Raw genomic sequence first — 237,371 nt, 5'->3', positions numbered from 1 at the left:
AGCTATCAGTTCTGTTTCAAGCTAAAGAATCTGTTTGCTAAAGTTAGAATTCCAGTGACTTCCCTCGTCAGACTGTCCCACACGCTCTCTCTACAGCTATGTGAGAACCATAAATAGCCATCTCCAAACTGCCAAAGCACTCCGTCCCTTCAGCTTCCACTAAGTTTTCAACTAAGAATAAATAAAAAGGAAATTACAGCAAAATAATGCAAATAGTAAAATAAACACGAATATATAAATATACTCATGCTCACCTATCAAATCAACCAAGTTTTTTTATAAACAATATCTAATGCTAATGAGGGCAAGTGTAGTAGGTTCTGTAATATACTATCAGTAAAGTGTAAAATTAGAATAGCCTTTTCAGAAAACAATTCTGCAATATGTATTAATGGCCTTAAAAATGTTCATCCCCTTTGATTCAATAATTTCACTCACAGGAATTCCACTTATAGGGTCATCAAGGAAAAAAATCATAACATGGACAATAATTAATGTACAAATTTATACACAAGTAAATTTATCAGAGCAGTGTTTATTATAGTAGAATTTAAACTAACAACCAAAAATGTTCAGCAACAGCAGAATGACTGATTCATGAATTCTTTTTGAACGCCTGCCATATGTCAGATATCTTCAAAGCAATGGGGATCAGTGGTAAACAAAACCAATAAGGTTTCTGTTCTCATGGTGCTTAAATTCAAGGAGTAGGAGATAGATGGTAAACAAGTAAACAAATGAGTGAGATAAATTCAGGTTGTGGTGAGGGCTATGAGGAAAATAAATAGGATGTGACAGAATACCTGCAGGTGGCTGTATTGAGCCCTGATTTAAATTGGGCAGTCAAGGAAAACAGCTCAGAGAAGGAGAGACTTGAGCTGAAACATGGAAACCAAGAAGGAGCCAATCTGGAGCGAAGTGCTTGCAGCAAGGGGAACTCAAAAGACAATGGCCCTAAAGAGACAACGGGAAGAGGCTGTGGGAACAAACTCGGATGGTGACCTGGGAGCAGACTGGAGAGGAACTGGTTTCCGGCAGGGTGGTGGGCAGAGATGCACATTTAGGAATCATCAGCTTATAGATGGTATTGAGAACCATGGCACTGAAGCCAAGGTGAAAAGCCTACATCCTGTAGGATTCCAATGATGTGACATTCTGGAAAAAGGCAAAACTATTGAGATGGTAAAAAAGATCAGTGGTTGGCAGGGGTATGGGGCAGGAAAGGATGAATACGTGGGACACAGAGGATTTTTAGGGCAGTGAAACTTCTCTGTATGATACTATGAAGGTGGATACATGTCATTATACATTTGTCCAAACTCACAGAATGCACAAAACCAAGAGTGAACCCTAATGTCAACCAGAGGCTTTGGAAGATAATGACGTGTCAGTGTGGATTTATCTGTTTTAATAAGTGCACCACTCTCGTGGAGGATGTTGATAGTGGGAGAGGCTGTGCATTTGTAGGGACAAGAGGTGTGTGAGAACTCTGTACTTTCCGTTAATTTTGCTGTGAACCTAAAATTTCTTTAGAAAAAATAAAGTCTGTTATTTTTTAAAAATGACATTAGATAAGATAACTCAGGGAGAGTATAGATTAAAAAAAGAGAAGTGCCTGCTCAGAACCCCAAGGCCCTCACCACTTCACACTAGCCCAACTTCCTGCACCTCTGCCTAAGGGCTCTGCCCAAGTTCAAGGCAGGCCAGAAGTGCCAGGGAATTAACATCTCCCTCTGCCCTCCTCCCCCAGCAACCTTCAGTCAGTAGGCCAACAGGAGCAGGTGTATAAACACCCCCCTCACTCATGGCTCAGGTTACTGTAAGGTTAGTGTTTGTATCGTCTCCCGAATTTCCTTAGCAGGACTGTGCCCCAGTAGCCCACACTAGGAATATATTGGATGATATGCCTTTCACTGGCTTCACTCTCCTCCCTCTCTCACTCCCCCACCTCCCAAATAAACTATTTGTTAGGGTGGAAAGCTTAGTAGGTGCTCATGGCAAGGGTGGAGAAAGATTTCTCATGCAGAAATTAAGATATTAAAGTAAAAAAGTTTATTTAATCCTTTCAGAAGGATAGAGAGAATGAGACAGTGAAAGAGAAAGAGAGGGGAAGAGAGCTGGGAGATGCCAGCAGTTAGGCCAAATGGCTTGCTGCTTTTATGGGGACAAGAGAAAACAGTAATTGCTGTGAATTGTCCTATCTGCTCCTTCTCTTTTTCTTAACTGCAAGCAGATAATGGAATCTGCTGTGTGAAACTGCCGCATCCAGTCCCTTTGCTTCAGGGATAAAGTGACCTAGCCCTCAAGATAGGATTTTGGGCTGGGTTAGATGTCTGGAGATTGTCGCCCAAGCTGTCATCCAGGAACTTCTCGGGAACTACTACAGGCTATAGAAACAGTGGCTAAAAGGCAGTTTTAGTCAATAGGTCTAACAATAGTAAAAAAAAAAATTGCATTTCCTTTTTGCCTGCTGGGCTACTTTGAGATGTTGTAAAGACAAAGCTCCCTAGGGCACCTGTTGGTGAGGTGGAGAGGAAGGGAGCAGAGAGAGAGCAGAGAGCAGATTTATTTCACTATTGACATTCAAATTATTGTTTTAGGGTTTGGTCCCAGGGCCAAACTAAGAAAACAGAATAGTCCTACAGTGAGACAGCCTGGGGTGGCCCAGGCGTGTGATCCTAGCTACTGGGAGGCTTAGACGGGAGGATCACTTGAGACTAGTGAGACCCTGTCTCATTTAAAAAAAAAAAAAATAGAAAATATTCATATGATGATGTGAAACCATTATATCAATTATGTACAAGAATGCATGAAACTTGGCCGGATGTGGTGGCTCACGCCTGTAATCCTAGCACTCTGGGAGGCCAAGGCAGGAGGATCGCTCAAGGTCAGGAGTTCAAGACCAGCCTGAGCAAGAGCGAGACCCCGTCTCTACTAAAAATAGAAATTATCTGGACAACTAAAAATATATATAGAAAAAAATTAGCCAGGCATGGTGGCACATGCCTATTGTCCCAGCTACCTGGGAGGCTGAGACAGAAGGATTACTTGAGCCCAGGAGCTTGAAGTTGCTGTGAGCTAGGCTGACGCCATGGCACTCAAGCCCGGGCAACAAAGCAAGACTCTGTCTCAAAAAAAAAAAAAAAGAATGCATGAAACTAAGACGTGATTGTATCTGTATTGTGGGATTATAGGTGATTAAAAAATCAAAGCAGACCTTTTTTTCAATTTTCCAAATTTCTAAAATGATTTTATGAAAAAATTAAAGCTTTATTTATTTATTGTTAGAGACATGGACGGGCTAGAATGCAGTGGCACAACCATCGCTCACGGCAACCTTGAACTCCTGGGCTCAAATGATCCTTCTGCCTCAGCCTCCTGAGCAGCTGGGACTACAGGCACAGGTCACCATGCCAAGCTAATTTTTCTTATTTTTTTGTAGAGACAGAGTCTCACTATGTTGCCCAGGCAGTAAAGCTTCATTTTAAAAACATAAGCAATTTTGGTATTTCAGAAATCTATCTTCAAAAACCAAAAGTTATTACTAAATAAAACTATCACTGGCCAAGCTGTGTGGCTCACACCAGGTAATCCTAACACTCTGAGAGGTCAAGGTGGGAAGTTCCCTTGAAGCCAGGAGTTCTTGACCAGCCTGAGCAAGAGCAGTAGCTGTGATGACACCACTGCACTCTAGCCTGGGTGACAAAGCAAGATTCTGTCTCCAAAAAATGCAATAAATAAATAAATAAAACCATCACTGATGTTAGTCTTCTGAGCAACACACAGCAAATGAATGTGAACTAAGATAAAATCTTAAGGCTCCCCACCCACCGGCAGACTGAATGAACCTCCTCTTAGCCAAGGGGATATCCTAAAACTGAGCTGCTGGCCATGAGAAGAGAGGTCAGACATGTCTTATCACGCCTGACTCCCTTCTTATAGATATCCTTTGTAAGTCATTCGCAGTCCTGAGACTGTGCAAGACAAACCTGCAGGTCCTCAATTTACACAACAAATCACTGGAGTATCTGGTGGCTTGTCTCTGATTAACAGACTTCCTTATCTTAACTTCCATGGCTTAGACAAACCTTCATGTCTTTGACCAATTCCAAATCAAAGAGTCTTTAAACCCACCTATAACCTGTAAGCACCCCCCTTTGAGATGTCCCACATTTTCCCCGCCAAACCAATGTATGCCTTCCATGTATTGATTTATGACTTTACCTGTCTCCCTGAAATGTATAAAATCAAACTGTAACCCAACCACAGCGAGTCAAGCCTTCTTGGGTGTGGCCCAGGCCTTGGTCCTCAAATTTGGCTCAGAATAAACCTATTTAAGTTATTTTACAGAGTTTGGCTTCTTTTCCATTGACATGAAGTACCAATATTTACATGAAAAACATACCAAAAAATCCAGCTTTCCAAGGAATTAGAATCAATATAGAATAATGCTTCAGACCAAATGTTATATCATATAAGACAATGATTAGGCAATACATGATTTTTTTAACTCCATAACAGTAGCTACTTTGCGCTGAATGGGAAGCTGTACTTTTTTACCATCTACTAAATCCTCAGAATACTATCATAAGGTATGTATTATTCATTATAGATGATAAAATTTAGAGAAAGGTGAACTAAATTCTCCAAAATGGAAAACAACAAGGTTTGCCAAAGCCCAGGAACGTTGTGCCGCTTTGGCTGCCTCTCTCTCCATTTGCAGATACCATGTGAGAGTCACCAATAGAAGGTCAAGGAATACAGTCACTGAGTCAACATTTTCCGATATGCTTGATGTAATCTAGCACCACAAGGTTGGACATGCATGAAGCCAGACTGCAGGAGCAAACGGATGCCTCCCAGCAAGTTGAAATGGGGTCACCAGAGCCCTGGTAGGTGGAATGACTGGCAGGAATGCTGTGGCCCTTCAAAACCTACTGTGAACTAAAATAAAATCTTAAGGCTCCCGCCACTGGCTGACTAAGTGGGCCCCCTCCTGGCCCACTTAGAGGATACCCTAAAGCCCAGCTACTGACCAAGAGAGGGAGGCCAGACATGCCTCATCATGTCCTCCTCCATTCTTGTAGATGTCCTTTGTAACTCATTCACAGGCCTAAGGCTAAGCAAGACAAACTTGCTAGTCCTCAATTTCCACAACAAATGCATGTCCAGTGACTTGTCTCTGATTAACTGACTTCCTCATCTTATCTTAAAACATTCCAAGCCTTTAGACAAAGCTTCATTTCTTTAACTAATTACAAGTCAAAGAGTCTTCCCCCCATCATCTCCATAGAATTTATATTATAACTGGGGAGACAAACACTAAAGGCAATAAGTAAACCGAGTTGTACATTAGAAGACAGTATGGGTTAAGGGGGTGAATTTAGCAGGGAGGGAGGATGAGAATGGCAAGAGACAGTTTTAAACTGGTGCTCCATCAGCTTAAACCCTCCTATAACCTGTAACCCTCTGCTTTGAGACGTCCCACCTTTCAGGCCAAACCAATGTATGCCTTCCATGTATTGATTTTTTTTTATTTTTTTATTTCAGCATATTACCAGGGTACAAATGTTTAGGTTATGTATATTGCCTTTGCCCCACCCGAGTCAGAGCCATGTATTGATTTGTTACTTACGTATAATCCCTGTCTCCCTGAAATGCATAAAACCAAACTGTAACCCAACCACAGTGAGTCCATTTGCTCAAGGCTTCTTGAGGGCCACGGTCCTCAAGTTTGGCTTAGAATAACCGTCTTTAAATTATTTTACAGAATTTGGCTTCTTTTCCATTGACGCTACCATATAGACATCACAATCAGAACGGCACAAAAATCAACTCATCTTGCAGACAGGGACATCCATTTTTAAAAACTGCCCAGTCTATGAGAAGCACAATTTTAAAGTATATTTGACCTTAAAGGACTAAAAATGGCACAGGTTACATATATGCTGTCAACAGGAAAGAAAAGCCAAACTCTGTAAAATAATTTTAAAGAGATTTACTCTGAGCCAAATTTGAGGACCATGACCCGGAGCCATGCCCAAGAAGCCTTGAGCAAGTGGACTCGGTGTGGCTGGGTTACAGTTCGGTTTTATACATTTCAGGGAGACAGGAGTTGCAGGTAAAGTCATAAATCAATACGTGGGAGGCATACATCGCTTTGTCCCGAAAAGGTGGGCCATCTTGGGGGGGGGGCCCTTACAGGTTATAGGTTAGTTTAAAAATTCTTTGACTTGTAAGTGGCTAAAGACATGAAGCTTTGTCTAGAGGCTTCTTGGAATGTTTTAAGATAACAAGCTCTTAATCAGAGATAAGCCACCCGGACAAATATTTGTTGTGTAAATTGAGGACCTGCAGGTTTGTGTTGAATACTCTTAGGCCTGTTAATGGGTTACAAAGGATGTCCCCAAGAAGGGAGAGGGGAATGATGAGGCAAGTCTGACCTCCCTCCTGTAAGGCTGGTGGCGGGCACCCCTCCCTTCTCTAATGAAAAAAAAGAAGAAGCCCAAGAGACCTGCCGAAAACAATGCCTGCGGGGGCCCAGCTAAGTTAAAGAATAGCCACACCTGGATGGTTACCCTGATAAGGGTCTCGGTTCCTGGAATCCATACATACCATCAGCCCCTCCTAGTTCTCAATACCCACCCTAAGACCATAAGGGAACCCCAAAACCCCCATCCCCCAGCTCTAAAACATATATATGCCCACACAAAACTTCTGGGCAGCGCGATTTCTCAGGCCCCTCTCTCAGGACTGTGAACCTCGCCCAGGCCCCTCTCTTGGGACCCTTTACCCTCGCCTAGGAGCGCTCAAATAAAGCCTCGTTGCTTACCCCTTTCTACTCTGCTCATCTTTCTTTCTCTGGCGCCAACCATCCAAAAACCTTACACCTCCTATTGGCAGGCAATTTAGTTTTAGGATATTTCTTTGGCCACGAGGGGGTCCATTCAGTCAGCCAGTGTGGGATGAGCCTTAAGATTTTATTTTAGTTCACAATGCCTATGGTAGAAAAATAGTATGGTAGAAAAATTTTGAACAGAATTAGATTCTTCAGTCACACTTTACATGAGAACAACAACTCTTATTTACCTCTCCATCTGCAGTATTTGCTGAATGTACACAGGATGCCTTCACACACAACTCTATTTGCATATAAAATGTAAAATAAAGGGCCAGCCGGTGGCTCATCCCTGTAATCCTAGCACTCTGGGAGGCCCAGGTGGGAAGATCGCTTGAGCTCAGGAGTTTGAGACCAGCCTGAGCAAGAGTGAGACCTTGTCTCTAAAAAAATAAAAAATAGAAAAAATGTAAGCTAATCTTCAGGAGATAAGGGAAAAAGAATCTTGCTCCTGTTAGTTCAATTCACTGTCTTTAAAAAAAAAAAAAGAGCTGGGCTTGGTGGCTCACGCCAGTAATCCCAACACTGTGGGAGGCTGAGGCAGGAGGATCACTTGAGGTTAGGAATCAGAGACCAGCCTGAGCAAGAGCGAGACCCTGTCTCTACAAAAAATAAAAATAAATTAGATAAGCAACTAAAAATAGAAAAAAAATTATCCGGGTGTGGTGGCACATGCCTGTAGTTCCAGCTACTTGGGAGGCTAGGACAGGAGCATTGCTTAAGCCCAGGAGTTTGATGTTGCTGTGAACTAGGCTGACGCCACTGCACTCTAGCCCGGGCAACAGAGCAAGACTCTGCCTCAAAAAAAAAAAAAAAAACCACTAATAAATGAATATCAGCACAAGAAGGAAATAAATAACTTCATATTTTTCCCCATATATGAAACCCTTCTGAATATATATCTCAAGACTGATTTGAAGAAAGTAAATGCGAAAGTGTTATTTCTGGAATGAATACACAAAATGTGGCATATACGATACCGTAGGGGCAAAGAGAAAGCTTCCCGTTCACCCTCAGAAGGTTTGATGAAAAACCAATTCACAAAAGGCAGATTAATTGCAGAAAAGTCATACAAATTTATTTGATTATAGTCTGATGGTTTGATGTGACATGGTGGCCTTCGGAATGAAGACCCAAACTTCCAGTGGGGTGCAGAAGTTTATCTATCATCTTGAGGTCACAGAAAGACTGGGAACTTGAATCCTAGAAAACAGGCTACGGGAGAGGGGAGAAGAGGAATTCTGTTGAGACGCAATGAATGATTACCAGGGAGAATTCAATGGACTTGAAGAACATATGGTCTGGGACAAAGGTCGTTTGGCCCGCAGAACAGAGGATGGTTTGTGACGAAAGCAGTCCGGGTTTGTTGACAGACTTTAGTCTTTCTTTCTGCGACATGTGTTCAGTGAATAAAAACTCACGGAAGAGACCAGAGGTAATTATTATCTTTTTTGGTAGGACCGGACTTTAGTCAGATGAGGGAACTTCAGACAGCAACTTCATCCTATACTTTGTAAGAGACGGGGTGGGGAGGGGGTGTCAGAGAGACCTCGAGCCTTCTTTTTCAGTTCAGCATGTACAAAGCACTATATTTTGTGGAATTGGTTTCTGAGCCTCAACAATAAAATGGAATATATTCAGCCATAAAAAGAAAAGAAATTCTAATACGTGCTACAGCATGGGTGAACCTTGAGGACATCACGCTAAGTGAAATAAGTCAGTTGCAAAAGGACAAATACTGCATGATTCCACTTCTGTGAGGTACCTGGAGGAGACATAGAGACAGAAAGTGGAGTGGTGGTGGCCAGTGGCTGGGGCTAGGGCAATGAGGGGGGAGTTGTTTAATGGGTTCAGAGCTTCGGTTTGAGAAGATGAGAAAGTTCTGCAGTGATGGTGATGGTAGCATAACAATGTGAATGTACTTAATGCCACCGAACTATCCGCCTAAAACCTGTTAAAATGATAAATTTAATACTATGTGTATTTTACCACAATTTTTTTAAAGTGTTATTTCTGAAAGCAAGAATAAAAAGGAAGGTCTCAGGTGCTCTCGGTGTGTCATAGTTAATGGCACAGTGGGGTGTAACGTGCCCCACTCAGTTCCAGGGGGCTCAGAGGGTACAGGTCCAAGCTCTGCCCTGCCTGGGCCCCTCCTTTCGTGGATCAGGGATCCTCCAGGAAAGCCTGTGTGTGCGGCCTCTAGGAGGAGGGGCCATTCCTGAGCAGCCCTCCCTGCTGGCCTGGGTGGGCCCAGCAGTTCTTGGGCTGCCGAGGGGAAGCTGGTGGTGAGCCTAGCTAAAAAATGAAATATTCTAGAGATTTCAGCTCTAGGAAGCCAGTGCCACAGAGTAGCCTAACACAGACTGTGCCCTGAGAAAGATGGAGGGGGCCGAATCCTTTGCTTTCTCAGCTCTGGGACAGGATGGAGCCATTTTACAGAGTTGGGAGGAAGGCTTTCTCCAAGTCAAGCTGGCCTCACCCAAATAGGCCTGGATGCACAGCACAGAGCACAGGCCACAGGCATCCGCTGTTCTACCTCACGACCCAATCACTTTCCACAACACTGGCCAGCCTCGGAAGGGCTGCGTCTGGAACGTTCTGGAGTCTGTTGCATCTCAGGCCAGACACCCCTCCCCTCCTTCCTCCACAGCAGAGACTTGAAACCACTCAAAAGAGCAAAAGTCTAGTTAAACTTTACTCCCTGAAACATGAGTCTAGTCATCCTTAGTCATCCTACGTAACAACTTTTGTGGTTTTATATAATTAAGAGACACCAGACTCTTCACTGAACAATGGTGGTAATTCCAAGGTAAATTCAGAAACATGCTACAGAAGAATGTTTTGGTCAGTGACGTTTCTCATACATGACAATTGTACCATAAGATTATAATACCTGTAGTGACCAATTACTTAAAAAAAGGATTATAATACTGTATTTTTCTCTGTACCTTTTCTATGTTTATATATGTTTAGATATACAAATACTTACCATTGTGTTACAATTGTTTCCTATATTCCAAACAGTAACATACTGTACAGATTTGTAGACTATACTATGCCACCTAAGTGTGTAGTAGGCTAGACCATCTAAGTTTGTGTAAGTACACTCTATGACATTGGCACAAGGTCAAAATCACCTAACGATGCATTATCTCTTGTTATGTCCCCTTAATTCTTAATCTTGCCTTCTGTGTTTCTCAATAAACTTTCCCATAAATTTGTCTTTTATTTTTAATCATGTCTATTTTATCTTTATTTTCAACTTTGTATGTCCAATTTCAATTTCCTGGATTCTCCTTTTAGTTTTAATTCCTTCTTTCTACTTTTTTTAGGGTTCAGTTTGTTTCTTTTCCAACTACTGAGATGAATGTTTAAGTCATTAGTTTCCAGCTTTTCTTCTTTTCATTCCTTATTTATTTATTTATAGAGAGAGGATCTGTCTCACTGTGAGGCCCAAGCGGGAGTGTAGTAGTAGGATCATAGCTCACTGCAACCTGGAACACCTGGGCTCAAGCCATCTTCCTTCCTCAGCCTCCTGAGTAGCTGGGACTACAGGTGCGTACCACCATGCCTGATTAGTTTTTTAATTTTTTGTAGAGATGGGGTCTTGCTATGTTGCCCAGGCTGGTCTCAAACTCCTGCTCAAGTGATCCTCCCACCTTGGCCTCCCAAAGTGCTGGGATTACAGGTAGGCCACCTCACCCAGCCCTATTTCCACATTTAAATATTATATTTATATATTTTCCAAGGAGTACATTTTATCTGTATCCTGCAAGATTTTATATGTAATATTTTCATTCTCATTCAGATCTAAACATTTTTAATTTCTATCATAGAGCTCTTCTTTGATCCATGAATAATTTACAAGTCTACGTTGAGTTTAAATCTCCTAATATGGAAGGTTGGTTTAGTCAATTTTGTTAATGGTTTTCATCATTAACATCATTTATATCAGAGAGTATGGTTTGTGTTTTACTAATTTTTTGGTGTTTGTTGAGACTTCCTATGCAGCCGAACACATGGTCAATTTTTACAATGTTTATGTGTACTTTATTTTTTTTTTTTTTTTTTTGAGACAGAGTCTCACTCTGTTGCCCAGGCTAGAGTGAGTGCCGTGGCGTCAGCCTAGCTCACAGCAACCTCAAACTCCTGAGCTCAAGGGATCCTCCTGCCTCAGCCTCCCAAGTAGCTGGGACTACAGGCATGCACCACCATGCCCGGCTAATTTTTTCTATATATATTTTTAGCTGTCCATATAATTTCTTTCTATTTTTAGTAGAGATGAGGTCTCGCTCTTGCTCAGGCTGGTCTCGAACTCCTGAGCTCAAACGATCCGCCCACCTCGGCCTCCCAGAGTGCTAGGATTACAGGCGTGAGCCACCGAGCCCGGCCGTTTATGTGTACTTTAAAAGAACATGTTATCCCTAGTTTTTAGACATAAAGTTCTGTCAGTTAGGGAAAGTTTATGATGGTGTTCTTTCAACATTCTATATCCTTCCTCATTATGATTTGCTTAACTTACCAAGCAGCTCTGGCCCCTGAGAGGGGTGTGTTATAATCTCCCACGAGACTATGGATTTCTGGCTTTTTTCCCTGTAATTCTACAACTTTTGTTCTACATGTGTGAGGGTATGTTGTTAGCTAATACAAGTATAGATTTATTATATTTTCTTTTTTTTTTTTTTTTTTTTTGAGACAGAGTCTCACTCTGTTGCCCTGGCTAGAGTGCCATGGTGTCAGCCTAGCTCATAGGAACCTCAAGCAATCCTCCTGCCTCAGCCTCCCAAGTAGCTCGGACTACAGGCACTTGCCACCATGCCCAGCTAATTTTCTCTTTTTAGTAGAGACAGGGTCTCACTTTTGCTCGGGCTGGTCTCGAACTCCTGAACTCAAGTGATCCTCCCACCTCGGCCTCCCAGACTGCTAGGATTATAGGTGTGAGCCATAGCGCCTGGCCCAGATTTATCATATTTTCCTTCAGAATTGAATGTTTTGTCACGATGTGCTACCTCCTTTTCATAATAATATTTGGGGAAAAAATATATTTTGTAAAGATGACTATGGCTACTGCTTTCTTTTAGCTGCTATTACTAGTCCTCCTCCCCCCACCTTCCCCAGCCCGCTTTCCATGGAAAATTATCTTCCATGAAACTGGTCCCTGGTGCCAAAAAGGCTGGGGACCGGTGGTTTATATGTGTCTCTTGTAAACAGTATAGGTCTAGGCTTTTGTTTGTCAACCAATAGGACAATTTCTGTTTCTTTTTTGGTAAGGTTAGTCATTTTTAACTTATGATAATTGATATATTTGGACTTATTTCAACTCTCTTATGCTATCCTTTTTGTTTATCCTGACTGTGCCATGCCATTTAAGAGGAAAAAGGAACCAAATTAACATACAATAAAAATATATATTTTCTTCACTTCCATGTAAAAATAAACAATATTGTGGAAAAGAAATCAGAAGGAAATATATCCAAGTATTAACAATGTAATGGTTTTCCTTCAAGAGGCAGAATTATGGTGATTTCTTCTTTCTACTTTTTTTTTTTCTTTGAGACAGGGTCTTGCCCTATTCCCAGGCTAGAGAGCAGTGTGGCGATCATAGCTAACTGCAGCCTCAAACTCCTGGGCTCAAGTGATTCTCCTGCCTCAGCCTCCTTGTTAGCTGGGACTACAGGTGTGTGTCATGACACCTGGCTAATTTTTCTGTTTTTTGTAGAGACTGGGTCTTGCTCTTGCTCAGGCTACTCTGGAACTCCTGGCCTCAAGCAATCCTCCCACCTTGGCGTCCGAAAGTGCTAGGATTACAGGCGTGAGCCACAGGGCCCGGCCTATATTTTCTCAATTTTTCATGATGAGTAGATATTTTTAGAAGAAACAAATAAACAAACAACAAAAGAAAAACATTGCCCAGCAAATGAAGATAAATCTTATTTAAGTAATAGAACTGATGATGATGATGAAGATGACGATGACCCAACATCTTTCTACTGTCTAGTCTTCCTCTCATACTGTCCAAGGTGCACTTGAGACTTCTTAGGGGGCGGGGAGGGGTGCCTGCTCACCAAGCCCCAGGTTGAGCTTTCCTTTCATGTCCAGCAAACGTCAATGTCCTCACCTGGCCCTGGTTCAGGGCATGGGAGGAAAGGGGTGGGCTGGGGCCTGGTGGTGGCAGGACCTGAACACTCAGGGGCTTATCCTGCCATTGAACCTCCCCAGGATATCAGCCGGATGCGGCCCGAAGGTCCTTCCTCCCCTGGTTTCCACAAACAGAAAATGCCGTCCTTTGTCTAGACAGTACTTTGATGGATTGTGGATATGACCATTTTAAAACTTTATCTAAACTAGATGAAAATGTCCTGCAGCCACTTTAGATTTAATTTGTGGAGGTAATGTTTGTTCACTCTTGGTTCCCAGCCTAGAAGCAATTTGGCCTGCAATACTTTCTGAAGCGCTTAGCCTGGATTTAATTTTGTAGCACCCTTTATTTTTTGCAAATTCTTGGCACCATTTGTAATGCTTTCCAATGTTGGTCTGTATCTTTGGTTAGCCGGAGTTTTGTCTTTTTATAATATATAGTACAACACTTCCTTAACTTTTAGAATCTAGGCAACCTTGTAAGAAACACAAAAATCTCACACACTTTTCAAATGAATTAAACACGGGACCTGAAAACACGGCTTTGTGTTGCAAAGCAAAGCAACAGAACTTTGCTGTTTTAGAATGATACACCCACAACTGTTTTAAAATCTTTGTAAGGTCTGCACAGGACCAGCTATGTAATTTGTAGGGTCCAGTGCAAAAAGAAAATGTGGGGATCATTATTGAAAGATTATTTAAAAAATAAAATAAATAAAATAAAAAATAAAAATAAAAATAAAAAAAAGAAAGAAAGAAAGATTATTAAGACTTCCAAGATGGCAACAGCATTAAACCAGTCTCAGGGCCCTTTTAAACATGACGCCCGGTGCTAAATGCACACGTCATTGGCCTACAAAGCCTTCCTGCCTCTCGACACTCCACATTATATAACATGTCCAAATGCATTTATATCTTAATAAAATACATTTTTTACTGGAGCCGCTTTTTTTTTTTTTAAAGTCATCATTTTTGGCTGGGCGCGGTGGCTCACGCCTGTAATCCTAGCACTCTGGGAGGCCGAGGTGGGCGGATCGTTTGAGCTCAGGAGTTCGAGACCAGCCTGAGCAAGAGCGAGACTCCATCTCTACTAAGAATAGAAAGAAATTATATGGACAGCTAAAAATATATATAGAAAAAATTAGCCGGGCATGGTGGTGCATGCCTGTAGTCCCAGCTACTCGGGAGGCTGAGACAGGAGGATTCCTGGAGCTCAGGAGTTTGAGGTTGCTGTGAGCTAGGCTGACGCCACGGCACTCACTCTAGCCTGGGCAACAGAGTGAGACTCTGTCTCAAAAAAAAAAAAAAATAAAAAAAAATAAAGTCATCATTTTTATTTTTTATTTTATTTAATTTTTTTTTTTTTTTTTTTTGAGACAGAGTCTCACTCTGTTGCCCAGGCTAGAGTGAGTGCCGTGGCGTCAGCCTAGCTCACAGCAACCTCAAACTCCTGAGCTCCAGGAATCCTCCTGTCTCAGCCTCCCGAGTAGCTGGGACTACAGGCATGCACCACCATGCCCGGCTAATTTTTTCTATATATATTTTTAGCTGTCCATATAATTTCTTTCTATTCTTAGTAGAGATGGAGTCTCGCTCTTGCTCAGGCTGGTCTCGAACTCCTGAGCTCAAACGATCCGCCCACCTCGGCCTCCCAGAGTGCTAGGATTACAGGCGTGAGCCACCGCGCCTGGCCTGGAGCCACTTTTGAAAGGATTTTGCTTTTGAAATTATGTGGCTACGAGTAATTTATTTATTTTACGATTGGCTCTGCTAGCTCTACAAATAGTGTATATGTTTGGGAATTCTTCTACACAGAGAAAATCAGACCTTTCAAATCACTTAAGGTACCACAACTTTTATGAATACTAAAATTGGCAATGAATGAAATTATCATTGGTTAGGTTGCATGAATATTTAAACAATTATAAATCAATATGGTAGTTTTCTTTTGATATTTTGAAGCTGATAATTATTTTTTAGACCCAAATATTTGTATAGGTCCTTGAAATTCTCATAGGCTCCATGTGCTATGATTATAGCACTTACTTGGGAAAAACCTTGGCTAAGCCCAGGCTCCGATTCTGATGTGTCCTCTCACAAGAGCAGGCCAGCCTTCCCCCATACATCCCCCACCCACACACACAGTCAGGGTCATTGGTAAAACTGCAAAGCTCTGTTTGGTACAGGGTGGATTTGGGGCTTTGTTCCTTTTGTTTCATTTACTTAAAGGTAGAACTGAGCGTCTTGGTGTCTAGGAAGGGCTCTGAGCGAAGAAAATTTTGCTTTCATTTTGTGATAGAAAGTTATGAAGAACTCAAATCTTTTTACCATCTAACAAGTTAAATGAGATGTGATAAAGCACATGTGGACGGCCCACCTGTGCTCAAGTGGAAGTCTGCTTCTCTTCTCCGCTAATCCTATGAGAATCTCAGCTGGAGCTGGTTTTGGGAATACGGACTTGTCCTTATCGACACCTTCCCTCCTCTGGCTTCTTTTTTTTTTTTTTCTCCTTTTTATTTTGAACCATTAAAAGGCTTACCTCCTCTGGCTTCTAAACAGATACAGGCAGCAGAGATGGAAACAATATGGTAGAATAGGAAAAGTAGGGCCTTGGAGCCACGGGATATGTTTTTAAATTTGGTCACTTTATTTGGTATCCATGATCAAGTCCCTCTTTTGGAGAGTGTTTCCTTACCTATGAAATGAGGATATTAATATGCACCTCACAAGACTGATAGGATTAAAAATTATAGGCCGGGTGCGGTGGCTCACGCCTGTAATCCTAGCACTCTGGGAGGCCGAGGCGGGTGGATCGCTCGAGGTCAGGAGTTCGAGACCAGCCTGAGCAAGAGCGAGACCCCGTCTCTACTAAAAATAGAAAGAAATTATATGGACAACTAAAAATATATATATACAAAAAATTAGCCAGGCATGGTGGTGCATGCCTGTAGTCCCAGCTACTCGGGAGGCTGAGGCAGTAGGATCGCTTAAGCCCAGGAGTTTGAGGTTGCTGTGAGCTAGACTGACGCCACGGCACTCACTCTAGCCTGGGCAACAGAGCGAGACTCTGTCTCAAAAAAAAAAAAAAAAATTATGTATACACACATAAGTAGATATATACATATACAGACATGTGTGTGTATATATACATGCACACACACATAAAGTTTAGCCTGTGGGCACTAAATAAATGTCAGTTTCTCCTATCATTGTTTTTTTTTTTTTTTTTTTTTTTTTTTTTTGTTGAGACAGAGTCTCACTTTGCTGCCCGGGCTAGAGTGAGTGCCGTGGCGTCAGCTTAGCTCACAGCAACCTCAAACTCCTGGGCTCAAGCGATCCTACTGCCTCAGCCTCCCGAGTAGCTGGGACTACAGGCATGCGCCACTATGCCCGGCTAATTTTTTTTTTCTATATAGATTTTTAGGTGTCCATATAATGTCTTTCTATTATTAGTAGAGACGGGGTCTCGCTCAGGCTGGTCTCGAACTCCTGACCTTGAGCAATCCACCCGCCTCGGCCTCCCAGAGTGCTAGGATTACAGGCGTGAGCCACCGCGCCCGGCCTTATCATTGTTTTTAATTATTATTATTAGCCATATGGAGCATGCATTTATGGCAACTTCCCTTAGAAAGAAAAAAAGGCTTTGCAGAGAGTTTTAAAATGATTTATATTATCCACACACATATTTTTTATTTTTTTTTTTATAGACAGGGTCTCACTCTGTAGCTCATTGCACTCTGGAGTGTAGTAGCGCAAGCACAGCTTACTGCAAACTTGAACTCCTGGGCTCAAGTGATCCTCCTGCTTCAGCCTCCTGAGTAGCTGGGACTACAGGTGCACATCACCATGCCTGGCTAATATTTTAAATTTTTTAGAGATGGGGTCTCACTATGTTGCCCAGGCTCATAGTGAGTTGCCCAACTCTCAAACTCCTGGCCTCAAGCAATCCTCTCACTTTGGCCTCTCAAAGTGCTGGGATACAGGCATGAGCCAACATGACTGGCTTTTTTTTTAAGAAACGAGGTCTTGCTGTATCAACCGGGCTGCAGTGCAGTGGTGTGATCATAGCTCACTGCAGCCTCGAACTCCTGGCCTCAAGCAATCCTCCAGCCTCAGCCTCCTGAGTAGCTGATGTTATGAGGGTAAGCCACCATACCCAGCATGATTATTAATTTGTTAGTACAATCCAAACTAAGTCAAGGGTCAATCAATTTTTCTTGTCTATATTAAGCAGTTATTGTGCATCCCTGCTGTTATAGGTCAAAGGAGCTATGGACCTTCCCTTAAAGAGCTGAACATGTGAAAAGCAATTAGAGAAAAACATGACCCAATGCATAACCAAATGCTAGGAGGAATGGTGCAGGCACTATGTACTACTGGGTTTTAATAAAGGAAAGAGTGAATTTCAGGGACTCAGATGCTCAAAGAAGACTTCATAAAAAATGTGTGCACATACCACTCTTAAAGGGAGAAGTTTACTTTGTATTAAAACAAAATTTTGTGTGATTTTAGCAAATTATTTAACCCATCTCAGTGACAGTTTTCTATCTGCAAATTGGAGACGTTGAGTTCTTTTGTATTAGACTAATGCTCTTGGCTACAAATTACTCTAACTCAATTAATTGACTTAAAGTGGAATATATTATTTCCAGAGGCACAATTATTACAAGGATAATTCAATAAGATCTTTGGGAACCCAAGTCCTTTCTTCTTTTCTTCTCTGTTATCCTTGGAATTCAGTTACATTGCCTCTTGCTCTTAAGACAGCTGCAAATCTCCAAGCACCACATCCACACACACCAATATACAGAGATGGAAAGAAAAGGAAAGGGAAAGGAAGGGAAGGGAAGGGAATGAAAAAAAGGAAGCACTACCTCTGACTTGTGTCTCTTTTTAAGAACCAAAAAAAAGAAACCCCATTTCTCAGAAGTGTTCCCTGTAACAGACTTGTTCTCATATTTCATTGGTTAAAATTAGATCACTTGTCCTTTTCTAAGCCAATCACTGGCAAGGGAATAGAATTCCTGAAAGACCTGGATTCATCTCTTGAGGTACCTAGAGCCACCACCTCTGAACCACAGGACTGCATGGGCTATCGACACCAAAACAAAATGGGGCTGGGCCAACAGCGAAGAATGGTAACACCAGCGCTGTCTTCTCACCTACCTTATAGAGTTGCTGTGAAAATGACATCAGACTATTTATGAAAAGCATTAAGCATATAACAATGGATACCTTTAAAATCCTTAACAAAGGAACCCCTTTAAGAAAAAGGAAGCCTGTTCTCCCCCAACACCCAGAATTGTCCTTCTGTCATATCCCAGCTTGAATTTCCTATAGTGAACATCAGAATAACCACACTGTCCTCATCTCTGTGGTAGGCAGCCCTTACACACGGCCCTCAGTGGTCCTCCCCCTGTGTAATTAATCCCCTTGCCTTGAGTGTGGGGTGGAACTAGTGACTTCAACAATTGGAACAGGCAAAAGTGATGGGATGCCACTTCTGTGATTAGGTTACAGAAAGTGTGACTTCTGTCTTGCTGGATTGTTTTATTGTCTTCTAGCTTAGTACACTTTGATGAAGTAAGTCACAATGTTGGAGAGGCCCATGTGGCAAAGAACTGAGAGTGATCTCCAGCCAGCAGCATGTGAGAAACTGAATCCTTCCGTCAACCACATGAGCAAGGTTGGAAGCATATCCTTCCCGGTTGAGCTTTGAGATGAGACCACAGCTTCAGCTGACACTTTGATTGCAGCCTGTAAGAGACCCTGAAACATAAAACCCAGTTAACCAATAACTGGATGCCTGACCCATGAAAACTATGAGATAACAAATGTTGTTTCAAGCCACTGTGTTTTGGGGTAATTTGTTTTGGTGATTAATCTTGTATGTCAACTTCACTAGGCTAAAGGATGCCCAGATAGCTGGTAAAATATTATATCTGGATGTGTCCGTCCAAAAAGATTAGCATTTGAATCAGTAGATGAGTAAAGATCTGCCCTTACCAATGTGGGTGGGCATCATCCAATCCATGGAGGGCCCAAATAGAACAGTAAGGTGGAGGAAGGGCAAATGCACTCTCTCTGTTTGAGCTGGAACATTCATCTCCTGCCCACAGACTTTGGCACTCCTGATTCTTAAGGCCTTTGAACTTGGACTAGGACTTTCTTCTATTAGAGGTGAGAGGCAAAGCCAGATTGCCACCTGTGAAAAGACCATGCAGAACGTCGATGAACAAGTGGAGAACTTGGCTTCAGTGAAGCTATTCTGCAGATTCATTGTCTAGGAACTCCTCAGTGTGAGCTTTAACATTTTCACTTGGATAGCACAAAGCTGAACTCGGAACTTTCCATTCTGTTTTCGTGAGAGTTTTGATTTAAATCCTGCAAAGACAGGAGTAGCCTCGTGCCCTTAGCAAAACAACTCCTCCTTCCTGCTCTGTAACTTCTCTCTCCCTTGCAAGGAGGGGAAGTTCCATACTGAAAAAGAAAGTTCCACAGTGGCCAAAGACAAGCTTCTCCCATTGCAAAATAAAGCCAAATTCCCATTATTATTTTGACCCACTCAGCAAAGATGTGGTTGACTGTCCTAACACAGGTGTTATTTGAACATCTCAGGGTATGATGAATCTGTGTACTCCTTGGTGTCTAGATACTTTAGAACATGTAATAGTATAGGCAGACTGAAGATAATGTTGCAGTAATAGCAGAACAGGATAGAGGTCTCCACTGACCAATGGCACTTATCCACAAGGACTATGGCCTACAGTCTTGATTTGGTGTGCTCAGGTGATCTTGATTGAAATTCATAAGAGTAGGCAGCAACTACTACACCCATGAAGAAATATGCATGTGAAATGATTACATGGACATTTAGAAGGCTGAAGAGCATCTGAAAGTCCTCAGGTACCTGGAGATTATTATGGGATGGACTCTGGTTAAAGGGCAAAGATACCTGCATATGCTGCAGGGGCCACAGGTATGGGTCTGCCCAACCCGCTTCCAGCTCTTTCCTGGATCATGTTCCTATGCCTGCTGCAGGGACATAGAATTTTCCATTGAGGGAACTCGCAGTTAGAGCTGAAGTCTCCTAAATCCATCATCTTTTCCTATCTTGGCCTGATTCCACGATAAAGCAGTCTGTCTCCTTGCTGTCTCAGTTCTACTTCTGCTTCGGAGGAACCACATAGAAAAACATAGTTCCTAAAACTACAGAAGTCACAAGCCCACTCCTTGAATAAACTGTTTAGAGTTGCTGTCAGGCATGGACACCTGGCAAAGATTCTTCATGCTCTCATTCTTCATGTAACTCATTTAGAAGCCTCAACCAAAAAAAGAATCATATAATAACATTGGGATATTAAAGTCAGGTAAACCCTATAAAGAGCACACACTGAGTTCCCCAGCACAGCTATAAATTTGTTGTCTTTGCCAAAGAGCTGAAAGAAAAGTTTGGAGCCCCTCCTCTAATCCTCAATGTCATTTCCTATCTTATTCTATCAGAGCCTGAGGCCTTCAGCTTTTGTTCTCTTCTCTTTTCTTCTTTTTTTCTTTTTTCTTTTCTTTCTTTTCTTGGGGGCCTATATAGCCCCCAAGCACTGTGAATTTGCTCCCTGCCTTATATGTCTATTACTGATGAATGATGACTTAAAATTCCCCCTCCTGTGGGTTGATTCAGATCCAATTAATGTTTACTGAATTCATAGAATTCAAGGATATTGCTTGGTTTTATTACGTGTAATATTTCAGTTAATCCCCCAAATAATCTTGTGCGGTGGGAGATACCTGAATTTACAGAAAAAGAATCTGAGGCTCAGAGAAGTTCCCTGATTTGCTGAGGCCACACATCTTGTCAGCGACGGTGACAGAGCTGGCCATATGCCCACATCCTTTGATTCAAAGCCAGTCGTCTGGGGTTTTCACCACCTGACAGCCTCTTCCCTGTCCAAATGTGACTGTATTACCTTGACGAGGGTGACTTTCATATGAGACCAAGTTAACATTAACATCAGAGGGCAAGTTGATTGAGGATCTTTGTCAGCTAAATCCCAACAAGATGCGGAGGAAATGGGGTCACAGGTAAGAGGAGGGCAGGATACCCTTGGGCTCCTAGGGCAGGGAGAGTTGGCAGGGGTAGGATTGGAAATGAAGAAAGAAACAAATCTCCCCTGGCCATCATTATGCTTCTTTGAGTCTGCCAGAATGTTGCCCATTGCTTACAAATGATTTGTACCTTCCTTCCACCCAACAGGGTGTCCTGTGATGCTTAACATCTGATGGCCTGGGTCTAACACATATAAGCCCATCTCTCCCAGTTCACCTGTGTTGATCTGCCCTTGCCTTCCAGATACCGAACTCCAATTTGAAGACGAATACTCTGTGCCCTGTAACCAAGATTATCTAGATTCATGTCTTCTATCTTTTACAGCTCTTCTAAGTCCAGCTGAATCGCCCTGGGAAATTTACTGAAATTCGCTGAACTCAGTGTCTCACTTGTAGAATGAGTATAAAAAGTAGTACCTACTTCAAAGGGTTATCATGTGACAGTATTTTTTACAGTTCCTGGCATATAGAAGGTGTTCAATGAGTAGAAGCTATTATGGCAAGATAATTTAACAGAATATTAAATTGGATTGTCCTTGTATCTTTCCTCCACCTCTTCCCCAACCCCAAATATAGGACATAGATAGCTGAATTGCAATTTCTTGACTTGGGAATTTTGTTACCAAGAAGAAGGAGGAAGAGGTTTGTGGGAACCAGAACATACCTCAACTCCCACACCACAGTCCAAACTTCTAGAGCATGGTTCCCAAAGTGGGAGATTCCCTCACGCAACCCCACCCCAGGGACACTTGGCAATTCTTGGCAGCATTTTTGGTTGTCACTACTGTAGGGAGGGTGCTGCTGGTCTCTAGTGGATACAGGCCAGGGAGGCTGCCAAATATCCAATAATGCACAAGACAGCCCTCTAAATAGCAGAAGCACTCATACTTTTTTGTACAATATTAAAGAGAATGGACTTCTAGGCCAGGCGTGGTGGCTCACGCCTATAATCCTAGCACTCTGGGAGGCCAAGGAGGGTGGATCGCTTGAGATCAGGAGTTCGAGACCAGCCTGAGCAAGAGTGAGACCCCATCTCTACTAAAAAAAAATAGAAAGAAATTAGCTGGACAACTAAAAATACATAGAGAAAATTAGCCAGGCATGGTGGCACATGCCTGTAGTCCCAGCTGCTCAGGAGGCTGAGGCAGGAGGATTGCTTGAGCCCAGGAGTTTGAGGTTGCTGTGAGCTAGGCTGATGCCACAGCACTCTAGCTCAGGGAACAGAGTGAGACTCTGTCTCAAAAAAAAAATGCTGATTCTGATTCAGTTAACCTGGGGGTGGGGCCTGGGAATCTGCATTTCTTTTTATTATTTAGAGAATACTTTATTAGTTTTTGTAATCAACCCCATGTAGGTAAGAACTTATGTATTTAATACAGTGTGTTACTCCTGTACAAATGGGAAAAAATTAAACTTAATGTTTCTAGACCAATATGACTGTTAATTTCTGTACAATGCCAACTTCACATGGTAAGCTGGGATACTTTTTCCAAAGCTGACAGCACAGCTAAAGTTTCCAAAAATTCAAATTATATATGTATATAAAGACCAATAATAGCAGTATTTTATGCATAAATAGCAGCATCAGCTTTTCCAGGTTCTGCAGTCATCTGAGCAAAATTATAGAGACGTCAGCACAGTCCATTGAGAAAAAAGGGGGGCAAAAAAACAAAAACTCAGAAAACAGCATAGTTCGGTTACTGTCATGGATGATATCTGGCACCAAGAATCAGCATTTCTTACGCTCTCCTGGATGCTGTTGGTCCAGAGACCAAACGGGGTATAGAGCATTTTATCTACTTTTAATCATTACTTCAATTGAATTTTTGTAAATTCTTTAAAAATTAAAATAGTGTCTATTAATGTTGTCCTCTTATGACTAGGATGTCTTATTTTTTTTTTTTACAATATATTAAATATTTTGTCTCTGTGTGGTTATCAGTCTTCTCATCTAGATTAATAGTCTTTACTAGCACAGGAATCTGGGGACTTCATCTGATAAAGAGAACCTTTGTTTACTTGATCTCCAAAAACAAGGCCAAGGGCCAGCATCTCTAAAGCTGATCTAGGTCTCCATGGCAATGCCGTAACTTTGCACTGTCGCTGCCAGGTAGGCTGGGAGGACTCCAGAATAAACACTTACCAGGCAACTTCTGGTTTTGGTCAGGTCCGCCGCTCCCAGCCTGGCAGGACACGACAGCGGATGTCCCTGTTGTGCTTTCACACTTGCACAGTGCTGGGTGAGCACTGAAGACCTTGGTGGGCTAACTCCTGTTTGGCAGCCTCTTAACTGCTCCTATTATGTGTGTGTGGTTACATCAGAGGAGTACTTTTCCCCTTCATCGGTTTCTGATGAGATCTTCGGTCTCCTTGAACAGCACCTGAAGTTCTTAGGCCTGTCGTCTGATCCCAGGTGACACAGGTGCATCTCCTTGTGAGGCATGTTGTCTTCTAGGGCCACAATGGAATGCCCTGGTGTCGGAATGTAATAGCATGGTGTCATTTTTGCATCCCTGTAATTCCTTTGTTCCCATGTTGCCCTTCCTCCTTTACCACTTGGCATGGGAAACATAGGAGGCCACACAAAATGCCAACAAAAATGAAAGAATGGAATTCCTGGTTTTCAGTTTGAAGGGCAGGGCTGCTGGCATAAACCGTGGCATTTGCAAGAATGCCCAGCCAACCAAGTTTCCTTCCACAGAAGAGAAGCTTAAAACCTTCCCAAACTGGAAGCCACCAAAGGTTGGGGAAATAAAGGCAGAGATGTTAGATGCAGTTGGGATCCCCATCACCTAAATTGTCACCACCCCCAAACCTGCCAGCTAAGAGCAAGGCGGGGAGGATACGACAGAACCCTCTTCAAGTATGGCTTTTGTCTCACCTCCTGACCAAAGGCAGGTGGGTTGGCAGCTTTGTAGAGAAGCTTCCCACGCAGAATAGAAAAGACCTAGGCTGGGCACAGTGGCTCACACCTGTAATCCTAGCACTATGGAAGGCCAAGGCAGGGGGATTGCTTGAGGTCAGGAGTTCGAGATCAGCCTGAGCAAGTGAGACCCCATCTCTACTGAAAATAGAAAAAATTAGCCAGGCTTGCTGGCATGTGCCTGTAGTCCCAGCCACTCAGGAGGCTGAGGCAGGAGGATCTCTTGAGCCCAGGAGTTTGAGGTTGCTGTGAGCTAGGCTTACACTATGACACTCTACCCTGGGCAACAGAGTGAGAGTCTGTCAAAAAAAAAAAAAAAAAGCCCTGATTTCCCACTTGGGATCTGGAAAATTCAGAGACAAGGAGGTAGAAGGGTTGTAGAGATCTCTGAGCAGGGATGATAGGATGCCATAGAAGAAGATGTAGCATGTACTGTCTAGCTGGGGGTTGGATGAGGACCCAGTTACATCCTTCCTTTAAAATTTCATAGCAGAGTTGATTTTAAAAACAAAACAAATCAAAAAAACACCTGCCTGGGAAAGCTGAAACAAGCTTTTGCTAAAGTTTAAAAGACAACAATAGGAAGAGAGCTCTTCTTAAATCTAGATAATCTGATTTGTAATCAGACCAGATTTATAAGCAGTATTCTTCAGCCCGTGGCCCACTGCAGCATGGAGACGCTGTTATGATGCAGGTTGATGATGGGGGTTGAATCTTAGTCCATCACCAGAGCCCAGACCTGGGTATCTATGCATTTTGATGTCTATTCTCTCTCCAATTTAGATATTAGCCAATCCTCTTCCTCATATGAAGAGCAGCATGGATGAACTCTCATTTCAGGAGAAACAGCAAGCCCTTACCAAAAGGGAATTACTCTATGGGGTTCCAAAAGAAATCCGTTATGTCAGTACATTTCTCATATGGGACTTACAGGCACAAATGGAAGAAATAGATCTCCTCTATCCATCAGGATTGTCTGCAGGGGTAACAAAAGATACAGTGGCTGGCCGGGCGCGGTGGCTCACGCCTGTAATCCTAGCACTCTGGGAGGCCGAGGTGGGTGGATTGCTCAAGGTCAGGAGTTCGAGACCAGCCTGAGCGAGACCCCGTCTCTACTAAAAATAGAAAGACATTATATGGACAACTAAAAATCTATATAGAAAAAATTAGCCGGGCATAGTGGCGCATGCCTGTAGTCCCAGCTACTCGGGAGGCTGAGGCAGTAGGATCGCTTAAGCCAAGGAGTCTGAGGTTGCTGTGAGCTAAGCTGACGCCACGGCACTCACTCTAGCCTGGGCAACAAAGTGAGACTCTGTCTCAACAAAAAAAAAAAAAAAAAAAAAAAAAAAAGATACAGTGGCTAAAAGTAAGGTAGTCCCTTTAACACCCTAGTGGGCTGTCCTGTGATTGAATAGGAAAGAAATCAAACTCCCTTTTGCACAATAATGTGGTGTGAAACCTCCTAGAGACTCAGGTAAGGAAGAAGCGCTGAGCTAGTCAAGGATATTGTAACTGCCCTCCCTTGACCAAATTTCAGTGATCTCTGTATAATCCTCTGCCTTAACTAACCACTTTACTTTTTGAGTTGTTTCCCAAAAATGGTGGATTTTCTACAAGACAAAGGAGCTGAGATTCTGAAGGCCCCTAGGCAGACTTCCTGACAAGATTCACCATCCCCCACAACCTGCCCCCAAGGCATGCAGCCCCTCGCCAGTTACACCGAGACCTGCCCCAAGGCACATGGCCCTGCCTTTAAAAGCGCTGAGATCTCCATTGATCCAGAGAGAGACAGAAAGAGAGACAGACACACTGATTTGAGGCAGCTTCTGCCATTCTCCTGACAAGACCTCTGTTGTATGTCTGTGGTATTATATTAAACGTTCCTTTCTTCTTAGCAATTCTCATCATCTCAATAATTAAGTCTTTGTGCAAGGAACTGTTAGGTAGATAGTGAGGGATTCCGGGTCTCCTAGGGACGAAAGTGGGTGCTGTTGCCCCCATCTTGGTCCTGCCCAATCCTGGTTCTCCATACCCGGGGGAGAAGGGAATAGCCTATGAATCTGCCAATCAGAACTTGGTGTGCCAGCTGCAAAGGAATGCAGAGACCCTCCAGCCCATGGGCCAAGCCGCATGGGTACCATAAAGTCCGCAAAGTGACCTAGAGCCCACTTGCGTAGTTAAGGCTCAGGTCATGTGACTCCCAACTGTGTAATCAAAGTGGTTCCATGGTGACCTCTAAACCACAAGGGAGGTCCCTATCTAGGTACTATAAAATAAGACGCAGACTATAGCCAAGCTCTCTCTCTTTGCCCTTCCTTTTGCCTGCCCTACTGCAACAATAGGTCCAGTCGTCATCTGTGGCATGTGTACCATGCTCTATAAACCTATATCTTGCTCTTGCCCTATACTCCTGTCTTTCTGTCCTCAATAAATTTCATTTTTGTGCTTGCCTAAATTTGACATGTCTATTCATTCTTTGACCATAAGCACGCCAAGAACCAACAGTTTCAGACTAAAACCTAATAGAACAACTGAACCTAGACTGAAACCTCCTGTGGCTTTGACAACATTATTTCTAAAATATGGGTATAGTCTGCATTGTTCCTCTGAAAAATGATGTCTACCCTTGAGAACTGTGTCTCACCTATTAAGAGAAGCCGGGTGAGTTTTGCAGACTGATTTCTTGTATCGAGTCAAAGACTTAAAGAGTCAGTCATTCGTGAACTGCTCAGAGGTAAAATTCTTGAAGGAAACTCATCATCCTGGAGACCTGTACTCACACTAGACCGAGGAGCTGATAGCACCAGAGCATTTTGTATTTCAGATCGCCCTGTGCCCTGGGCCCCGAGGAACACCCACCACCTTAGATTGCATGGCTGACGGGGAAGGAGATCCATTCCTGCGATGAGACCCTTGCTGGGAAGGCGCCTTCCTAGGAGGAGGGTTTTCCCAGGGACGTGGGTAGAGATGCTTACGAAGAGCTGGAGGAGAGCCTGCAGTGAGAAAATGAGGGCAAAGGGAGTGACGCTGGGACCAGGGAGTTCCCATGAAGGCACCATTTTTGGAAAGGCCCAACTCTACATGATTTCCCTTTTAGAATTTGGGAAAAGACAAGTTGTCAAAAACTTTAGCCACCCCCTCCTGCACTGCCCTTTTGAATTTATCCCAACTCTTTTTTTTGGGGGGGGGGGGTCACCAATCAGCAAGGGGCAGGGATGGGCTGTGGCTCCACTCCTGCCTGACCACCCACTCCCAATCTCATCTCTTGAGTTAACTAAATTAGAATATCCCTGCCTGTCCCCAGTTTGCTGTTGCAATTTTAGGGAAGCTGATAGGACAGGATGATGAATGGGAAGGAGGGACAGCCTCCTCCCCCACATCACCGACTCACTGGCCTTGTAGGAAAACAGCAGCACCCTTTCAAGTGGACTATGACTCAGAAACTTGGGTCTTGACCAACAGTCAGTCCTGGGAGGGGTGACAGAGGCAGGAGATGGAGGGAAAATTCCACACCCTATTGAGGAGCTCTCCGTAGAGCACAACCCAAGGACCGCAGCAAGAATCAATTGTCTATCACTGCATAGCAATCCACCCTAAGACATGACTTGGTGGCTTAAAACAATCATTTATTTATTACTATTGTGATGGTTGATTAGATAGTTCTGCTACGGCCTCATTTGGATTCACTCACACAGCAGCAGAAAGCTGGTGGCTCGGCTGGGGCTGGGTGTCCAGGATGGTCTCACTGATGTGTTTGCACTTCAGGTAGGATGGCTGGAAGGGCGGAGCTGGCCAACCCTCTCTCTCCACCTGGCCTTCCATCTCAGGCTACTTCGCAGCAGGGCAGGCAAGGAAGGCTTCTCTGAAGGAAGGACCTTCTAACCCTGAAGGGTTAGAAGGCAGAAGTAAGTCATGGCTCATTTCCTTTTGTCGGACAAAAAAAAAAAAAAGGCAGAAGCAAGTAGGCAGAACGGGAGAGGCCGGTAAGAACAAGGGAAATGACACAAGAGGGAACAACATGTGAGTGAGGTGGGAAGAAGAATGATGGTTTCTAGGAAAAAAAAGAAAAGACATAAAGTCAGTTTGGCTAATGCATGCAAAGAAAGAGGGAGCAGGGGGGCCAGACCATGCATGTTCAAGGAGCTTTGGGTTTTTTTTTATCTTCATACTAACAATGGGAGACCATTGCAAAGTTGTAAGTGTAGGAAAGTTCAAAGTTTCCCTCTAAAGGTTCCAACAAACTGACAATAGGCAGATCAACAGGAGAAAAGGCATACAAATTTATTAATGCCTGCATGGACACAGGAGCCCTGCAAATAGATTTCGAACAAGGCCAGATGGTTGAGGCTTAAATAGCCCCCTTTTCGTAAGGAGAGGGAGATGGGGAATATGGGCGTTGGCAGGAGTAGTCAGTGATTTTCAGAAGAAATGGATGAGCCCAGAGAATAGACAATGGCCTGGGACAAAGTTTGAGCTCTGCTGGAGGCCATGGCAGGTGAAGGGTGGAACCTCACCGTAAACAAAGGTTGTCTCGTGTAGATAAAGTCTCCCAGGTAATCCTACGGAGCAGCCTCCTACAGAATAGATGAAAATTTGTCTGGCATGACTTTTAGTCCTTTCCCTTCTCATGTTACCAAAAATTCGGTACTTGTCCCTGAGGCTGAATGACAAACAAGGACAAGTAGTTTGAGGAAAAGAAAAGAGAAGTTTATTAATTTGTCAACAAATGAGGAAGATGGCAGATTCTCATATTAAAATAAAAATCATCTTCCTATCTATAAGCAGAAACATAGAGCTTTTAAAATGAGTTTTCAGCTTGGGACTATTGCTCTTTAACTATAGTTGATGGTCCTGATGAACCTCTTGCCCAGACAATTCTGTTGCATCATCTCCTGCTGTACAAAGAACAAAGGACACTCCCCTGCCCCCCTGATTACTGGCTCTGGGCAGTGATGCAGGTTTTAATACCCAAAAGAGTGTGGGCAGGTATTAAAGAGACAATTCATAGAACGTGTTATCCTTTTCAGGCTATTCCCACTGTTACATTTGGGTGGTTAATCTTTCCAGTCTATCTGATGCGATTCCAGGGAGAAGGTCTTAAGGTAATTGCATTTCCTTTGGAAGAACCTTTCCTCAGGCAGATAAATAACTTCCAGGTGCCCCTCCCTGCACTTGGCCAGGGAGAAACAGGAGAAGGTTGGAAAGTCTTTGGCTCTGAGGCAGCTTCTAAGGCTTTCCAGTTTGGGGCATTGTTCTCTGCATCCCAACCTGAGCAGTAGTGTGACTGATCTGATTTGCTCTTTTTTTTTTTGAGACAGAGTCTCACTCTGTTGCCCAGGCTAGAGTGAGTGCCGTGGCATCAGCCTAGCTCACAGCAACCTCAAACTCCTGAGCTCAAGGGATCCTCCTGTCTCAGCCTCCCGAGTAGCTGGGACTACAGGCATGCACCACCATGCCCGGCTAATTTTTTCTATATATATTTTTAGCTGTCCATATAATTTCTTTCTATTTTTAGTAGAGATGGGGTCTCGCTCTTGCTCAGGCTAGTCTCGAACTCCTGAGCTCAAACGATCCACCCACCTCGGCCTCCCAAAGTGCTAGGATTACAGGCGTGAGCCACTGCGCCCGGCCCTGATTTGCTCTTGTGAACTAAAATAAAATCTTAGGCCAGCGCGGTGGCTCACGCCTGTAATCCTAACACTCTGGGAGGCCGAGGCAGGAGGATCGCTCAAGGTCAGGAGGTCGAGACCAGCCTGAGCGAGAGCAAGATCCTGTCTCTACTAAAGAAACAGAAAAAAACTATCTGGACAACCAAAAATATATAGAAAAAATTAGCTTGACATGGTGGCGCATGCCTGTAGTCCCAGATACTTGGGAGGCTGAGGCAGAAGGATTGCTTAAGCCCAGGAGTTTGAGGTTGCTGTGAGCTAGGCTGACGCCAAGGCACTCTAGCCTGGGGAACAGAGTGAGACTCTGTCTCAAAAAAAAAAAAAAAAAATCTTAAGCCCCCCAGCCAACTGAATGGACCCCCTCTTGGCCAACGGGACCCCAGAAATGCCCTAAAGCTGAGTTACTGGTCCTGAGAAGGGAGGTCAGATATGTCTTGTCATGACCCCTCCCTTCTTGGAGAAGTCCTTTGTAACTCATTAGCAGGCCTAAGGTCATGCAAGATAAAGCTTACACAACACCTGCAGGTCCTCAATTTACCCAACAGACCTCCTGAGTCTGTCCAGTGACTTGTCTCTGATTATCAGACTTCCTTATTTTAACTTAAAACATTCCAAGCCTTTAGACAAAGCTTCATTTCTTTAACAAATTACAAATTGAAGAATCTTTAAACCCTCTTAGAACCTGTGATCCCCCTCTTCTAGATGTCCCGCCTTTTCAAAGCAAACCAATGAACACCTTCCGTGTATTGATTTATGACTTTACGTGTAATTCTTTTCTCCCTGAAATGTATAAAACCAAACTCTAGGCCAGGCGCTGTGGCTCACACCTATAATCCTAGCACTCTGGGAGGCCAAGGCAGGAGGATCGCTTGAGGTCAGGAGTTTGAGACCAGCCTGAGCAAGAGTGACACCCTGTCTCTACTAAAAATAGAAAGAAATTAGCTGGACAACTAAAAATATATAGAAAAAAATTAGCCAGGCGTGGTGGCACATGCCTGTGGTCCCAGCTACTCAGGAGGCTGAGGCAGGAGGATTGCTTGAGCCCGGGAGTTTGAGGTTTCTGTGAGCTAGGCTGATGCCACAGTACTCTAGCCTGGGCAACAGAGCAAGACTCTGTCTCAAAAAAAAAAAAAAAAAATAATGATAAACCAAACCAAACTGTAAGCCAACCACAGTGTGACCACTTGCTCAAGGCTTCTTGGGTGTGGCTTCAGGCCGTGGTCATTCATACTTGGCTCTGAATAAACCTCTTTAAATTATTTTAGAGAGTTTGGGTTTTTTTCCATTGACACTCGTTAAAGAAAGATCATAAGGCATATGTATGTAAATGAGTCATTGAGGGGAAGTAGAAGCAGGGTTTCTCAAACTCAGCGCTACTGACATTTTGGGTCAGATAAAGCAGATGGGATTTGAGAGACCAGGAAACATAGACATCTGGGTGGACCGAGCCGACACAATGATCCGGTTCTCAACTCTCCTCTCTGCTTCCCTCCTTCAACATTCCACCTGCTTTAACAAAAGAATTTGACCAGTGTGGAGCATGCCTGTAGTCCCAGCTATGCAGGAGGATTGCTTGAGGCCAAGAGTTCAAGTCCCACCTGGGTAACATAGCAAGACCCTGTCTCTACAAAAAATTAAAAAATTAGGCCGGGCGAGATGGCTCACACCTGTAATCCTAGCACTCTGGGAGGCCGGGGCGGGTGGATCATTTGAGCTCAGGAGTTCAAGACCAGCCTGAGCAAGGGCGAGACCCTGTCTCTACTGAAAAAATAGAAAGCAATTATATGGACAACTAAAATTAGATATAGAAAAAATTAGCCGGGCATGGTAGCACATGCCTGTAGTCCCAGCTACTCGGGAGGCTGAGGCAGAAGGATTGCTTGAGGCCAGGAGTTTGAGGTTGCTGTGAGCTATGCTGACGCCACGGCACTTGCCCAGGCAACAGAGTGAGACTGTGTCTCAAAAAAAAATAAATAAATAAAAAAGTTAGCTGGGCATGGTGGCACCCACCTATAGTTCCAGCTATTTGGGAGGCTGAGGCAGGAGGATAGTTGAGCCCAGGATTTTGAGGCTACAGGGAGCTATGATTGCACCACCCAACTCCGGCCTTGGTGACAAAGTCACTGTCCCTAAAAAAAAAAAAAATAAAAAAAAAGTAAAAACAAATAAAATGAAATTAATTAAATGAATTTTTTAAAAAAGAGTACATTTCCACACTTCTATAGTTGTTGATGTAACTAACATTCATGGAGGGTCAAAATCTGACTAAGAGATTATCAGCCAGGCAGAGTGTTCCCAGGCTTATTTTTGAACAAGGGAAACGTAGATTTGGATAGCAAATTCTGAGAAGTGATGCAGGAGAAAGAAAGCTCTGGAATGAAGTTATATAAGTCATTGCTGGCCAGGCACGGAGGCTCATGGCTGTAGTCCCAGTACTTTGGAAGGCCCAAGTGGGAGGATCACTTTGGGCCAGGAGTTCAAGTCCAGCATGGATAACATAGCAAGACCCTTATCTCTACAAAAAATACAAAAGTTAGCCGGGTATGGTAGCAGAAGCTGAGGTAGGAGGAAAAGCTTCAGCCCAGGAGTTTGAGGTTGCAGCGACTAACGATTGTACCACTGCACTCCAGCCTGGGCAACAGATGGAGACTCGGTATCAAAAAAAGAAAAAAAAGTCACTGCCGACAAGCCTACACCAGGGAGGGCTGCACTTGTCCACTGTCCTCGCCCTCAGCCCGCCTGTCTGTAGAGGCTCCTTCTCTTTCATTTTACTACTGCCCCTTCCTTGATTTTTACACAAAGAATAACAATTCTTTATCCCTTGCCTGCCAATAAGAAAGCATTGTGAGGAGCGGTGAGTTCCTAACCCTAAACCACTGAGAATTTATCCAATAAAAGATCCTGCCTTTCTCTCTGTAGCTATAGAGTGCAGTTCTCTGTAAGAAAGGAAAGGTTGGGTTTTCCGCTCCTATGAAGGAAAAACAGAAACCATAGCCCCTTTCAGATCAAAGTTTTGTTCTTGAGTCAAAGGCACCTGAGTCTCCTGCCAAGTCCAGTGAAAAGGCTTTTTTGATTATCTATCTAAAGCTATCAGAGTTCAGAAAGGTCACCGTTTTATTCACACTGAGATAGAGGACAGTGCTCTTTCTCTGATTCCGACCTGCAGCTGGAACTGAACGCCAAGTTTGCATTTCATTTCTACAGGCCCCTTCTCTTTTTTTTTCTGACTTAATGAATATAGTCACCGAGAAGGTAGTGGTCATGTTATGATCTATCTTAAATAAAAGTGTCATTAAGTTCATAATAATGTAAACACCTCAATACCAAAAATTGAAAGTCAATTCTTTTCTTCAGGGTCAGAAAGCTGCTACATCTCCACGGGCCTCCTGATTCCTCCCCTGGACAGAGGTGCCCGTAAATCGATCGTCCTTGCAAAACGACCCAGCAAACAGCCGGAACACAGTCGTACACATTCTCACTGCATAGTGAGCAGAAGACTCTTATTTTTTTTTTAACAGTAAATTCCAATTAATAAATGTAGAAGGGATGACAGAAATTGAAAAACCACCTTGTGGCAAACATCACAGTAACAATAGTTGCAGGTTGAATTTAATTATGTGAAAACATTAGATAAGCCCAAAAAGTTCCTAATGACCTTTGCTAAAAGAAAAACTTCAGACACATTAAATTTAACAGAGTTTAATCAATATGATTCAAGAATCTGGGAGCTCCCTGAACCAGAATAGGCCTGTGGCTGTTGTAAGGTTTTAAGACCGGAGTCCAGGGGAGGGGCGGCACAGCTGAAAGTCAAAGCACCCTCCCAGGTCTCGGCACCAAATGTAAGGTTTCTTTGAAGTAGCCGGAGCCAGAGAAAGAAAGACGAGCAGAGTTGAAAGGGATAAGTAAAGAGGCATTATTGGGGCGCTCCCGGGTGGGGGTAACGAGTCCCCGAGAGAGGGACCCGGGCGAGCCTCACAGTCCCACGAGTGGAACTCAAGAAGCCACGCAGCCCAGAAGTCTGAGTGGGTTTACATGGGTTCTTAGGGCTGGGGGATGGGAGCTTCTTCGGCCAGGAGATGTCGGCGCGAGGAGTGAGGAATTTCTTTGTTTCAGTTTGGGGGCGGGTATGGAGGAGTAGGAGGGGCCTCTTCTTTTTTTCATTAGGGAAGACAGGGCTACCTGCCACCAGCCTTACAGCTGTCACATGGTTGGACAATATTTATGGATAGAAAAAGGAAAGTGATGTTCAGAAAACGGAAGTGAGACACAGAAACAGCTGGATCCGTTACAGCTCGGCAGGATCTTGTGTTGGATGAATTCCAAATATCATTTGAACATGGTTTAAATAGCCGCCAGTCATTGGCCGAAACCGTGTGATTGGAACAAGAGTAGGCTACAGCCTGTGTATACATCCAGTTAAGTTACAGTTCACTATGCAGGGAGAAAACTTTAAGTTAAATTCGAAATATATAAGGAGGCAGCTTTAGACTAAACTTAATTTGACACCTTCATGTTGCCAAATTCAATAGTCATTCTTCAATCTGCGAACATTACGTAATATTGTTTTTTTTTTTTTTTTTTTTTTTTAGACAGAGTCTCACTCTGTTGCCCTGGCTAGAGTGCTGTGGCGTCAGCCTAGCTCACAGCAACCTCAAACTCCTGGGCTTAAGCGATCCTCCTGCCTCAGCCTCCCGAGTAGCTGGGACTACAGGCATGCGCCACCATGCCCGGCTAATTTTTTCTATATATATTTTAGTTTGCCAGATAATTTCTTTCTATTTTTAGTAGAGACGAGGTCTCACTCTTGCTCAGGCTGGTCTCGAACTCCTGACCTCGAGCTATCCACCCGCCTCGGCCTCCCAGAGTGCTAGGATTACAGGCGTGAGCCACTGCGCCCGGCCCATTACCTAATATTGTTAAGCTTTTTTTTTTTTTTGAGACAGGGTCTCTTTCTGTGGCCCAGGCTGAAGTAGTGGCATGATCATAGCTCCCCTTTACCTCAAATTCCTGGGCTCAAGAAATCCTCCTGCCTCAGCCTCCTGAGTAGCTGGAACTATAGACATGCACCACAATGCCTGCCTAATTTTTCTTTCTTTGTTTTTTTTTTTTTTGTTGTTGTTTGTTTGTTTTTTTAGAGACAGGCTGTATATTGCCCAAGCTGTCTTGAACTCCTGGCCTCAAGTGATCTTCCCGCCTTGGTCTCCCACAGTGCTGGAATGACGGGCATGAGCCTCCACACTGGCCTCTGTTGAGCAGCCATTCTGAAATGACTTTCTTCTTTTTTACTCTAGGGCATAACTGTCTTTTGGTTCACCTCCTACCTTACAGGATGTTTCTTCTCAGTCTGCTCTTCTGGTATCTTTATTTTCTTAATTTCTTTATTTTCTTTTTTAAATTGAGACGGGTCTCTCTATGTTGCCCAGGCTGGTTTGGAACTCCTGGGCTCAAGTGATCCTCCCGCCTCAGCCTCCCGAGTAGCTGGGATTACAGGCGTGCACTACCACAGCTGGCAACTCTTCTGACTTCTTTCCATATTCCTGACCATGGAACTTTTCTTTTCATCATCTGTACTGACCCCCAACGTGATTTTATCCACTCCCCAAGGATTTGTGGCTGCAGGAATGCCAACAATTACATTCTCCTTCCAATCAGTAGGAATTGGGGAGGACAAGCCCCACCCCCACCCGCCATCTCATATACTCTTTTTTTTTTTTTTTTTTTTTTGAGACAGAGTCTCACTCTGTTGCCCAGGCTAGAGTGAGTGCCGTGGCGTCAGCCTAGCTCACAGCAACCTCAAACTCCTGAGCTCAAGCGATCCTCCTGTCTCAGCCTCCCGAGTAGCTGGGACTACAGGCATGCACCACCATGCCCGGCTAATTTTTTCTATATATATTTTTTAGCTGTCCATATAATTTCTTTCTATTTTTAGTAGAGATGGGGTCTCGCTCTTGCTCAGGCTGGTCTCGAACTCCTGAGCTCAAACGATCCGCCCACCTCGGCCTCCCAGAGTGCTAGGATTACAGGCGTGAGCCACCGCGCCCGGCCCTCATATACTCTTAAATGTAAACACAACTCTTTTGCTTATATATTTCATTAGCCAGAATGGAGTCACATGGCCACTCTTAGCTGTACGTGAGGGTAGCCAGGTGCCGAATTGCAAACAAAGACTCTAGTAGTATAGCATAAGGGAAGAACAGACATTGGGAAATAATAATAGACTCTTCTACAAGTGGTCATTCTTATTACACCCTCAGGGTAGTCAGTGGAGAAGTCAGATGGATCTAGAATAAAAATAGTGGATTATTGTAAGCTTAATCAGATGGTAACTCTAATTACAGCCACTGTTCTAGATATAATTCATCACTAGAGAAAACCAGCACAGCCCCAGACACCTGATACGTAGCTACTGAACTGGCAACATCTTTCCTCTAACCCAATAAACAGAGAACATAAAAGGTAGTTGGCTCTGTTCGGACAAGGACATAACCTCTCTTCATAATCTTGATCCAGGATGACAAATTTTCTGGCACTGTGCTACAGTTTAGTTTGCAGAGATCTTTATCATCTCATTATGACACGAGGCGTTGGTCTTGTCCAATACATGGATAACATTATGCTGATAGGACCTATAGAGCATGAAGAAACAGGCTTTTGCAGAATGCTTATAGTAAGGAGAAGTGAATCCCTTTGGTATTTTTTTTTTCTTGAGACAGAGTCTCACTCTGTTGCCCTGGCTAGAGTGCTGTGGCATCAGCCTAGCTCACAGCAACCTCAAACTCCTGGGCTCAAGCAATTCTCCTGCCTCAGCCTCCCAAGTAGCTGGATTACAGGTGCACCCACCACACCCAGCTACTTTTTCTATTTTTAGTAGAGATTGGGTCTTGCTCTTGCTCAGGCTGATTTCGAACTCCTGAGCTCAAGCCATCCTCCTGCCTTGGGCCTCCCAGAGTGGTAGGATTACAGGCATGAGCCACTGCGCCTGGCCTGCCTCTTCTTATATTTCAGGTTCCTGTGGCACCTTTGGCTCTAGGTGCTACTGCTGACATCCAGTCCTGTCTACCCGGAGCTCAGCCCAGGACCCTACCTGGAACAAGTGTCCCAACTTTTCTTTACTGATCAGATCATTTAGACATTTTTTTTTTTTTTTTAGAGTATCACAAGAAAGCTTGGAGCCAGTTTCTGCTGTTATGTATTCCATATTGACAGTTAGCATACTATGACACACTTATTACTTTGCATTTCAAATGGAATTGAAAAAAGCAAGAGGCCCTGACTTTAAACTGTAGGCCTCAAAAGCATGCTGAGGAGGGGCCCAGGCTGAAAGTCTGCAGGTCTCTCATCTGGGCCAAGCCCTCGCTGCCTGAACTACAAGACTCTAGGTCTTGCTTGTCCTGGAGATCACCCCAATTGGAATTTGGAACCAAATAGAGTCAGAGATTCCAGGGGAAAAAAGCCTACTCCAGCGAAATAGATTTTGTTTTTCCCTTTGAAAATACAAAGGTAAGGATGACTTAGCAAACACACTTTTGTGAAACATTTTAATAACAATGATTGGGATTTATTGATTTATGTTGTACATTTACAGATTTAAATCAGTGTCCTCTACAAAGGATCAGCCAAAACCCAACACCATTCACAGAAGTCAATTACAAATATGTAGAGGGGGCCTGATTTCAAAAATTTAGATGGCAATATAAGGTAGAAAGAACATTGTGAACATGTAGGCAAAACTATCTTGAAGCTTCCATGAACTGTGAATTCTTCAAAACCTGAAATAACGGTTGGGTGGACCCGTGTTTCTGAAAGGGCCAAGCAGAGGTCTTCAAGGCTGAGTTAACCTTGGGCTGAGGACTAAGGAAACCCTCACAAGGGCCACGGAGAAAAATCTGATTCCTCCTGTTGTTTGGAAAGCAGGATCCTCCCATATGGAGTTCAAAGACCTGCCCTCCCAGGCTTCTTTGCCTTTCTGCCTCCCCTCCCCGTTTTTGTCCTGGTAAAACCAAGGACAACCCCAGAAGTGCTGGGGACCTGACCCACATTTTGTCCAGGCAATTGTGGAGGGCATTATGGAATTATTGGTTTGTAAATAAGGGCCCCGGAGAAAGTGACCAGACTGGGTCTCACTTGAGAACGTCCAGGTGGTGGCTGCAGGGTTATTAGGGCTCAGAACACATCGCCCCAAAACATTCCTCTTTGGCATATTGATTATTATCTTGTTCTGTTTTGAAGCTGCAGGCCAACTAGTAGCTCTGAAAAGCTGCCCTTTTGTTTATTTATTTATTTATTTTTAGACAGTGATCAATGACTTAGAAGCTGCCCTTTTGTGGAGGAAATTTATTTTCTACAAAGGAAATTTTCATTAGTAAAGGCACCTCTCCTAGGAAGAAAGCTATTTCCTGGTGACTTTTATCACCTGAAAGACTCTCATCTGCCTAATAAAGCAAGCTTTATTCACCTTACATTTCCTCCCCTCACTCTCCCATAATTTGTCTCCAACAGCACCCGCCTGCCCAGAAGCCCCAAGACACTATTCCTCTTCGCAGTTCAGGACGTTCTATAAGCTTCAACCATCTGGCCCTTCTTTTAGACTCATATTTTTGTGAGACTCCCGAGTGTGTGCACGTTATTAAACTGGTTTTTCTCCTATTAATCTACTGCACATATATTTTTCTGTTTTTTATTTTTTTCCTTTTTTGAGACAGGATCTCACTCTGTTGCCCAGGCTAGAGTGCAGTGGCGACTGCAGCCTTGAACTCCTGGGCTTAAGAGATCCTCCTGCCTCAGCCTCCTGAGCGGCTAGGACTATAGTCATGAACCACTGCATTCAGTTAAATAGGATCTCGCTATGTTGTCTAGGATTGTCTTGAACTCCTGGCCTCATGTGATCCTCCTGCCTTGGCCTCCCAAAGTGCTGGGATTATAGGTATGAGCCACTGTGCCTGACCTATTTTTCTGGTATTTATGTTATTGCTATTCTTCCAAGTGGGAAGGTAAATCTAGTACCTGTTATTCCATCTTGACTGGAAGCAGAAATCTGTCAAAGTTATATTTTTGAAAATTAAACTTCATTCAAAGGCAATAATAGGCAAAAATTCAATACGTTTTCTCCAGAACACTTTTGGAAAAGCGAATCATCAAACTCCAATATATCTTTTTTCAAAACTCTGAATTTTAAAATGTATGACATATTTAAAGCAGGGTAATAACCTAATATGTGAAATAGTAAAGATTTCTCAGAGCTGAGCATGGTGGTGTGTGCCTATAGTCCCAGCTACTTGAGAGGCTGAGGCAGGAGGATCCCTTAAGTCCAGGAGTTTGAGACTAGCCTGGGCAATACAGCAAGACCCATCACTAAAAACATTTTTTGAAATTGTTTTAAAAAGGATTGCTCAAAATCTGAATTAATGACAGGGTGGACAGGCCAGACTAAATTGCATTGAACTTTCCAAGCCAATTTTTTACTAAAAAATTTTTTTGATAGCCTAATATGTGCCATGCATTTATATATGTTACCTCAGTTCATCTTCATAATGCTACTGCAAGATATATTATATTTTTTCTCCATTTTAGAGAGGAAGAAACAAAGACACAGAGAGTTTAAGACACTTGTCCAAAGTGACACAATTGCTAGAAACAGAGCCAGGATTCAAACCCAGGTTGAAATAACTCCCAAGCCCATGCTTTCTCCTGCACTGTATCACCTTCACATTCAAGCACCACCCTCAACCTAAAGGCTACTGACATTTTAGAGTTTAACAAGTGAAAGGGATATTAGAATTGCTGGGTGAGAAAGTTGAGGATAAGGAACTTGCCCACAAACTACTGTGTGCGCAGAGAAAGACAAGAAAATGAGAAGTGACTCTCTGGTTCCGAGATGCTCCGGTTGGGAGCACAGGAGGTTTGGAGTCAAGGAACCTGCACTGTTTGCTGCAGCTTTTTGAGCCAACCAGCTTGACCTGGGACAGGTCACTAGAGCTTTCTGGTTTTATCACAACCAAATCTCCTCAGTTGTCTTGCTTTGAGAATAAAATCTGCTAGTGCTTGAACTTTAAAATCTGTATTCTTCCAAATAACTAAATCATTACTCTGTACTGTTTAATTGACACTAATGCCATAGGCCTCACCTCAAAGGTTAATATTTAACATTTTTTATTGCTCCTGCCATTTGTAGCAGTTAAGTCATGGAAATTGGCTCTGTATTGGCTGAGCAAATAGAAGCTGAGCACATTTAGGAAGGACTAATTGTGCCATATTAGTTGGAAACTGAGTAGATGTAAACAACAGATAAGAATTGAGACTTTTCTTTCCCAAACAAACAAAAAACCCTGACTACTTTGACTTTAATAATCCATTTTAGACTTGCTCTCTGCTAGTCATTTACTACTTTGTGAGTTCTGTTACTCAATTTGTTTGAAAGCTATCATTTTAGTCCCCTGAGATCAAAGAGATGACTAACTGGGCCAATGAATTCACCTCTTCATCATCCCCTCTGGCATCATTGTCCTTTGAGATCACAGGCCTGGGGAGGGAAATTATTCATGGCTCTTGTCTTCAGAGCTTGAAATCCATTGGGATGACAGTAGAAGTACCAAGGAAGATAAATAAACGTATATCCAGTACAAAAAGCTGGCAGAGACAGAAAAAGCAGGAGTAGCTTGCATGAAGGAGCCATCTGCATGGCCTCCACTTTAGCAGACAGATCATTTAAGGCTGCAGTGTGATCTGCTCCATCAAGTCGAAGTACAAATACAGTCACACCACTTGCATTTTTCCAGCAAAACACTTGAGTACTCACACACACTCCACGAACCAGAAGTCCAGTGCTCTCCTCTTCTTGGAGCATCTTCACATACACGCTCCCACCTCCTGCTGTAGTGCAAAGAATGATGAATCCTGTTTGCAAAGCTAAGTAGGAAGAACTGAATCTGATCAGACCACAGCTACCAATACTGTCCCTCCTAGGTGGTGTCACCACGGGACCCTTGGAAGGAGGACTGGTAGAACTCCTCCTCTGTGGTCTGGAGGCCCTTGCTCCTGCAGGCCTCTGCCCAGCCTCCATAGTTAGCACTAAAGCTATATCCATCCATGCTCTGGTACTGTTCCCCAAAGCACATTTTGTACCAGAATGGCTGGTGAAGAGGGACGTGACATACCCAAAATCTTTTCTATTTTTAGTAGAGATGGGGTCTCGCTCTTGCTCAAGCTGGTCTCGAATTCCTGAGCTCAAACAGTCCACCCGCCTCGGCCTCCCAGAGTGCTAGGATTACAGGCGTGAGCCACCATGCCCGGCCACATTGCATGTTTTCTCTACACAAAATGAATGGGAATATGCCCTGAATTGCCTTGCACACTAGAAATTGGTACTCAACCTCATAGCTGCCATTTTATAATCTTCCTTTTACCACTGAGGCTGAAAGTCTGCAAACTACATTTCCCAGACGCACTTGACAGTTGAATTCTGATCATGTTCAGCCAATGGGAGACGTACATCAGGATCAGAAGGTGGGAGAAAGGTTAAGCTATTCTGCTTTTGGCAGAGGTATGGGCAGGAGCTCTAGGTCCCAGGCAGCTGTTGGATGTGCACAGGCTGCAGTTCCAGTGTCAACAGTAGTGTAGGCTCCAGGGCTCCTGCTCCATAAAGAGCAGCACTGGCCTGGCTGTGGCCTTGGGGACTCCAGATAACACCACTCTTCCCCTTGGCTCTTCCAGCCCAGGAGCAATAGCAACAACAACCGTCACCCAAGCTGGAGTGCCATGGCATTATCATAGCTCACTGCAACCTCCAATTCCCAGGCTCAAGCAATCCTCTTAGTTCAGCCTCCCGGTAGCTGGGACTACAGGCATATGCCACAATGCCTGGCTAATTTTTAAATTTTTTGTAGAGATGGGGTCTCATTATGTTGCTCAGGCTGGTCTGGAACTTCTGGCCTCAGGCGATCCTCCTGCCTCAGCCTCCCTAAGTGCTAGGATTACAAAGTAAAAAAAAGACCATGCAAGGACACAGGGAGAAGCAGCTGTTTTCAAGCCAGGAAGCAATGTCTCACCAGAAACGGATCATGCTGGCACCCTGATCTCAAACATCCAGCCGCCAAAATTGTGAGAAAATAAAATTTCTTTTTTTTTTTTTCTTTTAAGACTAGTCAAGTGCAGTAGTGAGGAGGGGGAAAAGTAGTAGAACAAGGAGTTCAATCAGTAACTGACTGTGAACAACCAAGTGAGATAACTCACTACATTAGGACCAGCCGAAAATAAAATTTCTGTTGAAAGTCTACATGATTATATCAATGGATTATAAAATCATTTGATAACATTCAACACCAATCTACAATCAAGTCTTTCCATCCACCCAAAAATGTAAACTGTGGTTAGAAAAGAAAATCTTAACCTATTAAAGGGAACTTATAAGAAATCTATATGAAACATCATCTTTAGTGATTAGAAATGAGAAAATGTCTCTTCAAAATCAGGAACTAGAGAAGGATGGCCATTATCAACACTCTATTGAATATCTCTATTTTCTTTCTGAATAGCACATGGCTATAAATCTTTAATTCAGAGAAGGCTTACCCAATCTCTCAATATACATACAAATATACTTTGCCAAGAAAAAAACATCTGAAATCCAGATTCAAAAAAAAAAGATCCAAAAAGAAAAAGTAGAATCAAAAAAGCAACAATAATCCATAAAATTGTTCATTCCAACATAAAGGAGCAAGCTAAAATATTAAGAGAGAGAGAAAGAAGAAAGCGTTCAACATTTTAGAAATGTGGGTAGGAACACGATCACGTTGTAATTTTAAAGCTTAGGGAATTTATTTCATTTATTTTCTATTCAACAAATATTTGTTCATATCCTAGTATGGGAAATATCTCTTTGTATTATGGAAATTTTCAAACATAACTAGAAGAAAAGAGAATAGTACAATGAATTTCCATGGTATAAGCTTCAACATTTATTAACATTCTGTCCATCTTGTTTTATTAAACACTTCACATTTATATTTAGCACAAATCCCAGATACATATAATTTCACCCTTAGATACTTTGGTGTGCGTTTCTAAAAAATGAAACTTAAAAAAAAAACTACAGTACCATAACCACATCTAATAATCACGATAACATTATCTAATACCCAGTTATCCTGGAGCTAACATGGGCAGAGGCAAATACTGCATATATAGATATTCACAAACACAATCATATATGTATATGTATGCTTATATATGTGCAATACTATATTCTCAAGAATATCTTGAGAAACTTTTGTTAGATGCCTGCTAAAATCTTATTGCAAGATCTCACTGTGGTTTTCTTCTAATCCATCAGCTTTTTAAGCAAATGCATTTAATGTGCCATTACATTAATTTATTTATTTATGGAACCCAAGAGATTGTCCCAATGACTTCCTTTTCTAAATCTTCAAAAGCCATCAGTTTAATAATACACTTTGGAATTTTACATGATGAGAGTTTCTGGAAAGATTCTTTTCTTCTCTTTTAAACATTGGAAAAATACCTTCAGTCTTATCTTGATACCACTCCTTTTCTTTCCTCATTGTTAAGCAGTTGCTTAATCAGATAGCTTTCCTCCCAGCATCTGAAATCAAACCAGTAAAACTAATTTCCAAGGGCATGCTGGAGTGGTAGAAGGAATGGCTACCAAAGGCAGCATGTCACAATTTTGGGGGGCATGGTTCTGGGGAAAATGTTTGATGTTTGTCTTTGGGGCACATGCCCTGCCCCAATTTAAAAGCATAGAGAAGTAACACATCAGTACCTCTGACCTTGATCTCATTTTTATTCTCTCCCTCCCTTCACTTGCTCTGATGGGTAACGCTGCTAAATATCAAGGAATATACTTTTTTTTCCTGCTAGGGAATCAAGGAATGTAGTTTTAAACCACATATACGTTTGCTTTAGAACAATTTGGACTCTGAGATAGAACTCTGGGGAAGACCTGAATGCAGCTGAGGGCAAGCCCAAGGTCAGAACCCCAGGGCAGATGGGCACAGCAGGGGTAAGAGGATGGCAGATGGAGGGCCGGAGAGACCTGCTGGGAGGCCCGGAAACTCATTCATACCCTTTTCAGCATCTTCTTTGTCTCAGGCATACGCCCACTCACACAGCAGGGGCTGGTTATGCAGGTACAGCGAGCTTCCTCTCAGTTTCCTGCTGACTCTCCAGGCAAGGTGGCGAGGAATTCGCATAATCTTTGTAGGAAAAGGGTGGCCATAAACATGTGTATAGGGCTGTGTTCCCCAAAGTTAGGCATAGCCCTCGGTGAGGTCCGTAGGGAGAGTTTCTTTTCTCCATTCCAGGTATGGGAGGCATTTTGCTGCACCTACCAGAAATGTCTTTGAAGGTTCCCTTCCAACCCTTAGGTCAAGTTCTTCTAGCAGGGGTGGGGAACCTGCGGCATTCTGATTTCAAGATTGTTCTTTGTTAAGCACCAAAGGAGGTGAGAAAAGATTCATCTTTCTCTGCTGCACCGCTCTTACTTTTTTTTTAATTTTTATTTTTGAGACAGAGTTTTGCTCTGTCGCCCTGGCTAGAGTGCAGTAGCATCATCGAAGCTCACTGAAACCTCGAACTCCTGGGCTCAAGCGATCCTCCTGCCTCAGCGTCCCTAGTAGCTGGGGCTACAGGCGCGTACCACCATGACCTGGCTAATTTCTTCTGTTTTTAGTAGAGACGGGATCTCACTCTTGCTCAGGCTGGTGTTGAACTCCTGAGCTCAAGCAATCCTTCTGCCTCAGCCTCTCAGAATGCTAGGATTACAGGCGTGAGCCACACACCTGGCCTGTTTGTCAACAGACAGTTGAGTTGCTTCCACCTCTTGGCTATTGTGAATAATATTGCAATGAACATGGGTGTTTGAATATCTCTTCGAAATCCTGTTCTCAATTCTTTTTGCTAGCTATCCAGAAGTGGGATTGCTGGATCATACAGTAGTTCTATGTTTAATTTTTTGAGGAAACTCCATACTGTTTCCATAGTGGCTGCACCCTTTTGCATTCCCACCAACAGCGGGCAAGAGCTCTAATTTCCCCACATCCTTGTCAACATTGTTGTTTCCTATACTTTTGAAAAGGGCCATCCGAATGGATGTGAGACCATGTATTGCTGTGGCTTTGATTTGCATTTCCCTGATGATTAGTGATGTTGAGCGTCTTTTCCTATGCTTGTTTGGCCATTTGTCTATCATCCACAGATTTTTATATTACTCCTCCTCACTTTTTCTTAGCTTTTCCCTTTTTCCTCACTTTCAATACATCCATGCTAACAACAGATGAATCTGTTAATGAAAAAAACGTATTTGTTATTATCAAGGGGGGTGAGCAAGAGAACGGAACATAAGAAGGTATATTTGAGAGAGGAGCTAGAAAAAGAAGGCAGGTCAAAAAGGTTGGGAAGTGCAGAGTGCAGCAGCAGAAATGGAGGGAGCAGCAAAGCAGAATGGGAGGTGACAGACAGGGACACTGGCCACCAGGTCCCCAAGAAAATTCTGAAGCTGAAGTCTTTATCATCACCTGCCTTAGCTCCAAGCAGCGTGAAGAGCAGAATCCGCACCTGCTGCTGCCATCACCACTCTAGAAAAGTCTTTTGAACAACTGGGCTAGAAATGTCAGGACTCATGTCCTGGGGTCACTCAAGTCATGCAGGTGTCATCCCCAAACTGCCCAGTACATCCTGTGATGTGGTCCACTTCCCATCCTGATCACTCCCAAACCCAGCCACCGAGTTCCTGGAATGCCCGCTCTTTGTCCAGGGTATTCACGTATATACGTATACACGCCCACCTTTTCTCCTGCAGAACCCCCTCCCCACCCCCTTTCCAGAACAAGTGCCTTCCCCATAGCCGCTCAAAAGATTCTCTTTATTGTCACACACACCATTCATCTCAGGTCCCAAGGTGGGCTCAGTACCCTTCTTTTCTGCCTTCCAGACCTTTCTACCTTTCCTTCTTGTAAAATGCTCCCAGCTCCCCGATGCTCAGACCATCAGACCACACCGTCTCTCCCCTTCTGCCTTCTGTATCAAGCAACTTCTAGTCACTGACCTGCAGTCACTGAAAAGTAGGCTCCTGACTCAGTTTCTCCACCCCGATTGCTGTTACCTTTTTTGTGCTGGCCTCTCCTATTTCTACCCCTCTCACCTACAGCAACCTTCTCCTCTGCCCCCTCCATGTCAGCCACCCAATACCACAGCCAGACCCCGCATCTTGTCATCTCCAGAAAGTGTGACCCCTTCCTCTCCAATCCCATCTCCTGTCTTTTGGCTAATTTGCTCTCAGATGCCCCCGGGGACAGCTGTCCGGCCTCACTGAGCCTCCTACCCAAGGATCCCATCCTCTCATTCTCCAGTGTCCCCAAGGATTCCACAGCCCAGGGTTATAACCACTGCCCTGCAAACATTCTCAGCTTCCTCTTTCCCTCTAGAGGAAACCTGATCCTAGATAACAGCAACCCCACCGGGTCCCCACCTGCAGCTGAGCATCACTGGAGAATTCACCCGCCTGGGCAGACTGATCTTACTCAGAGACGTGATCGCAAACTTTACATGGACTATAAGAAGCCAGAGATTGTACTGTGTTTCACTAGTGAGTTCCCTCTCCTGCTCCCTAAAATAACTCTCTCAGGCCTTCTCTTCTCCTCTCAGGCCTTCACACACACCTCCACCCACCCTCCAACACTCCATTATCACAAGGTCTGCAATTCATGTTGTAAAACTGCCATATTATTGTTGCAATCTTGTGCATATGCCTGTAGCTTAAGCTTCATTCTAAGTGTGGTTAGTAACATGCCACCTTGCGTGGTCAGGGGGTTCAGCCCTTGGCATGGTGAGCACAAGGCGCCCTGTGGGAGGTCCAGTGGAGAGAGGGACAAGTGCAGGCACCAAGATACACACTGTGTGGTCCAGAAGCTGACATAGCTGCTAGAGCTCTCACCACACCTCTGTGTTCCCATTCAAATGGATCCATCCGTCACCTGGGGCATTTTTAATCTTGCACCTTCCCATCCTCTCTCTCTCTCTGTCTCTCTCCTTCTCTCTCTCCATGTGTTGCTCTGTGTGGCTTTTATACTGATCAAAAGGTTTTGGCAAACCATGGAGGGCAGAGACCCACATCTCTGCAGACCAGTGAAGGTTGTCCTCTTTTCCTGTGGCGGCCGTAACAAAGTACCAGAAATTTAGATGGCTTAAAACAGCAGAGAGTTGTCTCACGGTTTTATCTGGTGGCTACAAGTCTGAAATCGAGGTGTCAGCGGGGTCATGCTCCCCCTGAAGCCTCTAGAGGACCATCCTTGCCTCTTCCAGTTCCTGGAAGCCCTGTGTGCTCCTCGGTGTGTGGCTGCATGGCTCCAGTCTCTGCCTTCACCTTCCCATGGTCATATTCTTCCTGTGTGTCTTTGCATCCCCTTCCTTTATGCCTGTATGTGTCCAGATTTCCCTCCTCTTCTACGGACACCGGTCATATTGGATTGGGGACCCCCCTACTCCAATATAAACAACCTCATCTCACCTGATTACACCTGCAATGACCCTATTTCCAAATAAGGTCACATTTGAAGTTCTGGGGGCCAGGACATCAATGTGCCTTTTTGGAGGACACAATCCCACCCATTACAAAGGCGAACACACTATTGAAGTGCATTTGCTTATTCAGCTAAAGCCATGGAAGGTCATGAGAACCACCAACTTATCATTATTCCTGAACTGGGTGGAGCTCGGCATGAATCAAAAGAGCAGGATTTGGAAAAAATCTGCAGTCCATAAATATCTAGAAAGCCTAATACTCTCTGGCGATTCATCTGATATTTACCCTTGGGCTCAAAGGTTCCAGCACGGTTATTGAAGTGAAACCCAGGCAGAGTTTATAGACCCATTGAATGTCTGTATAAAGTGGGTAGCAGTGTTAAGTAACAATTAGGCTCCGTATCTTCTAGCCATTACTTGAAGAAGTACCATAATATAATTTACAGATGACATCCCCTTGGAGTGTTATTAAATGTTATCACAGAGCTCCGGAAAGTGGGATGAATATGAGCTTCTCCTTTATGAATGATGCCAGGCAAGTCTGTGTGGAAAATGGCAAGACAGTCCCGTGAGTTATGCGGGGGGAGCAGGGCCCACGGTGGCTCTGACTCCTCTGGGATGGCACCTAAACGGCCCCACATGAAGACTAGAGTCCAGCCCGGCCCTCACAGAGGCATCGGTCCAGCTCCTGGAGGATGCTGAAGCCTCAAACTAATGGAGATGTTCTCTTTTCAGGATGTAGTCATTTTTTAATGTCAACTCATTAGATAGTTTTATTATGTCTTTTTTTTTTTCTTTTCTTTCTTTCTTTTTTTTTTTTTGAGACAAAGTCTCAGTCTGTTGGCAGGGCTAGAGTGCCCTGGTGTCAACCTAGCTCACAGCAACCTCAAACTCCTGGGCTTAAGCAATCCTCCTGCCTCAGCCTCCCGGGTAGCTGGGACTACAGGCATGCGCCACCATGTCCGGCTAATTTTTTTCTATATATATTTTAGTTGGCCAGATAATTTCTTTCTATTTTTAGTAGAGACAGGGTCTCGCTCTTGCTCAGGCTTGTCTTGAACTCCTGACCTTGAGCGATCCACCCGCCTCGGCCTCCCAGAGTGCTAGGATTACAGGCGTGAGCCACCGCGCCCGGCCTCCACTTGCTCCTTCTACTTCAATTTTTAGGGAAAAGACTCCCTCCTAGTTTTCTCTTACTGCTCTGGTCACTCTCTTCAGAATCCCTGATGTCTTTTCTGCGCTCTGGACACTTATATCCAACTGATCATTTGACATGTCCCCTTGGATGTGGTGCAGGCATTTCAAAGTGTCCTCAAAACAACCCAAGTGCCCATCAATACATGAGTGGATTAATCAAATGTGGTATATGTATACCATGGAGTACTACTCAGCTATAAGAAATAATGGGGATATAGAATCTCTTATGTTCTCCTGGATAGAGCTGGAACCCATTCTACTAAATGAAGTATCCCAAGAATGGAAAAATAAGCACCACATGTACTCACCAGCAGATTGGTTTCACTGATCATCACCTAAGAGCATATTTAGGAATAACATCAATCGGGTGTTGGGCAGATGTGGGGGGGAGGGGATGGGTGTGTACCTACATAATGAGCACAATGCGCACCTTCTAGGGGATGGACACGCTTGAAGCTCTGATTTGGGGGGGAGGGTGGCAAGGGCAATATACATAACCTAAACTTTTGTACCCCCATAATATGCTGAAATAAAAAAAAAAAGTGTCCTCAGATGCAAATTTGAGTCCTTGGCCTCCTCCCGGACCTTGTTCACCGCCTGGTTCCTCCTATGAGCACTGCCAGGCACCTGAACGTGCATTCCACACACGCAGGCTTTGCAGGAGCTTCATCAGCTAACAAGCCGCTGAGCAGCAGATGTCCTGTGCCCTTCTGCTTGGGGGACGGGGAGATGGGGGAGTGTGGATTATTTCAGGGGTGGTAAATGATTTTTAGGGGAATTCAGTGGGCTTGAAGAACATACAATGGCCTGGGATAAAAATCTGTTGAGACCGCAGAGCAGACAATGATGTGTGACAAAAGTCTGTCTAGCTGTGTTGACAGGCTTCAGAAGTCTTTCTTCTTGTGATGAGTTCAGTTAATGAAAACTCAGGGAAGAGACCAGAGGTAATTTGTTTTATTTTGTTTTTGGCAGGTCCTGACATTAGGCAGATAAGGAAAATTCAGAGAAAAACTTCATCCTGTGCTTTGGGAGAGACAAAAGAGTGAGAGGCAGGAGGTGGAGGAAGGTTAGAAAGAACTTGAGGCTTCTTCAGCATGTCAAAGCGCCGTGTTTTGGAGTACTGATTTCTGAACCCTAGAATCCCTCCTTCTTCAAAGTAAAAAAATCATTAGACTGATGACCAGTCATACAATCATGCCAAATTGGGCAATTGCCCTCAAGCAACTCTCTAGTCTCTTTAATAAAAAATTAATCTGATGTTGCTTACAGGAGGAGAGCAAAAACCCAGTCTTCAGCAATTGTGGGCTGTTCCTGGTGGATTAGTACCTTAGCCTGGCAATGCTTTATCAAGCAATGTTGCTGACCATGGAAGTTGAGGGAGAGTGTGTGCAAGAGAGCAAAGCAGAGAACAGGGGGTACGTTTCAGGGGCTTCGTGAACCAGCTATGGATAAATTAGTTCAATGGATTGGATGAGTTTTCATTTCCCCTTCCTACAAAATGAGAAGTATTAGAAATAACAAAGCCAACGGACCCTCTGCGTATGCAAAGTCTCATTGTCTTTCCCCCCCAACAAATACATTCTTGAATTGCTCCCATGTTCTAGGCCCCCAAGTGAGTACTGTGTGCTAAGTATATGTGGAGTGCTGTGCTTGGTGCTCAGAAGCGTAATTCCATTTATTTCCCACCAAATGACCTCCCCCAAGCCAGGTCCTCTGACTTTCTCAATAAGAGAGTGAAAACTACAGTGCCCAAGGCCATGGGGCTGGGAGGTGGGCTCGCTGGGATTGGGAAGGAAGCTATTGGATCCCAAAGTCAGTATTCTTAACCCCATTCTACACTCCTTCCACGTTCTTAGCCTTCCTTCACGCCCTCTGCTTCATCATCCTGTTCATTTCCCTTCTCAGGGTCCCCACCCCTCCCTCTGACCTTTCTGGGGCAGACCCTGCAGAGCAGCCTGACACCCCACAACCCTCACATCTTACTGGTGCACGGACGCCACCTCGTGGCAAACTCTGGCAACTGTCGGAGTCGACGTGACATCTATTCGGAGCGCATCAGTGCTTTATTTTGGGTGACAACAGAGTTCTCCAGCATATTTTTTTCTTTCTTTCTTTAACCAGGACAACATTAATTCACATCTGCTCAAAATGACTCAGGTTTCTGTTATAGCTAACTCGTCTGGCTGGAACAAGAAGTGCACATGCCAAAAGAAATGGAAAGATGGACGATTGCAGGAACAAGGATGGGTTCCCAGGGTGTTTTATCACTAATGCAGTACTGATGCCTCTTCCTCAGCGCTCTAAACACACAGCAGAACAATCGTGCACGAATTATTGTGATACTAGCACTTCTCAGAAATATGTAGCATTGTGAAAATGGAGCCAAATATATACTCTCCATTTCAATAAATGTAAATGCAAGACGGTGACGTCCAAATCCAGTTACATATTTGCTGGCCCTAACGTGTACATCTGATATGATTCCTTTGCGGAAGTTACAGCTGACTTCCCCACCTGGGACGATTTCAGGACAGTATTAAGGTGCTTTGTTTCCTCCTTAAGTAAGCAAGTCATGAAATATACTTGAAACTAGTAGAAGATGTTCAATATAGTTAATAAGTAAATTGGTGATCTGTAAGACATGATGTTAAGATAAATAGAATAAATGTAATATATAATGGGACGATCAAAATATAGGAAGATGAAAAGACCAAGTCACCACGCTCCCTCTAAGCTGTCATTTCTGTCACGTCATGCCTAAGTCAGCTTTATGTCGATGACACCCAGTGTGGTCCCATTCTGGCCCCAAATGCAACCTGTCCAAGAAAAGAACAGCTAACCAGCCAGCTCCAGCTGTGGGCAGGTGTTCATGCCCCGTGTCTTCTGATGGAGCAGGTGGTGTGTTGGCTCCAGGTGCCTGCATCTCTTGGCACCCTCCCCCACCCCCCGCCCCACTCAAAGTTCAACACTTGTCCTTGGATCCACCCTGCCGTGGCAAGGCTGATGCAGCAGAGACCACCCAGTCCCTCTGACTTTCTCAATAAGGAAGTGAGAGAGTGGGACCCAGATTTGGGCAGTCTGCTCCCGCTAGCCCACTTGCACCCTGTCCTAAGCCCGCTAATCTTTAGGACTGTGAATCTTTCTGTTCCATGACCCAGGAATGGCTCATCTCGGCGGTGCTCTTGGAGCTACCACTATATCTAGGTAGTTTCCTAGATGAGGAAATTACCTCCTCACTACAATAAGAACAGGCAAGTGTTAAGCTGTTGGAGCACCAGAATTTCTATGCAGGAGGGGCTTAGGGACAATAATCCATTTGGAGAAACAGGCTGGGGAACTATCATGAAGCTGCATTTGCTTAGTGTATCAGTCAGCCCAAGCTGCCCTCACGAAAGGCCACCAAAAGCCACAGACTGGGAAGCTTAAACAAAAGGAATTTATTTTCTCACAGTTCTGGGGCCTGGAAGTCCAAGATCAAGATGCCAGCAGGGTTGATGTCTGGTGAAGAGTCACTCCTAGGGCTGCAGACAGCTGCGTTCGTACTGTGTCCTCCCATGGCCTTCCCTGGGTGTGTGTGTAGAGAGAGGAAGAGGAGGCAAGCTCTTTGGTGTCTCTCCCTATCAGGGCACTAATCCCCTCCTGAGGGCTCCACTCTCATGACCTTATTGACACTTAATCACCTCCCAAAGGCTGCACCTCCAAACACCGTCACATTGGGGGTTAGGGCTTCTACATATGACTTTCAGGGGGACACAATTCAGACCACAGCACTTAGCAAACACACTTTTTATTAAGATTTTATTTATTTATTTATTTTTTTTATTTTATTTTATTTTTTTGAGACAGAGTCTCACTTTGTTGCCCGGGCTAGAGTGAGTGCCGTGGTGTCAGCCTAGCTGACAGCAACCTCAAACTCCTGGGCTTAAACGATCCTACTGCCTCAGCCTCCCGAGTAGCTGGGACTACAGGCATGCGCCACTATGCCCGGCTAATTTTTTGTATATATATACTTTAGTTGTCCATATAATTTCTTTCTATTTTTAGTAGAGACGGGGTCTCGCTCTTGCTCAAGCTGGTCTCGAACTCCTGACCTCGAGCAATCCACCTGCCTTGGCCTCCCAGAGTGCTAGGATTACAGGCGTGAACCACCGCGCCCGGCCTTTTTATTAAGATTGATGGAGGTAGGAGAGGGCAGCTCTAAACCATCCTCCGCTGAGCTTAAACACACTTACCCCTGGGAGGCCCAGGACATGGACTTGAATCCACACTGACCTACACGTGACGGCAGATCCTCTCCCAGCAGCAGCTTGGCTTGGAGCAAGGACAGAAGGCAGTGTGTGTGTGGGGGGGGGGGGGGGGGGAGTGGTGATGCTGATGATGAGGGAGCCATTGCAGCGGAAAGCAAAGGGTAAGGAAAACAGGGCCAGGGTTAGGTCGGGAACCGGGGCAAAGACACACTCAGGGTCTAAATCACAACCTTGACTCATGTGGTCCTGCTAAGCATCTGGACAATTTTATAAAAGAAAAATGTCCTGGGCCTCCCAGGTGACAGTTTAAAAATCTACATTTTCTCCAAGGCTAGTAAAAAATGTGTTTCTCATCCCAAAGAGTCATGGACATCTCTTCTGGCATTTTGACTACATATCACCTTCCCCACATCGATTAGAGGGTGTGTACAAAACACTCGCCCTGGACTCCGAGACTTGCCAGGGGCAGCGCGTGCTCCATCTGCAGAGGTTAAGCAGATTTTCCTGCAAATTCAAGTTGATCCACACGGGTTATAAATCTAGTCCTCCTCAGCTCAGCAGTCATCCAGGAGGAGTCCAGAACACCAGAAAGCTGTTCTCAAAGGGAGCAGCACGGAACCCCTGCTGAGCCATGGGAAAAGTGCATGCACAGACCAGAGCATGCAGGTGGTGGCTGGTAGGTGACTGGGATGTTTGTCACAGAAGAGGCTGATTGCTCTGTGCTCAGTGGTTTCCAGGTGGCATCTCTGAGCTACCAGCCAGATAGGGCCCAGTATGAAGGTAGAGATGGGCCATTTATATGGATACCACTGAGGGTGGGTTGGGGAGTGAGGAGAGCAGGAACGGGCAATGACTGGGCATCAAGACGTGCCAAGCACCAGGCTTGCTTTTCACATATTCATTGAACTCCGTGAGGGAGAGACGTTGTCTGTCTTGTTCATAGTGCTCTATGCAAAGAATGTGCTCATTAAATATCTGCTCAATGAATAAATGAATCATCTAAATATCTAAGGTTTGTATTTTCATTCCTATTTTGAAGAGTTTATATAGTTTTCATAACAAAACTAATCTGTGTTGTTAACAGTCAGAATTTTTGTAATTCATGGTGTAGGGAAGACACCTTAAGAGTATGGGGGCATGTATATGGGGTGCTGGTCGTGTTCTGGTTACACGGGTGTGCTCAGTTTGTGAAAACTCAACAAACAGCACACTGATATCCATTTCCTAATGGTATATTATACTTTAAAGAATGCTCAAAAAATTAAACACGGAACTACCATATGATCCGGCAATTCCACTTCCGGGTATACACCCAAAGAATCAAAAGCAGAAACTCAGACAGTTCGTACACCCATGTTCATAGCAGCATTGCTCACAGTAGCCAAGAGGCGGAAGCAACACAGTGTCCTTCAGTGATTGAATGAATAAACCAAATGTGGCACATAGGTACCTGCATACACGGAAATATTATTCAGCCTTAAAAAGAAAGGAAATTCTGGCCTTAGTTACATCATGGATGAACCTTGAGGATGGTGCACTAAGTGAAATAAGCCAGTCACAGAAGGACAACATTGTGTGATTCTGCTTAGATGAGGTGCCTAGAGGAGTCAAATTCACAGAGACGGAAAGTAGAGTGGTGGGTGCCAGGGCTGGGGGAGCGGAATGGGGAGTCAGTGTTTAATGGACACAGAGTTTCAGTTTGGGAAGATGAAAAAGTTCTAGAGATGGATGATGGTGATGTTCGTACAGACGTGAATGTACTTAATGCCACAGAATGCTGCACTTAAAAATGGTTAAAATGATACCTTTTATATTACATATACTTTACAATTTTTTTTTTTTTTTTTTTTTTTAGTTGCTCTGTGGCCTGGGGTAGAGTGCAGTGGTGTCATCATAGCTTACAGCAACCTCAAACTCCCGGGCTCAAGTGATCCTCTTGCTGTAGCCTCCCAAGTAGCTGGGACTACAGGTACGCACCACCACACCCAGCTAATTTTTCTATTTTTAGTAGAGATAGGTCTTGCTCTTGCTGAGGCTGGTCTTGAATTCCTGACCTCAAGTGATCCTCCTGCCTCGGCCTCCCAGAGTGCTAGGATTATAGGCGTGAGCCATCACGCCTGGCCCACAATTTTTTTTTAGCACTAAAAATAAGTAAACTTGCCTTAAATCACACCTGCTGGAAAGTTCCTGGCCAATACAGCCTTGCCTGGCTCCAAAGCCCCTACCTGCTCCTTGTCACCACAATATCCTTTCTTTAGAGGCAATGCCTGTCTTAGGCCTCGCTGACAGAGCAGAGGGCTGACGGGGCTGGATCTGTCATTTCCTTCTCTTTGCCCGAGAGTCCCCAACCTCTTGCTCCTAGTCCCTTGCTGGATGTGGTTTGACAACGGGACCAGCCTCAAAATGGCAACTTGACTCTATATGAAATATACTTATGTTTTTAAATTTCAGGTTAAGCTTTGAATCATTGCAAAATAATCAAGAAAAGGCATTTGTAGCACAAAATGATGACATAGTTATAAAATTATCATTTAAAATCCTGTGTAGAATTTATTGAAGTCCACATTAATTCTGAAAAATGCGGAAAGAGGATGAGATTTCGACAAGCAATCTGGAGATGAGGAATCATTTTGGAAGGAGCTGTCGAGAGGTACAAAATATTGCACTAGCATAAACATTCGCTTCAGATGATGTTTACTCTTCCTAAAGAAGCCAGAAAGTTTCTCAAGAGAAGTTAGGCAGGTTTTCTGTGGGCTAGCAAGCCGACACCAATACGTGCCATCATTCACATTGTCTGTACCTCTGTGGAAGCCGGGTGTAGACGCCACATACAGCTCTAGAGTGACCTTTATTTTATTTTATTTTATTTTATTTATTTTTTTTGAGACAGTCTCACTCTGTCACCCAGACTAAAGTGCCTTGGTATCAGCCTAGCTCACAGCAACCTCAAACTCCTGGGCTTAAGTGATCCTTGTGCCTCAGCCTCCCAAGTAGTTGGGACTACAGGCACATACCACTAAGCCTGGATAATTTTTTCTATTCTTAGTAGAGATGGGGTCTCGCTCTTGCTTGGGCTGGTCTCGAAGTCCTAAGCTGAAGCAATCCTCCCATCTCGGCCTTCCAGAGTGCTAGGATTACAGGCATGAGCCACCATGCCCAGCCTGATCTTTATAGGTTTTGAGCCTATTGGTGTGAGTCGGGGAGTCAGCCTGAAGTAAGATTCAATGATGTGTCAACCAGTGACAATAAAAGATTCTGGGAATAAGTCTGGAGTGTGTTAAAAAAAAAAAAAGAAAAGAAAAAAGTGAAGCCTAGACCCATACAGAGAATCAAGAAGACAGATACCTGGGTCAGATAACTAATGTTCATGAAGAACAATCTGGAGGTGATGGCTAACGGGTACCGAGTTTCAGTTATGCAAGATAAATAAGTTCTGGAGATCGACTGTACACATAGTGCCTATAGCTAACAATACTGTATTGTACACTTAAAATTGGCTAAGAGCGTAGATCTTATGTTAAGTGTTCTTACCACACATACATGGATATTAATAATAATATCGAGGCCGAGGCAGGAGGATCACTGGAGGCCAGGAGTTCAAGACCAGCCTGGGCAACATAGTGAGACAGAGCAAGAGCCTATCTCTACAAAAAAATTTAAAAATTAGCCAGGCATGGTGGTGCACACCTGTAGGCCTAGCTATGGGAGGCTAAGGCAGAAGGATCATTTGAGCCCAAAACTTCAAGGTTACAGTGAGCTCATTGTACCACTGCACTCCAGCCTAGGTAACGAGGGAGAACTTGTCTCCAAAATAATAATAATAATAATAATAACAGTAATACTAGGGGCGGAAGGGAACTTTGGGAGATGAGGGATACGTGTATAGCCTTGATGGTGGTGACGGTTTTACCAGTGTATGCTTATTCCCAAACGTGTCAAGTTGTACACATTAAATATGTGCCATTTTCTACATGTCAGTCATACCTCAATAAAGTGGTTTAAATTTTTTTAAAAAAGAACAATTTAGAAATAGACATGAAATTTGAAAACAAATGCATAAATACAAACGGACAAAGTAGCTCTGTGAGAGGGAGCAGCTGGGATTCTCCCGGTAAGCAAGCTGTCCACTCACCCACTCACAATCGTGTGTACATTATGTTTCGGTTACTCTCCTCTGTGTGTGTTACATTTCACAGTAAAGAGAAGGAAAGGTGCATTGTCTGAGCACAAGGACTAGGGTTGGGAGTGTGTTTATTAATAATTGTTTTATGTAGTCGTCCCTGCTGTGTTTGATCTTCACCATGTTGCAGTTCAATTAGGAGCTGAAGATGAAGGCTGGTTGCTGTTTTCTGTTTTTGTTTTTTTACAAGACACTATTGAAGAGATCTGACAGTTGCTGTTTTAGTGTTCTGCCTTCTCTGAAGTTGCAGGGTGGTTATGGTAATGCTGTGGTTTGGAGATGGAAGCCTGAAATGTCAGCAAAGCTCCTGGCTCCCGCCCACCCTCCTGGGGATGCGGAGAAACATACCAAAAGGGCCTGCTTCCCGTGCATTCCCGGGCAGATCTGGGCAACGCCAAACGTCAAGAGAACCAGTGGGGCTCACACTTGTCTGAACCTAATGAAAGCTCTTGCCTGAATTTATGGCAAACAAGAATGCTTAAAACAACTGCTGCTAATTTTGTTTGTTTATTTATAAGTAGAGAGGCATGAGTCTTTCCCTCCTGGGTAAAAGCCAAATCCAGCAATTTGGTTAACTACTCCTGGTGCCAACCGACCAACTTGAAAGCAGCAAGTAAGAACTGGGGGAAAGGCAATGGCTTTCTGCAAAACTCAGTTCAAATCTATACATCTGAACCTTCTGGATCTTCCCATGTGCCTAGTACCATGTAACGGGTTATTTGTTGAATACAGTGATGAATAATTTAGCAGCACTTTTTTTTACCACCACACTCGTGCATTGGGTTGCTTTGTTCATTTAATCCGGCACCAGTTGCTAGCAGATCTCCATTCAATTTACCGCCTTTAATGAGTCCATTATATTTGCTTTGAAAGCTACCTTAAATGAGTGTGCCAAAGTGAAAACACATTTGGCAAGGCAATGCATTTTATAATTTCCTGCAGCAAAACTATAATCATGACTTGTGATTACATTAGTGTAATCTCAGAGAAATGGATTTGGGACAGCAATACCTCCTGATGTTATCACCTTTCAGTGGCGCTGAGCAAGAAATACAGTTCCTGTTAACTACGAGTCTCTCTAAGGGAGGTGTGGAGACCGAATGCTGCTTTCCCTCTGCTTCTCTGCCCACTGTCAGCAAGCTCAGGTTTCCCAGTCGGACTTCTTTATTCAAGAATATCTGACAGCTGAAATATTTTGAGCACAGGCTTAAGAGATTTTTTTTTTTTTTTTTTTAACCTAAAACCAAGCACAATCAAGAGAATAGGGCCGGGGCAGTGGCTCATGCCTGTAATCCTGGCACTCTGGGAGGCCAAGGCGGGAGGATCGCTGGAGGTCAGGAGTTCAAGACCAGCTTAAGCAAGAGCGTAAACCCCATCTCTACTAAAAATAGAAAGAAATTAGTTGTATAACTAAAAATATATAGAAAAAATTAGCCGGGCATGGTGGCACATGCCTGTAGTCCCAGCTACTTGGGAGGCTGAGGCAGGAGGATCACTTGAGCCCAGGAGTTTGAGGTTGCCGTGAGCTAGGCTGATGCCATGGCACTCTAGCCAGGGCAACAGAGTGAGACTCTGTCTCAAAAAAAAAAAAAAAATAGAAGAGAATAACTTTTTTTCCAGGTAATTCAAGAACTAAAAATGAAAACATACGTCTAGAAATTTACTTTCTTTCCATTTGCGTGGTCCTTTTCTTTATCTTATGGATGCCCCAAAATGCTAAAATTTTATTGTGTGTGTTAGAACATTATTTGGAAGTGAAAGCCCAAGGAGAATGTCTTACATCTTGAAATAAGAGGCAGGTATTGGAGTGTATGAGCCAAAGATTCTGGGAGGCAGATAGATTGGTAAAGGCAGTGCAGTCAGGGAAGAGCTTGGTGCTAGGATTTTGCATTGACTTGATGAAGCAGCATAGGGAAGTCTACAGGCCTTTAAGCCAACCAGTGCAAGGACCCTTTACAGAAAGTTACCCTTCCTAGCTTTTCTCAGCTTCATGGCGGAATCTGATCACATCAGCATAGCCAAGTTGTCAAGTTGCCACCTACACTGGGGCCAAAATGGTACATACATCTCTCCTCTGTATCCACTTCGCCTGATAGCAAATGACAAATTTCCTGTAGTCTCTCTCGAGCAGAAGCAAGTGCCTACATATAACTTTCAGGGCATCTAAACACTTTCTCTGGAGTGCCTGAACCCCTCAAAGCCTGGCCCAAACTAAACACCACCTCTGAGAAACTTTCACTCCGTTTAAAAGTTCTGAGCATCCAACTATATAATTTGAAAAGCAAACTATGTAAATAAACATTCGTTCATTTTAATATTAAACATAAATAAAAGTTTACCACAAAATTAATCTCCTACATACTTAGTAAATGTTGAAATTCAGTTCGATAGTGAAAAATTCACATAGGTGTAATTGTAATGTTCATAGTCATACTACACATTTTGGAGGTCCGCTAGAAATAAGGGAAGGAAGAATTGAGCAGGAAAAGAAGCTACTTTAACTTTGCTCTGAAAACCCAAGATCTGCAACCCAAAGAGAACCAGGGGGCTTCCAGGTTTCTCCATGTTTAAGACAGAAGGTGCCTGCACAGCTCATGTGGCTCAAAGTGGCAGGAATGTTAATTGTCCCCAGTCAAGTTGTTCCAAAATTTTTTTTTTTTTTTTTTCTTTTTTTTTTTTTTGTTGAGACAGAGTCTCACTTTGTTGCCCAGGCTAGAGTGAGTGCCGTGGCGTCAGCTTAGCTCACAGCAACCTCAAACTCCTGGGCTTAAGCAATCCTCCTGTCTCAGCCTCCCGAGTAGCTGGGACTACAGGCATGCGCCACTATGCCCGGCTAATTTTTTCTATATAGATTTTTAGGTGTCCATATAATGTCTTTCTATTTTTAGTAGAGACGGGGTCTCGCTCAGGCTGGTCTCGAACTCCTGACCTTGAGCAATCCACCCGCCTCGGCCTCCCAGAGTGCTAGGATTACAGGCGTGAGCCACCGCGCCCGGCCTCAAAATTTTTTTAACAAATATAAGTTTCCCAGCTTAATTTGTGAAGCTCATGCAGTCTTGATTCCAGACCACATAAACAAAATATGGGAAAAGAAAAACTATGGCTCCATCTCTCTTATATATGTGGATATAAAAATATTAAATAGGCTGGGCTTGGTGGCTCAGGCCTGTAATCCCAGCCCTTTGGGAGGCCGAGGCAGGAGGATCACTCGAGGCCAGGAGTTTGAAATCAGCCTGGGCAACATAGTGAAACACTATCTGTCTCTCTAAACAAACAAAAAAAAGCCTATTTAGACACAATTCTCAATATGCATTAATATTTCTATGATTTTCTATTTTACTCCAACACTTTCTTTTCAAAATTTCCAAACCAGAGAAGTTGAAAGTCTACTGTAAAGAACACCCGGACACCTTTATCCAGGTTCATCAATTATCAACAACACCTTGTCACCTTTTCTGTATATATACTTGTTCTTCTGAACCGTTTCAAAGTAAGTTGAAAATGTACTTTACACCTAAATACTTCAGAATTAATCACCTGAGAGCAAGGACATTTTTCTACATCACCAAAATAGCATTATCACACCCAAGGACTTTGACACTGCTATACTAATGTTATCTGTACAGCCAATATTTAGATTTCCCCAATGTCCTAATAGTGTCATATATAGCATTTTTTTAAAAAAATCAATCTCATTCAAGATCTAATCAAGAATTAGATATTGCATTTAGTTTTTATGTCTTTAATTTCCTTTTTTCTTTTCTTTTCTTTTTTTTTTTTTTTTTTTTTTTTTGTTGAGACAGAGTCTCACTTTGTTGCCCAGGCTAGAGTGAGTGCCGTGGCGTCAGCTTAGCTCACAGCAGCCTCAGACTCCTCGGCTTAAGCGATCCTCCTGCCTCAGCCTCCCGAGTAGCTGGGACTACAGGCATGCGCCACTATGCCCGGCTAATTTTTTCTATATAGATTTTTAGTTGTCCATATAATTTCTTTCTATTTTTAGTAGAGACGGGGGTCTCGCTCTTGCTCAGGCTGGTCTCGAACTCCTGAGCTCAAGCGATCCACCCGCCTTGGCCTCCCAGAGAGCTAGGATTACAGGCGTGAGCCACCGCGCCCGGCCTTTAATTTCCTTTTGTTTAGAGCAGTACCTCTGCCTGTGCCTGGCAGAAATGTGCATGATATTTGATCTGCTATAAAACAATTTTATGTCTTCAGAAATGGAAGAAAAATTGATATGTTCTACCTGAAGATTGAAAATATGAAGGTTTTAGCATGTGTAGCTTGTGTTAAAGACTTTTAAGAATATGCAATTTATCACCCTATATGCTCCAGAATGCTTTGTTGAAGGTAAATTTTGAAAAGAAACCTATTTTTAATTTTCCTTCTGGAAAGGATGATGATCTCTGGCCTTAATGACATTTGCATCCAAAAGCATCTTTGCCTTTTAAAAACAAGTCCTTTAAAAATCATATGTGTGTGTATGTGCACATATATATATGTATAAAGTCTTCTGATAAAACTAACAATAAAAATTATTTACTAGAAACAAAAGATCAGGCCAGGAGCGGCACAATGGGCCCATGGAACAGAATAGAGAGACAGGCTCATGCATATATATGAGAACTTAATATCGGGTGAAAGTCGCAGTGAATCAATGAGAGAAGGAAGCATTGTTTAATAGGTTCTATGGAGAAAACTGGATCGTTATGTGGGGACAAATGAATCCCTACGATCCCCGAATGGGTCAAAGACCTCAGTATTTTTGTAGTAAAGGAAGTAAAGACCAAAACAGATTCAGCCTAGTTCCAGTTGAATTTTGCCACCGAATCGGTTTCGAGGGCTGTGCCGGGTATCCTTGCTTTTTCCAATCGAGGCCCACTTTGTCCCCTCCCCACCTTGCTCTCTGCCTGGAAGGTCCAGTCTCTCGGACCTCACCCACAGCCTCCCTTGCCCTGCAGTGGAAGGTCAGGGGAGGGAACAGAGTGGCTCCTCCCAGCAGGGTTTTCCAGGACGACTCTGACCCTCCACTGAGGACCCAGCTCTTGCGAGGCAGCCTTTTCCACAAAACCTCTGTGTCGCCTGTTTCCAGGAGCCATTCCCTCCCCTCGTCCCTGCCAATCTTGGGGTAATGACCTGCAGGCTGGTACTAGCTCAAGGCACTGCGCTATCTCACCTGGGCTCACTACACCAGGGGTTCTTAACTGGGAGTGATTTGGCAATATCTGGAGACACCTGTGGTTGTCATGGCTGTGGGGGTGAAAGGGTGCTGCTGGTATCTGCAGACGCAGATCAGGGATGCCGATAAACATGCTCCGGTACACAGGACAGCTCCTCACCATACAGAACTATCTGGCTCCAAATGTCAATAGTGCCAAGGTTGAGAAACCCTGCTCTGCACCCTTAATAAAGTCTCTTTATTAAAATCTTTTCAATATACCTAATTCAAGTGTACCATCTGTTTCCAGCTGACTGATACGGTGCCAGTTTTACGAAAGTTTAGATTCCTGGATTTCAGAATTGTGAACAAGGGATTGTGGACAGTGAGAGAAAATATAAGAGACTATCTTGATGTTCTAGGGCAGGGAAGGATTTTTTTTTTTTTTTTTTTTAGACAAGAGTTTTGCTCTGTTGCCCAGGCTATAGTGCTGTGGCATCAGCCTAGCTCACAGCAACCTCAAACTCCTGGATTCAAGTGATCCTCCTGCCTCAGACTCCCAAGTAGCTGGGACTACAGGCATGCGCCACCATGCCTGGCTAATTTTTTCTATTTTTATTAGAGACGAGGGTTCTCGCTCTTGCTTAGGTTGGTCTCAAACTCCTGAGCTCAAACAATCCTCCCGCCTCAACCTCCCAGAGTGCTAGGATTACAGGCATGAGCCATTGTCCCCAGCCAGGGAAGGATTTGTTTCTTTTTTTTTTCCCTTAAAACTTTTTATTGGTATACAAGGATATCAATAATCCTTTTTTTAATTTTTATTTCAGGATATTATGACGGTACAAACATTTTGGTTACATTTTATGTCTTTGTCTCACCCAAGTGAGGATTAGAGGCTTGCCCTTCCCCTCTACAATGCTCACTACATCCATTGGTTGTCAGTTTACTCCCCCCAAACCCCTAATCCCTGGAGAATATTACTACCATGTGAGCACCATTGGCAGTTAGTGCCAATTTGATGGCAAGTACACGTGGAGGCTATTCTTCTGATCTTGTGATACCTCACTGAGGATAATGGACTCCAGCTCAATCCAGGAAAATATAAGAGGTGCTGGATCACTGTCGTTTCTTATAATTGAATAACATTCCATTGTATACATATACCAAATTTTAATAATCCACTCCTGAATTGACAGGCACTTGGGTTGTTTCCACATCCTTGCAATAGTGAATTGTGCTGCCATGAACATTCGGGTGCAGATGTCTTTATTATAGAATGTCTTTTGCTCTTTTGGGTACATGCCTAATAGTGCTACTGCTGAATCGAATGCTATTTTTATTTTTAGCTCTTTGAAGTATCTCCAAATTCTTTTCCACAGAGGTTGCACTAATTTGCAGTCCCACCAGCAGTGTAAGAGTGTTCCCGTCTCTCCATATCCTCGCCAGCATTTGTTGTTTTGAGATTTTTTGATAGAGGCCATTCTCACTGGGGTTAGGTGATATCTCATTGTGGTTTTGATTTGCATTTCCCTAATGATTAGAGATTCTGAGCATTTTTTCATATGTTTGCTGGCCATTATTCTGTCTTCTTTTGAAAAATTTCTGTTCATTTCCTTTGCCCATTTATTGATGAGGTTGTTTGATTTTTTCTTGTTGATTTTTTTAAGTTCTAGATAGATTCTTGTTATCAGCCCTTTATCAGATGTATAGAGAGGAAATATTTTCTTCCATTCTGTAGGCTGTCCATTCGCTCTAATGATAGTTTCCTTGGCTGTGCAAAAGCTTTTTAATTTGATCAGATCCCATTTATTTATTTTTGTTACTGCTGTGATTGCTTTGGGGGTCTTCTTCAAAAATTCTTTGCCTAGGCCGATGTCCTCAGCAATTGCACCAATTGACACCCCCCATCAGGAGCTGCTTCGCAAGAGTGGCAAAAGAGCCCTGAATAACGTATTAGCAGCTGTCCCCTAGCTGCAGATCAAGCAACCTCTGAAGTATACACTCTTAGGCTCACCAATACCTGTTGCTCTTCTCACCCCACCTAAAGTAGTAACATGGCTCAAGTAACCCCTGGGAGTGGCATGACATTGCCCAAAGACTGAGGCACCTGTATATCCCCTTTGGGGGTTTAGAGCTCAATACAAAGGTACTGGAATACCTTGATAACCGACTCCTCCATGCAAACTACAAGTAACAAAAGACAGAGTAATCCCATAGCCCAACACGGTGTCTTCCTCCTGAAACTAGTGGTCCTCAGTGGAGTCACACACACAAAAGTGATCCAACTCCTGGGAAGGATTTCTTAAGCAGACCTTGAAAAGCACAGAACTTTGAGGAATTTGATTATATCGGAATTAAATATCTCTGTTTCACAAAGGACACCACAGACAAATTAACAGATACCAGGTTGAGAGAGGATATTCAAAATGTCTAAAACTGACAAGGGACTAATATCTAGAATGTATAAAGAATACCTACAAATCAAAAAGGAATGCTAATTAAAAAATGGGCAAATTCTGCCCGGGCGAGGTGGCTCACGCCTGTAATCCTAGCACTCTGGGAGGCCGAGGTGGACGGATCGTTTGAGTTCAGTAGTTCGAGACCAGCCTGAGCAAGAGTGAGACCCTGTCTCTACTAAAAATAGAAAGAAATTAGCCAAACAACTAAAGATATATAGAAAAAAAATTAGCCAGGCATGGTGGCACACGCCTGTAGTCCCAGCTACTGGGGAGGCTGAGGCAGGAGGATCGCTTGAGCCCAGGAGTTTGAGGTTGCTGTGAGCGAGGCTGAAGCCACGGCACTCACTCCAGCCCGGGCAACAGAATGAGACTCTGTCTCAAAAAAAAAAAAAAAAAAAGGGCAAATTTTAAAGAGGAAAACCTGAAAGTTTGAGAAACCTATGAAGAGATGCTCAAATCCAAATTCTCAAATAAATGCAAATTAAAACAATGATATCACTTAACACTCATTAGACTGGAACAATTTGAAAGTGGCATAATTCTAAGTGTTGGCAGGGATGTTGGGGTACACAGAAAGCACCCTGCTCTGTGGGGAGAGCGAAGCCAGGTGCCTGCAATGTGAAGAGCAATACGGCCGCACCGTGGCACGTTGAAGACAGAATGCAGACCCCAGGACCCAGCAGTTCTTTCCCCGATATACACCCAAAGGAATTCTCACAAGTCCATAAAGGAACAAGCAGCGATGTTCACCGGGGTGTTGCTGGAGGAGTCAGGGGCGTTGGAGGCAGGCCTGTGTCTCTCATAGGAGATGTGGGTAGGAACGCTGCGGTGGGTGCTGACATGGAATACTCCGTGGCTGCTAGAAGCAATAGGTAAGAATTACAAGATTAGAAACAGAATGAGGTATAGTACATAAAACCATTTTTAGAAATTAATAAAACCTGCACACCAAACAAACATGCACATTTTAAGAAGAATACAGAACAAGGGAAGGCACGGTGAAAACAATAGAATGGTGGTTTGTTTATGGAAGAGGGGAAAACAGAAAGGGGAATGATGATAAAAAGGAATGAATTAGTGGCTTCGTATAGTGCAGAGAGGATGTTGCATCATGAACTGAGGTGTATGGCAATCTTCTGCACCTAAAAATCAGAAATGAAAACAGAAAAGAAAAGAAAAGTAGAAGGGAAGGAGAGGGAGGGAGGGAGGGAGGGAGGATGCATACATCTTAACTTGGAAGATATTAATAGTTTGTGCTAAATCTTAATGGGAGGCACAAAACCTGCATGGATCAGGGGAAGGAAATTCTGAATACTGACTGTTAGCAAAGCCATTTGGAGCTTGCCCTCCACTGGTAACTGCTGAATGTTGCAGAGAACATGAAGTCCAAGTCTTCTAACCCAAGGTGCTGACCTGTCTCCCAAGGCAGGAACTAACTTCGGTTCGCAGGCAGGTGGCAGTGTGTAGGTAGGGAAGATAAGGCAGAAACACCAAGATAGGGAAACTTGCTGGGTCTATGACAGGAGGAGATTATTGTTTGGCTGTGAAAAATAGAAATTCTGTCTGTTTCCTCCACCCTCTTTCACCTCAACAAAAGCTGTAAACCTGTGACCACTCGCTTCCCCTGGGCTGGAGGATTCCCAGGACACAGGCAGTCAGTGCTAAACCCGACAGTCTGGGCTAACTGAAACAGTCCACCACCCTTGTCTCAGTATCCTCATTTGTCTGGGAATAATAATAACAATAGATGACATTTATTTAGCACATTGTGCTCTTCATGTATTATGTCCTTGTAATCTTCACACCAACTTAGGAGGGAGGTATTTGTTTACTTATTTAATTTATTTAATTAATTAATTTGTTTTTTGAGACAGTGTCTCAAAACCCCTCAATTCAAAAAATGCAAGAAGTAAAAAAAATTATATGTATATATAAGAAAAAATGGGACAAATTGTAAGTGCAAAATAGATATGAGAATGAGTCCTAGCTTTAAGAATAAATTTAACAAAAATATGTAACAAGACTTTTAGGGATTTAAGTATACAGCTTTACTAAAAGACATTAAAGATGGTTAAATAAATGAAGAGATGTACAATGTTCATGAACAGGAAGACTCGATTTTATAAAGCTATCCATTTTCCTCAGACTTATCAATAGGTGCAATACAATTCCAACAAAGTTCCCAATATGTAATGCATGTATGTGTATGTGTCTAACTTGATAAACTGATTCTAAAATATTTATAAGAAATAGCAAAAACTAAAAAACAAAAAACAAAAAACAACAACAAAAAGCAATTCTAGACACTCTTGAAAAAGAAGAGCAAGGTAGGGGACTCATTAACAAGATCTGGAGACATAGTTATAAAGTTAGAATAATTAAGAAAGTATTGTATTAGCCAAGAAACAGTCAAGCAATAAATAAAACAGAAGTAGAGAATCCAAAAACAGATAAAAAATATTAATACCTGATATGACAGAGATAACATTGTAAATCAATAGGGAAACAAGGGAAAATTCAATAAAAATAGAAAAATTGGGTTTCCATATTGAAAAATGAAATAGATCCCAAATCATAGGACACAGAAAAATCAATTCTGGATGATTAAAGAGCTTAAATGTGAAAGCTAAAACTTTGAAATTTTTCAAAGTAAAGGGCAGAATTGTTTTGTCTTTGAAAGGAGATTCCTTAATCAAGATCCCAAAAGCACAAATCACTTAGTAAAAGCTTGATAAATGTGACTATATTAAAATGAAGACTCTAGGCCAAGTGCAGTGGCTCACACCTGTAATCCTAGTAGTCTGGGAGGTGGAGGCAGGAGGATAGCTTGAACTCAGGAGTTTGAGGCCAACCTAAGCAAGAGCGAGAACCCTCGTCTCTACTAAAAATAGAAAAAATTAGCCGGGCATGGTGGCGCATGCTTGTAGTCCCAGCTACTCAGGAGGATGAGGTAGAAGGATTGCTTGTGCGCAGGAGTTTGAGGTTGCTGTGAGCTAGGCTGATGCCATGGCACTCTAGCCCAGGCAAGAGAGTGAAACTCTGTTTCAAAAAAAAAAAAAAAAAAAAGATTACTATCTTGAATATGTATAGAACTGGAAATAAATTATAAAAAGTCAAACAACTCAATAGATAAATGAACAAAAGTTGCATATTAGATTAGAGACAAAAACACAATTAACCATAATTAACACAGAAAAAGATGCTTAACCTCATTAGTAATCAAAAAATACAAATTAGTAATCATAATGTGATATCTTGATTGGCCAAAAGAAAAAATAACAATTCTGACAACCTCACAGTACCAAGTATTATGAAGCAGAAAAATACGGACTCATTCAAGGCCAGTGGGACTGTCCATTGCTATAACTACTTAGTGAAACAATTTTGCATTATTCATCAAATTAAAGATGAGTATTTCTTATATCCTAGCAATTCTGATTCTGGGATATACCCTAGAGAAATTCTTGCTCATGTACACAAGGAGACATGCACGAGAATGTTTATAGTTGTACCAATTGTTGTTAGGGAGAAAAGAGAACAACTCACATGTTCACCTCCAGGAAAATGGATAAATTGTGGTCTATGCATTTAAGGAAATACTATAATACATTCAACTGCAATATTTAACGAACTATAGCTACATCCCTGAACATGGATAAAGCTCACAAACATACTGTTGTGTGAAAAAATAGGTTACAGCTGAGTGCAGTGGCTCGTGCATGCAATCCTACCACTTTGGGAGGCCAAGGCAGGGGCGTCACTTATGGCCAGAAGTTGGAGCCTAGCCTTGGCAACATAGCGAGACCCTGTCTCTACAAAAAAAATTTTTTTAAAAATTAGCCAGGCATGGTGACATGCTCCTATAGTCCCAGCTACTTGGGAGGCTGAGGCAGGAGGATCACTCAAGCCCAAGATTTCAGGTTGCAGTGGGCTATGATCACTCCACTGTACTCCAGCTTGGGTGACAGAGCAAGACCCGTGTCTCAAAAAAAAAAAAAAGAAAAGAAAAGAAAAATAATTTACAGAAGAATACCTATGATATTATTCCATTTATGTAAAGGTTCAAAAGCATGCAAGACTAAAGCAATTGGTCAAATAATCCCTGACTGTTACTGTATAATTTGTACTTTGTAATATCTGGTAGTTGCATGGTTCGTTAAGCTTCAGGCTAACAGAAAATTAAGCATTAACTTTGGTGCCAGGTTAAAAAAAATCTGCAAAATCAAAACGTTTAAAATTCATCTACTACATTTTAGTAAATATCCATGTAGGAAATTGGATTATTTTAGGCCATCTTTAAAATGCCATTGGTAAATCGTACTTTATCCTAAATTCCTGCACGTCCTCAGGCCATCTGAGCATGAAATACTGTCACCTACCCACACCCGCTGCCTGTAACACTGCCACAGTGTTCTTTGTCTGCCGCATGCCTAGACCACCAAAGCGTTTGGATTGAACAGTGTCACTGGAGAAGGCTGAGCGACATGTCCAGGGCACAGATCCTGGCTCTGGTGTTTGGTGTCGGAGGATTTGGAGCTCTCGTAGCTGCCACGGTGTCCAATGAGTGGAAAGTAACCACCCGCGCATCCTCGGTGGTAACTGCCACTTGGGTCTACCAGGGTCTGTGGATGAACTGCGCAGGTAACGCCTTGGGTTCTTTCCATTGCCGACCACACTTTACTATCTTCAAAGTAGAAGGTAAATATAATAGCTTTGTTTGGGGTGGAAGTAAAATGCTACCTTTCCCCCCAGCTACGCTGAAGTAGCTGTCTACAGTTGGCTGTTAACTCTGTGAAGACTGAGTGCTGAATCAAAATGCCAAGATTTGCCGAGGATGGATGGGTGTATGTGTATTGGCTGAAAAAAATTAAATAACTAATTTTATTTGAAAAAGGACATTTAAGAACAACCTTATGAGTCTTTTAGAAATACCCAGTGCAAATAATAGACTCCAAAGGAAAGAGTGGAAGTGGCTAGATTGTTGTAAAAGCCCATTTCAATTTACCTTGGGTCATGAAGGAGTCTTGATGTGTCATCTACCCTATGTTGGAAGAGCTCTCATTGGTTTAAACTTCTCTCTCCACCCCCTGTGTGTGTGTGTGTGTGTGTGTGTGTGTGTATAAATCATAGTTTGTTCTAAATTCCTGATAAGGAAAGGAATTCTATTTTCAGAGGAGTTTCCATCTTTCTTTTAAAGTCATGCTTAGCGATAAGATAACAGAGCAAGAAAATTGTAAAAGTAAAGTGAAAGAAAATGCCATGAACTTTCCCTTTTGGTTGCTTGGTTTTATTTATTTTAAAAATATGTGGGGCGAGCTTTCATCTTAGTGCATATTAGAAACTCTATTATGAGTATATGTATCTTAAAGAGGGAACATTTGGGAGAAAAAAAGACATTTTCATACCTCAGCATACCTCTAGGGAAACAATTGTTATTTACTTCTATGTCATTATGAGAATCACTGTCTGCCTCTGATTTATGCATTTTTTTTTTTTTTTTACAAAGTGAAAATGAGGTTTATTCAGAAACTATAGAAAGTTAGAAAGTCTACGTCACAGACAGAGCAGAGGAAGTTCTTCTCCCTGCAGAAGAGAACCAGCTCTGCAAATTTGATACATTTATAAATATGCCACAAGTTGTGAGTTTATTACGTTAAAAACTGCCCCTGTTTTTCTTTGTAAAATATAGACTTTTCATAACCAAAGGGTAAACCTGTACCTTGGCCCCAGTAAAGAAAATGAAATAAAATTTTAACTAGGAAGTTACTAAAGCATAATATTTTATGGGACTTTGTGTCAAGTATGCACATCATTAGTCTACAGGGAGTGCCAAGGAATAAAGGGAGAATACACTTAATTAAAGCCAGGGGATTTTCTAATGACCATCAACAGAAACGTTCAAGCTTGGATACCTCAGTGAGGCCCTCAATTAACATATGCTCTCCTAAGTACCCATTTGAGGGATCAATGCTATGTGTGTCTTCAGTCCCAACTTCTAAACTGATTTTGAGGTATTTCAAAACGGTTCCTTCTACTGTAGAAAGTTTCCTTAGAAACAGGGGAAGTTTTTAAAGGAAAAGAAGAGTGTTTGTGGAGGCTGTTGTCATTCTGCATCTCTTGTGGTTGCTCTTCCCCCACGGGCCCCTCTTGGCCCATTCCCACCCTGGGCAGCAAGTAGAAGATGTGGCCTGTGGTAAGTCTGTTTCTTTGTTTTTTAACTGGTTTCATATTTTTGAAGAATATTTTGTCTTAATACACTTCATTCTATATTTCTTAGTAAAATCTAGTTATTGAGAAAATCATGCGTTCAACCATAGCTCCAAAGTGGTTTTTAGAACCATGTTAGATTTCTGTCTGACTTCAATGGCTACTTCCCCAAACACATTTTAGAAAACACAGTTATGTCGGGTGAGGTGGCTCACACCCGTAATCCCAGCACTTTGGGAGGCCGAGGCGGGAGGATTGCATGAGGTCAGCAGTTTGAGACCAGCCTGAGCAAGAGCAAGATCCTGTCTCTACAAAAAAGTAGAAAAATTAGCCGGGTGTGGTGGCACATGCCTGTAGTCCCAGCTACTTGGGAGACTGAGGCAGGAGGATTGCTTGAGCCCAGGAGTTTGAGGTTGCAGTGAGCTATGATGATGCTACTGCACTCTAGCCCAGGTGACAGAGCGAGACTCTGTCTCAAAAAAAAAAAAAAAAAAGATTCTGTGTAAGAGCTGACCATGAAAAATAAAAATTAAAAAAAAAGAAAACACAGACTTAGAAATTTTATTACTAAATAGTATTGATGGTGGTCCGAATAATCTCCTACCCTCAAAACTTTACTTTTAAAATTGATTTTGCTTATTGATTGTATAAGTAATTTATTCTATGCCTGCTGCACATTGCACATAAGAGGCAATTTGAAAAATCTTGTCCACTGACAATGCTTCTGTTAGAACATATAAAATTAACATAATCTTTCTACTTTCTTCCTCTTGAATCGAAATCTTTATAAAACAGACAGTTTACCACAGGCATCTATTTCCAGCATCGGGAATGGTGATTCATATTTCCAAAGGAAATGGGACTCACAGATTTGGATTTCCTTATTCTCATGGAGCCATTGCTAACATTACTGGTTGTTTTTCCTTTTTTCCTATTTGAAACATAACAATGGGGGAGTTGGGAAAGTTATATATGCCAATAATCTCTCAAACAGCACAAGAATTACAACTTGAGAAAAGAACTCAGAAGTCAATGAAGAATGAAAATGGTTATATCACCTTTTAAAATAATAAACTATTTAAGCCTGCATTGTAAACTTGAGACAAATCTTAGACTTGAGCCACATTAAGCCTCTTCTAAGAAAGAAAAGCAGAAAATGTTTATAAACTGAGTTTTTTTTTTGGTTTGTTTTTGTGCTTCGCTTGCTGGTTACATAACTTCATTGCTGGAGTCATACCTTCTCATAGCTAACCCTCTTGGGTGCCCGAGGGTAGCCACAGTTTTTTAGGGCTTCATTTGGATTAAAAGTGGTTACATCCTTTAAAAATTTGATGTAAGCAACCAGGTCTTTGGGTAAAGAGCATTCATAGCTATTGTAAAAAATACAGGCCACCTTCAACTACACTGTGAAATAAATTTCAGAAAAACACCACAGGGGCACCAGCAATTCAAGCCTCATTGTGGCGCGAAAGCTTCTTGGTTAAAATGCAAAGCCAATTCACTGTCTTCAGACACCAAGTCTACTGTAGGTCAGGTCTCCTGTTTTGCTGTGTTTTGTGTCTCTCTGACACCGGTGTTAATAGGGATGTTCTAACTATAGAAGGAAAACCTCTCTCATAGTAGGAAGAGCAGCAGTGATTTCTCAAGGGGGAAGGCGGCGTCCTTGAAACAGTGCTACAAGGAGGAACAGAAGCCCAATCGTGGTCGCCTCGGGAGAGACACTTGATCTGTTTTGTTCATCCTGTGCTCCTGGCACCTGGTGGGCTCTGGATATAGATCTGGAAATGACGGAATGAACAAAATAATGGATGAGACTACAGATAGTTCATGATGGGGGCAAAATTGTATTCCTGGAGGAAGTCTGGAGCGTGCTGAGTTGAGAAGTGAGTTAGGAAATGTGCTCGGGCAACCAAAAGGAATATCAGTGGATTACAACCCGGCAGAAGCATTCTGGCTCTATTATCAATAGCAGTGAGACCTTGACTTCAGCTATGAAACTCTCTGTGCCTCGTACATACATTTTCTCCTCCATGAATTGAGAGAATCAGACTCTAAGAGTCCCCTAAAGTATCTTCCAAATTAAAGTTCAGTTCAAGAGCTTCACAAAGCTTCACCGTCTGGCAGGAGAAGTTCACCAAAGAATTAGAGCCGTAAAAGGCTCCTCTATTATAACTGCTCACAGAATTAGGCCCTTCCTGTCCTCTCCTTATCTATTATCTCAACTACCTTCTGCTGCTCCTGGCAGTTTAGAATCTTACCTGCATCTGGGTTGAGATAGGGTTAAATGATCTTAAATGAGGCCGAGGTGGGAGGATCGCTCGAGGTCAGGATTTCTCACTTCTCTCCTGCTCTTGCCCATCTGGCCATACATGCCGCAAGTCAACTCTACTGTCTCTGCCCGTTTCCCCCTCATTGACTCAGTCTCATCCTAAAAGACATGACATCCTCAAAGAACATCTTCTGAGCAAACAGTATGCTGATCTTAGTCCTTTTAGAACTTCCTGCCCCTGGGCATTTGAGGTAATGTACATTACAGAAAGCTACATTGCTCTTACATGAACTTGGGATAATTGGCCTGATTTTTAGGAGCCAGCTGGTCTACAATGAACCTTTTGCCAGATTTTTGTGTGTATTGCAAGAAAAATTGATTACCGGAGGTTGGTAATTTGGCAAATTGCTATAATGCTGTATTACTGCTGGAAAAGGAACCTTGTAAATAGTTAATTCATTTACTCATTAATGAGTCCCTTCATCAAAGCATTCACTAGGTTCCTGGTGCAGAATATAGCATAAGCCTCTCCTCAGATGACAGTTGCTTAGATGGAGATAATCATTTAGCACACGATTAGCCCATACTGACAATGCTATCTGGCAGCTAATTTCAGGAGGTAGGCAGACTTCCCAGAAAAGCTGGTGCTTGAACCGTCTTGAAAGATGGGCAGAAGTTTGCCAAGGAGAAAGGCAGGGAGGGCATTTCAGGTTATGCGAGTCGTCCAGCTCTACAACTTATTAACTGCATGACTCCGGGCAGAATGCTTAACATTTGAGCTCCCCCACCTGTAAAATGGGAATGTTATCTACTTCAGAGGGCGGTCATGAGGATGAAATGAGCTGATCTGTGTACAGCATTTAGAGCAGTGCCTGGCGCTTACAAGCAAAGGCCTTAAAGCAACAAGTGCATAACTGGAATTACAAGTACATAAGGTGTCTACAGGGGGAAGGTGAGGCTCGGGCTGCAGATGTAGATAAAGGGAGTTCGCAAAGGGACTGTAGGTTGTACAAAGGGATCCAGACTTCGCCTTGAAGGGGCAGAACATTATGGCAGAGTGCAGTGGTGTGATAGCTCACTGCAACCTCACACTCCTGGGCTCAAGCAATTCTCCTGCCTCAGCCTCCTGAGTAGCTGGGAATACAGGCACACACTACCATGTCCAGCCAGTTATGAAACATTTTAAGCAGAGAAGACATGATGGGACTTGCACTTCACAGAGACCCTGCAGTATTTCATGTTAGAACCCAAGCGAAGGGCATAGCAGTGGGGACAGAGAGGAAGATGTTCAGAGGTAGAATTGGAATGGGAGGGGTCAGGATGCATCTGAGGGTTCCTGCTGGGAGACCTGGTGGGCAGTGGGATAGAGAAAGCTGGTCCCAGAGCAGCTCCCAGGGAAGTTCCTGTCCTTTCTCCTTGTATGATCTTTTCTAATACATACCAAGATTTCAAGCAATCAGACTCCTTTTTTTTTTGAGACAGAGTGTCGCTTTGTTGCCCGGGCTAGAGTGAGTGCCGTGGCGTCAGCCTAGCTCACAGCAACCTCAAACTCCTGGGCTTAAGTGATCCTACTGCCTCAGCCTCCCGAGTAGCTGGGACTACAGGCATGCGCCACCATGCCTGGCTAATTTTTTCTATATAGATTTTTAGTTGTCCATATAATTTCTTTCTATTTTTAGTAGAGACGGGGTCTCGCTCTTGCTCAGGCTGGTCTCGAACTCCTGACCTTGAGCGATCCACCCGCCTCGGCCTCCCAGAGTGCTAGGATTATAGGCGTGAGCCACCGCACCCGGCCAAGCAATCAGACTCTTAATGTTTGGCTTTGAAAAACGAATTGTACACAGTGAGACAGAATAGTTTGACTCAGTTAATTTTTTTTTTTTTTATCTACCCAAGGTAGTACTTCAGTGAGTTTCATTTTTTTAAAAACTGTTCTTTTTATACTTTAATACAAACCAACAGGAGTATGTGGCAGCTGTAAAGATTAAAGCAATCTTAGGTGCCATTATTAGCATAGGAATAATGGAATTAGGAGGGTAATACCCTCCAATACTCTGTAGTCAAATTGCATAGTTCCAGTCTTGCACACAATATTTTAATGGACGTGAACATAAACCATATTCATTGATTCTAGAGGAGGGTAAGTAGGAGGAAGAGAGTTGCCCCACAGTGGAACAGGCTGTCTCACAAAGAACTGGCTGGAAGGACCCAGAGGGGGTTGGTGATCATCTGCTGAAAAGGTTGTAGAAGCAATTCCTGCACTGGCTGGGAAGACAGACTCGGTTATCTCTCAAGTCATTTCCAGTGTGAGAGATCCAAGATTCTGTGGACATGTAAAAAGAAAGAGGAATATTAAAATAAAATCTATATTCTTGATTTGCATATTGACTTCAATATTTTGGGGCACCTGAGGACACAGCAATGAAAAGGCCTTGTCTCTGCCCTGGGCTTATTCACAGCTTAGAAAGGACAGTGAGTAAAAGTAATAAATGTTATAATGTAGATGGTATGTTAATGCTATATTTAAACCCATGTGTTATCGTATGTTAGAATTAATATAAGAAACATATATTTCTCTATCTCTAATTGATATTTGGAGGGAGCCTAAGCAAACCCACAGTGTGTGCCGTCTAACCTTTGCTGAGAGAAGGAACTACGACTTCTAAATCCAGGCACAGAGCTGGGGGGTGGGGCGGGGATATGAGGCAAGTCCTGCCTGAACTGAATTAGTTTGGGCTGATATTTTTGGTTTTATATGTCAAATATAATCCATTCGTAAAACCCAGATGAGACATCCTATTAGAAGACTGGTTTTCTCTAGAATATGAAATGCGGACTTTTGGCAGAGTGGGCAATGGAAGACAATTTTCTCCTAACCTTACTCCAGCCAGAAGTTCTGGAGGTTACTTCCACCTGTAAGCCCTGGGCCAGTCCTATCTGGGGATGTCGGCCTGCCGGTCCCGGTAAGGCTCCTGCAAACATGTCCCCTACACTGGCTCTCTGGGGTGAGCCAGCCTGGTCACTCAGCCCTGACCCAACGCCTGTCCTGAACACTACGCTTTGGACTCACCTGAGCCTCCTGGTGGTCAGCACTTCTCCCTCCTTCCCTTCCCTGGTCCTGCTCCCTCCTCAGAACTTGCTTTCTCTCACCCTCATGCCTTGGGAAGAACTATGGAACATGTCTCCAGGCTGTGAGAAAGGGGTGGGAATGTGTGTGTGGGTCCTTTTATTTCATCTAGAAAAATGCCCATGTTGTCCTAGTGACTCCCCAATCCCAGCGTCAAGTCCGGGCTACCACAACAGCAGTACCGGGTAGGTGCGCAGCCTGGGAGAGCGCCCTCCCCAGGGACCGCTGTCCCCGAGGCAGCTCCACAGCTGGCTGCAGGTGGCCCGGTGGGATCCTCAGGGGCGCCCTGACACGTTTCTCCTTGGCGGCGCTCTTTGGGCCTCTGCGTGCTGTGCCTGCCTGGTCCCTCCCAGGAGTGCTGGGGTGGTCTGCCTTTGCACAGGGTGGTGAGCTATGCAGCTTTTGCACCAATTCCACCTAAAATTATTAACAGATTTACACTAGAGTGCTCACACCACACACGCACACACATGCACACACACACCCCGTGCAGGTTCTACAGCTAACTACACGTGCTCACAAACTTTCAGTATGCAGACACCGCTACACATCACACACAGGCACACACAAATACACACACTCACCGTACAGTCAGCACATACTCATCACACAGATACATTTTTCACCATGCAGGCTACACACACACACACACACACACACACACAGTGCTACTTGCCGTACAATCACACACAGACTCACGTTCACCATACAGGCATCTCACACACAGACACTCATTGCCCTATATACAACCATGCAGGCTTCACACCTAACCACACACACTCTCTCACCATGCACACACCTCGCACATATCACATACAATAGTCATCAGAGGGAAAGACAGACATAGAGCCCAAGATTTACACCGACAGTTAGAAATGTGACACACTGAACAGAAGCAACTGGAGATTGCAGATCGCCTGTGCCATAGTCAAAAGTCACCCATATTGGAGCAGGAGTCAGCACGGAAAATCTAGCTTCCTGCCTCAGCCTCAAATGCCTCTCACGGGCCCAGGGAGTGCCCAGAAGTGACCCTTCCTCACACCACCATCTTTGTCTACAAGGACATACTTTAAATCATCTTTTTTCCTTCCAGGTCTCCTGGCTTCCTAAGTATTCCCTTGGGTGAGGTCTGGTGCATTGTAAATTCTCCACAGTGATCCGTTTCCCCCTTTCCTTCCAGAGCAGCCCTGAAGCCTGACATCCTGTCAGATCCCAGGTCTCCCACTACTAGCTGTATGACCTTGGCCTGGCTACTTAACCTCTCTGTGTGTCAATTTTCTCACCTGTAAAATGGGATAATAACAGTATCTCCCTTATGAGAAAGAGCAAATGAGTCAATGTATGAATTAGCTGTTGTTGTTGGCTCCAACTCACAATTTGAGCCTTTTGACACCCCTTTGAATGTGACTTTGTGCATATCCCCTGTGGTCTCTGTGGGATTCCTCCTGTGGGGGTTAAGAGATCTCCCCTTCCCCCAGCTGCATCCAGGAGGGTGGCGGCACATTTCTCTCCTCCTCACTTTTCCCAGACTGCTGATCCCTTGCTTTTGCCAAGCCTCTCTCCTTTTCAGTTCCGTGCTGTCTGCTTTGTAGTTCCTCCCAGCCCGCTCTGCCTTTCCAGTTTCTCCAATCACCTGGTCACCCAGGCTGGAACCTGCCAGCCTGCTGCTGCTTCGGACCTCACTGCCCAGTCAGTGCCAAGTCCTGTAGAATCTGACTGCATGTCCCTCCCATTCTCCCCCGAGGCAGCTTGGCTTTGTCTCCAGCTCAACTTCCTGCTTTCCTGGGCTCAGCCTCCAGGCTCTCCCTGCTGAATCAGATTGGGATCAAATACTGGAAAGAAATATTTCCTGCTTTTCTATAATACTTGCTCTAATCAAGGCTGTACAGCACTGGCAGATAAGACTTCCAAAGGCAGAGCTTCCTCCAGTTTAATTCTGGGCTTTATTCTGCTGCGTTGAGTGAGCATTTACCCTCTGCACCCGCCACTGCACATATAATCTCATCTGATCCCCAGAGTACTCTTTTTTTTGGGTGCTATAATCATGCCCATTTTGTAGGTGCGGTAAGTCGAGCTTAGAGAAGGGACATAACTTGCTCAGTGTCCTGGCTAAGGCAGTGGCAGTATTCAAATGTCAGACTGTAAGTCCTGAGCCCAAAGTCTCTATTACCTACCCGTGCAGGGACTCCCGGCGAGAAGATGCATCAGAACAGTCCCGACTGTCCTTGTTAGTCCCCTGCTTCAGTCAGACTGGACTTCATGTTTAACTTTTTCCTACTCTGGGGCAAATGCCTGCCTTCATCACCCCGCATTTCTCTCTTCCTGCAAACTCTGCCTCCAATGCCATCTGTCACGCAAAGCCTTTTTCCTTTTTTTTTAGTTTCTACACACAGCATTGAGCAAAGACTTTTTAAATCTTCTAACTAGAAGGGACCTTTGTCTTCACGGGTCCCCATGGAACCTGGTACTTCTGTCATTGTGGTTCTGTTACTCTGGCTTGCATTTTGGGTCCTTGTGTGCTTGTCCTTTGCCACCACTAGATTATAAGCCCCATTAGGACAGGGATTTAATGATTTCTTCCTATTTCTTGGCTGGAAGAGCACCCTGCATAACATCTGTGTTCTGTGTCTGTCGAATTAGTGAATAACTATTTGTTGAGTTGAATGAATAAGAGCAAGGAGCGAACCGCAGGGCGTGGAGACGTTTTCCAGACTTGCTTTCCTTGGTGCCATGATTGAGTCTATCCGGGTGGCTGTCAGCACGTGCTCTATCTTCTCATCTAAAAGCACAGTGTGGTAGATGTTGCAAAGAATCCTAGTCAGCTTATCAAACAAAAATATTGCATACGAATTTCTTGCTCTTAGAGAGTCACCCTGCTTCTCCACAGAGAACCTTTCCTTTCTAAGGGCTCAAACGCATCTCTTTAATCATCTGTTCTAGAATTTATCTGGGGTTTGCTACCAAGCTTACCAATGGCAATTTCTGAAACCTACCCTGTTGAAATCTGGGACATTTCCTTGGCCCCTGGTTTTCTTTCTGGTCTTATTTTCCTTCATTCTCCAATCCTTTCATTCAGATGTTAACATCATGGAAAATCTCAGGCACCATCGACAACATTCCCTTTGGGCAGCAGAAAGCAGCCCAGTATTTGAAAGATGACCCTGAGAAAAATCCAAATATGGTTGGTTGTTTTTTAAGGCTCCAATTATTCTTATTATTTGAACAGATTCCTTCTCTGAGGACTTTGCCTCCTCTGAGTGATTCTGGGCTGAGTCCCACTCTTGGTAATTAATGAATCTGAGATAGGGATGTAGTTGCTGGTCTTGTCCATAAATCATCCAGCCACGCATGACCGCAGTCAGCAGAAAAAGAACCCTCCAACTCCTCATCTGCTGGATTCAGAAAAGTGGCTGGGCTGCATGGACATTTCTATGAGGGCTCAAGTTTCTGAATGTTATGAGTAATTTAGCAAAAATGCAAGGTAAACATAAAGTGCCATTCACTGAAAGCAGACTAAATTATGAGCCATAACCTTCTCGAGATAGCCTGGTACCTTTGGGTTATCTCTATGACAAAACATGTCTGAGGATGATTGGTTTGGAAATAGTTGTTCTTTCATGTGTCTTACTTCATTTATTTATTTACTTAAGCTCAAATGGTTAGATGAGAAGTGGAAATAATCTTCTAACAATAAGTTATTTTCTATCTGAATTTTCTTCCTGTCAGGATTTTTCTGAGTTACTCTATCCCCGACCACACACACCTCCCAACTCAAATGTACTTTCTTAGCTTCTAAAAATTGTTGTAATTAGCTTTTAGTATTAACTTCAGTTTATAGATCTTTTCTTCCTATTTATAAATGTTGATTCTTCCCTTAATCAGCATGCAATTTTTTTTTTACTTTTTATTCTCTCTTATACTTCATACTTTTCATTCTATTTTTCCTCTGTGTAAAAGTTATACTCTATACTGTACCAGCCTGTGGGAAGAAACGCTATCATGTTTACATCTGTGGCCCCTTTGAAATGGACTCTAAGCAGAAACTCCAGACTTTTCCAGGAGCCCCCTCCCTAAACACCTTTCAGCTTCCCTAGCAATACTTGTAATTTTCGCTTCATCTCCTCCCTGCTCTTGTCTGAAGAGAGAACTCACTCTCTGCCCAACAGGGCTATGCTTGGCTTTCCACAACACCCCACCCTCAAACTCCATCAGCTTTCCATAAACACACATGGAGAGCAAAAACTATGTGTTCTGCCCAAACATTGCTTCTAGAAAAAAACAAAAACATTGGCATACCTTTCTTCCGGGTAGCTGGGACTACAGGAGCTCGCCACAACACCCGGCTGGGTTTTGTTTTGTGTACCTCTTTTTGTTTTTCTTTTTTATTTGGTAGAGAAGAGGTCTCACTGTTGCTCAGGCTGGTGTCGAACTCCTGAGCTCCAGCTATCCTCCCACCTCAGCCTCCCAGAGAACTAGGATTACAGGTGTGAGCCACTGCGCCCGGCCATGATTTTTGATGAATTTTTTGTATCCATGGCCAACTAATGGTTACAATTGATGAATAAGTATAATTCTGACAATCATGCTGGCTAATATATGACAAGTCACATGAAAGCAAAACAATTAAGAGATATGTTGGAATATCACTTCATAGTCATTGACATGAGCAACTTCTTTGCAGTATTGCATTATATAATAGTTTTGAATATTTGAGGACTATTTCCTCAATTTTTGTGTTATTCACAATGTAATGGCTACAGACGTGATACCTTTTTAAGTTTAATCTGCATTTTAACATTTTCTCCATTATTTCTTAAATCTAGAGAACAGAAAAAAGTAAATTAAGCCTAGATTTGTAGCATTTGCCAATGCCTGTGGTGTACATACTCCTACCATGGCAATTTGAAGCTACCAACATGATGTCACTGAATGTGGAGTCGGGAAGATATGCACAGTAGCACATCATTACTCAGATATAATAGACCAAATGCCCCAAGTGCATAAATAATAATTTAGGAAGTGATGAGCTTTGAGTATTTTGTTTTCAATATGATCTATTTGATTCTAAGTTTACACACTATATTTTTTTAAATGGCTGTGTTAAAATCCTAGCATGCAAAACTCCTGGAAATTTAGCAGTTGACTCTCCAGAGCTGGTATGAGCTGGGGCAAGTTGGCCTCGGCACACCACTGGTTATGGATGAATACACTATATCTCCCCTGGTAGACCACAGGTCCAGGAGGACAGGCTCCAACCTCTAATTTGTTTTCTCCATTGAATTTTACCCATATAAGATATAACATGATAGTGTGAAAGGGAGAGAGTGAGGAAGAGAGAAAATATTTCCTCCTCTAGATCCACTACCTAAGTTATTGTACATTTCCTACGGCTTCCTCCTCACTCTACTTTGTGTCTCACTATCCCCTGTTCATTGGTTGCATTCCTCCTGTTACAAATTAGCTTCTTTTTTTTCCCAGTTAGTCTGTCATCTACAACATATAAGCTCAGCCTTATGGTTCTCTACTCCCGGGATTGAGTGAGTACAATTAGAACTCCCCGCTCCTTGACCTACTCTGTGATGGACAGTTTACCTCAGTCAAGTCATGGTTCACTTCACTTACCTTTGGTCTCTATAATTCCTCCCTATTCAGAGTCATTGCTAGTTTTATTTTTCATATTTGGAATGAGTCAGTTCTCTTTTCTTCTTACCTTTCCTCCCTTGGAATCCTCTCCTGGAACTGAGATCATGTGCTCTTTGAGACCTCATGCTTTCTCTTTTTCATCTTTATAAATGCAACAAGTAGCAGAATACCAGGAAAACAAGAGATGTTCAGTGAAAGATGGTGAATAAATGGATGGATGGATAGATAGATGGATGGATGGATGGAGGGATGGATGATTGGATGGATGGGTAGATGGATGGATGGAGTACATTAGAAGGAAAGTTGGGGATCACAAGAAGTTCTCTCTCTTTAGTTTTCAGCACTGCATCCAGAATTTCTTTTATCCAGTGCATGGGAAACATTCATTCATTCAAGCCCCTCCTATGCATTATTTATTGTTCTAGGCACTGGAGACACAGCAGAAAACAAGACAAAGTCCTTGCCCTCCTGGAGCTTAGGTTCTAGTGGGAGCAGAGGAGGAGGTGGAGCAGTAGGGGACAGCTCTTAATGCTGCCATGTTTGTAATAATATCCTTTCTGTGTGGATCTCCATCAGCCTCCCCTCCTTTAATCCTTTCAGTAACACTACACCATGGTACTTCTGTTGCTTTCCATACTTTTCTTTCATTGAATCTCAAAGAACTGTAGTTTGGCAAACAAGGAGCCAAGACTGGGGCATGGATGGATTAAATGGACACTTTCTCAATATGTTTCAGAACTCTATGAACATTTGGTCCTACTTATCAATTACTTTTGCTAAAGATAATGCCTTCTAAAGCTACCTAAACTCAAGGCAATGCTCAAAGAAAAAATCACATCTGATATACTGCATTAAGTATTATTTCTTACAACCTCTAATGGGAAAAAATATTTTTAAAATTCTCTTCTTGCAGCCTACTGGCCAATGACCACAGGATTCTGTCTAGCCAACACATGTAACCTATTCAGTGGTGCAAAGTGATTTTGTTAGCCTTTTCTCACAGAAAATATTCAACATTTTCTTAAAGGTCTAAGGAAATTGTTCATGGTTTTCTTTGTGAAGTTTTTGATTGAATTAAAACACCAATATAAATTGGACTTAAACTGTCCAATGACAAATTTTTTTTTTAATAAAAAATAAACCAAGTTCTAAATTCCCAGAGAACAGGCACTGTAGCTTACATTTCTCTCTATATTGTACAGGTACTTACCTAGCTTAGTGCATTGTAAAAATAAGGGCTCTGTAAGTTCATTTGTTGGATGAATGAATTTATTTATTCATGAATAAATTCTTTATTCATGAATGAACTTATTTATTCACTCATTACGTTTCTTCCTTTCCTTGCATTTTATCTGCCATTTTCTTTATTCGTTGGACTCAGTAACACTTTTCATATCATTTTCAATAAGAAAGTTGAATAAATGCATACTGACCTGAATTGAAAAGAGAAATGGAAACAGACAGAACATCTTTAGCAAATTGGACCAAAAATCTCCCAGTGAGTTACAAATTAATCCAGTGAAATGTTCCGGATGTTTTGGATGAGGGAATTCTATTCCAGACAGGTCACACTCTCTTACTAACCTTGGGCCTGGTTGAAGGAAGATTCTCCTAATCCAAAACATCCTACGATTTTAATTTAATTACAAAACCACAGCTCGTGCAAGCTAAATTAGACTTTAAGATGACTTAGCAGAAAGTCCCTGGTTTGGTAGTAAAAACAGATGCTACCCGGTGCAATAAAATGACTGCATCAGGCCGGACAGTCAGAGGCAGGTACAAAAACAAGCTGGAAGAGCTTTTTATTTAGTGTGATGTCAGGAGCTATAAATTTGTGTGTCATTTAGGGTTAAACTTTAATTTTGCATTCTTTAAGCATAAAGTACTACACTTGCTGTCTGCACGCCTAGGAGATCATCTTGCCATCTTTACTCCCTTTCTTTACTTTCCCAGGTAACTTATTTCTAGGTTGTGCTAACACATCTTTCTTACCTTTTACATCTGTATGTTCCTTGTCCCCACAAATCTCCCACCCCTTTCCAACCTCTACTCTTTTACCCCAGCCCACTTTCCTCTAAGGAACTGAAAGAAGCAAAGGTAAAACCTCCTTTAAGAGCATTTGAATATGTATCCATTTTCATGCAACAAATATCTATTAAGCATCTCCTCTGCATAAGGCATTTTGCTTGGTTTGTGAGGACAGATCACAGAAAAACAAGTTCTTGTTTCTGTTCCTCAAGGGAGATTTAAATTTGCAGGCAAGAGTGGAGCAGAAGGGGAACAGGAGAAAGACGGGGCTGATGTGAATACATGTAAGACAAGTGGAGTCTCTGCCAGTCCAGAATAGAATGGGTCCCAAACCCATCATGTTCCCCCACAGAAGCACTTCCTCCTGCTTTGTCCTGCTTCCTGTTTCTCTGTCTTCCAGTAGCATTTTATTGTACCCATCTTGTGGCCACCTCTACTGTTGTCATTTATTCATTCCCTGCTTCATGAGCAGGGCTATGTCTTAAACCTGCAGTATGAGGGCAAATCTGATTCCTAGTCTATCTACATCTCTGGAGATCACTCCAGTTTTCAGCATAAATAGCTGCTCAAAAATATTTGCTGAGTCGAATTAAGTCCTTAGAGTTTCACAAGCTTAGAAAATCTGCTTCAGATGAAACAACTATATTCTACATTGCAGAGTTTGTTTGTATGTAAACGGATCCTCTTTTCTTTTGAGAAGCCAGGTGTGTAAAACTCAGGGAGGACTAGAACAAGGTGTCTGGGGCTCTGTGCTCTGTACGTTCTTGGTAATTGACAGAGAGTCTTCGTTATCTGTTTGACTTTGTATGTGGCGAATGACATACTGATGTAGGGGAACTCCCTGGTGCTACAACTGTCTGCTCTATTCTCTAGTTTCAAATACTCTGTAGCTAGACATTACCTTGGTTCCTCCCAGTTACCAGATATCATATTCTGGCCCTGTTTCCCTGGGGTTGCCAGTAGCCTGGCATATGAATGATTTCCAAGTAAAGATCTCTTCCAAACAGAAGAGGCAGCTGGGCACATAGTTATGGTCTCAGTGCCTTTTCTGGGGTGTGCTCTCCTGGTGACCTATTGAGAAGCCAAAACTGAATCAGTTGTGGAAGTAGGTGTATCCATCTCATTTCATCTCATGAGGGTATGACGAAAAGGAGTTGGCAAAGGGCTTGGTTACAAGGACAGATGCATGCAATCTAACACAGTTGGAGAAACAGTATTTATGCAGTGATGTCTATTCATCTCTTCTCTCCTTTCTTGACCTTTTTTGCATTCTTTGCTCTTCTCAAATATCAGTATGTCCATGTGTGAAGTTCAGCTAAAATATTCCAGCGCTTCCATTCCACTCCATTCCACAGCTTTTTGATTCCTACCCCTCATAACGGGGTCATTCAGGAAAGGGAAGAACAGATACTTCTCAAGGCCTTTATTAATGCTAAAAGTCACTTTACTTTTTCCCGTTGCCTTTGATCCCCTTTCATTCTCATCCACAAATCATTTGGCTTTTATTGTTTCATGGTGGTATCTCCAGAATCCTACTTTAGTGTTCTTCCTACTATTCCATACCACGCCTCATTGTCATTAGCATGACCATTTTCCTTACCTAGCAATGTCTGTGAAGCTCAGAGTTCCCCTGGAGATCTGAATTATTCCAGGAAAAAACTACTTTGAGATAAAACAACTTCAGCTTCCTAAAGCCAATTCCTGACAATAGCTCTGTTTTTTAAATCAAAGCTATCACTTGTTCCCAGCACTGTGCAAGTGCTTTAACTCTGTGCACTTCTGGGAGATACAGAATGGCAGAACCTGCTCTTAATAAAACACTTTCTGTGCAGTACTTAAACTCTATCAAAGCACTTTTTCAGGTAGAGGCTATAACAACCAGTTGTGGTATCTCACTGGGTCCCTCATGAGTTAATAAAAATTAGCAATAAATAACTCATGAATACATCATGGTCAGTTTTGTATTTTATGAGTCATAATTTTACCTTTTTAAAAAATTGTCTTTTAATACTATATTGCTAAGTCACTTTCAGATTACAGTCTCTATAGCCACATTCACTTATTTTGTTCATTTAGCCAGTAAAGAAACATGTTTAAATTTATTAAAACCAAAATTAATTTTATTTGATTATTCTCTAAATATTTTTGAGAAGTAAATGACTTTCATAGAGGCAAAGGCTTAGGTATCAAAGGAAACCAGGATGAGTATGTGGGCAGCACCCAGGGTGAGCATGGCCTGTCACACACGTCCCTTTACAAAGGTGATTGGAGCCACTCAGAAGATGGAAGTGAAGAACTAGAAATCAAGGATCAGGGATTGCTTGGCAGAGGAGTTGGCTTTTAAGGCAGAACACACTAAATTGTTTGAGGCATTAAAGTATTTGGAAAAGAAGACAAAAAAAAAAAAAAGAAAACAAATGGTGGTCAAGGTCAACCTTATTCTAAATAACAGCAGAATTTTAGCTAGATAAAAGAAAGGAAGAATTCCTAAAGAGAGCTGGAAGCAACCAGAAATGGGGAAAATATAAGCAGCTCAAAATTCCCTGTGATGCCATAATTCAGCTTGTAACAGCCCAGTTCCTGCAAGGTATTTATCTAACTGGAAGCAAAAAGACAATCTGTGGGCTCACGGATGCAAAAGAGAAATACCTTATTTATGCATGTTCCACTCATCAGAGGTCGTAATCTGCCTGCTGAGGACTAAGGCCTTCAGAAACTTCATGTTTGGCTAGTTGATGCTTCTGAAATGTTTTGAATATAAACCCTTTTAGCAGGGTGAGCCTTCTAACTACGGGGCTACTTTTCCCTAGAATATAGACCTGAAGTTTTCTCTCATTGTTTTGTCCTTGAAAGCATTTGAGTTTGCACCCTTGACTCATAATTATATTTCTAAGCAATTTTGAAACCATTTACACAGGTTTAACAGTGTGACATTATTTACAGCTGTCAGCCAGAACAGAAGTCCCCACTCTGCCTCCGCATGAGCAAAATCACCGCTTGGCGGTGACCCAAAATACAGGCTAAAGACGCGCCCTGCAAAACTCTCTTTTTTGGCAACACCCAGCGAGGGCTATTTGCCATTTAAGGGTTTGTCTTGAATATGTTAATACAACAGCTCAAGTTGTCTGAATTAAATTTCATTCTGTGATCAAACTTTGCTTTTGTTTTCAAGGTTATTTGAACAAGGTTATTCCTTAAACAAGAATATTAGGTCCTTTCAAGTTGGCATTATGAAGTTCTCTAGTCTAACATTTATCTTTTGAAGTAGCGAATAAATAGTCTCAAAAGACACCCCTGTTTTGCAGTCTTGGATGCTGTTCATGGTGCATCCTTTCATGTCCCAGGCGCTGTGCTAAACATTTCACAGATACTCTCTTTTTAAATCCTCACCTTATGGTGTTGGATTTATTAGCCCAATTTTATTTTATTTATTTATTTAATTTATAGACAGGGTCTCGCTCTGTCACCCAGGCTGGAGTACGGTGGCATTATCATAGCCCACTGCCCTTATCCTAATTTTAGAGGTAAAAAAATAAACAAAACACTAAGACTTAAAGGTTAAGTAATTTGCCTATGATTACACAGCTAGAAAGACTAAGTCTAAGTCCAGAGCACTTGCCCTAAACTTCCAAGCTATACAAAGGCTCCTTAATTATGGCACTGCAAAAACACTCACTGATTACCTGGCAGGTGAATAATTATGCCAACAGCAAAGAAGGAACACACACATTTCCTATCCTTTAAGAGTTTACACTCTACATTCTACGTTCCTCTTAGATCTTATATAAGTCATTCATGCTGGCGTTGTTTGTGATCCAGGCAGATTTAACAAGACTCTCCACTAGATTCAAGAAGACATATTTTTCCCCTATCAACCTCTGAGATCCATCCACTTTTGAGCCCCAGGGTCTTACCTCACTATTGTTTGCCATCTTTTTATGCTCAGAGCCCCTGTAGAACAGGTGTTCTTAATCTGGGAGTTAATAAACTTGGATTTTGTCAAATGCATTTTCTGCATCTACTGAGATGATCACATGACTTTTGTTTTCATTCTTTTTTTTTTTTTTTTTTTTTTTTTTTGAGACAGAGTCTCACTCTGTTGCCCGGGCTAGAGTGAGTGCCGTGGTGTCAGCCTAGCTCACAGCAACCTCAAACTCCTGGGCTCAAGCAATCTTACTGCCTCAGCCTCCCGAGTAGCTGGGACTGCAGGCATGCGCCACCATGCCCAGCTAATTTTTTCTATATATATATTTTAGTTGGCCAGATAATTTCTTTCTATGTTTAGTAGAGGTGGGGTCTCGCTCTTGCTCAGGCTGGTCTCCAACTCCTGACTTCGAGCAATCCACCCGCCTCGGCCTCCCAGAGTGCTAGGATTACAGGCGTGAGCCACCGCGCTCGGCCTTGTTTTCATTCTATAGGTATGATATATGGCATTAATTGATGTTCCAATTTGTTTTTTGAGATGAGGGTCTTACTATACTGCCCAGGCTGGTCTCAAACACCTGGGCTCAAGCAATCCTCCTGCCTCAGCCTCCTAAGTAGCTGGGATTACAGGCACAAGCCACCGAACCCAGCTCAATTTTCCAATATTAAACCAACTTTGCATCCCTGAGGTAAATCTCATTCAGTCATGGTGTGTAATTATTTTTATTTATTTTACTATTTTTTTGTGGTAATATATATATAACATAAAATTTGCCATTTGAACCATTTTCAGGTGTATAATTTTTTTTACATGCTGCCAGATTCAGTTTGCTGGTACTTTATTGAGGATTTTTCTGTCCATTGAAATGTGGCTATTAGTCTATGCTTTTCTTTCTTTCTGTCTGTCTGTCTTGATTTTGGTATTGAGGTAATACTGACCTCATAAAATAGGTTGGGAAATGTTTCTTCTCTTCTGTTTTTTGGACGAGTTTGTCTAACATGCAGGGAGTAGCTTGATTATGGTGGGCTTTTGTTGTCAAAAATGGAACTGCCTGCACTTTATATCTAGGCCATGAGAAGCCACTGGAGCTCAGATCAGAGACTATGCATGTCAATACTTTAAAAAACATCACTACATGTAAGTAAATATGATTTAAAGCAAATGGGAACCCTCCTCGTGAGATGGAAGAGGGAAACTAAAATCATATTGTTTAGGAAGCAAATGAAAAAAATCATACAGTTTAGATGGCAAATGAAAACAGATTTGTAATGGACAAAAAAGCAATAATTTTGTATTAGTGCCTTAAAAATATAAGTTTAATGTAGAGGTAGGCATTAGGAAAAAAAAGCATTTACTTATAAAATAATTTGTTATGAAAATAATATACAAAAGTACAAAATATGGCTTAGTGAACCCCCCCATATTCTGATCTTGCATTCTTCAACAATTATCAACACATAACTAGTTTTGCCTCCTCTACACCCTTTCTACTTTTAACCTGCCTCTCACCCCTGCTAAATTATTCTTAAGCAAACCCCAGATATCAAAATTATTTTATCCATAAATATTTCAGTATATATCTCAAAAAAGGAGTTTTTAAAGCATAGCCCCATAAACATCATTGTATCCCCAAAAATATCAAAAATATTTCCATAACACCATCAAATATCTAGGCAATATTTTAAATATTTCTGATTGTCTGATAATTTTTTTTTACAGTTGGTTTGTTCAAATCAGGATCCAGACTAAGGCCCCTACACTGCATTTAGTTGATACATCTTTTAAATATCTTTTAACCCACAGGTCCCTTCTCCTGTTTCTTTATTAATGCAATTTACTTGTTGAAGAACAAAAATTTCAGTAGGCCTATAAATGTCCCATGCCATGCCGTTTTTTGTTATTCCATCCCCGTGGAGGTGTGGATTAGTTAGAATTCTCCAGAGGGACAGAACAAACAGACTATATACATGTGTGTGTATATATATATATATATATATATACACACACATATATGTGTATGTATAAAGAGAGAAAGAGATGGGGGCAGGAAGAGTTATTATTAGGAATTGGCTCACGTGATTGTGGAGACTTACAAGTCCCAAGAGCTGCAGTCAGCAACCCGTAGACCCAACAGAGCCAACAGTGTGGTTGTGATCTGAGCCTGAAAGACCGAGAACCGGAAGAGCCCATGGTGTAGTTCCCATCCAAATGCCGGCAGGCTCAAGACCCAGGAAGAGCTGATGTTTCACTTCCAGTCCAAAGATATGAAAAATGTTGATGCTCCAGGAAGGCCATCAAGCAGGAATCATCCTTTCTTACTTGGGGTAGGTCAGACTTTTTGTTCTATTCAGGCCTTCAACTGATTGAATGAGGACTATAATCATCCAATCAGGGAGGAATCTGCTTTACTTAGTCTACCAATTTAAATGTTAATCTCACCCAAAAGCACCCTCACAGAAACACCCAGAATAATGTTTCACCAAATATCTGGGTACCCTGTGGCCTGGTCAAGTTGACATATAAAATTAACCATTGAAGGGTTTATTTCCTATAAGCTTGTAGTTAGATCCAAAAGTTCGCTTTTGGATCATATTCAGGGTTTGTTTTGTTTCTTTAAATTGTCTTATTTCTTGCCATTGGGCTCTTCAACCTGGTTCTTAGGTATTTTTGTCATGATCTTGTGGTCTTTGATAGTTCCCTTGCTTGCTGGTCTGACAAGATGTTCCAGGCCCATCCCTGACCTTGGATTAGCCATTTCTCCAGAGAACTCTGTTCCCTGTAGTGTAAATGGTATTTAGAAAGCACAGTCTGGGTGCTGACAGAGCGACAGAGAAAGTATTCTTTTAACATAAAATATATCATGTGCTTTTACTAATATTTTCAATTCAAACTTAGGATGAAGGGGTTTTATTTAGCTCCATTGATTTGATATTTATATCTCTTTTTCTTGCACTGAAATCTTGGTTCCTAATGAAATGACATAGTTTCTTTTTCTACTAAATATATTATTTTTTCATAATAGCCATACCTTGTTATCAGAAAATGTCATAAAAGGTAATTACTGAAAACCACTTCAGATTTCTTTTCAGTTTTTTGGTTCGTTTGCTTTTCCCTCCCTCCCTCTCTTTCTTTCTTTCTTTCTTTCTTTCCTTTTCTTTCTTTTTTTCCATTGGCATATACCCCACTGGGACTATACAGTCCCATTACTGTGGTTTAAAAATAGAAGCATTTAAAAAATCCAGACTCAGCTGACATCCAGGTAATTTTAGCCAACTTTGAAGACAGAAATTATGCACCCTGGAGAGGTTATGATCTGAGCGCTGTAGCCAACTATTTATTAACTCAAGTTTCTGCTAATTCAGGGAAGGAGATGCATATAGTTATAATATTTACTTTAACTTAACCATCTATATTTAGTACGAGTTATAACCTTGCTAATGATCAATTATTCAACTGGCTGAGAGTTAATTTCACTCATGAAGTTTTGGTCTTCAGGAGGAAAGTGCAAAGTCCCGGAGTCACAGAGGGTTAGCGTGGTGCTGAACCTTGGAGGTCAGCACTGGTTTGATCACTCAGTTTACAGAAGAGGAATCTAAGGTCCAGCAGAGTCTAGTAACTTGCCTAAAATTGCACAGCTGGTCAGTAGCAGGGATAGAATTGGAAGCCAATCTTCTGTCTCTCTTCCTACTGAGCAGTGCTGTGCTCCCTTGCTTCCTTTGGGTAAATGCTGAAGGACCTTGTCATCTATGCAATGAGCAAAGGAGGCCCATTCTGAAGTTTAATCTCGAGACTCAACATGCTCAAAAAATGCTTATGAGACATTTGGTCAGTTACTTGGTAACTATTTAGTAACTATTTATAGTAAGGTAGGTTTTATTTTCTACTTTTTTTTTTCTTACTTGACCAGGTCATAAATTGAACATGTATCTGGTACAATGTGAAAACTGGAGACTATTTCAAACATTTAAAACAATCCTGCCACCATATTTTATTAAAAAACAATACATTACTTTAAAATAATTTCTACTGTCCTGATTATAACTGTTGTCTGTGTTCACTTATTTGATTGAGTAAGCCACTAGCCAATACAAGGCACTGTGCTATGGTGGCTTTTGCTACAATCAGAACCCTCCAGATATGGAACTGGCTGTCTTGTAAATTAGTGAAGTGAGACCTCACTGGAGGCTAGTGAATTCTTACCAGACATCTGCAGAGGGAATTCCTGCAGAGGTCGAAGGACGGGACCCGATGACACTCGATGTCCTTTCCAACCCTAACACTGGATGAGGGATTTGTATTCTATAATCTGTGTGATGCCCCCATGAAAGTGGCCTGTGTACGGTAGAGAGTAGCAAGCATTTACACAAGGAGACACCACAAGTGCTTTGCTCCCCTTTTTCCTCTAAGTCCAAGTTCAGTCTCTATGTACAGCCTTGCCCACAGAGACTCAATGTATCAGAGAGCCACAGCGAGCCCGTAGGGGAAGTCCTCATGATGCTGTCAGCTGAGGGACCTCTCTTCACAAATGAAGACAGTCTTTGTGGGAATGAAAGCAACTTCCTATTGGCCATATATGTCCTGAGCTGCCAAGATCTTTTCTTCCTTGTCTCTCCGGCTGTTTTCTGTTTAAATCACACACTTGTCTCTTCTACTGACACCCCCCCACCCCGAACTTGAGGATTTGTTTGTTTGTTTGTTTATTTATTTATTGAGACAGGGTCTCACTCTGTTACCCAGGCTGGAGAGCAGTGGTGTCATCACAGCTCACTGCAAACCTCAGACTCCTGGGCTCAAGCCATCCTCCTGCCTCAGCCTCCCGAGTAGCTGGGACTACAGGAGTGTGCCACCGCACCCAGCTAACTTTTCTTTTCTTTTTTTTTTTTTTTAATTATTTAAGACCTTTATTAACAGGTGCTTGCAGTTTGTTGACTTTTTTGAAAAAATCAAGTTGTAAACTTTTATTACAAATTAAAAATGAAGTTCTTAAAAATCTCAACTTGACCAGATATGAAACAATTTAAAAACCTTTAAAGGCGCATTGAGAAAAACCAGGCTTTTTTAAAAAACACGTTTGTTATTACCAAAAAAGACATCTTTAGGTAAAAATAATAAAAACCCCATGCTGCATAGATAATGCAGATAGTTCTAGTTATCTGGTCAACGGGCAAAAAGCAAGCACTTAAGGTCTTCAGCTCCAATCTTGTTCATTTCTTATTGCTGGAATTTCATATTCATTTCTTCTTGTTGGATGACTAAACCGGACGATGGTGGAGATGGTAAGCCGGCATTTACTCAGCCCCGCCCTGCTCAGCCTCGGGAGCGGACGAATTCTCAGCTGGTGGATCGGCTGCTTTTGTGTCTTTGCCGTCTTGTGGTTTAGGGTTTTCTGGGCGTCTGCGTCGGTAATTGAAGTTACGGCGGTACCGACGTTGAGGCGGCTGCTGACCTTGGGTCTCATCTCCTTGATTCTCTTTATCCTCTTCATTGCCGTCCTCTCTGGGCTGTCTTTGGCGAGGAGGGCCCCTGCGGAATCGTGGTCTATAACCCCGATACATATTCTGTCTTACTGGTGGTCTACCTTGTTCTCCTGCACCCTGGTTGTCAGCACCCTCCATCACTTCTCCCTGTACAGGAGGGTTGGAATACTGTGGTCGACGCCCATAGGGTCTCCGCATGTAGTAAGGTGGGAACCTTCGCCTGCGGTAGGGCCGGCGTTGTTGGGCCTGGCCTTCAGGAGCACTCTCCGATCCCTCATTCTTTTCCCCACTCTCACTATTCTGGTAACTCTGCTGGTAATTGCGTGGAGGACCCCTGCGACGTGGATAGCGTCTATAATGGTTACGGTCTGCTGCATATTTACTGCCTTGAACTGGAATTCCACCAGGGCCTGTAACATTTGCTGCCTCCGCACCCTTTTCTCCTTCAACAACATCAAACTCCACAGTTTCTCCATCTCCTACACTGCGAAGGTACTTCCTGGGGTTATTCTTCTTTATGGCAGTCTGGTGTACAAATACATCTTCTTTGGTGTCATTCCTGTTGATGAAACCATATCCGTTTCTTACATTGAACCATTTTACTGTCCCCAAAACCTTCGTTGCGATGACCTTCTTGTCCCCGCCGGCAGGCGCCGCCGATGTGAGGCCGCCCGGGCCACCGCTCCCTGCGCCGCTGCCCGTGGTGCCGGGCTTGGTGTCGGCAGCGCTGAGGGCGGGGGCGGCGGGGGGGGGGGGCGGCGGGCGGCTGCTGGGTTTCGGCCTCGCTGCTCATGGTTGCGGTGGTGGTGACTGGGGCCGGCTGCGGCAGCTGCGGTTCCTCCCGATATGTGATGGTAACTAGGCCGGCGGCGGCGGTGGGGCTGCACAGGGCTCTCTGGGGTCCGCTCTCCGCTCCCGCTACCGATCGAACTCTAACTTTTCTATTTTTTGTAGAGACGGGGTCTCACTATGTTGCTCAGGCTGGTCTTGAACTCCTCAAGGGATCCTCCCACCTCGGACTCCCAAAGTGCTGGGATTAAAGGTGTGAGACACTGTGCCTGGCCCACTCAAGCAGCTGAATTCTTGGTCGGCTGAGGGTGAGAGGAAAGCAAGTGGACAAATTTGGGACTTGAGAAGCTGTTCACCTAAAGCCTGTGTGCTGGTTCATCAAAGTCATCCAACGAACGCTTGCCCCCTACTGCGGGCCAGGCTCTGAGACAGGTGCTGGGGAAAAATGAAGGAGACGCAGTCCCTGCTCTTCCAGGCCGAAAGGGGAAAGCAGATAAGAGAGCAGCAGTTACGGGGAAAGTCGGTGGGCGGTGAGCGTGAGGACGGGAAGGGGTAAAGTCCCAACCTCACGGAGGAGCGGGAGCCTCACCGGGCAAAGTGACATTTCACCTGTGACCCGAAGGATGAGTGAGAGTTAGTTAAGAAAATAGGGGAGAGGTAGTTTCAGGCAGGGGAAAGACAGGTCCAAAGGTCCAGAACAACAGAGAGTTTGATGAATTCGAGGAACTGAAAGAGATTAAGACACGTTGGAGCGCAGGCTGGGGAGAATGGGGGAAGCGAGAGGGGAAGGCAGGAGTCCGATGGTGGAAGGGCTGCTCCAGCACCCCCTGACGGTGCTCGCAGGAACTTCACATTTGCTCTGTGGATGCATTCTTCAGTCTTGAAGAAGTTATTTCCCAGCTTCTTAAATGGCCTCCGAGAGATTTTCATCGAGTAATCAAAAGCCACCCTTTGTTGAGCACCCGCTAAAGCCAGACATGGTAACAGGCCACAGGAGAAAATGCATTATACTGACCAGCCTCCCGCGCATGAGAGAGCTTGTGCAATAAGCTTCTGTCTTTCATTTTAAAACTCCTGATATTAACAATAACAACTGCGTCCTAGCACTCTGGGAGGCCGAGGCGGGCGGATCGTTTGAGCTCAGGAGTTCGAGACCAGCCTGAGCAACAGCGAGACCCCGTCTCTACTAAAAATAGAAAGAAATTAGCTGGACAACTAAAAGTATACATAAAAAATTAGCCGGGCGTGGTGGCGCATGCCTGTAGTCCCAGCTACTCAGGAGGCTGAGGCAGGAGGATCCCTTGAGCCCAGGAGTTGGAGGTTGCTGTGAGCTAGGCTGACGCCAGGGCACTCTAGCCTGAGCAACGGAGTGAGACTCTGTCTCAAAACACACACACACACACACACACACACACACAAAACAATAACAACTATGTCAAGAAACCAAGAGACAAAAAATAAAAGGCTAAAAGAAACTCATCATCAACTCCTTCAGATTACATTTTAAAATAGAGTGGAATACTTGTCACTACGGGTAAAGTGCAGACCCTGAGGCAATAGGGGGCTAATTTCTGAAGCAAAATGGTTTTAATTTGAGAGTGTGGGATGAGACACCCGGTACTAAGACCACAGAGTTCTGCCTGCACATCTCAACCACGGCACAAGGGCTCTCCCTGGGCACTGGGTTTCTCCTCAGATTATTCTGGAGACCTTCAAAGTATATTAACAAGATAGTTTACACTTTGGGAGGCAGGAGGATCACCTGAGTTCAGGAGTTTGAGACCAGCCTGGGCAACACGGCAAGACCCCATCTCTACAAAAAACCAGTAAAATTAGCTGGGTGTGGTGGCAGGTGCCTATAATCCCAGCTGCTCAGGAGGCTGAGGCAGGAGGATTCCTTGAGCCCAGGAGTTCAAGGCTGCGGTGAGATATGATTGCACCACTGCACTCTAGCCTGGGCGGCAGAGGGAGACCCTGTCTAAAAACAAACAGACAACAACAAAAACCAACCACCACAATCTAACAAGGGCTGAGAAAGAGATGGGCAACCTGAATGTCAAGTGCTGAGGGTGGGAACCGGAGGAGAGCTCTGCCCTCGAGGACTTACCATCACTGTAATATTTCAGTCAAGGCTGAATAATAGCGCCAGATTCCATCATATTCCATTAAGTTCTCATTGATTTGCTTCAGCTGCTCTCTAACTTAAGTGTGCATCAGAATCAGCTGGAAGATTGGTGGAACCCGAGTGCTGCGTGTGCCCCACCGGCAGAGCTCTGACTCCGCAGGTCAGGCCGGGCGAGAACGTGCATTTCTAACATGTTCTGGGCGATGTTGATGCTGTTTATCAAGGGACCCACTGAGGAACTCATTTCCCAAAACATGTTTAAGGGCCAGCTCTGTGCCAGGCTGTGAAGCTTTAGAGGAAACAAACTCCTGTCCCCAAGGGGCTCGCCCATAGTGGAGGAAACAGAAACAGAATGTAAAGTATTAGGGTGCGATGCATTAGAACAAGGTGCTAATGGGGGTCAGAAGAGGTTGCTATGAACACAGGAAGGGGATCGGCCCCCATCAGTGCAGGAAGATAAGACCAGGTTAGCCTCGGCAGGGAGGAGAGAGAGAGCAGGTCCAAGAAAGAGCTGCCTGTTCAGAAAAGGCAGGGAGGCCCCGCAGGGGACTGGTGAGCGTCTGTGTGGGACTGGGACCAGGGATAGGGGAATGGAAGAGGCGAGCAGAGACTGACAAAGGTCCCCGGCAGGAGTGAGACCTCTTGGGTGGATTTGCCTCTCAAGAAGATCATTCTAGAAGTGGGGAGAAGAGAGATGGGGGCGGGGCAGGGGTGGACCCATGCTGGCCTGAGGCTGTTCCAGTGATGCAGGGGAGAGACTGGGGGTTCTGAGTGCAGCGGGGCAGGCAGGTGAAGGGGGCTGAGGCTGATGGGACCCAGGGACCTATAAGTATAAATCAAGTTTTAGTGGAGAGGAGGGTTCAAAACTTGCAGGTCTCTTGGCTTCAGAGACAGGGTGAATCAATCCTCTCTGCTAAGGTGTCAAGGACACACATGGCTGGTGCCACACCACGGAGGACACTTGTAAGCAGGGCATAAAAGCTACACTTGATGCTGTCCTGCAGCTTGGATCAGACAGCAGCAGCCCCCCGCCAGGGCACCCCCACACCCTGCTCCCACATGCTCTATATATTTGTAGGGAGGGAGTCAGGGAACATCCCTGGTGGGAGAAATGGCCTCCCTTCAAAAGAGGGGCATCAGGAGTTGGGCACGGTGGCTCACGCCTGTAATCCTAGCACTCTGGGAGGCCGAGGTGGGTGGATCGCTCAAGGTCAGGAGTTCGAGACCAGCCTGAGCAAGAGCGAGACCCTGTCTCTACTAAAAATAGAAAGAAATTAGCTGGCCAACTAAAAATATATATAGAAAAAATTAGCCGGGCATGGTGGTGCATGCCTGTAGTCCCAGCTACTCGGGAGGCTGAGGCAGAAGGATTGCTTGAGCCCAGGAGTTTGAGGTTGCTGTGAGCTAGGCTGACACAGGGCACTCACTCTAGCCCAGGCAACAAAGCGAGACTCTCTCTCAAACAAATAAAAAAAAAAAAAAAAAAAGGGCCATCAGGAGCCCCGTGGCTGTAACCGGCCTGATCTCCCAGGCACCTAACCAAGTCTGCTGAGCAGATCTCTGCTAAGCTGCAGGAAAGGGGAGATGAGCTTCCACAGCCCCCAGCCAGTTCGCCAAGACAGAGAGTGCCCGACTTTGTGCCAGCCCACCTCTGCTGTGCCCACTGAGCACCTGCCTCCTGTGGGCTTCCCTGCTCCTGCCCTGGGCAGAGGAGTGGCCAGCAGGGTTTGAAAGAATTTAAGGGCTCTTTGCCCAGATGGTCTCTGGGCTTCTGGGGAGGCCGTGCCCAGGTTGCAGCTCCAGGAAGTTGTTCTCCAGCTTCCTGTCTGGGTGGCATCTCAGTTAAACCATCCAGAGGTCTCTCCTCTCATGTCCCCACTATTCTAAGCCCACCTGCACAGGTGGGGGACCCTGGATCTCTTTCTCTCTCTGCTTGTTGGGACTGGAGCACCATGACCCTGCTGTGACATGACCTATAATTTTTTTTTTTTTTTGAGACAGAGTCTCGCTTTGTTGCCCAGGCTAGAGTGAGTGCCGTGGCGTCAGCCTAGCTCACAGCAACCTCAAACTCCTGGACTTAAGCGATCCTCCTGCCTCAGCCTCCCGAGTAGCTGGGACTACAGGCATGCGCCACCATGCCCGGCTAATTTTTTGTATATATATATTTTAGTTGTCCATATAATTTCTTTCTATTTTTAGTAGAGACGGGGTCTCACTCTTGCTCAGGCTGGTCTCGAACTCCTGACCTCGAGCGATCCACCCGCCTCGGCCTCCCAGAGTGCTAGGATTACAGGCGTGAGCCACCGCGCCCGGCCTATGACCTATAATTGATACTGGTCCCTCAGAGTGCCAGGGGGTCTTCTTTCTATGCTTGTCCCACATCTCTGCCAGCTTATCCCTCAAGCGGCCCCACCCCCACTCCACATCACCTCTCCCTCGCTATGCGCTCCTCCCCTTGGTGGTAAGATCTATGAGGGAAGGAGCTGGTTTGGGGAGGTGCAAAGACAGGATAAACTTGGTTTTTAACATGCTGACTATGACCTACATGTAAGTTGACAAGACGGAGATGTACTGTCCGTGTTTGATTAGACATATCTGGAGCTCAAGGAGGAATCTGAGCTGGTGTCTTGGTCTGTTCAGGCTGCCATAACTTTAGACTAGGTAACTCATACACGACAGAAATAGGCTTTTTACAGATTTGGAGGCAGGAAAGTCCAAGATCAGGGTGCTGGCAGATTAGGTGTCTGGTGGGAGCTGGCTTCCTGGTTCATCTCACCTGGTTTTCACCTGGTGGGTGGGGAGGCAGCTCTGGGCCTCCCCTACAGGGCACTGATCCTGCATGAGGGCTCCACCCTCGCCCCCTAATCACCTCCCAAAGGCCCCACCACCCAATACCATCACCTTAGGCCTTAGAATTTCAACATATGAATTTTGGGGGGAAACAAATATTTAGACCATAGCAACTGTGGACAAAGATTTGAAGATTCAGGAATTGATCAGATCTCCCAGGAAGCATGTGAAGGGCATGGCTGGAACCCTGAACAATGGTGACAAGCAGGAGATAGAGAGAGAAGGGAGGATGCCACTGTTGATAACTAGGGGCTTTAGCACTTTATCTCACTTGGTCTCACCATGAAATGACAAGACAGATTAAACAAAGTCACCGAGTCTGGGAGCCGTCACTTGGTCAAGTTCTCACGGCTGGTAGGAGGCAGAGCCAGGTCTCCAATTCCAAGTTCAGAGTTTTTCTCTCCACATCGTTCATTTATTCATTCAGCAGTCATGGATTGGGCTCTCTTCTGTGTGTGTGCAGGGTCCTGTTCACGCCGTGAGCAGCACAGCGAGGACCAGAGCAGGACCGGGCTGAGAGGCAGGATGCAGAAAGGCTGGGACCCAGCCCCTCTTCCCTTCTTAGCAGAAGTTGTTCTAGTATGTCCTATTATTGGTCAGGTATGGTGAAGCCAACAGGAGATGAATGCCATTGAAAAGACAGTTTGTTACAGAGCCCAAGAGGAGGGGACACGTTGTGCCACAGGGGGCCACATGGGGAAGCACCAGGTCAGTCAGGAGGCAGGGGACGGGGGACACTGTGGCAAGAGCCTTTACTGTGGTTTCCATAGGAAGGAGTGGGCGAGGCAGGGAAGCAAGTTTCGGACGGGCTAGTTGAAATCATTTTAGCAGGCTCTGGGGCACTGGGGCTGTCCCTAGTTGTCTGGTGTCTGGCCCTGGGTGATTAGGGCAGGAGGACAGTGGCCTGGAGAGTGAGAGCCTGATAAGGGGGTGGTGGGGTGTGGGCTCTGGGTTATTAGGTTTGCATTTGGAAAGCACGCACAGCAGGAGGACCCCTTTCAAGCAGGGAGGGAGGGATGAGGGAGGCAGGACGCCAAGGCAAGGTGACTCAGATGTATTATTGGGTTGCCCACAGCAAGTTGTGCCCAGCGTTCGCATGCAGGGCAGATGTGACAGCATCCAGCTTTCAGAGCCTAGGGACATGCTCAATACAGAGGCAGAAAAGGAACACACAACAGCTAGAGAACACCTGTCAAGGTGCATTTGCGAAACACAGGGCGATGTTCCAGGAACCTTGCTGTGTGGTCCTCGGACCAGCAGCACCTGGGCACTTAGTAGAAATGAAGAATCTCTGCCCCACCCCAGACCTGCTGAACCTGGATCTGCATATTAACCACAGCCCCAGGGAGCCTGCATGCTCGTTAAAATATAGGAAACACTGGCACCAACTACAGACAGATGGGGAGGAGGAGAAGGATGTATGGTTAGTTAGGGAGGCATTTGGAGGGTCCTCTCCAAATGAAAGCCAGCCTCCACGTGGGGCAAAATGAGGTCTTTTGCCTAAAAAGTGGTTCCAATTGGCCACAAATTGAAATAACCTGTGGCATTTAAAAACCTGTTGACTCCTGCTTCCCAGCCCGAGATTGAGATTTGGTGATTGGAACATGCGGCGGAGTTTGAGAACCGCTGGTCTTTGCCATGCGCGATATATACTGAACTGTACCAGGACCAGAGAACAGAGGAAAAGAGGGATCAGGTGATTGGAGAGCAAGACAGGATCGCGCGTGTATGGGGGGGTGAAACAGGGAGGGTCCTCCTCCCCACCCAACCCGTTGGGCTCCCTGGGCCACATTTCCCAGCTTTTCCTGGTTCTCACGCGGATGCTTGGGTTCTGCTTCCCCCTAGTGGTAGCTTGCAGTATGGCACAGCTGTCCCGGAACTTTCATTCCTCACAAACCTGAGAGCGAGTCCCAGGGTGTGGTCTTGACAGGTGGGATCACTCTAACCGTGCCCAGTGAGCAGTTTGGCCATGTGACTCCAGGAGTTGCTCCTTCCCGGGGAGTGTCAAGGAGTTAGAGGTGACTGGCCACGCCCTGCTCGGGCACAGGGCTGCAACCGGAACCTAAGTGGTTTCCTGTCTGTGAGGTTTGAGGAAGCTCATTTTATCAGCCAGTGGGCAAGTGCCTGTGAGATCAAGCGTCAGAACATGCGGTGGTAGAAGATAACAAGCTTCATAAGAAAGAGTGGCCGCCACTTACTTAGACCTGTCAGGAGGTGTTAGGATCCTCATCTTACAGATAAGAAAACAAACCTAGAGAGCTTAAGGAACTTGCTCAAAGTCACACGGTTGGTGACAGATTCAGGGTTTGAACCGGGTTTGAACCCAGGTCGGTTGGATGTCATGGTCTGTATGTACCAGCGCCTCCCATGGCCCCTGCAAGACCCCGAAGATCTTGCCCGCCCAAAGGTTTGCACAGAGACTTCCGCCTGAATCTGCTCTTGAGTCTCTGGGGTCCCTCCAAGCCCCCACAGTTTCTTTTCCTCCCCATTTTGCATTGACTCAGACACTTCCCTCTACAGGGAAGACACCGCATTTGGGGAGGATGCCCCTGGCCCATTCTGGCCGAAAACTTCTCTCTGCAGCTGACTCCCAAGTCTGGGTTCAGCCCAGATGATGAAGTGAGCTAACGAGAGAAGTGGGACGCATTGGAAGCTGGGTGCCAGCATGGTCCCCTGACCGGGCTGGCTCCCTCTCTTCTCCCGTGAAGCTCCTGACCCCTGGGGCCAGTTCCTCCCCACTCTACCCCAGTTATGAGCATTCCTGAAACTCTCATATGGGCTGAACCACCAGGGGAGGTTGTTAGAATGCAGATCCCTCGGCCCCATCCCCAAAGATTCTGATTCAGGGCGGTCAAAAGTAAGGCCTGGGGATTTGCATTTTAAATAAACAACCCCTGTGAATTCTGCTACAGGTGGTCCCCAAAACACACTTTGAAAAGCATTCAACAGACTGACATTCATGGGCCCCGTGTCAAGAGGATGAATGAAGGCCCATAACCTATGCTTAAATATTTAAAACTTATAAATCAAGCTAACAAACTGTCAAATAGACCTATGTAACTACACGGCAGGGTAGAGTTCCTGGGCTCTGGAGCCCAGGCCAGAAGGGGAGAGCGGAGCGCCAGCTCCACCCCTAGCCTTTCCCCTTCCCTTTGTACCTTTAGCTCTGATCTTCTTTGTGCCATGAGGAACCTGCAGCTCAAGAAAGAAGACACCCAGTCTGCAAGTTCAAGCACAGGCCACTCTCCTCCCACCCTGGAAACAGCTGCATCTTGGCCACCTGTTGGGTTATAGGATAGACCCCAGGGAGAAGGCCTCATTGACCCTGGAAGCTGGGAATTCCTAGGTGCTCAGAGCATGGCCTACAGGGGGAGGAGGCTCCGTGCTGACCTATGACCTTGAGCTTGCTGACTGCTTGCATGTAGGGAGGGCATAGCCAGAGGATGGCCAGAGCAGAGCCCTCCAGACACCACTTCTCAAACTTTCATGTGAGTAGAAACTACCTGGGATCCCAAGATTCCAAATCACTAGGTCTAGGGTAGGGACCAAGATTCCATGTTTCTAACAACCTCCCAGGTAATCGTGATACTTGGCCCCTAGACCGCAGAGCAGAGCAGCAAAGCGCTAAAGCAGGGGTCAGCAACAGTTTTCTGTAAAGGGCTAGGTGGTCAATTTTTAGACTTTGAAGGTCTCGTGGTCTCTGTTGCAACTGCTCAGCTCTGCTGTTGTAGCATGAAAGCAGCCATAGATGATGTTTAAATGAATGAGCGTGGCTGTGTTCCAATAAAACTTTATTTGTGAACACTGAAATGTGAATTTCAGGTAATTTTCCTATATCACAAAATATTATTCTTGTTTTGGTTCTTTCAATGATTTGAAAATACAAAACCATTCTTACATAGGCTGTACAGAAACAGGTCGGGGGCTAGCTTTGGCCCGAGGGCTGTTGTTTGCTGACCCCTGCTCCAACAATTTAGGGCTGAGAGCTGACTGCTGCAGCACTTCCCGCAGCTGGGGCAGGACATCCTTCACTGTCCTGCCTGGGCAGAGTGTCACAGTATCCATGCACACACCCCAGCTAGGAGTATCATTCCATCCAGATCATTTCCTGACTGGTCATTCCACCTCTAGTTTGTTCCACATATGATCTATCCTGAACACTACCTTCCATATAATCTTTCCTGAAGGATAATATTCGTAAAATATTTCACAATGAATAATTTTATTCCCCTAGAAAATAATTATGTCATTCCCCTAGAAAAGGTGTCACAAGCTCAAATTTTTTCAGAGTTAGGCAGGAAACAGAAGTGTACCAAGAAGCAGGGTGTTACTACAATATAGTGCAATGGGGTTTTGTTTAATTTGCCTCTATTTCACCCTGTTGTGAAGGAGGGATTCCTGCTCTAGGGTTATGGGGATGGTTGAACACACTGCACCCACCACCGGACAGATGAGAGGAGCAGCAGTTTATTAGTCACATATACTCACAGCCCAGGGGAGGAGAACACTGCAGCCTGGGGTTGCGGAATTTTAATTTCAGTCCTTACACCACAGGTCTGTGGCTAAATTGGAGCATGAACTCCCTCTCCAAAGGCGTTCAAAATTATTTTTAACTTTGAGCTGGCCAAACAAAATTCTACCATTCATCACTACTCACTTTCAACCCTTGACCCACCCACCCAGAGAAGTCCAGATCCTTTAGAATGGCAGGCAAGGGCTTTCGTAATCAGGCGCAATCCGCATCTCCTTTCCCCATCCTGCCTGCTAAATTTTAGCCCAAGGTTGCTCACAGTCACTGGGCATATTGCGTCCTTCCATGCCTCTATGTCTTTGCTCGTCCTAGTTCCTCTGGATAAAGACTAGAAATTCTCATCAGCCTTTGAGACTAATTCAGTGTAACCTCTTCTGGGAAGATCTTCCCGGGCAGTGCAGGACAAGTCCCCAGATGTCCTAGGTGACCCAGCTCTTCCCCATTTCTTGCTCATAGTTCTCAGAATAAGCATAGAATGTGGGAATGCAAAATCCTGAGATAGGGAGGAACCGTCTGGAACATCCCTGGCTTTGTTTCTGTCCCTCCTGCAATGCTTTAACCCAATGATCCCAGTTTTCCCTCAGGGTGTAAATCCCAGAGTGGAGTGCTTTTGGGGTCCCTCAGCCGTGGTGCAATGGGGGGCACATGCAGACAAGAGTCCGCCCACCCTGGGCAGCCTTCCTGAGCCCTGGGGGACCAGCTTACTGTGAATCCATGCCGTCTTCGCTGCCTGGCTGTGGCTAATGAAAGTTGCTTTTTTTAATTAATAACTTGTTGTGTGAGTGTTCTGTATCATTCGAGGCAGGCAAGTGGTAGAAGCTGCAGCCCAAGATGCAGTGGGTGGAAGTATTTGGACTCCTGTTCCTGGTGGTTGGCATAGTGATGATCTTTGCTGTCCTCCGTGTAGTGGGAATCCTTCCCTGGGATTGGTAACCAGGGCACAGTGAACCTGCCCCACAGGCATCCCAAACAGAATAAAAGGTTCCTTGCTTTTTATCCCTGAGGTTGTTGGGGTTTTTTTGTCCCCCATCTTGGCCATGTAACCCGCCAGCCACATTTTAGCCTATTAATTGTGCATGTGCGTCCGCCCTGCTATGTTGTGAACTCTTTGGGGAGCGGGAACTACACTGTACGTCCTCAGTGCTCAGCATAGTACCTGACACTTGGGTGCTCCGTGAATGATTTCCAAAGGGAAAACGTCAAGAACTAAAGTTTGTGGTAGAGAAAGGAGGTTGGAAATACTGGCCAAAATGAGGTGGAGACTTTGCTGTTGTCACTGCTGCTGTTGTCTTCGTGCTGTGTTTCACTTGGATTTGAACCGTCCACATTCACTCTGTTGCTCTTGAGTGTGCTTCAGACCTGCGTCTGTTGGTGGTCTCTGCATTGGTCTTCTGATCAGTTGCATGCTATTCTCACAGGCAATTTGTGCCGGCAGCCTCTGATGTGGTCTCTGGGAGAACATTCTTGCCCAGTCTCTGCTACCCTAGCATCCTCTTGCTCAAAACTGGAGCTTCCTAAGATGCCTATCTCTTGTTTGTGGGATCTACTTTTCTCTTTTTCCTTTAGAGGGTTACATATTATTCAGTACAAATTATACAAGACATTGGCTAAAGGCACGTGCTATTACTACTCTAAGTTTTGCATGTGAAGTCATCTGCAGAAGTACAATCATTCTTGCAATTTCCTCCGCACTTCTCTTAGTTTACCTCTTTCTGTCATTTAGAAGTGACTCATGTTCACATTTTATCTCTCCTTCTAGACTGAGAATTTCTTTAGAAAAATAAAAGAAACTTTTCATTTTAGAGAATTTTAAACACATACAAAAATACAGAGAAGAGCATAAACTCTCATGTTCTCCATGTACTCATGGCCTCTCTTGTCATATCTGTACTCCCATTCCCCATGGTTCTAATTTTTTATTGTGGTATAATACATATAATGTATAATTTACTATCTTTTTTTTTTTTTTTTTTTGAGACAGAGTCTCACTCTGTTGCCCAGGCTAGAGTGAGTGCCATGGCGTCAGCCTAGCTCACAGCAACCTCAAACTCCTGAGCTCAAGCGATCCTCCTGTCTCAGCCTCCCGAGTAGCTGGGACTACAGGCATGCACCACCATGCCCGGCTAATTTTTTCTCTATATATTTTTAGTTGTCCATATAATTTGTTTCTATTTTTAGTAGAGATGGGGTCTCGCTCTTGCTCAGGCTGGTCTCGAACTCCTGAGCTCAAACGATCCGCCCACCTTGGCCTCCCAGAGTGCTAGGATTACAGGCGTGAGCCACCGCGCCCGGCCTATAATTTACTATCTTAATCATTTTTTAATTGTGCAGTTCAGTGGTACTAACTACGTTCACATTGTTATGCAACCATCACCACCATCCATCTCCAGAATTCTTTGCAAAATTGAAACTCTGTCCCTGTTAAACCATAACGCCCCATTTTCCCCTCCCCCAGCGCTTAATAACTCCCATTTTACTTTCTGTTGTTATGAATTTGTGTAAGTGGAATCACACAATATTTATCCTTTTGTGTCTGGTTTATTTCACTTAATGTTTTCAAGGTTCTTCCATATGGTAGCATGGATCAAAATTGCTAATTTTATTTTCAAGCAAGTTTCACATATTACTTGAGTTCATCCAGAAATATCTTACTGTGTATCTCTAAAAGGTAAGGTTGTTTTAACAAAACCACAATACCAATATCACACCTAAAAATAAACAATTCCTCACTACCATAAAATACTCTTTCAGTGATCAAATTTGTAATTGTCTCATAAAAGATAGATTAGCCACTGTTCTTGAGTACAGGGAATCCCTCTCTAATCTGTCCTGAAAACCCCCCCTCTGCATGGTAGCCGTGTCTCGTACACAATAAATGCTGTCATATGACATTTCACCAATAGGTGACACGAATAATGACATTTGCTCAATGCACTTGGCATTTACACAACAGAAAACATCATTTGTATGCAGTTGGAAATTATAGGTGTGTATATGAACACAGAGATTGTAAATAGTCTGTTTGCTTTGTGTAACATGCATAAAACCTCAATACATTCCAATTCTAAGGAACAATTATTGATGTCAGACAAACTTTCTATTTGTTTTAAATAAAGGGAACATAGAAACCTCATTTCTGGATATTGAGGTTTACCTCTACAACAACATCTTCAGTGTTAAATATAATAACTGAAGTCCCTCATGTTTATATATTCTGCTTAATAAAAGAAGAAGCAAATTGGATCTACTTGTACTATTGACTTATGTGTTAAATGCCCATTGCAAATGTATTATCTGAATTGTATTGTGTGCTTATCTCTGCATAAAAGTTTCTTTTCCAAACTTCGTCTGGCATGTTCTGAAGAACAAAGAATCTCAGGATGGTAGGCATGGATGGGATGTCTAAGAACATCTAGTCTAGCCCCCTCACCCGACAGAGGAACAGACATGAAATCTCATCATGAGATCACACAACGATTTGATGGCTTTTTGTGCAATTTGCTATTTTTCTGCCATCAATCTTCCCTTCTCCCCTCCACCCCTACTCTGTAATAAGCATAAACTATTAAAAATATCTAACTGCTTGGTAATAATTAATATTTCATTTTAAGGATGCAAAACCCGAATTGTGCAATCAATTCTGCCTCTTCAGGCCAGGCACGGTGGCTCACGCCTGTAATCCTAGCACTCTGGGAGGCTGAGATGGGTGGATAGCTCGAGGTCAGGAGTTCGAGACCAGCCTGAGCAAGAGCGAGACCTCGTCTCTACTAAAAATAGAAAGAAATTATCTGGCCAACTAAAAAAATATATAGAAAAAATTAGCCGGGCATGGTGGTGCATGCCTGTAGTCCCAGCTACTCGGGAGGCTGAGGCAGTAGGATCGCTTAAGCCCAGGAGTTTGAGGTTGCTGTGAGCTAGGCTGACGCCACGGCACTCACTCTAGCCCGGGCAACAGAGTGAGACTGTGTCTCAAAAAAAAAAAAAAAAAAAAAAAAAAATTCTGCCTCTTCGGTCCTTTCAATACAGTCAGTAAACATTTCTTGGATAGACCTACAGCCAAGCAAGATCTTTTTGTTCTCTTGCTCAACTGGTCCTTTTATGTGAGTTCACATCTTGTAATTTTCTAGAAAGAAATGAAGACAACTTCAGGAAATCACTCTGTATTGGATTTCTAATGGCAGCATATAAGACACTGTCCAGCCCAGATGACACAATAATTCTGTGAGTCATTTGTTATCCCATCCGCCTACATTCAAATTAACACTTAATACTGGGAAGTCCTTTCTATTCTTAAAGTCATCTCCTTTGTCCAGGGAAGGCCCCTAAACTCTGTTCTTGAAGGTCAGTTCTCACCAGATTTACCTCAAGAACAACTTCCTCATATCTTCCCCTAATCTTCCCCAGATGTCCCGGAATATCCGGGCTCTTTCCCCTGCAGTGGCACTTGGATGTAGCCCTCTGCCTTGTCTTTCTCAGGCTCTGCCTGTGTTGCTTCTCTCCTTTTGGTCTCAACTACCAAACCTTTGCCTGTACAACCTTCTCACTTCACTGGACAGTTACATCTCACCTGGAAAACAAGCACACAGTCACACCTGAGGCATATGCCTTACTTCCCGTTGTACCTTCTAAGTGTGTCCTTTGATATATTCACAAGTGGGAAATGTTCCACTGTCAAAAAAGTTTGAGAAGCAATTGTTTAAACAAATTTAAATAGCTTCCTTTACCACAGGACTCTTCAGAACCTTTGATTTCCTAATAAGCATCACGAGTCCTTTAAGATAGGGTGAGAGTACTACGTGGGGCATTTTCCAGACTGATTTTGTTAGAAAGTACAACCCCTTGTCTTAGTCTGCTCAGGCTGCTATAACAAAATACCACAAATTGGGTGGCTTAAACAACAGCTATTTATTTCTCACAGTTCTGGAGGCTGGGAAGTCCATGGTCAAGATGCCAGGAGATTCAGTTCCTGGTGAGGACCCTCTTCCAGGCGGGTTGATGGCTGCCTCCTCACTGTGTGTTCAGGTGGCTGAGAGTGAGTGACTCCAGTCTATCTTCCTCTTCTGATAAGGGCACTAATCCCATCATGGGGCCCCACTCTCATGACCTTATCTAAATCTTTTTTTTTTTTTTTTTTTGAGACAGAGTCTCACTCTGTTGCCCAGGCTAGAGTGAGTGCCGTGGCGTCAGCCTAGCTCACAGCAACCTCAAACTCCTGAGCTCAAGCAATCCTCCTGTCTCAGCCTCCCGAGTAGCTGGGACTACAGGCATGCGCCACCATGCCCGGCTAATTTTTTCTATATATATTTTTAGCCGTCCATATAATTTCTTTCTATTTTTAGTAGAGGTGGGGTCTCGCTCTTGCTCAGGCTGGTCTCGAACTCCTGAGCTCAAACGATCCGCCCACCTCGGCCTCCCAGAGTGCTAGGATTACAGGCGTGAGCCACCGCGCCCGGCCTCTAAATCTAATTATCTCCCAAAGCTTCCACCTCCGAATACTATCACATTGGGGGTTACAGCTTCAACATATGGATTTTGAGGGAATTCAAACATTCAGTCCTTAATACCCCTTCCATTTCTCATTGCATTGTCTGGTACTGTGTTCTATGCAACGTACTGTGGGACACATGCCCCAGTGTGGGCTCTGGCGTCAGACTGCCTAGTCAGTAAACAGACTACCGCAATTCAGTCCCAACTCCACCACTTCTTAGCTATGGGACTTGGGCAAGCTTCTCCCTCTCCCCCTCCGTGTCAGTATCCTCAGCTGAAAAACAAGGATAATAAGGGATTGTAGTGAGGATTAAATGTGTTTATACAGAGCAATACAGTGCAACACACAGTAAGCACTTAATGTCAGCTATAATCATGAAATATTAGTATTTTTTTTTCGAGACAGAGTCTCACTCTGTTGCCCGGGCTAGAGTGCCGGGGCATCAGCCTAGCTCACAGCAACCTCAAACTCCTGGGCTCAAGCAATCCCCCTGCCTCAGCCTCCCGAGTAGCTGGGACTACAGGCATGCACCACCAAGCCTAGCTAATCTTTTCTATTTTTAGTTGTTTGGCTAATTTCTTTCTATTTTTAGTAGAGACGGGGTCTCGCTCTTGCTCAGGCTGGTCTTGAACTCCTGACCTCGAGCGATCCTCCCACCTTGGCCTTCCGAGTGCTAGGATTACAGGCGTGAGCCACCGCGCCCGGCCACAAAATTTTAGTATTAATAATTAATTGTAGGCCGGGCACAGTGGCTCAGGTCTGTAATCCTAGCACTCTGGGAGGCCAAAGTGGGAGGATTGCTTAAACTCAGGAGTTCAAGACCAACCTGAGAAAGAGTGAGACCCCGTCACTAAAAAAAAAAAAAAAAAAAAAAAAAAATTGTATAATTAATCTATTGTAGCAGTTATTGATAAACACATTAATAGTGAATAACATGTTATGTGGCAATATTTAATTTCTCTTTTGGTTGAATATTGAATTTTACAAATGGGTTAGGGCCAAGCCTCTATTTTAGGTCACAGAGGGCGATGTACCACCGGACGAAAACTGCAACCGGATCTGCAGGAGCATGAGCCAGGACTCAGAAGTGCTGCGGCTGGGCTTAAGGGAGAAGGGGCCATTAAGCTCAGCGCTGGGATTCTGTGCCAACCACCACAGCCCTGGCAGGAAGCAGAGCTGTGACTCTGCAAAGGACAGAACAGCCACACGTGCGGGGTGGCAGTCATGCCCAGCCCCCCAGCTTTGTGCAGATACATTCGGACTCGTGGAGGTATCATCTTTGAATGTGCGTCGCAATTACACATTCATATCTATCTTACCAAATAAGCAGAACAGTGAAACTCCAACACTGATGTCCCCTGCAATTTCGAAGGCTTACGGGGTCTGTTTATGTAACAGGCAAGGGATTAGGGCCAGCTGGGAGATCCAAGTGTTTGAAACCTGTTCAGCGTTTTTGCAGCCAAAGAGTAAGTTGCCAAACACTTTTCTCTCAAAAGAAAACAGGCCACTGAATACTAGAAAGGGAAAGTCTGAAAAAAAAAAACAAAGAAAAAAAGGGAAGGGATGTCTTAAGGAAAGTAAAATGATGATGTCGAACTGAAAGGTTAAGAACATTGAGATATTAAACTTAAATGAATACATTTTTAAAACACAACAAGGAGAGAAATAGAATACAACATGATTTTAAAAAGCCAACCAAGGGAAATTTTTCAGCCTATTAACTTCTAGATATAGGAAAACAAAGACACAGACAGATTCTTTGTTACAGATCCTTGGAGCACTCAGAGAGTTGTGGAGTCGGCTCTTCTTGAGAAGTGATCTGAAAGGTCAAGGTTGTGACCATTCTCATCTCCCAGTATCATTAGCCTGCCTTCCCATTGTCATTTCATCGAATCCTCATGCGATCTATAATGCCAAACTCCAGATCCTCCCCAAGTAGCATCACAGTAGAAAATATTCCAAAGAGAACTTAAGCTTCCAGTACAAGTATATGCATGATGCATATATGACCAATATATTCTTTTCCTTGAAAAACACTTTTACATGTGGCAAAATTAAAATACACATAACATAAAATTTACCATCTTAACCACTTTTAAGTGTACAATTCAGTAGTGTTAAGTATATTCACATTGCACAACCAATTTCCAGAACTTTTTCATCTTGCAAAACTGAAACTCTGTGCCCATTAAACAACTTCTCATTTCTGCCTCCCCCACCCCCTGGCACCCACCATTCTACTCTTTTTTTTTTTTTTTTTTTTTTTGAGACAGAGTCTCACTCTGTTGCCCAGGCTAGAGTGCTGTGGCGTTAGCCTAGCTCACAGCAACCTCAAATTCCTGGGCTCAAGCGATCCTCCTGCCTCAGCCTCCCCAGTGGCTGGGACTACAGGCATGTGCCACGACATTTTTCTGGCTAAATTTTTCTATATATTTTTAGTTGTCCAGCTAATTTATTTCTATGTTTAGTAGAGACGGGCTCTCGCTCTTGCTCAGGCTGGTCTCAAACTCCTGACCTCCAGCGATCCTTCTGCCTCGGCCATCCCAGAGTGCTAGAATTATAAGCGTGAGCCACCGTGCCCGGCCTCATCATTCTACTTTTTGTCTTTATGAATTTGACAACTCTGGGTCCAACCCATAAAAGTGGAATCATAGAGTATTTGTCCTTTTGTGATTGGCTTTTCACTTAGCATAATTTTAAAAGTTATAATTTTGAGGTTCATCTATGCTGTAGCATGGGTCAGAACTTCTTTCCTTTTTAAGGCTGAACAACATTCCATTGTATGGATAGACCGCATTTTGTCTACCCATTCATCTGTCCCTACGGAAGTGACATGATCCGATTTGGGCTTTATCTATGTGACTCTAATATGGAGCATAGGCTGGAAGATGGTGAGGCTTAAGACATCTGCCTAGATAATTAGGCAGGTTTTGTGGAACTCCAGAGGAAAAAGTGCTGTGGCCCTGGTGGAAGGCAGTAGCAGTGGCAATTGGGAACAGATACTAAAGATATTAAGCCAACTGCTCTGATGTGGGTGATGAGGGAGATAGAGAACCAGAGATGACTCCCAGGTTTCTATTTTGGGTAACTTCTTAGATGACAACTAAGATTTGTAATGTAAGAGAACAGGCAAGTTTTGGGAGAAGAGAGCATGAATAAGATACTGTACATGCTAGATCTGTTTATAATGGCAGGTATATGAAGGTTGGCCACTCCACGTGGCCATAAAGATGGACCTATATACCTTAACAGGGAACTGGCCCAGGAAGCAGATCTGACATCTTTCCATGAAAACTGAGTGTAATGAGATTACCACTAAGATTCCTTAATTCAGAGGGGAGAGGAAGGATTATCTACAGGCAGTGTCAAAATTCCTTAAGAATTGTTTTAGATCTGCTCCAACGAACAGAGAAACAAGTGACTGGGCAATATAATAAAGCTACAATAATTTTACCTTCATAAAAATGTTCGGGGTCAGACAGAATAGAAACAGATTTTTAGCATCTTAATTTAGCACTCATATAATATAATACATAGCTCTAAGCAACTGTACCTTCACCTAAAGATATAAAGTCGGTGATTCCAGTTCTCTCTAGACTCATCTCTACCCCATGAATTCCATCTTCTTGATGGTCATTGGTGGTTTCCTGCCATCATCGTCTTTGTTGCTCCACCTCTGACTCCTTACTTGTTCCTTCTGTCCCACTCCAGTCAATCTCCTTTCTCTTCCTCACACACAGCTACCATAACAGTTTTCTGGTTGTAAAATGCACACCTTCCGGGTGTCCTGGTGAATGTTTAGCAGCTGCTGAACAGGGGCCGATGTGTAGTGTTTGCCGATTACTGTGGTGTACATACTCCCACCTTGGCTGATTCCAAACTATGAATACCAACATGTTGTCATTCACTTTTCAAAATTAACAATGGGAATACCCTCTTGAGCTTCTTTTTTTTTTTTTTTTTTTGTCCCCTGTGGATTTAGGGGGTCCAAGTGTTCTTTGTTATGTGGATGAATTGTATAATGCTGAAGTCAGGCCTTTCCGTATTTTGGCAAGTGGGTTCCTCACACCACTGCTTCTGAAACGGAGATGAGTCACATTGAATGCAGTAATCTTCCTTCTCCTTTTATCCCAGAGGAAAAACTGCAATAAAATGGAGAATCTGGCTTGCAATTGAGGAGAGTTGACAAGGGAGGAAACTTGGATGTTTCTGCCTTTGAGTTTTGCGTAGCCCAGCCAATCTTCCACTTCCCTGCCAGCCCACGTGGTCACCGTCTCCTGACCTAACAAGCACCTCCTTTGAGAAGCTGGGGTTTGTCCTGACCACTTTAATGTTTATAAATTCATTCCTTACTTTGCCCTTTTGCAGATCTTTGTATTTTGCACAAGGACTCTAGTTCTTTATGGTAGCATCGATTAGAGACTGTTTGTTTTCTGTTTTCCCAAGTTGATAGTAAACTTCTTATGGGTAAAGACCTTGTTTGTACACACAATTGATTCTTGAACATTTGATTGCCTGCTTATTTCTTAAGCTCTTTCCCAATTTTCCTTACCCTAATCTTTTCTAGGCCCTCCATATTTGGGTTGCTTTTATGGCTTAATTATATGCAAAATATCTCTATATAATTTCATATATAATACACATATTCTCTCTTATGTACTGTGAAAACTATTTTTGTAATCACGTAAAATATCTTTGCACAATAAAGAAATCTTTCAATATTGATAAATCATAAATTATGTTGCTAGGAAATTAAAATGATAAGAAAATGCTGGTGTTTTTGAGACTTACTATCTGAGAAAAGTTATTCAGGCCTCTGTCCCCCAGATATAAAACAAAGGTAATAAAAAAGCTTCAGGGTGTGGGAAAGGCTCTTTCAGCCAAAAAAATGTAAAGCAGTTCAACTCTAATATAAAAGTATTCTATGAATATGATGTATTTGTCAAGCATAAGAATCTTCTAGAAAATAGAAACATTTTTCATTGCAGCGATCATCTTTTAAAGCTCAAAGATTCTTGGAACATCTACAAAATTTAGGATTTGACAACCAGTTTTACAAGAACCTTGTCCAATCTTTTCATATGTTGAAAAGTCAGTCAGCTGTAAGAACCAAAAACAGAAGTAAGTAAAGTGAGATACTATAAATTCAGATTAGCATCATCTGTCCAAGCCCCTTGAGATGTTCTTTAGGTGAAAAAGCAAAACCTGTGATAGGATGGCAGAAAGCAAAAAAGGAAAGAGAAAAAAAAAATATACCTAAACCAAGGAGATCTTTCAAACCTACATCTGTTTATCAACAGAAACAAGTGTTGAGAAACGTGAGTGATGTGAAGAGAACTGATTTCACATAAAAGGGTTTCTTTGTGAAAGAGTTTTCTGCAGTAGGCAGAGGTGAGAGAAAGAGGAGATGAGGAATTCTCTCTTTGGTGTTTCCGACCCAGGCCAACCACGTAATGAGGAAGAGTCATCTTATTAAAAATTCACTCTCCTTTTTGCGGTTTTTGTTTTTGTCTTTGTTTTTGATGTCAATGTGAACAATGTGTATGGTCAACTGACGACAAGGCTTGAGAGGGAGAGATGGAAGAGTGGGGCATGGTGACTATTTTCACTTCGAGGTAGGTGATTTCACCCAAGGACAATAACTTAGTTTATGCCACACAGGATGCTGTCCTGGGAATTTTCCAGGGCCTTAGGGCAGTTTCAGCTGCCGCCCTCTGCCACCGTCTCCCGGACACCTGGTACTCTCTCCTCTATGCCACATCCACCATCCTGCCTGTGCTTTCAGGTGAGCCAGGACACTGCGCTTCTGTGCCTGGACTTAGTGTCTCCATGGGCCTCCTTAGGAGAATGGGAGTGAACACAATTGCAGAAACTCCGGCTGTTCGCCCAAAGAAAGTGGCAGAATTTTTTGTTTGTTTTTACCAATACCTGATACACAATAAATGTTTTATTAACTTGAATTTGGAACTTTCCTACCATTGTAAAAAGGCCTTTATAATCCAAAGTCAAGAGCATTATCTATTACTTACTAAATATTTGCATACGCACTGTCTGGCAGACACTGTGCTTGTAGGTGGGCACAGTGAGGAAGGAGAAACTTTGTATTTTACATAGCAAAAAGCAGGATGTGTTCCATGCTGAAGATAGGCCTGTGTTTTAATTAACATAAAGACCACAAATCATTTCACTTGAGGAGTTCAAACTATAAACTCGTCCCACTTCATACCATAGATGCCAGTTTTACATACACTTCCAGCCCTTTCTTCTTCCACACTCTTCTTGCTCAACATCCTCTCTCCTTGGCCTTCTGGGTTTTAAAATCAGTGAAATAGACTATTTTCCCTGAAATAAGAAATTATTATTATTTTTTTTACTTAGGAAAGCTAAGAAAACGAAAAGCCTTTGAAAAGGGATACCTTGTGTGTGGAATGAGCTTTTAATATTAATTCATAAATATTAATATTTTTTGGATGTGAATCGGGCTAGGATTGAGTAGACCTTCCCTCACGGAGCTTATGTTGTATGTAATCTCTGTCTATAAGCGTTAAAGACAAACACGAGAACAAATGCACGAATACACATCTGGCAGCTGTGCACGGACACCGTAAAGGAAGTAAGCAGCCCGATGTGGTAGAGAATCACGCAGCCACGTGCTGGAGCCTGCTGGCCTCCACTGTCAAGAGCTGACTGTTGCATTTCAGAAATCTCCCAGCCACCGACTTCACACTGGTAGCTTGAAATGGGCTGTGGGAGAAGTATTTATGCCACAGAAGTAAGCAAACGCTAACAATCAGGGATTCCCCCATCTGCCCCAACCCCCCACCCCCACCCCAAGAGCCGGTTGTTAAACGTTTACCAGCACAGCACTGATAATGGGGTAGAGGAACGGGGCTGTTTTTTAAGTAGAGTGGTGGGAGACGCCCTGTCTAGGCAGATAACACTTAAACAGAACCGAAAGCTTGAGAAGAGTGGAGGAGACAGTGTTTCGGGCAAAAGCATCCCTAAGTGCAAAGGCATTAAGGCAGGTGGCCTGAAGGGACTTCCGGGACTTGTCAGAGGTGAGGATGGTTAGAGAGCAGCGAGTGAGGGGGTAGAAGCGGGACGAAATCTGGGGCAGGTAACGTGGGGCTCTGTAGGTCAAGGCCGTGCGTTGAGGTGTTCAGAGAAACGGAAGGGGCTTAAGCAGGTTGGGGGTGTGTGACATGACTTGATTTGCGTGTTAAGAGGCTCGCTCTGGCCACGGGGTAAGGAATGAATTTTAAGGTGACAGGGGCAGGCGGAGGCCACTGCAGTGTCTCAGGTCTGAGATGATGTCCCACGGACTCACGTGGGTGGCGCTGAGGACGGAAAAGCGGAGAGAGACCCGAGCTATACGGTGGAAGACAAACCGGCAAGGCACTTGGCTGCAACTTGCGATCATTACTAGCATTTTTTTAAAGAAAGAAAAATGTTACACACAGAACAGAATGACTGCCTTTCGTGGCTTGAACGTGCCTTTCCTAAAGATCCTTCCCTCGCGGCACGAAGCGAGGCCGAGTCAGCTTCCCTGGCCAAGAGGAGCTGGAGTATCTGGAGAGCCCTGGGTTCACTCCAGAGCTCACCTTCCCTGTGTCCCAGCACTGTTCCCCTGATTCCATGCCCCAGGGGAGTGGCCTCCTTCGCTCGAGCTCGGTCCCTTGGTCGTGGCTTGCCCAGCGCCGGCCCAGAGGAGGCAGCGCCACCTGCTGAAACCCGGGACCTCGACGGGCTCGGGAACAAGAGTTTCTTTCTAGTCCTCTGCTGACCTTCTGCCTACTTGGCTCCACGTTGACTTAAACATCTACTTTCCTTTATGCCTTTATGCACCACTTTTCTGAGAGAAACTCAGTTCTTTTTTTTTTTTTCTTTAAAATATAAGCACTAAAAGCAGGTGCTATAAAATCCCCAAACTGAGCTAACTTAGGAAAACGGTAAGAGTTCTCTGGTGCAATAATCAAAGTTATTTGGCCGTTTAACTCTTGCAGTCGCTGGTGGCCACAATGGACAATGGGGCCAATATTACCGTGTGATACAGTTTTAAAGTATACACCTCACCAGAAGTAACATGTGAAAGAGAGCCTGGAATTTCTTGTTTCTGTTGTTTGTTTTGATTAAGGAGAGTTTGGCAGGATATTTGGAGAAAGATTTTGATGGCCGGGAGTGGTGGCTCTTGCTTGCAATCCTAGCACTTTGGGAGGCCAAGGTGAGAGAATGGCTTGAGACCAGGAGTTTAAGACCAGCCTGAGCAACATAATGAGACCTTGTCTCTAGATAAAATACAGAATGTCAGCTAGGTCTGGTGACATGTTCCTGTAGTCCCAGTCACTCAGGAGGCTGAGGCAGGAGGATTGCTTGAGCCCGGGAGTTCGAGGCTGCAGTGAGCTATGATGACACCACTGCACTCTAGCCTAGGCGACAGAGTGAGACCCTGTCTCAAAATAAATAAATAAATAAATAAAAATAAAGTGGTGTTTTGATATGCCTTTTCCTTTCAGGAATAATAGGGACTTTTCTGACTATCAAATGAGTGCATTATGAATAAATATAGGATGGGGAAAATGGCAAGTATCTCAGGCTGGCTTGTTTTTTGATTTGTTTTTGTTTTGAGACAGGGTCTCACTCTGTCACCTGGCCAAAGTGCAGTGGTGTCATCGTAGCTCACTGCAACCTCAAACTCGTGGGTTCAAGCGATCCTTTTCCCTCAGCCTCCCAAGTGGCTGGGACTACAGGCATGCGCCACCACGCCTGGCTAATTTTCTCTGTTGTTAGTAGAGATGGTGTCTCACTCTTGCTCAGGCTGCTCTCAAACTCCTGACCTCAAGAGGTCCTCTCACCTCGGCCTCTCAAAGTGCTAGGATTACAGGCATGAGCCACTGCGCCCGGCCTGGCTTGTTTTTTAAGGTTGTAAAAAATGAAGATCTGTTTTATAATTTCAAAATTATACATGTTGAAAATAGTTAAATAAATAATTGCTACAAATGTATGCCAACTAAATAATAGGAAAGACCTGGAACTTCACAGTAAAAGACGACTTCTCATCTGTACCAGCTACCCTACAGCCAGCACATCATTACATTGCCTCCCACACCTTCAGACGGATTAAACAGTATTATAAAATATAAGAAAAAACATCCACGTCTAACCCTTTGAGAACTTGGAAAATCATAGTTTGAGGCTAAATGGATCCACAGAGAAGGAGCAGTAGATTAAGGTTTGTGTTGATTGGGGGATTTGGATTCAGACTAAACGAGACGTAACTTGAAATAGATGGCTGTGTTTTGCTTTGTGAATGCTTTCAAACTCTTTCTATTTTAACTTCCTCTGAAATCCAAGAGGATAATGTTTTTACCAAAAATATTTACAAGGAAATGGGAAACTTAAGTGATCCCCAATGAAAATCTATTTCCAAAAACCCTTAAAGCCCTATTATTAGGCAAACAAAGACTACACAGAGATCCCGCTCCCACTGCTCAAGGCCTTCTTAGAGGCAGGAATGAAACCTGTCTGGCAGCTAAGGAAAGGCCCTTGGCTCTCTGTGGGTGCATAAAAGGGCATGGAGGGGAATCCCATCTTCTTAAGGTCTTCATATTTAATATAAGTTTATGAATTCTTTGCTATATAACCCAAGAAATTAACCAGAACATGTGTGGGAGGCGTTATCTCTTACTGCCAGACACGTGAGATGATCTGATAGCCACAGGCAATATTTACCCGTACAGACCCTTGTGATGAAGCCATTCTCTATGTTAATACATTATTTCCTTTCTTCTTTCCTTCTTCCTTCCTTTCTTCCTCTACCTTTCCTCTCCTCCTTTTTTTCTCTCTGTCTTTCTTAAATTTGTTTTCCCTAACTTCTTTCCCCTCTCTCCTTTCTTCCTTCTTCCTTCCTTCCATCCTTCCCTTCTTTCTTTCTTCTTTCTTCCATGGACATTGCCTGAGCCCATACTCCTGCACTGTACTTAGAAGCTAGATAGGAACCTATGGGAGAGGCAGCCCTTGCCCTCTGGGAGCTCTTCCCACAGGCAAACAAACAAGGTGAGTGTGATGCAGTGAACACTTACTGAACTTAGGGATCTAGTGGTGGGAGAAGGGTCCCGTCAAGGAAGGAAGGTTGATGTTTTAACTGAATATTAAAAGCTAAACAGAAAATTGTCAATGAGATATGAAGAGAATAATTGGCCTAGGAGACTAAAATATGTACTATTTTTTTTCTGGTGGAATTATAAATAGGAATCATATTAATAGCTGTGTTAATCTGTTCTGGGAAGATATTGGCTATTAGAATATTTAGCTTGGGCATTTAGACAATATGAACATATCCAAAATTAAAAATAGCATATTTAAGCCTTTATATGCTTTCCCTTTCCAATGAATAGAGGTAAGAAATGTCAAAAGAAAATAATATTAAGAAAATGAGAGAAAGCTTATTGACTGCATGTCATGAGTCTTGGACAATTCATGAGGTGGCCAGCACACACGGCTCCAAGTCTCCTTCATACCATGTGGGAAACACGTCAGGGACAATAGTCACAGTGTCCATAAAATAAAATCAAGCCAGCATTTCTCCCCAGATTTTCTAAAATGGACTGTAGTGGAGCCTGCTGTTTTTGTCGCCTGGCAGCCACATATCCTTACTCTGATAACCAAACACATTTTCCTTCTGGGGCTCATGCTGTATTCACTCACAATCACTGTGCAGCGTGTGGATTTGGCTCCAGCCTCCACACCGAGGGTTGAATATGAGACTCAGACAGGACCACTCAATGCATTGCCTCCCCCTGGCCCACAGGGATTGGTTCTCAGATGAGCACCTGAGCCAATCAGAGCTAATCAAACTTCTTGGACTTCTGGGAAAGAGATTGTGAACTTGCACAGGGGAGGACCTGAATCCTGCAGCTGCTGTTGCTGCACTTTAGAGATCTCAAGAGCAGGGCTTACCTGAGAATAGGTGAAGATAAAGAGAGATGGGACAAGAAAAACTAAATCCTGCGGCCATCATTTGAGCATGGATCAAGCAGTTCTGGAAACACACCTAGACTTTTCAATACCTTGAAACACACCTCGGCCGGGCGCGGTGGCTCACGCCTGTAATCCTAGCACTTTGGGAGGCCGAGGTGGGCGGATCGTTTGAGCTCAGGAGTTCGAGACCAGCCTGAGCAAGAGCGAGACCCCATCTCTACTAAAAATAGAAAAGAAATTATATGGACAGCTAAAAATATATATAGAAAAAATTAGCCGGGCATGGTGGTGCATGCCTGTAGTCCCAGCTACTCGGGAGGCTGAGACAGGAGGATCGCTTGAGCTCAGGAGTTTGAGGTTGCTGTGAGCTAGGCTGATGCCACGGCACTCACTCTAGCCTGGGCAACAGAGTGAGACTCTGTCTAAAAAAAAAAAAAAAAAAAAAGACCCTTTAAAAAAAAAAAAAAAAAGAAAAGAAACACACTTAGACTCTGATTCCGTGAGCCAATTTTGCTTTCACTCGTTTGTGTTGGAATTTTTGTCCTTCACTCATATAATGACATTGTGTGATGGAGCAGACAACATTCTCAACAAGCTCATTACAGTAAACACAAAAGCAAGTTTTGTAGAACTCTCTTGTACCATCCCTCAGAACAGGTCAATTGCAAAATGCCAAAGCATGGTAAAATCAATTCCAAAGGGAACTAAAACAATGTAGTCCCAAATTATGAACCTGGCTTGAGTCAAGAATATGGTTACACATCATATTCTTCAGAAAACTCACAATGAACACTGCATATTGACACTACACTTTATAATATGTGGTGAGAGTTTTCTAACAAGACTCTGAAGTGTGGATATTCTGTGTTACCAATTAAGAGATTGAGTGTTGTTTGATAATCAATGAAGTCTCTTATAAAAGTTAGGCAGGACATATTCCTGGAGCCAGCCTTTCAGGGTTCGTATTCGTTTTCCATTATTTTATAGTGATTAAGAAGTCTGGGACAGGTAAGATAACATTTCCTGGCCTTGGTTTCCTCACCTGAAAAATGGTGATTATTACATTACTTACCTCAGAGTTGTGTGAACAGAATGAGTGAATGCATGTAAAACAATTAGAAGCATGCCTAGCACATCGTGAGCACCCAATAAATGCTTAGTAACCATTATTTTTATCATTATCATATCCTCACAGAGAATCCTTGTGGGCAGGACCAAGATGTTACTCAAACAGTGCTGGGTCTACTCCAATATCCAGAAAAATTGATGACTTAGGTCCCAAAGTTCTGTTATAGATCATATCTACAATTGTTTACATGGGACCATATGCAAAACCTGAATTTACCACTTGCAGTCATTAAGGAAAAAAAATCCATACACAAAATGTCTAATTTTAGAAAGTGCAACTTCCTGATAACTGCTCTAAGAAGAGCTGCAAAATGGACCCTAGGTAAATCAATGATGTGACCAGAGCTATAGATCATTGGCTGATGTTAGTCACAGAAAAATATTTTGGTTTAGAGTGCAATATTATGTCACCTTTCTGACAATAATTAAATAACTGAATCAATTGTTGAGGCCTCTGTGAGTACATGACAGCCATCAGTAAAGCCATGTAACATTGTAACATTAAACATGCAAATGTTTAATCTCTTTGCACCTCAGTCTCCTGTAGGAGGTCTGTCCTGGGATTAAGGTGCATAAATTTATCAGGTGCTCAGTGTAGTGTCAGGTACATAATACAAGTTCATTAGAAGTTAGCTTGTTAGGAATTGAGTTTGCTTGCACATACAGATAGATAACAGAGGCTTAAACATCTGGTCCTTATTTTTCTCTCACCAAAGAAGAAGTCTGAAGGTTGGTGGCTCAGGGTTTGTCCAGAGACCTGAGCAGGCAGATAGATACAAGGTCTCTGTGACTCCCTGGGCCTTTTTCTCATGTCTGGTCACAAGATCGCTGCAGCAGTCATTGCATCCGTGCTTCATGCTTTAGTCAGGAACAGCAAAATCTGGGGTCTGTTAGTTTTTATAAAAGGGAGAGAATTGACATGGCAGTGTTTGTTGTAGTTAGCTGTCAATCAGCCTACACAAGGAGTATCTCTGTTGTAGGCTCAGGAATGAGTTTTAAGACAACAAATAAGGGGGTAAATGAATGTGATGTCATTAAATATAAATTAAAATAATGTACTGTAAGAGATTGTGATCATCTCAGGGTCTGGGTAAAGAGGAAAGGGAGGGGAAAGCTAAAGATTAAGATGGGAAGTAATTAAGAGTCAAACATGAAAATCATCTATGAAAATCATCTATGAAAATCAGATATGAAAAACATATGAAAATCTAAAGTGCAAAGAAAGGGTTGGTCATATAGTAACCACTTTGTGTTTTCCTTTACAATGTTGTTTGTGGAATATAGTGAATGCGTGTGCTAGCAGGTAAACATGCATGCTTGAGCAAGTGCATCCACATGCCTGATGACAGACACCATTATGTTAATAAGATCAGAAATAATACCAGATTATGCTTGGGAGGCTGAGGCAGGAGGATCGCTTGAGCCCAGGAGTTTGAGGCTGCAGTGAGCTATGAAGATGCCACTGCACTCTAGCCAGAGTGACAGACAGAGCAAAACCCTGTCTCAAAAAAAAAAGTAAGAAACACAGAAGGTCATTCACATCATGAAGTCTGTAACAAAATACACCTGCCTTGGTTAACAATACCACGTACTTACTTGTGCTTGAGTCTGGTAGGCCGCCATCTTGACCTCGCAGTGGTAGGGGGTCCACATGAGACTGTTCAAATAGAGTGGTGTAAACGCTTCAGCCAATTTCCATTACTTTATACAATGTAGGGAGCTCTGTTCTAGTGAGAGTCAACTCTCCAAGCATTTCCTTTAATCTCATTGGTAACCTTCAGACTTTTAAGTTTCCCAAACTACAGAAACATTTCGCTCAAATAGGAAAGACTAATTCCTCAAGAACTATCAGCAACAAGTTCCTCTTATTTTTATAAAACATCTTCCCGTGTGAAGGAAGGAGCAGGGTCCTACAAGTTGGCCTCAGGCCTCAAGAGAGTTGAAAAAACTTGGGCTTAGCTTTTGGAATCATTTTGGCCCAGTTTCGACTTAAGATTCAATACAATTACACAGAATTGAGCGCTATTTATTTTACTTCAGCTTTTTAAAAATTATTTCTAGATTACTGTGATGTCATTTTCACACATAACAGGATGCAAACAAGGCCACAAAGTGCATATGGTTGATATTTCTTCTAAATTTTTCTGAACTTATAATAGCTTCCTCTTGTTTTATAAAATGTTTGTTTGTTTAGTTTTGGTTTTTTAACGGCATTTATTTTGTGAAGAGATCAGGCTGTTTGTCTAGTAGAATGTCCCACATTCTGAATTGTTTTGTCCTTCACATGAAGTACAGAGTCCACCTGGGACTGATTTTGTGTCTTACATGGAGTAGAGAGCCATTGCATTTTTTCCCATATGGAAGTCCAGTTGGCCCAGCAACATTTACTAAAAACGCATTCCTCCCTAATGCTCCAAATTTGCTACTTTAAATCTATCTGTCTCTCTTTCTGTCTATCTATCTGGGACTATTTCTGGGCTCTGCTTTCTTCTCCAGCGAACTATTTCTCTAATACCACCTTGTCTTAATTCCTTAATCCCCAAATATACATATTTGTAACAAGTCTTGATATCTAATAAAGTAAGGAGCCCTAACTTGTTCTTCTTCAAGAATATCTTGATCATTTTATGTTTTTGCAAATCCATGTAAATTTTAAATTAACGTGTCAGCTTTCACACACAACCTGTTGGAATTTTTATTGAGTATTGCATTGTATTTATAAAACAATCGGGAAGACTTGCCATCTTTATAATATTGAGTCTTCTAATTAATAAACATTATGTATATAGTTAGTATCATCCTCAGACTCAAGCAAGTGAGGCCCCTGGACCCCAATTTCCGGCCCTGCATGGATTGTGGCCCTTCCCATGGAGTGGGAAGTCCATGGGGTCAATGGGATGTGCCATCCAGAGCCAGCCAGCGTTACCTTCTAGAACTCACACAGGCCTCTTCCCTGGGGCTGTCTTTCCAAAGACAGAAGAATCTACCACGGTACACCTTTGACCATTGGTTAAGTGATGGTCAAATGTGGTCAAGGGATGCAGGTGCTGTGGATGGAGCTTGGAGCCATGGGTTGATGTGTCCACTTGTGTGCATGAGAGGCCCCTTCTGGTGCAGTTTAAGATGGAAACAGGGGTGGCAAGATTATAGTGTGGCTTGGGGAAAACACCAAGGGCCTTGAACCAGGGACTACATTCCAGCACAGAATTTTGAAGAGTCCGAGATTCTGAAATTTTTGAAAATGTATTTGTCAATGTGCGAGAACAGATTACATCTTATTTAACCATTTATTGACTGTAATTTCTAAATATTTATGATATGCAGACCTCCATTTGTATTCTTGGCTGGGGTACCACATAAAGTCAGAGCGGGATTGATGCTATATTGTTTCATTTTAATATTCTTTAATTTCACTCAATAATATTTTAGGCCTTTTTGCATAGAGAACTCAAATATTTTTTTAAAAAATATATTTCTAGGCCAGCACAGTGGCTCACACCTGTAATCCCAGCTGTTTGGGAGGCCAAGGCAGAAAGATTGCTTGAGACCAGGAGTTCAAGAAAAGCCTGGGCAACATAGCGAGATCCTGTCTCCACAAAAAATTTAAAAATTAGCTGGCCACTTGTAGTCCAGCTACTCAGGAGGCTGAGGCAGAAGGATTGCTTGAGCCCAGGAATTCCAGGTTACAGTAAGCTATGATTGGGCGACTACATTCCAGCCTGGGTGACAGAGTGAGATCCTATCTCTATTAATAATAATAATAATATATATACACACACCCATACATATATATGTTTCCAGTTATGTGATAAAATTTCATTTTAAATTGTTGGATGCATATACATATAAATTCAATTAATTTTTATATGTTGATTTTGGATTTAACAAATTTGTTAAATTCTCTTATTAATACTAATAATTTATTTTTAGATTCTCTTGAATTTTCTAGACACACAATCATATATAATTTGTAAATAAAAATAATCTCATTTCTTCCTTCTCAACTCTTATTCCTTGTCTTTATTTTGTTTCTGATTTTGAAAGGAAACCTTTCAATTTTTTATCATTAAGTATAAAGTTTACTTTTGTTTTTTGGTAGATACCTTTTATCAGATACATATTTTCCCTCTATTCCTTCTTTGATAAGATTTTTTAAAATTATTAATGGGAGTTGAATTTTATTAAATGCTTTTTCTACATCTATTGGGATGGTCATATTATTTTCGTCATTTTGTCTGTTATTGTGATGAATTATATTGGTTGATTTTCTACCGTTAATCCAAACTTCACAATCTCAAATAAAATCAGCCTGATAACTATGTTATCCTTTTTATATATATATTACTGGAATATGTTTGCTAACACTTAGTTTATAATTTTGCATCCACAGTCATGAATAAAAATTACATATTCTGTAGTTTTCCTTTCTTATAATGTGTTTGTTAGGATTTTGTATGAAAGATATGTTAGCTTTGTAGTCTCAGGAAGAATTTGTATATGGTTGATATTTCTTCTTTAGATATTTGGCAGATATTACCAATGAAACCATCTGGATCTACAGTTTTTTTAAATGGGAAAGATTTACATTGCTCATCTCAGTTACAAATAGTTATAGGACTATTTAATTTGCTAATTTCTTCTTGTGTCAATTTTGATATATTGTCATTTTGGAGAAGAATTTGTCCATTTTTTCTAAATTTTTGTATTTATGGACCTAAAGCAATCCATGAATCTCTGTTTCTTTAATGACTGTAGGATCCATATTCTATATTGCTATCTCCTTTTTATTTCATGGTACTGTTTGTTTATGCTTTCTCTCTCTTTTTTTTTTTTCCTCTTGCTTGGTCTCATCAGAACTTTTATCAGTTTAATCTTGTCGAAGGCAACTTTTGGCTTTCTTGATGTTTCTGTTTTCTATTTCACCAATCATTGCTTTATTATTTCTTTCCTTTGGTTTTAATTTGCTATTCCTTTTCTATTTACTTGAGGTCATGCTTGGGTGATGAATTGTCATTTTTCTTTTTTAAAATATGCATTTTATGATTATAAATTTTCCTCTAAATACTGTTTTACCTGCATTCCACAAGTTTTAATGTTCTGTACTTTTATTATCATTCAGTATAAAATGTATTATAATTTTTGTTATAATTTCTTTTTGACAGCTGCTTTTTTTCAACTGTCTTTTCAAATATGTAGGATTTTCTATTGTGTTTTTCTTATATACTTCTAGCTTGATTTTATTGTGGTTAGGAAACATACTCTGATTCCAATCCATTGAAATTTATTGAGATCTGTTTCTGTGGTCTAGCTTTCAAAGTAAATGTTCCATGAGTACTTATGAAAAATGTAATTCTTGGGTGAAGTAATTTATATCCATCCGTAATGTAAAGTTTGTTAATGGTGTTACTGAAACCTTCTGTAGCTTCACTGATTTTTGAGATTGAATATTAAAATCCCCCAGTATGGTTGTGGAATCTATCTCCCCTTGTACTTGTGTCAGTTTCACCTAATATAATATTTTTTGAGGCAATTTTGTTAAGTATATATTAATTTAGAATTCTTATATCCTTACTAATGAATTGGATTTTTAATCATTATAAAGTAACTCTATTTAACTGTGATGGTGCTTTTTCTAAGTAGTTTGTCTAATATTAATAAACATCAATCTTATTTTAGATAGCATTCACATGGTATATCTTTTCCACCCTTTATTAATCTTTCTATAATATGTCCTTATGTGTTTTTGTTTTGTCTCTTGAAACAGAATATACTTAGTTGGATTTTGGTTTGTTTGTTTTTTTAATTCAGCCTGAAAATCTTTGCCTTTAGCTTTTTGCCCTTATGAACATTTAGTTCACTTACATTTACTATAATTATTGATATGTTTGTAGTTAAATTTATTAGTACTATCTTTTTGCCCTCTTTTTGGTCTATGCATTCTATACTCCCTTTTCACTCCTTTCTTTCCTTCTTTTGTATTAATTTGCCTACTATTTCATCTTTTTCCTTTGATAATTTAGAATTTACACTCTTTTACTATCATCTTAGTTGTTCCTATAGAGAGTAAAGCATACATTCCTTAAGCCTATAACACTAGGAAAAAAAATAAAAAAAATACATTCTGGACTTACAGTTCTAATGCTACATGATACTATTATTCTCACCCTGAACAAAAAATAAAATCTTAGAACACCTTAATTTCATTTGCTCCCATTTTGACTTATACATTATTCTTGTACATTTTAATTCTATACATATTTTAAACCCTACAAGGAATTATTATGGTTGTTTTATGCTACTATTGTTCATTTAGATTTACTCACACATTTTCTATTTTCATTGTCCTTTATTCCTGCATTTTCAACTTCTGGGACTATTTTCTTTTTACCTGAAAATGATTGGGTAAATTATTTGTCACTTATTTCCTTTTGTATGGACCTTTGGTAGCCAATTATCTCAATACTTATTAATCTGCAAATATTTTTAGTTTATTTACGTTCTTGAAAGATATGTTATTGCATGATTTCTCAACTTTGGCAGACTTTACATTTTTGGCCAGATAACTATTTATTGTGGGGGCTGTCCTGTGCACTGTAGGCTGTTTAGCAGCTTCCCTGCTGCTAAATATTTAGGATATGTAGGTGATACTGTCATCTAGAGGGAGGTAATACTGTCATCTAGAGGGAGGTGATACTGCCCCCTAGATGACAGTATCACCTCCCTCCTCAGTTGTGACAATTAACAGTTTCTCCAGATATTGCCAAATGTCTCCTGGGAAGCAAAATTGCCTTGGTTGAGAACAATGGGTCTACTGAATATAGAATTCTAATTGGTTGTTATTTTCATGTAGCACATTTAGGATATAATTACATTGTCATCTAGTTTCCATTATTACCATTGAAAAGTCAGCTGTAAGTCTAACTTGTAGCCTTGGCTACTTTGACTGGTTTTTAAGATTTTCATCTTTGATTTTGATACTCTGTTGTTTCACCATGATGGCTATAGTTGTGAATTCTTCTTTATTTGGTTTGGAATTTGTTAGGCTTCTTGAGTCTATGGATTGAGGCCTTTCATAAGTTTTGGAAGGCAATCATTAACTCTTTTTTCTATTTTATTGTTTTGTGATACAATTCATACAACATAAAATTTACCACTTTGAAGAGTACTAGTCAGTGGTTTTTAGTATATTACTATGTTGTGCAACAACCACCACTATCTAATTTCAGATTATTTCCATCATCCCCCAAAGAAACTCCATACCTATTAGTAATCAGTACTATTAATAATTTCCCTTTTCTTGGCCGGGCGAGGTGGCTCATGCCTGTAATCCTAGCACTCTGGGAGGCCGAGGTGGGTGGATCGCTCAAGGTCAGGAGTTCGAGACCAGCCTGAGCAAGAGCAAGACCCCATCTCTACTGAAAATAGAAAGAAATTATCTGGCCAACTAAAAATATATATAGAAAAAATTAGCCGGGCATGGTGGCGCATGCCTGTAGTCCCAGCTACTTGGGAGGCTGAGGCAGTAGGATCGCTTAAGCCCAGGAGTTTGAGGTTGCTGTGAGCTAGGCTGACACAGGAGGGCACTCACTCTAGCCCAGGCAACAGAGCGGGACTCTATCTCAAAAAAATAAAAAATAAAAAATAAATAATTTCCCCTTCCCACCATTCCCTGGAAACCACTAATCTACTTTCTATCTCTATGGATTTGTCTATTCTTAGCACTTCTATAAATGGAATCATACAATATGTGGTCTTTGTGTCTGGTTTCTCTCACTTAGTATAATGTTTTTGAGATTCATTCATGTTGTAGCATGTAGTACTTCATTCCTTTCTTTAAAAATAATATTCCATTGTATGGAAATATCACATTTTGTTTATCCATTCATCAGTTTATGGAAATTTGAGTTATTTCCACCTTTGGGCTATTATGAATAATGTTTCTGAGAAACACTTACATATAAATTTTTGTGTGAACATATATTTTCAATTCTCTTGGTTTCATACCTAAGAGAAGACTTGGTGGGTCTTCTAAAACTAGTAATTCTAACATTTTGAGGAGCTGTCAGACTGTTTTCCACAATGGCTATATCATTTTACATTTCCACCAGCAATGAACAAGGGTTCTAATTTATCTATATCCTCACCAACATGTTATTTTGTACTTTTTAAATCAAAGCCATCCTAGTGGTTTTGAAATATTAACTTATTATATTTTGATTTGCATTTCCATAATGACTAATGATATTAAACATATTTTCATGTGTTTATTGGCTATTTGTATATCTTCTTTGGACACATGTCTATTCAAATCCTTTGCCCATTACTAAATTGGGTTATTTGGGGTTTTTAAAATTATTATTTCATAGAAAGAATCCTTGATATATTCTGGATACTAGATCCTCATGAGATTTGCAAATATTTTCTCCTCCCATTCTGTGGATTGTCTGCTGACTCAAAATGGCATGTAACTGAGCAAGAAACAAATCTTTATTGTTGTAAGCCACTGAGATTCTTAGCTTGTTTCTGACTGCAGAATAACTTAATAAAAATTGACTATACAACTTGCATCTAGCTTTGTGCACCTGCACTATGCCACAACCCTGCTTCCTAATATTCTTCAATTATTGCTTTAATGATTCTTTCTGACTCTTTCCTCTGGTCTAGAAATCCTATTTTGTTTGGATACCCTGGGTCTGTCCTCCATATTTCTTATCCTTCTCTTCTATTTTCTGAGTCTCAATATTTTTGCGCTTCTTTTTGGGAAATATCTTTAACTTTGTCTTCCAAACTTCTCATTGTGTTTTTCATTTCTACTATGAATTTTTTGAATTTCCAAGAGAGGTTTGTGTGTGTGTGTGTATGTGTGTGTGTGCATGCTCTCAATGTTTTCAAACTGTTCTAATTTCATGAATGCAATACTTTCTTTTATTCCTGTGAAAATATTAATTATAATTGTTAGATGTTTTCTTCTCCCTACATAATGTTTCCTCCAAGTTATTTGTTATAAGTTACTTTGTTGGCTCAGTCCCACCAGCAGTGTAAGAGAGTTCCTATCTCTCCACATCCTCGCCAGCATTTGTTGCTTTGGGATTTTTTTTTTTTAAAAGGCCAATTTTACTGAAGTTAGGTGATATCTCAGTGTGGTTTTGAATTGCATTTCTCTAATGATTAGAGATGTTGAGCATTTTTTATATGTTTGCTGGCCATTATTCTGTTTTCTTTTGAAAACAAAAAACAAAATTTTATCTAACCTGGAGAATAAACTTTCAATCTTCGTCTGTTCAGGTGAGGAAGGAGCATATGCCCAAGCAGGGCTGAGCAGGAAATATGAATGTCAAACTTATTCTAAATAGACTTTCAACAAATTTTCCCCCTTTAGCCCCATTTTTGTCACTTTCTTCCAAAGTTACTGAGTGCTTTTTGATTGTGGCAGTTTTGCAATATGATTTCGGTTCTTGGTTTTCTTTACTGCCAAATTAGGATTCAACCCTCTTAGTTCTGTTGGGCAGCTAACATTTTTGAATATTATTTTCAGCTTCCAAAATTTTATGTTCTTGTTTTCTCTACTACCTCTTTATTCTTGATGAATTTAGGCAATAATTTTTTTAGAAACCCATTTAATGTCTTGTCAGTGGAATTCTAAAAGGAAACAAATGTAAATATGTATGCCTGCCATCCTTACCCAGAAGTCTATTTCGTTTTCTCTTTACAGTTCTAACAAAAAACAGTGGTCAATATATATCATCCTATGGCCAAATGTAATTCTGTGTATTCAAAGGCAAACCACATCTTCATCCAGTGGCAGCTACAGCCATTCACTTTAAGAGTAATACGGCATTTTGTAGGGGCAAGTTTTTTACTATTTGACTGCTATGGATGAATTGGATGTATGTTGAATTATTGCCCTCTAAGATCTATGGCAACCTGGAAATCTGATTCTATGATCCACTGCAGTGATCTAATACTGTGTTTTCTGGTTACACTAAGTAGTTATTTCCATAGTTTGTTTATATATTTTTTCCTTCCTTCCTTCCTTCCTTCCTTCCTTCCTTCCTTCCTTCCTTCCTTCCTTCCCTTTCTTCCTTCCTTCTAGAAAGGGTCTCTCTCTGTCACTCTGGCTAGAGTGCAGTGTCATCATAGCTCACAGCAGCCTCAAACTCCTGGGCTCAAGTGATCCTCCTGCCTCAGCCTCTCAAGTAGCTGGAACTACAGGCACAAGCCACCATGCCTGGCTAATTTTTTCTATTTTTGGTAGAGACAGGGTCTTGCTCTTGCTCAGGCTGCTCTCAAACTCCTAACGTTAAGTGATCTTCCCGCCTCAGCTTCCCAAAGTGCTAGAATTATAGGCATGAGCCACCACGCCCAGGCCTCAAATATTTTTTTTTCCCTTCTGTGACTGTATCTCCATAGTGCCACCATATGCAAGTGAATCATACATTTGGTGTCAAATACATCTTGGTTTTCCCATACAGTACAGCAAAGAAGGATATCAGCTAGAGGAAGCAAAGAACTGGATGGATGATCGAACCTTCTGCCAAAAATTAAATTCAGATAAGATATCAGTAACAAGAACAATCAAATGGAAATAAATAGGATGATTTCCTTCTCCCAAAATACTGACAGCCAAATTGAACGAAACTAAGGAAAGGAAGAAGGTCCCCACCAGTCAAGTGTGGAGCACGTGGCAGCAGAAACAAGTACAGACACCAAGCAAGGCCACTCAAGATTTGACTACATTAATGGGCCATTTTATTAAATGGGTAGCTGGCAGGAAAAAAAGTTTATTCAATAAGTTGGCAACATGAAGTTAAAGAGAGAAATTAGATAGGTCATTAAGAGACCACACTAACTGATCTTTAGAGCTTGAACATAGCATGAATTGATTGTCTTCAGAGAATTAGAAAAGGTGCCAACACACATGATGAGTGATGGCTAATCAAAGGTGTTTTGTCTCCTTTTGAAACAAAGCTGGGAACAAAGTTTGTTTTTTTTTTTTTTTTTTGTTAATGTAGAACTGGTTGGGTCAGTAAGATATTACAGCCCACATCTAGTTTTTTCCCAATATTTTTGTGTGAATATGATCAGACAGAGACATGCTATTACCCATAAATTTCTAAATTGAAAAGGGGAGTCCTCAAAATAATCAGGAGAAAAAATTCAACAGATGCTATTACGATCTTTTCTTGCTTTGCTGATCAGTTTATTTCTTCAATTAGTAAGTTAGTGGTGCTTTCTTTTCCCTTGCTTGGCAATGTTTTCATCATATTTCGTGGAATATTTCTTTCATAGGAGGTAAGATTTCTAACTAATTAAAACCAAAAATATTTTGAGACTCACTTTATTGCAATATTCCTTTGATTGCAGTAGTCTGAAACCAAACCTGCAATATCTTCATACTGTGCCTGTACTATGTTGCATAGCATGTATAAAGGGACCAAATATTTTTCTGCAGTAATTCTGTGTGTTGCTCCCTAGTGGCATGAAAATATATGCATACGATGATCTCACATTTTGTTTTGAAGTGGTCAAAATGATTATGGAGTAGGGCACACTTTTTAGGGCAAGGAAAAAAAAAAAGAATGGTCGAGGAAGATGAATAAATTATAATTGAGTGTCCCAAACTGTCATATTGCTTGCCTTATTGTTTTATATGGGGGTTCTAGGCAGCTTCCGGATGGGGAATTAATACAGATTTCAGGAAGATTATCACATAGGCAACGATAAATAGGAAAAAAAGGTTATTACTTAGATAGCAAGCAGCAAAAAGCTTCTCCAAAGAGAAGGGCTCAAATTCTGTCTGGAGAGAGATGGAAGTGGGTGACTTTGATTTTTATTTGCCCAGAAGGTAGTGCTGACTTTCTTGAAAGTTTGCTCAGATGTGAGGTAAAAGGTGACAGAATTGTGAGACTTAAAAGCTGTCAATGGTCAAACATTCATTAAAAATTGAGGTTTTTTAAAATTATACTCATTTTCATATCAGAAATAATCAACATCATATCCATATTTTAAGTGCTGAAATAAAATGGTTATTGTTGACTTGTCTACTGAAAAACTGTAATTTCTTAATTAGAATAATTACACTTTGCTTTTTGATAGCATTTCTAAGAGATTTTGCCTTTGTTATCTTGTTTAATCATCACTAAATCTGATACATACTTAGACCCAAATTATTTTCCTTATTAATTAATTAATTTTTTTCTTAGGGTTAATTGTGATATCACTGCGTAACTTTCATTTAAAAAATAGAACTTGGGACCGGGCGCGGTGGCTCACGCCTGTAATCCTAGCACTCTGGGAGGCCGAGGCAGGCGGATCGCTCAAGGTCAGGAGTTCGAGACCAGCCTGAGCAAGAGCGAGACCCCATCTCTACTAAAAATAGAAAAAAATTATATGGACAACTAAAAATATATATATAGAAAAATTAGCCGGGCATAGTGGCACATGCCTGTAGTCCCAGCTACTCGGGAGGCTGAGGCAGGAGGATCGCTTGAGCCCAGGAGTCTGAGGTTGCTGTGAGCTAGGCTGACGCCACGGCACTCACTCTAGCCTGGGCAACAAAGTGAGACTCTGTCTCAAAAAAAAAAAAAAGAAAAGAAAAAAGAAAGAGAAAAAAATAGAACTTGGGGCCGGGTGCAGTGGCTCACGCCTGTAATCCTGGAACTCTGGGAGGCCAAGATGGAAGGACTGCTTGAGCTCAGGAGTTTGAGACCAGCCTGAGTAAGAGTGAGACCCTGTCTCTACTAAAAATAGAAAGAAATTAGCCAAACAACTAAAAATAGAAAAAATTAGCTAGGCATGGTGGCCTGTAGTCCCAGCTACTCGGGAGGCTGAGGCAGAAGGATTGCTGGAGCCCAGGAGTATGAGGTTGCTGTGAGCTAGGCTGATGCCATGGCACTCACTCTAGCCCAGGCAAGACAGTGAGAATCTGTCTCAAAAAAAAAAATAAATAAATAAAATAGAACTTGGCAATTATTATTCTCTTGAACAAGAATTGGTCTTACAGGATCTCTGCTGTTCTTAAAGAATTGTCATTGGCATAAAGGACATTGGAAATTAAGGGAAGGTGGCAGGAGGGAGAGGGAAAAAAATTTACCTCTTGAGTACAATGTACACTACTCTGGTGGTGAGCGCACTAAAAGCCCTGACATCAGCATTATACAATTCACCCATGTAACAGACACACTTGTAACCCCTTAGTACTTTGAAATAAATATATTAATAAAGAAAAAATAATAGAGTGAATAAACACACTTCTTTCAAAAGAATGTACCATGTTACATAGAAAATAGGGCTTGAAAGAAATTGTTGAGAACCATTAGCCTTATTAATATGTTATTTTTTGATGCTGTCAAGGGCATTGGGAACTTCAGGCCTTTGCAGAATTCTTAGCTTTTAGGTGAGCCTGCCTCCAGGCTGGAATAATTTAGTCACATGACTTTCCTGTAACTCTTATTATTTTTGGCTTCATGAGGCAGCATTCATGCACAAGTGGTCCTTTTTCCATTCCTTAAAAGTCTTTTGTAGGACACTGATAATCTCATTTCTTTCCCTAGTCCTCTGCATGAAGTGTCCAAAAATCACTGATCATATTGAGGGTTTAAATACAAATAAATAGGTTACAATCAGGCTTCCAATTTTGCTATTGTTTATTTCAAATAATTTGGAGGTTAAAATTGTTATTCCTTGGTTTAGCAGGAGATAGCTCTCCCTTAAAACTAGCTTATTACATGTGATCAATTGGTACTGTTTTTTAATAATTATGGCGACAAAAACATTATAAATTATCCCAGAATTAAACCTAATGTAATTGTTATGGAAGGTCACTTTCATTACTTAAAACATTGAGTTGGCCAGGCACAGTGGCTCACGCCGACAATCCCAGCATTTTGGGAGGCCTAGGTGGGAGGATTGCTTAAGGCCAGAAGTTTGAGACCAGCCAGGGCAACATAGTGAGACCCTGTCTCCAGAAAAAAAAAAATGAGTTGGTTATACTTAGATCAAAAAGGATATTAGGAGTAAATAAATTTCATGTACCAAAATGTCAGGCCAAATGCATATATAATGATTTTTAGTACTCACCAATACCAACCAGAAAGTGTGTAACGGGGTTCACATTTTCAAGCACCTATGTTTGTTTCTTCTTGATTTCCATAATCACTTTGACAGGGGGGAAATGGGGAGAGGGAGGAGCTTCAAAAAGTTTCCACAATGCACTGTGAATTATTTAAATCCATTTCACAGAATCCATTTCCTGTGCACTGAAAGCTCTGTGACATTTCCAGAGCTGCTGTTTATTTTGGGATGTGAGAGATGTTAAAACGCTTTGTGCTTAAACCACAACATTTGTGAGAGGCGTGAGACAAAGACTCTTGGCAGGTTGTAAGTGGTCAGGCAAACCCTACCGGAAGGAAATAGGCTATTGAATTACTGGAGCTAAGAGCAGGCAAATCCACCTGGGTTGGTAAATTCAAGGGAGGCTGCCAAGAAGGACCTATTACTACAACCACTCTTCTCTTTTACCTGCCTAAGTATATTCAATGTAAGGGACCGTGCATTTCTCTCCAGCTTCATTAATGCAAAGAGATCGAATCCCAAATGACATAAAAGAGACTATTAATACGATGGTTGCAAGCTTTTACACAAAAGGGAATACCTGCTATATAGACATTCAAGAAAAACACCTTGTGTTTATCAACAATCTTGTATATATATTTTTTGGTTGTCTTATCCATGTTTTACTAAAGTATTTCCCTGAAACTCACTGATCCTTACAATACCCTATGATAATAGGTACAGTCTAAAAATTATTTTTCTTTCTTTACAAATAAAAAATAAAAGAAGGAAGTCACTTATCTGAGTTCACATACTGAGTTCCTTCCTAGAAACACCCCTTGCTATTCAACCTCATTAGTTTCCAGTAAGAGGAAACTGATCATCTTTCCTAAATAACAAAATATGGTGAACTTTAAATTAGAATATAATGGCAGCAACATAATTCTTTATTTTGCATTTTTAAAGGTCCACTTAGTTTTCAAATAAGGATTCCAATACATTTGATTATCTATATGAAAGTTAAATCCCTGAAAGAGAGAGAAGCTGATTCATTTTCTTTTCTTCTTCCCCCCCCCATCCTGAAGATCAGAGAGAGAAGCTGATTCATACTTTAAAGTCATAGGGTGTCAATTTTTCTGGTAGGCTATAAAAGTTATTCTATCCTCCTTATCAAATTCTAATCCAGATTACAGTGTGTTAAAATGAAATAAGAAGAGTATTTAAGAATGAAAATTTTGGATGTTGATTTCTCAGTATTTACATTTTTTAAATGTAAATAGACCTGGACTTATACAAGCATTTGATTTTAAATGTAAATAGACCTGCACTTTTTATACAAGCATTTGATTTTAAATGTATATAGACTTGGACTTATACAAGCATTTGATTTTCAACAAAGGTACCAAAACTTTCCAGCAGGAATTTAAACTAGTGATGTTCAAGCAGCTGGAGAGCCACATGGAAAAAAGAACCTCGACCCCTGACTCATACGAAACAGACAGATATTAATTAGAGAGGGATCATAGGCCTACATATAAAAGCTAAAATCATAGTTTTAGGGCAAAATATAGGAAACTCTTCATGACTTGGAGGTAGGCAAAGGTTTCATAAGACAGGTCATAAAAAGCAATAACTATGAGAGAAAAAATATATTATATATTACATATTATATGTTTTATATATATTAATTAGGCTTTATCAGAATTTAAAACCTCAGCTCATCAGAAGGTGCCCTCGAGAAGATAGACAAGCCACACACTGAGAGCACTAAAACTATATCTGACAAAGCACTGGTTTCTAGAATATATAAAGAACTCCTACAATAATAAAGAAACAACCTTATAAAAAAGGAGCAAAAATTTGGACAGGCACTTCACAAAAGAAGGTATTTGGGCAATAAGCACATGAAAAAGTTCTCAACATCTTGAGTCATCAGGGAAATGAAAAGTAAAATCACAATGAGATTCATTATATACCTACAAGAATGGCTAAAATAAAAAAGACTGATAACATCAAATGTTGGCAAAGATGTAGAGCATTGGAATTTCCATACGTTGTTAGTGGGAATGTAAAATAGTACCCCACTTTGGAAAAAGGTCAGGCAATTTCTTATAAAACTAAACATATACCTACCTTACAACCCAGTAATTCTGATCCTAGATATTTTTTTGTGAGCATAGGTTCACAAAAAGACTGGTACAAGAATGTTCATAGCAGCTTTATTTGCCCCAAACTGGAAATAGGCCATATGTTCCTCTGTAGAAAAATGGTTAAACAGACTGGGACACCTCCAGAGAATGAAATACTACTCAGGAAAAAGAAAAAGAAAAAAGGAACTTCTCATACTTGCAACAACATGGATGAATCTTAAACATACACTGAATAAAAAGAAGCCTTGTACTCTTGATTCCATTTAGTTAAAGTTCTGGAACAGACAAAACTAATCTACTGTAGAAAACAGGAGAAAAATGATGGGAGTGGAATTGACTGGGAAGGAGTACAGGGAATTTTCTGGAGAGATGATAATGTTCTATATCTTAATAAAGGTGTGTTTTATTTACACAGAAGAATGCATTTGTCAAAAGTCAGTAAATGTACCCTTAAGATTTATGTGTGTCATTGTATGTAGTTTTTATATCAGAGGAAAAATCACCTAAATATTAGTCTTGAGCTAGTGATATGCATGCTGAAGTATTTAGGAAAAGTTCTGCTGAGACCTACAATTTATTTTAAAATGCACCAAAAAATAAGATAGACTGAAAGATGGATAGAGGGAAGGAGAAAGGGAGGAAGAGGAGGAGAGAGAGAGAGGAAGTGAGCGAACAAGTCAAATCTTAATGGTAGAATCTAGGTGTTGAGGCATGTTATGTTTACTGTAAAATTCTTTCAATATTGCTATATATTTATAATTCTTTAAAAATGTACAATTCTTTCAAAAATTATAAGTATATAGCAATGTTGAATGTTTCTTATTTGAAAACAGGTTTTTAAGAGAAAGAATTGGTTTTCAATAAGCTTTAGATATGCCCCTCCCCTAACACATTTCCTGGAATTGCTTTCCAATGAGACTACTCAACAATAAATGACTCATTTGTTCAAATCAGGCTGGTATCTTTGAGTGTCTACGGGTAACTGTAGAGGTACAAGAAGGTAAAGGGGAAGACCTGTAGGTCAAATCAATTAGGAAGTATTCATGGAGCATTTGCTACCTGCCTACCTTGTGGGATACAGAGACAGCCAAGACTCAGATCTTACCTGTAGGGGCCACACTCTCACCGGGCAGCCCTGAAGAACCGAGCAAAGGTCGGGCCTACTATAGGCAGTGCAGGGGAAGGGTGAGCACCCACATGCTCGGCAGCACCTTCCAGGCCCAGCAATGCCCACAAGTAGCCCAACCTACTCCTCCCCTCCTCGCTGTTTCTCTCCTCTCTCACCTGCGCCCACCGCAGGCCCCACCCAGCCTGTGGGCGCCCTCTGCAAGGCTCTCCGCCCACCCCACGCACCCAGCTTTCTGCCTCACTGCCCAGCAGAGGTCAGGCTCTTTCTTGTACAGCTTCCCGGGACAGCAGTCCTTAGGAGACAGCACTGCATTCAGTTTGTAATTATTAATACAGTCACCAGAGGGATCATTTGAGTAGTGTGTGTCTCCTCTACTAGATTTGAAGCTCCATAAGACAAAGAACTGTATTTCTTTTTTAAGTCTAATTTATATATCGCCAGCAACTTAGCAGAACTTGTTACATAGGTTACTTATGACGACACATAGAAAGCGTTAGGGTTTTTTTTTTTTTTTTCCTTGCCTTTCAATAGGAAAGAAGAAGCAAAAAAAAATCATTGTTACAACCACATGAAGCTACTGCCAGGATAGGGTAGTAATAAAATAAATTCAACAAAAGATTTCTTAAGCTCAAAAGGGGGAAAATATTTGTAGAATCATAAAGTCTTAAGTGTGAAGGGATAATATGGGTTATCTGGTCCACTTATGTTTGACTATATATATGCCTGTCAAATTTATGAAAGTCTTTAGAAAATGAACATTTTTTGCTCTTGTGTTCTGAGAGGTTAAAAGAAAAAAAAGAAAATGAACATTAAAAAAAAAAAAATTTTTTTTAGGCCGGGCGCGGTGGCTCACGCCTGTAATCCTAGCACTCTGGGAGGCCGAGGTGGGCGGATCGTTTGAGCTCAGGAGTTCGAGACCAGCCTGAGCAAGAGCGAGACCCCATCTCTACTAAAAATAGAAAGAAATTATATGGACAGCTAAAAATATATATAGAAAAAATTAGCCGGGCATGGTGGTGCATGCCTGTAGTCCCAGCTACTCGGAAGGCTGAGACAGGAGGATGGCTTGAGCTCAGGAGTTTGAGGTTGCTGTGAGCTAGGCTGACGCCACGGCACTCACTCTAACCTGGGCAACAGAGTGAGACTCTGTCTCAAAAAAAAAAAAAAAATTTTTTTTAAAGAACTATTTATATCAGACTGTTAGAGAATTTAACCCAAATCAATTCCCTATTCTTCAGAAACTGATCATCATTGTAAAGCATTTAGGCCAGTGCATAATTCACAATGATAGTTATAACAACTTCTACCAGTAGTAGTATTACCAGGAAACCTCTAAGTTCTAGTGCATTATTTTCAAAAGGTTTGGGATCATTAAAAAACAAACAAACAAAAAAAAAAAGCAAGATTAAATCACAACTCCATCACTAAATGGGCATATAGCTTTGAGCAATTTCTTAATATCTCCAAACCTCGGTTTTTTTCTCCCAATATTCAATAGACAGTGATAATATAACAGCAGCAATGAGGATGAATAAGAATCTTGTGTTTGTTCTCAAAGAGCTCACAGCCCAGTGGGGACACAAATGTAAACTCTGGTTCTGTGCAGTAAATGCCAAAATGGAAGCTACCAAGGAGAATGGGAGAGTAACTCTCAGTCCTGGCCTGCTGGAGGAGGAAAGAGTGTTGTTCAAAAAGTTAATGAAAAGGAATTCTGCAGGCTGATTAAGAAAAAAAGACATCCTGGGTAGAGATGTGTGTTTGCGGTGATCCAGCAGATTATCCCAAGGTGGGGCACGGCAGGAGATGGACTGCAGATCCTGGGGTGCCTTGCGCGTCCTGATAAAATACATAGATTTCATGCAAAATGGTAAAATACATGGATATGGATTTCATGCTGGGGGTGAAAGGGTTTTAAAGAGGAAGAGAAACAATCAGACTTATCCTTTAGGAAGCTCACCTGGAGTATCATGTGGCAGATGGGTTACAAGAGGTGAGCCCAGCTAACCCAGAAAAATCAGACCAGCCATGTAACGGGCATCTGTTGTTTTTGTCTGCTCATCCCTCCTCCCCTTCTTTGGGTAATGTATCCTGCCCTTCCAGCAGCATAGCTGACCAGCTAGAGTACTTCCCTCCCTCCCCAGGACACAGTCCTATCAGATCCTTTCCTGGGATTTTTTCAAGGTGGAGCTTTGTGAGACGAGCTCCTTTCTTTTTTGATTCTGGAGCTGAAGGTTGAGAGCTCAGAGATGCCCATGTTCCACCCTGTGAAAATAAAGAAAATCTACTCAGGGAGACAAGCAGAAACAAGATATTCAGAGCAAGTCTTTCACCTGGGGCTGGACCCCTGGCTCTGGTTTCCACACTAATGCCAGGCTTGTTTGTCCGATTCTCCTTTCTAGTTCATGAGCCACCCAGGAGCCTTCATGACCTGTACGCATTTGGTTAATCTCTCTCTCCTTGACTAGACCATAAAAAACAAAAAACAAAAACCCTCAACTCCTTTAAATTAATTAATAAATTAATTAAAATTTTAAAAAAAGAGAGGGGGTGATCCCAGAGGTAGGAAGACCAGTGAGGATGGCGCATGGAAGAGGTGATGGGCGCCTGAATCGGGAAGAGTAGTCTGGGCGTGGAGAGATGAGAATGACTCAAGACATAGGTCAAGGATAGTATTGACAAGATTGGGGGATGTCGAGTGCAGAGGGATGAGAGCAGTCCAGGATGACTCATGAAGACTTACGACTTGCTTGGCAGAGTGAATGGGTAGACAAACAAATACAGTTTAGGGTGCAGTGTAGAAAATACAGAAGGGAGAGGGTGAGGAGATGAGAAGCTGAGGGTTTTGTCTGTAGACATAATTGTCTTTTTTGTTTTTGTTTTTGTTTTTGAGACAGAATCTCGCTCTGTCACTTGGGTTAGGGTGCCGTGGTATCAACCCAGCTGACAGCAACCTCAAACTCCTGGGCCCAAGCGATTCTTCTGTCTCAGCCTCCCGAGTAGCTGGGACTACAGGCATGCGCCACCGTGCCTGGCTAATTTTTCTATTATTAGTAGAGAAGGGGTCTCACTGTTGCTCAGACTGGTCTCAAACTCCTGACCTCAAGCGATCCATCGGCCTCGGCCTCTCAGAGTGCTAGGATTACTGGCGTGAGCCACCATGCCCGCCCAACATAATTGAGGTTGCCATACCTGTGAGCCACCAGGAGAAAGGAGAAGCTGTCTAGTAAGCAGGCACTGGAAATCACAAGGACTGGGTCAGGGAATCCCAGATAAGGGCCAAGCACTGAATGCTGGAGATTCTAGCCCATGAAGAGGAGATGGAGAAGAGCTGCCGAACAGGCAGAGAAATAGCGAGAATGGGGCCATAGAAGCCAGAGGAAGAAGGAATGGAGCAATTATGCCAAAAGGTGCAGAGACAACAAACAAGATAAAGAATGAGAAACTCCACTAATCACCCTTGCCTGTGGTGTTTCAGTGGAAAGAGAAAGATAAGGAAGTAGATTGTAGTGGATTGAGAAGTGAATAGGGTGGCAGAAGGAGAGACTGTGATACTGTAACAGACAGCTCTATCAAGATGCAGTGGCTCACGCCTGTAGTCCTGGCACTCTGGGAGGCTGAGGCGGGAGGATCGCTTGAGGTCAGGAGTTTGAGACCAGCCTGAGCAAGAGCAAGACCCCAGCTCTACTAAAAATAGAAAAACTTAGCCGGGCGTGGTGGTGTGTGCCTGTAGTCCCAGCTACTCAGGGAGGCTGAGGCAGGAGGATCGCTTGAACCCTTGAGCCCAGGAGTCTGAGGTTGCTGTGAGCTAGGCTGACACCACGGCACTCTAGCCCAGGCAACATAGTGAGACTCTGTCTCAAAAAAAAAAAAAAAAAAAAAGAAAGAAAGAAAGAAAGAAAGAAAGATGAAGAAAAATTTCAAAATGTCCCCCCAGATCACTTTAAATATATTTGTGTATTTTCTTTTTTTTTTTTTTTTTTTTTTTTTTTTTTTTTTTGAGACAGAGTCTCACTCTGTTGCCCAGGCTAGAGTGAGTGCCGTGGCGTCAGCCTAGCTCACAGCAACCTCAAACTCCTGGGCTCAAGCGATCCTCCTGTCTCAGCCTCCCGAGTAGCTGGGACTACAGGCATGCACCACCATGCCCGGCTAATTTTTTCTATATATATATATTTTTTTAGCTGTCCATATAATTTCTTTCTATTTTTAGTAGAGATGGGGTCTCCCTCTTGCTCAGGCTGGTCTCGAACTCCTGAGCTCAAACAATCCGCCCACCTCGGCCTCCCAGAGAGCTAGGATTACAGGTGTGAGCCACCACGCCCGGCCTGTGTATTTTCTTAAATTGCAAAGAAACCGGTCCTTGAGATCTGTTTCATCCAAGCAGAAAGATCACCCAAGGGACAATTTGTCCCTACTCATACAAAACTTATGGCCTCAAGAGGAAGATAAGTTTAGACAACTGTTTTCTAGAGAATATTAGTCCTAAAAAAAATTACTTTGTAATTTAACATTGGGCAAAATTTCCCAACACAATTTAATAAAAAGAAACCTATAGATTCCTAATTCTGGGCCTTTCATATTGCCATCTTTGTGTTGCAGTTGCAAAATCTTTTTCTTGCAGCCCTGTTAACGCTGGCTTCGCAACAACTTCCACATCTGTTCTTTCTCCTTTTTTCCCACGATCTTTACAACAAAGCCGTGTTTATTTTTAAGCAACCGAATGCGTTTTTTAAAAGGTTCACATTGAAATGTCTTAACAATCTTTATCCAAAAGAGGGCGCAAATTTCTCATGAATTATAGTATTTCCAAAATTTGTTGTCTCTTAGTAGTAATTAAATTTCACAGCTGCAGTAATTTAATGCAGAAACATTACTCCCGTGGCATGTGCGTATGAATTCAGTCCTGTTGTGTGAGTGCTAATTAAGAGCCTTTGGCTTCTTCTGAGTAGTTTCGGAGAAGGGCTCAGACTTGCTTAAGTAAAGAAGCAGCTAAGGTTTTCCTATTCTGGGTAGCCAAATCAAATTAAGATAGAACATTTTAAAATTAAACATTACGTGGAAAAAAAAACAGTTTGTTTACAATCTTCTAATTTTAGGATGTATTTCCGTTCTACCACAGCTCAAAGAACCGTAATGATGTAGTATGGTTCAAACTGTGTGTGAGGTGGTTAATAGTTCATTGGTGTTGGGGGTTTGTTGTTTTTTTGTTTTGTGTTGAAGCTGGAATTGTTCATATTTCAATGAATACCAAGTATGTATGGCTCTTCTCATGTACAGGAAACAGTGTGACTGGTGAGTAGAGAGGATAACGTGAATTCCATCTCAGCTCTTCCCTTAGCTCGAGTCTCGCCATGATTTGTGTACATTTTCTGATGGGAGTGATGTGCCAAAGATGTGCTGAAGTACTGTGCGGTTTCATAAATGTGAATTACAGAAATGCAAAAAGGAAGCCATTTTTTCAATGGGAGGAATGTGCTACGGGTATCCCTCACTGAACAAAAAATTTATTTAACCAAATTCCAAACTTGAAATGTATAGATTAAGGCACAACTTCACTCATCAAAATGGCATTTCCAAATCTGAAGATCTTATCCATTTATTAGCTTATTCTTGCTTCTGTAACTGGCTTGGATTCCCAATTCCAGCTTTTCCATTGTACCTACCTGCCTGGTAATTTGCTGGGATGTGGTAGCCATGGACACTCATTCAGGGGAAACAACACCATTTGGGTTAGCTTCTAGCCCCTAAAAAGGAAACCCACTATGAGCAGAAAATCACTAAAACTTTATCTGCTAATTGATTAATGCTGGTGGCTATTAACTGGACTCAAACAATTACATTCTCCAGTGGCAACATGTAAATAGTGCTAAATGAGGGCAAACCGAGAGCTAAATTCTTATTCTCCCTTTTTATGCACCAGTCTAGAATGACATTGCCAAGATCTGTATACATGTTTGATAGGGAGCCAACATGACAAGAACCAAGCATTGTTTCCAGCTTTCATTTAATTACAAATCTGTGACCCATTGACAAACTATTTCTGTGAATTGCCTGTAAGCACTCATACCTCCTCTCATTGTACAGTCATAGAGTGGTATAAATTGATTCATCACATTGATTTCCACTTGTGACTGACCAAAACTTCCTTTATCATTCACCTCATCCAGCTGCAAGGTCAATGTGTGTGTTCACCTTGAAATTCTCACACTGCATCTTGGCCAGCTTCTTCCCTTCCTGACCATAAGATCTAATCTCATCTTCCCCCCGGGGTAGAGCCTGAATCACATTTTCTTTTCTGGATTTGTGGGGCCCATGACTCCTCTTCCTCTGCCCCCTGCCACAGCCAACACCCTTGTTCTACTGTACCCACTTACGTATGGCAACACCCCCCACCCCTCAGACTCCACTCCTGTAGACTCGACTGAGAAGGCAAATTTTTAAATACTCAAGTTGTTTGATGATGCCAAACTTTGTTACATTACTATTAATAAAACACTTTATCACCCTCCAACAATAGAAACCAGATCAATCACCAAAAATGATTGTGGACGGGTATATAAAAATGGAGGGCACAGAGGGTCCAAAGACACAAGATGTCTTAATACAGAAGAATGAGGATGCTCTTGGATACAATTGGATTTTGAATCTGTTTTCACATTCAGTATTTGTATGGAGACATTTGGGAACACAGCCCTGTTTCAATACCTCTCTGAAATAATCATTTTTCAGTTGGCACATGACTTTAAGAGGTTTGCTGTATTCATTGATGTGAAATTCACATTCTAAAATCAATTTACTGGCTGGGCATGGTGGCTCACGCCTGTAATCCTAGACTCTGGGAGGCCGAGGTGGGCGGATTGTTTGAGCTCAGGAGTTCGAGACCAGCCTGAGCAAGAGCGAGACCCCCCCCCCATCTCTACTAAAAATAGAAAGAAATTACATGGACAGCTAAAAATATATATATATATAAAATTATCCGGGCATGGTGGCACATGCCTGTAGTCCCAGCTACTCGGGAGGCTGAGGCAGAAGGATTGCTCAAACCCAGGAGTTTGAGGTTGCTGTGAGCTAGGCTGACGCCACGGCACTCTAGCCCGGGCAACAGAGTGACACTCTGCCTCAAAATAAATAAATAAATAAATAAATAAAATCAATTTACTTAGAAGATGAATCTGATTTTATAATAAAATTTTTTTTAAAGAATTAGAAATTTCCAGCTGGAAGAAAACTATTGCAATATTTAAGAGCTTGAATAATATATAAAAGTCAGTAATAAAAAGCTAATTACAAGATGGCTTTCTCTTTTTTTTTTTTTTTTTTTGAGACAGAGTCTCACTCTGTTGCCCCTGCTATAGTGCTGTGGCGTCAGCCTAGCTCACAGCAACCTCAAACTCCTGGGCTCGAGCAATTCTCCTGCCTCAGCCTCCCGAGTAGCTGGGACTACAGGCATGTGCCACCATGCCTGGCTAATTTTTTCTATATATATATATTTTTATCTGTTCATATAATTTCTTTCCATTTTTAGTAAAGGCGGGGGTCTTGCTCTTGCTCAGGCTGGTCTCGAACTCCTGAGCTCAAACAATCCGCCTGCCTCGGCCTCCCAGAGTGCTAAGATTACAGGTGTGGGCCACTGCACCCGGCCAAGATAGCTTTCTTACTGAAGCTGTATTTTCCACCTTTCTAGAATATTGTCATGAGAACATTTGCACATCCTTTTTTTTTTTTTTCAGAAAAACTGTAGAACAAAAAGATGCTTATTATTTTGTGCTCACATGGTTTTGTTTCTACAGAAATTTGCAACACCTATAGCATATATTTTATTCAGCTTTCAATGGATAATCTTGACCCTGTAACAAATATTTACCCTTAAGAACTGCTTACCACTGACATCTAGTAGGATATATATGAATTACAAATGACTATTTTTTAGTTGCTAGTATGAATTAGATAACAAATACTTGGCATATATGTATCCTTTGAAAATATAAAAAATAAAATAAAAGGCTAAACAAAAATTATATGCTGGCTAGTGTCTCTGACTAGGAAATGAGAAGTGATGTTAATCCTTAAAGTTGGCTGTCTTTGTTACCTGTAAAAATGTGATCAGCCTGTAATCTAACTCTGTGGCCCCCAAGCCCACGGTCGAGGACCAGTACTGGTCCATGGCCTGTCAGGAACCCGGCCACACAACAAGAGTGAGCGTGAGGAAACAAAGCTTCATCTGTATTTATAGCCACACCCCATTCTCACATCACCGCCTGACCTCCACCTTCTGTCAGATCAGTCACTATCTCCCTTCATCCCCAGATGGAACCATCTAGTTGCAGGAAAACGAGCTCGGGGCTCCCACTGATTCTGCATTACGGTGAGTTGTATAATTATTTCATTATATATTACAATGTAATAATAATAGAAATAAAGTGCACAATAAATGTAATGCACTTGAATCATCCCGCAATCATCTCCACCCACCCAACCTCCGTCCATAGAAAAATTGTCTTCCATGAAACTGGTTCCTGGTGCCAAAAAAATTGGGGACCACTGGTCTAACTTAATAGCTTGAGTGATTGAGATAGGAAGTAAAGTTGTGTTGGAGGTTTGGGAAGAATATTGATTTTTTCCACTGACACTGAAAATACCAGTGTACTCTCATGCGACACTTTTTTGTTTAGACCTGAAAGATATTTGTAGTATTTTTCAAGTTTTGAGGTTTGGATGTTTAGCTCTTGTGGACGTATTATGTTTAACAAAGCTTGTTCACAACAGTGGGCTTAGGAAGTGCCTTGCAGTTGACAAGTGTGTGATCTGGAACACCGGGTGGAATGGCCACGTGGCCCCGTGGCCCAGGGCCCACACTGAGAATTCAGCAGCTGTGCTTGCTAAATCTGGCTCTGTCATTAACCTGCTGAGGGACCTTCTACAAATCGCTTAATTCCAGCCATGAAAATAAACACAGGCACCAATGACCGAGAATAGATCTAAAGGAAATCAGGCCATGTGCATGAAATAAACCGAACTTGTCCTGCTTTTCCTTTTTCTAGCACTTGTTGGAAGCAGGGAGGAATTCAAAATGACCAGGCTGTAGGTTGCTGCTCTTTGCTTCTAATTAAAAGAGGCAAATATAAGCAAGTGAACATGGCTAGGAGAAACTGGGGCAGTTGGGGCCTGTATAGACAACACTTAAGCAAACTTTGAGAACTAAAGGGTAAGTTGAATCTCTGTTTGGCGTGGTGAGAAGGGTTTCTCGACAATTCACTCTCCTGCTGGTTCCATGGGTGTTCAACACCCCCGACATCCTCTGACCACGGGGCTCTGTATCTGAGCCTTCCTCTCTCTCTGCTAGTTTTCTTGGCCTCCTTCTTCTTCCCCATTCCTTCTTGCTTTTCCTTTGTTAGCAATGTTCGAAGAGGAGGAGGGAGCAATATTCTCCCACTACATTTTTTATTTCCTCCCTGTATTGTTAGAGATGGGCAGTAGAGACTTCTTTCAACCCACTCATTTTTTTTTCCCACATTCATTTCTTAGATGGGAAAAATGGGCCGAAGTAAATGTAGATGAACAACAAGGTAATGACAGAGCTAGAACAGAGGGCAGGTCCTTTAAATGCCAGTCCAGTGCTATTTCCACATATTGCACCCACATTTCATAATTAAAAAAAAAAAAACACCACTCCTTTACATGTAGCCATGGTATTCTATGTTTGTCACTTTACCACCATGGGAGTTAGGGGGTGGAGGATGTGATGGCATTTAAATGCCATTATTTCATGTATGTAAAGATTATTCTATTTAGAATATAAATGCATGTGCTTCAAAAGTCAATGTGATTTTGAAATGTAGTCACAAGTGAGGTTCTTCTTTGGCCTGGTTTGGCCAGAAATAAAATATTGCACTGGAAATGTATATGCTACATTCACTAATCAAAAAAAAGTTAGAGTCAAAGGTCAAAGTCATAGTTATGATCACAGCAAAAAAAAACAGTCATAGGAAATAGCCGCATTCACATCTGTCCAGTGGTAAGGTAAAGCAAGCACCAGTGTAAATGGAGGCTTACAGCCCACCCTTTTGAGAAGCCTACTGTCCCGAGACAGAGACTCAGCCAGAGCTTTCCGGGTGCTGAGCGAAAAAGAACATTGCCTTTTCAAGTAGGTAGAATCGTGGAGGTGCACACTCCTTAGAGCTTAGCTTCATTTTCCCTAAACCATTGAAATACAAGTGTCTTGAAAGTCAAAATTAATTAGTTGTTAGGGAAAAGGGTACAAGAAACTGGTGACCCTAACCTGCGAGTGAATTTTCCGCACAGCTATTCTTGGTAGATTACAGGTAGCAAAACAAGCAAATCCAAAAATGTACTGTATTTTCCTAAATTCATACCGTGTGATTCCAAACCATCTGTGGAACAAATCTTCAGTAATAAATATATTATTCATGTATGTATATACAATGGGGTTTAAAAGACAAAAGAAACCACAATTATTTGAGGATTAATTTAACTATTTGAAGTGTAAACAGATAAAGCCTCATATTCCTGACAAGATTATAATTCGAAAGCCTATGACATTTCTTTGTGTAAGAATACTCAAAAGAGCAAATAACATTTAGACATTTACAGATATTTTTAAGAATTTATGCTTAATGTTACCTCTGATATTTTAGTCATTCATCTTTTTTACTAACAAAATTGAATTCAGTGACTATTTATCAAATACCTATATACCCAGTTCTATAATATCTATGATTTGCTTTATTTCACCTTCTCAGTCACATCTGGAAATTAACATGAAATAGCACAATTTTATTATTTGCTTTTCTCCTCTACAGTATATAAACCCTAGAAGCTCAAGGATAGGGCTGGCACAGTGGCATGCACCTGTAATCCCAGCACTTTGGGAGGCCAAGGTGGGAGAATTGCTTGAGGCCAGGAGTTTGAGACCAGCCTGGGCAACATAGCGAGACCCTGTCTCTACAAAAAATAGAAAAATTAGCCAGGCATGGTGGTGCACGCCTGTAGTACTACCTACTTGGGAGGCTGAGGCAGGAGGATTGCTTAAACCTAGGAGTTTGAGATTACAGTGAGCTATGCACTCTAGCCCAGGTGACAGAGTGAGACCCTGTCTCAAAAAAAAAAAAAAAAAAGGAACAAACAGAATATCATTCAGGTTGCTTCACCAAATTTCATTGACCATTTTATTTACTGTGTCAAAAAAAAATACAATATAATCTTTCATGTGGTGTTTTTATTGGAAAGAAAACATTGCTTAACTCTATTAGAATTACATATATGGATGAATTGTATGGTGGGGAAGTAGCTGACATAGGGCATATTTGTTTGTCAGAAAGATTTATGCCTGAAATCCTAGAGGTGTGGCAGTTATAATAATACAGGCAAAACATGACATCAACTTTGTTCTTTAGATCTTTTTATTCATTCTTCACGAACCCTAAATCAAACATAGAAACAGCCATTGCTTTGAACCACAAAGAGAGGTGTGTCTTGTTATCTGTCGACAGCATTATTAGCACACAATTCCACTGCAATTTCCTTTCTTTTCATGTTATTATTCAAAAGTCATTTATAGAGATGACTCTGAATTAACCTAAACCACAAAGCCTCCTAATAATATACTTGTAAATATCTTATTGGCATAAATATATCTTTGAGGAGAACCTGTATGAAATATGATAGCATTCAACTTTTAAATGTTATTCAAACCTTGCGAAATTCAGATTTTTCAGCACTAAACTCAGATAATTTTTCAAATTCATATATTTTTGAAAAACATATACAAACTGTTATTCCAATTGATATAATACTCCAATATACATTTTATGAGAATATGCTCTAAGAAATTGTTTTTGGGTTCCAGTTTCCTCCTTTGAAAATACTGAATTAAATAATTTTTAAAAGTCTTCTCTAACTCCAGCATCCTAGAATTATAAAACATGTATGTCATATTGGTTTTTAAATGACATCTATTTTAAATGAGATCTATTTTAGTACAAAGTCAAATAAACAGAAATTTAGATGGAAACACTGCTTCTGAACTAGTTTCTTACAGGATTTAGCCATCGGACAATATGTGGTGGAAGAAGATGATGATGAAATAGTTCTCAGCCATGGCCACGTGTGGTCTCTGGACCCTCAGCCCGCGCTCTTCTCTCCCAGCTGAGTGCCCTGGTGCAGGGCTTCAGCCACATAGAGGAAGAGACACCTTTCTTGAATTCACACAAAGTCGCTGTACAGGCTAGCAGGAGGCTCTGAAATGTATTCCTCTCACTTAAAAATTTTTTTTTTTTGAAAAAGGAAGTTTTTCATGATCCCACTTTGCCTCCCAGGCTCTAAACGTTTTCTCTCTTCCCTTTAAAGAGTTGTTTACTCTCACTGTTTCCATTTCTCCCTCCCTTCCACCATTGAACCTGCTCCCATCTGGTGTCTGTCCCTCCTCTCTCCACCCAAACAGCTCTTGTCATGGTCATCTCGGACCTGCACGGTCCCTCTTCTTCAGGCTTCGTAACCTGGTTTTCTTAGTTGGCTTTGACACCATGATTGCTCTACTCCTTCATCCTTAAGCCAGTTTCTTCATGTGGTTTCTAGGCTCTTGCCCTGGTTTTTCTCCCACATAGATGGCTGTGCCTTTTCAATCTCTTTTGTTTATTCCTCCTCATCTCCCTGACTATGCAAAGGTGGAAGATGTCAGGGTTTAGTCCCTGACTTTCTCTTTTCTATCTACAGTCAGCCCTAGAGGATCTGGCTAGTCCCATGGGTTTAAATGCCACCTATGTACAGGTGATGCCAAAATGTACATTTGCAGCCTGAACCTCTGCCCCGAACTCTGGACTTGTAGATTCAACTACCTACTTGCCATCTCCTCCTGGATGACTATTTGAAGCCGAAGTGGAAGTCAGACCTCACACCTCTTCTCAAAACTTGCCAATATCTTCTCATCACAATCAGAGTAAAAGTCAAAGTGTTATTAGAACTTACAGGGCCCTCTTTGAGCTGCACAGATCTACATATACAACACACCCACCCACACGCACACGCACACACACACACACACACGTGCACACACAGAGGAAGATACACATAGACACACACACACATAGTCACAGATGTGAAGACACATGGACAGACACACATACACATGCCCACAGCACGCATAGACAGACCATAGTACACATGCAGACACACGTCCCCATGTAGACATGCATATTCACATGTACACACACAGTTACCTCTCTGTCCTCATCTCTTGCCCTCTTCCCTTTGTTCCCTCTGCCTCTGCCTCTCCAATGTTGCTCAGACAAGTCCGACATGCCCGTCTCTGGGAATGCTCGATGCCATCCACATGGTAACGCCCTCACTTCTTTCAGGTCTTTACACAAAACTCATCTTCTCAGGAAGGGCTTCCCTAGCCACCTAACTAAAATTTAACAAACACCCTCCAGCCCCCCACACATTCGTATCCCCCTTCCCCAGCAGCATTTTTCTCCTTGGCATATATTATCTACTACACTAAACGTTTGTCTTCCCTGTTCCGTGCCTTCCCCAGCAGAGCATAAGCTGTATTTGAGCAGGGATTGTGTCTGTTGTTTGCACCATGTCCTCAATGTGTGGAAGGATGCCTGGAATACTCCAGGAACTCAATAAGTATATTTAGAATTGGTTCAATGAGTGAACGATGCTGTTCTAGAAATGGAAGCAAAAGTGAAATGAACTCTAGGGTTGTTTGAGCACAGTCCTCATGGGGTGAATCCCAAGCTTCTACCCTGGCTTCACCAATCTCTTCGGATCCCCAGAAGTCGACACAACCCCCGGCAGGAAGTTTTTTCTGCTGCTATTCCCATAAAGATCGGTCAGTCCTCCCAGGTGCCAGTGACGTTCTGCGTCTCCAATGGCTTCTGTTTTCTTCACTGTTTCCTTAATGGCACCACCTGCACGTTATGGCAGCTGAGCTGGCCCTCGAGGGTATGACAGAGGAGATGGAAGTGGGCAGGAAAACTTGCATTTTAAGACCTAAACATGACACTTCTCCTTTGTTTTTCTAACATGGGTCAAAACTTCACCAGAAAACCAAATAAACATGAGGAGAATCCATAGCACAATGTTAAAGCTTTATCACTTGTTTCTAATAACCAAAAAGAAAAAGAGACAATAAAACTACATGTAGAGATTTTTGAAAGATTTTCTCCATGTACTGCCTGGCACACACACCTCTGTACAGACACCCCTTTAAATCTAGCAAAGTAGGATGGCAGAAAGTGGGTGGGAATTATGCAGTGAGGACACCAAAGGAAAACTCCTGCTTCCTCCTTGCTGATGTTATCTGTGATTGATTGAGTTCATTAGCAATGGCAGACTCACAGACTTTTACAGTTGGATGTGGTCTGGCAGGCTGTCCAAAATAACTCCTTCATTCTACAAATGAGGACAGACTCAGAGATAAAATGACCTGCCTGAAACATAAGATTTACTCACTGCCCTGACCTGGGTGGGTAGGTTGAACTGATACTCATCAGGTGCTTATGTGGACCAACAAAACTGTGCCCAACCCATCCACAAGCCCTGGAAGTTTCCAGCATCCCAGAATGAGATTCATTCCAGGCCAGAAGTGTATTCACCACGACAGGTTTGAGCTGTTGGGGCCCAAAGCTTACCCCTCCAGAGACTTAAGAGGAATCTAGATGATCCTAAGGTATCTTAGAATTGGGAGTGAGTGTGTTTCAAATGAATGCTTGACAAATCCACGAGGTATATGGCACTGACTTGAAATAGGCCCATGGAAACATTCTGATGCAGTAGACAGCCTCAGAGGCTGCCAAATGCCAAAATAAGGCAACTATTTGTATATTTATAATTTGCAAAAAAAATGAGTGTGTGTGTGTATACACACACACACACACACACACACATTTATTTATGAACAGTGATGCAATGGTAAGAACAAGTATTCATGCCATAACTATTCCTATCATTCTGTAGTTTTCATGCTAAGTAGATTACAAATATCATAGGATTTGTGTAGAGCATTAAGATAAATTAAGAGTATTAGGGAAAATTGAAGGAAAAAAGAACACAGATATGCTATTTTAATATCTTAGTATCGGCATTAATGCCTTCTTTAACGTGGTGTAACAATATTTGGCTTCTGGGCAGTTGTTTTTTTAGTGAACACCACATTAGGGCTTCAGTTTCTTCCCACCTGATTAGCAGCACGCCACCTCACTGGAATCTAGGAAGGAGCTAATGTATACTGAAACCAAATTTGATGCTTAGAAAATCCTTGAGCTGTTGAAAGGCACACCTGTGTTGTTTGGCAGGTGAATTGAGTCTCAAGTAAAGAATTTCTGCAAATCTCCTGTTCAGTTGGCCAAACTGGTTTTCACTCCTATTGAACAACCTCGGGTTGGGGGATCCTCTATTTTTCCTTAATAACCATAATAATGCCATAGAAATAACTTCCAATGCTAATCTCAGTGACTTAGGCCTCAAAAGTAGAAAGGCTCAATATATTTCAGGGCATTATATGCCTTCAGGTCAAATTTATAAATCAATTAGTAGTTTCCATATTAGAAAAAATCTACAATTTTGTGTAAAGACAAAATTATTGTTAATTAAGATGCTACTTTGAATAATTTAGAGGAAGCAACTTTCTCAATGTATTTGCTTTTATATTTAAATTAAGAATAGTCTGTTATGAATGATTTAATAAAAATTTCAGTGAACTGAATCCTAAAGAAAATAAGGAAGCATTTATCAGTTGAAAGGTGCTCTCTGTAAATCAGCTTGCAGATTAACTGCAAAGGTTATTTGGGACTCTATAATCTTAAGGCAAAACAAGCCATTCATCCATTACTTCTTTTTAAAAATCTTCTCTATTTGGTCCATTTCATTTTCTGGACATTGTTATGTTGGATTATGTGGTACTCTATAATACTTTTAGGATTCTGCTGACTAAATTGGTTTGAAAGCTTAAGATAAACATTCTAAAAAATATTTGATTCATTATATAATATTCTTTCGGTATTAAAAAAACGTTAACATTTTTCATTCTTTGGTTAGGCACTCATGGACTCTAAAATGTAGCTTTCCTTGGTAAATATGCAGTACATTCTAGGGAAGAGAAAGAAAAGAGTTTAGGGTTGGCCAACTCGTAGAAAAGACAAAGGATAAAAGTAAAAGAAAAATTAATCAAGTGCACAGGCATGACGACCCTAGTTTGTTTTAGCTGGCAAAGGAACTAATAGTGCTACCATCAGGTTTTAATTTATGGATTGTTTGTGGTATTTCCAACCCCTTCTAAGTTGAAAATGTAGTTGAAAATGTGTGTTACAATCTTTACAGTAATAGAATATTTCTTTTTTTGAAGTTGTCAACAAAGAAAGTAATATTCTTTCTCCCTGTAGTGTACAACATCTGTTATGCTAAATTAACTGTTTGTACATATATACACGAAGCTCTGCTGGTCAGGGCTGTGGTTCTCAGCCTAGCAACACATTAGAAGTTTTAGAAATACTGGCACTATGGCCACCTCCAGAGATTACTGGTGTGGTGATGTGGCAGAGAGAGAGGAGGGGATTTCCAAGTTGAAGTTCAAAATTTGCTTCCTCCGGAAGCCATGTTGCAATGGTGATCTGGGTTTATGGATTTTTTAATAGGTACAATAGGTAGAGCTACATTACATGTTTTTTTTTTTTTTTTTTTTTTGAGACAGAGTCTCACTCTGTTGCCCAGGCTAGAGTGAGTGCCATGGCGTCAGCCTAGCTCACAGCAACCTCAAACTCCTGGGCTCAAGCAATCCTCCTGTCTCAGCCTCCCGAGTAGCTGGGACTACAGGCATGCGCCACCATGCCCGGCTCATTTTTTCTATATATATTTTTAGCTGTCCATATAATTTCTTTCTATTTTTAGTAGAGGTGGGGTCTCGCTCTTGCTCAGGCTGGTCTCGAACTCCTGAGCTCAAACGATCCGCCCACCTCGGCCTCCCAGAGTGCTAGGATTACAGGCGTGAGCCACCGCGCCCGGCCTACATTACATGTTAAATAAGCTTTGGGGACTGGTTTAAAACACCAAACCATTCTTCATAGTTCATCCTTTAAAACAAATAATGTGCATTTATACCCAACTAGTTGATAAATTAGGAACTGCTTGAGTCTTAAAGGTCACAGTGCTGCACTTTTACCTGTGTGAAAAGTAAGTCAGGGTTTTGTTTAGATAAAACAAAGAACTAATCAAACAATTTAGTGAGTACCCACCATGGCCAAGATACAGCAAACAGAGACTATCAAGCAAAGCCAGGAAACAAAAAACAAAGTTTGTGCAATTTTTAATTTTAGGAAACTCTGTAGGGAATGTTATGCTTCATAAGTTTTTGTGTTTTTTTAAGTAGTAAATTGGATCAGAAATAGGCAGATGATTCAGAAAGGAATATGGCATAGAAATAATAGTGGAAATATGCTGGAAGGAAAGAAACCAGATGATAAAAGCACTCTAAAAAGGCAAATCATACAAAAGAATAGAGGACACTTTGTTAGTCATTACTCAAAGGTGACTGATTTGCATAGCAGGGTGGATGAAAAGGAAGAGGTTAGGAAGTTTGTTTTTAAGTTTAACCACCAGTGAACCCAACACGACACACCAGGACAAGTTGGGATCAAGAGCAGAACAGTAGGATACCCGTGTCTGCATCCCACCAAACCAACCATCTTGCCCTCCTTCCCGTTCCTACAAGCCATGGGAGAACCGTCATGCACACACAAGCACATGGCCTTCCCGCTGCTGCGCACTGCAAGAGTCGGACTTACAATGTGTTGTCTCAGCTCAGATTACAGCATTTGGGGAGAAGCTAAAGAGAGACAGATTTGGGCTGAATATAAAGAAAAACTTTCTAAAAGGGCTGTCAAAACAAAACAACAAAACAAAAAACCAGAACAGATGTTCTTGCCATGCGCTAAACCCTTGGCCCTGGAGGGTGGAGCATGGGCTGAATGTTATCTCTGGAAATAGGATGATTATTTTGAGTGTGGAACATGTCCCTAACAGTAACCAATGGTCCTTCCAAGTCTGAGTTTCAATGAGTCTTCGTTCCAGCTTCCTCTCTTCTCCTTAGTCACTTAGTAGCCTCTAATTTCATTCTTCACCCATTTGGTTAAAAAAAAAAAAGCAACAAAAGGAATTAAGAAATTCTTCACAATGAACCTAAGTGTCCCTGCTTAAAGATTGTGAAACAGAAGGTTAGCACTAGCTTTATTGTAGCAGACTGATTGATAGGTTTTAGATCTTTGGTAACTTTTGGCAAGAAGCGAATCCTGAAAGCTTATACCAAGAACTGCAAGAACTTTGGACAAATAGTAACCCTATAATAAAGCCAGTGTCTTTGTTCTCTCCTTTATGCCCAGATTTGTGAACTCTGGAACTGGAAGTACACATCTTGAGACCGCAATGAGGGAATTCTGAAGGAAGGAATGAGTTTATTTTTCAATCAGGCGTGGGAGGTGGAGGTGGTTAAAAAAAATCAAACAAGATACAAAGTTTCCACTGTGACAGAAGCATCCCTTCATGGAATAGACTTACAGAACTGGGAGCTGGAAGGGATCTGTAGGAAACACGACTTAACTGCGTGCTTTCCGTGCAGTGCGCGCCCGCACGAGCGAGACCGTCAGGAAGGCTCCGAGGGAACCTGCGCCATCCATCTGCTGCCATCTCTAGTATTAGGCCTGGGCCACGCACCTCCTTACCGTGACTTTCCGCATACCATTGGGCCAAAAAGAACTGCAGAATTTTGAGGGCAAGGCCGGTTTCCAGCCCAGAACCTGCGCAATGATCCCTCTTGGCAAGTCGAACAGGGTCACCCAAACAAACGTGGCACGCAAACCTTTAGAGTTCAGCAAACCGAGGGCTGCGTTACCAGACCGTGTCCTTTCCGGGCACACACAAGGCTTTTTCTGCTTTTACAAGGGACTCGGGCAGCCAAGCTATGGGCCGTGGGTAGGGCTGGGTCGGGGGTGGTGCGGTGGGGGTGCAGCAACGCAGGCTGTCCACATCCGGCTGCCAGCCTGTCCCTGCGCCGCTCCCACAAGAGCACCATTCTCCGCGGTCCTGCGGCCCGAGAGCGCCCGCCTGCTTTCCTCCCGATCGCGGGCGCGGGCGCGGCAGAGAACTCGGGCGGCCACCGCAAGCGCCGCGCGGTCCCTCTGTTCCCCCCGCGGGCGCGTCCTCGGGGCTCAGCCGGCCGGGGCAGCCTGGTGCGGGGCAGCGCGCGCCCCCTGGCGCTGGGTCGGCTGGGCGGGGCGGGGGCAGTGACAGGAGGCGGAGCCGCAGGGCCGGGCGCACTGGGGTCCCGGCGCCCAGTGGGAGCGCGAGCGCGAGCGCGGGTGCAGCGGCGGCATGGCAAGCACGGCCTCGGAGGTCATCGCCTTCTTGGTCTCCATCTCGGGCTGGGTGCTGGTGTCCTCCACGCTGCCCACCGACTACTGGAAGGTGTCCACCATCGACGGCACGGTCATCACCACCGCCACCTATTGGGCCAACCTGTGGAAGACGTGCGTTACCGACTCCACGGGCGTCTCCAACTGCAAGGACTTCCCCTCCATGCTGGCGCTGGACGGTCTGCATCCCCCCGCCCCCCGCCCTCCCTCCTCGATGGCCAGCCCACAGGGCGCCCTCTGGGTCCCCTGACGCCCGGCTGGAGCCCCGGACTGGACTCCTCCCGGCCCGACCCCGCTCTCCTCCCCCTCGCCACCCCAAGGCCTGAGGGAACCGGGGAGGGTCCCCCGACGGCTGTCCTTCGGGGGCTCCTGTCCGAGCCTGGTACCCCGGGACCGGGGACACCCAGACAGGCTGGGGCTGGGTGACTCCCAGGCCTCGGGGACTGGGGGGAGCTTTTCGGTCCTGAGAGTCGAGGACACGGCTGTCCTCCCGTATCTCGGGGACTGTTAGGACAGGGAGTTCATGCTGCAGGGCCTTGTCTCCTCCAGCTCCCTCCTCCCCGCCGAAAAAGCTGAGTTCTGATTAAAATGGTATCATTGAAAGCCAAATCTGCTTGCCCTGAACTCCCTTTAGCTGTTTGGTTGATTTTTTTTTTTTTTTTAAAGTAAGCAGGAGGGAGGAAAGAAACATATTGCAGGGGTTTTTGTTGTTGTTTCCCTTACAAACGCTTCTACAGACTTGTCTGCCTAGACTTTAATACTTCCTCCAAGCTTTAGGAGAATAATTAGCCCTTGATTATGCCGCGTTGAAGCGTTGGCACAAGGCAGGGAATCTTGGCCCGCAAGAATTTCGCGCCAGGGTTGACGAATTCTTCATGCCTGCTCTGCGGATGTCCTCGGCTTGTTCTTTAGTAGATGTTCACCTACTTTGTTCTGCTCAGCCAGGCTTTGTGCCGCATTGCGTAGCAGCAACAGGTATTCACTCAGAACGCGGCCTCTGCTTAGTTTCAAGAAAACAGTCCCTAACAGCCCGGTCACAATGATTGCTCAAGTTCTAGACTCTTTTCTTCCAGGATTTTACAGCAAACAGATCCGGGCAGAAACTTAAGAGTCATTTATATTATGTATTTCTAGATTTGAGGTGTTTTCTTTTTCTTTTATTACTGCACTTGCCGTTTTTATTTGCATACCTGGGTAAATAAAAGACAAGATTTGATTCCCCTGAGATGGTGTTTGTCACGAACAGCAAACTGTTGCTCAACGTGGTATTTGATGGGACCTCTGTATAAGGAAGACACTTTTGGTTTTAGAAGGATGGCACCCGGGTCTGTGTCCTGTTGTGTAAAAGAAGCAGCCGGAACACTGTTTATTCCCTAGCATTACTGCGGAATTTCCTGTGCTCTGCAGAGCACACATCCAGGTGGATGAACAGGCGGGCTCTTGTTTCTGTGGCTTTCATTCAGGGATATGGGATTGACAATTACCGTCCTAGGAGCATTCTTCTGTTGTAAGTCCATTGTTACCTGAGATAGCGTGCCAGATGGGTACGTTTCCTTCTATAGGACACTCGGAGGATGAGGGAGGAAATCAATGCCACACGAGTATTACTGATTGCAGAAGAGTGATGTTTCCCCTTATACCCCCGAGGTGGGAGTGGAGCTGGTGTCCTGTTTGAGGACAGGTGGGGTAGTGGAGAATTGTCCTGTTATCAAATTGTAGTTAACTGGGAGTGGAGCAGAGAGGAGTGGCATTTATATGCCATGAAACTTGCAAAATGGCCTTCATGTGTGCTCACATGACTAGAAAATGACTTTCAAAATCATAAATGGCATCATACTACCTATTCTTCAATGCTTTAAAATTCACACTATATCCTTCCAAGTCAGTACATATAGAAGTGACTCTTTTTAATTGCTGCATAGTATTCATCAGTCTGGATAAACTGGTTTATTTAATCATTGGCCCATTGTGAACATTGGACCCTTTCCAACTTTTCATTATTGTTGGCACTCTACAGAAAATCTGTATATTCACCTCTTTGTGTGCATGTGTATTTCTGTAGACTACTCAACTGAGAAATGGTATTGTCAGAGCAGAATACAGGTGCATTTTACTTTTAAGTGTATACTGCCAAATTACTTTCTACCCACAGTATGTGAGAATTCCTGCTTCTCCTCATTCTCACCACTAAGTTTTTCATCCAGTACAGTGACAGATCTCATCTTGTTATCATTTTAATTGGCATTTCCCTGGTTACCAGTGTCAAAAATCACTGGTTTAAAAAAGTGGCCAAAATCCATCTTGCCGTGTATTTACTGACCATTTATATTTTTCTCTTTTGTGAATTGCCTGTCCATCTCCTATGCCCATGGTTCTGTTGTTTCTTCTTGGTTTAAATGATTTATCAATTCTTGATTTGTTATATGTATTGCAGTGTCAGACCACTGCTTGTCTTTTTAATTTATGATGTCTTTTCTCATCCAGAACTTTGAAATTTGTGAGATAATGAAATTTATCAGTGTCTTCTTTGATGACTTTGCCTTCTGTGGCTGAAAAGGGCATTTCCTACCGCAAAACAATAAATGCACTTTTCTGTACCTCTCAGAATAACATTTTGGAGGGTTAAATCACACAGCTATGTTTTCCTGTGGAGGGAAGTTGATTCCTCCCCCTGCAAGTGGAACTTTCCGGGGCAGGGCCCTTCTGCCTGTCTACTCTCTGCCATGCATTCCCAGGGCAGCCACATCTGCTGGGTGCTGGTCCTAATGTTGCCTTAGAAGTGGCCACAGGCCTGAGCAGGCCAATCCTCTCCTTAAACCAGACATGAGCTCTAGATTGGGAAGAGGACCCAAGAAGGGAGGGAGAAGACTCATGACTCTGGCTCGTCTCGTGTTAGGGGGAAGAACAAGCCTCCTGGACTCAGATGGTGGGGTCAATATTCTGAATTTCCTATATGAGGTCAAATCTCTGATTCTTTACCCTTGGAGGTATCATTGCCACTGGTTTTCCTTATAAGGAAAATGAGGCTGCGCAAAGCCAAATGCCTAGACTTAATGTTATGCCATGTTAAGAATCCAACTCTAATTTCTTTTTAGAATCCATTTTATTATTATGGAAGAGATGCTTTGCTTAGTTTCTTACTACTCATCAAACACTTTGCTCATATTATCCTGTGAAGTAGGTGCTGGTATCCCTGTTTTATGGATGAGAAAAGCAAGACTCAAGATTAGGTGATGTAATCCAAGGCACACTGAGGGTAATAGAAATGCCAGAGCTGAAATTCAGAGTTCCTGCCTTCCCCTGTACCCACTCTTCTTTCAGAGGATTTGCAAAAGTACACAAAGCTACCAGTATCAGAAAAGCACATTCTTTTACCCCCCTAAATCCAGCAGCTAGCACAGGTGCTACTAATGAGCTGTCTCCACCAAGTGGATATTTTCATTTTTGCTGGTTTGCAATTGAAAAGAAGGGACAAAGCATTTGAAAATATTTGACTTTTAAGGAACACCTTGAAGGTTTCCTCCAACAGAATTCGTTAATTTAAAGTCACTGTATTTTACCGTTTGAAAATTTCACAGTTGAATGAGCTAGTGGTTTCTGTTTATTGCTAACCTGTATTCCTTTCAAAGCACCACTTGAACTTCAGCTGAGAATCATTTTCAGCCAGTTTGTTTGTGGTTTATGACATCTATTTTTGTTAGTGGGAAATGTTTGCCATTTTTCCCAGGAGAACTAACTATAAATTATACTTCAGAGAACTTCTAAGTAAATATGTTCATGCCTCAGCACTTTAATGTGTTAATTAGCTATTAAGGGTGTCAGTAAATTAGACCTGTCAAAAATAATGGCCTCCTTGACTAGGTTTTTCCTACTACTTCTCTTGATGGTGTTACTTATAAGTTTTGCCCTCAGGAACTGTTAAAAAGCAAGATTGTAGAGGTCTGCCTTGTGAAAAGATAAACTCTAAAAGAGCTGTTGGAAGTCATCTAAGGCCTGAGTCTGTGGGTGTTCTAAGGTCTGGTACCCCTAATTTACAAAGCTCAGGCTTACCAACAACTCAATTGGCTGGCAGTAGAGTGTATCCTCTGCTCTTTGTTCCCCATTTCAGAAAATCTGGCCAATGATTTTCCTTGTAAATTGCCACTTTTGTGCATGTGAAAAGTTAGCCAGTTACTGCTACTTTTGTCATGCTGTAGAGAGGCACCTCTCCTTCCAAATCAAAGGTCTGGTTGGCACGAAAGAAGGACCTGACCAAACAGAACCTGCTCTCTCCTTCTCTCATGCTGGTCCCAAGAGACCGAAGCAGGTGCTGCTGCTAGCACGAGGACTGGGATAGGAGATCTCGGAGTGAGAATTCTCAGGAAAAACGTTACGGGTAGTGGTTATGTAAAGCTTGAAGACTGCTGTTATTTTCCCTGCCTTATTAAGGATTGAATGAGTTGGCCTGGGATTCTACCCACTGTTTACCATCTGGGAAATACTTTCCATGTTCTAAATGACCAGATGGTAGAATTTAACCTTTGGTAAATTTAAGACAACTTGCATTTTCTGATAATAAAGCCTGCAAAATAAATAAAGTAAATGCAAATTATGGTGCATGCTAATGTTTTCTAGGAATATGTATAGAGAGAGTCTTTTAAATTTATATTTGTATGTGCATATATTAATACCTATGAGGCTGCCCCCCTTTTTGTTTGTTTAATGACTGCAAGTAGAGTCAGCTAAAATACCCAAAACTGTAGACTAAAATGGATTTCACAGAAATAATGTAACCGCACTGTCCCAGCAGCTCTGGTGGTAAATGATGACCCTGTTTGGGTTATCCTCAATGCTCTCTTTAATCATGCGAGGGACTGACAGGCTTTCCTCTCTCAGTCTTTCTCCTACCTGCCCCCTGGGCTGTGGCTGGGGAACTTGAAGGTTGACGTTTGAAATAGAGCTGGTCCAAGTCCTTGGCAGCAGACACCCAAATAGCCCTGCAGCATGATTACTGCTATCGAAAAAGCCTTCATTATCCTGTTTTGCTAAAAATAAATTTCATTTGCTGTTTTTGATAGCCACAGCATTAGTGAAATTATTTTTTGTGTGGAAGTAGCTCACACTCTACAATAGAAGGTCACTGTCACTACAGTCTGCATTTGTGGGGGTCTAAAGTGTATTACAATTAAGTAGAGCAGCTCTTGTTTGCTCTTCAAAATGGATCCAAGGAATAGGATTAAAACTTCAAATTTCATTCTTTCCCAAAGAATCAGGGACTGGAGGCTACCAGCATTTACTCCCTCAATTCATGACTATCATGGTCTTAGAATTGTTATTTATTACAGGCTTTGCCTGAACACTAATAATGAATGGCTTGCCATACCTTGGTATTTAAGTGTTTTTTCTGATTAAAAAGTTTGATTCCAAATGTAAACCCGATGTGAGTGTATGTTCATTTGCTTAATAAATATTTACTTAATACCTAGTATATGCTACTATCACTATTTCAGATTGAAATATGGCACTGTTTCAAACTGAAATGAAAATGACTTATGTGGTCAAAGTTTATTAGTTTATTCCCTATTAATTTAAAAACTTGGACAAAAGCCACACTGAAGTTTACCATCACCCTGGCTGTGCAAATAAAAATACATGACCAAGAAAACAAGTGGTGCAGGAGGAATGATCAAACAAACTGACAGAACACAGTTTTCAGGGTTCTTTGAAGGTATCCATTTATACCTGATTTGATTTAATGATTATCAATTACTCTTCTACAAAACAGTGCTTTTTAAAACCCTGTTTTATTAAATGTACCCTAAAAATAATACCACATCACTAAAACACTTCTTTTTTTTTTTTTTTTTTTTTTTGAGACAGAGTCTCACTCTGTTGCCCAGGCTAGAGTGAGTGCCGTGGCGTCAGCCTAGCTCACAGCAACCTCAAACTCCTGAGCTCAAGCGATCCTACTGCCTCAGCCTCCCGAGTAGCTGGGACTACAGGCATGAGCCACCATGCCCGGCTAATTTTTTCTATATATATTTTTAGCTGTCCATATAATTTCTTTCTATTTTTAGTAGAGGTGGGGTCTCGCTCTTGCTCAGGCTGGTCTCGAACTCCTGAGCTCAAATGATCCGCCCACCTCGGCCTCCCAGAGTGCTAGGATTACAGGCGTGAGCCACCGCACCCGGCCTAAAACACTTCTTGATTTAGATCCCTTACAGTTCATGATGAAATTTCAGTTAGTTTCATTCATTATCTTTCACTGATATTGGAAGGTTTGACCCTTTGGGAGTTCTTGCTGCCCCATTATAAATTTTATAATGTCAAAAACATTAAACCATCATTTAAAAGGTCTGATGAGCAAAGAAGTCAGAGGATTGTGATAGTGGAAGGTGATGTTTTTCACAGTGGCATTCATCGTTATATAGATTTTGTAGTCTGATCTGGGATGGAATCTATTTCTGCCACTTACTAACTCATCTCTGGTTTATCATGTAACCTTTGCGTGCCTCAGTTTCCTCATCAGTGAATGTGGGAGTAATAACACGCAGAGATCTATCCTGAGGATTATGCATAAACTAAACTTAAAAGTGTGAGACATAGAATCGTCCCTCCATATAGATTCACTTGCTCTCTGTTTTTGCTTATCTTGCATTATGTTTTAACCATTATGGTTGTTTTTTGGGAAAACAGAGCAATCATCCAGAATGACAATGTAAAATGAGGATGTCTCCCTGGACAGCCACATGATCTGTGTTAACGGAAATGACCTACTCTAATTGCAGGTTATATCCAGGCATGTAGAGGACTTATGATTGCTGCTGTCAGCCTGGGCTTTTTTGGTTCCATATTTGCACTCTTTGGAATGAAGTGTACCAAAGTCGGAGGCTCAGATAAAGCCAAAGCTAAAATTGCTTGTTTGGCTGGGATTGTATTCATACTGTCAGGTAAATAGTAACTTTCTTCCAAACAAGGTACTTCATGATGTTCATGAAATAACACTAATCATGGTACTTTCCCTCTGGTACTCTTTAGGGCTGTGCTCAATGACTGGCTGTTCGCTGTATGCAAACAAAATCACAACGGAATTCTTTGATCCATACTATGTTGAGCAAAAGTAAGTATTCTTCTCAGTCTGTATGTTTCTAGCTCATGGGGAATGTAGATAATTTAATGTTCTAAATTAAGAGACATGAATTTCCTGTATGGCTTTCAAAAGTGAGAAATACTGATAAATGGTATCTGATGACATCATCCAAGATTAAACGTTGTATGTGCCACATAGGCAAAAGATACAGTTAATTACTTCATTAGTGTTACATAATGTCTTGTCTCTAAATAGCTCAAGGCATGAGATTTAGAACTATAAACTTCATCCATTATACATCATAACTTTGAAGTCAAGTAGAGGAAGAGTGGAAGAGAAATGTCTGATGGGGAGGAAAGAATGGCGAGGTATGAGAATAGAAAATTAAAAGCTTGCCTTGACTCTTCTCCACCCAACAGGATATTTGCCAGATGCTTGTCTCTGAGCCTTTTAAATTTGCTCTGTTAACTACTGCCTTGACAAGCTCCACCTTTATAAAGAAACTCTATATGAAGCAAAGTTTTTTTAAAAATGCTGTAGGAGCATGACACCAACACCCAGGTGGGGCTGGTCTCCATTGCAAATGAGTGCTCTGGAGTTAACAGATTAGTTTGTTTGTTGGTGCTGTTTTTAAAGTATGGGCTGTTGCTTTTTATAGTTTCCGTAAGCTTATTTCTTTGGATTGGGAAAACCCCAAAGATACCAAATCAGAAATAATAATGTATCAAATATTTTGTCTTACATGAACATATAACCACATATCTCTTTAGGAAGCTGCTTGTGTATATGTGTGTATTGTTATCAACCAGGCTAATTTTCTTTCAGACTTCAGATCAAACATTATAGAATTTTAAAAAGTACATTACTGAAATAGCTGGTCAGGTAGGCATTACTTTTTTTCTGGTAAATAGCTGGTCAGGTAGGCATTACTTTTTTTCTGGTAGGTTTAGGAATCTTCAGGAAATTGATTTTCTAGTTCTGTCTTTAGTTTATGCATAAATAGCAAATGCTTATATTATGAAATATAATAAAAACAATACTTAATACATGTTGAGCCCCCACCATGTGCCAAGCAAATATTGTTTTATTATTTTATTTTATTCTCACAACATCCTTATGAACTAGATCCTCTTCGTACTTTCTTTTTTAAAACTGACAAAAAAGGTAATGTGTCCAAGGGAACTTGGACTAAACCAGTAGGCTGGTTGAACTATAATTCATACCAGGCAGTTGAACCCCAGAATACTTGCTCTAAAATGCATGATTTATAATATTCTACTATTTCATAATTTTTGTGACAATATGCTACATATACTTTTCATCAAGGGGGTTTCTTTTGTACATTTTAAAATAGTGTTTATTCAAAAATTTTATGAAATGGAAAACAAAAACGACTGTTTTAGAACCCAGTGTAACTGTTTCTCTCCTGCCTATGTTAGAAAAACATGTCCTGATTTATAAATTTTCTCCCAACATTTTTGATAATGAGATTTGCACAGATCTACATAACAGCAAACATTGAGATGAAAACTGAGACCATATTCCTGAAGATTAGAAATATTTTAATGATACTCAAATGAAACATTATATTGAAATAATACTTTTTTTTTTTTTTTTTTTTTTTGAGACAGAGTCTCACTTTGTTGCCCAGGCTAGAGTGAGTGCCGTGGCGTCAGCTTAGCTCACAGCAACCTCAAACTCCTGAGCTCAAGGGATCCCCCTGTCTCAGCCTCCCGAGTAGCTGGGACTACAGGCATGCACCACCATGCCCGGCTAATTTTTTCTATATATATTTTTAGCTGTCCATATAATTTCTTTCTATTTTTAGTAGAGATGGGGTCTCGCTCTTGCTCAGGCTGGTCTCGAACTCCTGAGCTCAAACGATCCGCCCACCTCGGCCTCCCAGAGTGAAATAATACATTTTAATTTCAGGGTTTGGTATCACAGATATACCACAAAATTGTATTTTTCATGGTTTATTTTATTAAACACATTGTTAATTTTCTGGATTCTCTTTTCTACGCTGCTGTTTTTATTTTCCTCACAATTGTTAAGTATGTCTTTGCACCTTAAAATCATTTGAATTTTTCCCCAGACAGTCAAGGTTAATTCATATATGCACAGTAACTTAAACCTGTCTTGGTGTGAGTGTTTTCTGTGCTTGCTATGTGCTCAGTAACCTGATTCAGTTCAGTACCATTGGAATCTCTTATTGTCCTTTCAGGTTTTGATTAAACTCGGTTCAGCAATTATGTACTAATTTTTCTCTTTTCCAAATTCTTCATGCTACATTGAACTATCCTATTCCCACTCTTGGCCTCCCCTGCATTCTTCTGCTTACTCTCTGTCTGCGTCTGTATCCTCATCTGTAAAATAAAGATAATAATAGTGCGCCTCTCATAGCATTGCTGTGAGAGTTAAGAGAGGAGAGAAAGAGATGTATGTATATACAATGGGCACAGAGCAACACCTTGTGTTAGCTCTTCTTGTATTGTATTAACTATTATTAAGATTGCTTTTTAATTCTGTGTGGTATATAGGATGTGGCCCATCTTTATAGATGTCTTTATTAGCTCTTTTCTGCAATGACTTAAAAACTTTCATATAACACCTACTGTTTACCTATTTACCTTACGTAGTTAAAAGCACAAGAGCTAGGGGTCATGTAAAACAGCACTGCTTACAAATTGGTAATATTTACAAACAATAGGCTGTTCACATCAAGGTCTACAGAAAATATAGACTTTATTAAAAATCCTGCAAATTAACAACACATTGGCTCCTTGATACTAGGACTTTCTCTCCCTCATCGCTCTATTCCCTGCAGTGCCTTGCACAAAGAAAGATCCTCCACGATTTAGATAAAATCCGGTTGGATCAAGGAATTATCAAGGCCTGAAAATTGTAAATATGTTCAAATTCTAATTACCTACAACTATAGAAAAGAGTCATAAAAATGACATGTGTCACCCACAGGAACTCACAAACCTCATTTGAGTAAAATATGCTTCTATAAAAACCAATAAATCAACTAATGTGACTTCGTCTGGTTTCCCTTTACCAACACCTTATAGCAGAGAAGAAAGGGATGAAAATTAGGAAGGTGAATGAGCTACAAATTAGCTATCAGCACAAGATAAACTGGTCTCAAAGGTGTGCAATGTCATCATCTTTAAAGCAAGATTTTATGTTTTGGCATATTTTAGGGATAGCATTTCCTTCACTGGAATTTGCTAGAATTTAATAATCAATACCTCTGATTGTGTTTGTACTTGAACTTAGAGAGGAATATGTCAGAAAATTAAAGCTTACAGCAGGGCAGACCCTAGGTTAGGTGGGATTGGAAGATGCCACTATAGGAAGTTTCTGAGTATTTCTTTAGTGTCTTAATCGACTGGCATGAGAATTAAGTAAATTTGTTGAGGCCAAAAAACATCTATTTCATCTCTGTCTTCTTCGCTTAGCACAGTACCTGGAAGTGAAATTCTCAGCGGTAGCTTTAGTCCTTTCAGGATTAGCAGGAAAGCTTTCTGTTGTCTCAGCAGACAGAGGGAACCTCTGAGAGGATGGAGCTACAGGGCTGTCGCTTCCCATCATTATGATACATTAATCTTACAAACTAGCTACCCCCAAATGCCAGCTCTCCCTGCAACCCTCGAAAGTGTGACTGCGGTATGGGTGGGCACGTGTTTGGGCCCCTAGGAAGGGTGGTGAGAAACAGCTGCTAGCCACAGGCTGTAGTTTAAATTTCTGGAGAACAAATACTTGCTCTCCAATACCCAAATCCTAAAATGCTCTGCAAAACAGCTTAGTCCTCAGAGCGTGGTTTTGTTGTTATTGTGTTGCTGCAATTGTTGTTTTCTTCAGACTTATGTACTGTATTAATTGGATCTTCTTTCTAGATTTCCAGGACATCTCGTTATAAGGCACACCATGGTTGCCTAAATTAGAAAACACAGCTAAGCTCATGAACCAAGTTCCCGCTACATTCCTGTTACATGCAGGGAACTCGACGGGGGTTTTGGGGATGAGAAAAAACAAGTGGCTTCTAGTGTGGAGTTGGAGTAAAGATACGAACATAGAGTATTGAGCTTTATGTTCAGTGGCTTTTTACTCCCAAAGCCTTCATTTCCCACCATATATTTCTGGGAAGATTTTTCTTCCAAGCTACAATCATTTGACAGAATTGCAGTCTGTCAAGAGTTTCATCGTGTTCTGCTATTTCCCCACTTTTCCCTTTCATTTTACTTCCTTTCACTCATGAGTATCTTTAATGACTACAGCATGAGCTGCAGAGATTTGAAAACTATTTCTGCTTTAGGCTATGTGAAACTAACTTCCTCCTTTTTATTAAAACAAAACCTACCAAATCTGAAAAAAAGATCTCCTGAAAGCCTATGCTATTAGGTACCCCTCAAAGTGACTCACCACCAACGTGTTGAAATTTAATTGCATTATTCCCACCATTGTTTTGTTATCCAAACCACTAACTTCCTGAATGTCTTGCTTTGTTTTCTTAGATAAACTATTCCAGGTAAGAATTGATGGACATAAAGAAACTTCTTTTCAAAGCATACAATTATACTGCTTTTGACTAATTGCCCTAGTTGAGGAAGCAGAACAGAATTTATCTTATAAATTTACTCTCTTTTCGTATATGTGATTTATCATTAATATTTTGGCCCAGATATTCTCATATTTGGGTCTTATCATCCTCTAGACTTTTCTGTTTTCAGACTTTTCAAAACTGTGGAGCAATCTTCATTCCTGACATATGTTTGGTTTCTACTTTAGCATATAAGCTGTACTCAGGTAAAAGCTTTTCACCATTGTAGCTATTTAGTATTAGAAGGAAACAGCTGCCTACATTCGGACAACTTCTCTTATTCTTCTTGTCTGTCAAGTTAAATGAACAAAAGACAATTCAATAAATACATTTGTAGATTACACAGATTTTCCTGGACGAGGCTGAAAAGAATAGCAACCTCACCAGATGACCTTGTCAAAATACTGAACTTGTCTCTTCTGTCCTTATTATAATTTATTACGTTACGGACATTTGTTTATTTAAGCATACTCCATTCATGAGGTTATCTGAAGAATGAACTAATGTTGGTAAAGACCTCACAGGTTGTTGGATAGGAGGTTCCATATAAGTGCCAAGTGTTAAGAACAAAACATAATTCAACGGTTAAATATTAAGAAGGTGTTATTCTGTAACTTCACTTTGTTCAGAAATAGGTTAAGCCACCTCAGATCACCAGAATTGCTCTGATGCTTTTGTTATGCTAACACGACTTAAAAATCTGCTTGGAAACCAGATGTTTGGCGCTCTCTTTTGTTTTTACTGTCTAGTGTGTGACATCGTTATTTCTGCCACGTTATTTCTGCCACCGTGCCCTGCTTTCTGGTAATTCAGTCCTTACCCCCATCGCTTCTCTCCTTCCCACCGCCTGCTGACTTCTGATCATCCCCAGGACCTGCGTGCTGGCTGAGGCGTCCCCTTGCTGCTCCCTTTGTGCCTTGGGCGTCCTTCATAATCCTACTGGGTGGTTAGCACCTGCTTATTTATCGGCCTGTGTCCTGAACAAGACCAGGAGCAGCTTGAAGTCGAGACCACATGTTGCTAATTTCGGACTCTCTTGTAACTAGTCCGTACTTCCTGACGTTTACAGCAGGGGGCGTAAATCGGCAGTGGCGTAGGACGGTCTGCATCTCTCCTAGAGTGCAGAGACTGAGCATGCTTGTGGAGATGCAGTTAAAGGAATGGGGAGAGGCAGCATGGCACATTGTTTAAAGACCCTCCATCCAGGCTGCTGGGGAGTAAACAAACCCCAGCTCTACCACTTACTAGCTGTGTAACCTTGAAAAAGTTACTTATCCTTTCTGTGCCCTGTGTCCCGCATCTGTAGAATGAGGATAATAGGACCTAGGAGGCTGTTGTGAGGATTAAATGAGATAGTACATTTCAACTGTTTAGAATCATGCCTAGCACATAGTAAACACTCAATAAATGTTAGCTGTTATTTTGAAGGATACTGACCTAAAGCAGAGTATATTAATGTATAGTACATTACCTTACATCATCTATTAAGGTTAGCCATGGAGAAATGTATGTTGAAATGTTGGAGACCTAGTGAAAGGAATAATTGTTTTAAGACACTTGGCTCTCAAGTAGAAGGCAGGTTTGAAGGGGATCTCTTTAAAAGAAACAAGGCTTGTGTAATTTTTAAATTGCCGTCACCTCTCTCATAGCATTGAGTTAGAGATAAGTAGTAATTTAAAGCTGTAACTACGTAGATAACTCTCCTAAGAACTTATCCTACACCTAGTTCCATTCTCAAATATGGCCAGGTAGGCTGTTGAGGACTCTGAATAAAATGTTAGCTATGCTTTTGACTGACCCAAGCTTTTTGGCTGCAAGTTCATCTGTATATGTTTACCTCGACACAAAGAGATGTATATCCACACACAGAGATTCTTGACCTATGCTTAGCAATACTGGCTGTAGCCTAAGACCTCTCAGGACAGTATTGGTTGTTCTAGGAATTACCTTTCTTGAAGCACGGCCCTCTCTGCGGTGTCAGTTTATTCAGACTTCAAAGTTTGCATGTAAACATGTTATTGTGCCTACTGTGAGTATTATGAATCAGCACGTTGTTTCTCACTTAAGATCGAGGCTAAGTAAACCCCCAATTATCCACCCTGATGGAGGAGATCAGTCACATAGGTGTTGCTACACAACAGATTTTTTTTTTTTTTTTTTTTTTTGGAGACAGGGTCTTGCTCTGTCACCCAGGCTGGAGTGCAGTGGTGTCATCCATAGCTCACTGCAACCTCCAGCTCCTGGGCAAAAATGATCCTCCTGCCTAAGCCTCCCAAGTACCTGGAACTATAGGCACAAACCACCATGCCTGACCAATTTTTCTATTTTTTGTAGAGACAGGGTCTTGCTTTGTGGCTCACGTTGGTCTCGAACTCCTGAGCTCAAGCTATCCTCCCACCTCAGCCTTCCCAGAGTGCCAGGACTGTAGGTGTGAGCCACCACGGCTAGTCCAGATTTGTTTTTGAACTGGACTATGTAACTTTGGTGACATGAGATGTTTCTTTTAAGTTACATTTTACTTTGGCTAACATCATATTTAGCCATACTGTGGAAGGTTTTTAAATTTCCATGAGTAATTGGCAAGAATTAAAACTCCCATGACGACACTCAGGGATCACTTTACACACTGTTAGAGAGGCAGGTGTCAGAGAGGCAAAAGCTGAGGTTGTAGAGTTTGGCTCAGCTCGGATACTGGCCCTGGCCTTGGCTTTTGCTCCTCTGTGGTCTTAGGTAAGATGCAATTGCTTCTACTGGATAACAGAGGTAGTAGTACGTCCTGTTCTGAATGTTAAGAGGATTAAAGAAAATAACATATTGGGGAGATGGTCAAATGACATGAAAATTCAGTTACACAGAAGGAATAAAAAAATATATACATGTATATAGACCAGTCTCTTTCTATATACACCAGTTTTACATCTATTTGTAAAATGCATTTCAGCATTCCTGATTGCCTAAATATGTTTCTCGAATTTACCTTTGAATAATTTGTAACATCTTTCTGCTTCCTAATAAGTTAATGAGTTAAATAAAATCTTGGAGACATGTTCATTTTAAAAAAGAAAAAGGAAAGAACATATGTAAAGTACCCATCACAGCGACACATGGTAGGTAATCAATAAATGTTACCTGTTATTAATATGTGCAATATCTAGACTTCTAAACTACCCTAACAAAAAATCTTAGCACATGGAAAGATAATGCACGCATGTCTTATAATCTAGCCCCAGAAAAGTACTTTTTTTTTTTTTTGCTTTTAGCCACCATTTCGGGGGCACCTGCCACTATTTTGCAAGCCTTGTGGCACACCTTGGGTGGGAAGCCTCGTGGCACGGGCCAGGCAGTGGGAGAGAACTGCCAGCACAGGGGAGGCTGTGCAGCCTCAGAGAGACACACGGGGTGGGCAGGTGCCCCGTGTAACTGGGACCCGCAAAGCATGGGGAGTATCTGATGGGAATGTAGATAACTCCCATAGAATATTTATTTATGTAAAATTCATTCATGCACTTACATAGGCCTGGATTTTATAAGCCTATGTGTTGAAAAATAAGTTTAAGTTAGACCAATGGAATTCAATTTTGAAATGTTAACATTGATAACATATGGTGTACTTGCTAGATTTTGAATTTTGAAAAAACATATAAACATATTTGGTTATTTTAGGGTCACTGGAATATTTATTTTGGCTATCACTCTGAATTAAAATGAGGAAGAAGACAATATGTTTGGAAAAAACAGTACTGGATGGCAAAAAACCTGGCTCCTGGCTCTGTGACCTTCAGCAAGGTCACTTCACTTTTACTTCTCTGGAGATCTTAAAAGGAGATGCTTTCACTTGTTAAAACAGTTTTTTGTTTTGTAGAGGGGCTGCTCTTTCCTTTTTCAGCTCCAGCTTGCCCTGATTTTAATTAGTACTCTCACTTCTTTTTGTGCTGGGGGAAAAGGCAGCCCGAGGGCATTCAGAAAAAATTCCATGTCCTGGAGCCTTTGAGCCACTGAGAATTTAATGAGCCAGAGAGAGAGAAAACTCACATCTTTCTGAAATGACAACCAAAAATATATTCCATCGATTGGGTTTTATAGTAATAAAATCTTTTACTTAGCTAAGGTGTGCATAAAAGGAAGATGGCCCAACAGTTAAAAGCTTGGGTTTGAAATCACTGTTATGGATTTTAAATCCTGGTTCTACCATTTACTTAGCCGAGACATGGGACAAGTAATTTAATCTCCCTGAGATTCAGTTTCCTCATTTGTAAAATGAGGGTAGTAATACCTACCTCTCAGGATTATAATGAAGATTGAATATGGTAATGTATGTAAAAAAATCTTAGCACACACAAAAAAGTCCTAGTACAATGAGCTGACAGTGATATTAGCTATTGTTACCATGGACGTCTACTTGAACCGCATCTGTGTGTATTTGGGAGAACCGTGGTAATGTTTACTTGGCAAAAACATACTTTTCTAATTCTATAGTTGAGTTTCATCACACCTTACTATAATTATTTGCTGAATGTCTGACTACCCCCCCCAGACTATAAAATCTGTGAGCTGGGGCTGTTTCTCCTGAACATATGATTAACACAATGCCTGGCATGTTATTTCTGTGGGGGTAACCAGGGGAGGCTATCCCAGCTCCCCATGGAAGGCAAACTCTAGTCAGAGTGGGGACATGGGTGCAAGGAAGACAGACATAGAAGGTGAGAATAAGAGATGTTCCATAATCAGTTTCCTTAGGGTTACTCTGAATGTGGTTGGGCTTAAACATGAGTGGAAGTATGAAATGCATCAAAGGTCACCAAGTGTGGTCTAACCCTAGCCCTCTCAACATGAAATGAGAGCCTTAAGCAACAGCCCAGAGTACCAGACATAGCCAAGCAGAGGAGAGTGACATCACCCAATAGTTAAGAGGACATCTTAACACTATCTTTATGGTTTCTTTGGGGAAGTTTTAAGTGGTTAATCTGTGTTTTAATTTCTCTGATAGAAGTACATTTGTCCCCCATGACTTGATTACTAAAGTCACATTCAGTGCCATAAATGGATTATAGTCACATGGGCAGCTTTTGATTAGTTCTATCAACCAAGAAGCTTCAAAAACAATATTTTCATCTGTAAACAAAGTTTTGTCTTCAACCTGACAGTGCTGGATCTGTATGGTGTTTTGTAGATTTATAACTTTTCCGAATAATGAAGGAACTTTGGTGATGGTAATCAAGTGCTTTCCCTGAGTAGGAAAGCTGGCTGATGGCCAGGAGGATATTGCTAACAAAAGAAAGACCTGCAACAGGTCTGACATTTGGGTAATCTCCCCAAAGTGTTGAAATCAGCTGCTTACGTTATCAAAAATGAAAAAAGTTTTCCAGTTAGAGACTAAATCTCCCAATCAGTGTTAAAAGAGATGTGCCTTGTGAATAAATCAGCTATTATATTGTTCTTCTGTCAATCCTGTCTTTCAATAGTAAGAGTCAGGCTGGGTGAGGTGGCTCATACCTGTAATCTCAGCACTTTGGGAGACTGAGGCAGGATAATCATTTGAGACTAGGACTTTACCACCAGCCTGGGCAACATAGCAAGACCCTGTCTCAGCAAAAAATGGAAAAATTAGCTGAGCGTGATGGTGTGCACCTGTAGTCCCAGCTACTCGGGAGGCTGATGCAGGAGGATCACTTGAGCCCAGGAATTTGAGGTTGCAGTGAGCTATGGTGACACCACTGCACTCTAGTCTGGGTGACAGAGCAAGACGCTGTCCTGTGTGTGTGTTGTGTGTGTGTGTATATATATATATATATATATATATATGAGTCCATTTTTGCCAAATGACACACACAGAAGTGTGACTTGAAGTCACTGTTGAGTAAGTGTACAATGCATGTCTTTGGACAGAATGAAAAAAAGTCTCTGAAAGAGAAAGAACGAGTCACAAAAACCTTCACACCCAAATTTTTTTTTTTTTATTTTTTTTATTTTTTTTATTTTTTTATTTATTTTTTTTTTTTGTTGAGACAGAGTCTCACTTTGTTGCCCAGGCTAGAGTGAGTGCCGTGGCGTCAGCTTAGCTCACAGCAACCTCAGACTCCTCGGCTTAAGCGATCCTACTGCCTCAGCCTCCCGAGTAGCTGGGACTACAGGCATGCGCCACTATGCCCGGCTAATTTTTTCTATATAGATTTTTAGTTGTCCATATAATGTCTTTCTATTTTTAGTAGAGACGGGGTCTCGCTCAGGCTGGTCTCGAACTCCTGACCTTGAGCAATCCACCCGCCTCGGCCTCCCAGAGTGCTAGGATTACAGGCGTGAGCCACTGCGCCCGGCCATCACACCCAAATTTTTAAAAAATATTGGTGTAAACACAGGGTGTAGATATAGGGTCTCTAAAATAATCTCTGAATTGATACTGTTTATTAAATGTTTGTCTGTGACATAATTCACAATGGAATTCAAATGGAAATGATATTTTCCTTGGAATAGAGCCGACATGTAGTGATTTAAAATTAAAATGTATTAAAAAAGCAGTAAGTGAACCAGCTATTAATATAAACCAAACTCATGATTTTTAAATCCCTTCTGAAAGTTTCAAGAGGGTTTCAATTAATGTAGACACAATTCCTGACCTGCCTGGGTAATTTACCCTGTGATTTGCAACAGTACCGTGCACATGTTTGTAACTCCCGTTTCAATGAGTTCATCCTGCCAAGCTGTGCTTGCGCTTGCTGTCACCCTCATCCCTCAGCTGACCACTGGTAATAATTAGAGACTTGTTTTTAATCAACCATAGTACCTGGCGCTGGCATCCTATTTTAGTAAAGCTCAATATTTAAAAAAAAAAAAAAAAAATCTCAGACCATTTTTTCAGAGCATATTTACAGTAAGAGCAATGCTAAGGCATAGTTTTGGGAGAGAAGACAAACTAACCTCTAGGGGAAAAAATTGAAAGTATCATAAAATTGTAGAGTAGGCATCCTATAATAATGCCCTTCATATAGAACTTTCCAATTGTGCTCATCCCTTTAGTTATCTGTGGAGAAGAGTGCCAATGTTCTTTCTAGCTGAAGGTGACTGAAAACAAATGTTTCTCACTTCTTATTTGTTTCTGTGGGTGAATATTCCTCCCCTAAAAGGATTTCCTCTAGTTCTCTACTGCAAGTGACTTTTTTATTCTCAGGAGTAGTATGCCTACCTTTGTATCGTGACCTCCCCAAAGGAAGGACTGTCCTGTTGATCCTTGCTCCTGCTCCGGTCATCAGCAGAGTATTATGGCCTGCTACTTAGGAGCTGCTTGATAGCAGTTTATCACTAGATGAGAGCAGTCGTTCACCCATCGCCCCACTAGATTGTAGTAATAGGTTAAGACAATGCTGTTTCTTTCCCTGACCATTTATGGGCACCCCGAATTATGATTTGCACATAGTAGGTGCTTAATAAACCTTTACTTAACTGAACTAAAACAAAAGCAAAAGCAAGCTTTTGTTTTATAACTACAGTCTGCCTAATTTGCCCTGCCTGGTGAGGTTAAGCCCTGAGGGATGCCGTAGGAGTCAGGAGACCAAGCTGTAGCTGGCTTTGCTTTGACCTTTGACCTTGCCTGCCTGGATGCTTCATTTCCTTTCTGCCTGTTCGGGAGCTATAATGCTGTAAAGATGCTTTGGGGAGAGTTTACATTATACAGACACAGGTGTTATTACTTCCTTTACAAGTTCCAATAGCAAAAAATTATAATGAGCATTTAGTGAATGTTGGCTAGCAGTGGTAAATACTGTTTACTCTCCAAATAAGTAAGCTGTGATACTTTCCCGCAGGTATGAACTAGGAGCTGCTCTGTTTATTGGATGGGCAGGAGCCTCACTCTGCATAATTGGTGGTATCATATTTTGCTTTTCAATATCTGACAACAACAAAACACCCAGGTACGAAAAAGAGACAAAAGCTACCTCTTAAAAAACACAATGCTATTCTAAATCGTTGTATGTGGGACAAATTATGGATCATTTATATGATACTTAGAAGCTTTAAAAACCTGGAATTCGGAAAGGGTAAGAAGGTAGTTTTATATAATTTTTTAAAAATGGGGCTCATGGTATTTTAAAGCTGTTTCTGTAAGTAGAAATATGGGTCTAAATACGAGGGCATGTTCTTCACTCTGGCCTCATCATAATTTTCATATAGGCAGGAATTGTTGATAAAGATCACTACTAAGTCTCCTAGGTTCCAGGCAAATGAGTCTTAAAAAATGGTTTTGAGAGGGAATAACTGAACAAGTCATGAGTTTCTTCTACAGAGATGCTTTGTCACACCAGCTATTCAGAAATGACACCGAAGTATTTCTCAGGGCCAGAGGAAGGAAAAAGCTAACTAAGAAAGAAGAAGATTTAAACTTGGCTGTCGACAGAGACAGGCAGAAACAGTATTTTCCCATTTTTTGTTTGTCCTATATGCGGAATAGAACCTACCAAACCATGTCTTGCCTTTCAGAATGGGATACGCGTACAACGGGGCCACGTCTGTTATGTCTTCTCGGACGAAGTATCATGGCGGAGAAGATTTTAAAACCACAAACCCTTCAAAACAGTTTGACAAAAATGCTTATGTCTAAAAGAGCTCTCTGCTGGCAAGCTGTATCTCGAGTTTGTTGTGATAATGAACTGTTCACAAAATGATCCCAGCAAGGCCCTCCTATAATTAACACTCAAACTATTTTTAAAATAAGAATTTGAAGAATTTGTTGATTGTACGGATGTAAATGTTCTTACATAGTTGTATACTAATCATTTTCTGTTGTGGCTTTCTATAAAAAATAAACTGGTTATTTACAGGATTTGTAATATATTTTATACATTTGTAGAACATGTAAAGCATTTAGTACCAAAGGCTCAAGTATTCATAATCTAGACTTTTTAATCATTCATACATAGAAGTCTCTGTCCCCACTCCTTATGTTTCTTTTCATTCATAGATTAAATAGAAGGTATATAAGGAATGGTGTCTTACAAACGGCATGAGGACAACCTGAGAATATTCCTCAAAAGGTGTCCATGTTAAACGGACACTTTACTGGCTGCAAGTGGACTTCTAGTTCCTGACACCGTCTTTCACGACTGTAATTCATTCTGCCTGCTTGAGGAGGAGCTGATGGGGCCAGGATGTGACTGTCCTTTATGTGGCACATCTGCCTTAAGTGACGGCTCAGGCCTCTCTGGTACAGAAAGCAGAGTGCCGAGATGGGGCTTCAGCAAGGGACACTGGTCCTGGTTGCCTCTGGAGCCCGTGTGGTGCCTGCTTCACTCTGAACGGGATGGGCTGAGCTTCAGCGAGTCCCACAGGTCGTTTATGGAACTAACTGGGTCATTGAGAGACTTGCCATCTTTCAAGACCTGTAAGTTGCTCCAGGGATTTCTGAACAAGGACACAGATTTCTTCCTAGAGCCACCCTGTATAACATGCCCACAAGGCAAGAGTGACTGCAGTTAGCACACATCTTGCATGCCCTGACTCACCCCCTGTGAGGTCCCTGGTTCCACCTGCACTTACAGAGAAGGAAATGAGAGCAGAGAGCTTAAGTAGCTTGCCACGGTAGTGACAAAACCAGGCCTTCGAACCAGGATGGTGTAGGATAATACATGTAGTTTCACAGTGTGGATAAGAATTAGAATCTGTATTATCTTTGAGTAAGAAACTGTCCAATACAAATCACAACATGGGTGAATATGACATTTTCCTGAAGTGTGAAAGACTTAAAAGGAAAATCACATTCTTCAGAAGTGCTCAATGGGGAAAAAAAGGAAATGAACAAGTTTGTTAAAAAATAAAAAATTCCAGACCATGATAATACTTGAAATCTCTTTTGCAGACACTAATTAACTGAAAGACATAAGGGTAGGTTAGGAGCTTCAGGCTAGGTGAGACAGGGCTGTGTGGGTGTGCGTTTCCAACAAATTTTTTTTTATTCAAAGCTGAGCTGGTGAAGAGAATACTTAGATTATACTGAAGACTTTAGAGAGGGTAGAGGATGAAGGTACAGAAAAGTTCTGTTAGTGTCCAGAAACATGCGCGCTGGGCATCAGTGAGAGGCAATAGAAAGTAACCCGGTCCAAAGAAAAAGGAACAAACCAAATCTAATAGAAAAAAATGATACAACTAACCAGATAAATTATAGGAGTGGCTTTTATGACGCAGACACAGCAACTTACACATTGGGTTTACCTAGCGGAAGTTCACTATGTTTCCCCAAGCCTCTCCGCTCAGGAATGAAGACATGGCAGACACAGAACTTAGAATATAGACCTGGTTTAAAGCCTGCTCTTGTCACTTTCTAGTTTCATGGCCTTTGGCGAGTTACCCAATAACTCTCAGTTTCTCACACCTTTAGGAAGAGGATTATAACAATAACTACATCTCCAAGCTGTGATTAAATGAATGAATGAGTGTTTAAAACAGAACACTCCAGCCTAGGTGACAGAGTGACACCCTGTCTCTAAAAATAATTAACAAAACAAAACCAAGTGGTCCAATTAATATTTGTTGAATAAATAACAGAATGAACCAAGTGATCCAGGGGTCATCTTAGGCATGGTACATTTTTGTAGATTGCTTATCCTTCTCTGTCCTAGTGCATGAAAATCTGAGTCAGCTTTTACTCAAGCTTGTAGAAACATACATGTAAAGTGAGTGTATTTGCATGAAACGGCCCTCGTGGGGAGCTGGAAGGATTTTTTGGAGGGCGGGATGGGCTACGTGCGAGTAAAAAGGACCTTGAGGATGAGAGGTAGAAACAGATAAAGATTTGTTCTAGTTAGGTCAGAACGTTATATGGTATAGATTCCAAGGCAAGCTTCTTGCTTAGTAAGTCCCCTAATTAGTATAAATTTAACACAGAAATCATCTCTAATAATTCAGCCACAGTCACAATGATGTGATGGAGGGCTTTACTGAAAAGGTTGACAAATGAAAAGAGATCCAAAACCCAACAAGTTAGTTAAAATGTTACTTTTTCCTGGAAACAGAGTACAGATAGTACCACAAAGTAATAAAAATGCAAAAAACATTTTATATGAATTTTCTGACCTTTGACAATGTCATTGTTCAAGAATATAGCTAAATTAGTTTTGAGGTATTTTATAATATGGGTTGGGTATTTTAAAAACTAAAAAAAAAAAAACTACTTACAAATAATTCAGTAACGACTCAATTTTTCTATTCATGTTCTGATAAATTGGCATTTAAAATAGCTAGATTTTATTCCTAAAATATCCAAGATAATTATGCTACAGAAAATAAATTTAATAGCAACATGCTAACAGTGGCTCAAAGCTGATTATGATACAGGTACTTCAGGAAAATGTGTTTGACGTGGACCTAGCTATATTGTCACAATTCTAAACTTCTATATGAAAAATAACCAGTCTAACTTTTAAGATTTCACCGATTCCACCAATTCCATTTTAAGGGTACTAACAGAATTTTATAAGATAAACACTTCCAACGTGACAATATACATGAGAAAAAATGTTTTAAAAGTTTTAATAACTCAAATCAAACCCTGCTGTAAGTTAAAAAAAAAAGTTAGTTGGAAAAAAAACCCACTTAACACTAGAGTACCATTCTGAAGGAAAACTTTTTATGACTTCAATGACAGGTTATTTTTAAGCAGAAGTCTTAAATGCCTTTACACGCTTCAAAATACTGTTGGCAATTTGTTTTTCAATACTGTATTAGGTGCCATTAAAGAGACCCTTGTTCTCTGTATCGGCTTCCTTGTTATCGCGGGAAACGCTGTGAGGAGCACTGGAACCGTGTAGGCAGATTACTGAAATACTGTTGGTTTCTGGAAGAATCTTCTGACATGTGGAATTATAATTATACATCTGAAGAGTCACTCCAATCAGTCACAGTTACTAAGCTGCTTTTTAATGTGCTTGATTCATTTTCTTGAAGTCCTGTGGGGAGAGAGGGAAGAGGAAGAAGAGAAGGCCCCAGTGGTTAAACAAGCACATGGCTAAGCCTATGGAAATCTGTAATTTCATATTGTCATTTATCACTCAGTGTCTGAATCTGTTCATGAATTCTGCCCCCCTCCCAGCCCCCACGAGCTATGTAGAAGGCTGGTGTAGAATCCAACCAAGTCTGTGAATTGGCCACATCTCTAGGGTGCACTCAAGGGACCCTCAGATGTGAACTTGCCCCCTGCAACCTATAAGCTCCTGGGCAGCAGGGGCCACACCCCCCTTCCCCAGCACTCAGCAGGGGGCCTGGATGTTCAAAGCGCTCAGTACATCTGTGTCGTCGTTACTGACTCTGAGTGACTCAGTAAAGACAGAAGAATGAAATTATTAATGTCAAGCCAAGTAAAGATTACATGTTAAAAACAGATTTTCGGCTGGGTGCGGTGGCTCACGCGTGTAATCCTAGCGCTCTGGGAGGCCAAGGCAGGCGGATAGTTTGAGCTCAGGAGTTCGAGACCAGCCTGAGCAAGAGTGAGACCCCCTTCTCTACTAAAAATAGAAAGAAATTAGCTGGACAACTAAAAAAAAAAAAAAAAATATATATATATATATATATATACAGAAAAAATTAGCCGGGCATGGTGGCGCATGCCTGTAGCCCCAGCTACTCGGGAGGCTGAGGCAGGAGGATTGCTTGAGCCCAGGAGTTTGAGGTTGCTGTGAGCTAGGCTAACGCCACACACTTTAGCCCAGGCAAAAGAAGGAGACTCTGTCTCAAAACAAACAAACAAACAAACAAAAAACCCCGGATTTTCTAGGGTAGATGGACTTAAAAGTGAAGTTAATTAAAAAGTGCCATGATTTCGAGCCACTGAAATAGAGTTCAGGGCATTCCACTGAAGTGTGACTCTAGAAATGTTTTCTTTGAGGGGAAGAGACAGGAGATGCACTTGGGGCATCCTCGTGACCTGCGTATTTAAGAGTCTGTAACGCAAACATGGTTTTCTGGTTTTCAATGATCAGAGTCGATCTTCGGGCACAGCAGTGGTAACTTCATGGTGGTTACGTGGTGGCCATGTTATAAATGGAGAGTGTGGCAGTTAAGGTGCAGCAGATGCGTTGGTGGGAGGAAAAAGTAGCGTGAAGGACAGAGGCAGCAATGGCTCATCTTATAAAGGGCGTGCGACAGATACTGCTGAAAAGGGAACAAGCAAATGTGGTGATGTGCACGTATTAATTTAAAATTACAAATGGAGGTGCAAAAATAGTGAAGGGGGACAGGAGAGCTGCAGACGGTGGTGAAGATGAGCCAAGTCCCCATCTGTCTTAGCAGGACATCAACAGTTACATCTAAAGTTGATGAATCAAGAAAGAGCAGTCTGAGGCCGCTACTGAGTGACACGAGGAGCCCACCACAGCCGTGAAAGTGGTGAGGGGAGGCTCAGAGAAGCCCCTGTACAACTTGGCTTTCACCACGTGCAAGAATTACTTTGGTTAAAAAAGTTACAATTTTCTAGTTTTAAAAATTAAATCTATTGAGAGTTTAAGGTTTTGGGGTTATTCAGGCTGTAGACTAGGTGGATCCGAAAATCATCTCAACTAATGATTTCATTTGGAACTCATCCCTCTGATCGCAATGCTACAAGAAATACAACTCTTGGAAGAAAAGAAAGAAAAATATTTGATAGAGAAAACAGAAGAATACAGGAAGACTGCTAGAAGTATGGTCTCATTTCAGCTATATGATCAGAAATTGTAATTCCTATGGGGCATCACCATCTGGAAAATATTTCTGTGGACATTTAAAAAAATAATATAAAAGCTAGGCGTGGTGGATTGCACCTGTAGTCTCAGGTACTCAGGAGGCTGAGACAGGAGGATGGATTGAGCCCAGGGGTTCAAGACCACTCTGGGCAATGCAGTGAGACCCCATCTCTAAAAATAAAATAATATAAGAATTTTTTAAAGACTAAAGATTAGGCCTAAAATTAAATAAAAATAATTAGTAAATATATACAAGTCAGTAAATTATACATATCCAGACCTTATTAAAATAACATAAAGAAAGCACCAGGATAGTATTTTTGTCTGAGGACGTATGAGCATAGGATGGTCAATTAGACATCAATGAAGATGAAACACAACTAATCAGAATGAAAGCCCAAACCTTCTCCCTTTGGCCCCTTAGGATTAAATGGGCCCCAGGCATTTGGCACTTGACTGGAATTTGATTCATGCTTCACAGGTGGTGGAGGTTCTTTCCCAGGTTTTTTCCCCAAAGATTTTTCTTCTTCTAAGGATGATATGTCCCAGTCGTCGTCATCCACATCTGTGCACTAGAAGAGATGCACGGAGAATAGTGAACATTTCTTAAAGAAATGGTGTCTTTCCATCCTTTTGTTGGTCAGACTGAGCAGCTGCGCTGAATGGTAAGATAAGAAGCGGGGAACTACCAGGGATCCCACATCTGGTCATTTCTGCAGGGCAATGAAATGGATTTGGAAGTCAATGTTTTGAAAACTGAGGGAATCGTCTGTCTCCTTTTTATTTCTTGCCTTGGAAATATGTTTCCTAATCTACCAATCATGAATTTAGAAAATTCTAGAAATACCACATTATAGGGGTTAGGGAGTAGGAGCAAGGCCTGCTCTAGGCTCTTAGCTCTGTGATAACGCGACACCTAACTATGGGATACATCACACAAGGGCCCTGCAGAAACAGGCCTATCTGGAAAGAGTGCACATTTCTACCAAGCCCTTTCTCAAGGAAGATTGAGTTAGCTCTCTTTTGAACGACACACGACTGTTTGTCATTTTGGCTTGTGTTATACAAATAGCACTAACTAATAAAAGCAGTTTGAAAAAGTACTCTGGGCTGGGTGTGGTGGTAAATACCTGTAGTCCTAGCTACTCAGGAGGCTGAGATAGGGGGATTGCTTGAGCCCAGGTATTTGAGGTTACAGTTAGTATGATCCTGCCACTACACTCCAGCCTGGGCAAGTGAGACATTGTCTCCGGGAAAAAACAACAACAACAACAACAACAACAACAAACCCAAACTGTGTATTCCATAGATAAACAGGATAAGAATTAAATCTAATTTAAGTGACAGATGAAGAAAAGAGTGATGACTACTGGAAGGCCCATCAACACATACAAGCTGTGTCCAGAAATACAATGGGAGAGCTCCATCCACAGAAACACTTCTGGATGTTAGAACTGCTCAGAGAATGTTTGGGCTCCTCTAATGCAGCAGAGGAGCTTGGGCTCTGCCACAGACTCTCTTGATCCACACATCTCTCTGAAGCATCTCTCCACTGACCCCAGCTAAACCCTGAAAAGTCCCTACAGTCACATCAGGGTAGTGAAGTTCCTGAACTGCCAGTCTGACTAGCCAGTCACTAGTTCACAAGCCACAAGTTCACAGTCAGTTCCTGACTGGCTGTCACAAGTCTCTTTGCACAAGCCATCTGATATCTACAAGCATCAAGTAGTACATGTGACAGGACTTTGAAAACCTGTGAAGTGTGATATGCATATTACATATTGCCAGTTATTGCTCCAATATCTTTGATTCTCTATGGAATGGAAGGAAATGCAATACTGAAAACAAGGTAAGGTGAAAATCTCGACCTCCACTGTGCCAACTAGTTATCTTTGTTTCATATTTCACTATAAAAATTGCAATCATTTACTCATTTGTTAAAAGATGACTTTTTGTATGTTTAGCAAGTAAAAGTGATTTCACCTTTAGTTCTTCTTGTAATTCTTCTTTTTTGATAAAGATCTGAGCAATATTAATCCCACCAGCTGGTTTATTCACAATTCTGTGATTTGAAGTTATCTTTTCAACTTTTTCAGTTTGTATTTTAATGGAGGTTCCTATAAGATCAATAGAAATTAGTCAAGTACAGATTTTTAAAAATTGTATCCACTTCAGTTCCAAAATAACCTTCCAGGCAGCTTTGAAAGAGTCTAAGCCTTGCACATAATTATGTATTATTAAAATAAAATCAAGTGATGTATTTTAGGCTTAGGGAAAAAAGTTAAACACTTTTAATTTCTTTAAAAAAATCATGATCCTCCAGATTAGAAGCTATAAAGTTTTCATTTTAAATCAAAGAAGGTTGGTCTCATTCAAGTATGTGGTCAGAAACTTTAATTTCAGTGAGGGAACCTGCATGAATGGAATATTCATAAGGGTATTTTCAAAAGCAATATAAATTATTTTTAAATGAATCACTTATATTTTATATAATTATATAACTACATGGTATATACAAATTATATACAGTATAATAAATTAATTACAACTGATACGTTTAAAGTATATTATTGAAAAACAGAATTAAGCAGAATTTCTTCTCTTTTTTTAATAAAAAGGTCCATCACCTCCACTTCTTTTCAGTAGATTATCTGTTGTCACAGCCGGGGAACTTGTCTTCCTTTAGAATTCTCCCAGCTCTGAGAGGCGGCTCCGTGTATTAAAGCAGCTCTTCTCATGTCACCCAGTGTTAGAGGTTGTGTCCTGTCCCCCCAAACTCACGTGTTGAAGTCCTAACCCCCGTACTTTAGAATGCGACCTTATTTGGAGACAGACTTTACAGAGGTCATCAGGGGAAAATGAGGTGATGAGGGTGGGCCCTAGTCCTACACGCCCAGTGACCTCATGCAAACGGAAGGTTTGAACAGAGACGCACGTGTGCGGGGAGGATGACGTGAAGATGCACAGGGGGAAGACAAGCCAAGGACAAAGGACAGAACCGCTCCTTCCCTTGCCGCCCTCGTGTGGAACCAACCCTGCCAACACCTTGATTTTGGACTTCAGCCTTCAGTCCCTGTTTAAGCCGCCTAGTCCGTGGCACTTCGTTCCGGCAGCCCTAGGAAACTGACAGGCCAGGCGTCCCCGCCTCCTTCCTCTCCTCCCACTTCCGGGGCGGCCAGTGGCCGGAGCAGCCCCGTCCTTTCCTGCACGCTCTCCCAGCTCACGCTCCCGGAGCCTGGTGCCCCCGCGTGAGGACGACCGTCCTAAATAAAATGTCCACAAGGTTGTTCAAAGATAAAAGCTCACCCGTGGGCTTGGGAGAAGCATCCGAGTCCTCCATTTCACTTCCCGTGGTCCAGTCCGTGTCACTCTTGACCGCGGCGGCGTTCTTTCCCGAGCTCTGAGGGGGCTGCACGGGAAGCAGTTCTGGGCACACGTAGGTCTGGACGAGGTTGTCCTCCTCCAGCTCCTCCTCTGAGCTGAAGGGAGGGGTCCTACACCAATCGAAACCGAGATGTTTTCTTAAGTTTCAGGATTTACACATGATATGCCTCTTAAAGTGGCGGGAACTTTCTCGAGTAATTGCCAATGAGCACGAAGAACAAATGTCTGGGTGGCCCCAGCCAGGATGGCGGAGAGGCCCTGGAGTGATGCACAAGGCTGAAGTTCTGCCAGCCATGGGGCATATTTATCTAAACAGACTGAAGTTACAACCTTTCTCCTCTAAACCCAAATGTGTATATTATTATTAGTGTTGGTTTTTAGACACCTGAGAAAAATATTGCTCAGGGGAGGAAAAACATTTTCCTCAATAAAACTACTCCATCTTTTAAAATAGCGTAATTACATATAACTTACCTTTGCACTGCACCTTACAAAGTGCTTTTTCATACACAATCTCATTTGTATTATCACCCTCATTTTAAAGTGAAATAGAAGTTCAGAGCAGTATTTGTTCATTTAAAGAACATTTATTAAACACCTAAATTCCAAGCAACATGTCAGTCTTGTAAATGTTGATTCAGTCAAACTATCCCCCATGAAGTAAAGGCCTTCCCATGAGATTATGTACATGAAAAGTGCTTTTGAAGGATGAATCATTATTTATTGTCTCTACTATAGAATGCCTCAATGAAGAGATATTTACGGCATCCATATCTCCAGAATAAGGCAATGCTGATGAAATTCAATTATGATAAAATTAGTCTTACTCATAATTAATAATAATAATATACCTACAATATATTGAGTACCCACAAGTGCCAAGCACTGAACCAAGCCCTTTTCATATATTCTCATTTAATTTGTAGAATTATCCTGTAAAAAAGGGAGCATTATTCCCTATTACAGGTAAGAAAATTGAGACTGAAAACATACCATATCATGGGTAGGAAAACAGGCTTAAAACAATAATCGACTGAACCAGTGGCACACAGGTGATAAGCCACTGAGCTAGATTCTTAGTATCCTAAGGGAATCCTAGAAAGTAAGGTCTAGGGTTGTTATCAACTTCCACAAGGAGCCAAAACACTAAAATATTATACCATCTGAAACAAACTTATGCTATCATCAATCCAGCCATTAAAACTCAACATCAGCCGTTTGATTTTAACCTGCTTACTGAGAAATTACTTGACATAAGGGTGGGAGGCAGGGGTGGGGGAGGGGGTGACTAGGTCACTCTGCTCTCTCTTCTTAATGGAGGCTGCAATGTGGTTAAGTACTAATGACTTATGTAATAACTGATAAAGAAACAAAGATAAGTCACAAAAAACACATCACAAAGGAACTACAAATTCATTATGATCAATTAATGTAATAATTATGGCTCAGTCAACCACAATGATCATTCTGCTTTACAATGAAAGGAATGTTCAGTGGAGAGAATTTTTTAAATACCGCCCCCCTCAACATACACACACTGACTAGTACTCACGTAATACTTGAAGGCTTTCTGGGAAAATGATCTTGCATGACATTTTTCTTATTTCTAAAAAACAACAGAAAAAAATATTTCTAGACTGCATGAGTGAATAATAATATGATTTAACATAAATTTCTATGGAATTGATTTTTGCTTTGAACATATGCTAAAGAGGGAGCGCAGCAACAAGTCTCCCAGCGTCAACAATAGAACTGGTAGGAATTACAAGTGTGATTTTCTGTTGGGCCAAACACTGTTACGGACTCATCTGTCTCTCCCCTACCTCCAGTTAATATGCTGAAGATCTGACCCCCAACATGTTAGTGTCTGGGGTTGGGGCCTTTGGGAGATAATTAGGCTTAGATGAGGTCATGAAGTTGGGGCACCCATGATGGGATTAGTACCCTTATAAGAAGAGAAAGAGGGACCAGATCTTATTCTCTCTCTACCATGTGGAGGCACAGCAAGAAGGTGGCTGTCTGCAAGGCAGAAAGAGAGCCCTCACCAAAGCCATGCGGGCACTCTGCTCTCTGATTTCCAGCCTCCAGAACTATGAGAAAATAAATTTCTATTGTTGGCCGGGCGCGGTGGCTCACGCCTGTAATCCTAGCTCTCTGGGAGGCCGAGGCGGGTGAATCGCTTGAGGTCAGGAGTTCGAGACCAGCCGGAGCAAGAGCGAGACCCCGTCTCTACTAAAAATAGAAAGAAATTATCTGGACAACTAAAAATCTATATAGAAAAAATTAGCCGGGCATAGTGGCGCATGCCTGTAGTCCCAGCTACTCGGGAGGCTGAGGCAGGAGGATCGCTTAAGCCGAGGAGTCTGAGGTTGCTGTGAGCTAAGCTGACGCCACGGCACTCACTCTAGCCTGGGCAACAAAGTGAGACTCTGTCTCAACAAAAAATAAATAAATAAATAAATTTCTATTGTTTAAGCCCCTCAGTCTATGGTATTTTGTTATGGCAGCCTAGGCTGCCTAAGACAAACATTAACAAAAAAAAAAAAAAATTAAGGGCTGAAAATACTCACTTTGGAACAGATGTCCTATCTGTAAAAACAGGTCTTTGTCTAGTCAATTGTCTGCTTTTGGGAGGAAGTGGTATCACTTTGGGTACTTCTCCAGTTGAAAGGGTATCCATTTGAGAAACACTGTGCTTATCTGGAATAGTAGTGACATTTCTGAGTTTCCATTGCCTTTATGATTAGTAAGTGAAAAGCAACAGTAAACAGTACAATATTGTCTATGCTGCCATGGAAACAAACAAGCCCATTGCTAGGGTTTGCACCTCAGACTCCAGGGGTTTGTTTTAATGTAAAAACAGAATCCAAGACCCAGCATTTAATAGTGCAAATAGTAAGAGAGTTGCCAATGAAATGCCAAAGTTTGTTAATCATTTAAATTATGAAAAGGTTGTTAACTTAAGCTCCCATATGCAGCAATGAAATGGCGGTGGGTAACTGGCCTACCTGAAGAGAGTGATAGTCTCTCCTCCATTTTACAGCGGACCTGATGTTCAATGAGTTCTCGAATTTGCTGAATGTTAGGTATCTGTTTTTCTGCCTCGTGTCTGGCTGATTCCACACTTCTCAGCACTTTATTCAAGTGATCATTTGGAATACCACGTATATCCTGAAAGAATAAGACGTTAAGTTAATCAATTATCCTGGGGTGTTTTTCATCTCATGGGCATATGTTAGCATCAATCTGTCCTTATGTGGCTCCAGCTGCATATGTAAGGTGGGGAATGCCCCAACATACAACACAATGGCCTGGCCCCAAAAGGAGCCCACAGTGCAGCTGGGCACATACGGTGTATATATGACTGATTATGACTTGTTGGTCAACAATGCAAGGCCATGTGATGAGGACCAAATGCGTTCACAGATGTCAGAGAAAGGCCATCAGAGGTCTTGGTGGCCAGAGAAGGCTGAAGGGGGCAGGGTGCTGAGATGTGCCCTGAGGGATGGGTGGAGCCAAACAAGTAGAAACAAGCAGGAATTTCCAGATGGGTAGGGATTGGGTAGGGACACCTTGTGGGAAAGGTAGGCACTGAGGCAGAAATAGGCAGGCCAGGTTCTATACGCTAATGCTGCAAAGCCTGGGTGATAAAACCAGAAATGGAGGCTAAATGCCAACTCAGAAAGCTGAAAGGTTATTCCACAGGGAAACGAAAGTCATGACTTTCAATTATGAAAGTAGCATAGTTAAGGAGAAAATTTGAGAAAATTCACCTGGATCTGATGGGAACCCAGATCAAAGAAAACTAGCTAAAGGGCTATTTATTTAATAATAGTGTCTCTCTCTCTCTCTCTCTCTCTCACACACACACACACACACACCCGTCTTTCATTTTCACTCCCATCCTCCGCCCCTCCATCATCCTTCCCTGTCCCAGGGAATGGCCTCACCACCCACACAGTTGCCCAGGACAGAAATCTCCATCATCAGATTAAATGCCACCTCCAAGAAGTTTTCTCTGACCTCAGTTATTTAATCAATCCCCTCTACTTTTCCTTCATTTCACGTTACACAATCTATCGTCAGAGATCTACCATCTGTCTGTGTGATCATTTGTTTCATGCCTGTCTTCCTATACCATGTAGCTGATGGTAAGACCTATACTGTACAAATGTCAATCCTTCCTGATTAATGTACAAAATTTAAAGCAATTCCAATCAGAACCCCATAGGGGTTATTCTGGAACTGGAGAAGTTGTTCCTAAAGTTCATTGGAAAACAAAATATAAAAGAACTATCAAGAAATATTTGATACCATCATTTTAACAGACAGTAAATATAAAAATCTATTGGAGATATTTTTACACTATTTTTATAAAATTAAGTTTCTGAAATTTGACATGTATTTGCAGTTACAGCACTTTTCAATTTGGGCTGGTCACATTTGGAATGCTGAATAGTCACATGTGTCTAATATCTACCATATTGGGAAGTCCAGCCCTACAGTTTTGAACAAAGTTGCCCAGGCTACCAGGATCTGGGAATAAGCCGAACAAGATAGAAGAACAACATGCACATCTCCACTCCAGAGTCTTTCTGCAATGGAATACACAAAACAGGCAAAGGGATACGCAACTGTTTTGTGTATTTTTCTGGACTATGTGTGCACCTGTCCAGCTTGCAGAAAAGTTGGTGGATAACATATTGCACCACCTCTCTCTTCTGTGGCTGGAGTTACCTTTAGGAGAAAAAGGACTAAATATTCTTATAGCCAGTGGAGAGAGGCCCTGGGAGGAAGGACTGTGTCTTAACTGCTTTAATGTTTGGCACAGGGGGCACATTAATGAATTTCGGCTCAATAAGTGATGATGGAATTCTACAAGTAGGAAATGAAATTAAGAACATACAAGATTAAAGACTGGTATAGAATATTTATAAAAAAAAAAGAAATATTTGAAATAAGAAGATCAATAAAGAAAGTATGGCCTATAGAAGATATTAAAGTACAAGACAAAGCTACTATAATTAAATCAGTATAGTGCAGGCAAAGGAATACAAAAAAAAAAAAAAAAGGTGAAATAGTTGAAAGTCCAAAAACAAATCCAAATATATATAGGAATTTCCTATATGATAAAAGTGTCATTCCAAATAAATAGGGAAAGGATGGATCATTCAACAAATGGTAATGGGACAACTGATCCAACTGGAAATAAGTTAGATCTCCAAATCACTGTTTCTAAACCTAACTCTTAGAGCCCAGATAGACCAAAAACCAAAACAAACAAAAACAAAACAAAACAAAAAACCTCTCCAAGCATTAGAAAACAACATAGAAAATTTTTATAGTCTCAGTATAAAAGGAAATGTCCCAATTAAAATTAAAACCCAAAAACTATACGCAAAAAACCAACATGAAAAACTACAGTTTCAAGAAACAGTCTGCATAGGAACACTTCATGAATATCTTTGATTTCCACTGCTCTAAGGGTGGTCAAAACCCACCTAAAAAGAATCCACGTGGAAATTTAAAAGACTGACAATATTAAGAGTTGATGAAAGAAGTGGGGCAACTAAACTCTCATTCAATGTTAGCGATAGTATGAATGGTACAAACACTTCGGAAAACTATTGGGCAGTGCCTATTATACCAAACATATGCCTACCCTTTGACCCAGTAATTTTATTCCTAGATATATATCTAAGAAAAAGGAATGCCCATGTCCACCAAAAGGCATGTGGCAAGCATTGATAGCCAAGAAGAGCCCCAAACGGGAAACCCAAATGTCCATCAGCAGAAGAGTTAAGTCGTAGTATATTCATACAATAGAATACTATAATGTAATAAATAAACAACAAACTACTGCTACAAGAAACAACAGGTATGAGTCATATGCAAAAAAAGCAAGATACAAAATACTACACAGCGTATGTTTCCCCTTATATGAGGTTCAAGAATAAGCAAAACTAAGAATACTCTTTACCTCTGGTTGGGAAATAAGGAGTGACATTGACTAGGAAAAGATGAGAGTCTTCCAGAGTGTTGGAAATGTCCAGTTTCATCATCTGGGTGCTGGTTACAGATCTCTCTCTCTCTCTCTCTCTCACACATACACACACATCCACATACATACAAATCTATATGCCCATACAAATATATAAGCTTGTATACACACAAAAACATCTCTGTCCACACATACACCTGTATACTCATATGTACATCCATGTGCACACATACATGTATATACACACAAATGTGTACACACATACATACATACATCTATATATACACATATATACAGGTATCTTCATATACACATGGATATATACATGTACTAATGTACACATGTTCATATCCACATGTGAGTGTATGCCCATGCATGCATATGTATTCACATACTTTGTATACACATACGTATGTGCACACATGCATATGTAGATACTTACATATATACAGTATATAAATTCATCAAGTTGTTCAATTAAGATTTGTGCATTTTATGTATGTCAATAAAAATGTAAAAAGCAGAAAGTTTACATGTAAAATAATGTACCAAAATTATTCAATCTGGCAACAATGTGAAATACAATTCATTCATCCACTCATTCAACATGCATTTATGAAGTACTGATTGTGTAATAGGCAATGATTTGGGGATTTGGGTCCCAGTAAGCAGCACTGTGACTGCCTAGACACAACCCTGGCTCCTTCATTGCTAGCCATGTGACCTAAATTAAGTTACTTAACCTTTCTGTAAAATGTCAAGATAATGTCACTTATTTCAGAGATTTGTTTCTGCGTTTAAACAAGTTAATATTTATTAAGGTTTTAGGTATGTGCCAGGCATACAGTGAATGCCATCTAAGTGTCTGATAAATAAAGTAGGTTGCATTAGCCTCTGGTCTCCAAATGTGGGCAGAAATGACGTGCTTTCTTCTTTTCTCGGATCATTTCTTATTCAGCAAACAAAATATAATAAAACTAGCAAGTGTTCCAAAAATGAATGAACGTACCACATTAATCCCAAAGGTTTCCAGTTTCTCCACCAAGGTCTGTTCCAAGATTGTTCTTACTTCCTTAGTGAGGCTGGGATTAATCTTCAAAGCTTTCCTTAAATGCATTTTGTTGCTACTTGATCTCTGTTCATTTTCCCTACCTGAAATAAGGTTAAAAAAATGTGTTTAAAAAGAATTAAACAAATACATTAAATCTCTAAGCAGAAAATGGCAAAGCACCACTTTCAAACAGCAAGTGAGCATTTGTAATGTTTTTAAGTTTTGGGATATTTTTGTCATTCAGTACAATATATAATGGTTGAGTAATGTAGCTTTTAAAACTGTTTTAAGTCTTCTTCAAAACTTCAGTGTCTTTAAAGACTCTTGGTCATCTAGCTGAATTATAACTAGATAAATAATATAAGAAACATATGTATAGAAGCATAATGAAAAAAATTATTTCAAAGTTTAATGTTTTATCACTAGAATTATTTCACTATTTCCCGAAAAATTCATCTCTAAGCTCAGTTAGAATTTATGTATCATCTTAGGAAGAAAAAGTCCAATTTATTTTAAATAATTAAAAGTTTTTAAGTAATAAGTTTAGTAGAAGTTAAGTACATATAAAATTTCAAAATGTGAAAATTATTATCCCTCTCAAAATTTTACCAAAATGAAAAGAAGTTTAACAAAAAGTCTTAGGAAAAGTATATTTGTTTAAAACAACCTATAATTAGAAATAAAGAAGTCAAAAATAACAACAGGTCATATTCTCACTTTTCCATCCCCATTCCTCTTTTATTTCCCACTAAAAAAAAAAAGTCAAGTTCAAGAGAGTTTGGAGAAGCGGGGTGATGGAATAACCTTTGAAAATCTGAGTCCTTATGTCTAAGGAAAGGAAAGACTTGATTACTAAGACCCAGTGCTTGGTTCAGGGACTTAGTGAATATCCAAAGGCAGATCTGGGGGAAATGTAGTAACTGTAGTATCATTTTGGAGTCCAGTCTCAATGGGGGCATTTTCCCAACAATGGCATCAAATGACATTCCCTAGGTGTGGGGCTACAGGCCAGCCGAGCTCTCTCTTCCACTGGCTCGATCATCTCAGCAGATGGGATTTTTGGAACCTGTAGCGCTTGTACTTACAGAAGATTTTGAACAAAATGCCTTTTTGTTTAAGATGTTTTCTAAATATCAGTTCAATTCCAGTAGTAAAAGATATTTCTATTAAATTAATAAACGGCTTTACTGAAAGCAAAGTTTGTCAGATTACTATTTGACATCAAATAGAATAAAAAAATTCTACATAAAGATACTTTTCTAGGCTGGGCACAGTGGCTCACACCCATAATCTCAGCACTTTGGGAGTATGAGGCAAGAGGATCCCTTGAGGCCAGGAGTTCGAGACCAGCCTGGGCAACATAGCAAGACCACGTCTCTACAAAAAAATTAAAAATTAGCTGAGTGTGATGGTGCATGCCGGTAGTCCTAGCTACTTGGGAGGCTGAGGCAGGAGGATCACTTGAGCCCAGGAGTTCAAGGTTACAGTGAGCTATGAGTGTGCCGCTGCACTCCAGCTTGGGCAACAGAGAAAGACCCTGTCTAAAAAGAAAAGGTACTTTTCTATACTTTGCTATTACAGTTTGCTAAACTGAAATTATAAAATTACATATGATTATATATGAGTAAAAGTCAGAAGTAATCTTAAATATATTCTCAGCATTCATGCTGCTGTTTAACCATCAGTGTTAATATCAGTTTGCAGATATTCTGAAACCACCAAAAAAAGCACTTCTGTCCTAGGAAATAACAATCCATCAAAATCTTAGATGTAGCCACTGTGCTGCTGGCTTTGGCTTCTGTTGGCCATCAAGTCTGGAACTGTCTAGGGCTCAGATTATAAAGAAACACCAAGAGAAGCTGGAAGTCATGGTGCTTCCATGACACACACCCCACCCTGAGTGTGCAAAGATAATTCTTTGGCCAATATCTCAGATAATAAAGGGAATACAAAGAAGCACAGCCTAAACAGAGGCTCCAAGCCCTGCTTACTCTGGAACGTGGGGTCAAGTGATGCCTACAAGGACTTGGCTACAGTTTAAAGGGCTTGTAAAGCCTTTGCTATCGGTTGAATTCATCTGCTGATGTGTCCATGGTCACCCTCAACCCCGATGACAAGTTCATTCTGATGACTGAGTTCCTCCAAATGATGGCAGATTAAACATTTCCTTCTGTCCTCAAATTCACTTTATATGTTGGTGCTTGCTTTGGGAAACCATTTACGAATAATTAGAACACCCTTGGTAAAGATTCTTACCAAGCTGGGACTGGCCAACAAAAGCAAGAGAAAGAATGTAGAGTAGACAGAGAAAAGTAAGATTTTTATGTAGAGGTGGAATTAATCACTTGAAAACCAACCATGGCTCAAGAGTTTAGTTAAAGCACATATTGCTCATCAAGACCAATGAGGCAAAACTTTATAGAGATTAGCATTTCCTTCAAATAAAAATTTTAAAACACATGCAAGCAGATGGCCAGCTTAATGCACAATAGCCCACACACGTGATCAGTTGTATCAGACATACAACATACCATTTAGGGTAAGCAAACAATTGTAGCGCAAAGCAAATTAAAAAATAACAGAATTTTTGAGTCCGAAGGGACTTCATCTATCATCTAGTAATAAGCCTCATTTTTCACAGGAGGATACCAAAACCGGAGAGGTGCCAGGGCTTCCCCAAAGGCCCAGCTGGTCCTGCACAGCCCACACTGCTTCCCTTTCTCTACTTGTTCTTTCCATTAAGCTACAGAAAGCAGAAAACCCGGACTTTTGTTCCAGCCCTGTCACTAATTAAGCTCAACCACGTGGAGAGGCCTCCTAACCCCCGTGTTTCAAGTTCCTGAAAAATAAAATGGTCTCTAGGATCCCTTCTGGCCCTCACATTTTCATATCCTGTAAAACAGCAGGATGGAGAATGCCTCTACACAACCATCAAAAAGCAACTAAGTGTAAGTTAATATGCACGTGTAAGTTATTTCTTAGTCACAGCCACAGTGTTTTGCAAACCATTGCCAAAGTTTAGCTTCACAGGCATTTATCTGCATAATGTTAGCACAAGCTGAGGAATCTATTGATGGCAATTAATCTGCTGCGAGCATGCTGGCCCCACAGAGGCACTAGCAGGATGCAGTCACTGGCTTCTTTGGCGTGCAGTGCACATTGACCCTGGGGCATTGGCCGTGGTTCTCAGCACTCTCCTGTTTCCCACCAGAGCTGTGTCTGAACACAGAGGGTGGCAAGGATATTGTCTCTTCCAGTGTCCTAAATGTGGCAACAACCAGTGATGGTTTTGCTGTCAATGATCCTGAATTCCTGTCTCATATTTGGTGGAGGAACTCTAAAAGCACAGGCAGAGGGCAACTCAGCCCTGCTAAATGTTGCTGAATGGACCGTGCTCTCAGGGTTTCCAGTTTTTCATGAGAAGTCAGACATTAGGATACTCTTGCAAAATATTCTGATTTTTAAATATGGGCAACCGATTGTATAATAGTTGCCAATAGTGTAGCCTCAAACAAATCAGCATCTGTGGAATGGATTTAGCCTGCAGGCATTCCATTTGACACCTGGGCTGTGGCCTCTTTAAGGCACCGGAAGTATTTGCCAATGACCACCCAGCTCCTTCGTTCTTTGACAATGGGACAAGGCCCAAAATTTCATAAGAGGGCGACAACATCTTTTAAAGTTATGCTCATCAGAACAACTCTAAATTTCCCTCAACAACCTTGCAAGCTTTAGTAATTCAATGTACCTACACTCTAGTTTCTGAAAGAAACAGGTTTCTAGACATTAGAACAGCAGTTACAAAGAAATTATTTGACAGAAAGAAATGAAGCAACAGAAACAAAATCTGTGCCAACTCGTCAAAATCTGTGCCAACTATGAGCAGCTACTTGGACAGGAAGATATGAAATCCTAAACTAAATGATCTGTCTAAAATATAGAAAGTCAAGACAAATTGCAAACATACATGGAAGCAAAATAAACAAATCCCATTAAAAATAGCAAAAAAGGTATTGAGAACTAACAGCAAGACTAAACTTGAAAATATACATCATATAGATATTAATATGCCTGGCGAGGTGGCATGTACCTTTAATCTCAGCTAATTGGGAGGCTGAGGCAGGAGAATGACTTAAACCCAGGAGTTTGAGACCATCCTGGGCAACACAGCAAGATCCCATCTCAAAAAAAACAAAGATGTTAATATGCTTGATTTAGTCAATTCTCAATTTGTAACCTTGTTAAAATTTTAGTAAATGTCTAAAGAACAGAGAAAGACTTATAACAAATATTAAGAGTTTACATATTAGAATATATAATTTTACTTCTCTTCCTAACAAAAATGACAAAACAAGAAGCCTCGTAAGTATTGACAATTTGCTTTCTCCTAAAGAAGTGATATACGGTAAAGTATTATTATTAATAAGAAAAAATTATAATAAATTGATTCCAATATAATTGTTTTCAGTATCTACAGGTCTAGCTTTAGAAAATACTTTTAAAAAAATTTATTTATTTTTATTTATTTTCTTTTAGAGTTGGGGTCTCCTTCTGTCCCAGGGTGGAGTGCAGTGGCTCAATCATAGCTCACTGTAACCTCAAACTCTTGGGCTCAAGCGATCCTCCTACCTCAGCCTCCCAAGTAGCTAAAGGTGCATACCACCACACCTGGCTAATATTTTTATTTTTATTTTTTAGAGATAGGGTCTTGCTGTGTTGCCCAGGCTGGTCTCAAACTCGTGGCTTCGATCAATCCTCCCTCCTCAGCCTCCCAAAGTGCTGGGATTTCAGGCATGAGCCACCACATCTGAAAGAAAATACTTATAATTAAACTTTTTTTCATAGATTTCAAAAATTAATTGATAGAAAATAATTTTTAGAACTGTCAAATAAAATAAGTAAGCAGCAATAATTTTAATTATCTTCCAAAACCTGTAACAGCTCCCGATTGCTATCATAAAGATATTATTCTGCGCATAAATATTCCACACCCAGAGCTTATACATTAGGCTTTTCTTGCTATTAAAAATAATTTGAAAATGAGCACTTCACCCATTCATTACAGATTCAGAGGATGAGAAATCACCACTGTGATACAAATATTTTCTTATCATCTGTTATGCAACACATGTATGTCAATTTGTTATCTGATCAGAAAAGCATCTGCATTGAAATAAAGACTAAATTTTTTTCCAAGTCCCCCAACACAGGAAATTTCTTATTTCATCCGTTTGCATAAGAATACAGTAAAGCAGGGGAAAATATAACAGAATATTAGGGGCCTAAGACAACAGAATACTATACACAGGTTGAAAAAAATAAAATCCAAACCTAAATGTCTTTCTTAATTTTGATACAGTATGATAAAAACTACTGGATCGTATTTTCAAGCTTGGATTTTGGCATATAATCTATGCAGGCAAACTCTGATCAAGCCCTTTGTTACCTTTTTCTTCCTCTGAAAGTTCTTCTATTGGTTCCAGTATGTGCGACGAGAATGCCTGTTCTATTAACGAAGAAAAATAAGAATAGTACCAACAGGACAATAGCAAAGTAACATTGGTTTCTTTCAAACAATTTCAAAGATATAATTCTATGGTATGTTAATTATGCCTAAATAGCAATAATTTACTGGGAAAAAATATTGAGGCAATCAGTTAAAGCTGGTCACTTTTTCATGGTATCTTCTATTTCTATGTATTTTCCATTAACTGGACTCTGAGGAGATTATATTTTTAAATAATTAAGTTAAAGTTTCTCACTCATTAACTGAATGCTTGGAATGAGTCTTTTAAGACACAAAGGCACAAGTGCAAAAGATCTTTGTCACTTTTAAAATATTTTTGAAACATGGACATGGCCCTGTGAAGGAACATTCAAGTTCATCCAGGTATTATACCGTAACGCCGAACACAAAAATGCGCTTTTCAAATTTGTTATTCAGCCTCGAGTAAAATTATACAAATACATTATTTTACTAGTTTGAACTGCTGAAAATAAAGATTTAAGGAGGACAACTGATTTCAGTATTTAAAATGTCACATGGTTTGTATTTTATTGTACTTTATAGAAATGACTAAAATAAGGTTATGAAGAAAATTTTGATAACATCTTCACATAATCATCATATACATATCATTATATTACAGGGCTACTCCTGTGACTTATTTCTCTAGAGGTGGGAAAACTGGCAGAGTTCGGACCTGTTTCCTTCTGTGTGCACAGGGTGAGTTCTGGGAGAAGGGTAGATTCTTGAACCTGGCTCTTAAAAACCAGGGCTGGGGAAGTGACATTGATTAAACCCCAAATCCCCAAACAAACAGGCAGATGTCCCACGTGGGGTGGGACGGGCCTGCCATTCTCATGCTTTGTAAGCCACCGGTCTAGCCTCCAAACGTTCCAGTTCCTTTCCTGAGCCGAGATCTGTCTTGAGGCTTCCAGAAAAATCCTTATGTCACTCTCCTACTATCACCTGCAGAAGAAAGGCTCCCGGACCTCTCCCTCGCCACACCCCCCTTCCCCCCACTGGCTGGCCTCTGGCTGGACTTCACTATCCCTACCCTAGCAGCCACACGTGCTCGGTGTTTCCTTCCTCAGTGGCTCCTGCCTCACGGGACCTCACAACAGGCCACTGAAGGAGCCATCATCGCTCTCCCCCCTGGGCAGGCAAGGCCACCCAAGCCCACAGCTTCATGAGTCGGCTGTGAATCCAGACTGTCAGCTTCCAAAGTCCAGGTTCTTGACCATGGGGCAAAAAGCCTCCCTGCTGACACTCTCTGGGCTTGTCTTCCCGACTTCTCCAAATGCCACCGCCATCCAACCAATATGGGAGTGCATCATGCTTTGTCCCTTCCCTCGTCCTGGCCCTCAATCACTCCCCAGCTTGGATTCCCACAGCCCAGCTCTCCAATTCTGCATGCCCAGACTCAAGAGCACTCAGCGGCTACACACTGCCCAAATAACGACTCACACACTGCCCACGTAACGACTCCCGACAGCTGCAATCTGGCACTCAACGGCTGCCAAGAACGGCCTTGACCAACCTTACTTCCCTCAAATCTCTTCTGCATTGTCTCTGCTTGGCCAGGTAATGACTTCATACCGCTAGTTCACATCTCGTCCTTCCTGCTTCCTTTTCCTTCTGTTTGCTTTGCCTACGATGCCATCCTGACATGTCACCTCCTACTCAGCTCAAATGCAAATGTCAGCTGCTCCGTGTCCCCCAAGTGGAGCAAATCTCTCCCTTGCTCGGACACTCATTTTGTTTATCAATGGCTCTCACCTTGCACCATAATTATAAGCATTTGGTCTCCTTTATAGACTGTAAGTTCCTTGGGGGCAGACTCTGTTTCTGATCATTTCTGGGTCTCTGTCGTGCCCAGCCTTGGCCTTGCACACAGGGGTGGCCCATAACTATCCACCACTGCCCAGTGGTCTGTGAAGGAAGGCAGGCAGGAAGGGGCGGGACACCACTGGAGAAACGGCATAATGACAAGTGGCATGTTAACTCCTCTTTAAGACTCTCCTGAACTTTTCTGGGATATATACCTAGGATGTCAGCCGCATCCAAACATTTCCTCGTGTGATTGCATGTAAGGTCACCTGACAGGGATCAGCCCCATTCTCCTTTTGATGGTCTAAGACTAAGACTTCCCTTCAGTGGACCCCACCCCACTTCCGTAGCTCGGTTCGGGCCAACGGCACTCTAGAGTATGTGACCACCCGTCAAATATTGGACAATAAACTATTGCTTGAACTGAAGGGTTGTATTGGGTTTCCATATATCAAGATGTAAAATATTTACTTTGAGAACAAAACATAATAATTAAAAAGTCTAATAAAAACGTTTCTGCCTTTTGGAAACCAATTATGACATACTTAAAGGCTCAGGGCAGCTTTCCCATTTCTAATTTCTAGTTTTTGCGGCTCTTGTTCCAGCCATGCAATTAAAGTCAGGCATACATAAACCCTTCGCAATTTATGGACCTAATTAAAGGAGAGCTCTACATGTAGGCAGAACCTAGTGGTGCCCAGAGGCTTTGGAAAAAGTGATTATTTTGCATCCTCAGTGCTAAAAGGAAACGGTCATTTTGCCTGGCCACTCGGAAAGGGGACAACATTATCAAACAAGGCAACCCAAGTGATGGGCAAATGGGTCAGTTTAACAACAAAGTATACTTGATTTTCTGGGCTCTGTAATACCACAATTTAGGCACAACTCCATGAGCAAAGTGTTCGCCAGTGGTGAAAGTACTACTAAAACTGACTTTGAGGTTTTTCCCAGGAAAAACTTAAGTAGTGGATGGCAGTCAAGCACGACTGTTTATTTTCTCCAGAACCCGCATGTCATCCTGTCGCCTGCCTTAGCATCAGAACTCACCGCCTCTGTTGCTCAGCTGGGGCAGCAAAGTCGAAAGCAGGGGAGTGATCAGAGCCCCCATGTTTTACCTAGATCCCCTCAGGACAGAAGTGCTGGCAATGCTGGCTCCTGGTAGCTGGCAGTGGTGTCCCTTCATGCACTGCCCTCAGCTGAAGGGAGCAGCTGTCCTCTCCTCGGGGCAGCCCACGTCTGAAAACGGACAATCCGAAGTGCCCATCCCGGCTCTCCAGCTCTCCAGCAGGGTCAGTCGAGGCCTCCACTGCAGCTGTGTCTGGGTTCAATGTCCCCTTCACCCAATCCTGCTTCCCTCACAAGTGCTGTCTGAATGGCATCTCCCAGCCTCTGCCTCGGAGTCTGTTTCCCAGGGAAACTGACCCAAAACGGTGAGGAATCACATTTTTCGTGGCGAAGAACCTCATCAAGCTTTGAGATGGAACAAAGGATGGAGGGTAACCAGCCTCAGGAACGTTAAGCAACCTGTGACTGACCTCCCTGGCCTCACTGCCCTGGGGAAGCTGGCCTGGCTGGGTGCGGGACGTCGGCAGGCCCTGGCCTAGTCCCCTCCTAGCTCCTGCCACGGAGATGCTCACAGATCAGCTTTGATTTCCATCCAAGGGCTGTGGGCCCTGCGCCAGGTCTAGCTGGCATTAACAGTAGCATTTCAATCCCAGCGGATGCCGGGAAGGGGGCATGACTGATTTGTGCAGCCCTGGGTCAATCAGGCCAGGGTCTACACAGAACACGTGCTTTAGAAACAATAGATTTGCCAGGACTCTCAAATTAACCCCAGGCAGCTTAACGTACCTACCTGGTGTGTCCTTTGTTTAGCAATAAAAATATATGACAAAGAATATATGGACCTTTTATAATGTCGTATAGAAGGCTAACAATAATAAAGTGGGGGGGGGGAAGGAAAAGAAACTGAAACACACTTGAAATACAAAAAGTAGCCAGCAATGCTTTAAAAAAATCAATCCTAAAAAAAGGAGGCAACAGAGAGGTTTTAGACCTGACATAAAAAATAATAGGAATAGAAAATGAATTGCCAGAGATAATTTTCTTGTATATTCAATATTAAAGCTAATTTATAGATGTCCAATGTGCATTTTATCTCTGTTCCTTGTCCAACGGGAAAAACTTGCATGCTTTAAACACTTGTAAATAAGAAGATCCAACGTGTGGAGAATTTATACAGTACATATTGTCATCACATACTCAAGACAACTGATCTACCTGAAATGGTCTTAGAAAAAAAAAAATAAGGTGCAATAAACACCTCACGAGTCAGTCATGAGTAAAAAGGATTAGGATTATTACTAAAGACCACAATATTTAAGAAGACAAAAAGTCCTACTAAATTGACCAGCTAGAGCATGGATTTAAGTCTAACCTTTTAAAAGGCCAAAAATTAAAGTGTAGTAATCATTAAATTCCAGAGCATCTGTAAGTGAGATGGGAAAAAGAAGGTCCTCATCCCCTCTTCATTCATTTGTAACATACAACGGAGTACAGGAAAACAACATATTCAAGAACATACTATGAAAACTGCAAGCACCTCAACTGTATAGTAAGTGAAGTATGGCTACAAATACCCACCCCGTCTACTGGATCTTGTGAATAACAATTATCACCCTTTTGATCTGGTCCAAGAACCGAATCCTGGCAGTGATTTCATCCAGTGATTCCTATTTATTTCCTTTGGTTTCCATCACATGTCTTTTCTAGATTTGCCCAACCAATCTTTGAAACTGTTTGTTTAAACAAGGTGACTTGCTGCCACACTGAAAGTTATAAAAACAACCACATATGCCCCGTGGCACGGCTGGTTGGCTGGTCTAGCAGCAGGTCACCCTCATTCTTACCCAATACCTACGACTTTTCACAAAAATCATAATCAAAGTGCTACTCAAAAGTAAAATTTCTATGTGTGAGTCTGGCAATATATATATATTTTATACTTTATGACTTTCAGTAGATATGTTTAGTTTACAATAATATTACATACGAAGACTGCAGTTTTAATATCTGTTTTGCAGTCACTAAAATGCTTCCTGTTTTACATAATTACCCCTAACAGAAGCACTTTTGGTTAATAAGTTATCTAACTCAGGAGTGGCCACTGCACATAAAATGCTGCAACTTACCATGTGCCATTGCTAGACTTGATTTAGCTTCTAAAGTCGGCGGGGCTGGGGCATTCACTGAAACAGCACCAAAAACAAAAAGCTCACAGGTTCCCTAATTAAAGCACAAGCATCTGAACATGATGATAACCAAATACTCCTCAAATTAGTCGAGATACATAACAGACCATAAGGGACAGATGTTTCAAACGACACAGATAGTACATAACTAACCTAAACCAATTTTTAATAATAGCTTTATTGGGATATAATTCACCCTTTTAAAACATTCAATTCAGTGGTTTTTAGTATATTCACAGAGGTGTACAACCATAACTGCTATCAAATTTTAGAACATTTTCATCACCGCTACCCTCGAAACACCTGTACCCATTAGCCTTCACATCTCATTTCTCCCCGGTCCCCAGCCCCTGGCAACGATGAATCTACTTTCCATCTCTGTGAATTTGCCTGTTCTGGATGTTTCATACAGTAAATGGTGTCATACAATATGTGGCCCCTTGTGTCTGGCTTCTTTCACTAGTTTTCCAGGTTCATCCATGTTGCAGCATGTATCAACATCAGGATGTATTTTTATGGCCAAATGACATTGTACTGTATGAGTAGACTACATTTTATTTAGTTGTTTCCACTTTCTGGCTAATATGAATAATGCTGCAATGAACATTCATGCACGATACACCAATTTCGAAAGTACTCCAATCCCTGGCTTTTAGAGAGGGGCTTACCTGACTTAAGTAAGACTAAACACTATTTTAAATTTCTCCAGAAAATTAGATTTCACAGCCTCCCTTCCAATATTTGACAATTCTTAACTGAGGGCCCGCCCTGGGCTATTATATTGTCCAGTCTGTTTTCACTAAACAACACTTGTCTTTTAGTTTACTGCCGCTTTCTCTAGTTTATTAGGATAGACCTTTAATTCTACTCCTACCTTAAAAGATACTGGCCACAAACCCCAGCTACTTCGATAGGCATACATTTTTTTTGTTCTTACAATGGCTACTGGTGAAAGTGTTCAACTAACTCCTAACTGTTTGTAAATTGCTAACAACTTCTGGAAATATGGCTTTCAAACCCATTTGCAACTTGTATAGTCTAGAACACGGTTTGGCAAACTACAGCCCCTGGGACATACCCAGCCCACTGCCTGTTTTTCTTGGGACACACGGCCAAGCTCAGTCACTTAAGTATTGTCTAAGGCTGATTTTGCACTTAAAACAGCAAACTTGAGTAGCTGCAAAACGGACCATCTAGCCTGTTAAGCCTAAATCTGTCACTACCTAGCCCTTTACAGGAAAAAAGAAAAAGCAGAATATTAACTATTTCTGATATATTATTCCAACTTACAGAATTAAAAGCTAATCTTGTTAAAATTGATCACAACCAGGTCTTCTTCCTAAACTATCGAATTCATTCCCTTGTTAAGGAAGGGTAGAAAATCAGGTCTAGAATGACTGACTAGTATCTAAATCACCAATGGCATACAGATTGGTGGGTCAACAGGTTTTACCATATCTGCCTCACATTAGACATTACAGACGCTTCATCTTGCTGGGTATGAGGTCTGATTTATTGCATATCTCTTAAGCTGTCTTTCACTTTATGATTTGGATTTTATAATCTTAAACTTTAGAGCATGTGTGTTTTCTTTTAAGTAAAGAGACATTTCCCTGCCATCACTAGGGCCTTGGCTTTTAGATCCTTTTCCATGCTGGGAGGAGAAATGGGGACGCGTCAACCACCCTTTCTTGCCTACTCATCACAATGCACAGAGATCCCACTTGTGAAGGGACCCTGTCTATGGTTTGACCATATGCTCCAGTCAGTAAAAGTTGCCCCCAATATACACATATTTATTTAAATAAATTCTACAGATGCTATGATATAAATAATATGTACATTTTAAAACAGAAAAAAATTTGAAAAATTTAAAAGGATAAGATTCTTTTTAATATATAAAAAGAACTTCTGATAATTTCTTTCCCACATTCCAACAGATCATTTTGCATACCTCCAGGGGGTCTGAACAGCTCGTGTGGAGAAAAACCACCCTAAGTAAATAGAGCTTTGGTATTTTTTTTTCTTGCTTGTATATTTGAGTTTAGTCGGCTGACGAAGATTTTTTTGCTTAAATAATTTAATCTTTGGACCTTTCCATCCTTCTCTGAAATGTGTTTTTTTAATTTCACAAGATATGTTTAAGTCCAGCTTCCCCCTCCCCTCAGCTCTACTCATGGCGCTTAAACTCCCCATCACCTCCCAACATCTTTAGCTTTAACAAGCAACATCAAGAAGCTTCAAGAGCCCGGCACCGGCACCGTGGCTCACGCCTGTAATCCCAGCACTCTGGGAGGCCAAGGAGGGAAGATCACTTGAGGCCAGGAATCGGAGGTTGCAGTGAGCTAGGACTGCTCCACTGCACTCCAGCCCATGTGACAGAGTGAGACTCTGTCTCTAAAGAAAAACAAAAGAAGCTTTAAGAAGCACCTGAAAAGACTGAGCAGATAAAACATTAGCGTTTTCTAGTCAATTGTGCCAAATTCCAAAACACGCTTATTAATGTCCTTTAGTCACTATGCAGTCCCCTCATGAGTCCTGGGCCCACATGCGTGGTGCCCTCACTCAGTGCCCAGCCTCAGTCTGGGCTCCTCTAGCGCAGATCCCTGTGCGCGTCCACCTGCCCCCCACGCCCACCAGTGCCAACTCCCTGACTCCCTCCACCCACAGATCTTTCCTGAATGGAAGTAAAGATATTGCAACTATTTAACTATTATCTTAGGAAAAAATCTGTCAGTTTCTAAACTGTAAAGATGATGTCTTTTTGGTTTCCTGCCGAATCTTGACAGCTCTGGGAGACAGACCAGATGGCCGAGCTGACTGCAAGTGAGGACAGACAGAACACCTGTTCAAAGCTGGCAGCGGCAGGAGTCTCAGCATTGCCCAACTGTGGTGGCCACCACAGGCTGTAGCACAGTCACACAGTGCGTCACTTCGCGAAATCTAAAAGTATAACCCGGAGTGATGCCAAGGAATTTTTAGTCATCCCTTTATAAGGCAAATTGCGAAATACTAGCTATGGCTAATCAAAATCACCACAAAATCACGCGGATATTTACAGTCCTGGGTTTTAGAACTAGGTCAAAACCATGGATCAAAATAAATCATTATGAAATCTCTAAACACGTTGCTTTTCAAAGAAAAGTCTCTAAAAGTAACAAAGAAGTAAAGGACATGTTTTGGTTTAGTATTTTAAAGGTACCTTTAAAGCCCTGAACCTACTATAGAAACTTACCAAGTACGGCTGGGGCAGTTGGCTTAGATTCAAAAGTTTGCCAGGCTAAAGGAGTCCCTGAAATGACAGAAAAAAAATAAATTAGTAACAAAAATCACAAGCTACGGATTAAATTTTGGCAGCCCTAATTTTTATTCCCCAGAAAAACAATAAATAAAATGTACCAATGTATAGTGTCTCACCCAAGAGAACAAATATGTTTAACATAAATCCTTTGAAACCTAAATTCTTTCTAAAATTGCTTTTCAAATATTTATGATATCGGAGTAATTATACAGTTAACTCTCACTACCTGAGCTCTTGCTATTCGAAGAGAAGTTAAAGGGAACCACAACCCCTTCTTTCCACAACCACTTATCGAAATACAAGAGGGAGGAAACCCAGCTCCTACACCCCGGGACCAACCCTGAGTTGGCATCCCGTAAGTAGACAAAGATTCCTTAACAACCTGAGACGTGCGGGAGCCAAGACCAGAATCACTGGGAGGCAGACCATGCAGAAAGCGAGCTTTTAGGCTTTACTAAGAGACCTTGCACCCATGGCCCCATGCTCCGTTATGGTCTGGCTCGTGAATGGTACAGAGACTGGCAGGCTACCACTGCTGCAGTCAGTGGGTGGTGTGTACCCCCACTGTGCTTTCACCCCCAAACCACCACAACTGAGAGCAATACAGCAAGGCTTTATAGTACTTCAGAGTCATTAAGAGTTTAATATCAATAACAATAGCTATCACTAATGAGGGCTTAACAGGTGTACTTCACATTATCCACTTAATCCTCACAACAAACCTATGATATAGTCACTATTTGCTATGGTTTCAATGTCCCCTCCAAAACTCAATGGCCACTTTAACAGTGTTCCATGTAACAGTGGCAGGAGTGGGTTAGTCATTATTGCAGCAGTAGGTTTCTGATTAAAAAGGATGAGTTTGGACTAATTTCCTCTCTCTGTCTTGCACGCTAGCAGGCCATGTGATGCCTTCTACTGTGGGATGACCCTTGCCAGGTGCGGGCACCATGCTCTTGGACTGCCCAGCCTTCAGAGACTTCAGTTCTTTATAAATTACCCACTCTGTGGCATTCTATTATAGCAGCACAAAATGGGACTAAGACACTATTAATGCTCCTACTTCTGAGCTCAGGAAACTGAGGCAGAGATTCACCAAGCTACAGAGTACCAGAGATAGGACTTGAACCCAGTCCGTCTCCAGATCCTGTGCTTTTAATCATAACTGTCTGTCCTACAGCACATACCTTGAGAGGTAAATGGTTACTGAGCAGGTGTTATGTGCATAATAGCATTCTGATAAAAATAATGAAACCATTAAATGAGAGTTTAGATTATTAGAATTCTTCAACTCTCTGGGTAGTGGTAAGCAGATCTCCTAAATAAAATAACAGAGGACAGATCTCCCAAATTAAAATCACAAGAGGAACGCCATCTTAGCACACATAAACCAGCAGGGCCCACGTCCTTCTGCTGTCCAGCGTGGCCAGGGAGGCTCTCCTCCCCTCCAGCACTGAGATCCTGTCCACTTACCTTTGGGTTCGTTGACATCCTTTAATGGTTTACTGGTAAACTCTTTAATCTGCAAAGAAGAACAGTCTCTTACTGATACATGTTTGAAACTAGACAGGAACACACTAAATAATGGACAGATAATGTTAGTAAATTAAGCTTTTCACTAAATGGTCTAAGGACACAGGGCATGTGGATTTAAAAGCACAGAGGCAAAAGTGTTACAAAAGCAGCATTTAGACTTGGCTGCTCCTCAAAGTAATTACTAAAAAAATTTCTTATCTACCTTCAAATCGAATTAATTTTGAATTCTAACTGAATAAATCTGCTCAACAGGATTTTAAAATACCTTTTAAAATTTTATTTTATTGCATTTACTTTTATGAGCAATTGCAAAGGGAAATATAGTCTATCTTCTTTACTTTATACCACTTACAGATGCTCTGAACTAAAAACACACGTTCTTAGATAAACCACGTTGCTTAAAGAAGCATGGTGCCAAGCTACCACCAGACGTACCTGCTGTTTCTGAGTTATAATCAGCTCATTCTGCTCCTGGAGTCTCTGCCCTAGCTCTTCTAACCTCTTCTTGTAGAAAACATTACTTGCATTTAGATCGTCTATCATTGAGGTTCGAAGTTTCTCTATATGTGACAGGAGCTGAAAAAAAAATTAAGAAAGGCATCTGTCTGCAAGCTGCACATAAGATCTCTTTATTCTGCAGATTTTATGTACGCGCCCTGCCTGCTTTGCTGGCCTTATGCTCTCCGTGCACATCAAGTTGAATCAGTCTTCCACTGCGGCCCTGGCTGTACCAGGTGCTTCTTCTGGGTTCCCACGGAGTTCATGACCCAAGACAGACAGCACTGATACTGTGGGCAGCTGAGCCAACTTGAGCACGTTACATGGAATAACACACAATAAGCAATGAGAAAGGATGAAGGCTTCTCCCTCAGAGCTCCTCTTCTCCCAGAGCCATGCCCACGCCTCCACACTGCACTCCCCATGCAGTCCTGCCCTCCCCACATCCACACGCGCCCCCCTGGGCCTGAGAGCACATCTTCATTATCTTATATTCCTAGCAACTGGCATAATCCCTGGCCCTTAGCAGGTTCTCAATAAATGTTTACTGAGAAAAGAAAGGGGATGGTGGGGAATAGAGGAAAAGAGAGAGGAGAGAGGAGAGGAAAGGAGGAAAGGGGGAAAGAAAAGGAGAGATGCCAGGACAGAGAGGACCAAGGACGAAGAGAGACTTAATGTCAGGGACTTATCTTTAGAGACTTAATGTCAGGGAAGATTGTATACGGGACAAAAAGAATTCAAGAAGAATTTATTTTCAATAATTAAAAAAAAGGCCCTTAAAGCCATTTCAGTAGTTGCTTAAACAGAGAGGTTTAAAAAACAACAACAAAAAAGCTTGAGGCAAGGCATGGTTGCTCACACCTGTAATTCCAGCACTTTGGGAGGCTAAGGTGGGAGGATTGTTTGAGCCCAGGAATTCAAGGTCGCCTGGGCAACATGGCAAGACCCACTATTTCTACAAAAAATCTTAAAAATTAGCCAGATGTATTGGAATGTGCCTGTAGTCCTAGCTACTCCAGAGGCTGGGGCAGGAGGATCGTTTGAGCCCAGGAGTTCCGGGCTGTGGTGAGCTGTGACCACACCACTGCACTCCAGCCAGGGCTATAGAGTGAGACCCTGTCACACACCCAAAATACATCTTGGTAATTGTGGCAAAGGACATTCCAAGTCTAAGGCCTGGAAGTGGAGACAGAATGTGCAGATCAAATAAAGGGGTAGGAAGTAGCCATGTCTGAGATGAGTATATCAGAGCACCTAGACCAGCATTTCCTAATTTGCCTGTTTTTTTAAATTGACACTCACTATGTGCTAAATGCTGTGTTAAGCACTTTATCTTGTTTAACCCACACCACGATATTGTGGATACATGTTTTGGCTCCATTGTACAGATGAGGAAACTCAAGTCTAGAATGGGAAAGTGACCCAAATTCAGATAGTTGGAGGGAGCAGAGCCCAGAATTGAATGTCCATGTCTGGCTTCCAATTCAATGCTCTCGGTCAACACAACACACGGTCCTGCCTCTGAAATGCTCTTGCTCCTGTGAGGCTGGACAAGCACTGGGTGGACCATGCTAGAAAGCTTTTCTGGGTGAAGTCTAAAAAGAACCCTCCATATCCTTGGGGATACTAAGAATCTTCCCCAAAGAGGGTGCTGTCAAGAACTTTCACTACATTTTTATAGATCCCTGGAAGAGTAACCCGAAAAGCAGCCTGGGAAATGCTAAGCCAGAAAAAAGGAAAAGCCAGTAAAAATTTCCAGGGTTCTGGGTGGAGGTTTAGGGTCTTGGACCCGATGGACAATATCGAGAGTTGCTCCAGGCCCCAAGAAAAGGGGAAAAGGAAAAAGTAAGGAATGACATCACTTTGATATAGGAGTTAAGAATGGACCAGAAAAGTGCAGAAAAAAGGAAAGAGTCTAAGCAAGAGACAGCCAGAAATTATTTCAACAAGTTTGCAGCCCATGAGCCCATTTTTGTCATCTCCCATTTCAAGTTCTGCTCTTTTCTCTACCTGTACACATCACCCCATCCTCCTTTCCTTTCTTTACGGGACCATTCCACAAACTCCCACGCTCTTAGGAGTCTTCTGTTGGGTCAAAAGGGCATGCCACCACTTATCTGTGACTCCCTTTGAACTCCTACCAGTGTTATTTAAAAAGAAAGAAAAAAAAAAAAAGACTGCCAAGAATCTAGGTAAAGCAATAAAAAGTTGGCAAATGCAACTTCCCCTAAACAGAGAAATACAATATGTGCATTGTGGGAACAGTAGGCACCAATCATGTGGAATAATTAATAGTTAGGTCTCAGGCAGAGATTACTAAACCTGATTGAATTCACCTCTCTGTTAGGGTTTAGGAGAAAAGAAGGGAGAAGTAAGCGGCTTCTGAACAGCCAGAGCTGACGAGGGAGCAGCGAAGCCTGGCGGTGGCACAGAAACTCCCACGCTCCCAGTACTCGAGGCGCACACCGTGCTTGGAACCGGGAAAGGCCTCACCTTCTGCCTCGTACTCCTAACAGTACGTCTTTCCACCATGACTTGCAGTGACGAAGTATAAAAACTTCAGCTACCCTTCTATTCCAGCCATAAGACCACTGACATTCCCACAGCTGCCTGGAACACAGTGGGCTTTAAAGGAGCCAGGATTTAAAAAAATCACCTCCTATGAATAAGGAAACCCGAATTCTGTCCCTAAATACCAATGCTATAGAGATGCCTTGAAGAAGAGGGACTTCAGTGATCTAAGAGCAGTGGTTCAAACCATGGATCCAAATGGAATAGCTGAGGTTTGGTTTTTGGTTTGTTTTTTCCAAAATCTGCATTTCCCAGATTACCTACTGAGCCAGAATCTTCTTGGAGAGTACTTTGGAAAAGAGTCTAGGGTAATTCCGAAGTACATCCCTGGATAGGAACTACTACCATAGAGCATCTTGAAGGAAAGATCCTTTGTCCTTACAGAAAAGCAACCTCTTGAAGCTGTCGCTGCCTGTTCTCCTCCCGTGCCGGCTCAGTGCCCAGAGCCAGACAGTGCAGTAAGCCCTCAAGTAGAAGGGGCCTGGATTCAAGTGCCAGCGACCTTGGGCAAGACAGCATCTTTCTAAGCCTCTGTTTCCTCATCTGTCAAATGGGTAACAGTACCTACCTCACAGAAATCTCAGAAAGATTAAGTACATAGTAACTACAAATACACAAATTATTTCTAAATGCTCCTACTGTGAGTCCACTGGTGTGCTCATTAAGCAGCTTTCAAAAAACAAAACAAAACAAAACTCTGATTAAGAAGAAATGTGCACATTCACAAGCCGACATGGGCCAGCTCCGGGACACCAGTACATGAACTGTAATAACAGGCCACTTTTACTTCCACGTAACACAGATGGGCAACAGAGAACACTCCTTGCACAGTGGAGCCCCCTGTGGTGCAGAGAAAGTATTAATACCATCTACTGATCCCGGGATCCTCCGTCTTTGCTGCCATAGATAAAACATGCTGGGAAGTGAACATCACTATCGTAACTACACAGACATTGCCATGAGCGATGGCTCCCAGGTCCACGATGGAAACCTAGACTAGTGTCCTATAGCAGATGGTGCTTAGACCCACAGACAGCCCTTTCAACCCTCCTCTGACCTCTACAACTGGCATTTCTCCGTCTACAAAAACAAGGCAGGTTGATCCCCTTGTTGGATGTCTAGCTTCCTTCCACGTTCATTCAGCAAATATTTAACGAGCACCAACCACATTTTAGGCACGTTAGTGGGTGCCAGGAAGACAACAGAGAGCTAAATAAAGCCTTTCACCCAGAGGACTAATGATAGGGTTGAAGAGACAGACGATAAACAAGCAAAATAGTGATCAGAGCTGCAATTGTGAAGTGGTGAGAAAAGGGAGGGGACTGCCTACTCGGATGGAGTGACATCAGGTGACCAGAAAACGGAGGCCAGGCCGGGCGCGGTGGCTCACGCCTGTAATCCTAGCACTCTGGGAGGCCGAGGCGGGTGGATTGCTCAAGGTCAGGAGTTCGAGACCAGCCTGAGCAAGAGTGAGACCCCGTCTCTACTAAAAAAAAAATAGAAAGAAATTATATGGACAACTAAAAATATATACAGAAAAATTAGCCGGGCATAGTGGCGCATGCCTGTAGTCCCAGCTACTCGGGAGGCTGAGGCGGTAGGATCGCTTAAGCCGAGGAGTCTGAGGTTGCTGTGAGCTAAGCTGACGCCACGGCACTCACTCTAGCCTGGGCAACAAAGTGAGACTCTGTCTCAAAAAAAAAAAAAAAAAAAAAAAGAAAACGGAGGCCAGAGGAAGGTGCAGTGGGCAGCTCTCTCAGGTGGCCTCCAGGCTGCACTTGCTGGCGTGTGCGCCCTGTGTGATGTGGCCCCTGGGGTCGGGCAGGACCTGTGACGTGCTTCTCACCAGCAGAATACGACAAAAAAGGGACTTTGCAGACGCAATTAAGGTCCCTAATCTGCTGACTTCGAGTTAATGAAAAGGACGATTATCCTATGTGGGCCTGTCTTATTCAGATGAGCCCTTTAAAACAATTTCCAGGCTTTTCCTGAAGGGGGTGAATGAAAGGTGGAGACAGTCTTGGCCTTGAAGACATGAACAGCCAGGCTGTGAGCTGGATGGAGCAGGGGTGGCGGCTGGGAGCCGAGGGTCTCAGCCCCTCTGTTAACCACAGGAGCTCCAGACGAGGGCACAGCCCGGCTGACGCTCTGAACGCAGCTTGTGAGTCCCTGAGCCCAGCCCAGCTGTGCCTGGACCATCCCGTGGATAGCGCGGTAAGAAATGGCATGTCGTTTTAAGTCACTCAGCTTGTGGTAATCTGCTATACAGTGTAGAAAACTGACACAGAGAGGAAGGAACCAGCCATGTAAAGAGCAAGTGGAAGGGCTTCCCAGCATGAAAACTGTATATAAAGGAACAGAATATTCTAGAAATTTCCATAAGGCCATTGTTGCTAGAAAGAGGAGGTTCAGGGAGGGAGAGAGAGAGAGAGGATCAGGCTGAGGCTACAATGGCAGCCGGCAGCTAGACTTTCTTGCCTTGCTCTGCGGAGAGCAGATTAAGAAAGGGGAAGGTTGGAACAGGGAAGAACAGCTATTGGGGCCCTTTTAGAAATGATGGAGGCTCAGTTAAGGGTAGAGGCAGTAGAAATGTACAGAAAGACAGGGGCGTGAGATGTGCGGCAGGACCTGCTGATGGCCTGGGCTTGGGGACCGAAGGAGAGATGTGGAATGAGCGTCTGGGGGAACCAGGGTGCCAGCTTCCGTATCTGGGAACAAACCCAAGAACTTCATCTTAGCAATGTTATATTTGAGAGGCCCATGGCGATGTCAAGTTCAAAGCTGACTACCAGATCTGGAGCTCAGCAGGGTGATTTTGGCTGAAGACATACACATGGGTGTGAGCCGCACATAGCCCCCCACCCCCCACTTTAGCAAACTCTCGCTGTTCGGTCCTAAAGGCACTCTGCAATTCTCCCACCCCGACTCCCACTGGGCATCTGTAGTGTCAATTCTACCCTCCTGCTGTACTGCAAGCAACCTGAGGGCAGGGATTGTTCTTTGTATCTCTTCTTAGCCCTACAAAGTGTGGTACACAGTAGATGCTCAATAAATATCTCCTGAATTGAATCACTGCATTGGTGATTCAATTTTCAATATAAACTACCATACATGTGCCTAGATATGTGTATTTGTGTGTATGTGTCTATGTATAAACACTATGCATTACTTACATGACTAAATGATATTACAAATGGAAGAGGAAAAAAATCATGGCTCTTATTTCTTTTTCTAGCAATGATAATTTTAAAGGTTAGATATCTGATTTTCCCATTGAAGTTTCTCAAAAACTATAGGTGTTTGGTGAAGTTTTTTATTTGCTTTGCTTTAGTTTGGCTCTAGAACTGTTCATAGTTCCCTTTTTTTTGTTCTTCCTCAGTATATGTCCTACTTTGAAGAAATATAAACCGATAAATCTTGTGGTCACATGAACATCTTCATCCTAGCTACTATACACACATGTATCATATGACCTTTTGTCGTATAACCCTCTGCTTGGCACTACACTAAGAAAGGTCATTTAGGAAACATCTTTCTCTACTCAGAAAAGATTTACAAGGGATAAAAGGGTACAAAATACAATTTCAAGTGAAAAAACAAACAAATTTTCTTGCACTGGCGTAAACACATTGTAACACTTAAATTTTTGATACACTCAGGTGAAAATAAATCATTACCATAATTAAATTTTGTGTTCATTAAAGTGATTTTAACTTGAACAGTCATTGCCTTTATTTAATACTTATTTACACTGCAGCTCTGTAACGTGAAAAAAATCAGAAAAATGAAGAGCTGGTTAAATAACTATAATACATCCATAAGATCATCATGTAGCCATTTACAGTCATGATTTCGAAGAATATTTTAAAACAGGGGCAGGGAACCTGTGGCTTTAAGGCCACATGTGGCCTTTTGACTGAATCCAAATTTTACAGAACAAATCCTTTTATTGTTATTAATACATTTTTGTTCGTCTTTTATATTTTTATTTTATTTTTAAAATGAGCATATTTAAAATGCCAAAGAATAAAGTAAGTTTCAAAGAAATAATCCTCTCTGATTGACCAGCACAATTAGAACACTGGTAAGCCATAGGACTAAATTGATGCCTGCTACACTCATGACTTAGTTCTAACTTCCCCCGCCTGATTGGCACCACTACCACATCAGGCTGGTTGGCGAGAGTTTATGGGGGTCAAGTATGCCGGACTGTTTACAGATTTTGACAACGGTGCACTGTGTTTCTTTCTGAAGTGGAATTTGTGAACAGTTGCACAGCTCAAAAGTATTTTTTAATTCTGTCTGCTTAACAGCCCATCATGTCAAAGAAGACAAAGAGAACATTGAAGGAAGAAAACAGATTTTTTAATGAGGATTGGGAATTGCAATATTATTTTGTTTCTGCTAAAGATAAGATTATTTGTTTGCTTTGTGATACTGCAATAGCAACATTAAAGGAATACAATGCTCATCAGCATTATAACACTCATAAGGGCCACAAATTTAAAATTAGAAGGAGAGGTGTGAAAGGCTGTATTGTGGAAATTAAAAGATGAAAAGCAAAATCAAACACAATTCTTTCAAGCAGCAATAAGATCTGGAAATAATGTCACTGAAGCAACATATAAAGTAGCTTATATACTCAGAAAAAAAGGGAAGGCATTCAGTGATGTAGAAATTGTGAAAGAATGCATTGTAGAAGTTGTAGGATGCTTACACCCTGATAATGTTTCAAAGTACAAATAACTGCTTCGTTGGTTCTTTCAAGGAGAACCATAACTGATCAGCAGCATGAATTAGCCTTCAACTTAACAGAACTTCATGCAATACTTCAAAAGGAAAATATATATTATTCAATAGCTTTGGATGAATCAACTGATACTACTGACTTGGCGCAGATTTTATACTTCATTCAGGTCATAATAGAAGATTTTCTTTGCTACGAAGAGTTACTTGCTTTGGGCACTCTTGGGAACAGCACACTGGGAATAGAGATATTCAACAACTTTCAGGATGAATGTTGTGAAGTTGGACTAAATTTGGTAAATTTAGTGCACTTTCTATGACAGGAAAACATGAAGGGTTTATTGCACGGATATAAAAAGTATTAACAGAGCCAGATGTCCTCTTTCTTTTCATAGATGCAAGATAGCATCAGCAAAATCTCTGTGCTACAGCCACTATTTTAAGTGGCACTTTGCAACAAGTTATAAGGATTGTTAGCTATATTCATGCAAATCCAACATGGCATCATCAGTTTCATAACATGCTAAAGTTGAACAATGAGGTATTCAGTGTGGATTTGCCCTAACATTCTAAAGTGTGTTGGCTATCACTGGGACAGGTGTTAGCCAAAATTTTATCTCTGCGAGAACAGATACTTGAATTTTATGAAGAATAGAATCAGCAATGGGAATTATTAAAAGAAGACTTCTATAGGAATGCACCATTTCTGTGTGATATCATGTCAAATCAAAACAAATATTTCTTTGTAAGGTAAAACAAAATCTATATATGATATGTGGCAAAAAATGCAAACATTTCAAAAAAAGCTGTCTTTTTTCAAAACACTTTTTCTTCAAAAGGAAATTTTGGGTGAACATTTTCCTCACTTAGCAAAGGTCACTGACGAGCAGGATGATATACGTGAATCACCTGAAGAATACACAGCTGTTACACACCTGTTAATTGGAGAATTCAATGAAAGGTTCACTGACTTTGAGAAACATAGCATCACACTCAAATTAGCATTTCAGTCTCACCTAGTTGATATCTGCAAGGCACCTAAAGAACTACAGATGGCATTGATTGAGCTCTCAGTAGATGATATTTTAAAGTCATTGTTTAATGCTGAGAAAGATCCAATTGAAATATGGAAAAATGCAGAATACCCACATCTTTGACAACATGCCTGAAAAATGCTTTCTTGCTTTTCAACCACGTACTGCTGTGAATCTGTATTCTCCTCCCTAACCCAAATGAAGACACCCCTAAGGTCACAAATGACTCACACCCATCTAGAGGATCAACTGAACCTGCAGACCTCCATGCTGCAACCAAATATTCAAATGCTTTCCAACAAAAAGCAGACGTAACAAAGTCATTAAAAGGTTAGTTAATTTTAAAATTAACAAATAGTTTTCATTTTCTGTAACTATTAAGTACATAAGTTAGATTTTTACAAAATAATGTACATTTTTAAGTATATCTATTTGAAGTTTCTTGAATGCAGCCTTATTTGATTACAGCTAAATTAATGCGGCCTTCCGACATGAAAAGGTTCCCCACCCCTCTTTTAAAACATAGGAAGGTTTATGATATTTCTCCACAAATCTTAAGTGGACAAATACTACTTTTCGTAATGAAGAGAAACAAATATTCTTTTCAAAGATGACCCACTTATGGGCCATTGGTTTCTTGATCTTACCCGATCCTTCTCTTTCTTGTGTTCTTGTTGAAGAGCTTGAACTCGTGCTGTCCACTTGCTTTCCTACAAAAGAATAAAAGAGTAATTTACGTGCAATTGTAACAATAAAACCTACACAAAATGGAAGCTTCCTTTTCAGTGGGTACCTATGAAACCCAAATATCTATCTGGTAAAATTTTAGCTGATATGTTTTAGTATATATCCAGTCAAAAATGTTTAAACACAGTTGCACCTGGTTTTAATCTTATACTGTAAGGCAGGGGTCAGCAAAGGTTTTCTATTAACAACCTAATAGTAAATAGTTTGGGCTCTGGGGCCAAATAACAGTCTCAATTACTGGCAGTGAGAGAACAAGCATAGGTAAGGTGCAGGCCAGGTGCGGTGGCTCACGCCTGTAACTCCAGCACTTTGGGAAGCCAAGGCAGAGGATCACCTGAAGCCAGGAATTTGAGACCAGCCTGGGCAAAATAGTGAGACCTTGTCTCTGCAAAAAATTAGCCAATCATGGTGGCATGCACCTGTAGTCCCAGTTACTCAGGAGGCTAAGACAGGAGGACTGCTTGAGCCCGGGAATTCCAGGTTACAATGAGCTATGATTGCACCACTGCACTCCAGTCTAGGTGACAGAGCAAGACCTTGTCTCAAAAAAAAAAAAAAACAAAAAAACCCACAAAAAAAACAAAAAAAGATGCAAATGAATGGGTGTGGCTAAGTTCCAGTAAAATTTTATTTATAGAAATAGATGCTAGTTTGCCAACATAAGGGGCCAAAAGGAAACACCAAGGTTTCTTCTGAGTCCATGGGCTGCAAACGGACAACACAGCTCACAGGAAGGTAACAGAAAAAATTTAGGTGGGACCTTAGGATTTCATAACCATGTCCTTTTAATTCATGAGAGAAAAGCTGTGGCCTCCAGCCTGCTGGGAGTGACTGTCAACAGTTCAGTTCAGGACACAGCTCCCGGTCTCCCACCATGCACCAGGCACTTCGCTGGGCGGCACTGGCAGGTTATGGAGGACTAAGAGACGGGCCCTGCTCTGTACAGGAGGACAGTGGACACAGCGATAGAGAACTCCTATATAATATGTATGTGGTCAGGTCCCACTTAGAGCACTACAGAAATGCTATAGCCTGAGGTTCAGGAGAATGCTCTGGAAGAGGAACCATCCCGGCTGAACACTGGAGGATGAGTAAGAGACGGGTCCTGAAAACTGGGAGATGCATCGCAGGCAAGAGAGCAGCTGGGGCAGAGGCAGAAGACAGAGCCCCGTGCGCTCAGAAGCCTGGGCTGCCGGGGCCCCTCCAGAGTCAGGAAAGCAAAGAACACTGGGAGATGACACAGAGTCCAAACCTCGAAGGGCCCTGCATGCTAAGGATTCTCTACTTCCCTTTGTGGAAAATGGGAGGTCACTGAAGGACTTTAGACAGGACAGGGACGTGATCAGCCTGGCTGCAATGGAGAAGGCAGATTTGGCGGAGGGCAGCAAGACGCAAGCATGAAAGCAAGAAGCAGCGGTCCCTATTTCCATAACTCACTTCCCTTTTTTATAATGACACAGGCTTATTTTTTTTTAAATCTTAAATTCATAAAATCTAATCTCTATTTGTTTCCTGGTTAAAAAAAAAAAATGTTCCTCTAAACCACTGTGACCAAAATAGCCCTTGTGAAAACTGTGCTGATGACAAGGGTTCACTTCCAAATGAAAGTGATTAGTTGATAAACGTAAAAGATCCTCAGTTCACCAATGTAGCGGTATATTTAAGCTCTAAAAAGAAATCTGGTGCTTTAATATGCCTTTCTATGCCTTTTGAAATAGAGAGCTATATCTAAAGTATAAAAACATAAATACCAAGTAATCCTAACTAATTCAAATTGGCATTACGTTACAGAAGAAATGGAATCGTTTTGCCAACTGTTGTGTATCCACAGCTATTAGTCCACAGCAAGCATGTCATGAGTGCGTGTGATAGCTTAGCCATGTTTTAGGAGACAAGAAAAAAGGAGCTAGTCACCTTCATGGTCACTGAAAGAGACAAGAAAGAGACACTTTTTCTGCAGATGACGTTCGCTGTGAATCGCTCCACTAAGAAAAAGGAGGGCAAGCACTGCAGTGGGCACCCACTTCTACATACCTGACTATCGAGAAGCTGCATCACATTTTGGAAATCCTGGGGATATGGAGCACGGTCTTCTTTAAACTCGTGTGCATCTTTCAATGTGCCTATGTTGGACTTGATCTGCATGTTGGACTTCTGGATTTCTGACAGTTGCTGTAAGATCAAATTCAAGATCACCAGTACAAATGTTAGACTTTTGTAAGACTGGAACAGAGAATAAAATCGGGGTGCATGTAGCCACGTTTTACAGCTGACTGTGCTCCTGGATGCTCCTTGTGCCCTCTCTATCCCTTCCCCCTGGTTTGATTGGCTTGTTTCTACTGCTTTCTGGTTTTTCCATCAGAACATGTACAGGGTGAAAAAGGGAAAGGAAAACCTAACTTTCTTAGACAATGGGTCTTAAAAAATTTCATGGGCATGTGACGGGTGCCAGAAACAGAAGAACTGGGTGCAGATGGTTCTTACGATACTGTAATTTAGTGAGAGGCCAACACTGTCCAGGGACAAGACATCAGTAAATCCATTAGGGACATGATGTTTTAATTTTACTCTTTGCTTTTGATGTTATTCCCAAAGTTACTTGTAGCAAAAACCCTCAGAAAACCACAGAAGGTAAAATGTTAATTTCAAAAACAAGAGGATGGGGGAGCATATTTCTTCACTCCTTAAGTGGGGGCTGCTCATAGTGACTTCATTCTAAAAAGTGCAATATGAGCCGGGCTTGGTGGCTCACGCCTGTAATGCTAACACTTTGCGACACTGGGGCAGGCGGGAGGATCATTTGAGCCCAGGAGTTTGAGACCAGCCTGGGCAACATAGTGAGACTCTAGTTCTACCAAAAATTAGCTGGGCGTGGTGGTGCATGACTGTAGTCCCAGGTACTTGGGAGGCTGAGGCAGGAGAATGACTTGAGCCCAGGAGTTCAAGGCTGCAGTGAGCTGTGATGAGGCCACTGCACTCCAGCCTAGGTGACAGAGCAATATCTTGTTTCAAAAATAAATACATAAATAGTACAGTATGGAAAGGGGGAAAAAGGAGTCACTTTTCAGTGGAGAAACCTGACAAACGCTACCTCAGCCAGGTGATCAAGGTCAACATTGACAGTCATAAATCATATAGATTTATGACACAAGGTCTCAAACAAAACATTCAACACTACTGCTCCAGCACAAAAGCACACCAGACAGAGTGTGAATGAATGCGCACAGGTGTATCTCAGTAAAACTTCACTTATGGACACTGAAATGTGAATTTCATGTCATTTTCACGAGTCACTTAATAGTCTTTGTTTTCTCCAACCATTTAAATACGTAAAAACCATTCTTAGCTCTCAGGCCATACGAAAACACGTGGTGTGACAGATTTGGTCCATGGGCCATAGTTCGCCCATCCCCATGATGGAGTTTAAAGAGTTTTAGAGAAGGACCTTAGCAGAATTCCAAAAATATCCCTCTATTTTAGTTATAGAACTTGTTGGCCACTAGAGGGAGCTCAAGGACCTTCGCTCAGCTCCCTTCATTTTCCCCACAGAGGACTCAGATCAAACCTGCAGGAGAGCTCGGAATCCTTAGCGGGAGGACACTGGCCACTTTCTGAGGAAGGAGCTCAGGTATCATCTGTGCATGTGACCAGGGCAGTGTGGACCAGGGCTGTTCTCACAGGGAGAGGGGCTCATTTAGCCATATCCGGCTTCCTCCTCAACGGCCAGGCCTGGGTGAGGAGAGGACAGGCTAAAGTTCTAGCTCTGTCTCTCTGGATAAGCTTCCATCTCCCACAAGACAGTGGGAAGTTCCAAAACTCAAGGACGGGTTTAGGGTTCAAGGCTAACCTAACCAGATGAGAAAAGAGGGACCCTGCTCTATGATCTGACCAAATGCACCCCATGAGTGTTCCGTACTGGGGTTTGAGTCAAAGCTCCCACCGTTAGCAAAACAACATCTCAGACTCACTCTGTCTCCTGTGTGCCTCACGCTCCCCCTCAAGACTCTCAGGGAGGAGGATGTCTGCACCAGGGCTCGCTAAAATAACTCCTGAATCCTCTGGCCACAATACCTACCTACCTAACACCACCTTTCAAGGCAACCAATACCATGAGAGCTTCTATGTTTAATACTTACGTATTCTAATGCTGAATTCTTGGAAGTTAACTCTTTAAACTCCTTCATAAACATCTCCTTGACTTTTTCCATTTCATCAACCAGTTTCTCCTTTTCTTCTTCTTTCCATCTATCAAATAACTTCAGAAAGTCTTGCTCTTTTGTTTTTTGCATTTCATATTCCTGAAATAATTTTAACACATGGCTTTAAACGTTCTGGTATGAGGAGCCAAATATGCAATATTTAAAATAAATGGTCATAGGCTCATCTCCAATGTGTTGGCCAGTATTGCTTATTTGAGTTAGGCTTGTAATAACACGTCCTATAATGGCAGATCTGTACACAATGATTTTTCTAAACTAAAGGCAGCACACATCATCCTCCTGTCCTTATATCACTTAAAATACCAACAAATGCAGAGGCCAAGGTCTCCAGCTTTCTGTGTTCTGTGAACTTGTATAGAAGTCAGACATTAATATGTAAAATGTAAATATACTTTAAAAGAAAAAGTCTACTGAGCAAGTAGCAGAATCCTTCCCGGCAGTGTATCAATTTGGATAGAGTAACACCATCCCACCCCCAGAAAATACAAATTCAGATTTATAGGTGCTAGATTCAAGGTCTAGTTGCTCAGCACTTGATTTCTCAATGACAGGGTTTTGTTAATCTAAATCAAGGACTTGAACAACACTATAAACTGACTATGCCTAACAGACATACATAGAACACTACACCCAAAAATGTCAGAATATAAATTCTTCTTAAATGCATGTGCAACACTCACCAGGAGAGACCAAATGTTAGTCCATAAAGTGTTTCTCAAAATAAAAAAAATTAAAATCATGCAAGAAATTTTCTCTGATCACAATAGAATAAAGCCAGAAATCAATAACAGAAGGAAAACTGGAAAACTAGCAAATACATGGAAATTAAACAACACATTCTTAAACAACCAATGGGTCGAAGAAAATCTCACTAAGGAAATTAGAAAGTCCTTTCAGAAGAATGAAAACGAAAATACAGTATACCAAAACTTGTGGGATGCAGCAAAATCAGTGCTCACAGGGAAATTTATAGCTATAAAAGCCTATATATAAAAAGAAGACAGATCTTAAATCAACAACCTAACTTTATACTCTTTATACTCTATACAGCAGAAGGAAGGAAATAAGATTAGAGCAAAGATAAAATAGAAAACAGAAAAGCAAAAGAGGGAATCAATGAAACCAACCAAAAGTTGGATCTTTGCAAAGATCAACAAAATTGACAAACCTTTAGCTACTCTAAGAAATGAAAGTAAGGACATTACTATTGACCTTGGAGAAATTAAAATGATTGCAAGAGAATACGATGAACTTGTACAACAAATTAGATAATCCAGGCAAAATGGACAACTTTCTAGAAACACAAAAATTACCAAAGCTGACTCAAGAAGAAAAAGAAAATCTCAACAGATGCTCAAGAAGTGAAGAGTTATACTCAGTAATCTCAAACCTTCCAAGATAGAAAAGTCCAGGACCTATTGACTTTACTGGTGAATTTTATCAAACATTTAAAGAAACTCACATAGAAAAAACCTACATAAAATTGTGAAGTGATAAACATTCAGCAAAATTGCAGAGTACAAGCTCAACATGAAAAAACTAGTTGTTTCCCTATACCAGCAATGATCAATCCAAAAAGGAAATGAGGAAAACAATTCCATTTACAATAGCATCCAAAAGATTAAAATACCTAGGAATAAATTTAACCTAAAGGGTGAAAGACTTGTATACTGAAAACTATAAAACATTGTTGTAAAAACTAAAGAACACCCAAATAAATGGAAAGATATCCCATATTTATGTATTGGAAGAGTTAATATTGTTAAAATGGCATTACTCTCCCAAGCAATCAACAGATTCAATATAATCCTATTCCAATAGCCTTCTTTGCAGAAATGGAAAAGCCAGTCCTCCAAATCACACAGAACTGCAAGGGGCCCCAAATAAGCAAAACAGTGTTGAAAAAGAATAAAGTTGGAAGACACACACTTCTCAATTTCAAAGACTACCAAAAAGCCACAGTAATCAAAATAATGTGGTATTGGCATAAGGATAGACATAAAGACCAATGGAATGGAATAGAGTCCAGAAATAAACCCAAACATCTGTGCCAACGGATTTTCAACAAGGATGCCTAGAACATTCAATGGGGAAAAATTAGTGTCTTCAATAAATGGTGCTGGGAAAACTGGATAACCATATGCGAAAGAATAAAGTTGGACCACTAGCCACCTCCTTCTATATGCAAAAATTAACTCAAAATGGATCAACGACCTAAATATAAGAGCAAAAGCTATGAAACTATCAGAGTATATAAAGAACTTTTACAACTCAAGAACAAAAAAACCAAACAACCCAATTAAAAAATGGGGAAACGACTTGAATATACATTTCTCCAAATAAGATACAGAAATGATGTGCTAATGGGCACCCTAAAAGCCCTTACTTAAGCATTATACAAGGTATCTGTGCAACAGAAACATTTGTAACCCATTAATATTTTGAAATTAAAAAATAAATAAATAAATGAAAATATTAGCAAAGAAAGATACAGAAATGAGCAACAGCACATGAAGAGATGTTTAACATCACTGGTTATTAAGGAAGTTCAAATCAAAACTCCACTGAGATACCATTTCGCACCCACTAGGATGGCTTTAAGAAAACAAAAAAGCATAACAAGTGTTAATGAAAATGTGAAGAAATATGAACACTACTGGTAGAAACATAAAATAGTGTGGCTAATGTGGAAAACAGTTTGGTGGTTCTTCAAGAAGTTAAACATAGGATTACGGTATGATCCAGCAATTCCACTCCTAGGTATACACTCAAGAAAAATGTCCACATAGAAACTTCCAAACAAATGTTTATAGCAGCATTATTCATCACAGCCAAGGGGTAGAAACAAACCTAATATCTACCAGCAGGTGGCTGGATAAACAAAATATGGTGTCTACATATACACAATGGACTATTATTCAGCAGTAAGACAGAACAAAGTACTGATACATGCTACAACTTAGATGAACCTCAAAAACATTACACCAAGTGAAAAAGCCTGACATGAAAGGTCACACATCACATTGTTTTTTTGTGTGTGATACATGCAGAACAGGCAATTTCAGAGACAAAAGGATTAGAGGTTACCAGAGGGAGAGTGGGAGTGATTACTTAATGGGTTACAGGTTATTTTTCTGGGGTGCTGAAAAAAATTTTGAAACTAGAGAGTTGGTAGTTGCACAATATTGTGAATATACTAAATGCTACTGAATTGTACACTGTAAAATGGTTAACTGTCTCAAAGAGATAGTGGTATACCCATGCTCACAGCAGCATCATTCACAAGAGCTGAGAAGTGGAAGCAACCCCAGTGTACAACAACAAATGAATGGATAAACAAAATGTGCTATACATATACAATGAAATATTATTCAGCCTTGAAGGGCAAGGAAATCCTGACATATGCTACAACATAGATAAAACTTGAGGACATTATGCTAAATAAGCCAGTGACAAAAAGACAAATGCCGTATGATTACATTCATATATGGTATCTAGAGTGGTCAAAATCAGAGACAGAGAGTAGAATGGTGGCTGCCAGGGGCTGGGAGGAGGGGGCGAGGGGATAGTGGAGCATTGTTGTTTAATGGATATGGTTTCAGTTTTGCAATATAAAAATGTTCCAGAGATTGGTTGCACAACAATGTGAATACACTTAACACTACTGAACTGTATACTTAAAAAAGGCTAAGATGGTTTTATGTTATATGTGTTTTACCACAATTTAAAACAGAGAGAGAGAGAGAGAGAGAGGCGCCATGTGGAAGACAGCGGGCTCTGTCACTTATTCTGTGAAATGACCTGCTGTTTCCCTTAGAAAGTTATACTTCCTGTCCCCATGGGGGAAACAAGGAAGAACTGAGCATACTGTCACTTCAACAGGGACAAGGAAAGAAATGCTCTTTGATGGCCTCAGACTTTGCATTAAGTGCATTGAGGCCAATCCTGCTGGACTGACCAATGACCCAGAGCAGTCAGAACTAACGCAGTGTGGCCCTCTTTCCTCCTACCGTCCTTGGTTACCCCTGAGTAACTCTGAGCAAGACAGCCAAGCACCCAATGGGGCTGACACATAGGTCAAACAGATGAGAAGGAAGAAAACAGGCAATAGATCTGATGGGTGAGAAGGACTCGACCTACTGTTGGTGGCTTTGAATATGGAGGAGGAGGCCCCAGAGCCCAGGAGCGTGGGCAGCCTTACGAGGCACCCAGGAGCACTCTCAGCAGCCAGCCAGCATGAAGCTGTGGACCTCGGTCCTACACCTGCGAAGAGCTGAATTCTGCCAACAACTAAATGAACAGGAAATATTCTCTCCTATGGCCTCCAGGAAGGAACATGGCCCTCCTGACACCTTGATTTTAGCCCAGTGTGAAGCGGGTCAGACTTCTGACTCATGGAAATATAATGTAAGAAAACAGATATAGATTACTTTAAGCAAAAGGGGAAAAAAAGCTAATTGTACGTTATGAAAAGTTCACCTCAATTTAAAAAAACCTTCAAAGATTAGAGAACTATATTTCCAGTGATGTGCCTTGTAGTGAGATACTAAAGAGTAGACAGGCAATAGAAAACACAATCACATTTTATGGACTTGCACAAACTCCTACGTGTCATCCGTTGATTAGAGTCTGTGGCACAACTGAATTACATACAGTCCATTGTAACGAAAACACCACTGTTTCCAAATTCTTTCTCGTACCTTAGACAGTTTGACTGCGTGGGAGTGCTGTGCGGCCTCTAACTGAGACTGGGTGAGCTGCAGCTGCTCCTTCAACATGTCGATCTCACCCTGGAGCTTATCCGTCTGTGCCTTTTTCCTATACTCTGTTGGAACAGAAAATCTCATTAACACACTGACTCTTAGGAAAAGTATCTGAAAGCTTATGGGGTACCAGCCTATTGACAGGACAAAGGAAACTGCTCTTACTTGGGATATTATTACTTGTTTCATGCCACCTGAGCCAATTTTTGCTCTTTAGTGTTTATTTGGAGTGCTTCGTTTATTTTGGAGCACAATTATTTTTAGTAGATTCTTTTAGCCGCTATGTTGAGGTTGGATTATCCTAGAGGGACGGTGTGAGAGCCCTGTTCAGGGAGCAATAATGGTGACCGAGCAGCACCCTGAGCTCTTAGAGATGCCTGTCTCCATCAGAGGAGGGAGGCAATGGCTTCCACTGCAGGGACCACCATGCTCATGTCTCTATGGGCACCATCCTTCCGGCTCCCACCGACCTTTCCTAAGGACCCCATTAGGGCTGATACAAGCAGAGGGCTGGCACTGGCATTCGAAATGCAAACTCGGGCCATGCCCTATCAACTGGGGCAAAAGCAAGGGACTGAAAAGTTGTAAACGGAAGCAACAAGTGAAGGGAAGAATACTTATGTACATGTACTTACATGCAGATGTACACATGACTGAATGGATATACATGTGTCTGTGAGTGCAGACATGAAAGGTATGGAAACCAAAGTAGAAAGTCAGAATCTCAGAGATGACCTGAAGAAATAATACTCATTTCAGAGTCTGAAACCCCTTCTGGAATGAGTATGAGATAGAGTAAGATACTGAAACAGAAGAGAAAGAAGGTCAGTTTCACGCTGAAGAATGATAGATTAATTAAAATATTTCATCTTTCCAACTTTGCCAATATATTGCTCAATTTTATCAGTGGTCCAAGGCTTATAAATGGGATTTTATCCTGTTTATTTTGTTTCTACAAAGCTTAGCTATTCCCTAAATAAATCTCTTTACCTGAAATGGGCAGGAAGGGAACACAGGTACTAAGTAACAAGCCAAGTACACATGTCTAGATATTGCCAACATTTAAGATCGGAATGAGAAATTCTGTGGGTTACTGCAGCAATCTGCAGAAAGCTTTCAACTGCTGGTGGAGAAACAGACCTTGCATTCTTTGCTTTTGAGAACATTTAAATAGTAAGCCACCAGGCCCCTCCCCTCTCTTCTATCTTTGTTTCCACCTCTAGATTCTGGCTCCCCTCAGCACCCAAACACATCTTAGTATCTCCCACATCCAACAAAACGAAAATTTTCCCTTGGTCCCAGAAGATGTCCAGATGATGCCTCATGTCTCTGCCCTCCTTCCCAGCAAACGTCACTGAAATCAACATCTGGATAGAACCACTCCCTCACGGTTCTCAGCTCAGCTCACTAAAATCCGGCTTTTGTCCCCTGCAGTGCACTGAAGCTGCTGTGTCAAGGTCACCAACAACTGTCTTGACAGCAGTCTCAGTCTTCACCTTACTCTGTGCTGCAGGAACATTCGATACAACTGACCACTGCCCCCTTCTTAAAATACTTTTTCCTGGGTTTCCATGACAACACACTCCCCAGCTTTCCCTCCTGCCTTGACAGAGGCTACGTCTCAGTCTCCGCCGCTGCTCTTCCTGAGCTCCTAGCGTTGAAAGAGCCTCGGGGCTGGCCTCACCATCTTCTCTTGTCTGTCGAGGTGATTTCGGCCAGCCCAGCTCTAGCCGAATGTGCCCTGGATTTTGATCTCCAGCCCAGGTCACCACCTCAAGCTGCAGCCTGCCAGCACCCGCACTTGCATGTCTATTGTATGTGTGATGTCGGCATACCCACGGCCAACACAAATTCTGCATTCTCCTTCCTCCTTCAAACTGCTTCCCACCGCAGGAGACATCACTGCCATGCACCCAAACACGGAGGACAGAAACCCAGGATTGCCTGTGCTTCTCTTCTGCTGTCACGCTGAGTCACACCTCCATGGGCTCTGGGCCCACATGCATCCTTTCCATCTTCACCTCCCACCTGCTCCGCAGCACCCGAGTTGCAGCTACCAACCCTCTCACCTGGTCGTGGCTGTAGCCTCCTCACTCCTCCTCCTGTTTCCACTGTCGCCCTACAGTCTAGTGTCCACCCGCAGCTAGCGGGGTCATTTTAAGGTCCAGATTAGATCATGTCCCCCCCTACCTAAAATCCTCCAAGGGTTCCCCATGCCATCCACATTTCAGCCCAGGGTCCTCACAGCCTCTGTGAGCAGGTCCCACCTCTCTAGCCTCACCACACACCATGGCCTTGCTCACGCGCCTGCACCAGCCTCCCGCTGTTCCGCAAACACGCAGCCCCGCTGCCCCTCACAACCCTTACAACTGGTGATCCCTTGGCCTGGGACACTCTTTTCCCAGGTTTCACCAGGCTGGAACCTCCTCCTCATTCCTGGTCTCAGAATACATATTGCCTCCTTGGCGAGGCCTTCGCTGACCACCCAGAGTCACTCTCCACCCTATTCTCCTGCGTTACGATCTTCATCACACTTGCCGCCATTGAGAAGAATGACTCGTTTGGTTAAATGTGTCTCCTTGGTCCCCCTTTTAGAATACAAGACTTGGGAGAACAGGACTCCGGTTGTGCTTGTGGCTGTATCTCCAGCAGCCAGTGCCCTGCATAGACATAGTAGGGGCTTGATATTCACTTACTGAATGAACAAGGATTATGATGCTTTCTTTTCAAAGGATCGAGAAATGCATTGGACCATGTCTCATTGCAAAAAGAAAAAGGGAGTAGAAAGAGAATAACTCTGAAACAGAGCCGATTACTTACCAAGGTGAGAATCTTCAGGATGGCGGCGCTGAATGTGGCTTTGTAGAAAAGCTTGGTTCATAAAGGCCTTGTCACAGAAATGGCACTGAAAAGGAGACAGCAACAGATCCAAGTGTCTGTAACAAGCATCTTCCCACCGAATTGCAGTTAAAATTCAGGTACCTGAAGTACTACCTCTTTAGGGCTTTCTCCCCCAAATACACCATCCTGGCAAGAGATGCTTGAGAGCATGACTAAAAAGAGAAATATAAAACCAGGGCATTCTTCCGAAGCTGAACACAAGGCAGTAAAGACCATCTCCTGACAGTTAAAGTAGCCCTTTTGGTGTGTTCTGGAAGCCCTGACGCTGTTCCTGCTGGACTGGTGGCTCCCACCCTATCACCAACAACTTGTTCATGACACTCCGGCCATGCTAGCCTACTTTCTGTCCCTCAAGCATGCCAACCTCAGAGCCTTTGCATTTGCTGTTCCCCCTGGCTGACCTTGCCTAGACCCTCCCGTGGCTGGCGCCTTCCTGACATTCAAGATGTCGTTCATGGAGGACCTTTCTTACTGGGGATGACCATACGTCCTCAACAAGTCTTCCCTGAAGATCCTCCCGCCAGTCACACTGTCTTATTTTCATCAGTGTACATCTCACCAGCTAATATTTTCACATTTATTTATCTCATTGGTTTACTGTTTCCTATCCAATCCCTCCAGACTCTAGAACGTAGCTTCCTGAGGGCATGGCCTCTGCCTATCCTACCCATGGCTTTATCCCCAGAGCACAGCATTAATACATGACTGCAAAAAATGCTTGGATATATATGGCCCACTAAAATGGATTTTCTGAGGACAAAAAAAAAATCCATTCCACCAACATCTCTATTTTTCCATGTTAACATTGATTCGAATTTTAGGCAAAAATTCCATTTGTTTCATCTATAGCCTCACCCCTGGATTACTGAAGTAAATCCCACTTGTAAATATTTCAGAATAGATCTCTCAAAGGACTTTCTTTCAACACAATCGTAATACCATTATTCCACAATCTAAAATGTGAAAACTAAATCCTTACTATCAATAATACTCAACCATTTGTTTATCTTTCCTTAATATTTCACATATCATCTTAGGAAAAACTTTCAGTTTGTTTTGGAACAGGATCTAAATAGGGCCCAACTCCTGCAACTGGTTGTTATGTCTCTTAACTCTCTGCTAGTCTATAGGTTTCCCCTGCACCTCTTTTTTCCTTGCTATCCCTTTGCTGACGGGACCAATGCTTGTCCTGCAGAGTTTCTGTCAGTCTGGATTTTGCTATTTTCATCTCTGTTATATCATTTAACATGTTCTTCTGTTCACTGTCCTGCCTTACTCCTAATCAGTCTAAGTGCATCCAGACTTCGGTCTTTGGTTTCTAAAACCAACATTCTGGCATATTTCTCAGCAACTGCATTTCAGAGAACCTTAAAGCATCTCTTCTGCTCATGGTAACTGCTCTGGTTCACGCACAGGACTTCAGGGACTGCCCGCACTGACTCTGACGTAAATACGGGCTCCGGGGCTGTGCGAAGCAGTGCAGAAAGGAAAGGAGGAGGACACCTTGCCTCCCTCACTCCCCGGACCCACCCCAGTGTTCCCATGTGACCAGAGGGGGCTCCAACAAGTTGTTCCATCTGATACCCACCCTTTGCAACCTCCAATTCCCTCAGGCTACAGCAAAGAGGAACGTGGCATATCCAGCCTTCAAGCTGTAATACTGCCACTCTATCAGCAGGGCTGCCCAAGCATGAGTAAGATGAGAGAGATGGCACAGTGACAACAGAGATAGTGTAAACACACCATCCCATGGTGGGGGGGAAGCGGGAGGGAAGAAGGAAAGAAGGAAGAGAGGAGAGAAAGAAAGGAAGAAAGAGGCAGGGGGAAAACAGCATCCAAAGATAAAAATTACTGAAGGTGGGGGGGCCTATAAATCAAGGAAGGAACAAAAAAGTTGTTCACAATCTCTTCGTTCACACCACAGAACACAAGGGGAGCATGCATTCCATAAAAACAAGACGGTTTCTTAAAAACCGGAATGAGGTGAAAAAAGAAAGATAAAATACAAAAAACAAAACAAGAGCCAAAACATCATCGCAGAAGAAATAAATCAGAAAAAGCGAGGAATAAAAGAGGTACTGTTGGGGCGGGGTAAGGTGGCTCAAGCCAATAATCTTGGCACTCTGGGAGACCAAAGGAGGAGGGCTGCTTGAGGCCAGGAGTTTGAGGTTGTAGTGAGCTATGATGACACCACTGTATGCTAGCCTGGGCAACAGAGACTCCGTCTCAAAAAAAAAAAAAATTTTATTCTCTAAAACTGTTTGAATTTTCTTAAAAAATAGTTATGTATATATAGGTATACATGATAAATATATGTGTGTGTATACATCAATATATATGAATTTGATATGCAGATGAATGATACAAACTTGTATTTGGAAGGAGTATCCCTTAAAGCATGTTAGAAAAGGAAAAAAAGGAACATTATAAATTAAGAAAAGCGATCATTCTATTAACCATTCAAACAGAAAGGAATCTGATGCTCTTTCTTTAATAATCCCAAGGATAGAATATGTTGAATTATGAAAAACATTTAGTGTAAAGAAATTAACATGAGAACCCAGGATTCCTTTACCAAACCTAATTAGGATGGAAACTCTTTATTCTTCCAGATGTTTTTTGAGACCTCTCTAAGCCAACTGCTGGGCATGGAGGATAAAGAAACTGACATTTCCATTGTGTCTATTGAGACAGATCCTGTCACATCCTTATCTTATTTAATTTCCACAGCAACCACTTTACCCACGAGGAAGTCAAAGCTCAGAAACATTAAGTTACAGTATTGTTAGTAGTATATTTTAACCTATGTCCCTCTGATTGCAAAATACATGCTTTTTCTACTCCCCAATATTTGTCTTCAACTCAAATAGCTGAATAATTGGAACTAGGAACAGAAATTTACTGACTAAAATCTGCCAAAATCTGCTTGTGTTGCTGAGGCATGAAGAGGAATCTGATTATTCCAGCTATGTAAACACAAGGTCTTCTTAGAATGAGTCTAAGTCCTGTTATAACCCACTGGCAAGTACAGTGCTGGTATATTGAAATTTTGAAATTTTTAAAAATAATTTATAGTAAGATCATTGGTACACACTGGCCTTTGTACATGGCCATCAGACATCCCCTAGCTGTTGGGAGGTCTCTATTAAACATAAATTCATGACTGCATCTTAAAGTTAAATAACTATTTAAACAAAATCAATTGTCTTTCCATAAATTTTATCACAGACCAAACATCCCCACCATACAAACCTGGAGTTACAATGATTATAACATCATGGAACCCACCAGCTTACATGCCATTAGCAGTAGTCTTTGGCCACTTATCCCTGAATCACTAATTCCTACAGCAGCTGTACTGTGGCCTATGGCCTTCTTTTCTATACTCCCCATTATTCAGTGGGCTCCTAAAAAAGGTCTGAGATTCACAAAGAGATCACAGGTAGTCACAGCTCACTACTGGGAGGCCACTGCAGAAGCCAACAACCACATCCCATGCTTCTCGTGTATCACCTAAAGCAGCAGTCCCCAACCTATGTGGCACCAGGGACTGGTTTCATGGAAGACAATTTTTCCATGGACAAGGTTTGGGGGCGGGGTGCAGAGCTCAGGCGGTGATGCCAGCCATGGGGAGCAGCTGTAAATACAGATAACAGATGAAGCTTAGCTTGCTTGCCTCAAACACTGCTCACCTCCTGCTGTACAGCCCAGTTCCTGTTTCATGGAAGGCAATTTTCGCACTGGGGCAGGGAGCTCCAGTGAGCTGGGGACAGCAGATCTAATGGAGTTCTGAGAGCAACCCTAATAGGTAGCTACTACTAATGTCCCCATTTTCCAGATAAGGAAACTGAAGTTTAGAAGTTAAATGCCTTGCTCAGTGGACAGCTGGGATTCAAATACAGGCAGTCAAACTCTGGAATCGTTACCTTTAAGCACTCACTGCTCACAGACTCAATAAAAACATAATGACAAGCCACTTAACAGAGAACAGAGTGTACCTGTACTACATTAAGTAGGAAAAGGTGGTCTAGTCACATCTACCTCTGAGGTCACAACTGAGTACACCACAGTCAACACTATCATTTAGAGTCTGTGGAGTTGTCAGGAGTTGGCAAGTGTCACTCATTTGATAAAGTTGAGTCGTTACCTCTTTGTCCTTACATATCATTCACATTTCAAAATCTTTACTTACTAACAGCTATTTCTATGGTAACCAAAGGAACAAAAAAATTTACAAACACAAAATTTCTGTTAGAGATTTTAACCTTTCACTAGATGACTACCAAAGCTAGAGTATAATACACTGTTTAAAAATGTTTACATAGAATCCATTCTATTCACTGTACAAGAAAAAAGCCATCTTAGAACTATTTATAAATATTTAATTTTTAAATTGCATTTACAAAACAAGTAGGCAATTAGTGATGTCAAATATCATTTGAAGATTATACCTCAGGGTTGTCTATCCAAGGCCAAACACTAGTCTTTCTAAACACTGTTCTTTCCCAACTGTTCACCTATCTTCAGTACACTTCTCTCAGCACTCTGGCTAGTTACAGCATTTTCTCTGCCCTAAACCCAGTTCTCCAACATTCAGGCATGCTTCTGCCCCAATAGTCCTAAATCCAATGAGGTCTTTTAAACCATAGTTAGCCAAAATGACTAGAAAGTATGGGTATGAAATTAACCTTGCCAATCTGTTGCTTACTTCGATATCTTTATTAAACATTGTTTATACCTTTTACACGTCCTCCAACTAATCGATAAAAAGGACATGCTTTGGTTTCTGTTTTACTAAAAAATTGCAATATTTATCTTGGACTCAATGTCTAATCCGTAACAGTTGGATATTAAGACCAGAGAAACAAAAATGTCTCATTCTTTAAAATACTGTTGTTATGTAAGTGGATGTTCTCGTTCTTAGGAAAGATACATATCAAAATATGTAGGAAGCTTCAACTCACTGTGAAATGGTTAAAAAGTAACAATATGTATGTAGAGATAGAGAAAATGTGGCAAATGTTAATAATTGGTGAATCTGAGTTAAAGGTATATGAAAGTTATTTGTACTTGTCTGGTAACTTCTCTGTCACTTTGAAAATACTTCAAAATTTTAAAAAAACGAGAAAAAACCCACAAATTTAAATATTCCAGATCGTTTGGGGCTGACCTCAACAGCAATTTGTGCATGGTTGATTTTTCATGACATCGATTGGGAGGAGGAAATGGTTTGAACAATCAGTACTTAAAGGACTTCAATAAAACTGCTGACAACGTTAGTTGTTTAATTATTAATCCCCTGGTTGTCTGCAGAAGGTATTGAACCATGTCATTTGTTGGTTAAAATGACTGTTCTTGCTTAAATAGGCTGTGTCTTCTGATATCCAGTACAAATCTTTAAGAGTGGTGATATAGGAAAGGGAACTGTGTTGCTTACTGGATATGAATATGCTCACAGCGCAGTGCCCCACCTGGTAATAGCTGGCTTTGGCCTCAATCATCAGCTGCTGGGTGGAGATCATCTTCTTCCTGCGTTTGCACTCTTCCTTGAGCAGCTTGATCTCCCCGGCCTGCTTGGTGATCAGCTTCTGGCTCTGCTCGCCGTCGCAGTGGCTCAGGCGCAGCCGCTCCTCCAGGGTGCGCAGCTGCGAGGTGAGGAACTCCTGCGAGTGCAGCAGGTACTCGATGGTGAGCTGCGCCAGGCGGATGAGCTTCAGCAGCACCGGGTCCACCCCAGACTGGCAGTGCGGGCACTTCTCGTCCTCCAGCTTGCAGAAGGTGATGTTCATGATGTTCTCCTGCAGCGTCAGCACGTCCACGGCCCCCGCCACCTTGTCCACGTCGATGGCGCTCAGCCGCCGCCAGTCCACGCTCTCCAGCCGCGGCCGGAACTGGAAGAAGGGCATGGGGCCCGAAGCCGCGCCGGGGGGGACACAGGCCATGGCAGCAGCGCTCGCGGCGGCCACCGGGGCGTCGGGCCCCTCCGGGCAGCCGGCGAGCGGGTAGTAGACGTGCTTCCGGAAGGGCTGCGGGAGAAAGACAGCACGGCGGGAGGCGGGGGTGGGATGGGAGGCAGGCGGGGTGGGGAGGTGGGCGTCCCGTCCCGGCCCGGGTCGTCGGGCCTGGGTCCGTGGTCCGCAGCCCGGCATCCCCGCAGGGCACCCCCGACCTCCCGCCTCTTACCATGCTTGTAAGCCAATCCGCCGCCTCTGCTTGCACCCGAGGTGCGGGGCGGTCTCGTCTACCCGGCTGGGGCCGCCTCGCAGGCCGCCGCCGCCACTCGCCTCGGGCTGGAGAAGGCCGGGTCCCCGGCGGCGGCGGCGGCCTAAGGTCTGGGCGTCCAGGCCGTTGCTATGGCAGCGCCCTGGTCCGGACTGAGTAAAGGGCGCGCGGCGCGGTCAGCGTGCGCCCAGGGCCCTGCGGGAACAGAGAAGACCTCATGGACGAGCCCGAGTGGGCACATCCGCCCACCCGGAGAGGGCACCACCCTCCCTGGCCTTTGGGGAGGGCCACTCTATGTCCCTAAGGGAGCCACATCCTTGGGAGCTTTTGGTCCTAGCTGCCATCCTATGCTTACATTTACTCCTTTCCATGCCCCTAGGGTTTGAAATTAGAAATATCTATTCACCCTCATCTTTTACACACAACTTCGAGAACGAAGAGAACATATAACGTCAAGCAATAAAGCCATATAAAATTAAATGGGTGGAGGGGGACTGGCTGCAAAAGGGCATGAGGAAACTTCTGGGGTAACAGAAATGTTCTACATTTTGATTGTGATGTTGATTACCCGGGTATATACGTTTGTCAAAATTCATCGAAGTGTACACTTAAAA

At 42.1% G+C, this 237,371-nt stretch overlaps 2 protein-coding genes and 1 pseudogene across 4 annotated transcripts; 1 reads left to right on the top strand and 2 right to left on the bottom strand.

Moving 5' to 3' along the window:
• The first annotated feature begins 68,985 nt into the window (after positions 1 to 68,985).
• Positions 68,986 to 178,088, top strand: CLDN10 (claudin 10). Of its 3 annotated transcripts, none has more exons than XM_069467091.1 (5): positions 68,986 to 69,142; positions 164,588 to 164,749; positions 164,838 to 164,919; positions 177,295 to 177,402; positions 177,968 to 178,088. In XM_069467091.1, the coding sequence occupies exons 1-5, from the start codon at positions 68,986 to 68,988 to the stop codon at positions 178,086 to 178,088; spliced, it is 630 nt and encodes a 209-aa protein (XP_069323192.1). The 3 variants fall into 3 exon arrangements, with proteins under 3 accessions (XP_069323192.1, XP_069323191.1, XP_069323190.1); XM_069467090.1 differs by having other exon boundaries at positions 68,986 to 69,199; XM_069467089.1 differs by lacking the exon at positions 68,986 to 69,142 and adding an exon at positions 157,780 to 157,999.
• On the bottom strand, positions 92,924 to 94,005 carry LOC138382606 (Y-box-binding protein 1 pseudogene; annotated as a pseudogene).
• A 3,078-nt stretch (positions 178,089 to 181,166) lies between the features above and the next one.
• Positions 181,167 to 236,864, bottom strand: DZIP1 (DAZ interacting zinc finger protein 1). The gene is made up of 20 exons (XM_069467088.1): positions 236,719 to 236,864; positions 236,007 to 236,561; positions 230,455 to 230,539; positions 227,572 to 227,696; positions 222,788 to 222,949; positions 220,686 to 220,823; positions 218,552 to 218,614; positions 209,491 to 209,631; positions 208,993 to 209,041; positions 207,454 to 207,510; positions 204,159 to 204,215; positions 199,081 to 199,140; positions 193,593 to 193,735; positions 189,591 to 189,753; positions 189,153 to 189,282; positions 188,135 to 188,188; positions 186,505 to 186,692; positions 185,182 to 185,315; positions 183,602 to 183,770; positions 181,167 to 181,428 (listed from the first exon to the last, which is right to left on the bottom strand). The coding sequence occupies exons 1-20, from the start codon at positions 236,719 to 236,721 to the stop codon at positions 181,349 to 181,351; spliced, it is 2,556 nt and encodes an 851-aa protein (XP_069323189.1). The 5' UTR covers positions 236,722 to 236,864; the 3' UTR covers positions 181,167 to 181,348.
• Between the last annotated feature and the right edge of the window lie 507 nt (positions 236,865 to 237,371).

This window comes from Eulemur rufifrons, chromosome 4 (assembly GCF_041146395.1).
Source record: "Eulemur rufifrons isolate Redbay chromosome 4, OSU_ERuf_1, whole genome shotgun sequence".
NCBI lineage: Eukaryota > Metazoa > Chordata > Mammalia > Primates > Lemuridae > Eulemur > Eulemur rufifrons.
The sequence above is the reverse complement of the archived record's forward strand: the minus strand, read 5'-3'. Positions and strand labels throughout refer to the sequence as shown.

Excerpts from the sequence above, each read along its gene's own strand:
- CLDN10 (XM_069467089.1), top strand. The coding sequence starts at position 157,780 with ATGGCAAGCACGGCCTCGGAGGTCATCGCCTTCTTGGTCTCCATCTCG. Across the intron at positions 158,000-164,587 it reads CTCCATGCTGGCGCTGGACG|GTTATATCCAGGCATGTAGA; the intron begins GTCTGCATCCCC and ends CTCTAATTGCAG. Across the intron at positions 164,920-177,294 it reads CCATACTATGTTGAGCAAAA|GTATGAACTAGGAGCTGCTC; the intron begins GTAAGTATTCTT and ends ACTTTCCCGCAG.
- DZIP1 (XM_069467088.1), bottom strand. Across the intron at positions 207,511-208,992 it reads GGATGTCAACGAACCCAAAG|GGACTCCTTTAGCCTGGCAA; the intron begins GTAAGTGGACAG and ends CTGTCATTTCAG. Across the intron at positions 193,736-199,080 it reads ACTTTCAGAGGAAGAAAAAG|GTAGGGAAAATGAACAGAGA; the intron begins GTAACAAAGGGC and ends ACCTTATTTCAG.